This window comes from Pongo pygmaeus, chromosome 3, assembly GCF_028885625.2.
Source record: "Pongo pygmaeus isolate AG05252 chromosome 3, NHGRI_mPonPyg2-v2.0_pri, whole genome shotgun sequence".
NCBI classification, from domain to species: domain Eukaryota; kingdom Metazoa; phylum Chordata; class Mammalia; order Primates; family Hominidae; genus Pongo; species Pongo pygmaeus.
The window spans coordinates 49,556,262-49,844,619 of NC_072376.2; the positions used below are offsets into that span (position 1 = coordinate 49,556,262).

General features: G+C 38.0%; 2 protein-coding genes, 1 long non-coding RNA gene and 1 other non-coding gene across 6 annotated transcripts; 3 read left to right on the plus strand and 1 right to left on the minus strand.

Annotated features, from left to right (window-relative positions):
- Window positions 1-5,167: 5,167 nt before the first annotated feature.
- Window positions 5,168-53,207, minus strand: STAP1 (signal transducing adaptor family member 1). Its single transcript, XM_054486164.2, has 9 exons — window positions 53,005-53,207; window positions 40,782-40,853; window positions 36,430-36,543; window positions 34,671-34,727; window positions 30,492-30,658; window positions 28,251-28,379; window positions 21,057-21,126; window positions 18,669-18,765; window positions 5,168-5,755 (listed from the first exon to the last, which is right to left on the minus strand). The coding sequence occupies exons 1-9, from the start codon at window positions 53,122-53,124 to the stop codon at window positions 5,694-5,696; spliced, it is 888 nt and encodes a 295-aa protein (XP_054342139.1). The 5' UTR covers window positions 53,125-53,207; the 3' UTR covers window positions 5,168-5,693.
- A 13,076-nt stretch (window positions 53,208-66,283) lies between these two features.
- On the plus strand, window positions 66,284-203,679 carry CENPC (centromere protein C). Of its 3 annotated transcripts, XM_054484490.2 has the most exons (20): window positions 66,284-66,552; window positions 67,667-67,713; window positions 70,812-70,882; window positions 71,928-72,022; window positions 80,979-81,072; window positions 98,413-98,698; window positions 99,550-99,762; window positions 103,205-103,818; window positions 105,323-105,490; window positions 108,753-109,044; window positions 110,903-111,049; window positions 112,552-112,631; window positions 122,660-122,713; window positions 123,906-124,010; window positions 131,069-131,197; window positions 131,791-131,886; window positions 133,991-134,145; window positions 149,158-149,248; window positions 151,297-151,391; window positions 200,193-203,679. In XM_054484490.2, the coding sequence occupies exons 1-19, from the start codon at window positions 66,535-66,537 to the stop codon at window positions 151,365-151,367; spliced, it is 2,826 nt and encodes a 941-aa protein (XP_054340465.1). In that variant the 5' UTR covers window positions 66,284-66,534; the 3' UTR covers window positions 151,368-151,391; window positions 200,193-203,679. The 3 variants fall into 3 exon arrangements, 2 of the variants coding, with proteins under 2 accessions (XP_054340465.1, XP_063519711.1); XR_008502020.1 differs by lacking the exons at window positions 151,297-151,391; window positions 200,193-203,679 and adding an exon at window positions 136,645-136,900; XM_063663641.1 differs by lacking the exons at window positions 66,284-66,552; window positions 67,667-67,713; window positions 70,812-70,882; ... (1 more) ...; window positions 80,979-81,072; window positions 200,193-203,679 and adding an exon at window positions 95,636-95,711 and having other exon boundaries at window positions 151,297-151,501.
- A 1,577-nt stretch (window positions 203,680-205,256) lies between these two features.
- On the plus strand, window positions 205,257-205,420 carry LOC129036004 (U1 spliceosomal RNA). The gene has a single exon (XR_008502473.1). It is a non-coding gene; the product is annotated as a U1 spliceosomal RNA (small nuclear RNA).
- A 13,403-nt stretch (window positions 205,421-218,823) lies between these two features.
- On the plus strand, window positions 218,824-223,458 carry LOC129035808 (uncharacterized). Its single transcript, XR_008502340.1, has 3 exons — window positions 218,824-218,932; window positions 219,740-219,903; window positions 221,781-223,458. It is a non-coding gene; the product is annotated as an uncharacterized LOC129035808 (long non-coding RNA).
- Window positions 223,459-288,358: the final 64,900 nt, after the last annotated feature.

A 288,358-nucleotide genomic window follows, 5' to 3' on the forward strand; every position in this document is an offset into this window, starting at 1 on the left:
ATTTAAAAGTTATCTCTATACTATTGTAATATAGTTACATTTACTCCACTATTATATTCCACAGATTTTGATATATAATGGTCATATTTAGTTAAAATATTTTCCTAATTTTCATTAGAATTTTCTCTTTAACACTTTTTTAGGAGAGTGTTTCTTTTTTTCCAAACATGAGCTTTTCTAATTATGTTTTTTGATTTGCAGTTTAATTGAATTTTTGTCATGAAAAAAATAATCTTTCTGATTTTAATTATTTGAAATTACTTGAGACTTGCTCTATGGCCAAGAATATGATAAATTTTTAAACAATTTTTATGCATTTGAAAACAGTATATTCTGTAGTAATTAGGGAGAGTGGGAAGGGGAAAAGTCTCTTCTCCATATCTTCAGCATTCTAGTCTCTTAGTACTCGTTATTTGTGGGATCTAAAAACAAGCCATCTAATGTGTCTTTTAGGGTTGTTAATTGTGTTATTTAAATCTCCTATATCCTTACTGATTTTTAATATACCTATTATGTCAATTACTGAAAGAAGTATGTTAAAAAATCACCCACTATGATCTTGAGTTGCCTCTTTCTCGTTGTATATGTTTCGGTTTATATATTTTAAGGATAATTATTAACTGCATGTAGTTTAACATGTTACATTTTTCTGATGAATTATATCTTATGCAGTGTATCTGTAATATGTTTTGCCTTAAAGTCTGTTTTCTCTGTAGCTATACTAGCCTTCCTTTAGTCAGTATTTTCACAGAGTAACTTCTTTCATCTATTTAATGTTAATATTTCTGTATCTTTATGTTTTAAATGTGTATCTAGTAAACAAAATAGATTTAGGATTTTAGTGGAGTTTTTTTGTTTCGTTTATTTTTAGATCCAGAGTCCCTCTTATGTTGCCCAGGTCAAAGTGCAGTGGCTCAAGTGGTCCTCCTTCCTCAGCTCCCTAAGTAGCTGGGACTACAGACGTCTACCACCGCACCTGGCCTTTATTATTATTACTTTTAATCTAATAGAATAATCTTTGCCTTAAACTGGAACACTTATCCCATTTACATTTAATATACTTACCAGTATATTTAGATTTGTTTCTGCCATTTTAGTTTGTTCTGGGAGAGTTGAGGGTTTTTGTTTTTGGGTTTTTTTGGTCTAACCTATTTTGTGATTCTTTTTCTGTTTTCTTGCCTTTTAAAATTAGTATTGACTTATTATATTATTCTGTTTTTGCCAGTTATTAATTGATTGTCTCTCAACTCCAGACTCACTTATCTGTATTCTGGGACTTTGTGCCTAGAACTTTTTGCAAACTATGCTTCTCCTTTGCCATCTGGCTTGTTTTTAGGTCCCACAAAGACCTAAGAGACTAGAATGCTGAAATATGAAGAAGAGACTTTTCCCCTTCCCATTAGCCTCCCAATATTGTCAGCATCACCTCAGCAGTGGCTCTTGTTTTAGCAGCTGTGGTTTGTTTCCAGACTCCAACTTTTCTCTGGCATTCTGGAGGGTATCTCTTAAAGGCTTCTAGGTTCTATTAATCCCATCTTTTTGCCTTTATTTATGTCCCTAGTGGACCTGTTTACTAATTCCTTGTTAAATTCTTTCTTAAAATAAATGATGATGTTTATTTTCCTTGAGCAATACACATTTTTTTCTTTTTACTAGTTTGTCTTTTAATAATTACTCTATATTCCAATACATATTCAGATTAAATAAGACTAAAGTTAATCATTACCTTTACCTTTTGCAGATTATATTTTTCAAAAATGGCTACAGCAATATTTTCAATCCCACATACTCTTCTAGAAACTTATTACACTCTAGTCCCCATTAAGACTTCTGAGGTCAGGTCATAAAAGGACATATAGCTGGCTTCCTCTTGGCTCTCTCTCACTCTTTTACTTGCTCTCTCTTGGAAAGCTCACCTTTGGAACCTAGACACCATGTTGTGAGGAAGCTCAAACTAGCACACATGGAGAAAATCTCATGCTACCAGCCTACAGGCAGCATCAGGTGGTCAGACATGCGAGTAGGCAGACTTTCAAATGATTCCAGGCCCTAGAATTCACAGAGCAGAAACAAGCCATTGTTACTGTTCTGTGCTGTGCCTTGCCAAACCCCTAACCCACCGAATCCATGCACATGGATTGTTTATGCAACTAAGTTTTAGAGTCATTTACTGTGCAGATACAATAACTAGAACAACTCTTTAATTTCCAAGTTACGTACTATCATCATATATTTCATCTGTATTGTGTGTTTTAATTCTGTTGTCATGTACTTTAATGTTCTTTAATTCTAAGACTTTATATAGTCAGTGTTTGTGTTTATACATACACATATATATATAACTTTCTTTGCTTTTCATTATTTTTTGTATCTAAGGCTTACTGCTGTGGGCTGAACGTTTATGTCTTCCCAAAATTTATATGTTGAAATTCTAATCTTCAAGGTGATGTAATTTGGAGATGGGGCCTTTGAGGGGTGATTAGGTCATGGGGGCAGAGCCCTTATAAAAGAGGCCTGAGATCTCTCACCCCTACCATATTAGGACACAGCAAGATGGTGCCATCCTTGAGCCAGCGTGTGGACCCTCATGAGACACTGCATGTACCAGTGCCTTGATCTTGGACTTCCCAACCCTTAAAAATAAATTTTTGCCACCTATAAGCCAGTTTATCATGTTTTGTTACTGTGGCCTGAATGGACTAAAACACCATCTGGGATAAATTTTTATCTGAAATACTTGCTTTAGAATTTCATTTTGTGAGAGTCTGCTGGTGGCATACTTGCTCATGATTTGTTTTCTGAACATATCTGTATTTTTTCCTCATTCTGCAAAGATATTTTTGCTGAATATAGATGCCTAATTTGGCCTTTATTATCTTTCAGCACATTGGCATTGGAGATATTTTTTCATTTTCTCATGACTTCCTTGTTGCTCTTGAGTCAGCTGTCAGGCTAACACTTACACCTTTAAAGAAATTTATTTTTTGGCCAGGAGCAGTGGCTCACGCCTGTAATCCCAACACTTTGGGAGGCCAATGTGGGTGGATCACTTGAGGTCGGGAGTTTGTGGCCAGCCTGACCAACTTGGAGAAACCCCATCTCTACTAAAAATACAAAATTAGCCGGGCATTTTGGCAGGCACCTGTAATCCCAGCTACTCAGAAGGCTGAGGCAGGAGAATCTCTTGAACCCAGGGGGCAGAGGTTGCAGTGAGCTGAGATCGCACCATTGCACTCCAGCCTGGGCAACAAGAGCGAAACTCCGTCTCAAAAAAAAAATCTCTTTTTTTATCTGCTTTAGTTTTATGCAATTAATATGTTTCTGAGTATGGATTTATTTTTACTAATTCTGCTTAAGATTTGTTGAGATCTTTAAATCTGGATTTGTGTCTTTGATTACTAGTTCTGGAGAAGTTCTCAAATACTGCTCCTTCACATATAACCTCTTCCTCATTCTCTTTTCTTCTATGGAGATTCTCATTAAACGTGATAGACCTCAGTGTTCTGTCTTCACTTTTTAACACCCTCTTTTCTATATTTTCCAGTTGTTCTTTCTTGTCATGCTTTATTCTGTATAATTTCTTTTAACCCACATTCCAGTTTACTTACCTCTTCATGTGTTTCTTGTCTACTTACAGCCATCTGTTTTGTTGTGATGGTGGTGGTAGTTTTATTTTTCAGTCCTAAGAGTTGTTTGGTTCTCTTTCCTCAACCTGCTAGATCACTTTTATAGTTTTTTATTCCCTACAGATATTTTCTAATATGTCTGTTCTTGAAACTATGAGGGCTGTTTTACGGTCTTTGTCTGCTGCTTTCAGTTTCTGAAATGTCTGTGGCCCTGTTTCTGTTGTTTCTTCCAGCTAAATGTATTGTTGGTCTCTTGTGAGACTCTCCACATTGGTCAGGCCCTGGGCTTTGATTTCTGTTTCCCTTGTCGGTTACTTTTCCATTTATTGCATTCAACTACAATGTGTCACCAACTTTAGGAATCTACTTTTTCAAAGTTTTTATATTAAACACCCTAATTTCTTATAGAATGCAAGAATTCAGTCAACGCTTTGAAATGATACGAAATTAGAGCTCTTTAGTCTCATCTACCTATATTTTGACCAACTCAATTGTAAAACCCTTGAGAATAATACATATGTGCTGCTTTTATAATTTTATGTTAACAGTGATTTATATAAATACTCAATACATTTCAATGAATACATTAATGCTCAGGCTTTATGTCCCAATTTTTTTTTTTTAGACAGTAAACATTGGGTCATATTTATTATACACTTTTTTGTCAGGTTTAAACTAAAATACAATCTCATTTGAAATTTAATAAAGTATTATTACACTCCAGAAATTAAAAGATCAAAATGACATAAAGAAAAGCATTTCTCAATGTTTTCATTTGTCATATTTATGATTCCTTATTAATTGTCACTGCCTCTCCATTTAAAAGAAAGCCTGACTTGATTTTGCGTATATTGCTACACGGATTATTTATCTTCATATTATAGTAGATCTTAAAGAACCGGTTCTCAAATTTGTTATGTACAGCAATTACCTGTGGTGTATGCTTAAAAGGCAGATTTCTGGACCAGCCTCAGCGCCGCCCCCCCACCCCCGAAATTATAATTCAGTAAGTCTGAGAGAACTCTGCATATTTTCAGGCATTCCAGGGTGCTCACTGAATTAGTTTGCTAGGATTGTCATTACAAATACCGCAGACCATGTGGATTAAAGAACACAAATTTATTTTCTCACAAGTCAAGAAGCCAGATGTTCAAGGTTTTGGCCAGGTTGATCTTTTTTTCCCCCCGAGGCCTCCTTGAGTTGTCAATGGCTGTTTTCTCCCTCTGTCTCACATAGTCTTTCCTCTGTAGAATATAGACCGTATCTTTTCATTCTTAGTTGATGGTGTGATTCCCAAATTGATAACCATCAAAATCAATTTAGAAGTTTGCTTTTGAAGAAAAAAATTATGAAAAAGTATCCCTGTTATTTTGATTCAGTAGATGTAGTCTGGGGCTTATGGTTCCATATTTTTAAGAACTCTGGGTACTTACAATCAGGCTCATCATACTTACGACACAAGATGATGATACAGCTTTTCACCATCTTTGCAAGGAAATAATGGGCTGATTTTGAGTGGCAAAAAGATGACACCAGGGAAAAACATGGGAATGGAGACATTTATTTCCATTATATAATATTTCCATTGGAAAAGGGCTCCTCTAGTACATTTCATGTCTCTAACTTCCAGCTAGGTAATTAAAATGACATATTTGATAAATTGGTCAAGTCAGATTTCAGCAAAACTTAGGTTTTCTGGAAATTGGTAGGATTTAGAACTAGAGAAACTGCTGTTGGAATTATATAGGGGAAATGTATTTCATTGAGGCCTAAAGAAAAAAATTCCACCTAGAAAATACTATGTGTTTTCAACTTATGTCAGTGCACGGGAATGTGTATATCTGCAGGTTGCCACCACAGCCATAGCCTCTAGTCTCCCTGTGAATTGGTTTCATTCTGATAAGATAATGAAATTGTATGGTACAATGTTTAATTCTAATTCTGGTGTTCAGGTGAATGACTTGGTAATCAGGATCAGGAGAATATAGGTAATTCTCTTTAAAAGTAAGAACTTCGTTTTGAAAATATAAATTACCAAGATACACAAAGGAGCTTTCACATTGTATTTCATGCAATGTGTGGATTTTTCTTCAACTTTTCACTTCTCCCTTCCGTACGGGGTTCTTGACCTAGAAATTGTGGGCAGAAAAACTTAATTAGCGAACCAATATTGTAGAAAACGGTGGTTCTTTATTTTCAGTGAGTTGATTTTCTTGTTCGTGTGTGGAACATTGCTGGTCTGTCTAGTAAATGTTAGGAAAATAAATACTGAATATTCAGATGCTTTTTTAAATTTTATTTTATCCTGGACCTGTAACTTCGTACCTAATAATTTTTTTCTTCCTCTTTAGCTTAATATGCCTTATATGTTGAAGTGGCTTTTAGTTTAAACCGCTGATTTCTGGAATTGGGAAATATCTTTGACCATTCTTGTTCCATTATTGCTCTTGCCTTCTGGTGTAAGAGAGAGCCAAATGCTGACATGGGTTAACAGGGATCAAAGAAAATCTTATTTTCTTTTAGATAATATTTTATTACATATTAACTTTTTCCAAATCTCCAGATTGGAACCCTTACCTGCTCTACAACTCCCATTTCCCAAATTTGATGTACTAGCAGTCTCACTGTGCCACAGCCAGCTATGAGTCCAAATTCCTGAAGCAATGTTAGGGTTCCACAAAGTTTTCTTAAAATATCAGCATTATTTGTCAAGATAAGTTTTTATTTTTGTGTAGCTTTTCTTAGAAAGTCCTATTTTCATTGTCATGTACTTTTCCATCATTTTTCTGCTTTTGAAAGAAAATACGTTACACTACAGATAATATTCTAATTATTTAAAGTCTTTCTTCACAGACCCCTCTAATTCCATCTGTTCTTATGTCATTCCCCAGTCCCTATAACAAAGGAATCTGAAATGCAGGGGGAGGCTGAGCAGTTTGTTCCTGACCACAAAGCAAACTGAACACGTTCAGTCATATACCAATAGCAATCTGGTTGTCTGTTTCTAAAATCATTAAGGTGCATTTTTTTTTTGTATTGTCTATTTTTTCTTCCCTGGCCCTGCCCTGAGGGTGGGGCCCCTAGTCAAGGTGCAGTACTTTGGCAGTGACAGCATGGGCACCTAAAACCCCAAGAGAAAATTTAGCCTTCCAGCCAGAGAAATCAGGAAAAGTGGGCAGAGGGGAGAATTGGAATTACATTTTTCTCTTTCTTATCTCTAACTTTCTTGGAGAGATTGGGCAACTGCAGTCTCACAGAACTGCAATTACAGCACAGGTGTCATTAATAAGCTCCATCATTCTAGCTAGAACACCAAGAAAAAGGACGCTTGGCGGCTCAAGAGTGTGGAGAAATCCCAGAGAGGTGACAGCTGGAAAAGAGTGATCTCCTAGTTCTGTGTATGAAGTGACACAAATTTCAGGCTCACCTCTGAATTGTGCATGCACAGAACCAGATACAAAACAGATGGCAAAGGCGTTGACAGCTAAACTAAGGCATAAACCACAACCAAGTCCCAGGCTGATGATTCCTGAGACATACAGACCCAAAACAGCACAACAGAAGCTTTGAAAACTGAACCAATATTGGAATGGCTTCCCACAGAAAGTAAGAGAGAACTGGTTCAATCTAATCAAGATGGTTGCCTGCTTTTAAAAAATGCACCAGAGAATTTTAACAGGACCCAGAGGCTCACAACATGACATTCAAAATGTCCAAGACACAATTCAGAATTACTTGATATATGAAAAACCAGGAATTACTTGATAAACAAAAGAAGGAATTTGACCAATTCCCCAGTTTTCAAGGGAAAAGACAATGGATGCCAACACTAAGATAACCAGGATGTTGAAATTATCAGATGAAGACTTTAAAGCAGCTATGCTTCATGAGGTGGTCATAAACACTCTTGAATATAAAGATAGATGTTCTCAACAAAGAAAAGCTATAAAAACCCAATGGAGAGAGGAGGTGGAGCAAGAAGGCCAAATAGAACCCTCTAGCTATCAGCCCCCACCACCACAGGAACACCAAATTAAACAACTGTCTACACTAGAAAGCACCTTAATAAGAACCAAAAATCAGGTGAGCAATTACAGTACTTGGTTTTAACATCATAGCAAGGAAAGAGACACTGAAGAAGGTAGGAAAAATAGTCTTGAATTGCCAACCTGGTCTCTTCCGCCATCTCCCGGCAGTGGCTGCTGGTGCAGAGAGAGAATCTGCGTGCTTAGGAAAAGAAGTAGACAGTGACTGTGGCACTTCGCATTGGAACTCAGTGCTACTTGTCACAGTAGAAAGCAACACAGAGCAGAATTCAGCCAGAACCACAGAGCAGAGCATTTAGACCAGCTCTTGCCAGAGAGGAATCATCCATCCCAGTGGTCAGAATCTGAGTTCTGACTAGTCTCAACACCACAGGCTAAAGTGATCTAGGGTTCTAAATAAATTTGAAAGGCAGTTTAGGCCACAAAAACTGAGGGTCCTGGGCAAGTCCTGTGCTGTGCTGGGCTTGGAGCCAGTGGACATGTAGTGCACATGACCTAGTGAGACACCAGCTGGGGTGACCAGGGGAGTGCTTCTGTTACCCCTCCCCCAATCTCAGGCAGCACAACTCCAGGAAAGACTCCTCCTTTCTGCTTGAGTAGAGAAGAGGGGAGCGTAAACTTGCAAAGCAACTCAATTGGAAAGCAGCTCACCCACAGTAGAACAGGGCATCAGGCAGAGTCGTGAGGCCTCCATTTCAGGCCCTAGCTTCTGGGCATTTCTAGACACGCCCTGGGCCAGAAGGGAATCTACTGCTTTGAAGGGAAGGACTCGGTCCTGGCAGTATTCATCACCTACTGACTAAAGCACCCTTGAGCCTTGAATAAACAATAACAGTAGCCAAGCAGTACTTGCTGTGGGCCTTGGGTTGAGACCTAGAGCTGTGCTGGCTTCAGGTATGACCCAGCACATTCCTAGTTGTGGCCATAGGGAGAGACTTTTGCTTAAGGAAAGGAAACAGAAGAGTAAAGGAGACTTTGTCTTGCAGCTTGGGAACCAGTTTGGCCACAGTGGGGTAGAACACCAAGCAGGGCCTTGTGGTTCCCAAGTCTAGACCTTGGTTCCTGGATGGCATTTCTGGACCCACCTTGGGTCAGAGGGGAGCCCCTTACCCTAAATGGAGAGACCCAGGCCTGGCAGTATTCACCACAAACTGATTGAAGAGCCCTTGGGCCTTGAGTGAACATCAGTGGTAGCCGGGCAGTACTCGCCACAGGCCTAGGGTGGTGGTAGTCATGGGGAGAGACTCCTTCTGCCTGAGAAATGAATGAGAAGGACTTTGTCTTACACCTTGGGTGCCGGCTCAGCTGCAGTAGAATAGAGCACCAAATACATTGCTAAGGTTCCTAACTCCAGGTCCTGGCTCCTGGATGGCATTTCTTGATTCACTCTGGTCTGGTGTGGAGGAGCTCACCAATCTGAAGGGAAGGACACAAGCTTGGCTGGATTAGCCATTTGCCGAATCATGAGCCCTTGAGCCTTGACTGAACATCAGCAGTACCCAGCCAATGGTCACCATGGGCATTGGCCAAGACTCAGTGCTGTACTGGCTCCAGGTATGACCCAGCACAGTCTTAGTGGTGGTGGCACAGGAGTGCTTATGTCCACCCCTCCCCCAGCTCCAGGCAGCTCAGCACAGACAGAGAGAGAGAGACTCCATTTGTTGGTGGGAAAGTAAGGGAAGAGAACAAGAGTCTCTGCCTGGTAATCCAAGACATTCTTTTAGATCTTACCCAAGACCATCAAGGCAGTACTCTACAAGTCTGCAAGAGTCACAGTGTTCCTGGGCCCACATGCCCCCTAATGTACATGTGACTGCTGTGACCAAAGACTTAGATCAGAATACTCAATTCTTTTGGAAGACTGGGAAAACCTTTCCAAGAAGGATGGGTACAAACAAGCACACACTGTGAAGACTAGATTAAGTACCTAACTCTTTAATGCCCAGACATCAACAAACACAAGCATCAGGACCATACAGGTAAATATGACCTTACAAAATGAACTAAGTAAAGCACCAGTGACTAATTCTGGAGTGACAAAGATATGTAAACTTTCCGACGGTAAATTCAAAATAGCCATTTCTAGGAAGCTCAACGAAAATCAAGAAAACACAGAGAAGGAATTCAAAATCCTATTACACAGTTTAATGAAGAGATTGAAATAATTTTTTAAAGTCAAGCAGAAATTCTGGACCTGAAAAATTGACATTCTGAAGGATATATCAGAATCTCTCAATAGCAGAATTGATCAAGCAGAAGAAAGGATTAGTGAGCTTGAAGACAGGCTATTTGAAGAAACACAGAGGAGACAAAAGAAGAAAGAATAAAAAGGAATGAAGCACACCTACAATATCTCGAAAAAAAGCCTCAAAAGAGCAAATCTAACAGTTACTGGTCTTAAAGAGAAGGTAGACAGAGATATCAAGGTAGAAAGTTTATTCAATGGAATAACAGAGAACTTTCCAAATCTAGAGAAAGATATAAATATTCAAGTACAAAAGGTTATAGAACACCAAGCAGATTTAACTCCAAGAAGACTACTTCAAGGCACTTAATATTCTAACTCCCAAGGATAGGATAAAGAAATTATCCTAAAAGCAGCAAGAGAAAAGCAACAAACAAAATACAAAGGAGCTCCAATACATTTGCCAGCAGACTTCTCAGTGGAAACCTTACAGGCCAGGAGAGCATGATATATTTAATGTGCAGAAGGCAAAAAACTTTCCTCCTAGAATAGTATATCCAGTGAAAATATCCTTCAAACATGGAGGAGACATACTTTCCTAGACAAACAAAAGCTGGGGGATTTCATCAATACCAGACCTGTCCTACAAGAAATGCTGAAGAGAGTTCTTCAATCTGATAGAAAAGGACATTAATGAGCTATAAGAAGTCATCTTATTTCTTTGGGACAAAACTGACTGGTAATAATACACAGACAAAACAGAATATTATAACACCGTAATTGTGGTGAGTAAACTACTTATATCTTAAATAGACTAAAAGATGAACCAATCAAAAATAACTACAACTTTTCAAGACATAGACAGTATAAGAAGATAGAAATAACAAATTTAAAAGTGTGGGTACATAGTCAAAGTATAGAGCTATTATTAGTTTCTGTTTGCTTGTTTTTGCAGTCAATGTTAAGTTGTCATCAGTTTAAGATAATGGGTTATAAGATGTTATTTGAAAACTTCATGGTATTTCAAATTTAAAAAACCTACAACATACACAAAAAATAAAAAGCAAGAAATTAAAGATACCACCAGAGAAAATCACCTTCACAAAAAAGACAAGAAAGACGGTAGGAAGGAAGAGAAGACCACAAAACAATGAGAAAACAAGTAACAAAATGGCAGTAGTAAGTCCTTATCAATAATACATTGAATATAAATGGACTAAACTCATCAATCAAAAGATATAGAGTGGCTGAAAGGATAAAAAACAAGACTCACCGATCTGTTGCCTACCAGAAACATACTTCACGTATAAAGACACACATAGACTAAAACTAAAGAGATGGAAACAGATATTCCACAAATAGAAATCTAAAATCAGGAGTAGTTATATCAGACAAAATAGATTTCAAGTCAAAAATTATAAAAAGAAAGGTCATTATATAATGATGAAAGGGTCAATTCAGCAAGAAGTACAATTGTAAATACATATAATATATATGCACCCAATGCTGGGTGCATTTATATATGTAAAGCAAATATATTATAGCTAAAGAGAGAGATAGACCCCAGTACAATAATAGCTAGAAACATCAACACCCCATTTTCAGCCAGACAGAAGATCAACAAACATTGGACATAATCTGCACTATAGACCAAATGAACCTAATAGAAATTTACAGAACATTTCATTCAGCATCTACAGAATACACATTTTTTTCTTCAGAACATGAATTATTTTCAAGGATAGACCATATGTAAGGCCACAAAACAACTCTTTAAAACATTCAAAAAAAATTGAAGTAATATCAAGCATCATCTCTAACCACAATGGAATAAAACTAGAAAGCAGTAACAAGAGGAACTTTGGAAACTATACAAACACATGAAAATTGAACAAAATGCTTCTGAATGACCAGTGGGTCAATGAATAAATTAAAAAGGAAATTTAAAGATTTCTTGAAACAAATCAAAATGGCAATTCAACAGACCAAAATCTATGAGATAGAGCAAAAGCAGTACTAACAGCAAAGTTTATACCAATAAGCATCTACATCAGAAAAGTAGAAAAGTTTCAAATAAACAACATAATGATGCATCATAAAGAACTACAAAAGCAGGAACAAACCAAACCCAAAATTAGTAGAAGAAAGAAACAATAAAGATCACAGCAGAAATAAATGAAAGTTAAATTTAAAAAAATACAAAAGATTATTGAAACAAAAAGTTTTTTGAAAAAATAAGCTGGGCATGGTGGCTCACACCTGTAATCCCAATACTTTGGGAGGCCGAGGCAGGTGGATCACTTGAGGTCAGGAGTTCGAGACCAGCCTGGCCAACGTGGTGAAACCCCATCTCTACTAAAAATACAAAAATGAGCCAGCCGTGGTGGCACACACTTGTAATCCCAGGTACTTGGGAGGCTGAGGCAGGAGAATCGCTTGAACCCGGGAGGTGGAGGTTGCAGTGAGCCGAGATTGCGCCACTGCACTCCAGTCTGGGTGACAGACTGAGACTCCATCTCAAAAATTAAAAAAAATAAAAATAAAAAAGAAAATCAACAAACCTTTACTCAAAGAAAAAAAGAAGACTCAAATATATACTATCAGAGATGAAAAAGGAGACATTACAACTGATACCACAGAAATTAAAAGGATAATTAGAGACTACTATGAGCAACTATATGCCAATAAATTGGAAAATTGAGAAGAAATAGATAAATTTCTAGACACATACAACCTACCAAGATGAAACCATGAAAAATCCAAAACATGAATAGGCCAATAATAAATAATGAGTTCAAAGCCATAATAAAAAGTCTCCCAGCAAAGAAGAGCCTGGGACCCAATGGCTTCACTGCTGAATTCTATCAAATGTTTAAAGAAGGACTAATACCAATCCTACTAAGATGATTCAAAAAAATAGAGGAGGAGTAAATACTTCCAAAGTCATTCTGCAGTGCTAGTATTACCTTAATAACAAAACTAGACAAAGACACATTATAAAAAACTACAGGCCAATATCTCTGATGAACATTGATGTAAAACTCCTCAACAAAATACTAGCAAACAAAATTCAACAACATATTAGATTATCTAACATGATCAAGTGGGATTTATCATCCCTGGGATACAAGGATGACTCAACATATGTAAATCAATCAATGTAATACATTGTATCAACAGAATGAAGAACAACAGTTATATGATCATTTCAATTGATGCTGAAAAAGCATTTGATAAAATTCAGCAACCCTTCATTACCTGAAACTATGAAACTGTGGAACTACTCCAAGAAAACATTGGGAAAACTCTCCAGGAACTTGGTCTAGACAAAAATGTTTTGAGTAAAACACAAGCACAGGCAACCAAAGCAAAAATAAACAAATGGGATCACATTAAGTTAAAAAGCTTCTGCACAACAAAGGAAACAATCATTAAAGTGAAGAGACAACCCACAGAATGGGAGAAAATATTTGCAAACTACACATCTGACAAGGAATTAATAACCAGAATATATAAGGAGTTCAATAACTCCACAGGAAATAAATCTAATAAAACAACTACAAATGGGCAAAATATCTGAATAGACATTTCTCAAAAGAAGACATACAAATGGCAAACAGGCATATGAAAAGGTGCTCAACATCACTGATCATCAGAGAAATGCAGATTTAACTACAATGTGATATCATCTCACCCCATTTAAAATGGCTTATATTCAAAAGACAGGCAATAACCAAGCTGGCAAGGATGTAGAGAAAAGGGAACCTTCATACACTGTTAGTGGGAATGTAAATTAGTAGAGCAACTTTAGAAAACAGTATGAAGGCTCCTCAAAAAAAGAAAAATAGAACTACCATATGACCCAGCAATCCCACTGCTAGGTATATACCCCAAAGAAAGGAAATCAGTGTACTAAAGAGATATTTGCACTTCTGTGTTTGTAACAACACTATTCACAATAGCCAAGAGAAAAAGAGAATGCAAGGGAAACTGCCACTTTTAAACCATCAGATCTTGTGAGAACTCATTATCATAAGAACAGCATGGGAGAAACTGCCCCCATGACCCAATCACCTCCCATCAGATCCCTCCCTCAACACCTGGGAATTACAATTTGAGATGAGATTTGGGTGGGGACACAGAGCCAAACCATATCATTCCACTCCTGGCCCCTCCCAAATCTCATATCCATTTCACATTTCAAAACCTATTATGCCTTCCCAACAGTCCCTCAAAGTCTTAACTCATTTCAGCATTAACCCAAAACTCCAAGTGCAAAGTCTCATATGAGACAAGGCAAGTCCCTTCTGCCTGAGAGCCTGTAAAATCAAAGATTAGTTACTTCCAAGATACAATGGGGGTACAGGCATTGGGTAAATACAGCCATTCAAAATGGGAGAAATTGGCCAAAACAAAGGGGCTACAGGATCCATGCAAGTTTGAAAGCCAACAAGGCAATTATTAAATCTTAAAGCTCCAAAATAATCTTCTTTGACTCCATGTCTCACATCCAGGGCACGCTGATTCAAGGGGTGGGCTCCCAGGGCCATGGACAGCTCCACCCCTATGGCTCTGCAGGGTAAATCCCCTGCGGTTGCTTTCATGGGCTGGCATTAAGTGCCTGTGGCATTTCCAGACACATGGTGCAAGCTGTGGGTGGATCTACCATTCTGGGTTCTGGAGGATGGTGGTTCTCTTCTCATAGCTCCACTAGGCAGTGCCAGTGGGAACTCTGTGTGGGGGCTCTAACCCTACATTTCCCCTCTGCACTGCCCTAGTCGAGGTTCTCCATTAGGGCTCTACCCCTAGAGCAGACTTCTGGCTGGACATCCAGGCATTTTCATACATTCTCTAAAATCTAGGCAGAGGTTCCCAAACCTCAATTCTTGTCTTCTGCGCACCTGCAGGCTCAACACCTCATGGAAGCCACCAAGGCTTGGGGCTTCTACCTTCTGAAGCACCAACCTGAGCTGTACCTCAACCCCTTTTAGCCACGGCTGGAGCTGGCACAGCTGGGACAGAGGGTGCCATGTCTTGAGGCTGCACAGAGCAGTGGGGCCCTGTGTCCAGCCCACAAAACTATTTTTCCCTCCTAGGCCTCCAGGCCTGTGATAAAAGGGGCTGCCTTGAAAATTTCTGACATGCCGTGGAGACATTTTCCCCATTGTCTTGGTGATTAACATTTGGCTTCTTGTTTCTTATGCAAATTTTTGCAGCCAGCTTGAATTTGTCCCCAGAAAATGAGTTTTCTTTTCTACCACATGATCAGGCTGCAAATTTTCCAAACCTCTATGCTCTGCTTCCTTTTTACACATAAGTTCCAATTGCAAACCATCTCTTTGTGAATGCATGTGACTGTATACTTTTAGAAAAAGCCAGGTCACATCTTGAACACTTTGCTGCTTAGAAATTTCTTCTGCCAGATACCCTAAATTATCTTTCTCAAGTTCAAAGTTCCACAGATCTCTAGGGTAGGGGCAAAATGCCACAAGTCTCTTTGCTAAAGCATAGCATGAATGACTCTTACTCCAGTTCCCAACAAGTTCCTCATCTCTATCTGAGACCACCTCAACCTGGACTTCATTGTCCATATCTCTATCAGCATTTTGGTCAAAACTATTCAATAAGTCTCTAGAAAGTTCCAAACTTTCCCACATCTTTTTGTCTTCTTCTGAGCCCTCCAACCTGTTCCACCCTCTGCCTGTTGCCCAGTTCCAAAATCACTTTATAGCAGGACCCGACTCTGCCAATACCAATTCTTGTATTAGTCCATTTTCACACTGCTATAAAGATACTACCTGAGACTAGGTAATTTATCAAAGAAAGAGGTTTAACTGACTCACAGTTGTGCCTGGCTACAGAAGCCTCAGGAAACTTACAATCATGACAGAAGGCGAAGAGGAAGCAAGACATGTCTTCACAAGGTGGCAGGAAAGAGACAGCACAGGGAAAATGGCCACTTTAAAACCATCAGATCTCATGAGAACTCCCTCAGTATCAGGAGAACAGCATGGGGCAAACCAGCCCCATGATCCAATTACCTCCTACCAGGTCCCTACCTCAACATTTGGGGATTACAATTCGAGATGAGATTTGGGTGGGAAAACACAGCCAAACCATATCACTACCAATGAACAATGGAATTCAAATTTTACAGAATATCATTTACCAGCAACAAAAATTTAAATACCTATAAATCAAACAAAATGTGTGCCGATGTTCTATGCTGAAACAAAGCACTATGAAAGAAATCAAGGACAGCCCAAATGTACCAATATATTGCATTCCTCAACTGGAAGACTCAATATTATGATGTCAGTTCTTCCTGAACTGATCAACAGATTCGACATAATCCAGTCAAAGTCTCAGGAGGATTGTTCTCTGGATAGCAACAGGCTGATTCAAAATTTAGAATGAAAGGCAAAGAAACTAGACTAGTCCAAACAATTTTGAAAAAGAAAAGAGCAAAGAACAAACTAATCCTCCTAATTTCAAGAATTACTATGAAGTTATAGTAATAGTAAGTGTGGCAAAAGGGTGGGAGCATATATCATTGGAAATTAATCCATACAAAAATGGTCTATAGATTTTTACAAATGTTGCAAAGACAATTCAATGGAGAAGCATTTATTTTTATTTTTACTTTTTAGAGAAAGGGTCTCACTCTTGCCCTTTCACATTGTGCATTGACACAGTCATAGTGCACTGCAACCTTGAACTTCTGGCTGCCTCACCTTCCCAAGTAGCTAGGACTACAGGCATGTGCTACCAGACCCAGCATTTTTTTTTTTTTTTTTTTTTTTTGGAGAAATGAAGTCTTCCTATGTTGCCCAGGATGCTCTCAAAGTGATCCTCCTGCCTTGTCCTCCCAAAGTGCTGGGATTATAGGTGTGGGCTGCCATGTTCAGCGGGATAATCTTTTTAAACAAATGGGGCTGGAACAATTACCCATCTAAATGCAACTAAATGAATCTTGACCCATCCCTCCCAGTTTAAAAAAAATTCAAAATGTATCATAGATCTAAATGTGAAACATGAAATTACAACACTTCTAAAAGAAAACAGGAAAATAGTCTTTGTGATTTTAGGTTAGGCAGAGTTCTCAGGTATAACACCAAAGTACAATCTACAGAAGCAAAATTTAAAACTTCTGCTCTCCCAAAGACACTGTTAAAAGAATGAAAAGACAAATCACAGACTAAGAAAATACTTCCCAATCACACACACACACACACACACAAAAGCTTGTATCGGTTCAGAGCTCTCAAAACAAGTATGAAAGAAAAAACAACCCAATAAAAATACGGGCAAAAGATTTAAATAGATACTTTCCCAAATAAAATATATACTGGCAAATAACATATAAAAAGATGCTTATTATTATTCAGTAGGGTTATATTTTAAGTGACAAGTTTAAAAATTAGACAATGTAAAAAGAACATCAAAGATGAGAGTAAGAGAAATTCAGGAACCAATAATTTAGATGACAGAGAGTAAAAAACTGAGGGAAGACATTGTAGACATTTGTAAATATTTGATGGGCTTTTAAGTCATATTGTTTCAAAGCCAGAAATTGGATTAATATGTAGAAGTTGAAGGAATGCTTCAGACTCAATATCAAGGAAGAATTCTCTAATATGAGAACTGTCCAGAAGTGAACTGTGCTGCTTCAAAAATCAAATTTAAGCCCTCTTACATTCACAATTTACAAACAAGCCGAAGGGGTCATATCCTAGAGATGTTTCCTGTACTGAATGTGCAGGTGAGTTCTAAACAGATAAGATACTGTAATTTTCTAAAGTTCCTTCAGATCCTGAGATTCTGTGGTTTTGGTTACTGTTATTATTTGGCATCACAAGATTCATAATCATGTTTTAAGAACTTGGACTTTTAAACTTGCTATCCTTTTAATTAATAAGACTATCCAGATATGCCCCAATGCAGGTAGCCAAATAAGGTTGCTTTCCCCCATAATCTGTAGAAAAAGAGACTTGTTTTGATAACTGAAATCCAAACAAGCTGGAGATATTTTCTCTCTCCTGCTTACAGTTTGCCAGTGACCATGTGTACCAGGAACTGTTGCATAAGATAGAGAGAGACTATTACATTCAGCCTGGCTTGCTCTGCCAGAAATTGGACTGCAAAGAGAGCCAGTTTCAGGGGTGTGTAAACTGTGCAGTTGCATAGGGTCTCATGCTTGGTTTGATGGTTTGCTATAACTGTTTTTGAAATTCTTAATTTATGAACAAGGGGCTGGCAAATTCTGTAGCTGGTCCTAGCTACAATCTTTATCTGTAATTCCTCACCACCCACTCATTCCTTGTTATTTTGCAATCTGACTTCTGCCTTCATAGTGGAATACAACTTCTCTCTCAAGTCATCTATTGGCTAATCACCAGTTCCCATCGTCTCTTCTTAATCTTCATTCATTTTATCCTGTATTATGCATCTAACGTTGTTGACAGACTATCCCTTTAAATTCCATTTGGTTTCCATTAACTTGTATGATTATGGTTTTCTCTTACCTCTGAATTTGTTAGATAAAGCTGAGTAGAATGACAGAATGAAGTTAATAGTAATAATGCATACCTCAGGGTTTTCCATTCCCTAGAATGCACCCATACTCTGTTCATAATACATATTGGTACTTTCCTATTTTCACAGACTGAGTGACAAAATGATTTCCAAATGGATAAATTTAAAGACTGAACTACAGTTCCTGCCTGGCTGGTATTATAAATCATATGCAGAGTTTGGGGAATTTTGTTTTGTTTTGTTTCCCTTAACATAGCAATGAAGTGAAAAACATACCAGTGTTTTCATCAGTTGAACATATAAATGGTCTTAAATTTCCTCGAGTCTCCTTCACAAAATAATCAATGACACTGAAAAGGTTTGGGAGTGTTACCTGTATTAATAGAGAGTGAGAGAAAACTCAGCAATTGGAATCTAATGGAGATTACTGTCATTACTTCACTTCAATGGCTTACTGTATGACCATAGTTTTACCTATCTGTGTGTCTTATTTATCCTTTTTAATTGACCATGTGTCCATTCTCTGTTGAGGAATTACCACCTTTCCCATTGAATACAATCTGGTAGACAATAGTTAGGTACCTTGCTCTCCCTCAATTAAAGCATAAGAATGTAAGCCAAGTGTGGTGGCTCACACCTGTGATCCCAGCACTTTGGGAAGTCCAGGTGGGAAGATCACTTGAGACCAGGAGTTTCAGACCAGCCTGAGCAACATAGCGAGATCCTGTCTCTACAAAAATTGAAAAAATTAGCTAGGTGTGGTAACTCACACCTGTAGTGCCAGCTGCTCAGGAGGCTAAGGCAGGAGGATTCCTTGAGTCCGGGAGTTCGAGGCTGCATGAGTTATGATAGAGCCACTGCACCCCAGCCTGGGTGACAGGGTAAGACCCTGTCCCTTAAAAAATGGGGGGAGCAAAAAATGTGACTCAAGTTAGGCCAGAAAATGCTTGCTTTCTGAAATTGGAACTTGAGCAGAAGAACAAAGAAGGATCCAGTTTCCTAATCAGATGGTTCTTAGCACAAGTAACTGCTTCCTAGTCCCTGAAGGTTTGCTACTCTTCCAGTCATTCTATGTTCTTATAATAAATTTATTTTTTCTTAAGTTAGCTATAGTTGGTTTCTTCTGCTTTAAAGCAAATAACCTTTAAAACCAGAGAATTTAAGCATTTTAGTATTGTATTGTAACAGGATAATTTGCTGGTCTAGGAGTAGATAAAATTTGTCTCTACCCCTAAACTAATATTTTTATACAAATGAAATCAGAATAAATATACCAGAATATACCAGATAACCTTGAAGAGGAAAAAGAATTCCTGCGCCAGGTGCAGTGGCACACATCTGTAGTTCCCGCTACTCGGGAGGCTGAAGTAGGAGGATTGCTTGAGCCCAGGAGTTTCAGGCTGGCACTATGATTGCGCCTGTGAACAGCCACTGTGCTCAAGCCTGGGCAACATAGCAAGACCCCTGTCTCTAAAAAAAAAAAAAAAAACCACAAAAATACAACCTTATTGAGGGGTTGAGGGGTATGGTTGGGGAGGGTGAAAAATGAAAGAATAATCCAGGCTTTTAGTTTTTCTTACACTGTAGACTGTATGATCTAATGACAGAAATGAGCCCCAGTTTACCCAGCTACAAAGATGACACATTATCCTTCCTTGTCCATTGCTTGTAGTCACTTAGTTATTTGGATTATCCTTTAGCAATCTAGTTCTCTGCCTTCTTTATTGAATTTTATTTTAAAAGTCTAGTCAGGAATGGATCTGATAACTGAGAAGCTTTGGGAGGCACTTATGGCAAAGATGTAAGTGTGCTCTATGAATCAGCAGCTACCTTGCTCTCTAAGAATTATGACCAAAATATAAGAAATTCAACCACACTGTTCCTTTTTCTATTTGATCAACACAATGGGCCTGGAGAAGCAGAGGAACCAGGTAAATATAAATATCTTCAAGACCCACCAGTTCTATTTAAGTGATATCCAGAGACAACTTTCCTGACTCAATCTTCCCACTACTGCAGCCTAAAATCACAGAGCTATATTCTCTTTTTCAGCATCCTGGAATGTAGGCCACATCACCACATTCTCATTGGTTCAGAACAGTGTAAATACCAATTATCTCACCTGTATAAAAGGCATAACAATATCTACCTCAGGGTAATGATAACAATTACATTGGATGATATATGTCAAGTGCTTAGCTATATCATTAGCCCCATGGTAAGTCAGCTAGGGTGAGAGAAGAGTTCAAGACGAATAAGAAATGCTTTCTTCACTACTATGTTGCTATTAAGAGAGGATTTCTGAACTTCAGCAAGACAGGTGTTAGAGGATTAGGCATTTACAGATTTCTTCCCATTAGAAATAAACATATTTGAAGATTTATAATTGGAGAATGTTTAACAAAAATATCTTTCTTTCTCTGAATTTTTTCCACTTTTCTTTCTCTGCAAACCTTGAGAGATTTGCAGAGAAAGAAAAGTGGAAAGAAGTTTTAGAAGCAAATTATCTTTTACTCTGCCTCACCACCTGTTCCTGAATCTCACTTTTCACCTTGTATATCTACCACATTCAGGGCTCCTTAACTTGGCTGCTTTTTGCCAGCACTAGGAGGCTATAAGGAATCGGGAGGAAGTTCATCAACAACAACAAAAATAGCTACTTACAGGTTTTTCCAGTTCAATAGTGTAGTTTTGTCCTACGCTCATCACTTTGTAGTGCTTGATTCTTGGAATGCTGCAATGAAACAAATGGTTAGTCTCCATTTTATTATACAATTGGGTAAATGCAAACTCAAGTAAATATAAAATATTACCTGTGTAATCAACCTATGTTGTCATGACTATAGTTTGGCAAAAAAAAAAAAAAAAAAAAAATCTTTTGTGGTTTTTTATTTTAATTTTCTGTTTACCTGGTTTGCAGAGTGTCTTTTTGTGGGGGCTACTCACTAGGGATATAGATAATCTGGGTCATTGAGTGGGTGAATTAGAAAGAATAAACGGGGAAAAAAGGAATCAAGAATTAAAAATCTTTCAGGCAGAAATAATTTTTTTAATGTCAGTAACCTAGAAAGTAAACAACATAATAAAATTCTATGTATATAAAATCAAATATATATTCTCCATATTGAGAGAAGTAGAAATAATTATTAAAAGTACATTGCTTTCTACTCTACGTTATCACCAATCCAACCAGAAACCCCTCAATAGCTGTTATTCATGTTAGCTCATATACCACCCTGGATATCCACTAGCTTTGGGGCTGACTTAGAGATATGGAAAATACTGGGTCTTAGGCACTATATGAACATATAGATGATAACATAAGTACATTACATGAATCGTATTGTCTTCCTCTTCTATAGTCACATAGCACTCAAAATTATTACCACTCAAATACAGGGTATTTTACTGATTATGAAATGCTTATGAACAAGAGGCATATCTTATTCATCACTGTATTCTAGCATTAGGCACAGAATAAATATTTATAAAGTTGAGTTTTTAAAATGTTAGGAGCTGGATTAGTGGGATGGCTCATGCCTGTAATCCCAGAACTTTTGAGAGGCCAAGGCGGGAGGATCACTTGAGCCCAGGAGTTAGAGACCAGACTGGGCAACATAGTGAGACCCCATCTCTACAAAAAAAATCAAAAAATTAGCCAGCCATGCCTATGTGGTCCCAGCTACTCAGGTGTTAGGTGGGCGAATCACTTGCATCCAGGAGGTTGAGGCTGCAGTGAGCTATGATTGTGCCACTGCATTCTAGCCTGGGCAACAGAATGAGACCCCATCTCAAAAAAAAAAAAAGTAGGGTCCCCCATCTCATAATGTTATCTGCTAGAACTAAGCAAATTTATACTGAGATCAGAAGTCACCATCCTTGTCAGTTAGTTTTGAACCAGAGTATGTTTGTCTTGAATTCCCTTGATCTGTACGGCAAGCATGTTAGGACGAAAACTTTTTCTAGTGTTGACAAGTTAACAGCATTTATTACGTTGTCATTTGCTTGAATGACACACTAATTAAGCATTTGTCCTATGTACAGAAGCTGTCTAAAACAAAAGTGTTCAGCAGGTTAAGCTAGGCACAGGGTCTCTCTACCTTCTTTTTTTAAATCGCTTCTCCTTCAGTTTTCAGTTAGGACTGAAACTGAAGTCTTCTATTCAGGGGACTCTTCTCATCCACCAGTATATCCAAATCACCTCTCAATTGGATATCACAATGGAAACAGCTCATAAATTCCAATAACCTACTTTCAAAACATGGGATAAAACCCAACCAACTCTTTCCTTTCCTAAAAGAAAACATTCCTTAATGCTGAAACTTCAGGAATCAGTTACAAGTTGGTGAAGGAAGCATTTTTGGACATAGAAGGTCATAGAGTACCCTTTCAGGGTGGTTATATCTGGCTTTATCTTTATCACATCATAATAAAATCTTCATAATCAGACAGTTACTTTTGAAAACTCTACAATTTCAATTAGAATTCCTGTATTTCTATTAAATAAGGGATTGCTGTTCGTTGAAAGACTGATAGAAAACTTGGTTCAAATTCTGATTGTCATGTGGGTTCTCTGAACCTCCATTTTCTTCATCTATAAAATGGAGATGGTGCCGTGCCTCACGGGGTGCTGTGAGTTAATGTTTGCAAAGCCCTTAGTACAGTGTCTGGCACATTTAAGCACTCAGTAAATTATAACCATTTTTACTACTTCTTAAATGTATTGTTTTAATGTAGTAGTTTCTGTGAGTCTCATCCTCTTCATTTGTAAAACATGGAAAATACTGTCTGTCTCAAAGTTTTTATTGTGCCTGAAGGAAATGTTTGCCAGTACTCAACATAGCACCCACAAATGGTAACCTATAAGGAGAATAACGATTGTTGTTGTTATGAAAAACCATCATATTGGCTGGGCGTGGTGGCTCACGCCTGTAATCCCAGCACTTTGGGAGGCTGAGGTGGGAAGATCACAAGGTCAGGAGATTGAGACCATCCTGGCTAACTCGGTGAAACTCTGTCTCTACTAAAAATACAAAAAATTAGCTGGGCGTGGTGGCGGGCGCCTGTAGTCCCAGCTACTCAGGAGGCTGAGGCAGGAGAATGGTGTGAATCCGGGAGGCGGAGTTGGCAGTGAGCTGAGATTGTGCCACTGCACTCCAGCCTGTGAGACAGAGCGAGGCCACGTCTCAAAACAACAACAACAACAACAAAAGCCATCATATCATCATCATCATCATCATCATCATCATCATCTATGGCAAAGCTGTGGGAGGAAAAGTGGCAAAGGTCAACAAGGTATCTTGGAACTTTTGACTAATAGAATGAAACTCTGGAACAGAAAGAGGTGGGAAAAAAACTCCATTGAAGTTGCTTAGGTTTTGACTCTCTTTTTAGACATTTTGCTTTCCTTTCATATTCTGTTTTGTTCTGCTTTTCCAAAGAAATAAAAAGAGAGGAAAAAAACGAGATTGATAGAATTTGCTATATTAAGATTTCCTGATGCTGACCTCAAAACAGAAATAGCAAGTCTTTTTTTTTTTTTTTAAGAAAAGATGTCCCCAGCTGGGTGCGGTGGCTCACGCCTGTAATCCCAGCACTTTGGGAGGCCGAGGTGGGCGGATCATCTGAGGTCAGGAGTTCGAGACCAGCCTGACCAACATGGAGAAACCCCGTCTCTACTAAAACTACAGAAAAAAATTGCCAGGCATGGTGGTGCATGCCTGTAATCCCAGCTACCTGGGAGGCTAAGGCAGGGGAATTGCTTGAACCTGGGAGGTGAAGGTTGCGGTGAGCTGAGATCGCGCCATTGAACTCCAGCCTGGGCAACAAGAGCAAAACTCCGTCTCAAAAAAAAAAAAAAAAGAAAAGGTGTCCCCTTAAATGTGGTTATAAATACTTGTTCTTAGCTTCTGACCTCCATTTTTGCAAAGAAATAAATTTTGGGTAAATATTTCCTACTGTTTCCTTAGCTAACGGCTTTCCAAAGTTTCCATACTGCTAGCTTGGTACCTAGTCATAACATTTTCAAGAAAACCAAACCAAGCCATGAAGTTCTGTTGTAAGAACGGCCTTATGTCTTATGAATTCACACACCACTGGGCTGGGTAAAGGTGGATGATAGTTTACAATGAGACAAGAGTCATCTGGTAATTTGGCATTGAATGGCTTTTGTTTATTCCTGAGAACAAGTCTTCCCTCCCACAGCTGCTCTGTGAACAGATGGAGATAATTTTATTTTCATATACTGCTTTGTAAACCAACTTGTACTTTTCAGCTAATGTTTTACCAGACACACTCATCTAACTTGCATGACTGAACATTTCTCCCATAACCTATAAGAGAATGAATTGGTTTTGTAGGTAACACAACTGCTTCCCAATAGCTTACCAAATTCTTTACATTAAGTTGTACAGTATAACAAGCTAAAATTCTAATATTCTGTACAACTGTTATCCTTTAAGTGGCCTGTTATATAGAAGATATTAAATTCAGGTACTCTGAAACACCTGTTTTGAGGCATTAGAGAATACATTTAACAAACTTTGACATCATAGATGGATTTGGCATGTAAGGAAAATTTGTGCAATACAGTTGAATTTTTCTTATCCACTTCCAGGTATAAACTATTTCTCAAAGCCTAAATAAGTGCATACTGACTCTAGTGTTAGAATGCTTTAGTTTAACCAATATACTTCTTGCTTTCCAAATATGAACTTTTGTAGGGGGAGAATGATTAGTTTTATAAAATGTTGTAAGTTTTGATGACCATCAGCTAACAAAGCATGAATTTCTGTATGAATTCAAACTGAAAGTGAACTTATTAAATTTAGAATTATGCAACTTTGATATGAACTCCTTTTCCATACGCTTATGAGCTTAATATATAACTTAAATACAATACAATTGTGAGTAAAAACTGTGACACTAAGTACAGAAATTCATTGTGTTTAGTCACACACCACGTCTACAGCAGAAAACAGTTATTTCTCAAAGTTAATTGTATAGAAAATGTAATGAAAGAGTTGGACTAATCTAGACCACCTTAAAAGGGATCAGGCTGCTATCGTGCAAGAAATATGCAGTTTTTTTGTCTGTTTGTTTTGTTTTTGAGACAGAGTCTTGCTTTCTTGCCCATGCTGGAGTGCAGTGGTGCAATATCAGCTCACTGCAACCTCCGCCTCCCAGGTTCAAGCGATTCTCCTGCCTCAGCCTCCTGAGTAGCTGGGATTACAGGCGCGTGCCACCACACCCAGCTAATTTCTGTATTTTTAGTAGAGATGGGGTTTCACCATGTTGGTCAGGCTGGTCTCAAACTCCCGACCTCATGATCCACCTGCCTCGGCCTCCCAAAGTGCTGGGATTACAGGCGTGAGCCACAGTGCCTGGCCGAAATATGCAGTCTTTACAGAGCTATCAGGTCTTGAGATTTTGTTCATTTCATGCAGAATAGTAAGACAAGGGTCACGTGTAAATGAATCAACCACTCAATCTGACCAAGAAAGGAATGACATTAAGGAAAAAAAAAAAATCACTCTCTTTGGTGATCTAATTTTACTTTTAAGCAGTTAGATTATGTTTCTATTAAAAATCTGCTCTCTCTTAATTTTTAATTCAGTGTTACATCCTCTCATTTTTAAAAGTGGAAGTAAACGGTTAAGGATATGCTGTAGTTTATGTCATACACAATTTCCTAAATCCTGAAAAAGGACAAACTTCCTGACCAGGATATAGTAAAGAGAAAAATCCGCTTTTCTCCTACAAATTATTCTAAGTTCACTGATGTTTAATGGCAGTCATAACAATAAGAAAAATGATTTCTTTGGGATTTGTATCAAGATAGTCAATTAAATTATACATCAAATTACGTTGTAACTGAAAAATCTATTATTTTCTACTGTATTTCAATAGACTTGAAAATCCATTAACTTCAATTGTTAGTTTATAATAAACAAAAAATAATGAAACCACAAGTTTAAGTTGACAGACATTCATTGTAGAAATATACACACAGAGATATATACACACACACATTTCCTTACACAAAGAACAATGACCTGATTTACCATCTAACATTCTTGCCATCTGTTCAGTGCCCATGACTAGTGTATAAGACAAGGATCTGTTTACTGGCAAGTGAATAAAGCTTATTGAGCTGTGGCACACACTAGCAATGTAGCCATAATGCCACGTTTTAAATTTGCCTCTGGAAGTTGTTTCTTTTTAACTGTCTTTATTCACCATACATATCTTCATATTTAGAATTATAGATATTTATGGGGTGGATTAGTAGATAGATTCATTCATAGATATGTTATAGTATAAAATTTAATAAAATAATATTATCCCCATAAGGAATAGCAAATTCAAACGTCAAAGTTCTGTTTATGCATATATATTAAAGAAAGTCATTTACTGAAATATTTTTATCGATATTTAAATTATTTTATCAGTTGTGGAAGTATTAACTAAGCCAAAGTCTCCAAAAAGTGCAAGTTCTCATAGACTTTGAGAGCTGGAGTCTATTAAAAGATCTAACTACCCTAACTACACAGAAAAATAACATTTGCATTTAAGTGTTACTGACTTTATCAAAGTTAGACCATTTTACGAGAAAGAAATTAGTAACCTTGACAAAGAGGGTCCTAAGTGGCCCTTTTTTATAAATAAGTCAGATTATGACAACAGTTCAGTGGCCTCTCATGTCATTCAAAGTAAAACCCTTGTCCCTACAATGATCTGTAGGGCTCTGAGTGATGTGTCCCTACCCCGACTCTGGAATCTCCTCTCCTACCACTTTTCTCTTTGCTCTTTTCATTGCAGTCACAGCAGCCTTTTTCTTTTCTTGAACAAGTCAAGCATTCTTCTATCTCAAAGCACACGCATTTGCTGCCTGGAGCACTTTTGCCCCAGATATTGGTAGGGTTTATTTTCTCACTTCCTTCAGCTCTCTGCTTAAATCAGTTAATAAAGTAGGTCTTCCTTGACCACTCTATATTAAAACAATAGCAACCATAAAAATGTGCTCCCTTTATCAGCTCTGAGGGTTCCCATCTCTCTCTTCCTGCTTTATTTTACTCTATAGACCTTATTGCCACATATATTTTTAGTTATGTGTTTAAGTCCATGTCTCCCTACAAGAATGTAAACTCATTGAAGATTGAAGCCAGGGATGTTTTTCTTTTTATATTTTTATTGCTAGGCAACTCAAACCAAAACAGAGATGTTTGTTTTTTTCAGTGCGTATTCTCAGTGCCTAGAGTATTGCTTGGCATATAGCAGCTGCTCAATAAATATTTGTTGAATTGAATGAATGAACGATGCAACTATATCCAGGACCAAAATAATGTGTTATTCTTTCTTCTTCCCTGCTGCAAATGTTAGCATTGGCTCAGTCTTTAGCATTGCTTTTAAGACATTCCCTCCCTATTCTTGTGTTCTTTTTTTTTTTTTTTTTTTTTTGAGACCGAGTCTCACTCTGTCACCCAGGCTGGAGTGCAGTGGCATGATCTCAGCTCACTGCAACCTCCGCCTCCTGGGTTCAAGCAATTCTCCTGCCTCAGCCTCCCGAGTAGCTGGGACTACAGGCACGTGCCACCACGCCCGGCTAATTTTTTGTATTTTTAGTAAAGACAGGGTTTCACCATGTTAGCCAGGATAGTCTCGATATCCTGACCTTGTGATCTGTCTGCCTCAGCCTCCCAAAGTGCTGAGATTACAGCTGTGAGCCACCACGCTCGGCCACTTGTGTTCATATTTTCAGCCGCAACAAAACACATAGCAGGTGCTGATCTGGACTTGTATTAAGTGATACCACGCTTTTAAAAATTCCATACATTTAAAAAAAAAAATTAAACATACTCTGTCTCCTGCCGGATAGTGATGGAGTAGTTTCTACTGTCACTACCAGGCCTCAGGATCATATTTCCCAAAGAAGGGTTCTTCTGGAGCATCTCAGTTGCCTCTTTCCGGGACACTGTATAAAAACATCTACAGAGGTGAGATAAAAAAAAAACAGAATTGTTTTTTTAACTGATGAAGATCATTACTTGAAAAAAAATACTACCAAAATAACTTTGAGAGCTGCAGTTGCTAACTTTTCTTAAAACTTCCGCTTTGATTATTCCAATTATGTAATTATAATGATCTATTATTACAAGCCTGTGCCACTCTGCATATGTTAACGTTAAGGTCTTCCTTCCTTAATTCTTCCAAAGCCTTTTTATACAAAGAGAACCTGAAAAGTTATCTACTGATCAGTATATAATCATCATTACCAACAAGAATTAACAATGTATCCCCAGTCTCATTTGATAAGTAGGTTCTTGGATAAATATTTATTGGGGGTCTCCTTTCAGGGATACAAAACATCTGTAAATGTTTCTCTTGTATGGTCTATGTTTTAAACAACTGATATTTAAATATGTCTGCATTCATTTCTTTTGGTATAATATGTCTTTCTATGACATTGTTGTTATTTTTATGGGCAAAATAAAAAATAAAGCACTTCTCATTTTTATAATATACAGATGCTCCTTGAATTATGATGGGATTATATCCTGATAAACCCACTGTAAGTTGAAAATATCATAAGCTGAAAATGCATTTAATACGCATAACCTGCTGAACATCATAGCTTAGCGTAGCCTACCTTAAAAATGCTTAGAACACTTACATTAGCCTATTGATGAGCAAAATCATCTAACACGAAGCTTATTTATAATAAAATGTTGAATGCCTCATGCAATTTATTGAATACTGTACTGAAAGTGAAAAATAGAATGGTTGTATGGGTACTCGAAAAGCAGAGTTTATACTGAATGCATATTGCATTTGCATCGTCTTAAAGTCAAAAAGTCATTTAACCGCTGTTCAACTTATACAGACCACCTGTACATCGTAGTCAAGAAAATATATCGTCATATTCATAGAAAAAAAACTCATAGAAAAAATCTGGTAGAAGCCTGGGCATGGTGGCTCACACCTGTAATGCCAGGACTTTGGTAGGCCAAGGTGGGTGGATCACTTGAGCTCAAGAGTTCAAGACCAGCCTGGGCAACATGGCAAAACCCTGTCTCTACAAAAAATACAAAAATTAGCTGGGTGCAGTGGCAGGCACCTGTGGTCCCAGTTACTCGGCAGGTCAATGCATGGGAATCGTTTGAGACTCAGAGGTGGAGATTGCAGTGAGCTGAGATCGTGCTGCTGCACTCCAGCCTGGCTAACAGAGTGAGACACTGTCTCAAAAAAAAAAAAAAAAAAAAAAAAACTAAAATGTTAATAGCAAATATCTCTGAGTGGTGGAACAAGGAATGATTTTAATCTTTTATATATAATAAACATATATTACTTGTTTTATTGAGAAAAAAGAAAAATTAGCACTCTGTGTGACTTTTAACTTATCAGTCCATCAGTTGCTGGTGGTTTCAGGTAAAAATGATGGTTGGCAGGTTTCAGTGATTGTAGTGCAAATAGAGTATGCAACAGAACCTGATGTCAAACAGGGTACCAGGACAAGTTTTATTGACAACACCACCAAGATTCCAGGAGGAAAGAGCTCAGAATCTTTTCAATAATATAAAAAATAAATGTAGGATGTTGGTGAATTTAGCATTTTCTGCACTTCTTTATTTTTTTCCAACACCTTAAACATTTTACACAAGGCCTTTGTCAAAGTACAAGCTTGATGACTACTCACTAATTGGTCAGTTGAATAGAACATTCTAGGTATTGAAAATTTATTGGTATAATTTTCTGATAGAAAAATCAGTCAATCATAGAGTTTGCATAGTGAAAAAATATCTTTTCCTGCCTTCTTCATGGGAGTTTTTATTTAGGTGTGAGCTCTGGAAAGAGTATCTATTTGTTCTAAAGACGTGGGTGGAAGGGGATTTCCTGTGTGGTAAGATGGTTGGTTCAAATCTGCATTTTGTTAATCATGACATAGAAGAGGAAATATGGCATGTACGCAGAGATATACAGTTTATCCCCAAGACTGCTTATTGTCCCTGGCTTAACAAGAGCAAGTGGCTAACTCTCCTTTATAATTAGAAATTAGTTTTAACAATTGAATGAATAAACTGCAGTTCATTGTGCACTTACGCTGGCATAGGGTTCAGTACATCCACATAATCTTCCATTGATTCCTTCTCTTTTTCCACAGACGTACTCTGTTCTGTCTCAATCCTCCTTTTCTTTTCTCTCTCTAGGACTTCATGCAGTTTAATTACTTGCCCAGGTAGGAGTGACACATTTTGGGGAACTGACAGCTGAAACCAATTAAAAGAGTAGGCAGGCAAGAAAACAGCTTAATAACTTATAACTTTAGTAAAGATGAGCCTGTTCTGGTCCTACAGGGCTACAGTTACCTGACAGAGGTGAATAAGTAGGGAATAAGGGAATAAGAAACAGAAGATTTTAGTCTAGGGTGGGTGTCTCAGAACTGCCTCTGTGCCAACTACAACCTGTACAGAGTGCCTACCCTTCTTCCAAGGAATCATCCTTTTGGTTTGGCCCCAAAGCAAAGAACACCCCGCCTTGCACTAAAAGCTAATTCAAGTAACAACAAACCTCATATTTTTCATTCTAAGCTCACTAGTTCATCAATGCCAGGGAAGTTCCAGAACACCTTCAATGTACCTCACTCTCTCATAAGTTATCTGAAATGATTTCCCCCAGCCACATGGCAACATGGGATTCAGATGGAACTGTTCATTAGGTGACTGAAGACCAGCAGTCAGAGGTCGCAATTTTGTGTCTGTCATGTGTTTCAAACACTCATTCACATGTTACAATTATGATACTTTGCTACTTATTAGTTGGTTTTGTGGTGGTTGTTACCTTTCCTAGAGATGTATTTCGGACTGACTCACCTATGTATGTCCTTCTGATTTATATTCATACCTGCAATTTTGACCTCACTATGACCAGCTCTGTGCTCTTAGAAGGTATAGTTTGAATGGTAGGATATTTTTTGTACATGACACTAGCAAGTCTGTATTTGGAGGCAGCCTTGTGTGATTATCACCTTTATCTTCAGAGAAGGGTGCATGCTTTCCAGGAGGTATACAAGAAAGTCCATTAGAGTATGGGAAGAAAACATTATAACTTCACTTTCTATTAAGTTACTATTTCACTAATTTCTATTATTATATATGTTTTAATATGTGTACAAGTACATATAAAATTTACATAAACATTTACTAATACAGATACACAATAAAAAAGGCTTAGAGACATTTTAGATAACTAAGATAATAACCAGTAAAACAATTTCCATATATACCAGAAAAAAATAAAATAATGGGGGAAAATACCTAATGAAACACATATCTGTATTAATTGAATATTATAGCTCAAGCATTGTACATGTTTTATTGCAACTCCTCACAGAAATGCTAGAAAGTATTGTTATACGGGAGGGCGCAGTGGCTCACGCCTGTAATCCCAGCACTTTGGGAGGCCAAGGTGGGTGGATCACTTGAGGTCAAGAGTTCAAGATCAGCCTGGCTAACATTATGAAACCCATTTCTACTAAAAATACAAAAATTTTGGGTGGCGTGTGCCTGTAATCCCAGGTACCTGGGAGGCTGAGGCAGGACGATTGCTTGAACCTGGGAGGCGGAGTTTGCAGTGAGCCGGGATCAAGCCACTGCACTCCAACCTGGGTGACAGAGCAAGACTCCATCTCAAAAAAAAAATGGTATTGTTATCCCCAATTTACAAATGGTGATATAGTTTGGATATGTGTTCCCACAAAAGCTCATGTGAAATTAGCCCCAGTGTTGGAGGTGGGGCCTGGTGGGAAGTGTTTGGGTCATGGGGACAAATCTCTCATGGCTTGGTGCTTTTCTCATGTTAGTGAGTGAATTCTTGTGAGATCTAGTCATTTAAAAGTGTGTGGTACCTCTTCTCCACTCTTTCTCTTTCCTACTCTCACCATGTGACATGTCTGTTCCCCCTTCACCTTCTGCCATTAGTAAAAGCTCCTTGAGGCCCTTCCCAGAAGCTGAGCAGATGCTGGCACCACGCTTCCTGTACAGCCTGCAGAACCAGGAGCCAATTAAACCTCTTTTCTTTACAAATTACCCAGTCTTAGGTATTTCTTTATAGCAATGCAAGAATGGCCTAATACAAATAGAAAAAAAAAATCAAGCTCAGAAAGATTAAATAACTAGTCCAGAGTCACATAGCTAGTAAGTTATGGAACCAGGACCCAAACTGGGGTTTATTTGATTCAAAAGCAATGTCTCAGCTCTTTCAACTACATACAGTCTGAGCTTCTCTCACTTCTCTACTAAAGTTATCCTAATAACAACATACTGTAAATGTTCATATACCATGATCTGGAATCATAACACAAAACAACATTTACAGAGTACAAAATTTGAGGCAACTTGTCTTCTCTTAAAAATTCACATAGGCTGGGCGTGGTGGCTCACACCTGCAATCCCAGCACTTTGGGAGGCTGAGGTGGGAGGATCACTTGAGGTCAGGAGTTTGAGACCAGCATGGTGAAATCCCATCTCTACTAAAAATATTTTTTTAAAAACTTAGCCAGGCATGATGGTAGGTGCCTTTAATCCCAGCTACTCAGGAGGCTAAGGCAGGAGAATTGCTTGAACTCAGGAAGTGGAGGTTGCAGTGAGCCAAGATTGCACCACTGCACTCCAGCCTGGGTGATAGAGTGAGACTCCGTCTCAAAAAAAAAAAAAAAAAAAAATCACATAAATTTTATTTTATATTCTGTTACTTATTTATGTGTGTGTTTTAATATAAAAATAATGCTTTTTATTTTTACTCCAGAAAACAAACTAAAAACAAAATGTTTGGCCAAAACTTTATACATACTTAGTGTACCGGGAAGATGCAACAAGTTTTTGCCAGTGTTTTCAGTGTACTCCTTGACACTTAGTCACATACCCTTGGGATAGTTATACCCGGTATTGGAAGCACCATACCACTCAGTGATATTTTCCACAACAGAGGGAAAGAGTGCAATTCCCCAGGATTTCTTCCTCTCCCTCTCAGAAGTCAACATGTTCTTCACATCTTTAACTGGTCCACTTTTCTAGCCTCATATAACTTCCCTACACAATAGTTGAACCTCTAACTTTTACCTGTTACTGGCTGAAATAAAGAACCTGCATCCATCAACTTGGTAAAGTGCAGTGCTTATTTCAGATGACTGCAATGGCTACTTAGAAACTAGCTTTGGATAGAATCTGTGTTTAACTGACTCTAATAAACACAGTTTTTATATCCTTTTAAATTACTAGAGAACATGGTGCTCCTTGGGAGGCTGGTTATCAAAGAACCTCATGTTTCCAAGGCAATTGCTACAGTGGCTTTATTTAAAATAATGGGCATCATCTTACTGCAAGAGTTAACTCTAAGCAGTAGATCTTACTATCTGCCTCTGATAAAACACCACAGAGTTGAACAGGTAAGCATCCTGTTGTTTTAAGACTCACTAAAGAAATGTTTAAAGGTGAGTTTTCATTTTTATGGTCTCTCCCTGTTACATTGTCTATGTTATTTATAAAATTCATCTTGGCTAGTATTCTATAAATATGTATTAAATAAATAAAAAAGAAATCAGAGGCTGGGCACAGTGGCTCACACCTGTAATCCCAGCACTTTGGGAGGCCGAGGCGGGCAGATCACTTGAGGCCAGGAGTTCCAAACCAGCCTGGCCAACATGATGAAACCTCGTCTCCACTGAAAATACAGAAATTAGCTGGGCATGATGGTGCATGCCTGTAATCCCAGCTACTTGAGTGGCTGAAGCAGGAGAATCACTTGAACTCTGGAGGTGAAGGTTGCAGTGAGCCAAATTACACCACTGCACTCCAGCCTGGGTGACATAGTGAGACCTCATCTCAAACAAAAAAAAAGAAAAGAAAAGAAAAGAAATTGGAATGTATTTTCAAACATGCTGTATTAGCTACAAATATCAGAATATACAAAGGACCACTGAGTCAAACGGATAAGACCAAAAAGTAGATCTCCTTTACCACCTGTTACTCCCTAGCGAATTGCCTTGTTTATTTTCTTCATAACAATTGTCACAATGTGAAATGATCATCTGTTTACTTGTTTACTTTCTCCCTCTCCACCACCTGATGAAAATATAACATTCATAAGTAAGTGCAAGAGTTTAGGTCTTTTTCAGTTTCTATATCTTCAGCCACTTTCACTCTGCATGGATCATAGGGTATTCAGCAGATATTTGTTGAAAAAAAAAAAAAAAGAATCAATCAAAAGCAGTGAGCTTCCTACCTCTGTTACTGTAAGAATGAAGCCTCTCCATTCTTCCCCACTTTCTGTGTTCTCTGTCTAAAATTGAAGACAAAAACAGATAAAGCCAAAGAAGGAAATACATGAGTGATTGAGCATAAAATAAATAATTATGACTGAGCCTAAAATAAATAATTCATTCTCTTTTTTGGCTTAGAACTACTAATGTGTATTTTTTATGAAATATTTCAATACTCTTTTCTTTTGTCAGAAGACATACAGCTGTAATCTGTTTGCTTACTTAAAACAAATGAACATGTATGAATTTACTAAAAAAAATTAAATGTTAGAAAACTTACTTTTGCAGTATGCCAATTCACAGTTACTCTCTCCATTAGCAGTTAAAATGGACTGGCTTTAAATTCAGGACAACCAAATTTGATAGTAGAAACTTCCAATTCTTAGCTGTAAATACTATTACTATGTTATTACTAATAATAATAATACCAGGTCAGGGGTGGTAGCTCATGCGTGTAGTCTCAGCACTTTGGGAGGCCGAGGTGGGAGGATCACTTGAGCTCAGGGGTTTGAGACAGCCTGGGCAACATGGTGAAATCCTGTCTCTACAAAAAATACAAAAAATTAGGCTGGTGTGGTGGTGTCAGCTACTTGAGAGGCTAAGGTGAGAAAGTTGCTTGAGCCTGTGAGGTCAAGACTGCAGCCAACATATTTTGAGCACTTTTAGTGGTAGCTACTATTCTAAGCACTTCACAGGTATTACTTGATTTAACCTTCAAGGCAACTTGGTAAAAGGTCTTATTATTTTTGCTTGTTTGATTGTTTTACAGATTTGTTCATTTAACAGATATTTACTAAGTACCTTTAAGTGCTAAGCACTATTCTACACACTGGTTTATATCAGGGAACGAAACAAAAATCTTTGTTCTCATGGAGTTTAGAGTCTAGCAAGGAATGATAAGTAATAAACATAATAGTAAATTTTATAGTGTCAAAAAGAAAGAAATGAGAAAAATTAAAGGTACAGCAGGGTAAGAGAGATTAGGAGTGCAACTAGGGCATAGGAGAGGAGAAAAAGGTTGCCACTGTAATAAAGTGGTCCAGGTAGGCCTTGGTGAGGGGGTTTCATCTGAGCAATGACTTACTTCCGGGTGAAGAAACAAAGACACAAAAAGGGTAAGTAACTTGCCTATAATCACAACGAATGAATAACTAATAAAACAGCCCAAATTCAGACCCAAGTATCTGACACCAATCCTGTGCTCTTCACCATCATATCTGAAATCATCCGGGGAGCTTGCTTAAAATATAGGTTTGAGTTGGGGGATGGGGGTCCGATTTCCTTAGTACAGGCGATTCCTATTACACAAAAGTTCAGACCTGTGCTTTTCAAGGTCGATCAGTAATCTCCCAGGAAAAGTCTCCGAGTATATCTTATTTAATACAAGTTGTTATCTTTATGTTATTACTGTATTTACTGGGTGACTTTTATTGGCTCATTTTGAGTGCTGATTCAAGAACAACCTTAACAAAACCAGGTGTGATCCCTGACTTTGTTAGAGGGCAGCAGTATCTGGTTTCATGGCGCTTGTATGCTAAACAAGTGAACACGTCTTTTTAAACTCCAATTCAGAAAACTAGGTCTTGGCCGGATGCAAGCAAAAATATTAACAAAGTGTAAGACTTAGCCTGTCTTACAATTTCTCTTTACTTCAGCCACTGGATGTGAAGAATGTTATTTATAACCACAACCCTTTACAGACTACTGTTTCTCCTCGCTCACCTTCAGTTGTACTTCCTCTTTCGGCAAAACAAGGGTGAATTTCGCACAATTCTTTTCAGTTGAATTCTGCTCAGTAAGGCATGTGAGATCTACTATGTCTAATTTGTCAACATACTGCAAAGATAAAGGAAAATCACATTACATTATTGCATGGGTAATACACATTAGTTCTAGCAGGAAGCAAAATAAGTAATATCTTCCTTTCAACTGATTATTACTTTGTATGATATCTTGGTTTTCCAAATCCCAGAGGACATGTGGAAATGTATTATGTGGTGGTGTGCTGAAGCTGGCTCACATAGGTTTGCAAAAGCCAATTGTTAAATTTGCAGGAATTTTGCAAGCAAGTTGTTAAACACAGCCATTATTTTACAAATCGAATTATATAAACATACCAGTAAATAAATTATATTCAAAGCAAAAGTAATTTAAACAAAATTTGTTACATTCTAATTATATTTCTATATTTTACTGTTCTCTATGTTCTTAAGGTTATTTACATCTTCATTTCTGTATGGTGAAAACAGCATATACTACTGTGCTACTGTGCTTTTCTTCCCAACTACATGTTCAGTGAGGTCATACTGTTAGGTTGAAATCAGTCATAGTGGGAGTATTTTACACCATGCAAACTGGTAAACCTTATAAATCAAGCTTGATTTATTATTTTGTTGATGTCCAGGGGCAGCACGTTTTTTCTGCAAAAGGCCAAACAGTACCATACTTCAGGCACACATACAGCCTGTTGTACATTCTTCATTTTTGTTTTTTTCTTTAGAAACACTTTGAACATATAAAGACATTCTTAGCTCAAAGACTGAACAAAATCAGGCCATAGGCCAGATTTGGCCCATCATCCAGATTATTGGCCCCTGGTGTAGGCTTTAAAAAGTAAAGGAAAAAATGGTAATGTGCAGATGAGATAGGTTTGTTGTGTCTGAATCTGTTTCACTGTAAATAGAACAAAAATTGACAAAATATTCTTCCAGAATTCAAAAACTATTATCTAATTCAGCAAAGAAATTGCTCACATTTATTGATTTTAATAAATACATGATGTTTTGACATCATCATTTTACTTTCTTTTTACTCATTAATGTAAATGAAAATATTAGACAATATTCATGTCAAATATCATATTTAATGATAATAAATTTATTATGGAAAGAACAGATTAAATACCATTTAAATCTCCATTTGTCAAATTATGATCAAATTACATTGACAGTTGGTTACCAATGCAAGAGTTAGGCAAAAATCAAGGAAAGCATTCTGTGAGAATCAATTGTCTGTATGGACATTGTGATAAAGACTATTGTGTATTTTTCTAATTGTGTACTATACATTGTTCATATCAGTAATATTTATAACAAGTTTATGTACATATGTGTTCATACCTTTTTCCAGAAAGCTATTCAGCATTTACTACACACCACTGATTATGGCAATCCTATTAAGAAATTCCTATCCTATCCAAGTATAATAAAAATATTTCTTCTGAGAAATTGGTCAATTTCCACTCTCTATATGCAACGGGCTTGCCTTCTAGTAGTAGAAAGAAATACCTGTAGTAAGTATAGTAGGGTTTTTATGATATATATATTTTTACTAAATTAGCCTCATTCTTGAGTTCTTTTTATCTCCTTTTATGTTTCTTTCAATTGTACCCAATATGACTTATTTTACTGTATATTTATGTCTTATTTTTCTGAGTAAAGTAGGACATAAAAATAGATATGTAATTTTTTTCTAAAGCTATTTCTATATTGATGAGGTTGAGAGTAAGTTTGAGTCGGCCTAGTTATTTTCAATTTAACCATTCCACAATGTATATATACTTTAAAACATCATGTTGTACATGATAAACAATTTCATATGTCAATTTTAAAAATAAATACATTCAAAAAATATGGAAGGAGAGGTTCAAGGGAAGAAAGAATCTAAAATTAAACGAAATCTTTTTTCTGAGGGATTGTCTAGATCAAGCTCAGTGAGTTTTGCTGCAACAAAGGAGGAAGCACCAGAGGAAGAAGTGGCAGTTAGTTAGGGTGCAGTAGCCTGATCATTGATTAGAGGAAAGGAAGTCATATCTTTTTGTTTTTATTTGTATCTTGTGAGAGGCTTAAAGGTCATCTGTCTAACCTCACTGACATCTGATGGCATGTCTGCCAGGGTATCCTTTCATTAGTCATCCAGTCTGTGTTCAAACATCTCTAACATGGAACTCATGCCTCCTGAGCAACTCTGCCTACTAGCAAGTTTTTTCTTGTATTAAGCCACAACCTTCCTCCAACTTTCATCCATTGCTCCTAATCTCTTCTTTCTGGAATAACATGAAACAAATTCAGTGACCCTTTCACATGACTTCCTGACAGCCTTTCAAATATTTAAAGGTAGCTTTAAATTCTTCCCTTTTGTAAGACAAAAATCTACACTTCTCACCTTGTCTATCCCAGTGCTTTCTTCTGAGACTATCACTTTAAAAAGTTCCCAAAAGGTCTGTATACTCTTAACAAAAATTGGTAGATGGGCAATTCTGAGACATTTCATTATAACAATCTCCTCATGGCATGGTGATGAAGAAGGCTGGCTTAGGAGCAAGACCTGGATTGTACCTTTCGTATTACCTATCTGACCTTGTACAATTCTTAATCTTTAAACTTCACTAATCTCATCTATAAAGCCGGAATTAAAATAGCACCCATTCTGCAGAGTTGTGAGAATTAAATTAGGCAATGCATGTAAAATGCCTGAATGCTTACTATGTGCCAGCTACTCTCTTAAGTCCTTACATGTACTATCTCATTTAGTTATTTTGAGAACCTTATAAAATGGACTACTATTTTTATTCTAATTTTAGAGATTTGAAGACTGTGTTGGAGATCTTTTGTTTGCTCTTTTAGATTCACTTTTATTCCTTCACCACCCAACACTGCAGCAGGAGAGAGACCTGTATGGACAACATCAAGGGGCTCTGTACCCTTTGAGTTCCTATTGGGTTGGACCACTGGAGACAGTGGCAGGAGATCAGAAGAGTGAGGGTGGGTATTTATTACCCTATGCAGTTGCTCCCTCAGTCAAAGATCATACTCTCCTCAAGGCAGTCATCTCCATACAATTCTCACTACTTTCCCACTCTTTCCTCTCAGTCCTAGGCGTGGTAATGAACACTGTTGTTAGCCTCAGGATTCTGTACTATCTTTGTAATTTTCCTACACCCTGTTCACTGCTTTGCATATTTATTAAAACTTTATTAAATTCTCTTCAAATTGCCCAATTTGAGATGTCTTCTGTTTCCTACCAGTTTCCTGTCTGATAACATTGAGACACAGAGAGGTCGGGTAACTGGCCCAAGATTCTGCAGTTAACAGTGGCAGGGCTAGGACAAACACCCAGGCAGGCTGTCTGAAGAGACCAGGCTCTCGATTATTAAGCTTTACTGCCTCTTGCCATGTAGTAAATGAGCAACAATTATTAGCTCTCTCACTTACTGTGCTTTAGAAAAGGTTAGAATAAAAGCTCTTTTATCTTTACTGACATCAGTGAGAAATTGGTATGCACAAAAGAGAAATCAATTTTGTAAAATTTATTATGGCATTTGAAAACATTCTACATTACACAGGTTATTTTTCTGTCTCTTTCATTAGATGTTGGCTTCTAATAATGATGTTCTAATTATTAGATGGGCTACTATATCCAGATCCAGAATGTTTATATTTAATCAAGTTACTGGCTCATAAAGTCTCTTATAGTGTTCCAAGGTAGGTAAACATTTGCCACTAAAATACTATATCTTATTCCTGGAAGAACTGAAACATACAATCAAAATTTGAAATTAATATGAATAAATAAACCTCAGAATCCCTTTATTGTTATTCTCATGTTTAAGCCTTTAGAAGTCCTGCTTTGTGAAATATGTTTTTGTCTTTTCAGAAAAATTAAATAATGGCTTTGCATGCTCTGGAGATCGTTTTTTTCCTTTCCAATTATAACTGCATGCTACAGCAAGATAAAAAGTGGGAGAAATTGAAGCTATCACTTGGTATTAAGCAATATATGTGCAGATGTCTTGTCAAAAATTTTCACTTTTTAACTAAGTTTGGTTATCAGAATCAGAAAGAAAAGAATGAAAAGTAAAAAACATGAGTCAATATCTTCTTCGGAATTACCCAGGAAAATTTACCATCGTTCCTGTCATCATTGGCGGCCCCCACAGATTTAAACTTTATTTTTTGAATTAATTTTACCAGAGCATCTTTATTCTTGGATGGCAGAAAATCCAAAATGAATAATATTCTATGTGACAAGGGTATATTGGGAAACAATGGAATCAGCTGAACATGTTCACTTACTATTGTACTCTTTTTGTCAGTATAAAAGAAAAGAGTAGTTCCTCTCAACTCTGTCCAGTAATACTCATACTCCTGTGGGAAAGAAATCATAAGCATTATTTCATTAGTGTATATTCAACTATTTTTCTAATGATATTATCCTTTGTAACTTTCTTAATTGCTTGTGTGATATAAGAAGTCTTCTTTATCCTGGAGAATTCTAATTTTTATAGCTTAATTTTACATTTAATTCTTTTCATCTTCTGAGATAGGTTCTGTGGTCTCAATATATCCCCCGGGCTGGACTCTCCAACTCGTGGGCTCAAGCAATTCTTCTGCCTCAGCTTCCCCTCCAAGTAGCTGGGACTACAGCCATATGCCACCATGCCTGGCTTAACATTTTATTTCCTTCCTCCCTCCCTCCTTTCTTCCTCCCTCCTTTCTCCCTTCCTTCCTTCCTTTCTCTTTCTTTCGTTTCTTCTCTCTTTTTCTTTTCTTTTCTTTCTTTTTTCAGAGTCTTGCTCTGTTACCCAGGCTGGAGTGTAGTGGTACAATCATGGCTCACTGCAGCCTTGAACTCCTGGGCTCAAGCAATCCTCCCACTCCAGCCTCCAGAGTAGCTAGGACTACAGGCCCATGCCACCACTTGATTAAATCATTCTCAAATTTATTTTAGTATAACATTTCAGATAAGGATATACAATCATGTGCCACAAAAAGATCTTTTGGTCAATGACAAACCGCCTATATGATAGTGGTCCCATAAGATACAATGGCCCTGAAAAATTCCTATCAACTGTCATAATGTTGTAGCACAATGCATGACTCAGGTGTTTATGGTGATGCTGGCAAACAAACCTACTGCATTTCCAGTCAAACAAAAATATAGGACATATAATTATGTACAGTAAATAATACTTGTTAATGATTAATAAATGACTATGTTACTGGTTTATGTACTTACTATACTATACTTTTTAATCATTGTTTTAGAGTGTACTACTTCTACTTTGAAAAAACATAACTAACTGTGAAGCAGCCTCAAGCACGTTCTTCAGGAGGTATTCCTAAAGAGGGCATTGCTATCAGAGAGATGACAGCTCCATGTATGTTATTACCCCTAAAGGCCATCCACTGGGGCTGGGCATGGTGGCTCACACTGTAATTCCAACACTTTGGGAGGCTGAGGTGGGCAACTCCCTTGAGGCCAGGAGTTCCAGACCAACCTGAACAACATGGCAAAACCCCGTCTCTACCTAAAAATACAAAAATTAGCCAGGCATTGTGATGTGCACCTGTAATCCCAACTACTCAGGAGGCTGTAGCTGAAGAATCACTTGAACCCAGGAGGCAGAGGTTGCAATGAGCCGAGATCACGCAACTGCACTCCAGCCTGGGCAACAGAGAGAGATTCCATCTCACACACACACACACACACAAAATGGAATAAGATATGAAGGTGGGAGATAATGATATTGATAATCTTGACCCTGTGTAGGCCTAGGCTAATGTATGTGTTTGTGTCTTAGTTTTAAACAAAAAGCTTAAAAAGTAAAAAAAAAAATAAAGAAAGAATTTTAAAAATAGAAAAAGCTTATAGAATAAGGATATAAAGAAAGAAAATATTTTTGCAGAGCAGTACAATGTGTTTTTGTTTTAAGGTAATGTTATTACGAAAGAGTCAAAAAGTTAAAAAAGTTTATAAAGTAAAATAGTTACAGTAAGCTAAGATGAATTTGTTAATGAAAAAGAAAAACATTTTTTATAAACTTAGTGTAGCCTGAGTGTACAGTGTTCATAAAGTCTACAGCAGTATCTGATGATATTCTAGGCCTTCAGATTTACTTACCACTCACTGACTTACCCAGAGAAACTACCAGTCCTGCAAGCTCCATTTGTGGTAAGTGCCCTATACAAGTATACCATTTTTTCTTTTATACCATATTTCTACTCTGCTTTTGCTATGTTTAGATATGTTTAGATAAACAAATACTTATCATTGTGTTACAACTGCCTACAGTATTTAATACAATAACATACTATACAGGTTTGTAGCCAAGAAGCAATAGGCTATATCATATAGCCTAGGTGTGTAATAGGCTATACCATCTATGGTTGCATAAGTATATTCTGTGATGTTCACACAATGATGAAATCACCTAACAACGCATTCTGAGAATATATCCCCAATGAGTGACTCATCACTGTCATTTGATTTGTGTTTAAGTAGGTCATTTTCTAAAACTTCCCTCATTGATTTAAGACTTTTTATGCAATTTCAGTGGAAGCTTACACATGTCAGTTGGACCAGTGAAGAGCCCAGCATAGGAAAAGCATATAATATCTACCTTCTAGGACAGATGAAAGAATTTAATGAATTAATACATGTAAAGCACTTAGCAGAATACATGGCTCATAGTTGGGGTTCAATAAATAGTATACATTATTGACAGATCAAGAAAATGTGAGAAATTGATAATTTAGCACCATCAAAGCTGAACTTTAAAATCCAAATCTTATTCATGTGGTGAATATTTAATTATTAATACCTTCAGATTACTCTGGATTCTACAGAAATACGACTTTTGAAGTTCAAAATATTTAAATAACCTAGTCAAACTCCCATTTCATTCAAGTGAGTTTGTTTAAATAAATACGAAGAGTGACTATATTACAAAAGAATGGCAAGTAAGTTTTAAAAATAAAATCCTTTCACATCTAAAGATTTACTTTCATATTCAGCTTTTTCCAAAGGTGTGTTTTTAAAAATTCCAGTTATTTTAATAAACATGTTAATCATTCCTTCCTTTATGATTTGATAAGCTGATGTTTTACAATTTATTGAACCATCATGATACTGGCAATTAATATAAGAAAGTTATATAAAGGGTTTTCTCTTTTATTGTGCATGTGAAGATACTTTGTCTTATGGTATTTTGTGTCTCTTCAATATTAACATATCCTTTATGTTTTTTAACCAGTAAAATGTTTGTCGACTCTTCAGAATTTACATGCTTATTTTCTCAAATAATGACAACTCTATAACCCAATTTTGCTTTTAATTCCCTGGCAACCAGGAAGCTCAAGATTAAATTCATTTTGAACTACGATCACCATTTTTTTCTTATGCTCTTGGTAGAACTCTTTTCTTTCTTTGTCTTCATGCCTAATAAGATAATATATGAGTTAGCTTCTCCCATGTAACAAGTCACCCTATAACTTAGTGGACTAAAATAAGCAAATGACTTCTATTTCTCACCATTCTATGGTTGGTTGATGGCCTTTCTGATCTGGGCTTGCTTGGCTATGGCTGAATGGTCTAAGGTGGCCTCACTTACTTGTCTAGGGTCTTAGCTGGGAAGGCGGGAATGACTGGGAAGGGAGGGACAACTGGAGTCTCACTCTATCCATTCTTTTATCCAGTCAGCTAGCCTAGACTTGACGCATGCTGGCAGAAGGATTACCAGGAACAAGAGAGAGCAAAACCCAATGGGCAAGCTTATTCTAAGCCTCTGCTTGTGTCACATTTACCAACACATGTCACATAACCCAATCCAGATTCAAAGGCTAGAAAATTTTTGTTTGCTGTAAGTTCAATTTTGAAAAATAAAATAAAGTTTAGAGAAATAGATTCAGCCTCTTTATAGGATGAGCAGAAAAGTCATATTTCAAAGAGAGGTACATACAGTAAGACTTGAACAAATTGGTAGTGTGACTGCAGCAATCAACCTCAGGGGCACATTGGAATTTGGGACAAGGTATCATTGTTCAAGCCCTGCTGTGTTTTCACTCTATCCTCCCCGCAGTCGAGAACTGGTTATAACATGTAATGAACCTGCTGATGCCTCTTGAACCAAGAACAAATTACCATAGAAAAGAACAATTCAAAAGGGCATATTATTGAAGGATCAGCCAATAAATTGTCCTCAAAGAAGTAGTTATAAAACTAGGCAAAGAGATTCTCTCTCTTGTCTGAAATCCAGGTGCCCAATATATACCTGATACGTCTCAGAGTCCAGCAGTTTAATAAGACAAGAAAACACATCTTAATTTCAACCCCATCCAAAGTCTTTTCTTTCCTTCTTTTAATATAGGATGTAAAGTGTTATTGCTATAACAGTATCCCTTTACCTGTCTTTCTACCGCTTTCTTATACTTTCTAATCTATTAATCTACTCTATTTGTATTTTGTTTTATTTTAGTTTTTGATGGAAGTCTCACTCACTCTGTGGCCCAGGCTACAGTGCAGTGACGTGATCTTGGCTCACTGCAACCTGCTCCCCTCTGGGTTCAAGCGATTCTCCTGCCTCAGCCTCCCCAGTAGCTAGGACTACAGGCATGTGCCATCGTGCCCAGCTAATTTTTATATTTTTAGTAGAGACGGAGTTTCACCATGTTGGGCAGGCTGGCCTCTAACACCTGACATCAAGTGATCTGCCCATTTCAACCTCCCAAAGTGCTGGGATTACAGGCGTGAGCTACCGTGTCCAGCCTACTTTCAAATCTATTCTGCTCAGTACTGCCAGGGTGAATTATTTCCTTTGCAGAGAGTAGGACTGAGTATCTAATAGGTGTGTTTGGGAGGCAGCAAGCTCAGCTCAGCCCCTTCCTGTCCTCTCTCAGCTCAGTCTACCAGGAGAGAGTGAGTGTACTGCTCTGTTCCCTGCCATATGGCAAAGGGCCTCCAACAGGTTCAGGCTTGTGGCTCTTAATCTGAGTCAGTGACTTGATGTAGCTCAAGGCTACCCAAATCTGGAGTAAAATATTAGCACAGTTTTGGCCTTAAATCTAAACTGCACATTGATAATTTGTCAATAATAAAAGTAACTAACTGATCTTCATTTGTGTGATTTCTGTGTCTGGCTGGTTTCAAACTTGGGAGAAGAAAAATTCTAATAAAAGAGTATATACAAAATGTAAAGAAGAGGGAAGAGGGCCAGGCGAGGTTGTTCATGCCTGTCGTCGCAGCACTTTGGGAGGCCAAGGCGGGCAGATCACCTGAGGTCAGGAGTTCGAGGCCAGCCTGGCCAACGTGGTGAAACCCTGTATCTACTAAAAATATGAAAATTAGCCGGAGTAGTGGCGGGTGCCTGTAATCCCAGCTACTTGGGAGGCTGAGACAGGAGAATCTCTTGAACCCAGGAAGCGGAGGTTGCAGTGAGCAGAGATCGCACCGCTGCACTCTAGCCTGGGCGACAGAGCAAGACTCTGTCCCCCCCCCCCAAAAAAAAAGCAGTTGGGTTGAGGGGGGAAGAGAAGTGGGTATGACTGCCCATGGAGCTTCTTTTTGAAATTATGAAAATGTTGTGGAATTAGATACTGGTGATGGTTGTATAAGTTTGTGAATATATCAAAAGACACTGAATAATAATTATTATTATTGTGTCTCCTATATGAGAGTTTACTTTAAGGGACCAAAAATATGAGTACCCCATAAACACAACACCACCTCCTGCTATTGCTCCATAGAGTTGTTGAATAATTGAATGGACTAATAATGTATGTGTGTAAACCACCTAAGACCAGGGACATAGCAAGTATTTAATAAATGTTAGGCACTTTAAAAAAAGAAAAGAAAAGAAAAAGAAGAGCATTGCCTCAACACTCACATTATTGGCAAAAACTTTGCATTTTTTATTAGCCACATAATACTTCTTCCATGTGGTGATTTGTATGTGTGGGTGTGATAGCAGTATCTAAAAATTTCTAAAATAGATCTCCTTCAATGGTAATATGTATGAGAAGGAGGAAATATTTTCTAAACCAGAATAATGAAACCCATTGTCATTCCTATGTAAAATCACCCTTTCATGTTTTCTTAAATAAAGAGGTTTAAAAATCCATTGAGATCTGGCTTGAGAAGTTGCTAATATATACTAGCACTGCGATCAGGTAGCTGTTCTGTAAAAAACCATATGGGAATGACTAGTTTTTTTCACTCTCTTAAAAAATACTTGTACTTTCTCAATCTGACCTATAATTACACAACAAAATAATTAAAATTTATCTTGCAAGTTGTTTTGTTTCTTTGCTTATCCGACCAACTCTTTTTAAGGCTTCCCCACCCTGCATTAATGGTAAGCCTCTGCAATGAAAGGAGTAAATCAAGGCTCTCCTGTTTTTTGGAGCTGGGAAGCAGGTGAGGAAGAATGCAGGAGGAGATGGGAATGTAGAGAAATGCATATTGTTCCAAGAACTTTATCATCTGTGTAGTTTGTTTGTTTGTTTTGAGATGGGGTCTCCTGTCACCCAGGGTGGAATGCAGTGGTGTGATTTTGATCTCTGCTCACTGAAACCTCTGCCTCCCAGGTTGAAGCCATTCTTCCACCTCAGCCTCCCAAGTAGCTGGGATTACAGGCACATGCCACCATGCCTGGCTAATTTTTGTATTTTTAGTAGAGACAGGGTTTCACCACGTTGGCCAGGCTGGTCTCAAACTCCTGACCTCAAGTGATCCACCTGCCTCAGACTCCCAAAGTGTAATTTGTGTAATTTTACTAAAGTATGGCTTCTAAGATCTAGTCCAACTCCAGGATTGTATGATTCCTGGAGGAAAAAAATACAAGAGAAAACCCTGAAGTCAAAGCCTACCACTCTGTTCATCTTCCTAATCAGCCTCATAAGTACAGTATTACCCTGCCATAAGGTATAAAAACTAGTATTACTGATAGCCAGTAAAGGTTTATTGAATTCCCTCTGTATGTACATGCAGACCTCCATTGTACTATCGAGAAAAATTATAGAGGTGTTCAGTCTCAAAAGAATGATATGAATTGGGTAAAGTTAAATAGGGAAAAATGGGAGTTTTACAGGTAAGCAAACGTATATACTTGTGGAAAGGATTAAGGATTTATTAAATGGGGGGAAAAGCAAGTATAAAGGCACTGAGTTGAAAGCAAAGGCAGCCCTGGAGGAAAAGTAAGGTTACAAATAGCATTAGACCCTGTGAACTGCAACCACAGCTGCAAACCTAAGGACAGACCAAACTTGTATTCAGTATGCAAAGACTTACAGGTCACAGTCTTGATTTCATTTTGATAAGATGTAATAAATACACATATAATCTGAGTCATTTATAAATATCAATCTCAATAAACAACATCTAGGTACCTATTCATATCTAGAGAAATACTTAAAAATTAAAAAAATTAATTTGGAAGGACATATCTTTGGAATGAAGCACAAATTTTTTTTTTTTTTAACAATAGTTTGTGTGAAATCACTGATGTAAGAAAAGAGGCTGAAATAAGACTTCTGAATTTATCACTAGCTTAACTAGGAAACCTACAATCAAATGGAATTAGAATTTGAGTTTGAGAAGCAGCATAGTCAAGTGCATCACAATCAAATCCAAGCTAGCCTCCTTAATGGAAGAGGAACCTTGAATAACCACTGTGGCCAGAACGCACTCATTTGTTTATTTGGAGTTGTTGTTTTAGAGAGACAGGGTCTCACTCTGTTGCTCAGGCTGGGGTGCAGTGATGCAATCACAGCTCACTGCAGCCTCGAACTCCTGGGTTCAAGTGATCCTCCCTCTTCAGCCTCCCGAGTAGCTGGGAATACAGGGTGTGCCACCACGCCTGGCTAATTTTTTGATTTTGTAGAAATGGGGTTTCGCTATGTTGCCTAGGCTGATCTCCAACTCCTGGCCTCAAGCAATCCTCCTGCCTTGGCCTCCAGAAGTGCTGGGATTACAGGCATGAGCCAGCATGCCCCACCTACTCACTCATTTGTGAAGTGAATAAAATAATTTCTACCCAGAAGATTACTGTAAGGATCAGAGTGACAGAACACTAACAGCCTAGAATGGTATCCATTATAAGTTACACCTCAAAAGGTTGTATTCATTATTATATAGTCCACTTAGTCATTGGAGCAACCTATTCAGCTACGCAAGAGAGTAATTATTCTTTTTAGAAAGGAGAGAACAGATTTAAAAATGTGAAGGAATCGCCCATATTCTAGAATTGGACTGATACTTTTATCTCTTGACTCCCCAGTGCTCTTTTCTCATTAATATAACTAGCAAAAATGAATTACAATGCAAGCTCCAGTTAAGTTTCTCTTCCCCTGTCCCCAATAAAAAGCTCTCATTCTTTCTTTTTTTGTGAGCAAGTAAAGTACATTTACCTAAGGAAGAATGTTGTATAGTGGTCTCCAAAATGGGATGCATAAATTCCAAAGGTGTGCAAGGTGATCCATTGTTAGAGAAAATTTTAGAATATTTAATTATATTTTATTTCATATTTCTTAATTCATTTTTTATATATCGAATAATTTACATGGATTAATAGTACGGGAATATATATATTTATAATTTCCAAATGAATTAATGTTCTTTTTTTGTTGTTGTTTTTGAGATGGAGTCTCGCTCTGTTGCCCAGGTTGGAGTGCAATGGCGCAATCTCGGCTTCCTGCAAGCTCCACCTCCTGGGTTCACGCCATTCTCCTGCTTCAACCTCCTGAGTAGCTGGGACTACAGGTGCCCACCACCACGCCTGGCTAATTTTTGTATATATATATATTTTTTTAGTAGAGACAGGGTTTCACCTTGTTAGCCAGGATGGTCTCAATCTCCTGACCTCTTGATCCGCCTGCCTCGGCCTCCCAAAGTGCTGGGATTACAGGCGTGAGCCACCACGCCCGGCTGAATCAATATTCTTATATTAGGGATCTGTGCTCGAATGTTTTCCTGAAAGGAGTGTGTTATTTTAAAATTTGGAGATTACTGCCATAGAGAACTGTGTGTGAGCACAACTTAGCCCTAAAAAATTTCCTTTTTTTTTTGAGACGGAGTTTCGCTCTGTCACCCAGGCTGGAGTGCAGTGGCGCGATCTTGGCTCACTGCAACCTCCGCCTCCCGGGTTCAAGCGATTCTCCTGCCTCAGCCTTCTGAATAGCTGGGACCGGGCCCGGCCAACACACACTGTTTTTTTAACTTTAGCACATCACAGATTGAAGAAATTATGAGACATTGCCCCAACTCTCTCTTATTTTCTCTCTCTCTCTCTCTCCCTCTCTCTCTCTCTCCCTCTCTCTCTCTCTCTCCCTCTCTCTCTCCCTCTCTCTCTCCCTCTCTCTCTCTCCCTCTCTCTCTCTCTCTCTCTCTCTCGACAGAGTCTCGCTCTGTTGCCAGGCTAGAGTGCAGTGGTGCGATCTCGGCTCACTGCAACCTCTGACTCCCGGGTTCAAGTGATTCTCCTGCCTCAGCCTCCCGAGTAGCTGGGACCACAGGTGCGTGCCACCATGCCCAGCTAATTTTTGTATTTTTAGTAGAGACGGGGTTTCACCATGTTAACCAGGTTGGTCTCCATTTCCTGACCTCGTGATCCGCCCACCTGGGCCTCCCAGAGTGCTGGGATTACAGGCATGAGCCACCGCTCCCGGCCCACCCAAACTCTCTCTTATTTTCAAACGGTCCCAGAAAAAATGATAAATTTTCCCGTTTATAAGAACTGCGAAGCCAATGGTATTCCACTGTGGCATTTAATAGCTTTGATAATAAATACATCTTCCTGGTTAATCTAGAATCCTAGTGCTATGGCTTAAATAAATCTTCCCACATTATCTTTTCCATAAAGATTATGTGTTTTTCATGGGTTCTTGACCTCAGATTTAGAAACCTTCTAGAATTACACGCAAAATGGTATACGTTGTTACATTTTCCTGGGGAAAAGCTCTTTAAATACTTAAAAGTGCCCCACAAAAAATGGCTAGGAAGCACCTCTCAGCATTTGATGCCTTTATAGACCAGGTTACTCTTCAGTTATATTTTTTCTAGTTTAAATGTTCTGAATGACTTTGGCAGAGACCCAACTTTACATTCTGCAGAACCTCTCAACTTCCTCCAGCCAATCAGCTCCAAAGATTACTTGGCTATATACCTTTGGCTCACCTTCTGTTCAAAGATTCCCTGGCACTTTGCTGCCAATTGCTTGGAAATTCCACTTGTTTTCCTTAGATTTTTCTCACAGCTTCTATTTTCAAGTACTCTAATTATCACCATGCTCACTCTCCTTGGAGTCATATTACTTGCAGACCTCAAACTAATTTTAGTACCTGAATAAGAGTATGATAAGTGATGAAAGGGTAAGAGAATGAATGAATCTAACCGTTAGTGTGAGCCAGGTGTTTTACATATGCTATCCCTTTAATCCCTGAAACCACCACATAAGTAGGTATTATTGTCATCCTCTTGCTCTCTTCTCCCTGACATACAAGTAAAAGGCACTTTGTGGTCTCAGTGGCCCATGCCTGTAATTCTAGCATATTGGGAGGCCAAGGTGGGCAGGTTGCTTGAGCCCAGGAGTTTGAGACCAACCTGAACAACGTGATGAAACCCTGTCTCTATAAACAATACAAACATTAGCTGGGTGTGGTATGCGCTTGTAGTCCCAGCTACTCAGGAGGCTGAGGCAGGAGAATCACCGGAGCCGGGGATGTCAAGGCTGCATGACTAGTGATTGCACCATTGCACTCCAGCTTGGGCAACAGAGGAGACACTGTCACACGCACACACACACACACACACACACAAAGATACTTTACTATAAATTCAAATAGAATCACAAGTTAATTTCATTGGAAATATTTATGCCTATAGGTATTCATTCTGCTTCAAAGAATGCTTTCTAAGAGAAGGTAAAGAGTAGAAATTCAGTAAGGAAGACATCATTCCTACTATATTAAGCCTCTTGAAAATAAAATCTTTGTGTTTTTTTTTCATATTCTCCAGAAATAAGAGTGATGCTTGGTGCATAGGAGGCACACAATAAATGTTGAGTGAATAAATTGATTGAATACCTACTGAATCCCAGAATGTACCTTAGGAGGCAAGTAGCAAGTAGTATACTCTTTATCTTATAGTTGAAGAAACAGTCTCAAGGAGATTGAGTAACTTGCACAAGATCACAAGCTGTAAGTGGCAAAACCATCAGATAAAGACACTCTAAAATTCTTATTCTTTCTGCTAACCATACCAATGACATGTCTTCTTTAAGCATTTAAAAAAAACTGCTATCATAAACAGTTATTACAAATACCTTGGAAAACATTCAATGAACAACCCGATTTAAATTACTAATTAGAAATTTTTTTTCTCACCTTCCCTTTCCTGGCAAGGTGTGACTATGTGGCTTACCTGTGGTGACAAGATTGAATTTACATTAAAAGCATATAGGATCAATCTAAAAAATTCTAATATAACTGAAAGGTAATCATTTATGCATGTTTAACATCCAAAACAGAATACAAATTACCATGTCTTTACTCTCAAATAGTAAACGATCTGATTATATACGTAAGAAATGTGAATATGCTATTATAGATTTTTCATATATATAATTTTTCCACAGGTATTCATAAATCCTCAGAAAAAGTATTTTAGCATCATTAAACATTTCTGATGGAATTTCTGGAAACCTTAAAATTTTTCTAGTTTTAGTCAGTATACAATTTCATAAAATTTGACCTAAGTTAATGATTTTTTTCTTTAATAACAGGCAATTTTGGGCTTATTTCTCTAATTAATTTCAAGTCATTCATAATTACTATTTTAAAAGTAATGATTTTAACTAACTATAAGTTTTAATTATTACATTTAAAAATACAGAATGCATCATGGATTTTCTTAGAGCAAAGGTATTTACGTAGCTTAGTGTACTTAATACCCACAGTAGTACCCCAAAAATTAAAAGTCACTATCTTGAATAGTATTTTAGAACACATAACTATATATAATGTTAAACAGTATGAACTTTGTCATTTTAACAATTTTTACAAAAGCCATTTTTAATAATTTGATCATTATAAACTTCAAATGACTCAGAACAGGAGCAGGTTTAATTTTAATCATGAAATCATTTTATCTTAATGGTACATGTCATCATTGAAGCAGAGCAATAAATTGTGGAGAAAATACAAGAAACATTTTATCTCCCAAGCCAAAATCTTTTGTGATATTTAAATGAATTCTTTGGAAATTTAGCTTATTGAATTTTTTATATTAGTGCCTTAATATTACAATGTCTGTTATTATACATATTATATATGTGTATACATGCAGGTTTAAGCCAGACATTGTATTTAAATTATGAAAAATTGGAATCATTTTTCTGAGCTCAAAGAAGAGAAGATGATTTAATTTCAACAGAAACAAGGAGGTCTTAACACATCACATCACCATGAAATAAATATTAAATTAAAACAGAAGTCTTAGGCTTAACATTGTCATCTATAGACTTACCCGGTATCCTGACCGCTTGACTAATAAAAAACCTTCAAAGTACAAAGGTAGAGCGGTAATCTTTAACCTTTCCTGGAAGATCCTGCGAGGGGCTGGTTTTGGGGGCTTCTTAGCCATCATACCCCTCTCTTTGGTGTGTGGTTTGGTTTCTCGTCTCAAACAAAATGAAATCTTCGTTGTGTGAAAGGAAAAGGCAACTGTTCAAAGAGGAAGTCCCAAATTGCTTTTTAACCACCAACAGTACCACCAACAGGACACACACACACACACACACACTTTTTTTTCCATTACTTTTTGTGAGGTAAGAAAGAACAGGTGTAGACTGACTTTCAGAGGGCAATCTCTGGGTAATCCACATGTGCTTAGATTTAAAGTGCAAAATAAACAGAAGATTAACATCACCAGAAGATGAAAGAAACAGGTGTAGAGATTGTGAACTTTAGGGGAGATATCAAGAACACAGTTATTCTTTCTATCTTTGTTTTTGTTTATTGCTGTCCATTTTTATTTGCAGAAGACGTGACTTGAATAAACTCTGCTTCATTAAAAATTACTTCATAGAATAATTTTATTAGTACTACTTCTGTTGGTTAAATATTTTAGGGCCAAGTTTTGTGTAAATAAAAAAAATAGTTCTATCTCATGCCCATTTGATGCTTCACTAAATATAAACCACAATTATGGGAACACGGAATATGGAATTTTTTTCTTTTTTCTTTCTTTTTTTCTTTTTTTTTTGCCAGTAGATATTCCAAGTACATGAGTTCCCAATGAATATTTAGTGCTATGTTTTGAATGTGTCCTCCAAAATGTATGTGTTAGAAACTTAATTCCCAATGCAACAGTGCTTAGAAATGGTACTTTTAGAAGGTGATTAAGTCATGAGGCATCTGCCCTCATGAATGAATGAATTGATTAATGCTGTGGGAGTGGATTTCTTTCTCTTTTTTCAGAGGCAGGGTCTTGCTCTGTTGCCCAGACTGGAATACACTGGTGCAATCACAGCTCACTGCAGCCTTGACCTCTCAGGCTCAAACAATCCTCACACATCAGCCTCCCAAGTAGCTGGGACTACAAGGCACGTGCCACCACTCCTAGCTAACTTTTTCATTCTTTGTATAGACAGTATCTCCCTATGTTGCCCAGGTTGGTCTCAAACTCTTGGGCTCAAGCGATTCTCCTGCTGTGGCCTCCCAAAGTGCTGGGATTACAGGTGTGAGCCATTGCACCTGGCCTGGAAGTGGGTTTTTTATAAAATCAAGTTTGGCACTTTCTCGCATGCTATCACCCTCTCTTGCTCTTCTATCTTCTGCCATGGAATGATGCCGCATGAAGGTCCTCATCAGATGCTGGCCGTGTTCTTTGACTTCCAGACTCCAGAACCATGAGCCAAATTCATTTCTGTTCATTATAAATTACCAGTCTGTGGCATTCTGTTACAGCAACACAAAGGAGTCTAAGATACTTGGCAAAAAAATATCTGGCAGAGAAAGCTGTAAGTTTTCAAACTTTTATTTTGTTCTTTTGTGCTTTCTGAGCTGCAAACCATTGATACTATGATTCATGGATGGAGTTCCCACAGTTATCTAGTGAGATTTATAAAGCTATACTGGGGCCAAAGTGCATTCAATGGTTGCATGTAGGAAATGGTCCTTAAGAGATTGGATTTGGTCTAGCACAGTGCAGGAAATGATGGGAGAAAAGAATATTTATTTGAAGGAATTTTGATTTGTCTTACAGGGGTCCTAAGAATTTCTACCATTGCCTATTTCACACTCAGTATTTCAGAACTACTCTAGATTTAGAACAGCCTGGGCCCAGTGAGACCTGCCTATTATTAGAAATCAAAGCAAGCCAGGAGTCTTCAGTCTGATTCTCCTTTCCTAATGGAGAGACTGCATGGTTTTCTCCACCAGTATGGGTCCCACTGATCCTGCAGCTGTAGATATGGGATGCCAAATTGTCTACAAAGTGAGGTAGAACAATACAGACTGATTATCGGTAAGTTAAAGAAGAGTGTTCAGATGTATTATCAAAATGAAAACAGCTCGAGACAGAAATAGGGAGTTGAAGATCCAAAATTACTGCTTTGCTTTTGTAAGTTTAGACCTGCTTCTTGATACCCAGCCTTCAAATAATAAAATATAAGTCCAGCTGAATTTTTTGAGGCAAAAACCATAACTATTTTTTAGTTTCAGTATACTAAGAAAGTGACTTGAATAACAGGAAAACCTCCTGATTGAATATATGACCTAATCCACTTTCTTGGCAGCTGTTAGTTGTTGTAATACAGGGGGAAGTGAAAGGAGGGATTAAGAATTGAAAAATGAAAAGAAGAAGCAAGGATAAAGAAAGAATGCTGGGAATCATCAGTGATTAGGCACTGACTTTATGGTCAGAAAGTTTCATAGGTGAGAGAAAATAATACCTCTAAAAAAATGTAAAGGGGATTTTTTGTTGTTGTTAAATAAGCACTTAGTTATTTTTTTTTTTTGCCTTTTAAAAAAATAAGCAACAATTTAAAAACAGCTAATCAGACACGGTAAGTTACTTTGGTCTGCTGATTTGTATGTCAAATTCATTTTTAATATACCAAGAATCAAATTATGTCTCCCTAAAAAAGACTACAAAATGCAAAAATCTTGCTTAAGCAATATTAACAAGTTAGTCCTGTCTGCAATTACTAGTGTCATTGCACCACTGCACCATTACAATGGAAATCCTCTTACAGATATCTCAAGTCTTAGGCAGTGAAGAATAAATTTGTAGGTAAGGAAATATAGTAGAAAATATGTTTGGATATAGGGCATAAACTAATTTTGCTACTAACCAGCTCTTGAGACCTTGAACAAACCACTTGACTTCTCTGGTATCATAGCTTCCTCACCCATACAAGGAGGTGATGGACTACATGACTTATTGTCTGAAGAGTTGCAAAAGGCTTTTAAGTAGTCTCCTAGTTTCCACTCTTTTTCTTCTCTGATTCATTTAAAATTCAACCTAATCAAGATATTCCCTTACTGAAAAGACTTTAAGGGATTCTCATTGTTTTTGAGATTCCTTTTTAAAATTTTTTTATTGAACCTAAATACTTATTGAATACCAACAATGGGCTCAAGCATGGCACATTGGTCCTTCATAGCAGGGCCCTTTTAAATAATAACTCCTCAAAATACCCTTTGCTCTGGTAATTTCATTTAGTCTCAGTTGCCTGAATACCCTATGATCTTCCCTGTCTCCTCATACCTTTTCAGTCACTGTACTCTGCTTAGATGCCCCTCTTTCCCTTTGTTTATATGGTAATGTCCTACTCATCCTTCAAGACCCAGGCTGAATCTATCCTTAATTCTGAAGATTTCCTAATTTCCTGAAGCTTTCTTCACCCCCACAAAAAAAAAATTATTACTCTCATTTCTGCTTTCCCAAAGCACTTTGCACGATTTCTTTCTTATAGTATTTGTCCTGTTGTAGTTATTTGTGTACATTCAGTAACAACAAGAAATAGTTTTTCCAAAGGAAAGATTGTGTTGAAGTAGGGGTTGGTTATAAGTAGATTGCAGTATCATTTATTTACTGAATAGCTTCCAGCTAAAAAATATGACTCTAGTTTGGAGAATTATTAGCTTCCATTGTAACAGGGGTTTCCTTTTTTCTGATATATGTGACCATTGGTTGACATATGATTCTTGTGTTGCCTTGTAGAACAATCATGTTACTATTAAACTATTGGAGCCCAACATTACAGCCATCAGTAGCATCTGTGTCACAAGATTGTTACAAATCAGGTTTTATGGCAAATATAACTTAACAACTTTGGATGAAGTATAAGATTTAACTCATATAAACCAAAATCTCAGTGCTGTATTGACTCCTCTATGTTATAAGGTCATCTGAGTAAAAATCCACATTTTTTACAATAATTGAGGATCTCTAAAATACTTTTCTATCCATTTATTAGTACTGAATCAATCAAATCAACCAACCCTGCTCCAGTACTTCCATATTTCTGACCTTTGTTTTGCTTAATACTTATCGATGAGTTATTGCCATATGCATTATAATTTGCAGTAGTATATTTTGAAGATATTTTAATTGAATACATTTATTTTTACAACTCATACCTGAAGAATACAGCTTTAATTTTAACCACTGTGTGAAATACTTATAGCTTATCAACGGCTGGTATGAATCCAATACAATCTTTATTATGAGTAAATTTTTTATTACTATTGATAGAGTTAAGCCACATTTTCTTTTTCTTTTCTTTTCTTTTTTTGAGACTGAGTCTTGCTATGTTGCCCAGACTGGAGTGCAGTGGCATGATCTCAGCTCATTGCCATCTCTGCCTCCCCGGTTCATACCATTCTCCTGCCTCAGCCTCCTGAGTAGCTGGGACTACAGGTGCTCACCACCACATCTGGCTAATTTTTTGTGTTTTTAGTAGACACAAAGTTTCACCATGTTGGTCAGGCTGGTCTTGAACTCCTGACCTTAAATGATCCATCCACCTTGGCCTCCCAAAGCACTGGGATTTACAGACATTAGCCACCACACCCGGAAAAGCAGCATTTTCAGTGGAGAAAATGCACATTGTAATACCACAACTCCAGAGATTATCAGACATACAATATGGAGGGAGTTTCCTACTCCTTTGCCTGAGAATTACTGATATAGTGAGCCATTTTTACTCAGAAAATATTTCCCTGAAGTCTTCTGAAACAGAAAAAAAAGGTGGGCAATCATTGTTATAGAAGTGATATTAGTAACTCTGTCAGAACAGTTTAATTTGCTGACCCTTATAATTTTCAGTACAAAGAGTTGCATCTGGGATGATAAAAGCTTTTCCTAGTTATGTATTTTCAAACTATTTTTGTAGTGGAAAATATCACTTTTGTTACTGAGAAGTAGCTTTTGGATGCCAGGTAGATACAGGACACTGGTTTTCATACTAGGTAACTCACAGAATAATGGTAGCTTTAATAGAAACTAGAAATTCAGAGTGGGGAGATAGTTTGGGTGGTAGAGGGATAATGAATTCAGTTTTAACCATTTCAAACTCAATGTATACAAAGGTTAAGTCTATGTTTTCTCTTTTATTTCTCATCCTTCATGCCTTTCTTAGGGAATAAGGTGGATTGGTGCTAACCATCATTCCAAACCCTTCTAGTGTGCTTTTCTTTATTGCAGAGACTAAAAAGATAAAATCTACACTTCTCAGACTTCTTTGCAGCTAAGATTGAAAAGCATTCAACATGATTGGCAAGGCAGAAGGGAGGCGGGGTTCATTCTTATGCTGCCTTTGTTTTTGTTTGTTTGTTTGTTTTTTAAACTTCATTTAGAGGGGGTCTGGCTATGTTGCCCAGGCTGGTCTCAAACTCCTGGGCTTAAGCGATCATCCTGCCTCAGCCTTCTGAGTAGCTGGAATTAACAGATATGAGCCACTGCACCAGGCAACCTTTGGCTTTTCTAACCAATAAAAAGGCATGTATGGCCTGTAGGCATCTAATTTTTCTGTGGCAATGTTATCAGAAGTCCCAATGTCTGATCACTAGCTTCATGGGTGTTGATAGTCAAGTCACAGACATCAGTTTGCTTGTGCATATCATCATATCATTTTAGGTAAGGTGTGGCTCTGGAGCCAGAAGCAGTAAGGAGGCTTTCTGCTCATGAGAGGATTTTTTTTTTTTTTTTTTTTTTTTGAGACAGAGTCTAGCTGTGTCCTCCAGGCTGGAGTGCAGTGGCACCATCTTGGCTCACTGTAACCTCCGCCTCCCGAGTTCAAGTGAGTCTCATGCCTCAGCCACCTGAGTAGCTGGGATTACAGTAGCGTGCCACCACTACTGTATAAGTATAGAATAAGCTACCATTATTCTGTGAGTTACCTAGTATGAAAACCAGTTTCCTGTATTTACCTGGCATCCAAAAACTACTCCTCAGTAACAAAAGTGACATTTTCCACTACAAAAATAGTTTGAAAATATGTAATAGGAAAAGCTCTTATCATCCCAGATGCAACTCTTTGTACTGAAAATTATAAGGGTTAGCAAATTAAACTGTTCTGACAGAGCTACTAATATCACTTCTGTAACAATGATGGCCTTGCTAATTTTTGTATTTTTAGTAGAGATGGGGTTTCACCATATTGGCCAGGCTGGTCTCCAACTCCTGGCCTCAAGAAATTTGCCTATCTCAGCCTCCCAAAGTGCTGGAATTAAACATGAGCTGCCATACCCCCACTCATTGGAGAATTCTTATTGGTGGTGACTGACAGAGCAGGAGTACCATCATCTCAAACACTGCCACTTTAAGTTCCAGCTCCCTTTTTAGCCTCATGCATTTCAAGGAAATCACTTCTCTTCTGACTATAAGCAGCCAGAAAGAGCAGAGAGTAAAACAGATAAGACAGCTTGGGCACAGAGGGAGGTGCGGGGAAAGTCTCTTGGGTAACTGCCAAACTTCACCCTCATACAATGGGCCCCAGTAAAACAGTGGGCCTTAATAAGCACATTCCTTTCCCTTCAGGTGCGCTAAGATGGGGAAGCTAAAAGCAGACTCGGGGGAGTATGCCTGCAGCGCAGAAAGATGTATGGGAACAGACACACAAGTCTTCCTCCCAGATAAGCACAGCAAAGAAACACAGAAGCAGTACAAGCCTCTGATAAACTCTCCCACCCTGAATCCTTAAAAACTCTTAGTCTGTAAGAGAATGTGCCTCTGACCTAACTTGGCCAGAAGCCCCCTTGGGTTTTTTCTAAAATAAACCTGTCTTTGACTGTCAAGCCACTTTTTGTGTTTCTTTCCTCTTTCTTTAATTCTTATAGTGATTTCCATAACGTGGCAGCTTTGTAATTGTGGTGGTTTCCTGATTGCATGACGTCAGTATGATCTTGGAGACATAAGCATTAATGTCAGCTTCCCAATTTTTCTATTTGTTTTATAACTGTAGAAACATCAGCTGCCTCTTAATGGCTTAGTTCTTCAATGTGCATTTGGGAATTATTCCTGAAAGTCCAAAATACACTGTTTCTTCATCCTCTCAAAAATTTTATGAGCTGTTCAATGCAGGTAGCAGATCCCTTTTTGCCAAAACTACCCATCACAAATTGTTCTTTTTTTTTTTTTTTGAGATGGAATCTCGCTCTGTCACCTCGTCTGGAGTGCAGTGGTGTGATATCGGCCCACTGCAGCCCCCGTCTCCTGAGTTAAAGCAATTCTTCTGCCTCAGCCTCCCAAGTAGCTGGGATTACAGGCATGTGCCACCACACCCGGCTAATTGTTTTTGTATTTTTAGTAGAGATGGCATTTCTCCACGTTGGTCAGGCTGGTCTCAAACTGCGGACCTCAGGTGATCCGCCTGCCTCAGCCTCCCAAAGTGCTGGGATTACAGGCGTGAGCCACCGCGCCTGGCTACAAATTTTCTTTTATGTAATTGAACCCTGATTATACCACAGTTCCCCATTGTCTATAGGATAAGTGAAAAGTTATCCTGACATTGAAGTTGCCCCATAATCTAGTTCCATTCTGTCAACATGAACACTTTTAAAATTTTTATTTTTAGTTTAAGAGAAGGAGTCTTGCTCTATTGCCTAGGCAGAGTGCCATAGGGCAAGCAATCCTCCAACCTCAGCCTCCTGAGAAGCTGAAACTAGTCACATGCAATCACACCTGGCTAAATTTTTGATTTTTTGTTGAGACTGGGTCTCACTATGTTGCCCAGGCTGGTTGTGAACTCCTGGCCTCAAGTGATCCTGCTACTTTGGCCTCCCAAAATGCTGGGATTATAGACATGAGCCACCGTGCCTGGCCGCACTTTTCAATATTAGTCAGATTTTCTCTAGGTCAACAGCACATCAGTTCTTCCCTGTGTCTTTGCTTCTAGTTTATCTTCCTGTTGTCTCTTACTTTTAGGTGAATGATGGAGCCTCTGGAAAAAACAAAACAAAACAAAACAAAACAAAACAACTCTTACTTTTAGGTACTGTCTGCAAGCTACCATTTTGATATTTTATCGTTTATGAGTTTCTATAGACACTTGAATTCACAAATATGTTATATATCCTATGCCACATATACTTAATTTAAAATGACCCAAGCTTAGCAAGTAGTATAACAATTCACCAAAAGATGCTCACTCTGTATCATAAGTTACAGCTGAGAAGAAGGCAGGCACTGTTCAAACTATTCTTGATAGCTTTCTTTTTTTTTTTTTTTTTTTTACAAAGAACTAAAGCATGTTTCCTGTCAGGAGCCAAAAATAAAAAAAGAGAAAACAAAACTGAGAACTAAAGCACTTTAATGCTCAATGTTTCTAATGCTTTGAGTTACAATGTGCTAAATAAGTATTAGTTTTACTATTTTTTCATTTCCCCATAAATTTATAACTGACAGCAAGAGACATGTTAATATTTTGATAATTTTTTTTTTTTTTTGAGGCTGAGTCTCGCTTTGTCGCCCAGGCTGGAGTACAGTGGCGTGATCTCGGCTCACTGCAGCCACTCTCCCAGGTTCAAGCAATTCTCTTGCCTCAGCCTCCCGAGTAGCTGGGATTACAGGCGTACACCACCACTCCTGGCTAATTTTTGTATCTTTATTTTTATTGTTTTTGAGACGGAGTCTCCCTCTGTTGCCCAGGCTGGAGTGCAGTGGCACGATCTCGGCTCACTGCAAGCTCCGCCTCTCGGGTTCATGCCATTCTTCTGCCTCAGCCCCCACGAGTAGCTGGGACTACAGGCACCCGCCACCATGCCTGGCTAATTTTTTTGTATTTTTTAGTAGAGACAGGGTTTCACCATGTTAGCCAGGACGGTCTCGATCTCCTGACCTCGTGATCCGCCTGCCTGGGCCTCCCAAAGTGCTGGGATTACAGGCGTGAGCCACTGCGCCCAGCTAATTTTTGTATTTTTAGTAGAGATGGGGTTTCACCACGTTGGCCAGGCTGATCTTGAACTCCTGACCTCAGGTGATCCGCCAGCCTCAGTCTCCCAAAGTGCTGGGATTACAGGCATTAGCCACCGCCTCCAGCTGATAATTTTTTTTAAAGGTCATGAAACAATCAGAATTTTTCCCAAGCAAAGATCGGTTTGCATGGTTTCAGCTTACATGGTCTTTTTAAGGGTCCTGTACTACTTTGCAAAGCAATGACTGCCTGAAATTTAAAAACTGTATCCTACATTACTTGCCAATTTTCACTCAGGGTAATTTAAGTCCTCTCAAGAGTAAAATTATAATGCAGAACCATTTTATTAAGCTTTTGAAAATCTTAATGTGTTTTCAATGACAAAATTTCCTTTGTGTGAACAGAAAATAAGTTGACTAGAAGTAAACTATCCTATCTTATAGGATGCAGAACGGAGATCTACAGAATAGTGTTATTTGTTGTGATCTTGAGTTAAGAGAAACAATGTGTACATAATAGAATATAACTATAATTAATAAGCAATGGTTGACACAAAGGTAATTTAGGAAATGTAAAGATCAGTTAATTTATATAGCACTTCACAATTAATGACTCATTGCAGACCTTAACAACTCATAGCATGGTAAAACTATTTTGTAAACATTGCTGCCACCTACCTGTACATTGCAAGCACATTTTATTAACTTTTCCATTATGGTCTACATAGCATAGATAGCATTTCTATTGGAGGATAATTTTTTATCAGAAAAGGATACTTAAATGAATCTCCTTAACAGAGGGACCAACATTTGGCAGTAAGGAGTAAAAGAAAAAAAATTACATTATTAAAATACCCAAATCATAAAACTAAGTCTATTTTATCTTAGCAAATATTGTTATAATTGCGACTATGCTATACTTTTTAGAAGAAATTCATTTTTCACGTGTATTTTTTCTGACAAAATTATATGATAGTCATTTTGCTAATATTTTCACTTTTGACTTTTGCAGAATAAATGTTTTTGCAAAAGTTTTTAGAACTTAAGCAATTTTATTAAGGTCAAGTTTCCCCATCATTTTTCTATGAAATATTTCAAACATACAGAGAAACTGAAATAGTGTTAATAAACACACCAATGAACTAGGTTCAATAATTGTTAATATTTTGCCATATGTATTTAACTATCTCAGTCTCTTTATGATTAACAATTTCAAAGTACTTACAAATATCACAAGACATTTTACCCCTAAATACTTTGATATGCATATCCTAAGAGTAAGGACAAATTACATAAACATAATCACATTATAATACCTAAGAAAACTTTACAATTCTCTAATATCATCTGAAAATTAATTTTTTCATTTTCACTTATTGCTTAATGCTCTTTACAGTTACTTTGTTTTGAACTAGACTCTAATCAAAGTTTACACATTGCATTTGGTTTCCATACAGTGCCTTTGAGTCTCTCTCATTTTCTCTTTCTCTCTTTTATTATCTCTCTCACAGATTTACTGAGGTATAATTTACTGCAAAAGTCACTATTTTGGCCAGGTGTGGTGGCTCATGCCTGTAACCCAGCAATTTGGGAGGCAGAAGCCAGAGGATCACTTGAGCCCAAGAGTTCAAGACCAGCTTGGGCAACATAGGGAAGATCCCGTCTCTACAAAAAATTAAAAAAAAAAAAAATTAGCAGGGTGTGGTGGTGCATGCCTGTGGTCCCAGGTATTCAGGAGGCTGAGGCAGGAGAATCGTTTTAGCCCAGGAGGTAGAGGCTGTAGTGGGCCTTGATTGTGCCACTGCACTCCAGCCTGGGCAACCAAGCAAGACCTTTCTCAAAAAAAAAAAAAAAAAAAAAAAAAAAAAGGTCAACTTTTTCAGGGGCACAGTTCTAACTAGGAATTTTGACAAATAGATATAGCCATGTAACTACCATCATAATCAAGACATAGAATATTTTCAGCACTGCAAAAAGTTCCCTCATATTCCTTTATAGTCTTTTTTCCCCCACCCTCCTCAACCCCTGGTAACCATCGATTTGATTTCTTTTCATACAGTCATTGATGTCCAGCTTCTTTCACTTAGTACAGTGCTTTCAAGATTCATCCATATTGTATGTCAGTAGTTTGCTTTTATTGCTGAAGAGTATTGCACTGCATTGAGGTACATTTGTTTATCCATTCACCAGGACAGATGCGCATGTTAAGCTGTGGGGTGGGAATGAACACAGACTAATTTTTAAGTGTTAGTTCAGTTATGAATATTTTTGTGCTAACACTTAATGGAAGACACTTTGGTAGTAAATACCCATACCATAATTATATGATGGAAATCAAAGATCTAAAACATATTCTTTGAAACAGTTTTAAGATTTACAAATTTTAAATTATCTACCTAAAACCATAAGTAACGAAACGTTTTTTTACTTCTCTTTCAAGCCAAATTTCTGGATACTTTATGTTCCCATATACACATCTAATTATGTATATGTTAATACTTCCATATACTGATATGTAAATACACACAGTCACACACACCCCTTAACTAGGTAAGTAGTTGTGAAAGAAAACTTCAAGATTGTCATAGCAGTTCATAAGAAGTAATCTTTGATGTATTTTGGGGGGAGATTTATAATGACAAACTTGGGTTTTTAAATAAATATTACTCCCCCCATTAATTAGCAATCCTATTTTAGTATACTAAAACCATGGTGGGCTATTAAGTACTACAACAAGTACATATGGAAGCAAAACGTTTGTCTGGAAACTGTGGAGTCTCCACAACTGTTTTTGTAAGAGTACTGCTCCATTTTCTTTAGAACAGTTAATTCTCAACGCCCTCTGTGGCCTGCATTCTAAAGCAGCACAAGCCATTGCATTTCAAATTTCTCAAAATAACTGTGGGACTTAGTTTCCAGTGGAAGCAGGAGGATATAATTTTACATGTGGGACTTTACATCTATAACCGTGCTTGCTAAAATTTCTTACCCAGAGGCAAAGAGTGTAGTGATTAAGAGCTCAGTTGTGGAGTGAGAATTCTTGGGATAATATCCCATCTTACCATTTAGTGGTGATGTGATCTTGGGCAAGACACTTATCTCTCTGTGTTTCAGTGCCCTGGTTTATAAAACAGGAATATTAATTGTTCTCTTCAATGCATGCGAAGCATTTACAGAACTGGGCATAGAGTATGCAGTCAATAAATGTTAGTGTTTATTATCTATTCCAAATGTGACAGCACCAAATTATAATGTGGACTGATTGGCAAAACTGCCAAACATAGTAAAAAAGGTCTCCATAATGATTCCAATAGCTTTATTATTGAATTCTTACTATGTTCCAAACATTGTGCTTAGATCTTAACAGGAATTATTCAATTACAACATCTCAACCACTTTAATATTATTCTCATTTTGCAGACAAGAGAATTAAGGAACAGATAACTTAGTTGCCCATAATGGCAGAATTAATGGAATGGAGTGCAATCCAGGCCTAATTTCAGTCATAGTTCCTCTTTTTTTCCTATCAAAAAAATACATAAAATAAAAAATTGGCCTTCATAGGTGACAGCATTTGTTAAAGCACTACATGTTTTAAAAATCTATTAGCTCAACTCCTGATTAATGTATTTATTCAATTAGTAAACTATTTTCTGATTAGAATTTTCTTGTAATTTTAAATAAAATAATAAAATAAGACACAGCTTCCTAGAATCATACACTGGTCAGGTGAGAAGTCTTCAGAGCGTCTAATTTACACTTCCATTCTATCACCATGGAAACACCCAGAATGGTGCCGCAATTTTGCCCTCCATAACATAGCTAGTCAATGGCTGGCAGGTTTCAGGACTCTGTATAGAATTCTTTTCAGTGCATCATACTTAAATGATAGATATTTACGTGGGTCATTTGTTGGCAATGCATCATAAAAATATCACCCACATACTTGAAAAAGAATACAAGCCATCATCACCATTATTATACATAATTATTCAATTATTTTCAGAGATGATGGTTAGATGGGCTGGGCGTGGCTGACGAATCTGCATTAGAAAAATCTGTTCAAAAAAAGATTCTATTAAAAAAAAAAGTCGTCTGCAACTTCTACCTCTCATTCTTCCAAGTATTACTTATTATTCCTTAATAGAACTGTTGAGAAGTTTTACATTGGGCACAACGAGCGGTTCTCAGGACCGTGCCTTCCAAATAAAAGCCCAGTCTCGCGCCTGTCCCGGGCGCGGCGCTGAGGAAGAGAGGTGGGAAGAGCAGAGAGGATAGAGGTAGGTCAGGCGGGGCTGCGGGCGGGAGGGCCGTTGGCCTGGAGCGTGAAGGGGCGAGCCCACTAACGGCTTGCTCCTATTGGACGGCGCGGCCCGTTTTGCGCATGTGCCGCCGGGTTCAAACCCGGGCACAGGCCGAACGTTCTTGTCTGTTGAGGGCGGAGCTAATGGCGGGGAGGTGTTGTTAGCGCGCGCCTTCCGGATCGCAGCTCTCGCGGCAGTCGCCTTAGACTAAAGGGTGTTGCTTGGCCGCCGCCTGGTAGTCCGGCGATTAGTTTCTTGCTCGGCCTCCTGGAGCTGTGGTCCGTGTGGGCTTCCACCTCAGACACTTGCGCTGGCTCAGCGGGGCCGGAACATGGCTGCGTCGGGTCTGGTAAGTGCAGGCCCCCAGCTCCAGGCGAGTGGTTGAGCGGCTGGCTGGGGCACGGGCGCCCGAGGCGGGGGAGAAGGAAATGCTAGGCTGGGGCTGTGGTCTCCGAGGGATTTCAGTGGGAAAGCCACAGGAATTTTTGAAATCAAGTGTGATCGTGTGTCGATAACCAGAGTTAATTTACTGTACTTTTATTATTTCTTAAGTTTTCATGTCGTCATTTCGTCTGTGCCTACGTCTTACTCTTGAGAGGTGCTTGTGATTTCTGCTGGTTTTTTTTTGTTTTTGTTTTTGTTTTTGAGACGGAGTCTTGCTCTGTCCCCCAGGCTGGAGTGCAGTGGCGCGATCTTGGCTTCTGCTTTTTAGTCTAGCTCCAGTTCCTAGGCCTCCAAATAGTTTTCTCCCCATGGTAGAAGTATTGAAACGCCTTAAAAGTGTGCCTTTGCGTCACACTTGGTAGTTGGGAGAAACAGATTATGTAACAAGTATGTCTCGAAATAATTTGACGTTTTCAGTTCTTCTGTCAAAATGGTGGCCTTTTATGCAGTTCTTGAGGCTGATTTATGGAGCATCAGTTATTGACAAACTCTTCTGAAAGACAGCTATCAGTTAAAAGGTACAAGCTGTGAATGACTAATGGGAGCGACAACTCATTTTGTTTACATATTTCTGGACTTCTTTGGTGTTCACTATTCTATATTTCATACTTTGGTTAGGGTTACTATATAAAAACCCGTATCATTTATTTTCTAATTTATCTCCCCTTCTAAGAAAATCTTAAGCTTCGATGATCTCCCATTATGTGACGTTATACATATAAACATAAAGAGTTTATGAAAGAATAATATATACTTTTTACTATGAGCGCATATATTGTTTACATTATATATAATCAGAAAAAAGCAATAAAGCCATTCTCACTGTGGGGAGAGAAGCGGAATAAAGCTTACCAGATGCCTGCAGTTCAGTTTTTAAATGCCTGTCATAACCTTAGAATTGTTTTGAGCCCTTAGGAGATGTTTGGTGTATAGCATGCCCATACTGGATGAAGTTACTTTGAAAATAAATTTTATTCGACTGTATCTTAAACCAAATTGGTGATTTACTTTTCTTTCAGGATCATCTCAAAAATGGCTACAGAAGAAGATTTTGTAGACCTTCCAGGTGATTTATATACTTAAGCTTTTAAGATTATTTTTATTCTCATTGTTAATAGATTTTTAAATGAAGAAAGGAAAAGCTATCACCTCTGACTAATATAATGATTTCTATGCCCACTGATTAAGGGTAGTCATACTAACAGAGGAATGTTAATGCAAGCAGTGCAATGACTTTGTGGCTGTGAAAAAAGAAATTCACCTGATAAAATAGTGGAACCAGGAAGAGGGAGTCTCAGTTCTGACTAAGTGACTGCCATGGGAAAAGCATTTTGTAGAATGAATCAAATGGTAAAATTAGAAAGATGTAGCTTATTCAGTGGGGCAAAAAGAAAAAATAGTACATGCTGTCATGCAGTTATTTGTTGAGTGCTTATTTGAGTTGTTTTGGTTCTTCTTTTAGTTGTAAAACCTGTAAAAAGTAAATTTTCTAGTTAAATATTTACAGTAATAGGATGAAAAGCATATTTTTAAAAGTGAAGATGTTATTATGAATAACATCTTGTTTATTGAACTGTGATTTTAGTAGGTCCAATGGGGCACAGAAGTATGTTCTTTTGTTTACAAGAAGCTTTGATTTCTGTTGGGAAAATGTATATGTATATTTGTGAAATAATTTAATGAACAAAAATTATTACTTGCAATACTGAAGTAATGACTTGTGTATCATAGAGAGTAGGCCTATATATAATTAGGCATTAACTTGCAGTATAGACAGCCATGTGAGAAATTAGGGATTTGTGTGTTGTTGATATTAAGAAAAGCTTTAAAGTTGTAGTGTAACTTTGATGGACCTTGAATAGGTATTTAAAGACTAAGATAAAGTACATTCCAGACATAGGAAGTAACTTAACGAAGGAACCAAAGTAAGAATACATATATTTGTCAGTAGCAGAGAGACCTGATTTATGAAGGTTGAATATGTTGGGTAGAAGTGGAAAACAAGACCATATGAGTTGGATTGAGCCATAAAATGGATATGTTAGGCTTTAGGCATCTATTATAGGCTTGAATAAGCTATCCTAAACCTTCTGTGGAATAAGGGCTATCTGATGTAAACACACATACACATTTAAAAAAGCAAAGATGTTTGATGTTTAGCTTAAGGAAGGGGCTGTAGTAATCTAGACATGGTAGAGATGCTTTTATGCTAGGGTAATAATGACAAGGGGGAAGAAAAGACGAATTTGATAAATTTTGAAAAAACTGTTGCCTAATGTGACCTGCATTCTAATGGTGACTCTGCATTATCACCTTGGCAAATCTGATCTTTTTGGATCTCATCCTTGAAATAGGTAATAGCAGGAGTGTATTTATAGCTGTGTAATATATGCACCTGTAGGTGGTATTTTGGGGTGGTGTCAAGGCCAGAATTTGTAATAGTCACCTATATATATTCTGGTAGAAAACTGGCCACTAATACTAATTAGATTTACAAACTGCGGTAGGCCATTTGACCATTTTGGGTTTCAGTTTGCCTATCTGCAAAATGAGGGCATAGGATTCAGCTGGGGGTTTTTAACCAGATTTGCACATCAGAATTATCTCCATCACCCTAGGAAATCTAATTAAATTGGTTTGTGGGAAGTGACCAATTATGTGTATTTCTGCAAAGCTCCAAAAGTAACTTTACGCATCTATTTGGATGATAATTATTGGACTGGATGATTTCTGAGATCTTTCAGTTATAAAACTTTACGATGGATGACCTGATAATGCACTGTGGCTCACAATTTTTAATTACTGCATATATAGTACTTTTCCAGCTCTCAAGAATAATAGGAATGTTGTAGATCAGGGATCAGTAAACTCTGGCTGATAGGCCAGCCAAATGTTTTGTCATAGGTTTTGTTTCAATTTTATTGGAACACAGCCATGCCTCTTTGTTTACATACTGTCTGTGGTTGCTTTTGGGCTAGAATGGGAGAGTTGACTGGTTGTGACAGAGACTATGGTTTACAAGCCTAAAATATTTACCATCTGGCCCTTTAAGCAAAAGTTTGTCCACCCTGTTAGAGATGCATGTCAATTTTATACTGATTGAAATCCAGATGTTCTTCATCAGGTAAATGGTTAAACACTGTGGTACACACATAGCATGGAACACCACTTGACTCTAAAAAGCAATGAAATATTGATACATTCAATTTGGATTGATTTCCATAGAATTGTGTTGAGTGAAAAAATCCAAGGCAAGAGGATACATGTTGTATGATTCTATTTACATATAATCGTTTCCAATGACAGAATTTTAGAAATGGAGGACAGATTAGTTGTTGCCAGAGGTTAGAAATGAGAGGAGGCAGGAAGGAGATGAGAGAAAGGTGGTTATGATTACAAAAGGACAATAGAGGATCTTTGTGATGATGGAACTATTCAGTATCTTGACTCTGGTTGTTTTATCTGCACCTACAGATGTGATACATTTTGTATATATACACACAAACATGAGTATATTCAGAAATGAGTACATGTAGAAGTGGAGAAATCAGAATAGCATTGGTAGAGTGTATCAATATCAGTATCCTGATTGTGATAATATGCTATAGTTTTGCAAAATATTAGCACTGTGGAGAACTAGGTAAAGTGAACAAGGGGGCTGTATTATGTTGTATAGCTGGGTGTGAATCTACAAGCTCAATATAATTTTTAATTAAAATTTATACTGATTCATAAACTGTTAAGATTAATCAATGATACTGAATCAGAAATGCATTTGAGAATTTATAGGGAGGAATATGTTACTTGGAGATGTAACTGTAAAGTCTGTTAAAGAAGCATTTCAGGACTGATTGGATTCATTCAAAAAAATTTGTGTTTCTGAGATACAGCAGTAATCTAAAACAGCTTTAGACATGGCTGTTCAACTAAGAAATATTAATTGTTAATGTAGATTATGATATACTAATTCTTATTAGGAAGGAAAGAGTTTACTTGAGGGAACGTATAGACCCTCAAGTACTTGTTTTGTCTTCAAATAGTGAAGATATTTTACATATTAAGTAAATTTACATTTTATAATGAGATGTGGAATTTTCAAATAGATGGTAATATAAAGAAATATCTTCTGAAAATGATAGGTTGTATTTTTCTTTTCTTTATTAGGGCACGTGACCTTAACACAGAGCAAGGCCAGAATGTTCTGGAAATCTTACAAGACTGTTTTGAAGAAAAAAGTAAGGCTTCATTTCAAGATGGAATTTAAGGGTTAGATGGATGAAAATATGAATTTGTCATGGTAATTAATATCAAATGCAGCAAATATGTTCTAGGGTTTAAATATATGGAAAATATTTTCCCTGGTATTTTGAGTTCATGTGCAATCCTTTGTGTACCTTCTGGTATACTTAGGATAATACTGACAAAAAATAATAATTTGACAATAATTTGTCATCCCCTTTAGTTCACATTAGATTACCGTAATCTGGAAGTCCATACATAATTATCATACACAAGAAAAAGTATTTTATTATTTATTTATTTATTGAGACGTAGTCCTGCTGTGTCACCCAAGCTGTAGTACAGTGGCGCTATCTCAACTCACTGCAACCTTTGCCTCCCAGGTTCAAGTGATTCTTGTGCCTCAGCCTTCCAAGTAGCTGGGATTACAGGTGTGTGCCACCACGCCTGGCTAATTTTTGTATTTTTTAGTAGAGACCAGGTTTCACCATGTTGGCCAGTCTGGTCTCGAACTCCTGCCCTCCAGTGACCTGCCCTCTTCAGCCTCCCAAAGTGTTGGGATTACAGGCATAAGCCACTGCATCCAGCCAGAAAAAATATATAACGAAAATAGATGTGTAGAATTCTTGGAATTGCTGGAGAATTTGAGATAATCTTTGATGATTTACATATCTGTTTAAGGAAGTCATAAATTACAGCAAAAACTTTTCCAAGTGCTGATTAGCATCAGCAGGTATTGGAATAAGAGAATAAGCCACCCAAAGAAATAGGGGCAGATGATAGAAAAGAATGTTTTCTATACAAGCTCTGAAAGAAGAGCTGGCATATATTGATACTTCAGGTGTTTTGTTTGCTTTTCTCATTTCCTGATGCTTCTCAGGAACATTTGAATATTGAATTGAGGTCTCTACTTGATTTAAGCTAATTGTGCTCAGTGAGTCAACAGATGGTTCTTCACATGTCATATACAGCTACTTTTAATTGTAACTAATAGATATTACACTATATCTTGTTTTTGAAAATTTCATACTTTTGTTTTAGGTCTTGCCAATGATTTTAGTACAAATTCTACAAAATCAGTGCCTAATTCAACACGCAAAATAAAAGACACTCGTATTCAGTCACCAAGCAAAGAGGTAAGTGATAAAGAAGAGCTGGTATAGGTTTAATATTTTAATGAATGAAGGTATACACAATGTACTCATGTATATTTTAGTTGTTTGTAAGTCTTATTCTTGAAAGGGAATTCTATATTCCCATTGGCTTTCTATAAAATTTGGAGGTATTTTGTGAAAAGTTTTATTTGATATTTTCTGTTGGAATTGGGATTATGGGAATTAGAATTATCAAATTATAATAAACATTTTTCACTTCTCCTAAAATAATACTCAAATTAGATTTTTAGGAAAAAGGGCAGCGATCAAAGTTGCTAATCAGGTTGACAGGGTTGGTTATATTCTAATAAATGAAGGCACTTCATTATACGGGGAAATCAATCTTCTGTTGATTATTTTAATTGTTTGCTGTTAGTTTGATCAGAAATAAAGTATTGGTTGACTTAACTATACTAAATGGCAGACTTTCAAATAAAGTATTTGAAGCTAATCTAAGGCAAATTATTCAAAAGCACAATACTAATTAGAAAAATCATATAGTGCTAGAAATAACACTTACTAGAAAACTGTAAAAGGCAATCAACATATTAAACATATGTAGCCTTTTGGTTCCAAGCAATGCAGACAAAACCATTTCTTTCAGAATTGAGAGGCCTTCTGAAACATGATAAATTACAATGGTTTTTGATAGTTAAAGCAACTTTAGGTTTTCTGGGATAAACTTGACTTGGTCGTAAAGTATTAACTTTTTTTGATTAGGTTTGCCTAATTTTGAAGATGTTTGCATCTATGTTTATGGATAATATTGTCTTTTTTTTTTAAATGTTCTTACAGGGCTTTGGTATCAAGGTTATGCTAGAGGTTCCTCTTCTAGGTAGAATGCAGTAAGTCACAGAAGGCTAACAATCATGCTAAAGCAGCTCTCTAAAAAAAAATGGGAACAAATTTTAGAGATACGAGAAGCTGTGGAAACAATAAAGAGTAGCAAAATATAGTCTGTAGCTAATTTTCTTCCCTTCTGAGGCAAAATTCTTCTCTACTGTGTCCCGTTACTTATGGAGGTTTTCCACTCTGGCTGGTAAATTATTCTAGGTCCTTTGTAACTGGGAGGATATTCCCCCTCAAGGCTTCGGGTGGTTCTTTCTCTGGTTTTCTTACAACACATTGATCAACATTTGATTGAATGCTTGAGAGAGATCTGCACATTCTGCAGTTTTCTCTATGTAACCGTCTCCTGTCCAGTACTTTACCCTGCAAATTCTAACCACTTTGGTCTTCCTGAATCCTCAGCTTTGGCTCCTCAACTGAGGATTTCCCCTGTGTGTCACATCCTGGAAATGGGTGATCAGAGGGTTCACCTCATTTGTTTCCCATCTCAAGAATCATTCTCTTTGGTTTTTCAATGTCGTATTTCTTGAGAATCTTGTATGTTTTTTCTTTTTTTAAAATTGATTCAGGAAGGAGGGTAAATCTGGTCCCTTTTAAGACATTGTGCTCTAAAGCCAAGGTCCACTGCAATGACTTCTAAATGACTTTAGGCCAAAGAGGAAAGCATGTTGGGATTATAAAATACTCTGAATGAAGATAATAATATGACTTATCAGAACTTGTGAGATTTAGCTAAAATAGTGTTAGAGGGAATTCATAATTTTAAATGTATAAGAAATAACTTATATAACTTTAAATGTATAAGAAATAAGAAATGTTCAAAATAAAGGTTCTACTCTGTGTTTGTACTGGTCTTGTAAAATGAGTTGTTCAGTATTTTCTCTTTCTCTTTTCTCCTGAAGTGTTTTTATGAACCAGTGTTGTTTCTTTTTCAAATATTTGATGGAATTCATAGGAGTTTTCTCTTTGTGAGAATTTTAAAGTATGAATTTATTTATTTATTTATTTATTTTCTGAGACAGGTTTTCACTCTTTAGCCCAGGATGGAGTGCCATGACATGATCACAGCTCTCTGAAGCCTTGAACTTTTCCTGGGCTCAAACCCTTCCGTCTCAGCCTACTGAATACCTAGGACTATAGGTGCATGTCACCATGCTGGCCTGCTTATTTATTTATTTATTATTTCTCTGTCTATCTATCTGTCTTGAGACAAAGTCTTGCTCTGTCACCCATGCTGGAGTGTAGTGGTGCTATCTTGGCTCACTGCAACCTCTGCCTCCCGGGTACAAATGATTCTCCTGCCTCAGTCCCCCAAGTAGCTGGGGTTACAGGTGCCCACCTCCACACCTGGCTAATATTTTGTATTTTTAGTAGAGATGGGGTTTAACCATGTTGGCCAGGCTGGTCTCAAGCTCCTGACCTCAAGTGATCCTCCTGCATTGGCCCCCCACAGTGCTGGGATTACAGGTGTGAGCCACCGCACCCGGCCATTTTAAAATTTTTCTTTACAGAGGCAGGGTCTCACTGTGTTGCCTAGGCTTGTCTCAAACTTCTGGGCTCAAGCAGTCCTCCTGCCTCAGCTTCCCAAAGCATTGGGAGTACAGGCCTGAGCACTGTGCCTGGCCTCACTTTTGTTTTCTTATGAAACATAATACATTAAAATACACAAATTGTGTGTATATTTCATTGAATTTTTACAACTACTACCTAGATGACGATATAGAACATTAAAGATTTAGATTTTACTTAATAGTTTCAGTAGACAATTTAGATTTTCTATTTTTTTAAATGTTCTACTCAATTTTCTTTTTTTAGGGATTTGTTTATTTTATTTAAATTTTCCAGTTTATTTGGATAATGTTGTTTTGTCATGTCTTTTTACAGTCTTGTTAATGTCTGTAGGATCTACAGTTATATCCTCTTTTTTATTCCTGACATTGGTTATTTATACCTTATCTTTTTTTTTTTTTTTTTTTTTTTAATTAGAGGTAGGGATCTTGGTATGTTGCCCAAGCTGGATTAGAACTCCTGGGCTTAAGTGATCCTCCCTAAGCTAAGGAATAGCTGGGACTACTGCTCATGAGGCACATGCCACTGTGCCTGCTGTGCCTTGTCTTTTTCATTGGTTAGTTTTGTCAGGGTTTATCAATTTTGGTCTTTCAGAAAACCAAGTTTGGCTTTGTCGGTCCTCTCATTTGCTTGTTTTTACTTTCATTATTTTTTTCTTAATTTTATTTTTCATATAGTCTTTATTTTTATATTATTAATTTTTTCTAATCCTTGAGATGGACGCTTCCAAACAACAGAGACCTTGTAGGTGTTAGGGTTTTTTTTCAGGTAGGGCCTTTCCGTGCAGCAAGCTTGGCCTAGGCCTTCCACATAAGAAATGGAATTTGTTTACTTGATTTGAAAATAAAATCAGACTTAAGACTTATCTATCTTATAGGCTTTTATGTTTGCAAACTTGAGATTCCTAGGTCTAGTTATTACTTCATATTTGTTTGTCTTTAAGTAAAATAAGATATGACTCCATAGGTTTTAACTGAAACACAACCGAGCTTCATAAAATAAATTAGTTTTTCTCTTCTGTTTTCCGGGATAACTTGATTAAGCAAAAATGATCTGTTTCTTCACGTTTAGATCATTCGTAAAACATATGGTTGGGGCTGTTTTGGTGGGGATGTTTGTGATTACCACTTTATTCAATGATCTATTACATTTTTTATATTTCTTTTGCCAGTTTTGACATTTTATAATTTTCTTGAAACATTTCCTCTGTTCTCAATTTGTGTGTAGTCAACTTCATGATCTTTCTCATAGTTATTACTCTCTTTTTATTGCTGATTTTCACCTTTTTAAATTATCTGTGTGGTTACAGGTATTTTTCTGTCATTAACATTTTCAAAGAATCAGCAGTCTATTCTAGTTCACTATTTTATTCTCTTCCCTATCTTTTTACATACTTTTGTTCTTAATTTGTTGGAAGAATGATTTTTAAAGCTCAAAGGCATTATGTACATGGAACTTAAAATAGTTCCATAAATTCCACAAAAAAACAGTAGACCCCACTTTTCCTCCTCCAAGTCCAACTTTTTAGTCTTAGCTATTTCTCTAGGTTTGACTCCGTATTTCTAAATAATGTTTATATTGCTGTTTCTTGATTTTTTTTTTCCAGTCTTTGCTATTATTTATTGGCTTTCTACTATGGAAGTTTAGACTTTATTTGTCATGTAGTTTCTACTTCCGACCACAACACATAAACTTCCATTCTTTAGTACGTCATAATTTTTAGTAGGATTAGTATTTAGTGTTTATGGTATTATTACGACTGTTTCAGTAGTCACAGCTATGTAGAGTACTAATGGTTAACTTTTCTTTATGTACAGCTCTTAATTTTCTCTTGATTTAATTTTGGTTTTTCCATTTTTGACTTTCTGTGTACCTATGACTAATTCATCACCAGTTTTCTATGACAAACGTCTAAGTATAAATGTCTTAGTATGCGTAGACACATTAATTTATCATTTTCAGCTTTGCTGTCTCTGTTCTTTTTTTTTTTTCTTCAATCTACCCTTAGACCTATCACATAGGTTTTGTCATGTACTCTCTCTGTATCACAGAGAGTCCCTTTGCTTTTCTCCTGAATTGCAACTCTTATTTCTTGGATCTTAAATCTTCCTTTTTTCTTGGCCTCTCCTTTTTTGGTGGGACTCATCCTTTAGTAGCTTTCTGAGAATTTAAGACCTTAATTGTTTAAAAATACCATGGTTTTACCTTCATGATGGGTAATTTGGGTGAGTACAGAATTCTAGATTAGAAATTATTTTCCTTTAATTAAAAAATAGTATATATTTTTTCATATCAAGCCTCCCTTTTAGTCAGGTGTATTTTCCCTTAGACTTAAAAATGTTGGTTTCTTTTATTTTAGCTTCTCCTGTTGAGAATACTGTTTTGATTCCATGATCCTTTGTGACTATTTTTTTCCTCTTTGCAGGCTTTTAGGATCGTGTCATCTGTCTTTAGTGATCTAAATTTTTATTATATTCCTTGACATTAGGTTCATCTAACCCTTTTCATAAATATTTCTTCAGTTTCTGTTTTCTGCAAGTAGCTTTTTTACTTACTTTGCTCATTACCTCGCCTTTTTCATATGTCCAGTGATCCTTAGCTGTCTCCTCTTGTTTGAAAGTGGGAAACTAAAACACATTGGAAGCTCTATATGCCTAGTAAAATCTGTAGACTGGTGGATGTCACTGTGGTGTAGTTTGGTCCATTTCATTGTTGGTGTCCTGGTGTTAATATCTGTAGATTTCTTTTTTCTTGGCCTGGTAAGTATTTCTGACAAATTTTTCCCGCTTGGCGGTTCGAGTCTAACTGCGATTGTTTTCAATTTCAGTCAGATGTGGCAAAGGGGAAAGTGCAGTTTAAGTGCTCCTACTTAATATATCTGGTTTTCATGTATTGCCCTTAACTTCACCTGTGTCTTATGCCACTCATGTCACAGTCTCTCTGATTTAGAAACTCAAGAGAGTAAATAATCTTCTGATAGGTTTGGGAGGGGCTCTTCGGTTTTACTACCTTCTTTTTTTGAGACAGAGTCCCGCTCTGTCACCTGGGCTGCAGTGCAGTGGCATGATTTTGGCTCACTGCAACCTCCGCCTCCCGGGTTCAAGCAATCTCCTGTCTCAGCCTCTCAAGTAGCTGGGATTACAGACGCCTGCCACCATGCCTGGTTAATTTTTGTATTTTTAGTAGAGACAAGGTTTCACCATATTGGTCAGGCTGGTCTTGAACTCCTGACCTCAGGTGATCCACCCGCCTCAGCCTCCCAAAGTATGGGGATTACAGGTGTGAGCCACTGCGCCCAGCCAGTTTAACTACTTTCTATACACACTTTTTTTTTCTGTGACAAAAGACACATTGAATTATACATGCTTTTAACACCCTCTGTTTGCATGCCTCTTCTTTTTTTTGAGACAGAGTCTTGCTCTGTTGCTGGAGTGCAGTGGCGTGCTCATAGCCCACTGCAACCTCAAGCCTCTGGGCTCAAGTGATCCTCCTGCCTCAGCCTCCTGAGTAGGTAGGACCACAAGCATGCATCACCACTCTTGGCTAATTTTTTATTTTTACACAGAGATGTGGTCTTGCTAAGTTTCCCAGGCTGATCTTGAATTCTTGACCTCAAGTGATCCTCCTGCCTTGGCCTCCCAAAGTGCTGGGATTACAGGTGTGAGCCACTGCATCTGGCCTGCCCCTTTTTTTTAGTGGTGTCTTGCAATTCTACTAATCTTTATAGGTTTCTCCATAAACAGTAATCTGTCTGCTTCTGGGTTTTCTCCATTGCTAGCATGTTTCCATTCTCTCTGGGTTGCTGAATTACCAGTAATTTGCTTTTCAACCTAAAAATGTTTGCTGACATGTCTCATCTACTCCTTTGTCTTTCTCTTCATCCTTCTGAGTTTGTTTTTAAAAATCTTTAATGAGATATTAAGAGAGAGCAGAGATTAAATGAAAGCCTACCTCTGTCTTTTTGTGGAATTGAATTCCATACTGTGGTCACTCAACAGCAGTGTAGTGTATTAGTCCATTTTCACACGGCTGATAAAGACATTCCTAAGACTGGGAAGAAAAGGCGGTTTAATTTGACTTACAGTTCCACATGGCTTGGAGGCCTCATAATCATGGCGTAGGGCGAAAGGCACTTCTTCCATGGTGGTGGCAAGAGAAAAATGAGGAAGAAACAAAAGTGGTAACCCCTGATAAACCCATGAGATCTTGTGAGACTTACTCACTATCACGAGAATAGCACACCCTGATGATTCAATTGTCTCCCCCTGGGCCCCTTCCACAACACAGGGAAATTCTGGGAGATACAATTCAAATTGAGATTTGGTTGGGGACATAGCGAAACCGTATCAGTCTGTCATTTATTTATTTCTCTGCTGTGCTGATACTGTGTCCACACTTCTGCTACCACTTGTGACAGAGGTCCCACTACCATCCACATTTGGTGCTTCACTAAAAGGACTCGGGAGACTTGACATATAGTTGAACTCATGACTGATACTTATTTTTATGTATTTGCTTTTTTAAAAATTATTATTTTACTTTAAATTCTAGGGTACATGTGCACAACGTGCAGGTTTGTTACGTATGTATACATGTGCCATGTTGGTGTGCTGCACCCGTTAACTCGTCATTTACATTAGGTGTATCTCCTAATGCTATCCTTCCCCCCTCCCCCTACCCCCCAGCAGGCCCCAGTGTGTGATGTTCCCCACCCTGTGACCATGTGTTCTCATTGTTCAGTTCCCACCTATGAGTGAGAACATGCGATGTTTGGTTTTCTGTCCTTGCGATAGTTTGCTCAGAATGATGGTTTCCAGCTTCATCCATGTCCCTGTAAAGGACATGAACTCATCCTTTTCTATGGCTGCATAGTATTCCATGGTGTATATGTGCCACATTTTCTTAATCCAGTCTATCATTGATGGACATTTGTGTTGGTTCCAAGTCTTTGCTATTGTGAATAGTGCTGCAATAAACATATGTGTGCATGTGTCTTTATAGCAGCATGATTTATAATCCTTTGCATGTATGCCCAGTAATGGGATGGCTGGGTCAAATGGTATTTCTAGTTCTAGATCCTTGAGGAATCGCCACACTGTCTTCCACAATGGTTGAACTAGTTTACATTCCCACCAACAGTGTAAAAGTATGCCTATTTCTCCACATCCTCTCCAGCACCTGTTGTTTCCTGACTTTTTAATGATCGCCATTCTAACTAGTGTGAAATGGTATCTCATTGTGGTTTTGATTTGCATTTCTCTGATGGCCAGTGATGGTGAGCATTTTTTCATGTGTCTGTTGGCTGCATAGATGTCTTCTTTTGAGAAGTGTCTGTTCATATCCTTCGCCCACTTTTTGATGGGGTTGTTTGATTTTTTCTTGTAAATTTATTTAAGTTCTTTGTAGATTCTGGATATTAGCCCTTTGTCAGATGGGTAGATTGTAAAAATTTTCTTCCATTCTGTAGGTTGCCTATTCACTCTGATGGTAGTTTCTTTTGCTGTGCAGAAGCTCTTTAGTTGAATTAGATCCCATTTGTCAATTTTGGCTTTTGTTGCCATTGCTTTTGGTGTTTTTCATGACTGATACTTATTATAGTCATTCAGCCAGGATACACAGCTGGGTCAGTAAGGGAAAAATGCGCATTAGCAGAGTCTGGAGGAATCCATATATAGGCTTCCTGTGTTCCCCAAGGGGCCATATAGAATGTACTCATTCCCTTCAGCAGTGAAATGCAGTAACGTGTATACATTTTTTCTCCTCAGAGAAGCCTTTTGAAACTCAGCCTGTTTTCAGTGGGGGTTGGTCCCATAGGCATCCCCTGCCTACCAAAATTTTACGCACTCCCAGAAGGAAAGAAAGCAGATGTTCACCACAGAGCACAGTGGTTATTTATACAAACAGTCTAGGCAGGCTGGCACAGCAGGTGCAACCTTGTCTGTTGGTAATGGAGGGAACATTCTAAAAGTTAAGTCTCTAGATGGCAACCAAGGGGTAGCTCTGTTAGCTGGCCCTTTAAATATATCAGGCCTCCTATGTTAACTCTTTCCTGCAGAGTGAATCTCAATACTACAGTGTTTTATGTGTCTATTTTGAACTTTACATAGATAGGATTGTTATGTACTTCTGCAGGTTGCTTTTTTTTCTGGTTAAAATAATAATTTATATTATTGTAGTTTATTTGTTCCATTGTTACATATGTAATATGGTATATCTATACTATAATTTATTTATTCAGTAAGTTTATTCAGTCTTCTGTCCACATAGTTGCTGTTTAGAGCAATATTGTTTCTGTGATAGGTTGTATGAAATTTCAGCTTTACTGAATAATGCCAGATTGTTTTCCAAAGTAGCTGTTACTTTAGAAATAAAATAAAAAGTAGCATAAAACTCTTAACAGCTGGTTTGTTGTTTTAGAATACTTGTTTTTCCCCCCATTTAAAAAACAAATATATTTCATCAGAATTGGTAAGTTAATAAAATAGTTCTAATGTTGTATTTCTTCTGTGCTCACTGCCAGAAATCACATTCAAAGTCAGTTCCAGTTTCTTCAAGGAATAAAGAAGCCTCTCTGCAGTCTGTTGTAGAATCAAGTGAAGCCACAAACAGATCAGGTTGGTGGCATCTCCATGGGCATTATTTGCTTGGATATATTTAAAAAATGAGAAATGCTAATGGTGCATGTGTTGCTTTGAGTATGAAGGTCAGGGTCAGCCTGGACAGAATTGTGAATTGTGAAATGGATGAATTTGCTTTTGATTTCCTTACAACTCCATGGTCAGTGCTCTTTTTCTCTCTTCTTCTCCATTTCCTTTAGTCAGTGATACATGCTACTACTTTTTAAAGTTTTCTTTCTTTTTATTTTTCAGATTAAAAGAGTGTTACTCCATTGAGTTAATAAAGGTTTAAAATAAGAATTTAGTTATTACTCCTATCATTCTGCTGAGGTAGCCTTTGAATAGTTCTATACCTTAATTGGTGCCCATAAATGAAAAAAAAAAAGCGTATGTGTTTGTATGTGTCTGTGCCTGTACCTGCTTTCAGAAAAGGCTATTAAAATTTCCTTTTACACCAATAGTGTAAGAGTACCTTTTACCTGATAGTCTATTTACTATTCTACGTTCTTGCCCATTCATTGATATTAAGCAATCTCATTTTTACTTTAGTGTCTATTTCCATGATTGCCAGAATTTGAGCACCTTATGTTTATTGGCTGTTGGATTTTAATTGTTAAATGTGTGACTTTTATAGCTTTAAGTTTGTTTTAGTTAAAAGTTCTGTCTTATCTCAACTTAGATTTTTCGTCTGAAAACCTTTTTTTAAAAAAATAAAATTAAGTCTTTAACCATCTGGAATGTGTTTCGGTATGTAACATCACATAATCTGAGATTGTTTTCTTCGAGGTGGTCGGTTGTGTCAGATCTGTTTATTAAATTTTAAAAAAATCTGTTCTCTTCTGAATGTACTTTTATTATATATTAAATCTCACATAACATTCAACATACTTTTGAATTTTGTTATATTTGTTTTTTCCTCTGTCAACACAATACTCTTGTTACTAATAATAGCTTCATAGTGTGTCCTGATATAAATACATTCACTATTCCACTGCCATTCTGCAGCCTTTTTTCTTTCTATGAGCTTATAGTTTTATCCAATTCCAAATAAAATTTTGGAATTCTAACTAGAATTGCATTTAATTTATGTAGTAATTTTGTGAGAATTCACATTTTTTATGTTTTTTACAAAATAAGTTATGTTTCTTTCTTATAAAAATGTTAATCTGGAGCCAGGAGTGGTTGCTCATGCCTGTAATCCCAGCACTTTGGGAGCCTGAGGCGGGTGGATCGGTTGAGGTCAGGAGTTTGAAACCAGCATGGCCAACATGGTAAAACTCCATCTCTACTAAAAATACCAAAATTTGCCAGGCGTGGTGGCAAGTGCCTGTTATCCCAGGTACTCGGGAGGCTGAGTCAGGAGAATCGCTTGAGCCTAGGATCTGGAGGTTGCAGTGAGCCAAAGATTGCGCCACTGCATTCCAGCCTGGGCGACAGAGTGAGACCCCGTCTCCAAAAAAAAAAAAAAAAAAAAAAAGAATTAATCTGAAGGACACTGTCAAGAGTGTGAAAGGGCAACCAGACTAGGCAAAAAATATTTGCAAATAATTTACCTGAAAAGGATGATAGAGATTTATAATCAGAATATATAAAGAACTTCTACAGCTCAACAACAGAAAAACCAAACAACCCAAATAAAAGATGAGCAAAGGACTTGAATAGACCTTTCTCCAAAGAAGGTATGCAATTGGCCAATAAATATATGAAAGGATGCTTGAAATCTTCAGTCATTAGAGAATGCAAATCAAGACCCTAGGGAGATATCACTTTACACTCACTAGCTTAGCTATTATTTAAAACAAAAAAAGGAAAATAAGTGTTGAAGATATGGATAAATTAAAACCCTCATGCATCACTTGTGGGAATGTAAAATGGTGCAGCCACCGTGGAAAACAATTTGATAGTTTCTCAAAAAGTTAAACATAGAACTACCATATGACCCAATACTTCCCTCCTAGGTATATACCCAAAAGAATTGAAAGCAGGGATGGAAGCAGACATTTGTATACTAATATTCGTAGCAGTATTATTCACAATACTCAAAAGGTATAAACAAGCCAAGTGTCCATCAACAGATGAATGGATAAACAGCATGTGATTTATACACAGAATATAGTATTAGTCATTAAAAACAAAGTTCTGCTGTATAACATAGCATAGAAGAATCTTGAACACATTAAAACATGCAAACTGAAATAAACCAGACAAAAAAGGACAAAAAATTTTGTAGTTCCACTTACATGAGGTATTTATAATAGGTAAATTTAGAGATAGGAAGTAGAATGGAGGTTGCAGGGGATTGGGGTAGGGGGTAGTGGTGATTTAATGTTTGATGTGTACAGAATTTGTTTGAGATGATGAAAAAGTTCTAGAAATGATAATGGTTGCACAGTGTTATGAATGTACTTAATGCCATTAAATTGTACACTCATAAATGGTTAATATGGTAAATTTCGTGTTTTATCATAAAAAATATTTTAATAAAGCCTGTCTCCTGGCTCCCCATTCTCCCCTCCCTCATAGTATTGGGTCTTTGACTTCCTTGTTAAGGTTAATCCTAACTGTACTGTAATTTTTGTACTATTCTGAACATTTTTTTAAATTATGAGGCTAATTTTTATATCAAAATTTTAATTCAGCACTTACCAAGGTTTTTAAAAAAATTAATTCTAGACCTTTAAAAATTTGAATCTTTTAGTTTTCTTTAAGCTATATAACCATGTCATCAGCTAAAGAGAGGTTTTATTTGTTATGTTTAATCTGATTATTTCAGTCTTCTTGCCTTTGCTGGAATCTCTGAGTCAATGTTGTTTAATGATGATGATATTAGGTATCCATGTCTGTTCTATGATTTTAACTGAAATTAGTTCTGTGCCACTTAAAATAATAATTGTGGGTAGTTTGGGGTAAATTTAGTTTATGTCTTTAATTTCTTTTTCTTACTATTATTAGCTAGTACTTCAGTACTGTGTTAAATAACAGTGATGGGTCCAAGCACTGTGGTGTAGGCCTGTATTTCCAGCACTTTGAGGTGGGAGAATCTCTTGAGGCCAGATGTTTGAGACCAGCCTAGGCAACATAGTGAGAACTTGTCTCTACAAAAAACACAAAAATTCAGCCTGTGCAGTGGCATGTGCCTATAGCCCTGCCTATTTGGGAGACTGAGGTGGGAGAGTCACTTGAGCCCAAAAGGTTGAGGCTGCAGTGAGCTGTGCTAGTGCCACCCCACTCCAGCCTGGGTACAGAGTCAGACCCTGTCTCAAAAAAAAAAAAAAAAAAAAAAAGATGGGGTGAAAATTCTAGCCTTGTTCCTGCTCTTAGAAAGCATTTGATCTTTCACATTAAGGTGTTAGCTGTCAGTTTTTAATAGATGTTTTTTATAGGGTTGGGAAATTTTCTCCTGCCAGTATGCTGAGAATTTTTAATCATAGGTAATGTGGATTTTGTCAATTGCATTTTTTGCATAAATCCATATGATCGTAAGATTTTTCTTCTTTGATCTGTTGATATGGTGGCTTATACATAATGATTTTTGAATGTTTAACCAGCCTTGCATAAAATTTCCGTGTGGTCATGGTGTATTATTGATTTGAGCTTTTTCCCTTTTCAAATGTATTCATTTGGCTTAAATTTCCCCCTCAGCACTGTTGTAGCTGCATTCCACAGGTTTTGTATCTTATATTTTCTGTTCATTTCACTTATTTCGATGTATTTTTAAATATCTTTTCAGAGTTTAGCCTATTGGTTATTTAGAAGTGTGTTAATTTTCCAGTGTTTGGTAATTTCATGTTATCTTTTCCTTATTTCTGATCTTGATTCCTTTATGACATAGTATGCACTGTGCAATTTCAGTTCTTCTACACTTATGAAGATTTGTTTTATGACCCAAGATATTGCATGTCTTTATGAATGAGCATTTAAAAAAACTGTTTTCTGTTGTTGGGTGTAGTTTTCTATAAATGTCAATTATTGTGCATTATTACTATTTTTTATACATTGTTGGATGTGACTTGGTAAAATTTCGAGGATTTTTGTATTTAAGTAAGGAGAGATTGGTTTATAGTTTTTTTAATGCTGTGTTTGTATGGTTTTGTTATCAAGGTAATATTTGCCTTATTAAATGAGTTGGGAATTATTCCCTTTTCTAATTTCTGGAAGGAACTGTGTAAAATTGGTGTTAATCCTTTAACTATTTGGTGTAACAGTCTCCGGTGAAATCATCTGGTCCTGGAGATTTTTTTTTTCAAGAACTTTTAAATAGCAATATTAATTCTTTAATAGTTATAGGACTATTTTGATTATCAATTTCATTGTGACCGAATTTTGGTAGTTTGTGTTTTCTGAGGTATCAGTCCATTTTTTCTAATCATCTGTCAAGTTTGTAAGCATAAAATTGTTCATAGCATTACCCTATTTTTTTCTTTTTCATATTTTTTTTACTTTAAGTTCTGGATACATGTGCTGAACATGCAGGTTTGTTACATAGGTATACATGTGCCATGGTGGTTTGCTGCACCTATCAACCTGTCATCTAGGTTTTAAGCCCCACATGCGTTAGGTATTTGTCCTAATGCTCTCCCTTCCCTTTCGCCCCTCCCCCCACAGGCCCCGGTGTGTGACGTTTCCCTCCCTGTGTCCATATGTTCTCATTGTTCTACTCCCAGTTATGAGTGAGAACATGCAGTGTTTGGTTTTCTGTTTCTGTGTTAGTTTGTTGAGGATGATGTTTTCCAGCTTCATCCATGTCCCTGCAAAGGACATGAACTCATTCTTTTTTATGGCTGCTTAGTATTCCATGGTGTGTATGTGCCACATTTTCTTTATCCAGTTTATCATTGATGGGCATCTGGATTGGTTGCAAGTCTTTGCTATTGTAAATAGTGCTGCAGTAAACATAGATGTGCATGTGTCTTTATAGTAGAATGATTTATAATCCTTTGGGTACATACCCAGTGATGGGATTGCTGGGTCGAATGGTATTTCTGATTCTAGATCCTTGAGGCATCGCCACACTGTCTTCCACAATGGTTGAACTAATTTACACTCCCACCAACGTGTAAAAGTCTTCCTATTTCTCCACATCCTTGCCAGCATCTGTTGTTTCTTGTCTTTTTAATGATCACTATTCTAACTGGTGTGAGATGGTATCTCATTGTGGTTTTGATTTGCATTCCTCTAATGACCAGTGATGATGAGCTTGTTTTTAATTATGTTTGTTGGCTGTGTAAATGTCTTCTTCTGAGAAGTGTCTGTTCATATCGTTTGCCCACTTTTTGATGGGATTGTTTGTTTTTGTTTTTCTTGTAAATCTGTGTAAGTTTCTTGTAGATTCTGGATATTAGACCTTTGTTAGATGGAGAGGTTGTAAAAATATTCTCCCATTCTGTAGGTTGCCTGTTCACTCTTTTGCTGAGCAGAAGCTCTTTCATTTAATTAGATCCCATTTGTCAATTTTGGCCTTTGTTGCAGTTGCTTTTGGTGTTTTAGTCATGAAGTCTTTGCCCATGCTTGTGTCCTGAATGGTATTGCCTAGGTTTCTTCGAGGGTTTTTATGATGTTAGGTCTTAAATTTAAGTCTTTAATCCATCTTGAGTTAATTTTTTTTTTTTTCTTTTATTGTAATTATTATTATTATTATTATTATTATACTTTAGGTTTTATGGTACATGTGCCCAATGTGCAGTAAGTTACATATGTATACATGTGCCATGCTGGTGCACTGCACCCACCAACTCGTCATCTAGCACTAGGTATATCTCCCAATGTTATCCCTCCCCCCTCCCCCCAACCCACAACAGTCCCTGAAGTGTGATGTTCCCCTTCCTGTGTCCATGTGTTCTCATTGTTCAATTCCCACCTATGAGTGAGAATATGCGGTGTTTGGTTTTTTGTTCTTGCGATAGTTTACTGAGAATGATGATTTCCAATTTCATCCATGTCCCTACAAAGGACATGAACTCATCATTTCTTATGGCTGCATAGTATTCCATGGTGTAGATGTGCCACATTTTCTTAATCCAGTCTATCATTGTTGGACATTTGGGTTGGTTCCAAGTCTTTGCTATTGTGAATAATGCGGCAATAAACATACGTGTGCATGTGTCTTTATAGCAGCATGATTTATAGTCCTTTGGGTATATACCCAGTAATGGGATGGCTGGGTCAAATGGAATTTCTAGTTCTAGATCCCTGAGGAATCGCCACACTGACTTCCACAAGGGTTGAACTAGTTTACAGTCCCACCAACAGTGTAAAAGTGTTCCTATTTCTCCACATCCTCTCCAGCACCTGTTGTTTCCTGACTTTTTAATGATCGCCATTCTAACTGGTGTGAGATGGTATCTCATTGTGGTTTTGATTTGCATTTCTCTGATGGCCAGTGATGGTGAGCATTTTTTCATGTGTCTTTTGGCTGCATAAATGTCTTCTTTTGAGAAGTGTCTGTTCATGTCCTTCGCCCACTTTTTGATGGGGTTGTTTGTTTTTTTCTTGTAAATTTGTTGGAGTTCATTGTAGATTCTGGATATTAGCCCTTTGTCAGATGAGTAGGTTGCGAAAATTTTCTCCCATTTTGTAGGTTGCCTGTTCACTCTGATGGTAGTTTCCTTTGCTGTGCAGAAGCTCTTTAGTTTAATTAGATCCCATTTGTCAATTTTGGCTTTTGTTGCCATTGCTTTTGGTGTTTTAGACATGAAGTCCTTGCCCATGCCTATGTCCTGAATGGTATTGCCTAGGTTTTCTTCTAGGGTTTTTATGGTTTTAGGTCTAACATTTAAGTCTTTAATCCATCTTGAATTGATTTTTGTATAAGGTGTAAGGAAGGGATCCAGTTTCAGCTTTCTACATATGGCTAGCCAGTTTTCCCAGCACCATTTATTAAATAGGGAATCCTTTCCCCATTTCTTGTTTTTCTCAGGTTTGTCAAAGATCAGATGGTTGTAGATATGTGGCATTATTTCTGACGGCTCTGTTCTGTTCCATTGATCTATATCTCTGTTTTGGTACCAGTACCATGCTGTTTTGGTTACTGTAGCCTTGTAGTATAGTTTGAAGTCAGGTAGCGTGATGCCTCCAGCTTTGTTCTTTTGGCTTAGGATTGACTTGGCGATGCGGGCTCTTTTTTGGTTCCATATGAACTTTAAAGTAGTTTTTTCCAATTCTGTGAAGAAAGTCATTGGTAGCTTGATGGGGATGGCATTGAATCTGTAAATTACCTTGGGAAGGATGGCCATTTTCATGATATTGATTCTTCCTACCCATGAGCATGGAATGTTCTTCCATTTGTTTGTATCCTCTTTTATTTCCTTGAGCAGTGGTTTGTAGTTCTCCTTGAAGAGGTCTTTCACATCCCTTGTAAGTTGGATTCCTAGGTATTTTATTCTCTTTGAAGCAATTGTGAATGGGAGTTCACTCATGATTTGGCTCTCTGTTTGTCTGTTATTGATGTATAAGAATGCTTGTGATTTTTGCACATTGATTTTGTATCCTGAGACTTTGCTGAAGTTGCTTATCAGCTTAAGGAGATTTTGGGCTGAGACAATGGGGTTTTCTAGATATACTATCATGTCATCTGCAAACAGGGACAATTTGACTTCCTCTTTTCCTAATTGAATACCCTTGATTTCCTTCTCCTGCCTAATTGCCCTGGCCAGAACTTCCAACACTATGTTGAATAGAAGTGGCGAGAGAGGGCATCCCTGTCTTGTGCCAGTTTTCAAAGGGAATGCTTTCAGTTTTTGCCCATTCAGTATGATATTGGCTGTGGGTTTGTCATAAATAGCTCTTATTATTTTGAGATACGTCCCATCAATTCCTAATTTATTGAGAGTTTTTAGCATGAAGGGTTGTTGAATTTTGTCAAAGGCCTTTTCTGCATCTATTGAGATAATCATGTGGTTTTTGTCTTTGGTTCTGTTTATATGCTGGATTACATTTATTGATTTGCGTATATTGAACCAGCCTTGCATCCCAGGGATGAAGCCCACTTGATCATGGTGGATAAGCTTTTTGATGTGCTGCTGGATTCTGTTTGCCAGTATTTTATTGAGGATTTTTGCATCAATGTTCATCAAGGATATTGGTCTAAAATTCTCTTTTTTTGTTGTGTCTCTGCCAGGCTTTGGTATCAGGATGATGCTGGCCTCATAAAATGAGTTAGGGAGGATTCCCTCTTTTTCTATTGATTGGAATAGTTTCAGAAGGAATGGTACCAGCTCCTCCTTGTACCTCTGGTAGAATTCGGCTGTGAACCCATCTGGTCCTGGACTTTTTTTGGTTGGTAAGCTATTGATTATTGCCATAATTTCAGCTCCTGTTATTGGTCTATTCAGAGATTGAACTTCTTCTTGGTTTAGTCTTGGGAGGGTGTATGTGTTGAGGAATTTATCCATTTCTTCTAGATTTTCTAGTTTATTTGCATAGAGGTGTTTGTAATATTCTCTGATGGTAGTTTGTATTTCTGTGGGATCGGTGGTGATATCCCCTTTATCATTTTTTATTGCATCTATTTGATTCTTCTCTCTTTTTTTCTTTATTAATCTTGCTAGCGGTCTATCAATTTTGTTGATCCTTTCAAAAAACCAGCTCCTGGATTCATTTATTTTTTGAAGGGTTTTTTGTGTCTCTATTTCCTTCAGTTCTGCTCTGATTTTAGTTATTTCTTGCCTTCTGCTAGCTTTTGAATGTGTTTGCTCTTGCTTTTCTAGTTCTTTTAATTGTGATGTTAGGGTGTCAATTTTGGATCTTTCCTGCTTTCTCTTGTGGGCATTTAGTGCTATAAATTTCCCTCTACACACTGCTTTGAATGCATCCCAGAGATTCTGGTATGTTGTGTCTTGGTTCTCGTTGGTTTCAAAGAACATCTTTATTTCTGCCTTCATTTCGTTATGTACCCAGTAGTCATTCAGGAGCAGGTTGTTCAGTTTCCACGTAGTTGAGCGGTTTTGAGTGAGATTCTTAATCCTGAGTTCTAGCTTGATTGCACTGTGATCTGAGAGACAGTTTGTTACAATTTCTGTTCTTTTACATTTATTGAGGAGAGCTTTACTTCCAAGGATATGGTCAATTTTGGAATAGGTGTGGTGTGGTGCTGAAAAAAATGTATATTCTGTTGATTTGGGGTGGAGAGTTCTGTAGATGTCTATTAGGTCTGCTTGGTGCAGAGCTGAGTTCAATTCCTGGGTATCCTTGTTGACTTTCTGTCTCGTTGATCTGTCTAATGTTGACAGTGGGGTGTTAAAGTCTCCCATTATTAATGTGTGGGAGTCTAAGTCTCTTTGTAGGTCACTCAGGACTTGCTTTATGAATCTGGGTGCTCCTGTATTGGGTGCATATATATTTAGGATAGTTAGCTCTTCTTGTTGAATTAATCCCTTTACCATTATGTAATGGCCTTCTTTGTCTCTTTTGATCTTTGTTGGTTTAAAGTCTGTTTTATCAGAGACTAGGATTGCAACCCCTGCCTTTTTTTGTTTTCCATTTGCTTGGTAGATCTTCCTCCATCCTTTTATTTTGAGCCTATGTGTGTCTCTGCACGTGAGATGGGTTTCCTGAATACAGCACACTGATGGGTCTTGAGTCTTTATCCAATTTGCCAGTCTGTGTCTTTTAATTGGACCATTTAGTCCATTTACATTTAAAGTTAATATTGTTATGTGTGAATTTGATCCTGTCATTATGATGTTAGCTCGATGTTTTGCTCGTTAGTTGATGCAGTCTCTTCCTAGTCTCAATGGTCTTTACATTTCGGTATGATTTTGCAGTGGCTGGTACCGGTTGTGCCTTTCCATGTTTAGCGCTTCCTTCAAGAGCTCTTTTAGGGCAGGCCTGGTGGTGACAAAATCTCTCAGCATTTGCTTGTCTGTAAAGTATTTTATTTCTCCTTCACTTATGAAGCTTAGTTTGGCAGGATATGAAATTCTGGGTTGAAAATTCTTTTCTTTAAGAATGTTGAATATTGGCCCCCACTCTCTTCTGGCTTGTAGGGTTTCTGCCGAGAGATCCGCTGTTAGTCTGATGGGCTTCCCTTTGATGGTAACCCGTCCTTTCTCTCTGGCTGCCCTTAACATTTTTTCCTTCATTTCAACTTTGGTGAATCTGACAATTATGTGTCTTGGAGTTGCTCTTCTCGAAGAGTATCTTTGTGGCGTTCTCTGTATTTCCTGAATCTGAATGTTGGCCTGCCTTGCTAGATTGGGGAAGTTCTCCTGGATAATATCCTGCAGAGTGTTTTCCAACTTGTTTCCATTCTCCCCATCACTTTCAGGTACACCAATCAGACGTAGATTTGGTCTTTTCACATAGTCCCACATTTCTTGGAGGCTTTGCTCGTTTCTTTTTATTCTTTTTTCTCTAAACTTCCCCTCTCGCTTCATTTCATTCATTTCATCTTCCAGGGCTGATACCCTTTCTTCCATTTGATCGCATCGGCTCCTGAGGCTTCTGCATTCTTCATGTAGTTCTCGAGCCTTGGTTTTCAGCTCCATCAGCTCCTTTAAGCACTTCTCTGTATTGGTTATTCTAGTTATACATTCTTCTAAATTTTTTTCAAAGTTTTCAACTTCTTTGCCTTTGGATTGAATATCCTCCCGTAGCTCGGAGTAATTTGATCGTCTGAAGCCTTCTTCTCTCAGCTCGTCAAAGTCATTCTCCGTCCAGCTTTGTTCTGTTGCTGGTGAGGAACTGCGTTCCTTTGGAGGAGGAGAGGTACTCTGGTTTTTAGAGTTTCCAGTTTTTCTGCTCTGTTTTTTCCCCATCTTTGTGGTTTTATCTACTTTTGGTCTTTGATGATGGTGATGTACAGATGGGTTTTTGGTGTGGATGTCCTTTCTGTTAGTTTTCCTTCTAACAGACAGAACCCTCAGCTGCAGGTCTGTTGGAGTACCTGGCCGGCCGTGTGAGGTGTCAGTCTGCCCCTGCTGGGGGGTGCCTCCCAGTTAGGCTGCTCGGGGGTCAGGGGTCAGGGACCCACTTGAGGAGGCAGTCAGCCCGTTCTCAGATCTCCAGCTGCGTGCTGGGAGAACCACTGCTCTCCTCACAGCTGTCAGACAGGGACATTTAAGTCTGCAGAGGTTACTGCTGTCTTTTTGTTTGTCTGTGCCCTGCCCCCAGAGGTGGAGCCTACAGAGGCAGGCAGGCCTCCTTGAGCTGTGGTGGGCTCCACCCAGTTCAAGCTTCCAGGTTGCTTTGTTTACCTAAGCGAGCCTGGGCAATGGCGGGCGCCCCTCCCCCAGCCTCGCTGCCGACTTGCTGCTTGATCTCAGACTGCTGTGCTAGCAATCAGCGAGACTCCGTGGGCGTAGGACCCTCTGAGCCAGGTGCGGGCTATACTCTCCTGGGGCACCGTTTCCTAAGCCCGTCGGAAAAGCACAGTATTCGGGTGGGAGTGGCCTGATTTTCCAGGTGCCGTCTGTCACCTCTGGAAGGGGAACTCCCTGACCCCTTGCGCTTCCTGAGTGAGGCAATGCCTCGCCCCTGCTTCGGCTGGCGCACGGTGCGCTCACCCACTGACCTGCGCCCACTGTCTGGCACTCCCTAGTGAGATGAACACGGTACCTCAGATGGAAATGCAGAAATCACCCGTCTTCTGCGTCGCTCGCGCTGGGAGCTGTAGACCGGAGCTGTTCCTATTCGGCCATCTTGGCTCCAATCGAGTTAATTTTTGTATAAGGTGGAAGGAAGGGGTCCAGTTTCAGTTTTCTGCATACGGCTAGCCAGTTTTCCCAGCGCCATTTGTTAAATAGGGAATCCTTTCCTCATTGCTTGTTTTTGTCAGGTTTGTCGAAGATCAAATGGTTATAGATGTGTGGTGTTATTTCTGAGGCCTCTGTTCTGTTCCATTGGTCTATATATCTGTTTTGGTACCAGTACCAAGCTGTTTTGGTTACTGTAGCCTTATAGTATAGTTTGAAGCCAGGTAGTGTGATGCCTTCCACTTTGTTCTTTTTGCTTAGGATTGTCTTGGCTATATGGGCTCTTTGGTTCTATATGAAATTTAAAGTAGTTTTTTCTAGTTCTGTGAAGAAAGTCAATAGTAGCATGATGGAAGTAGCATTGAATTTATAAATTACTTTGCGCAGTATGGCCGTTTTCACTATATTGATTCTTCATGTCCACGAGCATGGAATTTTTTTCTCTTTGTTTGTGTCCTCTCTTATTTCCTTGAGCAGTGGTTAGTAGTTCTCCTTGAAGAGGTCCCTCACATCCCTTGTAAGTTGTATTCCTAGGTATTTTATTTTCTCTGTAGCAGTTGTGAATGGGAGTTCATTCATGTTTTGGCTCTCTGCTTGTCTGTTATTGGTGTATAGGAATGCTTGTGATTTTTGCCATTGATTTTGTATCCTGAGACTTTGCTGGAGTTACTTATCAGCTTAAGGAGTTTTGGGGCTGAAACGATGGGGTTTTCTAAGTATACAATCACGTCATCTGCAAACAGAGACAGTTTGACTTCCTCTCTTCCTGTTTGAATACACTTTATTTCTTTCTCTTGCCTGATTGCCATGGCCAGAACTTCCAATACTGTGTTGAATAGGAGTGGTGAGAGAGGGCATCCTTGTCTCGTGCCAGTTTTCAAACAGAAGCATTACCCTATTTTTGATGGCTGCAAAATCTATTGTGATATCGTCCCCTATTTTATTCCACATATTGGTGGTTGGTGTCTTCTTACAGTTGTCAATTTTGTTAGATAGAGGTTTATCATTTTGTAGTTTTTTTTCCTTGCAATAATTTTCTGTATTTTTCTATTTTCAGTTTTATTGATTTCTGCTCTTTATTTTTTCCCATCCTTCTGCTTGATTGGGTTTATTTTGTTCTTTTCTTGATGGAGAAATTTTATTTTCTACTTTATAATTCATTACTGTTTATTTTGTTATTCAAATTGTTCCAGATTTGGCTAATAGATGCTCTTACTTTGGTTCCAGTGTCCCTTTGACATAGCCCGCTTTTGTTGTTGTTTCTGAGCACTTTCATACCTTTTGGAGCCACAAGATGCTCTCCTGCCCCATCCCAGAATCAACCATTTCTTCACGGAATCATGATTTCTTTTACTGGGTAATGGTATTAGAAACCAAGATCTGAGTGCTAGGTGTGCTGTCACTCCTGTAGAGTTGTTGCTGCTAGACCCTTTCAACTGATAGAGCTGGGTAAATGTATGTGTGTGTACAATAACTTGTGTATCAACACATATCTATAAATATCTTTAAATGTAACTATCTGTATCTATGTTGAAGTAATCATAAGTTCATATTGATGTCTCTGACTCTAATCCATTACCACGTGGATTATTCTAGCCTCCTCCTCTTGGTTATCTGTAAACTCCCTTTACATGAATGAGAAACTGGGCGTTCACCATTCAACATCCATTTACTTATCTTTTACATTTCTGTATACATGTAAAAGAGTGTCAGAATTGTTGACTCATATCCCGTGGAAAACAGTTTTATCAACTAGAGAATAGTGCTTATGTATAGTTTCTTTTGCCTTCAGTCTTACAGACGCCATTCATTTTTTGTTTTGTTTTTTTTTTTGAGAGAGAGTCTCCCTCTGTCTCCCTGGCTGAAATGCAGTGGCGTGATCTTGGCTCACTGCAACTTCTGACTCCAGGGTTCAAGCAATTCTCCTGCCTCAGCCTTCTGGGTAGCTGGGATTACAGGCAGCAGCCACCACGCTCATCTAATTTTTTGTATTTTTAGTAGAGATGGGGCTTCATCATGTTAGCCATGCTAGTCTTAACGTCCTGACCTCAAGTTATCCGCCTGCCTCAGCATTCCAAAGGGCTGGGATTATAAGTGTGAGCCACCATGCCCAGCTGATTCATTCCTTTTTTTTTTTTTTTTTTTGAGATGGAATTTTGCCCTTATCACCCAGGCTGGAGTGCAATGGCAAAATCTTGGTGCACTGCAAACTCTGCCTCCTGAGTTCAAGTGATTCTCTTGTCTCAGCCTGCCAAGTAGCTGGGATTATAGGCACACACCACTGCGCCCAGATAATTTTTGTATTTTTAGTAGAGACAGGGTTTCACCATGTTGGCCAGGCTCATCTCGAACCCCTGACCTCAGGTGATCCACCCACCTCGGCCTCCCAAAGTGCTGGGATTACAGGCATGAGCCACCACACCTGGCCTTTGATTCATTTCTGATCTTTCTTAGGTCATCAACTTTCCCCCCATCCACTTCAGTGAGGTTGTTTCTACATATACATCGAATGTGGCATATGTAATACATGTGATTTCCATGATTAGGTCATAAAAGGCTATATGGCTCTGCTTGGCATGCTGGATCTCTCTCTCCTTCTCTCTCTCTCTCTTCCTGTCTTTCTTATTCTCTCCAGTTGCCCTTGGAACCCAGACAATATGCTGTGAAGAAGCCCAAAGTAGCCATTATGGAAAGAAAGACTCCCATCCTGCAGTCAAGACCAGGTGTCAAATATGTGTAAACAAGCTGTCAGATGATTCCAGGGCTCAGACTTCGTGGAAGAATCCGTCCCTTCTGTGCTCTGCTGAATTCCTGACTTACTGAATCCATGAACATAACAAATGGTTGTTTTATGCAACCAAGTTAAGAAGTTATATTATGCAGACATGGTAACTGAAACAACGAATTCCCAACTTAAATACTACTGTTACTTATTTCTGTTGTCAGGTATTTTAATATTTTTTAACTTTACAAGACTTTTTGTTTTAGTTTGTTTATATACACACGTCACTTCCTTTGCTCTTTTTTAAAGAAGTGTATTTTAAAATATTGTATAATATAAACATAAAATTGTCCACTTTATTTCTGAGTATACAGTTCAGTAGCATTAAGTACATTCACATTGTTGTGAGGCTGTCACCACCATGAATCCATAGAACTTCTTTCATTTTTCAAAACTGGAACACTGTACCCATTAAACAGTATCTCTTTTTCCATCAGCCCTGGCAACCACCATTCTACTTTTTTCTGTCTATGAATTTCAGACAGAAAATTTGTCTGTGACTGGCTGATTTCACTAAGCATAATGTCTTCAAGGTTCATCCATGTTGTAGTACGTGTCAGAATTTCATTCTAAGACTGGGTAATATTTCATTGTATGTGTATACCACTTTTTATCTATTAATCTGGTGATGGGCACTTGGGTTGTTTTCACTTTTTGGCTATTGTGAGTAATGCTGCTATGAATATTAGTGTGAAAGTATCTGTTTGAGTTCCTGCTTTCAATTTTAAGTTTTTAAGGATCCACTGTACACTTTTCATGGTGACTGTCATTCTACATTCACACCAGCAGTGCATGCACAAAGGTTCCATTTTTTTCTACATCAACAGTTGTTATCTTTTGTTTTTATAAATAATAGTCATCCTAATGGGTGTGATATAGTATCTCATTGTAGTTTTGATTTGTTTTACATCACTGTTATTAGGAAAATTTAAAATAATATTTAAAAATCACTACTTAGTGATAATGGCTAATATCCAAAAAACTTTTTTTTTAAAAATGCTACTTTGAGAGTTTCTTTTTCATTTGTTACAAGAGGATTTGTAATTGATTATTAAAGCATTTTATGATGTTTGCTTTAAACTTTCTTGTTAAATAATTTTAAAATCTGATTCATCTCGTTTATGTCTATTGATCATTATTTCTTACCTTTTTTTTTTTTTTTTTTGGTTTGTTTTGGTTTTGGTATGACGAGTTGTTTTGATTGTATTCCTGAGATTTGGTTACTTATATTACGGGATTCTTAGACTACTTAAATCTTTTGTTACAGCACATAGTTGCCCTATTTTGGTTTGATGTGTAGGTTCTTTCCTGCTTTATTTATTTATTTATTTGTTTGTTTGTTTATTTTTTGAGACAGAGTCTTGCTCTGTCGCTCAGGCTGGAGGGCAGTGGTGTGATCTTAGCTCACTGCAACTGCTGCCTCCTGGGTTCAAGTGATTCTCATGCTTCAGCCTCCCGAGTAGCTGGGATTACAGGCCTGTGCCATTACGCCTGGCTAATTTTTGTATTTTTAGTAGAGATGGGGTTTCGCCATGTTGGCCAGGCTGGTCTTGAACTCCTGGCCTCAAGTGATCCACCCGCTTTGGCCTCCCAAAGTGCTGGGATTACAGGCATGAATCACTGCGCCTAGCCCGTCTTTCCTAATTTTATGAGTTTTATTTTCAATGATAGTTAAGTGTTCAGAGTAATAGCAGTGGTATTTTGTTCTACTTCATTTTCTGATGCTGTTAGGGTTCTAGCTCAGTTCCTGTTGGTGCTGTCTGGGGTGGGTAGAAGATGCCTTTTGATGTCCATGTTCACCTGTGTGGGGTTCTGGTTAGAAGCTCTTGGTCCTGGGTTTCCTTATATCATTGGGTGGAGGACAGGGGGTTGCTGGCCTCTCTTACGCTCTTCTTGCCTCAGATTAGACTGTCTGCTGGTGCCCTGGTTGTAAAGTAGGGACTGGGATGGCCTAGGGTGTCAATACTATCAGTGGATCAAAATGTTGCCTTGGGCTGTGAAGGTCAGGGGTTTCACTACTCTACAGCTTCATGTGGGTCATACCGCCTGCCATCTATGATTGTAGAAGCGGGACTGGCTTGGTATGAGCTCCTTTACTGCTACAGTCCCGTAGCACAGCCCAGGGCTTTGTTGCTTTGCCAATGCAGGTAGTAAGGAGTGCTCCATGGCCAAGAGTGCTGAATGGGGCTTGAGTTTCCTCATTAGGTCTTTGTTGGGTTTACCTTGTTCAGAGAATGCATTTCCACCCAGTGTCCACCCTGTCTTTCACTTATTGGTGGTTCCAGGTTATACTAGTAACCAGTCCAGGGTTATATGGGAGATAGACAGAAAACCTAAGGCTTGTCTGTTCCTGGTCTTGAGCTTCCTAGCTAGTCTACCTTTTTTTCTTCCAGCTTTCAGAGTCCTGTTGTTGATGGATGGATAATTTCCAGGGAAGTTAGTTGTATTTAGAGGGAGAAGCAGGGAAATACCATCTCGTTCTGAAGGGTGAGGGTTAAGAGAATATGGATATATTCTTTTAAATTTTCTCATTATAGATAAATGTTCATATACATATATACTGTGTATGTATATATACACACATGCTTATGTTGTATCTCTGTATATCTGTTATATCTATATTCCATGTGTGTATGTGTAAATATGTGATCATCTAGCTGCCCTAGGTCACCAATTTTTAGCCCAAAGATAGACGAATCTTAAGTACTTACTTATTTTAATCATAGATCTTTGATTCTAATCTTAATGACTTTGAGTTTTCTGAAAACTCTTTCTGATTAAATTATTGCAGAATTTTTAAAAAGCCTGCTTGATTCTCTTATTATTCTTTTAATTGACAAATATCTTTATATAATTTTCTTCTAGTGCAGGCCCATGAAGTTCGTCAGAAAATTCTGGCAACTGGTGTTAGTTCCAAAAATACACCTGACTCAAAAAAAAAGTCAAGTAGAAACATAAATGATCATCACAGTGAAGCTGATGAAGAATTTTACTTATCTGTTGGCTCACCTTCTGTTCTTTTGGATGCAAAAACATCTGTATCGCAAAATGTTATTCCATCTAGTGCCCAAAAGAGAGAGACTTACACTTTTGAAAATTCAGTAAATGTGCTGCCTTCAAGTACAGAGGTTTCAGTTAAAACCAAAAAAAGGTAACATTTTATTTAAATAATGTTAACGCACTTTAAAAATTTTACTTTTTGTATTAAAAAATGGTAATTCAATCTTGTTATATTATTTTACAGTAAGGAAGGAGGAATATTAACATGTTATGAGAAAGTATACATTTAGCATATATTCAGTTTATAATAATTAAGGAAGGCCTTAAAGTGTACTTCAGAGACGTTTAGAGGTTAACTTTTCTATAGTCTGAAAAAATGTGTTTTCTCTCTGATAATATTTGATCGCTTCCTAAGAGAAACAATTTGTATTTTCTCAATATTTTTTGTAATTGCAAGTGTAGATATGTATCAGGTCACTTCTAGGGTAGCAGAGCATAAGTATTATTGAGGATGCTATGCTTTGTGGACAGCTGGTTTCTCTTTCTTGACCTTACCTTTGGCCTTTAGGAAACAAAGTGGATTATTCAAGGTGTTTTGCATTTGGAGATCTCTGTAATGAGTGTAATTTCTATCTGGAGTATTGTATGATTACTGGAGCCAAGGAGTTAAGTATATTCTAAGACTTTGATAGTCAAAGTTTGGTCTGTCACAGTGTTCTAAGATTGCCCTGAGGACCATTGCCTAGCTATACATTTCATTGATGTATACTTTAACCATTATTTTCTCTTTCATGTTTTTCTATTGATAAATACAAAAGTTAATTTTCCTGAGCAGTTTATCTTATGTATTTGGAATGCACAAATCAGCATTTATGTCTTAAATAAATGCCTAGTACAGAATTTTAAATTGGTCTGTATTGTCTCTGTAAAGGAGTTCAGGAAGACTCATAACTCAAGAAACGTTATGGGAGCATTCAGCTTACCCTCCTTTTAACCTTTTAGGTTAAACTTTGATGATAAAGTTATGTTAAAGAAAATAGAAATAGATAATAAAGTATCAGATGAAGAGGATAAAACATCAGAAGGACAAGAAAGAAAACCATCAGGATCATCTCAGAATAGAATACGAGATTCAGAATATGAAATTCAACGACAAGCTAAAAAAAGTTTTTCAACATTGTTTTTAGAAACAGTAAAACGAAAAAGTGAATCCAGGTGAGTTATTAAGAAACTGCCCTTTGAGACATTTTTCTTTTATATTCTATGAACCATATATAAGGATTCCTAATGCTATTTAACTTAGAAATAAGTAATTTAATTAACAAAAATTTTAATTGAAATTTTTTCTGACCTGTAAGGAGAGATGGTTTTTTACCAGTCAATGAGTCAACTACCAAAGCCATTTTTTAATAGATACTAAATTAGACTTGAAAGAAAACAAGTTTATTCAGTTTTCATTGCCTTCTAGTTTGTCTGTGTGATATCAAAGACTGAAGTCAATGCAGTATTTATGTATGTATGTATGTATTTATTTTGAGACAGGGTCTCGCTCTGTCCTCCAGGCTGGAGTGCAGTGACGCAATCTCGGCTCATTGCAACCTCTCCCTCCTGGGTTCAAGAGATTCTCCTGCTCAGCCTCCTGAGTAGCTGGGATCACAGGCACCTGCCACCATGCGTGTCTAATATTTGTATTTTTAGTAGAGATGGGATATCCCCATGTTGGTCAGGCTGGTCTCGAACTCCTGACCTCAAGTGATCCATCTGCCTCGGCCTCCCAAAGTGCTGGGATTACAGGCATGAGCCACCGAACCTGGCCGACAATGCAGTATTTAGAAATCGTTATGTTAGGCTGCCCTTATGTCACTATCATAGGTATCAGAGTGCTAGTGAACATACTAGGAAGTTTTTATTGCTGGGCGCGGTGGCTTACGTCTGTAATCCTAGCACTTTGATAGGCCGAGGCGGGCGGATCACTTGAGATCAGAGGTTCAAGACGAGCCTGACCAACATGATGAAACCCCATCTCTATTAAAAATACAAAAATTAGTCAGGCTTGGTGGCACATTCCTGTAATCCCAGCTATTCGGGAGGCTGAGGTAAGAGAAACACTTGAACCTGGGAGATGGAGGTTGCAGTGAGTCGAGACTGTGCCACTGCACTCTAGCCTGGGTGACAGAGTGAGACTCTGTCTCAAAAATAAAAAGGAAGTTTTTATAAAAACATGTTAAATGAATGAGTGTAATTCCCCTTTTGTTCAGTCTCTGCTTCCTGTAGTTGATTAATTATTTTTATGTATATATTTTAAACCTCATATGGATATTGTCACCACCATCTGAAACAAATGCGTTATACTTGTGGGCTAATTATATCATGTCTGAGAAATTATTTTTTAATGTTCTTTTTGATATTCTAGTGAGTAAAGTTAATTTTATGTTTAATTGTTGTAGTCAAATATAACTATTCATTATTCCCAGTGCTTTTTAGCATCACTGCTTCCACTTACGCTCTTCCTTTTGATTGTCTTTCTTGCATTTCCTTGTGACCTAATCTTACAAATCCTCCAAGATCCAGCCTAAATGCTACAAAGCGTTTCATGGTTTTTCTAGCTAATTAGAAGCCATCTTTCCCTATTCTAAACTTTCATAGTGTCAAGATTGTTTCCTGAGGATATCATTTCTGTTTAACATCCATTCATTGTAGTATTTGTATTGACTTTGTTCTTTATTAGTTTTTATAGCGTTTTCTAATTATATAACTTTGTGAAACTCTACCATTAGAGAGTATATTTTTTAGAGTATTTGCTATTTTACATTATAAGATTTGTCAGGAGTTTGCGATTAGAGGAATAGAGAAGGCATTTTCATTTCTGATTCCTTGTGTGTGTTCTAATTAAAAGAGAAAAACATAATCTAATTTTTGCATTCTGTCTTTGTTTCTGTTATGGCTAAACATAGCTAACTAAGCCTTCTTATCCAAGTGAAAAAGCGGAAACGAATGTGTATGCCAGCTTTGGAGTTTGGATGTTTACCTTGTTTTTTATTTAGCGTATCTCACTGCAATATGTGGTGTGCTCAAAGCTATTAATCAGGGAAATGTAAAATTAGTCAGTCTATCAGATTACTGTCCTTGGAATAATTCCTTCCTTCTCTAGGAAACTTTCCTGACTAATTGGAGGAGGTACTGTGTAATCTTAATGCACTAGTCTTAATTTATTCAACACCTCATTAAATGCATGAATCTCTTTGTATGTACTTAACATGTACATGCTTTTATGAAAATTTAAGAATGACGTTAGATTATAAGCCATAAGATTGTAGTTGAAATTGTCTGTCTTACTCTTTAACCTTTTACAACACTGGGCATGGGAAATAACAATAATATTCATGATATAGGCTTTCTGCCTTTTAGTAAAATACATAAAGTTTGGGCTAGGACTATGGAGAAAGGTCTAGAGTTGGGAAACATTGTTTGACTTCATTATTGATAGCATTCTATAGCATTGTATGCTTTGTGATAAGACTTGCCTTTTATTTTTCCTGTTTCTGTGGCACTAGATTTCTTTTGTGCTTATGCTGCCTTTCTAGATACACTCCATTTATTTATATACCATGATTATAATATGAAAATATATATGAAATACCCAAACTTGGAATGCATTTTTACACATATACTGTCATAAGTTGCTACACACTTAGCAGCTTAAAACAACATTTATTATTTTATAGTTCTGTAGGTCTACAATTTATAGTCCTATAGTAATAGTAGTAATTTTTACATTCATTCAACCGTCTGTGTATTTGGTGTTGCTATGTATGAAGAACTGTGGGATGTAAAAAAAGATAGGAAGAAATTGTCCCCAGTCTCTTTTTTTTTTTTTCTGTCTGAGATGGAGTTTTGCTCAGTCATCCAGGCTGGAGTACAGTGATGCAATCTCGGCTCATTGCAACCCCTGCCTCCTGGGTTCAAGCGATTCTTCCACCTCAGCCTCCCAAGTAGCTGGGAATACAGGCACCCGCCATCATGCCTGGCTAATTTCTGTATTTTTAGTAGAGACGGGGTTTCACCATGTTGGCCAGGCTGGTCTTGAACTCCCGACCTCAGGTGATCCACCCGCCTCAGCCTCCCAAAGTGCTGGGATTACAGGCGTTAGCCACCACATCTGGCCTCCTCAACTTCTTTTAATTTAGTAGTAGTCCATTCAAATATTAGACTTGGAGTGTTCTCAGAAATAATCTTGTTGACTTATTTTGAATGTGAAGAAATTCAGACCCCAAAAGTTATATATACAAATATATAATTTAATATAAGATTATATATAATAGTGGCATTCATTTTGGACTGTGAGTCAATGTATCTGGGTTATAATTATATCTCTCTGGGCTTCAGTTTTAGTATATATAATGGGTAGGTGGGTGGGATCAAATTAGTTGATGTCTAGATTTCTAGCTCTAAATTTTTGTGATGTCATTACTATTATAAATGAGGGTGAACAGACATAGAAATGTAAAAGGAGGGAAAGATTTGTAAGATTAAGGGAAAATTGAGGAGATATATAAACAGTTAAAAAGATATTTAGATTTTATTTCCCAGATTATTTTCTTTACTAAACAAATACAAAAGCTTTTTTTGAACTGTTAAAAGTATCACCCTGTTTCAGTCCCATTGTTAGGCATGTGGCAACTGCTCCACCTCATTCGTGTCCTCCCGATGATACGAAGTTGATAGAGGATGAATTTATAATTGATGAGTCAGATCAAAGTTTTGCCAGTAGATCTTGGATTACAATACCAAGAAAGGCAGGGCCTCTGAAACAACGCACAGTATCCCCGGCTGAGAGCACTGCACTCCTTCAAGGTAGAAAGTCAAGAGAAAAGCATCATAATATATTACCTAAGACTCTGGCAAATGACAAACATTCCCATAAACCTCACCCAGTAGAGACATCTCAGCCCTCTGATAAAACAGTACTGGATACAAGTCATGCTTTGATAGGTGAAACAGAAAATAATTATAGATCTACAAAATATGAAATGTATTCCAAGAATGCAGAAAAACCATCTAGAAGCAAAAGGACTATAAAACAAAAACAGAGAAGAAAATTTATGGCTAAACCAGCTGAAGAACAGCTTGATGTGGAGCAGTCTAAAGATGAAAACATACATACATCACATATTACCCAAGACGAATTTCAAAGAAATTCAGACAGAAATATGGAAGAGCGTGAAGAGATGGGAAATGATTGTGTTTCCAAAAAACAGATGCCACCTGTGGGTAAGTGTTTATATTAAATATAACTGTGATCATTATTCTACCCATTTTATGTTTTTTAATATCCTAACTTAGCTTTGGCAAGTAGGCAAAGTAAACCTAAATCAACAAAGAGCCTGAAAAGCCTATAGATTCTTTTCTAGAATCTTTATTTTATATATAGTTTAATTCTAACTCATGTAGTTTTTGTTTATCTTGTGAGATGGCAGCATATATAGAGGGCAAAGTGAAAAGAAAAGGCTAGTAAACAAGTTAGTATCAGAACATGAATAAGACAGTATGATAAATTATTTAGAAAATAAAAATGTTAAAAAAAATCCTAGGGTACCGTGGGACTATTTTTTATAGAGATAAAAATCCATTCTCTTCCATCATTCACTCATTTGTCTAACAGTTGTTGAATGCCATACACTGCATTAGGCACTGTAATCACAAAAATTACTAACCCATTATTTCTACTGTTAACAAGATCATTCTGGTGGGTTCTGTAGAACAATAATAATATACATACATGCATAGGATTGAAAGGAAGGGTACAAAATTTTGATTTATCCATAATTTCTTAGGAAAAGACATATGAAGGAAGTATACTTGAAAGATGCTGTCTATAATTGTAAATATTAAACATTTTCTGAGTACCTGCTATATTCTACACACTAATTTTTACATGTATTTTGTATCTAGATTGGTTAGTGAATATAATGCTCTCGTTAATTACCATACCAGTTGTATTAATTTTCTCTTGCTGTCATATGACAAGTTACTACACACTTACTGGATTAAAACAACAAACATTGATTATCTTACAGTTCTGTGGGTCAGATGTCTCACTGGGATAAAATCAAGGTATTGATGGGGTTTTCTTTCTTTCTAGTGGCTTTGGGAGAAAGTCTGTTTCTTTGCCTTTTCCAGCTCCTTGAAACTACCTATATTCCTTGACTCATGGTCCTCCTCCACCATCTGCAAAACTAGCAATACCAGCCTTCTCATGTGTTGAATTTATCTTGCCTCTTCTTCCATCATCTCATCTCTCTGACCACAGCTTTTAAAGGAAACATAATTAGATTGGGTCAACCTGGATGATCCAAGATAATGCCTCTATTTCAGAGTTTATAATTTAATCACACTTTAAATCTCCTCTTCTTAGGTTGAAAAAAATCATTGTTTCAAAACAGGAAAGCAGTAATTGCCTACTTTTACTTAGGACGTTGTAGGAAGGAACTGTATTTTTTTTTTCAGTTTCAGAAGATACTTATTTTTTTGGCTGAGGAGTATATAAGAGTTATCAAGCCGTGTGAAAATTTGCATTTAATAGGAAGTTAGTGCTTACTTCAGCAGCACATATAATTGACAGAAAGATAACATGTGACTTTTAAAAATGGAGATGAAAAGGCCACAGGATAAATTTAAGAAGTTCCTATAATTGATGGTTTTTTAATAATCTTGTGGTTTTCTGAAAACTCTTTTAGTAGATTGTGAATTGGTTTTATGGTTTTCTTTATTTTAGGAAGCAAGAAAAGTAGCACTAGAAAAGATAAGGAAGAATCTAAAAAGAAGCGCTTTTCCAGTGAGTCCAAGAACAAACTTGTACCTGAAGAAGTGACTTCAACTGTCACTAGAAGTCGAAGAATTTCCAGGCGTCCATCTGATTGGTGGGTGGTAAAATCAGAGGAGAGTAAGTATTTTTATTTAAATTGTGTTCGTTCATAGATAAAATCATTCTGTAAGGGGCATTATGTTTGATTTTATATTTCTATATAGAGAATATCGTGAGGACCAAGTTAAATTGGGTCATCAAAAGGAATATTAAATCAATTGTAAAGATATTCCTTGAAGCGTTAATATATACAGTATTTTAGGTATAGGGATAATAGCTGTGGGAAAACAAAACCCCAAACCAGAAATCCCTGCTCTCATGGAGCTTGCATTCTAGTTGGGAAAGGCAATATAAATAATCCATCTATTTTAATGTCTTGGCTGTGAGGGATACAAAGATTGATAATATGAGGTTTTGCCACCAAGGAGTTTATAATCTAAAAGATTATAGTTTATTACACATAAAAAAGTAAATTACTTGTGTTGGTGGTTCCCAAGACTACCCTCAGATTTGGTAATTTGCTAGGAGGACTGGGCATATAGTTGTACTTATGGCTGTGATTCATTACAGTGAAAGGATGCAGTGCAAATTCAGTAGAAAAAAAGTGCATGGGTTAAGTCTGGAGGAAATCAGCAGAAGCTTAAAGAGTCCTTTCCCAGTGGATTCCCACAGAAGCTGCTTAATTCCTCTAGCAATGAGTTGTGACAAATAGGCAAAATGTCTATCAGGGAAGCTCACTAGAGACTTAGTGCCCAAGATCTTTACTGGGGATGGTCACATAGGTACTCTCTGTCTAGTAAGTACTACAATTCCAGACTCCCTGAAGGAAGGCAATATTTGCCTAAACCATATTTTTTGTATAAGCAGTTTAGGCCCACAACACCACGTTTGCCAATTAGGAAATGACGGGAACACTCCTGAAATTTAAGTTTACAGGGCTAACTTTGAAAGCAGGCCCTTTTAAGGGTAGTATACTCAGACCTGCTTTGCTAACTTTTTTCTGCACAATATGAAACATTTATTGTTTTGGGAGAATTGTCCCTTTTTTAAAGAAATTGATCCTGAAAAGACTGGTGGATCATAAGGTAGCATTCACATACACAAATACTATTGACTTTGGGGCATTTAGATTAATAAGTGAGAGATTAGTACAACTATGGCATTGTATATGTGAGGCCTTATTGCTGTCAAGTATTAAATCATTGAGATTCTTGATGGATAGCAGCAAGTGTTTATTTTGTTGCAGCCTTTGGATTTTGGAGTGAGATCTGAGTTCAAAGTATCACTCTTCCACTTTGAGTAGATTACTTTGTTTAGTTTCTCATTCTGTAACATGATTACCTCATTGAGTTTTTATAAGGTTTAAATGCAATTAGCATAGTAGGTGGCATATGTTAGTGTTGAAGTGTTATGTAATACTGTTACTGCTTTGGGGAACTCACTTTTCTGCCCCAGGTTGCCTGAAATGCTAAGTACTATGTGGCAGATGAGCACATAAACAGATGGGTAAATAAGTTCTTACAGAACTTGGATAAACATGCTAGATCCCTGAAACTATCAAAAAACACTTATTTAAGAGTCCTGAAATAGATGTTGGGTTTTTGATCAAGCTGGGAGTCGAAAAAGTGGAGGAATCCTTATATATCATATAGTCTAAACTCTCATCTGATGGAAGAAGAAACTGAAGTCTGAAGTTAAGAAGAACAACTTGACCTGCCCCCAGCCTGCCTGTCGTACATGTGACACTGTTGCCCTTCCATATATATGAAGAAATGTATATGGAGTACTTGCCATGAGGCAGGAATGAGGTAAAGTAGGACCAGGACTAGGGTAAGACAATGAGACACTAGGGTGAAAAATTTAAGGCACTCAGTCACAGGATTGTATCAGTTCAGGCTCTGTACTTGCACAGACCTGAAAATGCGTACCTTCTTGAATTTTCTAGCTGAGACTACTCTTGCTTCACCATAGTCCTGCCCCTGTCGTTAGGCATTGGGAATATACATAGATAAAATACCAATCAATTACTTGAGGTCAAGGAGTTGTCAGTCTGCTGGAGGAGAGAGGTAGAGATAAGTAAATAGTCGTATGTGTGATAGCAAGCTACCTAAGACTTGGAAATTAGGGAAAGCTTTCTGAAGGATGAACTAGGAGTTAGCTAAGTGATTGAGTGGAGTAAGGAGGAAGTTATGGAATGTTTTAAGTAGAAGTAGCTTGTGCAGAGATCTGGAGCAGAGAGCTTGATCTTTTCTTTCTTTAATTTAGTGTGCTTTAGAATTGTCTGGTTCTGGTTAAATTGCACAGGTTACTGGGCCCTGCTCTGCAAATCTTTGATTCACTGGGGTCTGAGGTGAGGCATGATAATTTACATTTCAAATTCCCAGATAATGCTGATCTTGCTGGTCTAGAGACTGCCTTTGGACAACCAGTGCTTTAGAGAAACTGTAGATAGTTCAGTACTGATGGCTTTTTTTGGTTCGTTTGTTTGGAGGGGGGTTTTGGGAATTGTGGTTTATGAAATAAGCAAATCTAGATGTAGATATGAATTGATGTTGAAGGTATTTGGACTTCATCCTGAAGCTATAGATAATAACTAAAATACTTTAATTAAGCAGGGCTGTAATGATCCAGTTTTTGTTTTCCAAAGGTGATTCTTGCAGTAGTGTAAGGAATGGATTGAAGAAAAACAAGGCTAGGGAAGGGGGAGATTAGTAAACAGACTATTTTAATAATTCAGATATGAAATGATGAGGGCTTCTACTAACGACAGGAGGGAGAGCTTGAAAAATTTGAAAGGCATTAATAAAGTAGAAGTGATGGGATTTAGCGCGTGATTGTGGATAGGAGTAGTAGTCTTGCATGACTCAAATTTCTAATTTAGATATCTGGATAGAATAGGTAGTTGTATTTTTCATTAAGATAGGAAATAAAGCAAGAGAGGCAGACTTAGGGGAGAGCAGTAGATGGGTATTATAGGTGTCAGCATATAGATAGTAATTAAAGCTCTGGGTAGATAAGTCCCTCAAAGAAAGTATATGGAGTGAAAAGCTGAAGCTGTCACCTTGGGGAATATCAGACATTAAGGATGGCCAGAAGGGCAGTGGGCAGAGCCAGAGAGTGTTTCTTGAAGCCTGTGACAGATTTGAAGGGCCTGTTTCATGTATCTATAAACTGAAGAGCTACATTGTTTAAAGAATTTAATTTGGAAATAAATTTAGCCTGAGGTGTGTGTGTGTGTATGTGTATATGTTTATAGGCAAATATAAATGCTGTTGGTATTTCAGTGAGCCAAATCATCTGGACAAACATACTAACTTTAGGTTATCATTGAATCCTTCAGGTCCTGTTTATAGCAATTCTTCAATAAGAAATGAATTACCAGTGCCTCACAACAGTAGGCAGAAATCGGCTAAGAAAACAAATGAGTCATCTAAGAATATTAGGAAAAAAACTATTCCACTTAAAAGGCAGAAGACAGCAACTAAAGGCAACCAAAGAATACAGAAGTTGTTAAATGCTGAAGGTTCTGGAGTTATCGTTGGTCATGATGAAATTTCCAGATGTTCGCTGAGTGAGCCATTGGAAAGTGATGAGGCAGACTTGGCTAAGAAGAAAAATCTTGATTGTTCTAGGTAATGTCTGTTATGTGTACAATATAGTTACTTTTGTTGTTCAGCATTTAATAATTTGTGCCATTTAGTCATTTATAGACAGGCAGTAATTAGCATGAAGAGCTCTGCACTCTGACATACCCGGTATTAAATCCAGTCTCTACCATTAGCTGGGTGACACAGGCAAAGTAGTACTCTGCACTTATTTCCTCATATTAAAATAGGGAATAGTACATAGCACCTGGAATTATGACTGTTAAATTTAATAAGATATTATTGTCATCCAAGAGTTTTTTTTTTTTTTTTTTTTTAAGAGACAGAGTCTTCCTCTGTTGCCCAGGCTGGAGTGCAGTGGCATGATCATAGCCCACTGTAACCTCAAACTCCTGGGTCAGATAATCCTCCTGCCTTAGCTTCCTGAGTAGCTAATACTACAGGTGTGGACCACCACACCTGGCTAATTTTTTAATTTGTTGTAGAAATGAGGTCTTGCTTTGTTGCCTAGGCTTGTCTTGAACTCCTGGTGTGAAGTGATTCTCCTGCCTTGGGCTCCCAAAGTAGAGATTCAAAAAACAAACAGACAAAAAACACATAGCATAAAATTTACTATCTTAATCTTTTTTAAGTGTATAGTTCAAATTGTTTCCTTTTAAGTGAGATTAATGTGATTTCAATAGTTAGGAATATAGCTTAATACTTTTCTTCTTAGGATGATAATAGTTAACATTTTTTTAGTTTATACTATGTGCCAAATATTTGCTAGATGCTTTTAATGAATTCTTATTAGTTCCAACAACCTATTGAGGTAATACATACTTTGTGTTAGAAGCAGTAAGGTGCTGAGGATATACTGAAATATATGACAGTGTGTCCTAAAATATATTAGCGTATATCGTTATAGTGCATAAAGAAATCCCATACACATTCTGTTTCACTTTTTCAGGCCATTCTCTGCTTTTCTCTCTTTTTTTATTTTGTTGCTGGAATTTGCTAGTATTTTGTTGAGGGGTTCTGATCTGTAGCTTGCTTTGCTTCTGTTGTCTTTGTTTAGTTTTGGTATTAGGGTAATACTGGCTTTATGCAATGAGTTGGGAAGTATTATCTCTCTGTTTTTTGAAACGGTTTGTGAATAATTTGTCTTAATTCTTCTTTGGATGTTTGGTAAAAGCAGTGAAGCCACCTGTGCCTGAGCTTTTCTATATGGGTAGTTTGTTTTGATATGGTATTTTGAGACTGTTTCCTCTTGAATCAATTTTGATAATTTGTGTCTTTCTAGGAGTTTGTCCATTTCATCTAGGTTATTTAATTTGTTGGCATACAGTTGTTCCTAGTATTCTCTTGTAATCACTTTTATTTCTTTTGACTCTAATGGTAGGACCCAGGAGGATACTAGAACCTGAAGAATTATACAGTCACTAGGAGGAGTGTATCTTGTTTGCATATATTTGGAGTAAACTAACTACTAAAGAGATGAGCTCAGTCCCTCTGAGGACCCTATTGCCCCTCAGTAGGCTGACTAGGGATATCAAAGAAGCCAATTTTAGTTGTTTATGGATTCTCCAGTAAACCATGATAGATTAACTGTAATATATATCATAAGCTGCTCATAGATAAGGTCTCCTTATGTCCCTTTCACCACGTTCCTTGGCAGTGTCTTCTCCATTTCTCTCATCAGAATTTTTCAAATTGGGACTCTTGGTAGGTCCTAGAAACCAGTTTCCTTCCTTAGCTAGTTGCAAGTCGCAGAACCTGAACAGGGTGATCTGATATTCATTATAGCCAATATTATATTGTCTTTGTACCCACCCTGTGTATCGTTTCTGGAAGAAAATTTTATTTTGAAGACGTATAAACACTCATACGTTTATCATTTTTATAGATCTACAAGAAGCTCAAAGAATGAAGATGATATTATGACTGCACAGAATGTTCCCCTAAAGCCTCAGACCAGTGGATATACATGTAATATACCAACAGAGTCAAACTTGGATCCTGGAGAGCATAAGACTTCAGTTTTAGAGGAAAGGTATGCGTGTATTGTAAGGATAATAGTTACATATATTAGTTACCCATTGCTGTATAACAGATTACTCAAGAACTTTATTTTAATTTTGTTAACAGCTTAAAAACACTTATTGTTTCATAGTTTCTATGGGTCAGCAATCTGGGAGGCTTAGCTAGCTAGTTTTGGCTCGGATATTCTCAGGAGGTAGCAGTCAAGATATCTTTCTGGTTTTAGCCCTTCAAAGTCTTGTCTGGAACTGGAGAATCCACCTATAAAATGTCTCACATCGCTGTTGGCTGGAGACCCCGTTCCGTTCTGGCTGTTTCCAGTAGACCTTAGTTTCTTAACCGTGTGGCGCTCTCAGCTGCTGAATATGGCAACTGGCTTCCCACAAAGCAAATGCTCCAAGAGAAGGTGTGACTATGATGGATATCACAGTGTCTTTTAATGACTTAGTCTTTGACATTGTACACCGTCATTTCTACTTCATTCTGTTCATTAGAAACAACTTATTGAGTCCACACTACATTCAGGGAGAGGTGGAATTAGGCTCCACCTATTGAAAGGTGGTGTATTAAAGAATTTGGACATATAATGTTAAAATGACCACATTTAGTGATCAAATTGAATTACCTACTCTTAATTATATCTGATGTCATATAACCTTTTAAAAAATGAATAAAGAGTAAATTTTAGCAAATTTTCAGACTTTTAAGGGATGGCTAAGATTTCTTTACTATTTGTGAGGTTATGACTAGGCTTATCCTGGGTTCATAATAGGTAGAAAGAGATCTAGGACTAGGAGAGGCTGAATTATCTCTGACAATTTCTGGACCACATTTTAAATTCCATTGGTTTTTGGCTATTTTTTTTTAAAATTAAAATATGATTTTCTTTTTTTTATAATTTGATTTTCACTGCAGGATGTTATCATTTGAATTTACTAAGGCTATTACTCTGATCTATAAGTCATAAATTCAGTACTTATGATGCTCAGCCGTCTGTTATGGGATGAAATTGTAGTCTTTGTTTAATGCAGCAAGTATAGTCAGCCCTCCATATCTGTGGGTTCTGCATCCACTGATTCAACCCCCATGGATTGAAAATATTCAGAAAATAAAATATAAAACAATAAAAAGTAAAAATATGACATTAAAAATAATACAGATGAAAATACAATATAACAACTATTTACATAGCATTTACGTTGTATTAGGTATTATAAGTAACCTAGATTTGATTTAAAGTATACAGGAGGATATGTGAAAGTCACATGCAAATACTGCACCATTGTATATAAGGGACTTGAGCATCCTTGGATTTTGGTATCCACAGTGGATCCTGGAAACAATCCCCCACAAATACTGAGGGACGACTATATATTTTTGATGACTTGTAACATCACTATTGGTTTTATAAGAAAGACTTATGGCAGTTTTAGGAGAAAAATGATCATTAAGGCAAATACATTGGATATATGTATTATAAAAGCATTAATTTTGTGGTTTCCTTTTTTTCTTAAGTGGACCTTCCAGGCTCAATAATAATTATTTAATGTCTGGAGAGAATGATGTGGATGATGAGGAAGTTCATGGAAGTTCAGGTAAACTATTGTTTTTTTTTCTGTCTTGATTTTTATGGCATTATGAATATGGAGTCAGGAGTGCTATGTTTTGTTTACATTGTCACTGATGGCGAATGTATATTGAGTACCTACCTCTTAAGACCCTTAGTTAGAGATTAAGAAGACCCTGTAACTAAGTGAGACAGAAAGAAAATGAGTGACAGTTTTTTAAGTAGAACATAATGAAATATTGGCACTTAAGGTGTCTACTCCAGTATTTAAAATTGTTAAGCTAATAAGGGTATACATGAAGCAGATTAGTGATCTGTTGATGATTACTGAAGCTGGGTAATGGGTGTATTGGGTTCATTATACTATTTTCTCTATTTTCAATCCTTGAAAATTTTCTTTTTTTTTTTTTGTTTGAGACGGAGTCTCGCTCTGTCTCCCAGGCTGGAGTGCAGTGGCGCAATCTCAGCTCACTGCATCCTCCACCTCCTGGGTTCAAGCAATTCTCCTGCCTCAGACTCCTAAGTAGCTGGGATTACAGGCACCTGCCACCACACCCGGCTAATTTTTTTGTATTTTTAGTAGAGATGGGGTTTCACCATCTTGGCGAGGCTGGTCTTGAACTCCTGACCTTGTGATCCACCTGCCTCAGCCTCACAAAGTGCTGGGATTACAGGCGTGAGCCACCACTCCCGGCCTTCAGTACTTGAAAATTTTCATACTGAAGTTTAAAAATGCCTCTTAATAGAGAATTTTATAATTTTTTTTCATGCTCCTAAAAATGCATGCTTGATTGTTATACTTTTTTTTTCTAATAATCACTATTCTTTTAACTTTTTAATTTTTCCCCTGTCATTAGATTTATTGTATTTTCTCTTTTAACTTGAATGCTTTCTGTGTTTTTCTGCTTTTTCTTTGGTAAAGAAGCAGCATTCAATTTCCCTCAGTATAGTTTTGGCTTAATTTTATAGATTTTGCTATGTAGTGTTATTGTAGTGTACTCTAAATTGTAGTGATTTTTCTTTGACCCAGCAGTTATTTAAGAATACATTAGTTAAGAGCTTGGTCTCCAGGGTCATGGACCTGGGATTGGTTCTAGCTCTACTACTTACTAGCTACGTTATCTTTTTTTTTTGCCCCATTCACCACTGATCGGGAAGCATCACTATATTATCTTGAGTAAGAAATTTCTGTGTTCTTAAACTTCGGTTTCCTTATCTGTAAAATGATATCAGCTCCAATCCCATAAGCTGATATAAAGATGAATACATGTTCTTTGCTTAGTTTAATATCAGGTGTATGTTAAATAGCCAATTTTTGCTGTTATTCTAAGAAGTTGTGTTTTATTTTGTTCTTTTATTATTTTCTGGTTTCATTTTATTGTTCTAGAAAACTTGGTCTATTTTATTTATTGTTTGAATTCAGTAAGTTTTTTTTGTGTTCTAGTGTATGCTTAGTTTTTATAATTTTTCCACTGGTGCTTGAAAAAGGGAATAATTTGTATACAGATGTGGATTTAAAGATATATATCCAGTTATTTTTTTGATAACATAAGTGGATATATTTTTTTGAATATACTTTTAATGTTTATGGAATTCTTAAACATGAAAAATTATGGAATGTTTACTTATATTATTTTAAGGGTGGGGTGTGTCAGTGAACAAAACTGACAAAAATTTCTGCCCTCCTGCAGCTTAATTTCTGGAAGGGGCAGGATGGCAGACAGTATAAAAAGATAACAAAATTTATGATTTGTTGGGTGTTGAGAGTAGTGAAATAAAGCAGGGCTTTTAGGGTGGGAAATGAAGTTTACATTTTTAGGTAGGTGGGCAGAGAAGTTCTCACTAAGGAAGTGATCATTTGAGCAAAGATTTGAAGAGATGAGACAGCAAATCATGCAGCTGTCTGGGTAAATAGTGTACCAGGTAGAGGGAAGATGAAGGGCAAAGGTTCTTATGTGGTCAAGAGTCCGTCTTGATCGAGGAACACCAAGAAGGCCAGAGGGTTAGAGCAGAGGAAGAGAGCGAACGAGTAGTAGGAAAAATGATGTCATAGAGGCAACAGAATGAAAGATCACATAGGATGTTGAAGGCAAAATTTTACTAAGAGAGATGGGAAGCCATTAGAGGGTTTTGAGCAGAAGAGAGACATGACTTGACCTGTATTAACAGAATCACTGCAGCCGCTGTGTTAGGAGTTGACTGATGGGGTTGAAGGGACAGAGGAAGGTTGGAAGCAAGGAGACTAGCTGGAGAGATGTTGAAATAATCCTAGTGAGAGGTGTTGGCTTAGACCAGTGTGGTAGCAGTAGAAGGTGGAAAGCAGGAGGAGGATTTTTAGGTATTTTTGAGGGTAAAGTCAACAGGATTTTCTGATGGACGAGACGTGGTGTATAAGAAAAAGAGAGGTGTAGAACTTGAAGGTTTTTGGCCTGAGCACCTGGAAGAATGGCAATATTACTACCTGATTTGGGGACTATTGGGGAAGAATAAGATTTTGGGGAAAAGAACAGGATGTTAGATTTGGACATACAAAGCTTGATGTTCTCAACCTTTGTATTCTTTTTATTTGAGATCTATTAAGGACTGCTAGAGTTGAAGTAAAGTGTTCCCACTGCAACTGTCTTTCCCCTTGTATTTTCTGTAGTCTTTGTTATGTACATTTCAGTGCTGTTACTGATCACATAAGCCTTCATATGGAGTGTACCTGCTTTGGTCAAATTTATCTGCTTCGTTGTGTTAAAAGCTTTTTACTTTGTAGTTTGTTTTGTCTAATATTAGTATTGTGACTTCTGCTTTCTTTTGGTTGGTCGTTGTTTCTTTATTTCTTATCTTTTTATTTAACTTTTATTAGAGAATTAAAAGTGGCTAAGAAACAGCATATGATTGAATTGTTTTTGACTCGCTGTGTCAGTACTTTTTCCTTTAATAAATTGTTTAATATATATACACTTATTGTCAACAGATATATACTTGTTACTTCTTTGTAAAGTTGGTAGACATTCTCACATATTCTAGCAGGGACTCAGGATTTTTTTTCTTTTTAAACACGATGAACCACCAGCTAAATAGAGAACATAATCTTGGGTCATGATCTTTTTTTCTTTAAACTATCACTGTATTGCTATTTTGCTTGAGGAGAGTTAATGCTTATGAACAGAAATTTCAAGACAGCCTTATTTCTTCTTTCCTTTGTAGACAACCTGTTTTCTTCCATCTCCATACTTACTAGGATCCTTTAATCTTTGAAATTTAGGAGTTGTCCCTTGTGTTAGTCACTTAAAAAATAATTTAGTTAGAAATAATTTCAGTCTTATACAGAGATCCCATATCCCCTTCATCGAGACTTCACAATTGTCCACATTTTACAACATTTTTCCATCTCCCTCCCTGCCTCCTCTAATAAATACACGTTTATTATCATTCATCTTTTTTCTGAACTATTTGAGAGGGAATTGTAGACATGATATATTATTTCCCTTAAATACCCCATAATGTATTTCAGCAAGACAAGGCTATAACTACCCTCGAACCATACAAATAAGGAAATCAGCATTAATACAACACAGATTCATTCACAGACTCCATTCAGATTTCACTAGCAGTTCCTTTTCCCTTCTAGCTCAGGATCCAATCCTGGATCTCAGTGTTTCTTCTTCCTCCTGGTTCAAGATCCAGTCCTGGATCGTCGACTGCATTTAGCTGCCATGTCCCTTAGTTTCGTTCAACATGGAACAGTTTCTTAGTTTTTTTCCTAACTTAACTCATGATCAAATGTGTGCCATTCATATTGACAGGAATACTACAGAAATGATGCTATAGGGTTAGGAGTTAGGGGATGTAATTTGTGCATCACACAGGAGGCACACAACGTCCACCCATCTACATGATGCTTTTGTTTTTTGTTTGTTTGAGATGGAGTCTTGCTCTGTCACCCAGGCTGGAGTGCAGTTGTGTGATCTCAGCTCATTGTAACCTCCACCTCCCAGGTTCAAGCAATTCTCATGCCTCAGCCTCCTGAGTAGCTGTGATTACAGGCACATGCTACCATGCCGGGCTAATTTTTGTATTTTTAGTAGAGACAGGCTTTCACCTTGTTGGCCAGGCTAGTCTTGAACTCCGGACCTCAAGTGATCTGCCCACCTCAGTCTCCCAAAGTGCTGGGATTACAGGTGTGAGCCACCGTGCCCTGCTGACATGATATCAGTCCTGATCACCTGTTCATGTTATTGTCTGCCAGGTTTCTCTACTGTAAAGACACTGCTTTTCTCTTATAATTGATAAATACTATTGTGGAGTGATATTCTGATACTCTTTTAATAGCCTGTTTCTTGTCAAACCTCCATTCACCAACGTTAACATACATTCAAGACTCCCACTTGAATTATCAGCCACTAATGATGGTACCACATTATTTTCTATTTTCTGTTTCTTTAATTCCTTCCGCATTAATTAGTTGCCAGTTTTTCTCCCCCATGCCAATTATTTTATTCATGATTCTTTTTATTTATATCAGTATCGACTACTACTATTTTATGCCATGGGGTTGTAAAATCTTGACCATTTATTATGATACTCGAATTGTGATAGATTTGGTCACTGGATTTTCTTTCAGCTGGTCTCTGTGTGCGTTTGTCATGATTCTATGAATACTGTCTTTGTTTTTTGGCATAAGATGTTCCAGTCTTTTTCCTGCCCCAGCTCTGGGATCAATTACTGCTCCAGGAAACCTGGTTCTTTTTAGTGGAAGATGGCATTTAGAAACCAAGATTTGGGCACTTGATGTGATCCTTGTTTGGGATACCATTGCTTCTAGTCTTTCTCAGTGTACAGAGATAGGAAATAGATATATATACATACACACATACACATATGTACACACCATATACAATACAGGCATCTATATCTATTTCTATATTTATATTTATACAGGCATACCTTGTTTTATTGTGCTTTGTGTCACTGCATTTTGGAGATACTGCATTTTTCACAAATTGAAGGTTTGTGGCAACCCTTTGTTGAGTAAGCCTTATTGGCACCATTTTTTTTTTCAATAGCATGTGCTCACCTTGTGTCTCTGTCACATTTTGGTAATTTTCACAGTATATCAAACGTTTTCATTACTATGTCTTTTATGGTGATTTGTGATCAGGTGGTCTTCGACATTACTATTGTAATTGTTTTGGGCCACCGCAAACCACCCCTACATAAGAAAGTGAAAATTCATGTGCTCTGACTGCTCTGCCGACTGGCCAGTTCCCCATCTTTCTCCCTGTTTTCAGGCTTCCCTATATCCTGAGACACAATATTGAAATTAGGCCAATAATAACCCTACGATGGCTTCTAAGTGTTCAAGTAAAAGAAAGAGTCACACATTTTTCCCTTTAAATCAAAAGCTAGAAATGATTAAATCAGCTTAGTGAGGAAGGCATATGAGAAACCGAGATAGTCCAGAAGCTAGGCCTCAGGCACCAAACAGCCAATTTGTGAATGCAAAGGAAAAGTTCTTGAAGGAAAAGATAAGTGCTACTACAGTGAACACATGAATGATAAGAAAGGGAAACTGCCTTACTGCTGATATAGAGAAGGTTTCAGTGGTCTGGACAGAGGATTAAACAAGCCACAGCATTCCTTTAAGCCAAAGCCTAATCCAGAGGAAGGCCCTAACTCTCTTTAATTCTGTGGAGGCTGAGAGAGGTGAGGAAGCAGCAGAAGAAAAGTTTGAAGCTAGCAGAGGCTGGTTCATGAGGTTTAAGGAAAGAAGCTGTTTCCATAACATAAAAGAGCAAGGTGAAGCAGCAGGGTCTGATGTAGAAGTTGCAGCAAGTTATCCAGAAAATCTAGCTGAGATAATTGAAGGTGTCTTTACTAAAAACAGATTTTCCCTGTAGACAAAATAGACTTCTGTTGAAAGAAGATGTCATCTAGGACGTTCATAGCTAACGAGAAGTCAATGCATGACTTCAAAGCTTTGAAGGTCAGGCTGTGACTCTCTTGTTAAGGGCTAATACAGCTGGTGACTTTAAGTTGAAGCTAGTGCTCACTTACCATTCTAGAAATCCTAGAGTCCTTAAGAATTATGCTAAATCTAGCAACAAAGCCTGGGGGACAGCACATCCATGGCAATGCACCAGGCCACCCAGCAGCTCTAATGGACAAAGATGAGGAGATTAATGTTGCTTTCATGCCTACTAAGAGAGCATTCATTCTGCAGCCCATGCATGGATCAAGGAATAATTTGGACTTTTAAGTCTTATTATTTAAGAAATAAACTTTGTAAGGCAGTAGCTGCCACGAGTAGTGATTCCTCTGATGGGTCTAGACAAAGTAAATAAACCTTCTGGAAAGGATTCACCATTCTAGATGCCATTAAAACTATTTGTGTTTCATGGGAGGAGGTCAAAATATCAATATTAACAGGAGCTTGGAAGAAGTTGATTCCAACCCTTATGGGTGATTTTGAAGGGTTCAAGACTTCAATGGAGGAAGTAACTAGATGTGGTGGAAATAGCAAGGAAACTAGAATTAGAAGTGGAGTCTGGAGATGAAACTGAATTGCTGCAATTTCATGACAAAATTTGAACAGATGAGGAGTTGCTTCTTATGGAAGAACAAAGGAACTGATTTCTTGAGTTGGAATCTACTCCTGGTGAATATGCTGTGAACCCTTGAAATGACAAAAAAGGATTTAGGATATTCCATGAACTTAGTTGATAAAGCAGCGGCAGAGTTTGAGAGGATTGATTGCAGTTTTGAAAAAAGTTCTGCTGTGAGTAAAATGCTATACAACAGCATTTTATATTCTCCAGAGAAACTTCATTGTCGACTTATTTTAAGAAACTGCCACAGACACCCCAGCTTGATCAGTCAGCAGTCATCAACAATAAGGCAAAATACCCTACCAGCAAAAAGATTAAAACTCACTGAAAGCTCAGATGATAAGCATTTTTATATTTTATTATTTTTATTTTTTGAGAATGAGACAGAGGCTTGCTCTAATACCCAGGCTGGAGTGCAGTGGTGCGATCTTGGCTCACTGAAACCTTTTGCCTCCTGGGTTCAAGGGATTCTCGTGCTGCAGCCACCAAGAGTAGCTGGGATTACAAGGTGTACGCCACCACACCCAGCTAATTTTTTAATTTTTAGTAGAGATGGGGCTTTGCCATGTTGGCCAGGCTTGTCTCAAACTCCTGGCCTCAAGTGATCCACCCTCCTGGGCCTACCAAAGTCTTGGGATTACAGGCATGAGCCACTATGCCTGGCTGATCTTTAGCATTTTTAGCAATAAAATATTTTTAAATTAAGGTGTATGTACACTGATTTTTTTAGACATAATGCTCTTGCACATTTAATAGACTATAGTATAGTATAGACATAACTTTTGGCTGGGCATGGTGGCTCACGCCTGTAATCCCAACACTTTGGGAGGCGAGGCAGGTCACTTGAGCCCAGGAGTTTGTGACCAGCCTGGCCAACATGCCAGAAACCTGTTTCTACAAAAAATAAAAAATTAGCTGAGCGTGGTGGTGTGCATCTCTGGTTCCGGCTACTCGGCAGGCTGAGGCGGGAGGATCATTTGCTGCCAGGAGGTTGAGGCCACAGTGAGTCTTGATCCCACCACTGCACTGCAGCCTGGGTGACAGAGTGAGACTTTGTCCCAAAAAACCAAAACAAAACAGAAAAGGAATAACTTTTATATTCACCAGAAAACCAAAAAACTGTTGGACGTCTTTATTGCAGTATCTGTTTTATTGCAGTAGTCTGGAACTAAACTGGCAATATCTCTGAGGTATGCCTGTATTTTTATTTATTTATTTATTTTTAAATTTTTTTTTAAGACGGAGTCTCCCTCTGTCACCCATACTGGAGTGCAATGGTGTGATCTCGGCTCACTGCAACCTCTGCCTCCTGGGTTCAAGCGATTCTCCTGCCTCAGCCTCCTGAGTAGCTGAGATTACAGGCGTGTGCCACCATGCCTGGCTGATTTTTGTATTTTTAGTAGAGATGGGGTTTCACCATGTTGGTAAGGCTGGTCTTGAACTCGTGACCTCCTGATCTACCCGCCTCGGCCTCCCAAAGTGCTGGGATTACAGGCGTGAGCCACTGCGCCTGGCCGCCCGTATTTATTATAAGTTCACATTACTACCCCCATTTCCAGTCCAACATAGACTTCCCCTTTTCCATTTTTATCAACCTCTTCTCAAATAGTGAGAAACCTGACTCCCATTATCCTCAGCATATTTACTTGTATCTTTGGTTCCTTATATGACTCTGATGCTGCCTCCGAGGCCCAGTGTCACAGGAGAATTTCCAACAGAGATGAGACCTCTACTTGTTCTAGGAGAGACTGCGTAGGAAATTGGATTTTTGGGGGTGGGGATGGGGTGGGGGGTACACAGATTTATTGAGCTAGACTTCACATACCATATAATTAATCCACTTATAGTGTACAAATCAATGATGTGTAGTCATTGACACAATCGTTGTTAGAACCTTTTCATAACCCCCAAAAAGAAACCCCTTTACCCTTTAGTAGCCGACTTTCATTTCCTTTCCCTGGGCCTACCCAATTACTAATCTACTTCTGATGTCTAGGGATTTGCCTGTTTCTGACAGGGAAATTAGATGTTATGATCACTGAAGTTTCTTCCAAACCAGCAATTTTATAAAATATCTAATTCAATCATTCTTAATAATTTTTGTTTGTTTGTTTGTTTTCATGGACTCATTTGAGAATATGATAAAAGCTCAGACCCACTTTTTAGGGGAAAAAAGGTATATATTTCATACAAAATTGTATTTGCAGTTTTAGGTGGCTCATGGACATTGTGTCCCAGTTGTATATTGCTGCATAACTAACCACCCCAAAACTTAAAGGCTTAATACAATGATTGATTTATCTTTCATGGTTCTATGAATTGACTTGGCTTAGTTGGGTAATTGCCACTTGAGGACACTCATGAATTTATAGTTAAATGCAAGCTGCTGGGGCTGGAGTCATCTGAAAGTTCAAATGGGTTGGACATTCGAGGTAACTTCCTCACTTATATATTTGGACCCAGCTAGAAGAGCTGGGACATTGAGGTTGGCCAAGCCTCTCTTTTCCTCCATGTGGCTTTTCCATGTGGCCACATTAGGTTTCCTCACACCATGGCAGTCTTGTGTTAATCTTCATATTGTTGCCGTCTTCCCCTAGAGTGAGATCCCAAGACTTCTAGATGGAACCTGTAGATTGTATTAGGACTTAGTCTTTTAAGCCCCAGAACATCATTTCTGTTGCATACTATTAGTTAAGCAAGTCACTAACTCCAGCAGAGATTGGGGGAGAAGGGAACGAGACTCTGCTTCTTGATACAGAACATGTGTGCATAGAAAGGGAAGGAAGGGATGACAGCCATGTTTAGGTGCTAGTTACCAAAGTTGAGAACCCCTGAGCTTATTGGCACACTGCTAAATTCAGTACACTTACACTATTTTAGAACTTTAAAGAGAAAGTAACAGATAGTTCATAAATAACATATTAATTATCCATTATCAGGCCCTACATTTTTATCCACAAGTGCCTTATTTCATCTTTCCATGAGCAATAGAAAATTTGTTGGTTTTTTTGTTTGTTTGTTTGTTTTTAACTGTTACACTCTTTAGAATAAAAACCAGGGGTGTCCAAGGGAGCGAATACAGTCATGAGTTCTTAGTTTCTGTTTCTGGTTGGTCCAATAAAACCCCTTCCTCGTGCCTCTTTTCCACTTGTCGCCAGAGGCAGAAACTAAAAAGCATGGTTTCAGGCTGCTAAAGGCCTAAAACAAAACAAAACAGAACAACCACAAAATAAGGTGGATTGGACAAACTTGCAATGTATTCATTGTAGCAAAGTCTAGAGAAATAGTTCTTTTCCTTAGTTTTTATAGTTGAGCAATGAAAAGCAAAAGGAGTAATAAAATATATTATCAGGTCAAACTTTATTTAAAATACTCATACTGAAATTGACCAGGAAACACATTTTAATTTAACATGGAATTAGCAGTCGTTTCTTACGATATTATCTTTTGCATTTTGTAGATGACTCAAAACAATCTAAAGTGATACCAAAGAACAGAATCCATCACAAACTAGGTAAGACTATTTTTCTTTTTTAATATTTTCATTGAGAAAAATACCTTTATTAAGTTTCTGTTTCTAAATATAACTTATTTTTTCTTAAGCAGGAGAAATACGATTATGTGGATTAATTGGCAGATAAATTAAAATTATGCACTTAGTTTTTATGAATTTCATAGTAAGTCACCACAAGCCACTGAGTTAGTCTATTGTCCATTTATAAATCTTATTGCCCATTTATAAATCCTATTGCCCTCTCACTTTTTGCCCCATAGTAGGGGGCATGATCTTCCCTTAGCTATGAAGCTAGGGTGGAGAATTTTATCAAAGAAACTGTAACTACCAGGTAGATGGCTTCCTTGACAGCATCTCCTTCCACTTTAATCCAGTTGCCTCCTAAACAAAAGCAGTAGCTAGGGTAGTAAGTAGACAAAGCTGAGAACTGTGGAACCCATGGAGAGACCCATGTAAAGATTAACAATCCACCGTTCCCAAAGAGATATTTGCCAGTCAAGATACATGATAGTTCCCACCTTTCTGTGATGTTGGGTGGCTTTCCATGTTTCTCCCTTTATTTGAGGCTGTGAATGCTCTTTCACTCATACTCAGAGATTACCAATAGGAGTGAAGCTTTCTCTCATTGCCTTACTCAAGAACTTAGATCTTGTTAGTATTTTGTGGGCCTATGTGATGAGAGACTGCTATACCTCTCAATACTTAATGCTTGTCTTGGGGTGAAATGATGAATCAGGAGTAGGGAAAGGGAAATAAAAATGTTCCTGAGCAGGGCTTCAGTATTTACAGAGGGGAACATTGAGCATTATGCCTAAGAGCAGTAGGCAACTTCTCGTTAGCTTCAGCATAGCTTTAGCAAACAAAAAATAGGTAAGAACATGGGAATTTGAAGATAAGCCAACAAACTCAATTTAGTATATAGAACTTTGCATTGTTCAGATAAGATGAGTGGACATTTAACATTGTCAACACTGAGTATTATTAAATTTTTAAGTATTTACCAATTTGGTAGCCTGTTTTTCCATTGGCATTTCTTTGTTAGCATAAATATATGTTTTTTCTAGTCTTTTGTCTAGAAAAATATTCATGTTCTAAAAAATAAAGCATTCGTGTTCTAAAAGACAGTCTTTCCACTGCTAAGTACCATCAACTAAAAACCATGTATACACTTTTGTCTGACATCTTTTTATAGTATTGCCCTCCAACACACCAAATGTTCGCAGGACCAAGAGAACACGTTTGAAACCTTTGGAGTACTGGCGAGGAGAGCGAATAGATTATCAAGGAAGGCCATCAGGTAAAACTTATTTATGTTTTTTTTTTTTTTTTTTTTTTTTTTTTTAACTAATAAACATGACAATTTGATTTATTGATGTTCCTCCCCTATATCCTGTTGACAGATTTTTCTTTTTTTTTTATTATTATTATTATTATTATTATTATTATTATTATTATTATACTTTAGGCTCTATGGTACATGTGCACAACGTGCAGGTAAGTTACATATGTATACATGTGCCATGCTGGTGCGCTGCACCCACCAACTCGTCATCTAGCATTAGGTATATCTCCCAATGCTATCCCTCCCCCCTCCCCCCACCCCACAACAGTCCCCGAAGTGTGATGTTCCCCTTCCTGTGTCCATGTGTTCTCATTGTTCAATTCCCACCTATGAGTGAGAATATGCGGTGTTTGGTTTTTTGTTCTTGCGATAGTTTACTGAGAATGATGATTTCCAATTTCATCCATGTCCCTACAAAGGACGTGAACTCATCATTTTTTATGGCTGCATAGTATTCCATGGTGTATATGTGCCACATTTTCTTAATCCAGTCTATCATTGTTGGACATTTGGGTTGCTTCCAAGTCTTTGCTATTGTGAATAATGCCGCAATAAACATACGTGTGCATGTGTCTTTATAGCAGCATGATTTATAGTCCTTTGGGTATATACCCAGTAATGGGATGGCTGGGTCAAATGGAATTTCTAGTTCTAGATCCCTGAGGAATCACCACACTGACTTCCACAAGGGTTGAACTAGTTTACAGTCCCACCAACAGTGTAAAAGTGTTCCTATTTCTCCACATCCTCTGCAGCACCTGTTGTTTCCTGACTTTTGAATGATTGCCATTCTAACTGGTGTGAGATGGTATCTCATTGTGGTTTTGATTTGCATTTCTCTGATGGCCAGTGATGGTGAGCATTTTTTCATGTGTTTTTTGGCTGCATAAATGTCTTCTTTTGAGAAGTGTCTGTTCATGTCCTTTGCCCACTTTTTGATGGGGTTGTTTGTTTTTTTCTTGTAAATTTGTTGGAGTTCATTGTAGATTCTGGATACTAGCCCTTTGTCAGATGAGTAGGTTGCGAAAATTTTCTCCCATTTTGTAGGTTGCCTGTTCACTCTGATGGTAGTTTCCTTTGCTGTGCAGAAGCTCTTTAGTTTAATTAGATCCCATTTGTCAATTTTGGCTTTTGTTGCCATTGCTTTTGGAGTTTTAGACATGAAGTCCTTGCCCATGCCTATGTCCTGAATGGTATTGCCTAGGTTTTCTTCTAGGGTTTTTATGGTTTTAGGTCTAACATTTAAGTCTTTAATCCATCTTGAATTAATTTTTGTATAAGGTGTAAGGAAGGGATCCAGTTTCAGCTTTCTACATATTGCTAGCCAGTTTTCCCAGCACCATTTATTAAATAGGGAATCCTTTCCCCATTGCTTGTTTTTCTCAGGTTTGTCAAAGATCAGATAGTTGTAGATATGTGGCGTTATTTCTGAGGGCTCTGTTCTGTTCCATTGATCTATATCTCTGTTTTGGTACCAGTACCATGCTGTTTTGGTTACTGTAGCCTTGTAGTATAGTTTGAAGTCAGGTAGCGTGATGCCTCCAGCTTTGTTCTTTTGGCTTAGGATTGACTTGGCGATGCGGGCTCTTTTTTGGTTCCATATGAACTTTAAAGTAGTTTTTTCCAATTCTGTGAAGAAAGTCATTGGTAACTTGATGGGGATGGCATTGAATCTGTAAATTACCTTGGGAAGGATGGCCATTTTCATGATATTGATTCTTCCTACCCATGAGCATGGAATGTTCTTCCATTTGTTTGTATCCTCTTTTATTTCCTTGAGCAGTGGTTTGTAGTTCTCCTTGAAGAGGTCCTTCACATCCCTTGTAAGTTGGATTCCTAGGTATTTTATTCTCTTTGAAGCAATTGTGAATGGGAGTTCACTCATGATTTGGCTCTCTGTTTGTCTGTTATTGATGTATAAGAATGCTTGTGATTTTTGTACATTGATTTTGTATCCTGAGACTTTGCTGAAGTTGCTTATCAGCTTAAGGAGATTTTGGGCTGAGACAATGGGGTTTTCTAGATATACTATCATGTCATCTGCAAACAGGGACAATTTGACTTCCTCTTTTCCTAATTGAATACCCTTGATTTCCTTCTCTTGCCTAATTGCCCTGGCCAGAACTTCCAACACTATGTTGAATAGAAGTGGTGAGAGAGGGCATCCCTGTCTTGTGCCAGTTTTCAAAGGGAATGCTTCCAGTTTTTGCCCATTCAGTATGATATTGGCTGTGGGTTTGTCATAAATAGCTCTTATGATTTTGAGATACGTCCCATCAATACCTAATTTATTGAGAGTTTTTAGCATGAAGGGTTGTTGAATTTTGTCAAAGGCCTTTTCTGCATCTATTGAGATAATCATGTGGTTTTTGACTTTGGTTCTGTTTATATGCTGGATTACATTTATTGATTTGCGTATATTGAACCAGCCTTGCATCCCAGGGATGAAGCCCACTTGATCATGGTGGATAAGCTTTTTGATGTGCTGCTGGATTCTGTTTGCCAGTATTTTATTGAGGATTTTTGCATCAATGTTCATCAAGGATATTGGTCTAAAATTCTCTTTTTTTGTTGTGTCTCTGCCAGGCTTTGGTATCAGGATGATGCTGGCCTCATAAAATGAGTTAGGGAGGATTCCCTCTTTTTCTATTGATTGGAATAGTTTCAGAAGGAATGGTACCAGCTCCTCCTTGTACCTCTGGTAGAATTCGGCTGTGAACCCATCTGGTCCTGGACTTTTTTTGGTTGGTAAGCTATTGATTATTGCCACAATTTCAGATCCTGTTATTGGTCTATTCAGAGATTCAACTTCTTCCTGGTTTAGTCTTGGGAGGGTGTATGTGTTGAGGAATTTATCCATTTCTTCTAGATTTTCTAGTTTATTTGCGTAGAGGTGTTTGTAATATTCTCTGATGGTAGTTTGTATTTCTGTGGGATCAGTGGTGATATCCCCTTTATCATTTTTTATTGCATCTATTTGATTCTTCTCTCTTTTTTTCTTTATTAATCTTGCTAGTGGTCTATCAATTTTGTTGATCCTCTCAAAAAACCAGCTCCTGGATTCATTTATTTTTTGAAGGGTTTTTTGTGTCTCTATTTCCTTCAGTTCTGCTCTGATTTTAGTTATTTCTTGCCTTCTGCTAGCTTTTGAATGTGTTTGCTCTTGCTTTTCTAGTTCTTTTAATTGTGATGTTAGGGTGTCAATTTTGGATCTTTCCTGCTTTCTCTTGTGGGCATTTAGTGCTATAAATTTCCCTCTACACACTGCTTTGAATGCATCCCAGAGATTCTGGTATGTTGTGTCTTGGTTCTCGTTGGTTTCAAAGAACATCTTTATTTCTGCCTTCATTTCATTATGTACCCAGTAGTCATTCAGGAGCAGGTTGTTCAGTTTCCATGTAGTTGAGCGGTTTTGAGTGAGATTCTTAATCCTGAGTTCTAGCTTGATTGCACTGTGATCTGAGAGATAGTTTGTTATAATTTCTGTTCTTTTACATTTATTGAGGAGAGCTTTACTTCCAAGTATATGGTCAATTTTGGAATAGGTGTGGTGTGGTGCTGAAAAAAATGTATATTCTGTTGATTTGGGGTGGAGAGTTCTGTAGATGTCTATTAGGTCCATTTGGTGCAGAGCTGAGTTCAATTCCTGGGTATCCTTGTTGATTTTCTGTCTCGTTGATCTGTCTAATGTTGACAGTGGGGTGTTAAAGTCTCCCATTATTAATGTTTGGGAGTCTAAGTCTCTTTGTAGGTCACTCAGGACTTGCTTTATGAATCTGGGTGCTCCTGTATTGGGTGCATATATATTTAGGATAGTTAGCTCTTCTTGTTGAATTAATCCCTTTACCATTATGTAATGGCCTTCTTTGTCTCTTTTGATCTTTGTTGGTTTAAAGTCTGTTTTATCAGAGACTAGGATTGCAACCCCTGCCTTTTTTTGTTTTCCATTTGCTTGGTAGATCTTCCTCCATCCTTTTATTTTGAGCCTATGTGTGTCTCTGCACGTGAGATGGGTTTCCTGAATACAGCACACTGATGGGTCTTGAGTCTTTATCCAATTTGCCAGTCTGTGTCTTTTAATTGGAGCATTTAGACCATTTACATTTAAAGTTAATATTGTTATGTGTGAATCTGATCCTGTCATTATGACGTTAGCTGGTTATTTTGCTCGTTAGTTGATGCAGTCCCTTCCTAGTCTCGATGGTCTTTACAATTCGGTATGATTTTGCAGTGGCTGGTACCGGTTGTGCCTTTCCATGTTTAGCGCTTCCTTCAGGAGCTCTTTTAGGGCAGGCCTGGTGGTGACAAAATCTCTTAGCATTTGCTTGTCTGTAAAGTATTTTATTTCTCCTTCACTTATGAAGCTTAGTTTGGCAGGATATGAAATTCTGGGTTGAAAATTCTTTTCTTTAAGAATGTTGAATATTGGCCCCCACTCTCTTCTGGCTTGTAGGGTTTCTGCCGAGAGATCCGCTGTTAGTCTGATGGGCTTCCCTTTGATGGTAACCCGACCTTTCTCTCTGGCTGCCCTTAACATTTTTTCCTTCATTTCAACTTTGGTGAATCTGACAATTATGTGTCTTGGAGTTGCTCTTCTCGAGGAGTATCTCTGTGGCGTTCTCTGTATTTCCTGAATCTGAATGTTGGCCTGCCTTGCTAGATTGGGGAAGTTCTCCTGGATAATATCCTGCAGAATGTTTTCCAACTTGTTTCCATTCTCCCCGTCACTTTCAGGTACACCAATCAGACGTAGATTTGGTCTTTTCACATAGTCCCACATTTCTTGGAGGCTTTGCTCATTTCTTTTTATTCTTTTTTCTTTAAACTTCCCTTCCCGCTTCATTTCATTCATTTCATCTTCCAGGGCTGATACCCTTTCTTCCATTTGATCGCATCGGCTCCTGAGGCTTCTGCATTCTTCACGTAGTTCTCGAGCCTTGGTTTTCAGCTCCATCAGCTCCTTTAAGCACTTCTCTGTATTGGTTATTCTAGTTATACATTCTTCTAAATTTTTTTCAAAGTTTTCAACTTCTTTGCCTTTGGTTTGAATATCCTCCCGTAGCTCGGAGTAATTTGATCGTCTGAAGCCTTCTTCTCTCAGCTCGTCAAAGTCATTCTCCGTCCAGCTTTGTTCCGTTGCTGGTGAGGAACTGCGTTCCTTTGGAGGAGGAGAGGTGCTCTGCATTTTAGAGTTTCCAGTTTTTCTGCTCTGTTTTTTCCCCATCTTTGTGGTTTTATCTACTTTTGGTCTTTGATGATGGTGATGTACAGATGGGTTTTTGGTGTGGATGTCCTTTCTGCTAGTTTTCCTTCTAACAGACAGGACCCTCAGCTGCAGGTCTGTTGGAGTACCTGGCCGGCCGTGTGAGGTGTCAGTCTGCCCCTGCTGGGGGGTGCCTCCCAGTTAGGCTGCTCGGGGGTCAGGGGTCAGGGACCCACTTGAGGAGGCAGTCAGCCCGTTCTCAGATCTCCAGCTGCGTGCTGGGAGAACCACTGCTCTCCTCAAAGCTGTCAGACAGGGACATTTAAGTCTGCAGAGGTTACTGCTGTCTTTTTGTTTGTCTGTGCCCTGCCCCCAGAGGTGGAGCCTACAGAGGCAGGCAGGCCTCCTTGAGCTGTGGTGGGCTCCACCCAGTTCAAGCTTCCAGGCTGCTTTGTTTACCTAAGCGAGCCTGGGCAATGGCGGGCGCCCCTCCCCCAGCCTTGCTGCCGACTTGCTGTTTGGTCTCTGACTGCTGTGCTAGCAATCAGCGAGACTCCGTGGGCGTAGGACCCTCTGAGCCAGGTGCGGGCTATACTCTCCTGGTGCACCTTTTCCTAAGCCCGTCGGAAAAGCACAGTATTCGGGTGGGAGTGGCCCGATTTTCCAGGTGCCGTTTGTCACCCCTGGAAAGGGAACTCCCTGACCCCTTGTGCTTCCCGAGTGAGGCAATGCCTCGCCCCTGCTTCGGCTGGCGCACGGTGCGCTCACCCACTGACCTGCGCCCACTGTCTGGCACTCCCTAGTGAGATGAACACGGTACCTCAGATGGAAATGCAGAAATCACCCGTCTTCTGCGTCGCTCGCGCTGGGAGCTGTAGACCGGAGCTGTTCCTATTCGGCCATCTTGGCTCCTCCCTCCAACTTATTTATGTTTTAATGTCTGTCAATAAAAAATTTGTTTACTACGTGCCAGACACTGCACTACATGTTTATATACATTACCTTACTTAATCATCACCCCCCCAAATTTTGATAATAGGATTTAAATTCATTTTTGTCTGATTAATGTAGAGATGCTGATATTTTCTCTTTGGTAGCTGAATGTTGTTATTCCTGTATCATCTGACAAGATTTCCAATTGCATAAAATAAAGCATTAGATTAGAACGTGAGAAAATTGTAACTGGTAAAGGTAAAGTAGTTTTCATTATTTTTCCTATTAACCATTTTCCATTTTCTCATAGTTTTCTACAAAGTAGTGTAGGGTGGGCAAGAAAGTATAGTGTTAATCTTAGAGTTATTTTCTTTCTTATTTTTGTAGAGATGAGGCCTTGCTATGTTGTCCAGGCTGGTCTCGATCTTATGGGCTCAAGCAGTCCTCCTGCTTTGGCATCTCAAAAGTGCTGAGATTACAGGTGTGAGCCATTGTGCCTGGCCATATTTCTTTCTTTGATGGATATGTCTAAGTCAAAGGACTAAACTCGTGGATTTCTATAAATAGTTCATTGCTAGCCCCCCTCCTTTTTTTTTTTTTTTTTTTTTTTAAAGCCTCTGCTGATGACTGTTGATTTCAGGGGAGCAATAGGACCATCTAATCATGTTTCATCATCTAATCCTGTTTTATCAGCCTCTGATTTAGGGTGGTAGAGACATAATGAAATTGGTTGCTATTTGTGTTATTTTAACTATTAGCTGCAGACATATATATTCTTTGGTACTTTGAAAGGACATGTGCCGTATTAAATTTAAGGAGTTTTGTTTCAAGATTTTCTCTTTCCCATGTATATTTTACTTTTTTTGTTAAATTTCAGGAGGATTTGTGATTAGTGGAATACTATCTCCAGACACAATATCGTCTAAAAGGAAGGCAAAAGAAAATATTGGAAAAGTCGACAAAAAATCTAATAAGAAAAGGATCTGTCTTGATAACGATGAAAGAAGTATGAACTTATTTCTGAAAGTAACTTTTAGATTTTATTTTAAATAGGAGTACTTTGAGAAGAAGCTCTTTGCAAAATATGAAATTTACTTCCAAAAACTTCAGAAATAATACCATAGGTAAAATTCATTTTTTAATGTCTACTTTCTTCCAAATGGAAAGTAAGCTAATTTTATTCTTAAAAAATTATTAATAGCATATTATAAATTTCTTCATGAGTAAATTTCCCAGTCAGATGAAACCCACCATTCCTATGCCCAAACTATGGTTAACATAGACATTTCTAAAGTGTTTTATATACCTCTATCTCACTTAGAGATTATGCAAAACATCACTTAATACCTTGATGATGCAAGAGTTTACATGTTAAGGCTTACAGAAAATAGGAAGTTTAGGGTGTTTGCTTTTATATTAAATCACTATGGGTTTTTAAGTTTGAATTTTTGTTTATCAGAGTGATTTATAAATAGGAAGAGACTTTTATGCGTTTGACAGTTTTATAACTTCTCTATAGCTGTATTTTGTACTGAACTTTTTGGGATTGAGAATAATTTTAAGTAAGTAGTTTGTATTTCAATGGTATTTCTTTTGCAGAGACTAACTTGATGGTAAATCTAGGTATACCTCTTGGAGATCCTTTGCAGCCAACGAGGGTAAAGGACCCAGAAACAAGAGAGATTATTCTCATGGGTAAGATCAGGGATGATACTGAAAATACTTAATTAAACAACTTGTAAGAAAATATTGCTTGCTTGATGATTGGCCTGTCTACTTTCCCTTTCTCTCCCCAATTCTATCAGTGCTAAAGTCCAGAAGAGAGTCTAATTCCAATGAGCAGCCTATGTGAAGAGGGGGAATATTGATGTCAGACAGCTCCAGGGGACACTTAACACCCTGGACTTGTCCTCTTTGGCACAAGTGCTACAATCAGGAATGTCTTCTCCCCCAACAGAGTCTAGGCCTTCTTTGACCAGGAGGACACATGGGAACAGAGGCTGTTTATGGGGAACTGTAGACAGATAGTTGGCAGACTCAAGGATACTTTTATCATGAAGCCAGGCAGGGATTGTGGGTAGGGCACAGACAAACTTCTGGGCCTACAGATGGCAGTAATGTTACCTGGGATATGAATCCTTTGTGAGGATGACTAGCAAGGGCATCAATCAGTTGTACAAATGCCAGGTTTAACCTTAAAGCTGGTGCTGCAAAGTCCTGGAAGCCTCCTGCTGTATTGGATTAAATATTTAGTCTCTAGTAGGTCATGTAAGATCCCCAAGGGATGGGCTATAGTGGGATAGGAGTTTATGGATTACGCAACTGTTTAACAACCAGGCTCGCTCTGTCTCTCTCTCTCTCTGTCTCTCTCTGTCTCTCTCTCTCTCTCTCTCTCTCTATATATATATATATATATATACAAGAAATATTTAAATATTTTAACAACTGTTAAGACTGTACCGTGGAGTACTAAGGGCTATTTGTCCTATATCAGAGGAGAAGTACGTCAAATCAGAAACGCGGTAATGGTAGCTGGGCATGGTGGTGGGTGCTTGTGGTTCCAGCTGCTTGGGAGGCTTAGACAGGAGAATTGCTTGAGTCTTCGGAGGTGGAGATTGCAGTGAGCTGAGATCATGCCACTGCACTTCAGCCTGGGCGTGCAGAGCCAGACCCTGTCTCAAAAAAAAATAATAATAATAAAACTAATTAGTTAATTTCTAAAAAAAGAAAGGTGGTAATAATGGTACTCCTACTTAAAATTTTGACCATGAAAATAGATTTCATTTAATATCTTAACACCTTAGCAAAGGTATCTCTATATGCAGATTATTTATTTGGTAACAGAGCTTAGTAGTATGGAGTTTTGTTTAGTGTCTTACTCTACCAGGTTATTGTGAGTGTTGTCAAAAGTTCATTTCTTATTTGTTTCTTGAATCTACTATATATATATATTTCTATATATATTTCTATATATATATTTCTATATTTATTTCTATATATATATCTATATATATTTCTATATATTTATATACATATATATTTATATATATTTATATACATATATTTCTATATATATATATATATCTATATTATGTAGTCTGTAGGATCACTAACATTCCCAAATATCCTGGGAAACAGAATCAGACATTGAAGACAGAATAATTTATTAATTATAGATCTGGAAAGGTTTGTTAAGTAATGGAAATTTTTGTAAGTGAGGTAGTAATTTATGAGCAACCATTAGAACTCTGCTGTCTCACAAACTTTACCTAATAAAAATTGTTAGTCAAGCAGGAAAAAAATCTATTGGCATGGTGATGATACATTTGTGGTTTATGTTATACTTTAAAAACAGAGAATTCTTTTTTGTATCTCAGCTAATTTTATTTTCTGTCTCAGTTCCTATAATACTGCCATTCTTATTATTCAGCTGGTACTAACAGTGCTTACTTTTTGCCAGACAATATTTTAAATAGTTTACACATATTAACTCGTTGATATTCATAGCAGCTCATTAACATCGAATAGATGAAATTATTATTATTTCATTTTACTGAAAAGGAAATTGAGGCACAGTGAGAGAGAGCTTAAGTAACTTGCCTAAGGTCTGCAGCTTTTAAGACAGAGACAGGATTTGACCTCTGGAATTCTAGCTCCAGACTTAATGATCTGAAACAACTCTATCTCTCTAAGGCAGATTTATATCCAGAAATAACTCTTTATTATATATATGTGTGTATGTTATATCATTAACCAATATTGCTGTTGTTTTATATTTGTATTACTGTTTTACTCCTAGATCTTGTAAGGCCACAAGATACATATCAATTTTTTGTTAAGCATGGTGAGTTGAAGGTATATAAGACATTGGATACACCCTTTTTTTCTACTGGGAAATTGATATTAGGACCACAAGAAGAAAAGGGAAAGCAGCATGTTGGCCAGGATATATTGGTGAGTACTTTTTTTAATATATTTATGTTTCGCTCTTGGTAGAACTCTGATTTATTGGATTTGATGAGACATTAAAATGCTGTTTTCTCAGAAATGAAATTCTATTACTACACCACACAGAGAAAGGTTTTTATTTGTTAAATCTGTTTAGAGTCAACCAGCCAACAGTTATTTGACAGTATCTGTTCTCTGCATAGCACTGTATTTTGAGATTCAGAAATTTAAGGAATGTTCTTTACTTAAAAACATCTTAAATATAGGTTTGCAAACAAATCTTTAGAATTTTAGTGCTGGGGGGGATTATAGAGATTAAATCTAATTCCACATTTCTATGATAATGCATTAGAGAAATAGGTTAAAAGACTTCTTCAAAAATCACTTACATCCCAGTTATACTGATTTGATCATTATGCATTGCATACAGGTGTTAAGATGTGACATGAACCATGTAAAATTATTGTATATCAATAAAACGGTAACCTGAGAAAAAAGTAAATAAAAATGAGTGAGATTATTAAAAAACTACTTAACTATTTAGCAGTAGACTCAGGACTAAAAGCTAGTTGCTTCAATAAGTACTAAATAATATACTATTATATGTAACAATATTACTGGCTGAAGTTGTAATGAGATTCAAGGTGAGTCAGTTTCTATCTTCTCCTTCTTTCTCTTTATCTCCTTTCTTCCACCCTCACCCCCATTTAGAGACATACACCTCTGCAACATTGGTCTGTTTTATATGTGAGTATGTGTGTGTGTGTGTGTGTGTGTATGTATAACAGGAATATTTTATATATATATAAAATATTTGTAGTCTGAGTTTGAAAATTGTAGAATACAGAATTTGAAAAGCACAAAATTTTAAGAATATTTAACATTATACCAGCAGTTTAAAAATATAACTAAGGAACATTTTTCAGTATCTGACATGTCAGGAGTCTGAAATTGTGCTACTAAAGTATCACATTCAGAATGATTCTCTTTACTGACAAACTTAAATTCAAAAAGGAGGGAAAAAATGTGAAGACTCTTGAGTTTATATTAACAAAGAAGGGCAAATTTAGGCAAGGCAAGGAAAAGATACATATGAAAGTCAAAGATTATTACTACATCAGTATAGTTAGAATCATGATTTAAAATAATTTAACAATATTCATTAATTCAAACTGAAAATGTTATAGGCCTCCAGTTATTATTATGAGTGAAAATAACACATTTTAAAAGCATAGATGGTCCCTGTATAATAATAAAATAACTAATAATGAGGATAAACGTGAATTATCATCACTGAACTAATAGCAGTTACCTATTAAACTGTAATGCTTTTATTATACAAAAGGAAATTTGAGTAATAGATGTTTAAAAGTGTGTAATCTGGCTAATATTCAAAGGAATACACATTTAAATCCAAATGACACTTTATAGTTACTGAGTTAATGGAAATTATTAGAAAAGTATTCATACCCTGTGACCTGTGAATATCATTTCTAGAAATTTTTCCCAGGGAAGTAATTTGAAAGTTCAGAGTGAGGGGTGCTGAACATATGTAGTTATTTATTGAATCATTGATGGTAATTGCAGAATTAGAAACCACTACAATGTGCTACAGGAAGCAAATGGTTATATTTTAATTTTGACTTAGTAATGGGATAAACCACTCTATGATATAATTAACAGTTATACAGAACTTATGTGTTCCAGGCACTGCACTAAGCACATTAAAATTAGTTTGAGCATTTTATTTTGAAGAGCAGCCATATATGAAGACCCTTGGGATAAACGCTTAAGCAAATATGCAAGATAAAAGTTCTTTGTATATAGTGTCTATTTTTCTAACTAGAATTTAAAAATGTAAATAAAATCTTGAAGAGAATACATATTTTACTCTGTGATTATGTAGTTATTTTAGTTGATTTTATTTCTATATATTACCTTTAACTTTTTATAATGAAAATTAAAGCTGAAGTTTTTTTTAATAAGACTAGTATTTTTACATTTTAAAACATGAAGCACACTTAAAAATATATGCTTTTGAAAAAAATAATAAAGAGGACAAGATGGAGAACCAGCATAGGCCATTAACTCTCTTTCAAACACTACTAGAGAATATTTAAAAGAGAAGAGTAGTAGGTTTATTAAAATCAAACTACAGAAGAATTTACATATTAATTATGAGAGCTGGTTGTAGAACTTCCCAGGAGACAAGAAGGAAATTATAAAGTAGAAAATATTAAAGTTAAATAATGTAGAGAAGAGAGAAAAACATGCCTAAATTCAAATAATAAGAATTTCAGGAGAGAGAAAAAACCCAATGAAAAATGGTTGAGAATATTTTTAAAATTAGACAAATGTTCCAGAGCTAAAAAAACAAAAAGGTGACAGCAACCTACTTAAAAGAACCAGTTCCTTGGAGGAATGCCTGATTCTAGGCCTGAAACTGAGCTTGGAATCAATAGCAAACTACTAATCAGAAACCATTAAGATTGGGTCATGTTTCAGGTTCCAACTTGAAGATGCTACCACTGGCTGGCTAAGGATATGAAACTTGAGTATTAACAAGAATAACTTCAGTAGATTGATATGTATCAATTATATCTAAATCCATGAATTTGTAAGACGACGACGACGACGACGACGACGACGACGACGACGACTACTACCACTACAACCAAAATTTGTTACTGTTGGAGGATTCTAGGAAGCCAACTCACTTTAACAACTGATTCTGCCTTTTCTATATAAACTGTGCTATTAGGTAATCAAATAATAGATGAGTTTGTTCTTATTAGAATAATATTCCAGCTAATGAGTGAAGAAGGAATGTTGGAGTTAAAATACTACCATTTGCAATCCCTGATAAGCTATTGGGATCTAGGCATCAAGGCTCAGTGGCTGACAGATAACTAAAAAGAATACAACCAGGCATTATGTGCCTCCTGATAGAAAAATACAACACTATCCAAGAAGTAGTCTTGCCAACCCCATGCCTTAAAAAAGAAAAAAAAAACAAAAAAAACCCAAAAGCAAATACAAAACCTGAATCTGATCAAGTCTCTAGATTTAACTACCAGTTTACAAGAAATAAAGTGTGGTGAAACCTTTCAAATGATACCTGGGGATATAGTCAGCAAAATCCACCTGCATGAAGATTTTTATGACAAACTGCTTAATGTTTTCAGTAAATTAAATGTAAGAAATAAAAAGAACCAGGTGGAACCTGGGGAATCAGAGTTTCTCAACCATGGCACTAGTAACATTTTTTATTAGATACTTCTTTGTTGTAGTGGGGGCCATCCTGTAGGTAAGGCCCTGTAAGTAGAAGCTTACCTGGCCTCTACTCATTAGATTCCAGTAGCATTGCTGTAGTTGTGACAAAATCAAATATGTCTTCAGAAATTGTCCGTTGTCCCTGAGAGGCAAAATCACCTTGGTTGAGAACCACTAATATTGATTGAGAAATTTAAGAAACAGATCAACCAATCACTGTATGTGGTGCTAACCTGGATCCTGATTCAAAGAAATCCTTGAAGATATGTTTAACTGATCATTGGAAATTTGACTATTAACTAGATATTTGGTATTAAATATTTATTTTTTAGGTGTGATAACAGTATTGTGGTTATGTTTTTTAGAAGCACTTGATCTTTCAGTACATACTGAAATATTTGCAGATGAATTATGATACTGGGCATTTATTTCAAAATAAGATGGAGTGAGGATAGTAGACTCTGGCTTGGGCAGGTAGTTAGCATTAAGTATTCATGAGAGTTCATTCTATTTTTGTATGTTTCGAAAGCTTTCTTAATGTTTACAGAAATGAGAGGTGTGCTTAGAGAACCAAATTGAATAGATGAGAAAAAAACACTAGAAATATATACTTTTTAGTATTACTTTTTTGTCTTTGTTTAAGGCAAATTATTTTTGGATGTAATAATGTAACGTTTTTTTGTCTTATTAAGTTATAAAAATACCTTTGAAACATTTCAGGGGGCTTTTTTCCGCATTTAGGGAGGCAGTATATCACAGTGATTAGGGAATGAATTCTGTAATCTAAATGCCTGAGTTCAAACTCCCCCCCTTTGCCATTTACATTGTGACCTTGGAAAATTACTTAACCTCTCTGTGCCTCGGTTTCTTCATCCATGAAAAGCTACTAAAGTAGTAACTGTCTCATAGTGGGCATATACATTAAGTGAATAAGAATAAAGTGCTCATAATACTGCTTGGTATAGAGTACGTGCTATATAAGTGCTAGCTGTTATTGTTATTCTGGTATATTATTATCATTATACAAAGTAGTAATAAAAAATAAGGAGGAGAAATAATTATCTGAGACAAAACATTCTTGATGGATGTCTTAGTCAGATTGGGCTGCTATAATAAGAATACCATAGACTTTGATCTGTGTCTCTTATAAGGGCAAGTCCCATTCCTGAAGGCTCTGCGCTCAGGACCTAATTACATCCCAAATTCCCCACCTCCTGATCCCATCACATTGGGGGTTAAGATTCCAGAGTGTGAATTTTCAGGGGACACACTAATTTCTAACAATGGCTGAATCTCAAAGTTTGAAGGCCTTATACTGTTTATTTTAGTTGCTCAAAAAGCCAGGTCACTGCCAGTGTGTGCTACCTATGTATAAAGTGTGAAATTTGGCATGTTTGAATATGGAAGCCAGCATGATTGAGAGATTTATCCTCTTTTACTTTCTTAGTCTTGATGCTTGTTTAACATATGATTTTGAGGAGAATAGGGATTTAGCTTTTTGCTTTCTTTGATTCTTCAATCAGATTGAGTAGTTTGTTGTCCTAAGCATGTGACCTTTAAAGAGGCATACATAAAGCCTAGGTATGTTTTTAGTGTAGGTGATAATCTTTTTGAGATGGAGTCTCGCTCTGTCACCCAGGCTGGAGTGCAGTGGTGTGATCTCGGCTCACTGCAAGCTCCACCTCCCAGGTTCACGCCATTCTCCTGCCTCAGCCTCCCGAGTAGCTGGGACTACAGGCGCCTGCCACCACGTCCGGCTAATTTTTTGTATTTTTCGTAGAGATGGGGTTTCACTGTGTTAGCCAGGGTGGTCTCGATCTCCTGACCTCGTGATCCGCCCACTTAGGCCTCCCAAAGTGCTGGGATTACAGGCATGAGCCACCGTGCCCAGCGCAGTGATAATCTTTACAGTGTAGGTGATAATTTTTACAGTGGCTCTAGAATTTTCATTAGCCAGTAAACAATAAGGAAAAACAAAATAAGGAAAAACAAAAGAAATCTCTTCCTGTATTACAATAGTCCCCAACCTTTTTGGCACCAAGGACTGGTTCGTGAAAGACAATTTTTCTTCCACAAAAATTGGTGGTGGCAGTGGGAGTTGGCATTAGATTTTCATAAGGAGCACACAACCTAGATTTCTCACATGCACGTTTCACAATAGGGTTCATGTGCCTGAGAGAATCTAATGCTGCTGCTGATCTAACAGGAGGCAGAGCTCAGGCAGTAACACTCACCGGTGTGCTGCTTACCTCCTGCTGTGTGAGCCCATTCCTAACAGGCCACTGCCAGTAGCGGTCCCTGTCCCGGGGTTTGGGGACATCTGCTGTATTAGTTTTCAGTTGCTGCTCTAACAAATTACATCTATGAGTCACTGAGAAATGGGTCATTAAGCTATTTTGTCTTATGAACATCATAAGATGATATAGCCTACTACGAACCTAGGCTATATAGGATACCCTGTTGCTTCTGTACTTCAAACCTGTACAGCGTGTTTCTGTGCTGAGTACTGTAGACAGTTGTATTTGTGTATCTAAATGTAGAAAAAGTACAATAAAAATATGGCATAAAAGATAAATGTTACCCTTATAGGGCACTTACCATGAATGGAGCTTGCAGGACTGGAAGTGGCCCTGGATGCGTCAGTGAGTGAGTGCTGAGTAAATGTGAAGACCTAGGACATTACTGTACACTCTCGTAGACTTTATAAATGCTGTAGACTTAGGCCACACTAAATTCATAAACAGAATTTTTCTTTCTTCAGTAATAAACCTCATCTAACTCTAGCATTTTCACTTTATATCATTTTTTTGTTGTTGTTGTTGTTAACTTTTGGACTCCTTTGTAATACTTAAAATTCAACCATACAGTTCGGCTGTACAAAAATATTTTATTTCCTTATTCTATAAGTTATTTCTATTTTTTTTTTAACTTTTAAAACTTTTTTGTTAAAAAGTAAGACACAAACAGCACATCACCCTAGGATCATTATCACTGTCTTGCACTACCACATCTTGTCCCACTGTAAGGTCTTTGGGAACAATAACACACATGGAGCTGTCATCTCCTATAATAACATTGCTTTCTTCTGAAATACTTCCTGAGGGACCTGCCTGAGACTGTTTCACAGTTAACTTTTTTTTTTTTTTTTTTTTTTGTATAAGTGGTAAGAGTACACTCTAAGGTAATGGATAAAAGTATAGTAAATACATAAGCCAGTGGCATAGTTGTTTATCATCATTACCAAGTGTTTTGTACTACACAAAATTGTGTTATACTTTATTTTTTATTTCAGTAGGTTTTGGAGAACAAGTAATGTTTGGTTACATAGATAATTTCTTTTTTTTTTTTCTTTCATTGAGATAGAGTCTCCCACTGTCCCCAGGCTGAAGTGGCATGATATCAGCCCACTGCAGCCTCTGCCTCCCGGCTTCAAGCAATTCTCGTGCCTCAGCCTCTCAAGTAGCTGGGATTACAGGATGTATTAGTCCTTTCTCATACTCCTATAAAGAACTGCCCAAGACTGGGTAATTTTTAAAGGAAAGAGGTTTAATTGACTCACAGTTCTGTGGAGCTGGGGGTGCCTCAGGAAACTTACAATTATGGCAGAAGGGGAAGCAAACGTCTTTTTTCACGTGGTGGCAGCAAGGAGAATTGCCAAGCGAGGGGTAAAAGCCCCTTATAAAACCATCAGATCTTGTGAGAATTCACTCTCATGAGAACAGCATGAGGGTAACTGCCCCCATGATTCAACTACCTCCCACTGGGTCCCTCCCATGACATGTGGGGATTATGGCAACTACAATTCAATGTGACATTTGGGTGGGGAGACAAAGCCAAACCATATTACAAGAGATTATTTATTTAGTGGTGATTTCTGAGATTTTGGTGCACCTATCACCTGAACAGTGTACACTGTACCCACCGTGTAGTCTTTTATCCCTCTCCTCCTCCCACCCTTCCCCCTGAGTCCTCAAAGTCCATTGTATCATTCTTATGCCTTTGCATCCTCATAGCTTAGCTCCTAGCTCCCACTTACAAGTGAGAATATATGTTTGGTTTTCCATTCCTGGGTTACTTTGTTAGAATGATGGTCTCCAACTCCATGCAGGTTGCTGCAAATGCCATCCATTATTTCATTCCTTTTTATGGTTGAGTACTATTCCATGGTACCATGTATACCACATTATATGTTTGTTGATTAATAGGCGTTTGGGTTGGTTCCATATTTTTGCAGTTGCACATTATGCTGCTATAAATGTACGTGTGCAAGTGTCTTTTTCATACAATGACTCACTTTTCTTCTGAGTAGGTACCCAGTAGTGGGATTGCTGGATCAAATGGTAGATCTACTTTTAGCTCTACTAAGGTTTTCCATAGTGGTTGTACTAGTTTACATTCCCACCAGTAGTGTAAAATTGTTCCCTTTTCACTGCATCCGGGCCAACATCTACTATTTTTTTATTATGGCCATTCTTGCAGGAATGAGGTGGTATCTCATTGTGGTTTTGATTTGCATTTTCCTGATCACTAGTTATTGTTGAGCATTTTTTTGTATGCTTCTTGGCCATTTGTATATCTTCTTTTGAGAATTGTCTATTCATGTCCTTAGCCCACTTTTTGATGAGATTGTTTGGTTTTATCTTGCTGATTTGTTTGAGTTCCATGTAGTTTCTGGATATTATTCCATTGTTGGACGGACAGTTTGTGAATATTTTCTTTCACTCTGTGGGTTGTCTGTTTACTCTGCCGTTGCCTGTTTACTCTGCCAATTATTTTTTTGGCTGTGCAGAAGCTTTTTAGTTTAATTAGGTCCCATCTATTTTGTTTTTGTTGTGTTTGCTTTTGGATTCTTGGTCATGAAGTCTTTGCCTAAGCCAATGTCTGGAAGGGTTTTTCTGATGTTATCTTCTAGAATTTTCATGGCTTCAGGTCTTAGTTTCAAGTCTTTGATCCATCTTGAGTTGATTTTGGTGTAAGGTGGCAGATGAGGATCCAATTTTATTTTTCTACTTGTGCCTTACTGATTATCCCAGCACCATTTGTTGAATAGGGTGTCCCTTCCCTACTTAGTGTTTTTGTTTGCTTTGTTGAAGATCAGTTGGCTGTAAATATTTGGCTTTACTTCTGGGCTCTCTATTCAGTTCCATGGTCTATGTGCCTATTTTCATTTCAGTACTGTGCTGTCTTGGTAACTATATCTTTATAGTATAGTTTGAAGTCAGGTAATGTGATGCCTCCAGATTTGTTCTTTTTGCTGAGTCTTCCCTTTGGCTATGCAGGCTCTTTTTTGGTTCCATAATGAATTTTAGGATTGCTTTTTCTAGTTCTGTGAAGAATGATAATGGTATTTTGATGGGAATTGCATTGAATTTGTAGATTGCTTTTGGCAGTATGTCATTTTCACAATACTGGTTCTACCCATCCATGAGCATGGGATGTGTTTTCATTTGTTTATGTCGTCTATGATTTCTCACTTCTTTGGTTAGGTATATTCCAAATTATTATTATTATTTGCAGCTATTGTAAAAGGAGTTGAGTTCTTGATTTGTTTCTCAGCTTGGTCGCTGCTGGTGTATAGCAGAGCTATGGATTTGTGTACGTTGATTTTGTATCCTGAAAGTTTACTGAATTCACTTATCAGATCTAGGAACTTTTTGGATGAGTCTAGGGTTTTCTAGGTATATGATCATATCATTGGCAAACAGCAACAGTTTGACTTCCTCTTTTCTCGTTTGGATACCCTTTATTTCTTTCTTTTGTCCAATTGCTCTGGCCAGGACTTCCAGTACTATGTTGAATAGAAGTGGTGGAAGTGGGCATCCTTGTCCTGTTTCAGTTCTCAGGAGAAACTTTTCAACTTTTCCCTGTTCAGTATGATGCTGGCTGTAGGTTTGTCATAAATGGCTTTTATTACCTTGAGTTATGCTCCTTCTATGCCGATTTTGCTGAGGGTTTTAATCATAAAGCAGTTCCGGATTTTGGCAAATGCTTTTTCTGCATCTGTTGAGCTGATCATGTGATTTTTGGTTTTAATTCTGTTTATGTGGTATATCACATTTATTGACTTGCGTATTGACTTCTCTCTGTCTTTTGGAATCATTTCAGTTGGATTGGTACCAATTCTTCTTTGAATGTCTGATAGAATTCAGCTGTGAATCCATCCATCTGGTCCTGGACTTTTTTGTTGTTGTTGACAATTGTTTTATTACCCTTTCAATCTTGCTGCTTATTATTGGTCTATTTAGAGTTTCTATTTCTTCTTGGTTTAATCTAAGAAGGTTGTGTATTTCCAGGAATTTATCTCTCTCTTCTGATAGATGAATTGAATGTCTGATAGAATTCAGCTGTGAATCCATGTGGTCCTGGAATTTTTTTTTTTCTTTTTCTTTTCTTTCTTTTTGAGACGGGGTTTTGCTCTGTTGCCCAGGCTAGAGTGCAGTGGCACGATTTCCGCTACTGTAACCTCCACCTCCCAGCTTCAAGTGATTCTCCTGCTTCAGCCTCCCAAGTAGCTGAGATTACAGGCATGCGCCACCAAGCCTGGCTAATTTTGTATTTTTAGTAGAGACGGGGTTTTGCCATGTTGGCCAGGCTGGTTTTGAACCCCTGACCTCAGGCAATCCACCTGCCTCAGCCTCCCGAAGTGTTGGGATTACAGGTGTCAGCCACTATACCCGGCCTGGACTTTTTGTTGTTGTTGACAATTCTTTTATTACCATTTCAATCTCATTGCTTGTTATTGGTCTTTTCAGAGTTTCTATTTCTTCCTGGTTTAATCTAGGGAGTTGTATATTTCCAGGAATTTATCTGTCTCATCTGGGTCTGGTTTGTATACATAAAGGTGTTCATACGAGCCTTGAATGATCTTTTGTCTTTCTGTGGTATCAGTTGTAATATCTCCCATTTTGTTTCTAATTGAGTTTATTTGGATCTTCTGTCTTCTTTGTTAACCTCACTAATGGTCTATCAATTTTGATTATATTTTCATTTAGTTCTACCAGATGGCCTGATCTTCATCTGCTGGGTTTAGGTTTTGTTTGTTTTTATTTCTCTAGCTCCTTGAGGTGTGACCTTAGATTGTGTATTTGTGTTCTTTCAGACTTTTTGATGGAGGCATTTAATGCTATTAACTTTCCTGTTAGCACTGCTTTTGCTGTATCTTAGAGGTTTTGATAGGTTGTGTCACTATTATTGTTCAGTCCAAAGAATTTTTCAATTTTCATCTTTATTTCATTGTTGACCCAACAATCATTCAGGAGCAGATTATTTAATTTCCATCTATTTGCTTGGTTTTGAGGGTTCATTTTGGAGTTGACTTCCAATTTTATTCGACTGTGGTCTGAGAGAGTACTTGATATAATTTTGGTTTTCTTAAATTTATTGAGACTTAATTTGTGGCCTGTCATACAGTCTGTCTTGGAGAGTGTTCCATGAGCTGATGAATAGAATGTATATTCTGCAGTTTTTGGGTAGAATGTTCTGTAAATATCTATTAAGTCCATTTGTTCCAGTGTATAGTTTAAATCCATTGTTTCTTTGTTGACTTTCTGTCTTGATGACCTGTTTACTGCTGTCAGTGGGGTATTAAAGACCCTCACTAAGTGTGTTGCCATCTATCTAATTTCTTAGGCCTAGTAGTAATTGTCTTATAAATTTGGGAGCTCAGGTGTTAGGTGCATATATATTTAGGATTGTGATATTTTCCTGTTGGACTAGTCCATTTCTTATTATATAATGGCCTTCTTTGTCTTTTTAACTGTTGTTGCTTTAAAGTCTGTTTTGTCTGATATAAGAATAGCTATTCCTGCTCTCTTTTGGTATCCATTTGCATGGAATATCTTTTACCACTACTTTACCTTAAGCTTATGTGAATCCTTATGTATTAAGTGAGTCTTTTGAGGACAGCAGGTACTTTGTTGGTGAATGCTTATGCATTCTGCCATTCTGTATCTTTTAAGTGGAGCATTGAAGTCATTTATATTCAATGTTAGTATTGAGATGTGAGGTACTGTTCTGTTCATTGTGCTAGTTGTCACCTGAATACTTTGGGTGTGTGTGTGTTTGTGTGCGTGTATGTGTGTGTGTGTGTTTGTTTTATGGACCCTGGGAGATTTATCCTTTAAGGAGGTTCTATTTTAGTATATTTTGAGTTTTTGTTTCAAGATTTAGAACTCCTTTCAGCAGTTGTTGTAGTGCTGGCTTGTTAGTGGGGATTTTTCTCGCTATTTGTTTGTCTGAAAAAGACTGTATCTTTCTTTCATTTATGAAGCTTGGTTTTGCTGGATACTAAAATTCTTGGCTGATAATTGTTTTATTTAAGGAGGATAAAGATAGGACCTCAGTCCCATCTAGCTTGTAGGGTTTCTGCTGAGAAATCTGCTGTTAATCTGATAGGTTTTTTTTTAAATAGGTTGCCTGAGGCTTTTGCCTAAGAGCTCTTAAGATTCTTTGCTTTGTCTTGACTTTAGATAACCTAATGACTGTGTGGCTAGGTGATGATCTTTTTGTGATGAATTTTTCCAGGTGCTCTTTGAACTTCTTGTATTTGGATGTCTAGATTGCTAGCAAGGCCGGGGAAGTTATCCTTGATTATTTCCTCAAATTTTTCCAAACTTTTAGATTTCTCTTCTTCCTCAGGAACACCAATTATTCTTATGTTTTGTCGTTTAACATAATCCCAAACTTCTTCAAGGCTTTGTTCATTTTTTAAAAAAATTTATTTTCTCTTTGTCTTTGGGTTAATTCGAAAGCCTTGTTTTTGAGCTCTGAGGTTCTTCTACTTGTTCAATTCTGTTGTTAAAACTTTCTAATGTATTTTGCATTTCTCTAAGTGTGCCTTTCATTTCCAGAAGTTGTGATGGTTTTTTATTTCTGCTATCTATTTCTCTCAAGATTTTTTCATCCAAATCCTGTATTTAAAAAAAAAATTGTTTAAGTTGGTTTTCACCTTTCTCTGGTGCCTCCTTGGGTAATGTAATAATCAACCTGAATTATTTTTCTGGCAATTCAGAGATTTATTTGTTTGGATCTGTTGCTGGGGAGCTAGTATGATCTTTTGGGGGTGTTAAAGAACCTTGCTTTGTCACATTACCAGAATTGTTTTTCTGGTTTCTTCTCATTTGGGTAGACTGTGTCTGAGGAGACATCTGGAGGTCAAGCACTGCAGTTGAGATTCATTTGTTCCATGGAGTGATCCCTTGATGTGGTGCTCTCCTCCTTCCCCTAGGGATTATGCTTCCTGAGAGGCAGTCTGCAGTGATTGCTATTGCTCTTCTGTGTCTAGCTACCAAGCAGAGCTATGGGGCTCCAGGCTGGTACTGGGAAGTGCCTGCAAAGAGTCTTGTGATATGATCTGTCTTCAGGTCTCTCAACCATGGATCTCAGCACCTGCTCCAGTGGAGGTAGCAGGGGAGTGAAGCAGACTCTGTGATGGTCTTTGGTTGTAGTTTTGTTTAGTGTGCTGGTTTTCTTTAATATTGGTTGTGCTAGCAGGTGGCTGGCCACCAGCCAGGAGATGGTACTTTCAAGAGAGCATCTGCTGATACAAGGTTGCCACAGGTTGCCTGGATAAGTATTCAGGTTTTTCAGGTGATGGGTGGGGCCTTATAGCTCCTGTCTTAGGCTACAGGGCAGTTAGAGAAAGACCATCAGGTGGAGGTAGGATTGATTAGGTATGTCTGAGCTCAGACTCCTCTTGGGCTGAGCTTCTTGTGACCACTGTAGGGGATGAAAGTATGGTTCCCAGGCCACTGGAGTTATGTTCCCAAGGGGATTATGGCTGTCTCCACTGCATCAGACTGGTCACCAAGGAAGTGGGGGAAGCTGGCAGACTGGCCTCACCCAGCTCCCATGCAGCCAGGCTAGGCCAGTCTCACTCCTACTGTGCCCCACCAAACCAAGTTTGTATCCAGACAGCCAGTGAGCAGGACTGACATTTTGCGCCAGGCTACAAGCCTCCCTGCTGAGAAAGCAAGCTGAGATTTCAGGCCCTGCCCCTTGCTGCCTACCCTGGCTTGTATCTGAGCTTCCTATTCGCCCTTCCCCCAATTCAGCCCAGGAAAATTCACGCTTGGTCAAAATTATTTAAAGTTCAGCTGGAAGTTTCCTTCTTTCTGTGGTCCTTCCCCAGTTCCACTGGCAGCCATCCCCAAGGAACCCTATGAGATAAAGTCAGAAATGGCTTCCTTGGAAACCAGGAGTACTTACAGGGCTCTTCCCGCCTCTGCTTCTACTATTATATTTCCCTTGGCTCTCTCAATTCGTTTCAGCTCTAGGTAAGGTTAAATCCTTCTCTCATGACCTGGATTTTCAGGTTCCCCAGTAAGGATGTGTTTGGAGACAGACTTTCCCCACTTTCACACTTTGGGCACTCACAGTTGTTCAGCTGTCTCATGGAGTTTGCAGCAGCAAGCCATTTCTTTCAAAGAGTCTGTGAATTCTTTCAGTTTTCTTGGTATGTTCCTGCAGTAGTTCTTGTGGCAAAAAAGTTCATGATGTGAGTTTCCACATGCTGTTCTGTCCATCTGAGTGGGAGCTGCAAGTCAGTCCTACTTTCTATCCTCCACTTTTTCCTGTATGTGCTATACTTTTATGTGACTGGCAGTTCAATAGGTTTATTTACATCAGCATCACCACAAACATGTGAGTAATGCTTTTCACTGGGACATCATGATGGCTGTGAGGTCACTAGGCAATACGATTTTTTTAGTGCCATTGTAACCTTATAGGACCACTATTATGTAGGCAGTTCGCTGTTGACTGAAACATCGTTAGGCAGTGCATGACTGTATCACAGATTTAATGGCTTAAAACAATACTCTTGGGCTGGGCGTGGTGGCTCACACCTGTAATCCCAGCACTTTGGGAGGCCGAGGCGGGCGGATCACGAGGTCAGGAGATCGAGACCATGGTGAAACCCCATCTCTACTAAAAATACAAAAAAAATTAGCCAGGCGCGGTGGCGGGCGCCTGTAGTCCCAGCTACTCAGGAGGCTGAGGCTGGAGAATGGCATGAACCCTGGAGGCGGAGCTTGCAGTGAGCCGAGATCGCCTCACTGTACTCCAGCCTGGATGACAGAGCGAGACTCCGTCTCAAAAAAAAAAAAAAAAAAAAAAAGAAACAATACTCTTTTATTATCTATCTCACAGTTATGTAGAGAGAACCATGAGCTCGACCAGGTATTCTGTTCAGAGTATTACAAGACTGGAATCAAGATGTTGACAGGTTTGTATTTCTTTCTGGAGACTGTAAGGACGAATCTGCTTCCAGTCTGCTTCCAGTCTTACTCAGATTGTTGGCAGAATTCAGTTTCAAGTGGTTGTGGGACTGACGTTCCCATTTCCTCACTGGCTGTTGGCCATGGTGTCATTCTTAGTTTCTAGAAATAACTCATGTTTCTTGGCATATGGACCCACATCTTTAGTGCCAGTAACAGTGCGAGTCCTTTTCATGCTTTGAATTTCTGTGACTGTTCCTTCTGCTTCATTTCTCGTCCGCTTCCAGCAGGAGAAAGTACTCTATTTTTAAGGGCTTAATATGATTAGATTGGGCCTACCTACATTATCAAAGATAATCTCCCCATCTCAAAGTCCCTTTTGCCATGAAATTTAATGTATTTACAAGTTCTGGAGATTAAAGCCAGCACATTTGTGGGGAGTTGTTATTCTTGCCACTACATTTTAAGATTCCTTTGGAGTATTATCATGGTTCAATTTTGAATGAGATTTTTATTTTTATTTTTGCAGGTTTTTTATGTTAACTTTGGTGACCTTTTGTGTACTTTACATGAAACACCTTATATAATAAGTACTGGGGATTCGTTCTATGTTCCTTCAGGTAAGACAATTTATTTCACTTAGACGACATGTATATAGTTGTTTTTGGGCACTGTGGAAATGGAAGCCACAGTGGTCAAAATGAAGTGTGATATGACTGATGGATGTCAGAACAGTTTGGTACATATTTTCCTTTCATTTGATCATTAGGTAAGTATATTAGCATTTTGTGGTGGTTTTTTTGTTTTTGAGACAGAGTCTTGCTCTGTCACCCAGGCTGGAGTGCAGTGGCACGATCTCAGCTCACTGTAGCCTCCACCTCCCCGGTTCAAGCGATTCTTGTGCCTCAGACTCTCGAGTAGCTGGAACTACAGGCACGAACCACCACATCCGGCTACTTTTTGTATTTTTAGTAGAGACGGGATTTTGCTGTGTTGGCCAGGCTGGTCTTGAACTCCTGACCTCAAGTGATCTGCCCACCTCAGCCTCCAAAGTGCTACGATTACAGGTGTGAGCCACCGTGCCCAACCAATTAGTGTTTTGATACATGAGAACAAGAGTTGTTTACTACTGAATATGAAAATATTGGCTGGGCATGGTGGCTCATGCCTGTAATACCAGCACTTTAGGAGGCCGAAGTGGGCAAATCACAAGGACAGGAGATCGAGACCATCCTGGCTAACACGGTGAAACCCCGTCTCTACTAAAAATACAAAAAAATTAGCTGGGCGTGGTGGCAGGCACCTGTGGTCCCAGCTACTCTGGAGGCTGAGGCAGGAGAATGGCATGAACCTGGGAGGTGGAGCTTGCAGTGAGCAGAGGCTACACCACTGCACTCCAGCCTGGGAGACAGAGCGAGACTCGGTCTCAAAAAAATATATATTTTTATATATATATATATATTTAGTCAGCAGATATGTTGTATTACAGAGTAGAACAAAAATTATTTACCCCATGTTATCTCTAAGAAATTATGCTTTTAGAACATTATTTTAAACTGTTTCAAGAATTGTATGCTTCATCAGCTATTGAACAGCAGAAGTTATTGTAAATAGGCATTTTAATCCACTTGTCATTCATTCACTCATTCAGCAAGTATGATTAAGAGACTAATATGGGCCAGGTGCAGTGGCTCACACCTGTAATCGCAACATTTTGAGAGGCTGAGGAGAGCTTGAGGTGAGGAGTTCGGGACCAGCCTGGGCAACCTAGGGAGACCCTGTGTCTACAAAAAATGCAAAAGTTAACCAGGCATGGTGATGCACACCTATAGTCCTAGCTCTTGGGAGGCTGGGACAGGAGGATTGCATGAGCCCAGGAGTTCAAAGTTGCAGTGAGCTATGATTGTACTACTGCACTCCAGCCTGGGTGACAGAGCAAGACTCTGTCTCAAAAACAAAAACAAAACAAAGTGTCTGCTGTGTCCATGTATTACTGCAAGATTTGGGATATATAAATGAACAAAACAGGCAAAAATCCCTGCTCTTATAGAGCTTACATTCTGTTGGAAGGAGACAATAATAATAGCCATACTTGCATAGTCCTTAGTATGTCAGCACTGTTGTGAATACTTTCTCAATTTCTAATATATAGAAAGTCACAGTGATAGTACTCAATTCTAATAAGCCTGTCACATGTGATACTTGTGGTCCATCTGTATTTCACTTTTGCTGTTATTTACCTCATTTATTTAAGAGTAGCATTTGCCTTTTTAAAATTTTGAGATTTTATTCTACTTAACATTGTACCTTTTATACTCATCTATATATGAGTATGTCTGGTTAGAGAAATCCACAGCAGTTCTGTAGACCTAATAAAGATTGGTTTCAGAAAGAGATTTTCTTTTCTTACACTCTCGACTGATTCATCTCCGTATTTATTTTCATAACAATGTGAAATTTATATTTGTATTCTCTCAAGCCTCATCTGGATCACGTGTCATGGTTAGCTCTTGATGTAGTTCATGGAATTAAATAAGTTACTTTAGGTTGGGTGAATTGTTTTTATCTTGTGTCCTATACTACAACTGTCAGGTGATGACTACATACTTAGTCAAAAGGAATGATTCCTATGGAAATAATTTTTATTTTCTTACCACTTTACTTTTAGGTAACTATTATAACATCAAAAATCTCCGGAATGAGGAAAGTGTTCTTCTTTTTACTCAGATAAAAAGATGAAAGATCAACCAACCTTAAATATATGTATGTATATATGTATATGTGAAAAACAGTTTGTATAGTTGGGATATTTGTCTTTGTAATTACTTGTGATGTTTTAAAATAAAAATTTTATTCATTTTTGTGTAGACTTATATTTGATAAACATTTCTAACTTCCACGTTTTTTCTGATTTTTCAGTGACTGTACATAATAGCTTGTAGCGATGCCCATATTTATGATATTATTTTTATAATTTGACAAGAATATGAAAATGAAATATGGAACATTTCTGTGTCAAGAGACCTGATTAATATGTCTATTCATTAAAAAACATCTTTTCCAAATACTAATTTTAAATCATTTATTATTAAATAATCCAATGGGAGAGAACTGTAGTGAAAGGCATATTTGTATTTCCTAGAACTGCTGTAACAAAATACCACAAAATGAGTGACTTAAAGCAACAGAAATTTATTATCTCAGTTCTAGAGGCTAGAAGTCTGAAATCAAGGTGTTGTCAGGGCCGTGATGTCTTTGAAAACCTGTAGGGGAGAGAATCCTTCCTTATTCCTAACTTCTGGTGGTTTACTGGCAATTTCTGGCATTCCTTGGCTTGCACTGGTAGCATTTCAATCTGCTTGCATTATCACATGGTATTCTCACCTTGTGTGTCTCTGTTCGCATGACATCTATTTAGTATATTACATGTAAATGTTTTTCTGTCATGCTTTTTGGTTCATATTTTCTGTTGGAGGCAGTGTCCTTCGCCATTGCTTTCTGTATGTGGCCTCAACTTTACCTTTTTAATATCAATCAGTAAATCTAAGCTAAAAATTCTAATCAAGGTTTTTGGTATGGTTAGCATGTAATTCTCATTAACTGAAGAAATTGATGTTTCATGGTAAATTATTTTTAGGCCAACTCCCTTTTCAGGTCTTATTTAACTGTTAAATACACACATTCAAAGCAACTCTGGTGTAGGACTTAGGAAGAATGAAGTGTGATGGCTCTTTTTTTATGCTTTATAATTTTCTATTGTGATTTCTCTTTTATTGACTCATTTTTAATTTTTTTTAACCTTTATTTCTTTGAATATATTTGTTATGAAGTCTTATTGAAGGCTTGACTAATCAAGTATCTGGGCCCATACAGATTTAGTTTTCACTGAATGCTTTTTTTCCTTTAGTATATTTCACTTTCCTATGTTTTTACATGTCTAATAATTTTTGGTTGACAGCTGGACATTTTAGGTAGCATATTGTAGCAACTCAATCTTGTTTTATATCTAAGGGATTTGTATTGTTTTAAATTTAGCATTTTGACTGGACTCAAACTGTGGAATCTATCTTATATATGATGTGAAGTAATTGCTGTCTGTGCTCAGTTTTTAAGTTCTTTATTTCAATATTTATTCTTGCTTGCTAGGGGTAGTTCCTGTGTCTGCATAGCTTAGCAGTCAGCCAATCATTTGGACAAAGGTGAAGATCAAACACTTGAGTCTATAAGCCTTCCACCCACTGTTGGTTGTTCTGTGTGGGATGGGGGATGCATTCAGTGTAGGAGGCAGTTCCCAAATTCCCCTTGGTTTTTACATTTGCCATGCTCTCTTGAGTCTCCCCTGTGCATGCATCATTTCAGTTTGCCAAAGATGTTTGGAGAGCTCGTGTTACCCTTCTCTGCCCTTCTGTTTCCAGGACCTTGTTAAATTTCTGGCCGCTCTGTTGCTCTTCAAGAACTAGGACTGTAACCTTTGGTTAGCAACTATAGATACTCCTTGTCCATTCCTAAGTGATTTTTTTACTTTTGACTTACAAAGTTGTAGGTTTATACCTCTGCTGTAAATCAAGACTCCTTTTACAGCAAAGTTGCTAGTTTTTCAGTTAGCTACAGCCAGACAAAACTGTAGTTTTTAGCCAATCAACCTAGGGGTGGGTGAGACCTCACTCAAGAAGGCCACAGATTCCAACAGTTCTTTTCCAAAGCTTTAGCAATATTTTTTCTTTGTTTTCTTTTCTTTTTTCTTTTTTTTTTTTTTTTTTTTTTTTTGGAGGCAGAGTTTCACTCTTGTTGCCTGGGCTGGAGTGTGATGGTGTCATCTTGGCTCACTGCAACCTCCACCTTCCGGGTTCAAGCAATTCTCCTGCATCAGCCTGCTGAGTAGCTGGGATTACAGGTGCTCGCCACCATGCCTGGCTAATTTTTGTATTTTTAGTAGAGACGGATTTTCACCATGTTGGCCAGGCCTGTCTCAAATTCCTGACCTCAGGGTGATCCACCCACCTCAGCCTCCCAAAGTGTTGGGATTACAGGTGTGAGCCACTGTGCCCAGCTTAAGTGTAGCCTTTCTGTATCTAAACTGAAAGCCCATGTGGTTCAGTAAAGGCTCTCCATTCTGCTTGGTCAGAGCCACGTCTGATTTTTGCCACCTCTGTACTCTGTTCGGCTCATAGGCTTCTGTCATGTCTCAGAATTTTGCTCTGCACATTTGCAGCCTACTGTTCAGCCAACTTCTAGGGCTATAATGGCTAATACAGTAGTCACAAGTTGTAGCTATTTAAAATTAATTTAAAATATTGTTTCTTACTTGCATTTGCCACATTTCAAGTGCTCAGTAGCACATGGTACTGGTAGCTACCACATTAGATGTCACAGATACAAGTTGCAGAAAGTTCTGTTCTTGGGCACCTCATGCAGATTTCTGGAGCTCTTTTTCAGTGGAGTTTCCACTTCTGTACCCTGCATCGCAATTCAGTCTTCTCAACAGTCCTAAATTGTGATCTTTCTCTGCCCATTAAGACCACTGTTCTTTTTGAGCTTAACTCTCTGTGTCCAGTTTTGGAGAGTGCCCCCAGGCATAAAATTGGGTGACTATGGAGTTAATCTCATGTCTTTAATGAATCACAGTCCTGCCTACTTCGTCAGGCAGCCCTCATGCTTATGAAGGGTCTTAAAGAAAGAGACTTCTACCCGCGTGCAGTGGCTCACGCCTGTAATCCCAACACTTTGGGAGGCTAAGTCGGGTGGATCATGAGGTCAGGAGTTCGAGACCAGCCCAGCTAACATGGTGAAACCCCGTCTCTACTAAAATACAAAAGTTAGCTGGGCATGATGGCAGGTGTCTATAATCCCAGCTACTCAGAGGCTGAGGCAGGATAATTGCTTGAACCTGGGAGATGATGGTTGCAGTGAGCCAAGATCACGGAACTGCACTCCAGGCTGGGCAGCTGAGCAAGACTCTGACTCAAAAAAAGAAAACAAAAGAATCACCGTCTTTCACTTTTGTCCAATGTCTGCATAGAGTTACCTTTTATCTTTTACTATTTTAAAGTTTGTTGGAGGAGGACAAATGTGATACCCATTAATCCGTCGTGGGCATCACCCATGAGAGTTTTTTTAACGATTTTTCTAATTTTCATTGTTGGATAGGATTCCACAGTTTGTTGTCCATTTACTTACCCATGGATGCATGTGTCTTTAATTTCTTGCAGTGGTTACTTAAATCTATGTAACTACAATGCAGAAAACAGGAATTTGGCAAGGATACAATGCATGTATATAGTTCTATTTCGTTATGTGTATGAATTTGTGTAACTACTGCAATCAACATAGAACTGTTTCATCATCACTAATTTGTTCTTCATCTCTGTAATACTGTCATTTATATATTATTGTAGCAATGGAATAATATAGTATATGACCTTTGGTTTTTCTCACTCGGCATAAAGCCCTTAAGATCATCCAAGCAGTTGTACCTATCAATAGCTCATTTCTTTTTTATTGCTAAGTGGTATTCTCTAGTATGGTTGACTGTACCACAAATAAAGATGAAGTGAACACTTCCTACAGGTTTTTGTGTAAATGTAAGTTTTTGTTTCTCCAGAGTAATGCCCATATGGGAAGCATACATTTAATTTTTAGGAAACTGCTTAACTGTTTTCCAGATTGACTGTACCATTTTACATTCCCACAATCAATTTATGAGACACAGTGGTCTCATAAACCCCTTATCTGTGGTTTCACTTTCCTTGAATGCAGTTAACCCACAGTTAACAGTGATCCAAAAATGTTAACTGGAAAGTTCCAGAAATAATCCATAAGTTTCAAATTGTGCGCTGTTCCAAATAGCATAATGAAATCCCATGCCCTCCCACCTGGGATGTGAATCCTCCTTTTGTCCAACATATTTATACTATAGACTACCTGCCTGTTAGTCATTAATATTTTCTGCTCTTGACTTTCAACCATTGATACCACCATGGTTCTATGATCCAAGATCACCTGAAGCAATTGATCCTCCTGACAATAGTAGCCTAACGCTACGTCACAATGCCTGTGTCATTCACCTCACTTCATCCCATCAGCATAGGCCTTTTATCACGTCATCACAAAAAGAGGGGTAAGTGCAGTACAAGAAAGTATTTTGAGAGAGAGACCATATTCACAAAACTTTTATTACAGCACATTATAATTTTTCTGTTTCATTGTTAACTCATACTTTGTCTAATTTATAAATTAAACCATTATATGTATGCATACAAAAAAATCTAAAGATTGTCTATATCTATAGATATATATATAGGGTTCAGTACTGGCTGTGGTTTCAGGCATCCACTGGGGGTCTTGGGAACCTAACCCCCAAGGCAGACTGCTGTATCTAGTTTCTTTGCCCCCTCACCAAACATTTGGTATTGTTACTTTTTTAGCTGTCCTAATAAGTGAGTAAGGATATTGTCTCTTGAACTTAATTTGCATTTCTCTAATGACTAGTGATGTTAAGCATCTTTTCATACATTTATTTGCTATCCATATATCCTCTTCAGTGAAATGCCTTTTCATGTCTTTTGATCATTTTTTATTTGGATTTTTTAATGTTGAATTTTGGAAGTTTTAAAAATATATTTTTGATATGAGTCATTTGTTGGACATATGGTTTGCAAATATTTTCTCCTGGTCTGTGGCTTGTCTTCGTCATTAAAACAAGGCCTTTTGAAGAGCAAAGCTTTTAATTTTGATGAAGTCTAACTTATTGATTTTTATTCTTTTATAGATCATACTGTGTCTTGCAAACTCTTCAATCTCTAGATCCAAAATTTTTTTTTCTGTTTCCTTCTATAAGTTTATAGCTTTGCATTTTACATTTCAGTTTTGTAATCCATTTTGAATTAAATGTTTTTTCATAAGGTGAGAAGGTTAGGTCAAAATTCGTTTTTTGGCTATGGATGTCTGATTGTATCTGCAGCAATTGTTGAAAGGGCTATCTTTCTTCCATTGAATTGCTTTTGCACCTTTGTCAAAAATCAGTTGAGCATATTTGTGTGGATCTATTCTGAGTTCTGTATCTATTTTTTTTTAATATGATAGAAGTTTATTTCTCTATTGAAACAGTTCAGAGGTGTATAGTCAAAGGCCAAAATAGGGTGGCTCTGCTATCCTTGGTATGTGGCTTAAACATTTTTTTTAATTTTATTTCAGTGGCTTTTGGGGTACAAATGGTTTTTGGTTACATGGATGAATTACATAGCGATGAAGTCTGAGATTTTAGTGTACCTGTCACTTAAGTTGTGTACATTGTACCCAATATGTAGTATTTTATCCCTCACTCCCTTTTCATCCTGCCCCTTCTGAGTCTCCAAAGTCCATTATACCACTCTGTATGCCTTTGCATATTCATAGCTTAGCTCCCTCTCACTTAGCTCATGACTGAGAACATAGGGTATTTGGTTTTCCATTCCTGAGTTACCTCACTTGGAATAATGGTCTCCAGCTGTATTCACGTTGCTGCAAAATAACATTTTTTAAAAAATTCAATTTTATTTTAGATCCAGGGGGTACATGTACAGGTTTGTTACTTGAGTATATTGCATCTAGGTAGGGAGCACAGTTAGGTAGTGAGCACCTCCAGGTAGTGAGCCCAGGTAGTGAACACCCAATAGTCAGTTTTTCAACCCTTGCCCGTATCTATCCCAAGGAAAAGAAGTAGATAGATACTCTGCCCTCTGACTTTTCCTCAGTTCCACTGCCAGGCCATCAGGAATGCGATCCACCTCCTAGTCACACTCCTGACCCAGTGTTCTGGCTATTCAGATCAGACAGGTACCTCTTCATCTGCAGGAACATTGGTGTTCCAAGTAGAGAGGGAGTGTGACTCTACCCCACATACAAGCCTGAACCTGGAGGGCACTCTTCCTGTGGGGATGTAGTCACCCTGACGTGTTCCAGAAAGGCTGTCTAAAGGTGCACCAATGTGAAGCTCCCATGGGAGAAGCCCCAGCTCTGTCTGCAGTGGTAGATTAAGGGGGAAAAGAAGTCTCTTTCTTTTTTTTTTTTTCGAGATGGAGTCTTGCTCTGTTGCCCAGGCTAGAGTGTAGTGGCGTGATCTTGGCTCACTGCATCCTCTGCCTTCTGGGTTCAAGCAATTCTCCTGCCTCAGCCTCCCGAATAGCTGAGATTACAGGTGCCCGCTACCATGCCCAGCTAATTTTTATATTTTTAGTAGAGACGGGGTTTCATCGTATTAGCCAGGCTGGTCTCGAATTCCTGACCTCATGATCTGCCCGACTCAGCCTCCCAAAGTGCTGGGATTACAGGTGTGAGCACCACGCCCGGCTAGAAGTCTCTTTCTTTAAGAGCCTTCATGAGCATGAGGGCTGCCTGACAAAGTAGAGCTACAGACTTTCCATGCTAAGCCCAGCACTGCACCTGTGCCTCTGCTGAAAGAAACTTCCCACAAACGAAGGTTCTGGAACTTAAGGCCTGCCATCTGGATTCTTTTGTCATACGGGATGCTCTCTTGATATGGTATACTCCCCCTTCCTTCAGTAGTGGGAGTTCCTGAGAGCCAGACTACTGTGAATGCTCTGCTGGGGCTAGCCACTCAGTGGGGCTGCCACACTCCAGGCTGGTGCAGGGGACTGTCTGCAAGGAATCCAGTGATGTGAGCTGTCCTCAAATTTTCCAGCAGTGGCTACCAGGGCCAGCTCTGGTGGAGGTGGCAGGGGAGTGACATAGACTCTGAGACTCCTTGGTTATAAATAGCCTTAGTGTGTTTGCTTTCTCAGATGCCAGTTGCAGTAGTTACGAACTGGTCACATGGACAGACTCAGGACCTCCTACGTAGCCAGGGTGGTACAGGCAATGGTGATAGCTGAAGTCACACACAGGTTTTTCCCTTCCTTGGCACTGTGTTATTCTACCTAGACATGTTGTAATGGACTATGTTGGTTGGCCTCCAGCTAGGAGGTGGTTCTTGCCAAAGAGTGACAGCTGCAGTGGTACTGGTGAGATTTGTGCTTGCTTTATGTTACCCAGGGAAGGTACTCTGGTGTCTCAGGCAATGGGCAGTGCCATAGTGCTCCCAAAAGTTTCTGTTGTTTGTGTTAAGCTACCAGGACAGGTAGAGGGGCAAAGCCAAGTGTGGGTCAGGTAAGTGTGCACTCTGACTTTCTGTGTGTAGGGCAAGCAGTGGTCCCAGTAGTGGTCAGCGGGCACTTTTCTGGCCGCCGGGGTAATGTTACAGGTAGGAGTACAACTGCCTCTGTTGCACAGAAGAGTTCACATAGGGAATGGGGAGTAGCAGGTGGTAGTAAACCCACCCAGCTCCCATGCACTTGGCAAGGTGGGTATCATACCCGCAGTGTTTCATTAGCAGCAGCTAGCTAGATTCCAAGCAGTCTGTGCTCAGATTCTCTGTTGATCTATGTGTCTACGTCTCTGCCAATACAACAGTCTTGATTATGTATGACTTGAAATTGGGTATAGTGGTCCACCCATTTTGTTTTTTCTGAGAATTGTTTTAGGTATTCTGATTCCTTTGCCTTTTCATGTAAATTTGGATAATTTTGTCATTATGTACAAAGAATCCTTCTGTGATTTTGATGAGTTATGTTAAACTTGTATATCATTTTGGGGAAAAATTGACATTTTTGCTATCTTGAAGTCTTCTAATCCATGAACTTGATATGATGGTATGTTTCTCCATCTATTTAGATCTTTGATTTCTTTCATTAGTATTGTGTATTTTCAGTATAAAAGTCATGTACATGTATTGTTAGATTTAGATATAAATATTTTTTGAGGAATTGTAAATGGTAATTTTTCTATAGTATGTGTTCTGTGATTTATTTCTTCAGCATTTTGCCTTTCCTAGTCTTTTAAGATTTTACATTAAAAAGTATCTTATCTCTCTGATATCGGAATATATTCTATTGATTTTTACATGTAACTTTCATGAAATGCACTAGATTAAATTAAAATAGCTTCAGGAAGTTCTGAGATTGTAAATTGAAGCTTCAGAGAAGAAATAAAAGTAGTCGTCTGGAAACAGCTTTATTAAAGGAAATCAGAAACTTTGTAACAAGGTCAGGGTAGGCAACATTTTCCTGTAAAGGGCTAGAAGGTAAATAAATATCTTCGGTTTTGTGGAACACACAGAGTGTCTTGCATATTTTAAAAACAGGCTTTATTTGTTAGAGCAGGTTTATGTTCACAGCAAAATGGAGCAGAGAGTACTGAGAACTCCTGCACACTGCTTGCCCCTGCACATGCACCTCTCCTGCTATCAACACCATGAACCACAGTGGCACATCTGTTACAGTTGATGAACCTACATTGACACATCACTATTACCCACAGTTTATAGTTTACATGAGGGTTTTCAGTTGGTGTTGGGTATTCTGTGGGTTTTTATAAATGTATAATGACATGTATCCATTATTATAGTATTGTAAAGTTTCACTGCCTTAAAATTCTCTGTGCTCCTCTTATTTATACCTCCCATCTCCCTCACCTCTGATCTTTTTAGTCTCCAAGGTTGTGCCTTTTTTAGAATGTCATAGCATTGGATTATACCGCCTCTTTTGTCTGACTTCTTTGATATTGTATTTTTAATACAATTTTTAGCTTACACAGGTTAATTGCTAGAGCATATAAATACAATTTTTTTGAGATGGGGTCTTGCTATATTGCCCGGGCTAGAGTGCAGTGGCTATTCACAGGTGTGACTGTAGTGCACAATAGCCTTGAACTTCTGGTATCCTGTGTCCTGAGTAGCTAGAGCTACATATGTATGCCACCTCACCAGGCTCTCCGTTGAGTTTTGTATGTCAGTTTTTGCATCCTGAAAACTTGCTAGAGTCACTACAAGTTCTAGGAAGTTTTTTGTTTTTCAAAGATTTGTTTTTAAAGATTTTCTACTTAGATCACCATGTCATCTGCAAATAGAACCAATTTTCTTTCTGTCCTATCCGAATGCTTTTCACTATTAGAACTTCCAGTTTTATGTTGAATAACAGTGGTGAAAATAGACGTCCTTACCTTTTTCCCTAATTATAGGGGGAAAACATCTAGTCTTCACCTGATGTTAGCCATAGGTTTTTTTTTTAGATGTTCTTTGTCAAGTTGAGGTCTAATTTTTTAAATAACAAGTGAGTGTTGAATCTTGTTGAATGCTTTTTTTGCATCTGTGGATATGATCATTGGTTTTTCTTATGGGTATAAATATGTTTGTAATATTTTCTTGTTTTTTGTTTTGTTTTCTGCAGAGTCTGTAGTGATATTCTCTGTTTTGTTCTTGGTGTTGGTAATTGGTGCCTTCTCTCATCTTTGCCAGTTTTGCTAGAGGTTTGTCGATATTACTGATCTTTTTAAAGACCCAGCTTATTATTGTTCAGTGATTTTCTCCTGTCTTTTGTTTTCAGTTTCATTGATTTCTGCTCGTTTCTTCCATTTTCTACTATTTTTGAGTTTATTTTGGTCCTCTTTTTCTAAGTTATTGAGGTAGCAGCTTAGACTATTGACTTGAGACTCTTTTTTAATGTATGCATTTAGTAGTATAAATTTCCCTCTCAGCACTGCTTTATATGTGTCTCAAATTTTTATGTTGTATTTTCATTTTCATTCAGCTCAACGTATATATCTTTTACTTCCCTTGAGATTTCTTCAATCAAGGATTCTATAGTAGTGCATTGTTTAGTTTCCAAGATTTAAAAAAAAAATGTTTTTCTGTTATGTTTTATTACTGTTTTCTAGTTTGATCCTACTGTATTCAGAGAATACAGTGTATGATAGTAATTATTTTAAATGTGCTGAGGTTTGTTTTATAAACCAAGATATTGCCTATTTTTGTATATGTTTGTGGGTACTTGAAGAAAATGTGTATTCTGCTTTCATTGTGTGGAATTTGCTAAAAATGTCAAGTAAATCCTGTTTGTTAATGGTGTTGTTGAGTTCATGTATATACTTGCTGATTTTTTTCCTAGTTGTTCTATCAGTTATTGAGATTGAGGAGTGTGAAGTCTCCAACAATTGTGGATTTGTCTATTTCTCCTTTCAGTTCTATCATTGCTTGCTTCACGTATTTTACAGTTCATTTGTTTGGTACATACATGCTTGGGATTGCCCTGTCTTCTTGGCTCCTTTTTTGTTATGTTCTTTGTCAAGGTGAGGAAGTTTCCCACTATTACTAGTGTATCAAGAGTTTCTTGCAGAAGGAGCAGGATTTAGATAAATTTTTTTAAGTTTCTATCATATAATGTTTACATTATATGATGTCCCTCTTTGTTGCTGGTAATTTTCTTTGAAGTCTGCTTTATCTCATACTAATATAGCCACCCTTTCTTTGTTTTAATTAATGTATGAATGATCTTTTCCCATTCTTTGTCTTTCAATTTACCCACATTGGTATATTTGAAGGTAATTTCTTATAGACAGTATATTGTTGGATCTGGGTGGTTTTTTAAAATAAATTGCTTTTATTTAATAGAGATAGGGTCTTGCTTTGTTACCCAGACTTGTTTTGAACTCCTGGCCTCAAGTGATCTGCTTACCTCAGCCTTTCAAAGTCCGGGAATTATAAGCGTAAGACACTGTGCCCAGTTGGTTGTTTTTGTTTTGTTTTAATACACCTCACCAAATCTTTGTCATTTAATTGGGAAATTTAGACTGCTGACTTCTAATGCATTTATTCATATGGAAGGGCTATTGTCTGCTATTTTAATTTTTCAGTTTGTTCCCTGTTTTTTGTTTCGTCTTTTTTCACCCTTCTAGTGGCTTGCTTAACATTTTGTAGAATTAATTTATCTGTAGCATTTTTAGTGTATCTGCTTATATAGTATTTTAATACCTAGAATAAAGTATTTATTATACATACGTACACGAGTTACCACTTCACATATTTGCGTATAGAAATCTTAGCATCATCTACATCCCTTTGCCTGCCTTTATATATAATATAACTGATTTTTAAATATTTCTTCTATATAAATTGAGAACCATACCAGTATTAGAATTTTTGCTCTAAATCATAGTTTATAAAAGGCAAGTGGAAAAAGAAAATCTGTTGTATTTACCCATATACTTACTGACTTTGTAGTTCCTTGTTCTTGATGTTTCAAGAGTTTTTTTTTATTTCAAGAATTTTATTAGCCATTCTTTTATTGATAGGTCTGCTGGTGACAAATTTTTTTTTTCATCTGAGAATGTCTTTATTTCCCTTCATTTTTGAAAGATATTGCACTAGATATAGAATTCTAAGTTAACAGTTCTTTTCTTTCAGTTACTTAAAAACGCTGGGACACTTCATTCTGGCCTCCATCATTCCCGATGAGAAATGCACTGCCATTTGAATATTTCCCCTGGACTTGAGACATTTCTCTCTTGTGCCTCTCTAGATTTTTAATTTATCTTTGGTTTTCAGAAGTTTTTTTATAATTGTCTTGATGTGAACTTTTTGGGTTTATCCTGTTTGGTGTTTGTTCAGCTTCTTGAGTTTGTAGGTTTATGTATCTTGCTAAGTTTGGGAATATTTTAGCCATTATTTCATCAAATACTTTTCAAGCCCACTCTCTTTCTTTTCTCCCTCTAGGATCTGATGACACAAATGTTAGATTTTTTTGTTAAATTCCCACAGATTACTGAGATGCTGTATTTATTTTCAGTCTATTTTCCGTCTGTTGTTCATATTGAGTAGTTTCTTTTTTTTTTTTTTTTTTTTTTTGAGATGGAGTCTTGCTCTGTTGCCAGGCTGGAGCACAGTGGCAGGATCTTGGCTCACTTCAACCTCCGCCTTGGCCAGGTCTCGGCTCACTTCAACCTCTGCCTCCCAGGTTCAGGTGATTCTCTGCCTCAGCCTCCCAAGTAGCTGGGAGTAGGTGGGACTACAGGCACGTGCCACCATGCCCAGCTAATTTTTGTATTTTTAATAGAGACAGGGTTTCACCATGTTGGCAGGATGGTCTCAATCTCTTGACCTTGTGATCCACCTGCCTCGGCCTCCCAAAGTGCTAGGATTACAGGCATGAGCCACCGTGCCCGGCATATTGAGTAATTTCTATTGTTCTATATTCAGGTTCACTATTTTCTTCCTCTGTTCCTTCCATTCTACTGTTAAGCCCATTAATTGATTGGGACATTGTATTTTTCAGTTGCTGAAACTTTCTAATTTTTGTTTCAGCTCACTTTGTGATTGTTCCTCATAACATTTTTATGATGGTTACTTTAAAATATTTGTTAGATTCTATAATCTATATCATCCTGACATTGGCGTCTGTTGGTTGGGACATTGCATTTTTCACTTGCTGAAACTTTCTATTTTTTGTTTCAATTCAATTTGTAATTGTTACTTGGAACGTTTTTATGATGATTACTTTAAAATATTTGTTAGATTCTATAATCTGTATCTTCCTGACATTGGTGTCTGTTGATTATCTTTTCTCATTCAATTTTAGACTTTTCTGTTTCTTGGTATGAGGAGTGATTTTCATTTGAATCCTAAACATTTTGGATATTTTGTCATTACATTTGGATTTTATTTCAATCTGTTTAGCAGTACTCTGACACCTCTTCTTACATACCTGACATTGTGCAGTCAGGGAAAGGGGTTGCTTCCTCTGTGCTACAAGATGGGAGTGGATACCCAGGCTCTCTACTCAGCCTCCATTTACCCTTTAGGTGTAAGAGGGCTGCCTTATTATTGCTAGATGGGTTTCAGAATTCAGGCTCCCAATTAGGCCTCCACTACTAACTACCCAGAGGCACAGGGGTGCCTTGTTAGTATTCTCCATGTGGCTTGTAGGGTGATAAAAGTCCTTTCTGTCCACTTAGCCTTCACTAAAGTCACCACAGCATAAAGGGGGAGAGGTGTCTCACTACTTCCTGGTTATGAGTAGAAGTTAGGTTTCTCCTCCTGATCTCCCCCCTCGCCTCTCCCACCCCCGACAATGAAGGAAAAGGAGGGCACTCTTTCTGCTGGGCTTAAAATCATGAATCATGAATCCCAGTTCAACTTTCCCCAACATCACCATGGAGGGTAAGAGGAGTGTCTTGTTACAGCTGGCTAAGGTGGAAGTCTAGACTCAACATTATGTGATGGGAATGGGGATAGAGCTGTGTTTTTTCTCTATGCTGTTTGACTCGAGCAGTTCTGCCACTTTCCTGATCCTATGGCTAGAAAGAGCAGGCTGTTTTGGAACTTTTTAAAAAATGTGGGGCTGTTGCTGTGTCTAGTACCTGGAAATTTGAAACCTGCTTCTGTAGTGCCAAGTTTAGGATAAATGAGGCAAAACAGAAAATCTGTGAAACTCACTGTCATATCATTCCTCAGATCTCAAGGTTCCTGGTTATTCTGTCTTTCCACTTTTCAGAGTCTTTTCATGTTTTATATATACGGTGCAGAATTCTTAGCTGTACTTAGTGGAGGGAATAGGGAAAAGTATGTCTGCTTCATTTTTTCTGGAAGCCATAGAACGGCCTTTTTTTAAAAAATAGATTTTATAACAGTTTTAGATTTCCATAAAAATTGAGCAGATAGCACAGAAAGTTCTCATATATCTCTCCTCCCACCCCACATACAGTTTCCTTTATTTTAACATCTTACATTAGTGTGGTATATTTGATAATGAACCATTACTGATATATTAACTAAAGTCTGCAGTTTATATTAAGGTCGAACTGAATCTATAGATGAATTTGAGAAGAATGTACATCTTAACTATCTTAAATCTTCTAATCCATCAACATGGAATAGCTCTCCACTTATTTATATCTCCTTTAATTTCTTAAATTAGAGTTTTGTTGTTTTCTGCATAGATACTATCTAATTTTTGTTAAATTCATACCTAAGTTTTTTTTTTGGTGTGAATGTAAATAGTATTGTGTTTTTAGTTTCAAATTTCAGTTATTCATGCTGTTATTGGTAAAGGAAATCAGTTGACTTTTGCATATTAAGCTTGTATCTTGCAACCTTTCTATGTTAGGGCCCTCCAGAGAAGTAGGACCAACAAGGGGTGTGTGTGTGTTTGTCTGTGTGTGTGTGTGTATATATATGTGTATATATATATATAGAGAGAGAGAGAGAGAGAGAGAGATTTATTATAAGGGATTGATTCATGCGATTGTGAAGTCTGGCAAGTCCCATTATCTACAGAGTGAACTGGCAAACTAGAGATCTAGGAGATGGTGGTGTTCCAGTCCAAAGGGTGGCAGGGGTGAGTCCCAGGAAGAGCCAATGGTTTAGTTTGAGTCTGAAGGCAAGAAAAAAGCTGATGTTCCAGTTCGGAGGCCATCAGGGTGAAAGAATTCTCTTACTTGGAGGTTAGTCATTTTGTTTTATTCAAATCTTCAACTGATTGAATGAGGCCCTCCCACACTGGGGAGGGGAATCTGCTTTACTCAGTTTACTGATTTAAATGTTAATCTCATCCAAAAACAGCCTCACAGAAACACTCAGAATAATTTTTGGCCAAATGTCTTGGCACTCTGTGGCCCAGTCAAGTTGACACATAAAATTAAGCTCCCACTTACTATAATTGTTTCTTAGTTCCAGAAGTTTTTTATTTTGGGGGACTTTTCATAGCAAAGTCATGTCATCTATGAACAAAGATAGTTTTGTTTCTTTCTTTCCAATTTGTATAACTCTTATTTCCTTTTCTTGCTGTATTGCATTAGCTAGAACTTCCAGTAGGATGTTGAATTGGAGTGGTGAAAGGGAACATCATTGCCTTCTTCATCTTAGGGGGACATGTCTTTTTAAAAACAATTTTTATTTACTACGTTTTTTGTGAACACCAGTGGAAGTGTCTTTTTAAAAGTATGATGTTATTTTAGTTTTTTTTTTGTAGTTCAAATTAAAGTTTCTAGGAAATCTAAATAGAGTTTATGTCTTGTAGCTCTAAATTGTAACCCCCTGTTATTATAATGAAGCACTATTTTGATGGTGGTAATGTGTGGAAAAGGAAAACATAATCTTATGATTAACTCTAGTTTAATAGTGGGCCTTAGTTGCTGGGATGAGATCTTTTTGTTTTGTTTTGTTTGTTTGTTTGTTCATTTGTTTAGACATGGGATTTTGCTCTGTCACCCAGGCTGGAGTGCAATGGTACTGTTACTGGAAAGGGGTCCCAATCCAGACCCCAAGAGCAGGTTCTTAGACCTCACCACAAGAAGGAATTTAGGGTGGGTCCATAGAGTAAAGCAAAAGCAAGTTTATTAGGAAAGTAAAGGAATAAAGAATGGTTACTCCATAGACAGAGTAGTAGCATGGGCCACTCAACTGAGTACACGTATAGTTATTTCTTAATTATATGCTAAACAGGGGGTGGATTATTCATGAGTTTTCTGGGAAGGGGGTGGGCAATTCCTGGAACTGAGGATTCCTTTCCCTTTTAGACTATATAAGGTAACTTCCTCATGTTGCCATGGCATTTGTAAACTGTCGTGGTGCTGGTGGGAGCATCTCTTAACATGCTAATACATTATAACAATTAGCATATAATGAGCAGTGAGGACAACCAGAGGTCACTTTAGTTGCTATCTTGGATTTGGTGGTTTTTTGGCCAGCTTCTTTACAGCATCCTGTTTTATCAGCAAGGCCTTTATGATCTATAAAGAGGTCTTTTGCCAACCTCGTATCTCATCTTGGGAATGCAGCCCAGTAGGTCTCAGCCTTATTTTACCCAGCCCGTATTCATGGCGGAGTTATTCTAGTTCCAGTGCCTCTCACAGTGCCACCATAGTTCACTGTGTAACCTCTAACTCGGGCTCAAGTGATCCTTCTACCTCAGCCTACTGAATAGCTAGGATTACAGTTGCGTGCCACTATGCCTGGCTAATTTCCTTTTCCATTTTTTTTTTTTTTTTTTTTGAGACAGGGTCTCACTATGTTGTCCAGGCTGGTCTTGAATTCCTGGCCTCAAGAGATCCTCCTGCCTCAGCCTCTCAGAGTGTTAGGATTACAGATGTGAGCTATCGTGTCCGGCCCGTCCACGTACAGCTCCCAGTCTACTGATGTTTAAGGATGGTCTCGGAGGTTGGGCCCACTAGAATAAACTGAGTCCAATACCTCTACACAGTTACGTTCAACTGGGCTCTCTGATACCAGGAGCAAGGTGGTGGGGTTTAGGGTGTTGCAAACTTCAATGGTTATGCAGGGATTTTCACAGAGCAAGCTTTGGTATCTAGTTAGTCTAGCATTTGTTAGCTCATGATGTCCTTTGGTATTTATTAAAGTCACCACAGCATGGGGGACTTTATGTTTAGGTTTTGCCCAAGAGTTAGCTTATCTGCTTCTTGTGCTAACAGGGCCATTGCTGCCAGGGCCCTTAGACATGGGGGCCAGCCTTTGGAAACCCCATCTAGTTGTTTTGAGAGATAGGCCACTGGCCTTGGCCAGGGCCCCACAGTCTGGGTTAAAACTCCAACTGCCATCTTTTCTCTTTCTGACATATAGAGTGTAAAAGGTTTTGTCAGGTCAGGTAGCCCCAGGGCTGGGGCTGACATGAGTTTTTCTTTTAACTCATGAAAAGCTCATTGCTGTTGGTTGTAATAGATGTAGTTTATCCAATCTACATTTTTATTAACTGTCACTCACCAAAATATTGACTTAAATCCTGTAGCTATTTGATTTTGGGCTTTAAATTGATCTGGTTTTCCTTGCGGGGCTCCAATTGCATCTAAATAGATGTGAGAGTCGAAAGACCCATAAGGGGTTTCTCTCACTTTACGATGTCTTATTTTTTCTCCCTCTGGTTGATGAAATGCCAGGGTGAAAGGGATAGCCAAATGGACTAAAGCACAAGTGCCACTCTAGTTATTTGGCAGAGTGCCCAGTAAAGGTCCACCATAATACCACCACACATCCGCTCAGGGATGAACAAGGGCCGATTGATAAGCTCTTGAAAATTCTTAAGCTCATCACATCCCTTCAGGTCTCCAAGGAATGCTAAGTTTCCTCCCTGTCGTGAGAGACACGAAGTGAACTTAGTGTTGGGAGACGGAAGCTGGATGGCCCTTGGGGGCTGACCTGCAGGGGGCCAGGCTTCGAGATATAGCAGAGAGAGCTTAGCATGACTTATTACTGCAGGCTGTAGAATCCTAGAAAAAAGCTACCATGCAGCCTACGCCTGGTCAACTGGAGGACCACCTTAGTGGAAAGGGGACAGTCTGGGCCTCTGGCCTGCCATGTGCACAAGCATAACAATTGCTTTTGTTTAACGTGCAGATGGAATATTTGATCCATTTTAACCAGGCATTTGCATCTTGGTATCCTGTCTTAATTGCTAAAGTTTGTTTTAAGTCTTTAACTTCTATGATCCTCTAGTAAAATGAATGTATGGTTTTAGGAAATTACAAAAACTGGTTGGGGCAATCCATCTTTGCTCTTTAGTGGTCCACAGAACGTTGGACCAACTATGGCATGAAAGCTCTACATCGGAGGGCAAGACTCCTGGTTGGCACCAGTTCCCCAAGACCAGTCCTATCAAGCAATTCAAACCAAGTCAAAACCAAAACCAAAACCAAAGTTCCGATAAAGGCACGCCATGGGTGATCAGGCCACGCTTCCACTCAAATGGAGTGGGCAAGTTCCCAAGACCGGTCCTGTCAAGCAATTCAAACAAAGTCAAAACCAAAAAAGTGCCGATAAAGGCACACCATGGGTGATGAGGCCATGCTTCCACTCAAACGGAGTGGGCAAGTTCCAAAGATCAGTCTTACCAAGTTTTAGATGTCCGGACTCCAAGTGCCAGTTCCTTCCCAGTGTTCAGCCACTGCATTGATCCTCCATGGGGGCCTGCCACACACTGCTCTGGTGAGGCATCCCACCGGGGAAAATGCCTACCCAGGAGCACTCTCAGGATCCGCGTCGCTTGGGCTGATCAGAGTCCCCTGCAGGGATGTTCCACGGGGCAGGCTAAAGTCGCTAAGGAGCTACCTCAACCGTCTGCCAATCAACTTGCTTCCCAGTCAGGGAACCAAGAAATGTAGCAGGAAGAGCCGCAGACAAAACCCCTCAGACACCCAGTTAAAGAAGGAAGGGGTTTATTTGGCCAGGAGCCTCGGCAAGACTCCTGTCTGAAGAGCCAAGCTCCCGAAGTGCACAATTCCTGTCCCTTTTAAGGGTTGACAACTCTTAAGGGGGTCGATCTTCAGTTACCAGGCCTGGAATGCAGTGCCAGGCTGTCTGGAATCTATTAACATAACTGGTTAGGTTAGATCTTCAGCTACTGGGCTTGGAATGCAGCGCCAGTCTTGGAATGCAGCGCTGGGCTGTCTGACTGATTTTATTTCTTGTCTTTTCTTTAACTCCTACTTTTTCTTTGAGGCAGAAATTGGGCATAGGGCAATATGGGGGGTGGTCTCCTTCCTTAAACATAGTGAGATCTTTAAAAAAATAAAATAAATTTTGAAAACCAGCAGCCAGTTTTATTATATTAACAGTCTCTGTGAGTCCGTGATCATTGAGGCCTCAGCTGTGAAGATTCAAATGCTGGAAACAGTTATCATCTGAAGCTTTATTCACTAATGTGTCTGGTGGTTGGTCATGACTCTCTTCTGGGATCTCAGCTGAACTGACGTCTAGAACAACTGATCATGGACTTTCCATGTAGCCTGGCCTTCCTTGCACCATGGAAGCCTTTTTGTACTCAGGCTGCTGAAATGGTGGACCAGGGTAGTAAAAGTGAGTTAGGGAGATAACCAGATGGAAGCTATCTCACTTTTTATAACATAATAAAGTCATATAGAATCATTTTTGCTATTACAACAATTTTGCCTAAATTCAAGGGAAGAGAACGTGACCACCTGAGGGGTTCTTCCTGCCTGCTGCACAAAGAAAGACCATGGCATGCAGTAAAGAAAGAATTTAGTAGACCAAGGCAGGCCACTCCACGTGGGAAATGGAGTTAGTACCCAAATCATTTTCATCCAAAGCTCATAGGTAAGGGATTTTTCAAAGGCCATTTGGGGGAAAGGCTGGGGGTGGGTAGGATTGCTGCTGATTGGTTAGGGTGGAGATAAAATTGTAAGGAGTCAAAGGTGCCCTCAAATTTAATTGCTTCTGGGTGGGGCCACAGGAGTGGGATTGGTGGGTCCAGGTGGAGCTATGGGTGTTAGACATGCAAAAAATTCTGAAAAGATACTTCAAAAGGCCAATCTATAGTACTGATGTTATTTGCAGGAACAGCTGGCAGTCATTTGTGTCTATACCTTAGCAGAATTCGGATTCCTCTCCTTTCCCAGCCTGATGGTCTTTCATTAGCTTTAGAAAGGCTGTTGAGTTTTGAGGAAGGACTCTCATTATTTAAGCTATCTTATAAAGTTAGCTTGGCATAAGCCCAGGAATAATTAAGGCAGCTTGAAAGCTAAAGGCAAGAAGAGGGTGGGCTAGATCAGATCTCTTTCACTGTCATAATTTTCTCACTAACAATTTTGCAAAGGTGGTTTCAAGAGCAGACACCCCTACCCTCAATTGGAGGTATGTCAAAGACATTGTAAGAAAAATTGATAGGGTAGGTTTTTAACCATCTTTGGAAGATAGAGTCTGCCCCACTTACTTTTTCTTTTCTTTATTTTTAGAGACAGGATCTCACTCTGTCACCCAGGATGGAGTGCAGTGGCTCAATCTCGGCTCACTGCAACCTCCATCTCCCGGGTTCAAGTGATTTTCCCTTCAGCCTCCCAAGTAGCTGGGACAACAGGTGCGTGCCACCACAACTGGCTAATTTTTGTATTTTTTCGTAGATGTGGGGTTTCACCATGTTTGCCAGGCTCCTCTCAAACTCCTGACCCCAAGTGATCTGCCCACCTTGGTCTCTCAAAGTGCTGGGATTACAGGTGTGAGCCACTGTACCTAGCCATGTCCCATTTACTTTTAATGAACATCTACTGTGTGCCAGTGTTATGAGTTGGCTTTGTGTCCCCATCCAAATCTCATCTTGAATTGTAATTGAGATTATTGAAATTCTATTATAATGGGAGTCCCTCCCATCATAGGCCTGGGTGCCCAGGTATTGAGGAATGGACCTGGTGGGAGGTGGTTGGATCATGGGGGCAGTTTCCCTCATGCTGTTTTCATGATAATGAGTGAGTTCTCACAAGATCTGATGGTTTTATAAGGGGCTCTTCTCCCTTCACTCTGTCTTTCTTGCCACCTTGTGAAGGTACTTCTCCTTTGCCTTCCACCATGATTTTGTTTCCTGAGGCTGCCCCAGCCATGGATAACTGTGAGTCAATTAAACCTCTTTCCTTTATGAGTTACCCAGAACTGAGTTAATTAAACCTCTTTCCTTTATGAGTTACCCAGTCTTGGATATTCTTTATACAGTGTGAAAACAAACTAATACAGGAAATTGGTACCAAAGAGAGTGGGGCACTGCTATAATAATAACCTAAAAATGTGAAAGTGACTTTGGAACTGGGTAACATGCAGAGGTTGGAATAGTTTGGAGGGCTCTGAAGAAGACAAGAAGATGTGGGAAAATTTGGAACTTCCTAGAGACTTGCTGAATGGTTCTGACCCAAATACTGATAGTGATATGGACAATGAAGTCCAGGCTAAGATGGTCTCAGATGGAGATGAGGAATTTATTGGGAACTGAAATAAGGTTACTCATGCTATGCTTTAACAAAGAGACTGGAAGCATTTTACCCCTGCCCTAGAGATCTGTGGAACTTAGAACTTGAGAGAGATAATTTAGGGTATCTGGCAGAATAAATTTCCAAGCAGCAAAGTGTTTAAGAGGTGATAGTGTAAAAGTTTGGAAAATTTGCAGCCTGATCATGAGGTGGAAAAGACAAACCCATTTTTGGGGGAAAAATTCAAGCTGGCTCCAGAAATTTGGATATGTGAAGAGGAGCTGAATGTTAGTCACCAAGACAATGGGGCAGATTTATCTGGGGCATGTCAGAGATCTTCATGGCAGCCCCTCCTATGGCAGGCCCAGAGGCCTGAGAGGTAAAAATGGTTTCCTGAGCAGGACCCAAGGCCCTGCTACTTTGTGCAGCCTCAGCACTTGATGCCCTGCATCCAGCTGCTCCAGCTCTAGCTGGGGCTAAACAGGGCCAAGATGCAGTTCAGGCCATTGCTTCAGAGGGTGCAAGCCTCAAGCCTTGACAGCTTCCACAGGGTGTTGGGCCTCCAGGTGTACAGAATTCAAGAATTATGGTTTGGGAACCTCTACCTGGATTTCAGAGGATGTATGGAAATACCTGGATGTCCAGACAGAAGTCTGCTGCAGGAGTGGAACCCTCATGGAGAACCTCTGCTAGTGCAGTGTGGAAGGGAAATGTGGGGTTGGAGCCCCCACAAAGAGTCCCTACTGGGACACTGCCCTGTGCAGCTCTGAGAAGAGGGCCACTGTCCTCTAGACCCCAGAATGGTAGATCCACCCACAGCTTGCACTGTGTTCCTGGAAAAGCCGCAGACACTCAACACCAGCCCATGAAGAAGCTGCCCAAGGCCATGGGAGTCTACCCTTTGCATTAGCATGCCCTGGATATAAGACATGGAGTGAAAGGAGATTATTTTGGAACTTTAAGATTTAATGACTGCTCTGCTGGATTTAGGACTTGCATGGGGGCTGTAGCCCCTTTGTTTTGGCCAATTTCTCTTATTTGGAATGGGAACATTTACCCAATGCCTGTACTCTATTGTTTCTTGGAAGTAACTAACTTGCATTTGATTTTACAGGCTCATAGATGGAAGGGACTTGCCTGTCTCATATGAGACTTTGGATTTGGACTTTTGGGTTAGTGCTGGAATGAGTTAAGACTTTGGGGGACTGTTGGGATGGCATGATTGGTTTTGAAATGTGAAAGGGACATGAGATTTAGGAGGGGCCAGGAGTGGAATGATATGGTTTGGTTCTGTGTTCCTACCCAAATCTCATCTTGAATTATAATCCCCAGGTATTGAGGGAGGGACATGGTAGAAGGTAATTGGATCATGGGGGCAGTTTTCCCCATGCTGTTCTCATGATAGTGAGTGAGTTCTCATGAGATCTGATGGTTTAATAAGGGGCTCTTCTCCCTTCACTCTGTCTGTCTCTCCTGCTGCCTTGTGAAGAAGCTACTTACTTCTCCTTCACCTTCCCCCATGATTGTAAGTTTCTTGAGGCCTCCTCAGCCATGCATAACTGTGAGTCAATTAAACTTCTTTCCTTTATAAATTACCCAGTCTCGGGTTTTTCTTTATAGCAGTATGAAAATGGACTAATACAGCCAGGAATCCTAAGTATGTTATAAGACTTTACTCATTTAATTGTACCTTTACTCTGTTAGATGGCTTTTGTTCCTCTTCAGCACTTTAGGAAAAAGAAAGATAAAGCAACATGTCAAGAATTCACAACTATGAAATGATAGAAGTAAAATTTTAAACAGACACCACTCTCAACCACCACTGCCTGTCATTGCTTCACTGAAATCAAACACTTGCTGCAAGTGCTGTGTGGATTTCAATTTATGTAGCTGAGCACTGCAATCTGCACTACACTTTGTGTATTACTTAAGGAATTTTTAGGGTAATTAGACTACATAATTTTTGTCTTATGCGTGGGTTTTTGTACCTAACCCCACAGAAAGATGCAATGCCACGCAATTCTTTTTTCTTTTTCTTTTCTTTTTTTTTTGAGACAGAGTCTCGCTCTAATGCCCAGGCTGGAGTGCAGTGGTTCAATCTCAGCTCACTGCAACCTCTGCTCCCAGGCTCAAACAATTCTCTTGCCTCAGCCTCTCAAGTAGCTGGGATTACAGGAGTGCACTACCACACCCAGATCATTTTTGTATTTTTTAGTAGAAATGGGGTTTCACCATGTTGGCCAGGCTGCTCTCAAACTCCTGACCTCAAGCCTCGGCCTCCCAAATTGCTGGGATTACAGGTGTGAGCCACCGTGCCCAGCCGCCACTTGATTCTTTCACTTCATTTTCACTTTCGGTTTTTTTCTTTTTTCTATTTTAATTGAATCAGTCTGTGAAAGGCAGTACTGCTGGGGCCATGCTTAACTTGAGAAAATTTGATACTGGTTTTATGTATAATAGATTGTAAACAATTTCTTGTGTTAATAGGTATCATGGGTGTGTGTGAATGAACCATCTCTAATGTGAATATTCAACTTTGTTGAACCTTGATCAATTTATATCCTACTATAGATAATACAATTAGAAGTGGAACCTCATGAGTAAGTGTTATAAAATATGCTCTGTAAACACATAAATTTATCAAGTATTGCTTAGAAAGCATCTATTGTTCATTCATTCTATCACTATAAAAGAAGAGTAGCTTGCCTATGACTGGAGGGATCATTAATTTTCCTGAGAAATAATTTGTCAAGCAGACAGGTTATGTCAACTGAGATTATTTAGTCTCTTTTTCCCCTTTAATTCAGAAAGGAAACAAGATAAAGGTGTTATAATGTAAACTAGAAAGAATATTTAGAGGAAACTCGCATACTCAGGAGTACACAGAGTTGTCAACTTATATCTCTGCAAATGCGTTTCTGGTCAGGATGGGGTGTAGAACACTGGCACACAGTTCAGGCAGACAAGTGAGATGTTCGGATAAAGGAAAAAAGGAGATTTGCTATGTAACAAGTACATATCTTTAGGGTTTTTAAAACGTGCAAAGTAACCACATGTGAAAAGTATCTTTCCTTGATATTTGCTGTGTATGTCAGGCATTATTTTTCCATATATGTATACACCATATATGTATATATGATACATATTTATATTTTTATGATAACAGAGTAAATAGAGTTGTTGGGTTTCTTTGCTGTTGTTAAATTCTCATAAAGCAGAAGTGGAATTGATTAGAAGGTTAGTGGATAGATAATAGTATTTGGATAGAGTTGGTGAACTAAGCTCAATAAAGGATAATGCCTGTCTATACATGGAGCTAAAGAGTAAAATCTCTGCCACTACTGATGCTTCTACTGCCCCCTCCCACCCCCGCCACTGCCTCTATTGTCATTGTTGCTGTTTCATTGATCTTACCTTCAGGTACCTCACATCTTTTTATCTAATTCCCAAAACTGAAGACCACACCCAGTGGCAGAGGGACTACAGTCATTTGGGCTTTTGGGAATCATGGGAATAGTCAGGCTGCTAAAGCTCAAATATATGTGTACTACAATCATGCTTTTGGCTACCAAATAGCCATGTACGTCTATCTTCCCAAATGTAAACTCCAAAAATTATTCCAGTGTAAATATTCATAATAATATAAACACACCCTTCCTGTCTAAAAGAGGGCAATCTAATTAGGTGATCTCAGTTCTTCTTTCAGTGCTATTACAACCATATGTCAGTATTCTGCAATGCAAGGATTAAGTGGTAATGTTCATTACCAACAGGGCACCAAATTTATTAGTTGTGCTGCAAAAGAGTGCAAAGAGAGAGGATGTAGTTAAGATAAAATTAGTGTATGATATATCAATGAAGACATTTTACTATACTTGCTTCTGCAACTGGAGGTAAGGATATAACTTCGGATTTGACTTTCTTCTTCGCTAGCCATTCCATGTTCCTTTGTCTTCAAGCAGTCTCTCAGAAGGTCAGAGTTCTTTGTTTAGTGTAAGGAGTCAAACTTTCATGTAAGAAGGATGTAAACCCTTTGTGTTACAGCCTCATAGAAATTCAGATAGTTTTTCATTAACTTTTTAATATTAAAGTTGTATATATTTAAGATGTTCAACATGATGTTTTGAAGTACATATATAGTAGTCCCCCCTTATCCTCGGTTTCACTTTACACAGTTTCAGTTACCCACAGTCTAAAAACATCAAGCAGAAAATTCCAGAAATAATACTTAAGTTTTAAATTGCATTCTGTTTTGGTAGCATAAAATTTTGTGCTGTCCTTCTCTGTCTTGCCCCGGAACTGAATTGTCCCTTTGTCCAGCACATCTTTGTTGTAAATGCTATCCACCTGTGTGGCATTTAATAACTGTCTTGATTATCAGATTGAAAAGACATGTTATATATAGTGCTTGGCACTATCTAATGTACCAGGCTCCCACTGGGGATCTTGGAACATATCCCTCAAGGATAAGGGGGTGCCATTGTACATCGTTAAAAGATTACTACAGTCAAGCCGATTAACATATCCGTCATCATATATAGTTACTTTTTTTGTGTGCATGGTAAAAGTACCTAGAATCTACCTTCTTAGCAGATGTCCAGTTATACAACATAATTTTATTAACTTTTTTGAAATATATTTTTATTTTAGAGCAGTATTAGATTTACAGAAATTTTGTGAAGATGGTACAGAGGTTTCCATATACCTCACACTGAATTTTCCTTATAATGTTGGTATATGTTTTAATTTATAAGCTAGTATTGATGCACTATTATTAATGCACATTCAAACTTTACTCAGATTTCCTTAGTTTTTATTTAATGTCTTTTTTGTTCTGAGATCTAGCCAAGATACCACGTTATAATCTACTTCCTTAGGTTCCCCATGGCAGTAATATTTTCTCATATATATATGTGTGTATATATATATATATATATATATATATATATATATAGTTTTTGATGTACTTGAGAATTTGAGGAGTACTGGTGAGGACTTTTGTAGAATGATTTTTCATTGGAATTTGCTAATATTTTTCTCATTATTATCCTGGGGTTATGAGATTTTTAGGAAGAAGATCACAGAAAGTGCCATTTTCATCACATCATTTTAAGAGCACAAATTATCAACATGATTTGTGATTACTGATGTTGACCTTGATCACCTGACTGAGGTAGTGTTTGCCATGTTTCTCTAAGGTAAAGTTAACCTTTTCCCTCCTCCTTTCTATACTGTAGTCTTTGAAAGGAAGTCACTGTGCAGCCCATATGTAATGAGGCGGGAGTTATGCTTTACCTCCTTGAGAGTGGAACATTTATTTATTTTATTTTATTTTACTTTAAGTCCTGGGATACATGTGCAGAACATGCAGGTTTGTTACATAGGTATACCTGTGCCGTGGTGGTTTGCCACACCTATCAACCCATCATCTAGGTTTTAAGCCCCGAATGCATTAGTTATTTGTCCTAATGCTCTCCCTCCCCTTGCCCCCGACCCCCCAACAGGCCGCAGTGTGTGATGTGAGAGTGGGACATTTATATAAATTATTTGGAATTCTTCTGTAAGGGAGATTTGTCCTTCCTCCCATGTGTGCTTACTTATTCAATTATTTATTTATTCAGTATGAACTCTTGGATATTTGTTTTATACTTTGAGTTATAACCCAGTAGTACTTTATTTTCTTGCTCAAATTGTTCTAGCTTTGGCTATTGGGAGCTCCTCAGGTGGTTCCTGTGTTCCTTTGACATATTCCTATTATTGTGACATGTTTACCTGCTTGCTTGTTTTTTAGCACTTCCTTACTTTCTGGCACTTCAAGATGCCCTAGGCTCATCATCTATATTTTTTTATCCCAGTCCTAGAATTAGCCATTTCTCCAAGAAGCTCTGGTTCCTCTTGTTAGAGAATGGTATTGGAAGACAAAATTTGTGTGCTAGATATACTCTGGGCATTTTGCTTCTAGGCTCTCTCAGCTTATAAAACAAAGTAATATATCTGGGTATACTAATCTGAATACATACACAGATTATAACATTTCTATATGTAATCAACTCTACACTGAGCTAAAACATGAATTACTACTAATGTCTCTAATCCATTCTCATATGGACCATTCTAGCCTCCTCACCTTGCTTACCTGTAAATTCCCACTCCAACTGTGAGAAACCTGGCTCCCACTATCCATCATTGATTTATTTATTTGTTCTACTCCAGTATGCTTGTGCAGTCATGTGCTGCATTTTGGTCAATGATGGACCACATATGCAACAGGGGTCCTGTAAGTTTATGATGGAGCTGAAAAATTCCTACTGCCTACTGATGTTGTAGCCATTATAATGTAGCTTGATGCATTACTCGTGTTTGTGATGATGCTGGTGTAAACAAACCTACTGCTCTGCCAGTTGTATAATATTATAGCACATACAATTATGCACAGTACATACTTGAAAGGTGACTATGTTATTAGTTTGTGTATTTATTATACTGTACTATTTATCACTGTATGACAGCATACACCTTCTACTTATTAAAAGAAAAAAGTTAATTGTAAAACAGCCTAAGGCAGAGCCTTCAGGAATTATTCGAGATAAAGGCATTTGTATTAGTCTGTTCTTGCACTGCAATAAAAAAATGCCCAAGGCTGGGTAATTTATAAAGAAAAGGGGTTTAATTTCACAGTTCCACAGGCTGTACAGGAAGCATGATGGCTTCTTGGGAGGCTTCAGGAAACTTTCAATCATGGCAGAAGGTGAAGGGGAAGCAGGCATGTCTTACGTGGCCAGAGCAGGAAGAAGAGAAGGGAGTGAAAGGTGCTACATACTTTTAAACAACCAGATCTTGTGGGAACTCACTATTGCAACTTCATCTCCAAGGGGGATGGTGTTAAACCATGAGAAACAACCTCTATGATCCAATCACTTCCCATCAGGCCCCACCTCCAACATTGGGGATTACAATTCGACATGAGATTTGGGCAGGAACACAGACCCAAATCATGCCATGTGTCCTTGCCCAAATCTCATGTAGAATTGTAATCCTCAGTGTTTGAGGTGGGGCCTGGTGGGAGCTAATTGGATCATGGGGGCAGATTTTGCGCTTACTGTTCTTGTGATAATGTGTGAGTTCTCACGACATGTGGTTGTTTAAAAGCCTCCCCCCTCCACCTTCTTTCCTCCTGCTCTAGCCATGTAAGACATGTCTGCTTCCTCTTCACCTCTGCCATGATTGGGAGTTTCCTGAGGCTTCCCCAGAAGCCAGCGGGCTTCCTGTCCAGCCTGCAGAACTGTGAGCCAGTAAAAACGCTTTTCTTTATAAATTACCAAGTCTTGGGTATTACTTTATAGCAGTGCAAGAACAAACTAATGTAGAAAATTGCATAAATGTCTTCTTTTGAGAAGTGTCTGTTCATGTCCTTTGACCACTTTTTGATGGGGTTGTTTGTTTTTTTCTTGTAAATTTGTTGGAGTTCATTGTAGATTCTGGATATTAGCCCTTTGCCAGATGAGTCGGTTGCGAAAATTTTCTCCCATTTTGTAGGTTGCCTGTTCACTCTGATGGTAGTTTCTTTTGCTGTGCAGAAGCTCTTTAGTTTAATTAGATCCCATTTGTCAATTTTGGCTTTTGTTGCCATTGCTTTTGGTGTTTTAGACATGAAGTCCTTGCCCATGCCTATGTCCTGAATGGTAATGCCTAGGTTTTCTTGTAGGGTTTTTATGGTTTTAGGTCTAACATTTAAGTCTTTAATCCATCTTGAATTGATTTTTGTATAAGGTGTAAGGAAGGGATCCAGTTTCAGCTTTCTCCATATTGCTAGCCAGTTTTCCCAGCACCATTTATTAAATAGGGAATCCTTTCCCCATTGCTTGTTTTTGTCAGGTTTGTCAAAGATCAGATAGTTGTAGATATGCGGCGTTATTTCTGAGGGCTCTGTTCTGTTCCATTGATCTATATCTCTGTTTTGGTACCAGTACCATGCTGTTTTGGTTACTGTAGCCTTGTAGTATAGTTTGAAGTCAGGTAGCGTGATGCCTCCAGGTTTGTTCTTTTGGCTTAGGATTGACTTGGTGATGCGGGCTCTTTTTTGGTTCCATATGAACTTTAAAGTAGTTTTTTCCAATTCTGTGAAGAAAGTCATTGGTAGCTTGATGGGGATGGTATTGAATCTATAAATTACCTTGGGCAGTATGGCCATTTTCACGATATTTATTCTTCCTACCCATGAGCATGGAATGTTCTTCCATTTGTTTGTATCCTCTTTTATTTCATTGAGCAGTGGTTTGTAGTTCTCCTTGAAGAGGTCCTTCACATCCCTTGTAAGTTGGATTCCTAGGTATTTTATTCTCTTTGAAGCAATTGTGAATGGGAGTTCACTCATGATTTGGCTCTCTGTTTGTCTGTTATTGGTGTATAAGAATGCTTGTGATTTTTGCACATTGATTTTGTATCCTGAGACTTTGCTGAAGTTGCTTATCAGCTTAAGGAGATTTTGGGCTGAGACAATGGGGTTTTCTAGATATACAATCATGTCTGCAAACAGGGACAATTTGACTTCCTCTTTTCCTAATTGAATACCCTTTATTTCCTTCTCCTGCCTAATTGCCCTGGCCAGAGCTTCCAACACTATGTTGAATAGGATTGGTGAGAGAGGGCATCCCTGTCTTGTGCCAGTTTACAAAGGGAATGCTTCCAGTTTTTGTCCATTCAGTATGATATTGGCTGTGGGTTTGTCATAGATAGTTCTTATTATTTTGAGATACGTCCCATCAATACCTAAAAAACATATGAAAAAATGCTCACCATCACTGGCCATCAGAGAAATGCAAATCAAAACCACAATGAGATACCATCTCACACCAGTTAGAATGGCAATCATTCAAAAGTCAGGAAACAACAGGTGCTGCAGAGGATGTGGAGAAATAGGAACACTTTTACACTGTTGGTGGGACTGTAAACTAGTTCAACCCTTGTGGAAGTCAGTGTGGCGATTCCTCAGGGATCTAGAACTAGAAATACCGTTTGACCCAGCCATCCCATTACTGGGTATATACCCAAAGGACTATAAATCATGCTGCTATAAAGACACATGCACACGTATGTTTATTGCGGCATTATTCACAATAGCAAAGACTTGGAACCAACCCAAATGTCCATTAATGATAGACTGGATTAAGAAAATGAGGCACATATACACCATGGAATACTATGCAGCCATAAAAAATGATGAGTTCCTGTCCTTTGTAGGGACATGGATGAAATTGGAAATCATCATTCTCAGTAAACTATTGCAAGAATAAGAAACCAAACACCGCATATTCTCACTCATAGGTGGGAATTGAACAATGAGAACACATGGACACAGGAAGGGGAACATCACACTCTGGGGACTGTTGTGGGGTGGGGGGAGGGATAGCATTGGGAGATATACCTAATGCTAGATGATGAGTTAGTGGGTGCAGTGCACCAGCATGGCACATGTATACATATGTAACTAACCTGCACATTGCGCACATGTACCCTAAAACCTAAAGTATAATAATAAAAAAAAATTAATTAATTAATTAATAAAAAAAAAAAAGAAAATTGCTACCTAGTTGTGGGTCATTACTATAAAGATACCTGAAAACTTGGAAGAACTTTGGAAGTGGGTAACGGGCAGCAGTTGGAAGAGTGTGTAAAGCTCAAAAGAAGACAGGAAGATGAGGGAAAGTTTGGAACTTCCTAGAGACTTGTTAAATTGTTGTGACCAAAATGCTGATAGTGATATAGACAATAAAGTTCAGGCTGAGGAGTCTCAGATAGAGATGAAAAACTTATTGGGAACTGGAGCAAACGTCACTTTAGTTATGCATTAGCAAAGAGGTTAGAGGCATTGTGCCCCTGTTCTAGTAATCTGTGAAACTTTGAACTTGAGAGCAATGATTTAGGGTATTTGGTGGAAGAAATTTCTAAGCAGCAAAGCATTCAAGATGTAGCCTGGCTGCTTCTAACACCCTATGCAAAACTGGAACTTATATTTAGAAGGGAAGCAAAGTGCAAAAGTTTGGAAAATTTGCAGCCTGGCCATGTGGTAGAAAAGAAAAATGCATTTTCTGGGGAGAAATTCAAGCCAGCTGCCAAAATTTGTATAATTAAAAGGAAGGCAAGTAATAATAGCCAAGACGATAAGAAAAAGGCCCTGAAGGCATTTCAGAGAACTTCCTGGCAGCCGCTGTGTATCAGTTCATTCTCACACTGCTATAAAGAACTACTTGAGACTGGATAATTTATGAAGAAAAGAGGTTTATATTGACTCACAGTTCTACAGGCTGAAAAAGAACCATGGCTGGCAGGCCTCAGGAAATGTACAATCATGGCAGAAGGGCAAAGGGAAAGCAAGCATGTCTTCACTTGGTGGCAGGAGAAAGAGAAAGTGAAGGGGGAAGTGCCACCCACTTTTAAACCATCAGTTCTTGTGAGAACTTACTATCATTAGAACAGCAAGCAGGGAATCTGCCCCATGATTCAACCACCTCCCACGAGGTCCGTTCCCTGACATTGGGAATTACAGCATTGCCAAGGTTTGGCCAGGCCCAGTGGCTCATGCCTGTTATCTCTGCAATGTGGGAGGCTGAAGTGGGAGGATCACTTGAAGCCAGGAGTTTGAGACTGGCCTGAGCAACATAGCAAGGCCCCATCTCTATTAAAAGGAAAAAAAGAAGAAGGCATTTTTATTATAGGAGATGACAGCTTCATGAGTGTTATAGCCCTTGAGACCTTTCAGTGGGACAAAATATGGAGGTGGAAAACAGTGATATTGATGATGCTGACCCTGTGTAGGCCTAGACTAATGTGTGTGTTTGTGTCTTCATTTTTAATAAAAAGGTTTAAAAGGTAAAAAAAAAATTAATAGATAAAAGCTTATAGAATCAGGATATAATTAAAGAAATTTTTTATAGTGTTACTATGTATTTGTGTTTTCAGTGTTACACAAAAGTGTCAAAATTTTTCTAAAATTAAAAAGTATATAAAGTAAAAATGTTGCAATAAGCTAAGGTTAATTTTATTATTGAAGAAAGAAAAAATGTTTTTATAAATTTTGTGTAACCTAAATGTATAGTGTTTATAAACTATACAGTAGCGTACACAAATATTCTAGGCCTTTACATTTACTCACTGCCCACTCACTGACTCATGTAGAGCAACTTCCAGTCTTGTGAGCTCCATTCATATTAAGTGTTCTATACAGGTATACCACTTTTGATTTTTTTTTTTCAGAGTCTCACTCTTGTCGCCCAGGCTGGAATGCAATGGTGCGATCTTGGCTCACTGCAACCTCTTCCTCCCGGGTTCAAGCGATTCTCCTGCCTTGGCCTCCTAAGTAGCTGGGATTACAGGTGCCTGCCACGACACCTGGCTAATTTTTTATATTTTTAGTGGAGATGGGATTTCACCATGTTGGCCAGGCTGGTCTCAAACTCCTGACCTCAGGTGATCCAACCGCCTCGGCCTCCCAAAGTGCTGGGATTACAGGCTTGAGCCACCGCACCCGGCCCATTTTTAATCTTTCATGCTGTATTTGTACTGTGCCTTTTCTGTTTGGATATGTTTAGATGCAAAAATACTTACCATTGTATTACAGTTGCCTACAGTATTCAGTACAATATCATGCTGTACAGTTTTGTAGCCTAGGAGCAATAGGCTATATATACCACATAGCCTTGGTGTGTAGGAAGCTGTACATCATAGGTTTGTGTAAGTATGCACTATGATGTTCACATAATGATGAAATCATCTAATGAAGCATTTCTCAGAATATATTCCCTTTGTTAAGTGATGCATGGCTCTACAGCTGTTTCAGAGTTGTTAACCTGTACCTCAGTGGGAAACAACTTTATCAGTTTATGTTCAGTTTGTTTTGTCTTTGGAACTGCAGACTCCACTCATTTCTAGAGTTACTTAGGTCAGCACCCTTCTTCTCTTCCCCATTCAGTGAGGTTGTTTTATACTTTTGTAATACAGTTAGATTGTTTTATCATATTCTGCATTCCATACTGGGATATCCTGACTTCCTAAATAACTTCATGAAAATTTGTATACATTAGCCTTCACTGTTTGTTTATACTGTAAATTGCTATGGATTTTTATAAATAGTGTCATGTACCAATCATTACAGTGTCATATGGAATAGTTTCAGTACTTCAAAAATCTGTGTTTTTCCTATTTAACTACCTTCTCCTCTGCCTGAACCCCTGGCAAAGATTGACCTTTTCTTGATCTGTGTTTTACAGAATTTTTTTTATTTGTGCTTTACAGAATGTCATATAATAGGAATCATACAATATATAACCTGTTCAGACTGGCTTATTTCACTTAGAAAAAATGCAATTAAGTTTCCTTCATTGCCTTTTTGTGGCTTCACAGATCATTTCTTATTTGTTTCAAAGACTTTATTTTTTAGAGCAATTTTGATTCACAGCGGAATTAAGAGGAAGGTACAGAGATTTCCCATATACTTCTTGCCTCTACTCTCTTGTTATTAATATCCCCCAAGAGAGTGGTACATTTGTTACAATTGATGAACCTAGATTGACACATCATTGTCACCCAGACTTCATAGTTTACATCAGAGTTCACTCTTGATATTGTACATTCTCTGTGTTTGAACAAACGTATAATGACATGTATTCACCATCACAGTATTATACAGAGTAGTTTTACTACACTAAAAATCCTCTATGCTCCACGTATTCATCCCACCTTCCTTCCTAATCCTGGGCAATCCTGATCTTTCTACTGTCTCCATAGTTTTGCTTTCTCTGGAATGTCATATAGTTTGAATCGTCCAGTATATGACCTTTTCAGATTGATTTCTGTCACTTGGTAATATGGATTCATGTTTCCTTCATGTTTTCAAAGCTTGATTGCTATCTTTTTATTGTTGAATAATATTCCATTGTCTAGAAGTACCACAGTGTATCCGCTCACCTGCTGAAGGACACCTTGGTTGCTTCCAAGTTTTGGCAATTATGAATAAGGCTGACATAAACATCCATATGAAGGATTTTCTATAGAACATAAGTTTTCAATTCCTTTGATAAATACAAAGGAGTATGATTGCTGCACGGTATGATGAGAGGATATGTAGCTATGTAAGAAACTGCCAAACTCTCAGAGTAGTTGTACCATTTTGCATCCCCACCAGCAATAAATGAGGTTGTATCTAGGTTCTTGTTTTTTTGTATCTACGTGGCAAATTGTTCAAGCACCATTTGTTGAAAGACTTCACCAATACTACATTACATTGAATACTGTAGCTTTACAATAAGTCTTGAAGTCAGCTTGTGGTAGTCCTCCAACTTTGTTCTTCTCCAATATTGTATCAGCAATTCTGAGTCTTTTGCCTCTGCAAATAAACTCTAAAATTTGTTTGTTGGTATCCACAAAATGATTTGCTGAGATTTTGACTGGGATTGCCTTGAATCTGTAGATTAAGTTGGGAAGAACTGACATCTTGACAATGTTAAGTCTTTCCATTCATGAACATGAAATTTTCTTCATTTATTTAATTCTGTTTTGATTTCTTTAATCAATAGTTTTGTAGTTTTCCTCATATAGATCCTGTACATATTTTGTGAGATTTGTACCTAAGAAATTCATTTCTTGGATGCTAATGTAAGTGGTATTCTCTTTTAAACTTCAAATTCCACTTCTTTATTACTGGTATATAGAAAAGGGTTTGACTTTCGTGTATTAACCTTGTATTCCACACCCCTGCTGTAATTGCTTATTAGTTCCAGGAGTGTTTTTGTTGATTCTTTCAGATTTTCTACATAGATGATCATTCATCTAAGAACAAAGGGTTTTATTTATTCTTCCCAATCTGTATACCTTTTATGTCTTTTTATTGTTTTATTGCATTAGCTAGGACCTCCAGTAGGATGTTGAATAGGAATAGTGGGAGGGGACAACATGGCCTTCTTCAAAATTGTAGTGGGAAGTGTCCAGTTTCCATTAAGTATGAAGTTAGCTTTCTGTTTTGTTTTTGTTTTTGTAGATCAAATTGAGGAAATTCCTATAAGAACTGTATCTAAGTAGAGTTTGTGTCTTGCAGCTCTCTAAGTTGTACCCTCTTGTTATGACACCGAAGTCCTTTTGCGCTGTTGAAAAGTACCCTCTTGTTATGATACTGGAGCCTGTTTGTGCTGTTGAAAAGGAAAATATTTTATAATTTTATGATTGTCTCCATTTATTAGTGGGCATTTTATTTGCTTTTTTCTGGGTCATATTGCATTTCCTAGGACTTCCAGTGTGACGTTGAAAAGTGATAGTGAGGGGATATTCTTACCTTTTTCCTATTAGCCGGAAAACTTCAAATATCTAATTATTAAGTATGATGTTAGCTGTAGGTTTCTTGTATATATATCATTTTAAAAAATCATTTCAACTTTAATTTAGATGTAGAGGGGTACATTTGCAGGTTTGTTACATGGTTATATTATTGCCCAGGTACTGAACATAGTAGCCAATAGTTATTTTTTCTATCTTTGTCCCCATCCCTCTCTCTCTCCCCAGCGGTTCCCAGTGTCTATTGTTGCAATCATTATGTCCATGAGTACCCACAGTTTAGCTCCCACTTATAAGTGAGAACATGTGGTATTTGATTTTCTGTTCTTGAGTTAATTTGCTAAGGATAATGGCCTTCAGCTGCATTCATATTGCTGCAAAGGTCATAATTTTGTTCCTTTTTTATGGCTGTGTAGTATTCCATGGTGTATATGTATCACAGTTTCTTTATCCAATCCACTGTTGATGAGCACCTAGGTTGATTCCATGTCTTTGCTATTGTGAATAGTGCTGTGATAAACATATGAGTGCATGTGTCTTTTTGCTAGAACAATTTATTTATTTTTTTGATATATACCCAGTAATAGGATTCCTGAGTCAAATTTTAAGTTCTTTGAGAAATCTTCAAAATGCTTTCTGCAGTGGCTGAACTAATTTACATTCCCACCAATAGTGTATAAGCTTTCTCTTTTCTTCACAGCCTCACCAGCATCTGTTGCTTTTTGACCTTTTAATAGTAGCCATCCTGACTGGTATGAGATGGTATCTCATTATGGTTTTGATTTGCATTTCTCTGATGATTAATGGTGCGGAGCATTTTTTCATATGTCTGTTGGCCACTTTTATGTCTCTTTTTGAGAAGTATCTGTTCATGTATTTCACCCATTTTTAACTGGGATTGTTTTTTCCTTGTTCAATTATTTAAGTTCCTTATAGAGTCTGAATATTAGACCTTTATCTGACACATAGTCTGTGAGTATTTCCTCCCATTCTGTAGGTTATCCATTTACTCTTGTGATAGTTTCTTTGGCTGTGCAGAAGCTCTTTAGTTTAATTGCATTCCACTTGTCAACTTTTGTTGTTGTTGCAATTGTTTTCGAGGACTTAGTCACAAGTTTTTTCCCTAGGCTAATGTCCAATATGGTGTTTCCCAGGTTTTCTCCTAGGATTCTTTTGTTTTTTTAATTAGAATGTATTAAATATTTTATTTACCCAACTTACAGTTTGCAAATAATCTGCCCTTCTCCAAAAACACTCTAAAACTTCCCTTAGCTATCAAGACTACTTCTACTAATAATATAGAAATACTATAACTAAGGAAACTGGGTGGAGACCCAGCGCTTGAGTTAGAATGCAGATTCTGACATATGATAAACACCCGGTTAAAGGATACTACTACTTCTCCTATACGTAAATTAAGAGAGCTTTTGTGGGCTGAAGTGGCAACATAATGATTATATAATACTGACTTGAAAGGAAAACGTACCCAAGGTTCCAGAAAACATCTTACTGCATTTGACATGTAATCTACTCATAAACTGGAATATGGCTGCAATAAAAATCTTTACAATAAGGATAAATATTATAAAAGGCTATATTTCAAATTGCACACAAAATTTTTGAAAGTAAAACTAATGTGGTAAGATTATTTTTTCTATCAGAAGAACTTTCAATACCCAAAGTTTTCCAAATACAAAAAAAGTTGCAGTCATATTTTAAATATAACATCTTTAACATCAAAGTATTTTTTTTTGGTCCCATAGTAAAAAAGAAAACCATGCTTTTGAAATGTTACGTTTTATATATTTCCAGGATAACTACGCCAAATTCACTTAGCATGTCACTATACTTGAGGAAAATCAATTCCTAAGATTAAAGAAAAAAAAAAAGTCTGGGTTATACAGTTATTTCCCACTTACGTCAAATTAAATTTAAAATTAAACTGCCAAGTTGAAGTTCCTGGAGGGTATTCTCCTTGCTCATTCATAAATGTCAGTCCTAGCTGAATTATCTTTAACAAGTCTACATTACACCGCAATAGTTGGTATTGATAATTAGCATTGCTCCTGAATTCTCCAATGGGTTTTGCAACCACACTTGGAAACTCGGTGTCCATAGCAACGTAATTATATTTTCGGATAACTTGACGAATTTTCTTCATCTCTTCATCCAAGTTGCAAGCCCAAACTTCACAAATTCTTTGGCTATGATCTACAGTTGCCGCTGGCATAGTGAGGGCACAAGGGAGTCTAGATGCCAAGCATCAAAATGTTATACTTGACTGAAGATTTGTTTCATAAAGTATTTTATCCTTTATACCTTTGTACTTGTGTCGCTGAGCTCGCGCTCCTCCTCCTCGCCATAGAGACAGCACCCGGCGGCAGTGGCGGTGGCGGTGGCGGTGGCGGTAGCGGCGGCGGCAGCGGATGACCCATAGACACCTTTCGCCCAGCCAGGGGAAAGGCAAGCAGGAGCTGCGCCGCACCGTGCTGCGCCGTCGCTTTTCGCCTCTTCTAGGATTCTTATAGTTTGAGGTTTTACATTTAAATCTTTCATCCATCTTGAATTAATTTTTGTATATGATAAAAGGTAGGGGGTCTAGTTTCATTCTTCTGCATGTGGTTAGCCAGCTATCCTGCACCTTTACTGAATAGAGAGTCCCTTTCCCATTGCTTATTTTTGTCACCTTTGTTAAATATCAGATGACTGTAGGTGTACAGCTTTATTTCTGAGCTCTCTATTCTGTTCCATTGGTCTATGTGTCTGTTCTTCTATAGTACCATACTATTTTGGTTACTGTAGCCTTATAGTATAATTTGAAGTTGGGTAATGTGATGCTACAGGCTTTGTGCTTTTTGCTTAGAGTTGCTTTGGCTAATTTTTTCTAGTTCTGTGAAAAATGATGGTGATAGTTTGATAGAAATAACATTGAATCTGTAGATTGCTTTGGGCAGTATAGCTATTTTAATGATATTGATTCTTCCAAACCATGAGCATGGAAAGCTTTTCCATATGTTTCTGTCATCTGTGAATTCTTTCAGCAGTGTCTTGTAGTTCTCCTTGTAGAGATCTTTCACCTCTTTGGTTACATGTATTCCTAGGTATTTTATTTTACTTTATTTTATTTTGCAGCTGTTGTGAATGGGATTGTGTTCTTGATTTGGCTCTCAGCTTGAACATTATTGGTTTATAGAAATGCTACTGATTTTTGTAAAATGATTGGATATCCTGAAAATTTCTTAACATTGTTTATTAGTTTCAGGATCCTTTTGGAAGAGTCTTTAAGAATCATATTGTAAGCAAGAGAGAGAGTTTGAATTTCTCTTTTCCTATTTGGATGCCTTTTATTTTCTCTTGAATGCTCAGCTAGGACTTCCAGTTTTTCGTAGATATCCTTGATCAATTTGAGGAAATTCCCCTCTATTCCCAGTTTATTGAGGATTTTTTAAAAAATCATTAATGGGTGTTGAATTTTGTCAAATGCTTTTTCTGAATCTATTGATATAATCATGTGACTTTTTTTTTTTTAGCTTGTTGATGTGATGGGTCACATTAGTTGATTTTCCAGTGTTGAATCAGCCTTGCATACCTGGAATAAATCTCACTTGGTCATGATGTATAATTTTTTAAACACATTATTAGATCAGATTTGCTGATATTTTGTTGAGGATTTTTGAATCTATTTTCTCTTCAGATTCTGTGAATTTTGGCAGATAGTGTCTTTCAAATAAATGGTTCATTTTATATAGGTTATCAAATTTTGGGGAGTAGAGTTTTTTATTGTATTCTTTATTATGCTTTTAATGTCCATGGACTGTTTAATGATGTGCCATCTTTCATTTCTGATATTAATAATTTGTATCTTCTCATGTTTTTCTTAGCCTGGCTAGAAGTTTATCAATTTTATTCATCTTTTCAAAGAACTATTATAGCTCTTGGTTTTATTAATTTTCTCTATTGATTTTCTGTTTTCAACTTCATTGATCTCTGTTCTATTTTTTATTACTCTTTTCTGGTTACTTTGAATTTAATTTGCCCTTCTTTTTCTAGTTTTCTAAGGTGGATGTTTAGGTAATTAATTTTTTATTTTTAGTTTTTTTAATTTATGCATTCAGTGCTTTAAATTTATCTTAAGCACTGCTTTCACTGCATCTTGCAAAATTTTGATGTTAAGTTTTCATTTTCATTTAGTTCAAAGTATTTTTAAGTTTCTCTCAAGATTTCTTCATTGATCTGTGTATTGTTTAGAAGCGTGTTGTTTAATCTCCAAGTATTTTGGGATTTTTCCAGCTCTTTTTCTGTTATTGGTTTCCACTTTAATTGTGCTTGGAAAACAGACAATGCATAATTTCTATTCCTTTAAATTTGTTAAGGTGTATTTTATCACCCAGAATATGATTTATCTTTGTGAATGTTCCATGTGATCTTGAGAAGAATGTGTATTAGGCTGCTGTTGGATGAAGTAGGCTATACATGTCTGATATATCCAGCTGTTTGATGGAGTTGTTGAGTAAAACTGTATTCTTACTGATTTCTGCTTGCTGGATCTGTACATTTCTTATAGAGGGATGTTGAAGTCTCTCACTATTAGTGGGTTTATCTTTTTTTCACTAAAGTTCTATCAGATTTTGGCTCATGTATACTCCGTTGTTAGGCACATACACATTAAGGATTGTTATATCTTCTTGGAGAATTGATGCCTTTATCATTATATAATGATTATCTTTATCCCTGATAAATTTCCTTGATCTAAAGTCTATCCTGTCTGAAATCAGTATACTTTAAATCTGTATGTGTTTTTATATTTCAAGTGAGTTTCTAATAGACAACACATGGTTGGTTCTTGTTTCTTGATTCACTCTGACAATCTCTGACTTTTAATTTTTTTTTTTTTTTGAGACAGAGTCTCACTCTGTTGCCTAGGCTGGAATGCAGTGGTGCGATCTTGGCTCACTGCAACCTCTACCTCCCGTGTTCAAGCAATTTGCCTGCCTCAGCCTCCTGAGTAGCTGGGATTACAGGCACATGCCACCATGCCCGGCTAATTTTAGTAGAGACGGGGTTTCACCATGTTGGTCAGGCTGAGTGAGGCTGATCTCAAACTCCTGACCTCATGTTTCACCCGCCTCGGCCTCGCAAAGTGCTGGGATTACAGGCAATCTCTGACTTTTAATTGGTGCATTTAGACCACTGGCATTCAAAGTGATTATTGATATAGTTGGACTAGTATCTACATATTTGTTACTGTTTTTTTACTTGTTGTCCCTTTTCTTTGTTTCTATTTGTTTTTCAGTTTTCAATTTTTATTTTTATTATAATTTTTGACTTTCAAAGTTGTCTTTATTATTTTTAGTTGTACACATTTATGTTGTTATGTGAAATTCTGTTATGTGTTTATAACGTGTAGTGATCAAATCAGGGTTTTAAGGTGTTCAGCACCTGAGTACAATACATTTTTGTGTAACTATAGTCACTCTACTCTGTTATCAAACATTGAATTTATTTATTCTAACAGTATGTTTTTAACCTTTAACTCACTTCTCTTTGTCCTCCCCCACTTATCTATCTTTCCACTTTCTACCTTTATGTGATCAAATTTTTTAGCTCCCACATATTAGTGAGAACATGCAATATTTTGTCTTTTTGTGCCTGGCTTATTTCACTTAAGAGAATGACCTCCATTTCCAACCATGTTGCTGCAAATGACATGAGTTCACTATTTTTATGGTTGAATAGTATTTTGTTGTGTATGTGTGTATACATACACACATATATACACATATATATGTGTATGTATATATACATGTACATCTGTTGATATATGTATATCTGTACCACTTTCCTTGATGCATTCATTAGTTGATAGACACATAGGTTGATATCTTTGCTATTAGGAATAGTGCTGCAATAAATGTGTAAGTACAGGTAACCCTTTGATATATTGATTTCTTTTCCTTTGAGGAGATACCCAATAGTGGGATTGCTGGACCAAATGGACTCTATTTTAGTTTTTTGTGAAATCTCCATAGTATTTTCCATAGTGGATGTACTAGTTTACATTCCCACCAACAATGTATAAGAGTTCTCTTTTCTCTGCATCCTTAAATGATCAATTTTTGTCTTATTTCTCCTTTATTTTTGAAGGATAATTTCACAGGGTACGGAATTCTAGGTTAGTAGTTTTTTTTTTTTTTTTTTTTTTGTTAAACACTTTAAATATTTCACCCTACTGTCTTCCGGCTTGCATAATTTCTGAAAAGGCAGATGTAATTCTTATCTTTTCTTCTCTATAAGTAAGGTGGTCTTTGTGGGTTTTTTAAATTTACTCCTCTATTTGCTTTCGGGATGTTGTTGTTTTGTTGTTGTTGTTGCCTACAACACTTGGTATTTCCTAATGGTCTCCCATTCAAGTACTAGCCAAACCCAATCTTGCTTAGCTTTTTTTTTTTTTTTAATGTAAGTTCTAGGGTACAAGTGCACAACAGGCAGGTTTGATACATGTGCCATGTTGGTTTGCTGCAACCATCAACTCGTCATTTACATTAGGTATTTCTCCTAATGCTATCCCTCCCCCTGCCCCCCACCCCCCAACAGGCCCTGATGTGTGATGTTCACCCTCTGTCCAAGTGTTCTCATTGTTCATTTCCCACCTATGAGTGAGAACATGCAGTGTTTGTTTTCTGTCCTTTTGATAGTTTGCTGAGAATGATGGTTTCCAGCTTCATCCATGTCCCTGCAAAGGACATGAACTCATCCTTTTTTATGGCTGCATAGTATCCCATGCTGTATATGTGCCACATTTTCTTAATCCAGTCTATCATTGATGGACATTTGGGTTGGTTCCAAGTCTTTGCTATTGTGAATAGTGCCACAGTAAACATATGTGTGCATGTGTCTTTATAGTAGCATGATTTATAATCCTTTGGGTATATACCCAGTAATGGGATTGCTGGGTCAATCCCATTACTAGTTCTAGTTATTTCTAGTTCTAGATCCCTGAGGAATCGCCACACTGTCTTCCACAATGGTTGAACTAATTTACACTCCCACCAACAGTGTAACAGCGTTCCTATTTCTGCACATCCTCTCCAGCATCTGTTGTTTCTGACTTTTTAATGATCGCCATTCTAACTGGCGTGAGATGGTATCTCATTGTGGTTTTGATTTGCATTTCTCTGATGATCAGTGATGATGAGCATTTATTCATGTGTCTGATGGCTGCATAAATGTCTTCTTTTGAGAAGTGTCTGTTCATATCCTTTGCCCACTTTTTGATGGGGTTGTTTTTTTCTTGTAAATTTGTTTGAGTTCTTTGTAGATTCTGGATATTAGCCCTTTGTCAGTTGGGTAGATTGCAAAATTTTTCTTCCACTCTGTAGGTTGCCTATTCACTCTGATGGTAGTTTCTTTTGCCGTGCAGAAACTCTTTAGTTCAATTAGATCCCATTTGTCTGTTTTGGCTTTTGTTGCCATTGCTTTTGGTGTTCTAGTTATGAAGTCCTTGCCTATGCCTATGTCCTGAATGGTTTTCTTCTAGGGTATTTATGGTTTTAGGTCTAACATTTAAGTCTTTAATCCATCTTGAATTAATTTTTGTATAAGGTGTAAGGAAGGGATCCAGTTTCAGCTTTCTACATATGGCTAGCCAGTTTCCCCAGCACCATTTATTAAATGGGGAATCCTTTCCCCATTCTTGTTTTTGTCAGGTTTGTCAAAGATCAGATGGTTGTAAATGTGTGGTGTTATTTCTGAGGCCTGTGTTCTGTTCCATTGGTCTATATCTCTATTTTGGTTACTGTAGCCTTGTAGTATAGTTTGAAGTCACGTAGCATGATGCCTCCAGCTTTAATCTTTTTGCTTAGAATTGTCTTGGCAATGCAGGCTCTTTTTTGGTTCCATATGAACTTTAAAGTAATTTTTTCCAATTCTGTGAAGAAAGTCATTGGTAGCTTGATGGGGATGGCATTGAATCTATAAATTACCTTGGGCAGTATGGCCATGTTCACAATATTGGTTCTTTCTATCCATGAGCATGGAATGTTCTTCCATTTGTTTGTGTCCTCTTTTATTTCGTTGAGCAGTGGTTTGTAGTTCTCCTTGAAGAGGTCCTTCACATCCCTTGTAAGTTGGATTCCTAGGTATTTTATTCTCTTTGAAGCAATTATGAATGGGAGTTTACTCATGATTTGCTGTTTGTTGGTTTTTGGTGCATAAGAATGCTTGTGATTTTTCCACATTGATTTTGTGTCCTGAGACTTTGCTGAAGTTGCTTATCAGCTTGAGATTTTGGGCTGAGATGATGGGGTTTTCTAAATATACAATCGTGTCACCTGCAAACAAGGACAATTTGACTTCCTCTTTTCCTAATTGAATATGCTTTATTTCTTTCTCTTGCCTGATTAGCTTTCAAGATCAGATAAGATCAAGCACATTAAGGGTGGTATGGCCATAGAACAGGATTTTTTCTCTTTATCTTCCATCTTGTGTAGTTTGAAAATGATGTGCCTAGGTGTAGGGTTTTTTCCTATTGTTTTTTTTTTCTCATTTATCCTGCTTGGATTTTTTTCTGAGTTTCGAGGATCTGTGGATGGTGTCTGATACTAATTTGAAGAAATTCTTGGTCGTTGTTTTAGATATTTCTTTTGTTCCTTTCTTTCTTCTTTTTCTAGAAATCCCATTACACGTAGTTATACATTTTGTAGTTGTCCTACACTTCTTGGATATTGTATATATATATTTTCAGTCTCTGTTCTCTTTGCTTTTCAATTCTGGCAGTTTCTATTAAGATATATTTCAGGTCAGCGACTCTTTCTTCAGCATATGCAGTCTGCCAATAAGCCCATCCAAGGCATTCTTTATTTCTTTTACAGTAATTTTTTTTATCTCTAGCATTGATTTTTGGTTATTTCTTAGAATTTCTCTCTCTCTGCTTATATTGCTCATCTGTTCTTTCATGCTGCTCACTGTATTCATTAGAGCCCTTAGCAACCTAATCATAGTTGTTTTAAATTCCTAGTCTAATAATTTCAACATCTCTGCTATATCTGAGCCTGGCTCTGATGCTTTCTCTTTTTAAAAACTGTGGTTTTTGCCTTTTAATATGTCTCATAACGTTTTCTTGGTAGCTGGACATAATGTATAGAATAAAAGGAACTGCAGTAAATAGGCTTTTGGTAACATGTGGTTAAGTGTGGGGAGGAGGAGGAATCATTCTGTAGTCATTTGAATAGGTCTCATTCTTCTAGTGAGCCTTTGCCTCTGAACTTTGAACTTCACACGTATTTCTCAGTTTCCACCTCCTTCCCCTTAGGTGGGAAAGGATGGCTAACATGGGCTGGCACTGGGTATTTCTCTTCTTTCAAATGAAACACTAGAGCTAGCTGGAGTTGAGTATTTCCCATCCCCCATTAGTTAGACTTTGGTAAAGCCTCAGCATGTTAGGGTTTGGTTAACTAGTTTTTCCTGTGGGAAAACCTTGTTAAGAAGAACAGAATGCTCTGGCATATTTCAAAATGGTTTATTTTTCCCTCCCTCTACAAGAAGCACAGGCTAAGTTTTTTATTCTCTGATATTCACTGTGAGAACCTGGTTGAGTTCCTGGAGGTAAAACTCAAAAAAGTGTGGGGCCGTCAATGATTGGCTAACTGGCCCCCCACTGGAGTTTTTATCTCTCAGACTTTTCCATGCTGAGATTTCAGCAATTCATCAGTTATAGTTAAGGTTTCCCTACTTCACCACTGGTTCCCCTGGTGAGTTTGTATTTGTGAGTTTCTGCTACAGCAAGCTATGGCAGTTGGTCTCTCCAACTTGAGGTGCGGTGGTTTGCCCTGTGACCCCAACTCTCTGTTATATCTCAAAGGAGTCATTGATTTCTGTTTGTTCAGTTTTTTACTTCTTAGGATGAAATGGTGACTTCCAGCTCCTTATGTGCTGGACTGGAAACTGGAGGTTAATCGTTCCTTTGTTACTGATAAATAAAATTCCATTGTATGAATACATCTTTATTTTCTTATCTGTTCACCCATTGAAGGACATTTGCTTGCTTCTAGATTTTGGCAATTATGAATAAAACCATTATAAACATTTGTGTGCTGGTTTTTGTGTGACTATATGTTTTCAACTCAATTGGGCAAAAATTAGGAGCACAATTCCTGGATTGTATGCAGGACTATGCTTACTTTTAAAGAAACTGCTAAACACTGTTTTGTAAAATCACACCCTAGGCAAATTTGCAATGAAAAAACAACTTGCCTCTATTTTTCCCCTTTATGTTCTCAAACCATTGTTTTATTGTTGCTTTCACTATTGGCATCCCTCTTTCACTTATAAAAACCCTTGTGATTACATTAGACCCAGTTGAGTAATACAGGATAATCTCTTCATGTCAACATCACTGCCTTAATCGTATCTGTAGAGTTCCTTTTGCTGGGTTCTGGGATTAGTATGTGGACATCTTTCGGGGGAATGTTATTCTATCTACCACAGAAAACTACTCAAACTATTTTAGGAAGAAAGGAAGAACTTAATAAGAGAATATATGGGTTTCTTATAGGAATCAAGGCCAGGATTGTTATTGAATCTCATGAGGCACTGAAACCCATGTCTGAAAAGCTATCAGGAACTAAGACAACACCTCTCTTTAGGAGGCATCATGGTCTTTGATTTCCAGTTCTATTTAAAAATTTGCTTCACCATCTTTTTCTTTGTAAACTGATATTTTTGGCTTCTTCATATGCTTCAGAGGTGACCCTGTAGAGTTCCAGTTCAAAGTTTGACAGATTGTTTCTTTGTTCCAATTTTATACTTTCTGATGAAAAAATCTGTCTGGCTTGGTTTGGATTAGTTTCTACTCTCAACACAGCTGAAGATGTGTGTATGGGTAGGCTGGAATGTAGGTTGTACCAAGCTAGCATAATACCAAAATAGTTTTATTTTACTAAAATTATATTCTCTCTCTCTCTATATATATAGTATATTTATAATACATGAATATATATATTTAATTTTGTAAGCAAAATTTCCAAAATGTATTATAGTGCAATAGTTAAGACCATGGATTCTGAAGCCATATTATTAAAGTTCTATTCCTAGTTCCGCCACTGAGCTGTGAGATCTGGGGAAACTAAAATTTTTGTGCCTTAGTTACATCATTTATTAAATGACAATGATAATAGTGCCTTCTTAGAGAATTATTATGGGGCCTAAATAAGAGCAGTGCCTGGCATATAGTAAAGGCTATATGAGTATTAACTCTTTTAGGGCCATTTAGAAAATCTAGAAAATACAAGAATATACATATTTCCATGTTAGTAATGTCTTTAAATAGTGTGTATCAATTATCTATTGCCACAATAATGCTGTGTAATAACTGCTAAACTTCAGTGGCATTTAATGTTAAACATTTACTTAGCTTGTAAGTCTCTTGGGCTTGGTTAATTTGTACTTGGCTTGAATGATCTTGGCTGGGTTTGCTTATTTGACTGTGGTCAGCTGCTGGTTGGTGAGGTAACTCTGCCAATCTTGGTTGCAGTCACTCACATCTAGAGATCACCTGGTATTACCTCATCTAAGATAGCTTTTGCTGGATGACTAAGACAACTTAGCTGTTCTGTATATCTTTCCTTTTCTAGCAGGCTAGTGAGCTAGACAAGGCTTGTTTGTTTGGCAATGGCAGAAACAAAAAAGCAACAAGCAAAAATATTAAAGGTCTCTAGAACCTTAGACTTACTCTATTGGCCAAAACAAATCACCACCTTCCTACCCCAAATTTTAGCAGGGGTGAGAAGGTGGGATAGACTTCACCTCTTTGGAAAGAGGAACTGCAAAGTCAAATAGCAAAGGGCGTGGGTACTACGTGGTCTAAATAATTGGACTCTTGTAAGCAATTTATTACATGGCATTTAATTTTCTTGTTGTAGATATTCAGATTTTTTTTCATAAAATATTTTATGGATAATGGTGGGATATTAGAAAATAACTGATTTTCCATGTTTATCTAATGTATAGTCACTTTATTGAACTTGTTAATTTGATAAACTTTCAGCTTTTAAAGATTTATATAGTAAATATAAATTCAGAGTATAAATTATTTGCAAAATGTGTGTATGTGTGTACATGACTGAAATGTGTATTTTTTCTTTTATGAGTTACACCTTTGTGTAACTTATAATTTGTATTTTATATTTTAATTCTGTGGCCAGAATTTTAAGAACAAGGTTTTATCACTGATTTTTAAAGTAATACATCTAATTTTACTTTTTTAAGTAAGATACTGTTTAAGATAAATATTCTTAAATATTCCTTGCAGTGTTAAGTAAATATTCTTTTGTGTGTGTGTGTGTTTTTAAAGATTTATAGTTAACCCTTCAATAATGCAGGAGTAAAGAGCACTGATCAACCAAACAGTTAAAAATTTCCATATGATATGGTTTGGCTTTGTGTTCCCACCCAAATCTCATGTTAAATTGTCATTCCCAATGTTGGGGAGGGAATTGGTGTGAGGTGATTGGATCATTATGGTGGATTTCCCCCTTGCTGTTCTTGTGATAGTGAGTGAGTTCTCATGAGATCTGATGGTTTAAAAGTGTGCGGCACTTCCTCCTTCTCTCCCTCTCTTCTGCCACCATGTGAAGATGTGCTTCCTTCCACTTCACCTTCTGCCATGATTGTAAGTTTCCTGAGGCCTTTCAGCCATGCTTCCTGTAGAGATTGTGGAACTGTGAGTCAATTAAACCTCTTTTCCTCATAAATTACCCAGTCTCAGGTAGTTCTTTATAGCAGTGTGAGAACGGACTGATATAGCATAAAACTTTTGACTCCTCCAAAGCTTAACTACTAGTAGCCTATTGTTGACTAGAAGCCTCACTAATAATATAAACAGTAAAGTAACACATATTTTATAAATTATATGTGTTATATACTACATTTTTACAGTAAAGTAAGCTAGAGAATATAAATGTTACTTAGAAAATCAAAATGAAGAGAAAATGTGCTTACTGTTTATTAAGTGGGAGTGGATTATTATAAAAGTCTTCATCCTTGTCATCTTCATGGTGAGTAAAGTGAAGGAAGAGGAGAAGAGGAGGGGTTGGTCTTGCCATCTCAGGAGTGGCAGGTGGAGGAAAATCCATGTGTAAGTGGACCCATGCAGTTTAAACCTGTATTGTTCAAGGGTCAACTCTATTAGGAAAGTAGGTCTAAACATTATGTTATGTCAGAGTTCTTGGTTTATATTAAGAAGTTTAATAAGTAAAAGGATCACAAGACAGTAATTAGGATATGAAGTTGACATACTCCTTTCAACCAAATTTTTTTAAGTTTCTTTGCCAAGTATAAGATAAATGAAGATAAGAACAATCTCTAAGACTTCTTCAGTGGGCTTCTACGTGTACACTGTTACAATTCAACTCTCCCAGGCCTCATCTTATTCTTAAATGCCTACCTGTTCTAAAACTCATAGGCAGTTATTTTTGGGGATTCCTGATTACTCTGTAATAGGGCCAAAACATATAGAACATATGCAAAAAGAAAATAATGGTGGTTTCCTTATTTGACTATTGCTCTTTTTCCTCCAATGGCCTCTTGTTGTTAACAGTATGCAACCAAACAAAAGGTTTTTCCTCTCAGCAATCAATCTTCTTAACATGCTGATTTCTTTTTTTCTTTTTTTTTTTTTAGCGGCAGCAAGATTTATTGTGAAGAGTGAAAGAACAAAGCTTCTGCAGCATGGAAGGGGACCTGAGTGGGTTGCCCTTTTTTTTTTTTTTTTTTTTGAGTAGCAGCAAGATTTATTGTGAAGAGTGAAAGAACAAAGCTTCCACAGTGTGGAAGGGGACCCGAGTGGGTTGCCCCTCAACATGCTGATTTCTAAAGTCCATCAAAGTTAAGGATTCAAGAAAATAACAGTTATGACAGGAATATGCTATGAAACTCTGAGCTATCATTGGAGGTAGATTTCTACCCAATGACGGATTAAGTTTTAGATCTGACCCCTATGAACAGACACTTTTTTTTTTTTTTTTTTTTTGCCTAAGAGAATCCTGCTTATGAAAGCAGAAAACACAGGTTACAAATTACTGAGGCTATTTTTTTTTTTTTCGGATTTATGTAGTATAAGATATCTATCTTTCAGCATTTGAGCATTTTCTTCCTCTGGCAACTTCCTAATCTTACTAGGAAGATTATTAGTATTAGTCTGTATTCACGCTGCTAATAAAGACATAATGGAGACTGGGTAATTTATAAAGAAAAGGACATTTAATGGATTCCCAGTTCCACGTGGCTGGGGAGGCCTCACAATCATGGCAGAAGGCAAAAGGCCCATTTCACATGGTAGCAGAAAAGAGAAAAATGAGGTTGGGTGTGCGGTGGTTCACGCCTGTAATTCCAGCACTTTGGGAAGCCAAGGCAGGTGGATCACTTGAGGTCAGTAGTTCAAGACCAACCTGGCTAACATGGTGAAACCCCATCTCTACTAAGAAAAATACAAAAATTAGCCAGGTACGGTGGCAGGTGCCTGTAATCCAAGCTACTTGGGAGGCTGATTCAGGAGAATTGCTTGAACCCAGGAGGTGGAGGTTGCAGTAAGCCAAGATCATGCCACTGCACTCCAGCCTGGGAGACAGAGCAAGACTCCATCTCAAAAAAAAAAAAAAAAAAAAAAAAAGAAAAAGGAAAAAAACAAAAAGAAAAAAGAGAAAAATGAGAGCCAGGTGAAAGGGAGAAACTCCTTATAAAACAATCAGATCTTGTGGGACTTATTCACTACCACAAGAACAGTATGGGAGAAACTGCCCCCATGATTCAATTATCTCCCAGTGGGCCCCTCCCACAACACTTGGGAATTATGGAAGCTACAATTCAAGATGAGATTTGGGTGGGGACACAGCCAAACCATATCACTTACATTAATATTTGATGGTTAGGATAAATTTTCTTCCCAGCACAGGGTGGGCGTTCAAAAGCAATGTTTCAGATGATTCAAATGTTGGTAAGAGGAAGAGCATGTTTTTTGTAAATTCAGTTTTAATAAGTTGTACCAGAAGATTGCTAGAATTAAAGGGGTTGTAAAAACAATAGTTTGATAAAGGATAATTTCAAGTGTTTGCTTTATTGTGTTTATTTGCATAGTTTAGATAGTCATGTTGCCTGATGAGCCAGGTGAAGGGAAAATTTTAGATATCAAATGCTCACTCCAAGGAATTGTTAGTAGTCTGGAAGACATAATTTAGCAAATGATAGATGCTGAAACTAAAAGTATAGTTATTTTAATATTTTTCTTCTGCCATATGATTTAATTGCAACCAATTGTAGCTCATGTGCAGATGCTTAATTTCATTCAATGATTCAAAAATATTTATTGGACACCTACTATCTGATGATTGAATGAGATAACTAAATGTTTTTATAAAAAATAAAGTGCTATAACAATGCAAGGTGACGGTCATCAATTGTAACAAATGTACCACATTAATGCAAGATGCTAATAGTGGGAACTGTGTGTATATCAGAGAAAGAGGTTGCATACTAGAACTCTGTACTTTCCTCTCAATTTTTTTTGCTTATCTGAAACTACTCTAAAAAAGTCTGTTAAAAGAAAGCAAGGTAATTTTGTTGTTGATACTGAATGTAAGGTACAGTATCACAATATTATTTAACTTTAATAATTATGACTGCTAGCTAAAAGAAGATGGAAAATGTTTAAAACACTAACCCAGAGGTTTCTGGTTCAGGTAATAGATTAAGTACCATAATTTGAAAGAAATTGACTGGGTCCTGAGGCACGTTTCTGGTTTAGGTGGATCCTGAGAAAGAAGTAGAATAGATCTTGGGGTCCTTCAAAATAATACAGAGGAAAATTAAAAGGATAGGGTGTTGCACTCATGGGCACAAAAGGCTAAAGCACTTTGACTTCAGAGTAAACCCCTCTTTATTTTATCAAATGGTAGCCTTGTCTGCCTGTTGGTCTGTTCCCAGGCCACCTATCTTACAGGGAAGTCTGCCTGTTGACAAGTGTCATGCCTTTCTGTGAAGCCTACTCTCCTCTTCAAAAGGATTATTAGGGAAACAGGACAACCAAACTGCAGATGCAACTCACACAGGAGGAAAAAGAATAGAATGGAAGAGATAGATCAAGATGAACAGACAGAACAACCAACACCTGGATGAAAAAGAAACAATTTAGGTAAGAGAAGAGAATTTTAAAAAAATTAAAATCCTACTTAGTGTCTTCAGGAGTATTAAAGAAGTTGGATCCATAAAACAAAGATGACTACTATAAAAAAAGAAGCAATTAGAAGATACAAAAGAGTTCTTGGAAATTTAAATATTCAGTATACATGCTAAATATTAGAAAGAACACAGTTGAAAAAAAGATTGGCAATCTGAAAGATAAAGTCACAGAGAGATAAATAATAAAATAAATAGATGAGAAATGTGATGGAAAAGTTAAGGGACATGGTAGAATTAGTAGGTACAGCATTCATAGAAATCACATAAGGACACACTTGCGGGAGTGGAAGGGAGAAAATGATGGAAGACAATTTTTTTTTGAACTGAAGATAGAAAGATTTCTTTAGATTGAAAGGGTCTCCTAAGAGCCAAGAAGAAAAATAAAATCTAGCATCATTTTGATAACAATTTAAACTCTAATGATAAAAAGGAAATCCTAGAAGCTTTCAGAGACAGACAAAACAAGCTCATTACAAAGGAATAAGCATCAGCATTGGGAGCACATCAGCAATACTGGTAGTATAACAGTTCTTTCCAAGCTTGAGATAAAAATGATTTCAAATCTTGAATCTGTAACCAAACAATCAAGTCATGGTAGGATAGGTTGTCAAAATGAAAAGATTCAGAAAGTTTACAACCAGTGGGCACCACATGAAGAAAACTGAGAATTTGCAAGGTAAATACAGAAGATACTGGAAACAGTAAGGACCAGGATGACCCAGGTGACACAATTCTTTAGCTGTTACTGTACTTGATTTTATAAGAAAAATACTTATGTGTTCATTACAATTAAATTGTAAGGGCTGTTTGTTTTTAGTTTTGAAAATGAACCTAAGGCCTAGAGAATGTAATTTTAGGTACTGATCATAATGTAAACTATTATAAACTTAACAAGGTAAGAAATCATAACAATAAAATTTCAATTTAAAATTCTTGTAGTTTGTCATTAAATTCACTGGTTCTGTGTGACTTTCTCCTATGGCCTATGTTGGATAGATAAGAGCCAAGTGTTCCATTCAGATTGCTTCAATCATCATCTCTTCCAGATAAATGTTGAATCAGTATTTTCAGCTCAGACATCGCTCTTAGACTCCAGCTTATATTTTAGACAGCCAGCTGAATGAATGTCTTGCTCTGAGTGTCCTACCAGAATAGCAAAATTCAACATGTCTCAGTCTGAATACATCATGTACTTCCACTTAAATGCTCAACAGCCTTTTCCTTATGATGCCCCTATCTCTAATTAACCCTTCCACAACTTAATATTTAGTCTTTGTATTAGTCAGAGTTCTCTAGAGGGACAGAACTAATAGGATAGATGTATATATGAAGGGGAATTTATTAAGGAGTATTGACTCACATGTTCACAAGGTAAAGTCCCACAATAGGCTGTCTGCAAACTGAGGAGCAAGCAAACCAGTCCAAGTCTCAAAACCTCAAAAGTAGGGAAGCCAACAGTGCAGCCTTCAGTCAGTGGCCAAAGGCCAGAGAGCCCCTGGCAAATCACTGGTGTAAGTCCAGTGGTCCAAAAGCTGAAGAACTTGGAGTCCGATATTCGAAGGTAGGAAGCATCCATCACAGGAGAAAGGTGAAGGCCAGAAGACTCAGCTAGTCGGCTCCTTCCACGTTCTTCTGCCTGCTTTATTCTAGCTGTGCTGGCTGCTGATTAGATGGTGCTCACTCAGATTGAGGGTGGGTCTGCCTCTGCAAGTCCACTTACTCAAATGTTAATCTTCTTTGGCAACACCCTCACAGACACACCCAGGAACAATACTTTGCATCCTTCAATCCAATCAAGTTGACACTCAATATTAACACTCACAGTCTTCCTCGATACTTCTTTATCTCATCCTCTTATATGTGAGCTATAAAATCTACATTCCTATCTTTGTCACATTTTTTACACAGTAAGACAAAAAGCCCTTTATATCCACTTTTATCTCAACTTTCATTGTCTCTTGCCTTGTCTGGTGCGTCAACTTCCTAAACCCATATCTACCTTGTCTTGAATACCTATCATTATTAGATTAATCATCCTAAAGTGTAGATATAATTTGGTTACTCTTTGCTCAAAAATTTGCAGGGCCATTTAATAGTTTCCTAATATCTATTGCAGTAGTTCTCAAATTTTAGTGTGATAATAAGCAGCATCTGGGAAGCTAGCTATAATGCACATAATGGAGGCCTGCTGGCAGAGATTCCTGTTTATTTATTCGTGAATGGGGCTCAGGAAACTATTTTTAACAGATATCCCATGTAAGTTGAAATACACTTGTCCTTTGGGCTAATATCCAAATTTTTTAACCTTACAATAATCATTAATAACTTGTTTTTAGAATACGTTTTAAAGTCTTTATGCACCACCCCCTAAACATATACATGCTTTAATGATATGAAACCATTCTCTCTAAATACCAAATTTTCCAGACTTCACTGATTTTCTTAATCTTTTATTTCCAATTAAAGTATACTGCCTGTTAATTGCTGCCTATCCCACTCATGCATGGTTTGATACTTAGCTGGCAGAGGAGATACCATGATCACGAAGGCGGTTTTCCCAGGGCGAGGCTTATCCATTGCACTCAGGATGTGCTGACCCCTGCGATTTCCCCAAATATGGGAAACTCAGTTGCATAATTGGTGATAGTGAGAGACTGCGTTCTCACTTTCCCCTAAGGAAAAAAAGAAAAAGAAGTATGGTTTGAATGCCACCCCCTAATGAAGCATTTCCCATCCCCTGACCCAATGTGAGCTCTCCTTTCTCTGAAACCCCATAGTATTGTAATAGGGTGACCCTGCATGATATTAGACCTAGGAATTTTTCTGAATTTTAGTGAAAAAGACAGAAAAAAACAATTAAAGCAGAGGCCAGTGTTCTAGATCCTAATAGGCAGAGTCCTAGATTTATCTGTAAGGCCAACTTCCCTTTGTTCTGGGAAGCAAGTTGGACTTGGTGAAGCACCAGCTATCTGTGCAGTTTGTGCTTACGTGCCAATCTAGACAGTGTATTCCCATAGAGAAGTTAGCGGACAATGATGTGCTGCTTCTTGATTTTAAAAAAAGAAATCTAAATATGATTAGATTCAGTGTGGTGTACAAAAATGAATGGTGACTGTATGAATTTGCTAAGGTTGCCAATAAAAAAAGCATCACAGACCAGGTGGCTTAACCAACAGAAATTTATGTTCTCATAGTTCTGAAGGCTAAAAGTCTGAGATGAAAGTGTTGGAAGGGTTGGTTTCTTTTCAACTTGCTAAGTAGATGGCTGTCTTTTTCCTGTGTATTTGCATGGTCTTTCCTCTGTATGTATCTGTGTCCAAATTTGATCTTCTTGTAAGCACACCAGTCATAATGGATTAGCACCCATCCTAACATATTCATCTGAACTTAAGTACTTTCTTTATTTTAAATTTTATTTTATGTTTTTGAGATGGAGTTTCGCTCATCACCCAGACTGGAGTGCAATGGCGCGGTGTTGGCTCACTGCAACCTCTGCCTTTGGGTTTAAGTGATTCTCCTGCCTCAGCCTCCCAAGTAGCAGCGATTACAGGTGCCTGCCACCATGCCCGGCTAATTTTTGTATTTTTAGTACAGACAGGGTTTCACCATGTTGGCCAGGCCGGTCTCCAACTCCTGACCTCAGGTGATCCACCTGCCTCAGCCTCCCAAAGTGCTGGGATTACAGGCATGAGCCACTGTGCCCAGCCAAAATTAAGTACTTTCTAAAAGGCTCTATTCCCAAATACTCTCATATTCTGAGGTATCAGGGGTTAGGACTTCAACATATAAATTTTTCAGGGGCAAAATTCAGCTTCTAACAGTGAGTATAAGCTACTACCATTTTACACTGGTTATTATTGAGAGGAGATGTATTCACAACAGGATTTGAAATGAGTTTGAAAACAGTTTTTAGGGGGGGGGAGGAGCCAAGATGGCCTAATAGGAAGAGCTCCGGTCTACAGCTCCCAGCGTGAGCAACGCAGAAGACGGGTGATTTCTGCATTTCCATCTGAGGTACCGTGTTCATCTCACTAGGGAGTGCCAGACAGTGGGCGCAGGTCAGTGGGTGAGTGCACCGTGTGCCAGCCAAAGCAGGGGCGAGGCATTGCCTCACTCGGGAAGCGCAAGGGGTCAGGGAGTTCCCTTTCCAGGAGTGACAGACGGCACCTGGAAAATCGGGCCACTCCCACCCGAATACTGTGCTTTTCCGATGGGCTTAGGAAACGGTGCACCAGGAGATTGTAGCCCGAACGTGGCTCAGAGGGTCCTACACCCACGGAGTCTCGCTGATTGCTAGCACAGCAGTCTGAGATCAAACAGCAAGGTGGCAGCAAGGCTGGGGGAGGGGCGGCCACCACTGCCCAGGCTCGCTTAGGTAAACAAAGCAGCCTGGAAGCTTGAACTGGGTGGAGCCCACCACAGCTCAAGGAGGCCTGCCTGCCTCTGTAGGCTCCACCTCTGGGGGCAGGGCACAGAAAAAACAAAAAGACAGCAGTAACCTCTGCAGACTTAAATGTCCCTTTCCGACAGCTTTGAGGAGAGCAGTGGTTCTCCCAACACGCAGCTGGAGATCTGAGAACGGGCAGACTGCCTCCTCAAGTGGGTCCCTGACCCCTGACCCCCGATCAGCCTAACTGGGAGGCACCCCCCAGCAGGGGCAGACTGACACCTCACACGGCCGGCCGGGTACTCCAACAGACCTGCAGCTGAGGGTCCTGTCTGTTAGAAGGAAAACTAACAAACAGAAAGGACATCCACACCAAAAACCCATCTGTTCATCACCACCATCAAAGACCAAAAGTAGATAAAACCACAAAGATGGGGAAAAAACAGAGCAGAAAAACTGGAAACTCTAAAAAGCAGAGTGCCTCTCCTCCTCCAAAGGAATGCAGTTCCTCACCAGCAACGGAACAAAGCTGGATGGAGAATGACTTTGACGAGCTGAGAGAAGAAGGCTTCAGACGATCAAATTACTCCGAGCTATGGGAGGATATTCAAACCAAAGGCAAAGAAGTTGAAAACTTTGAAAAAAATTTAGAAGAATGTATAACTAGAATAACCAATACAGAGAAGTGCTTAACAGAGCTGATGGAGCTGAAAACCAAGGCTCGAGAACTACGTGAAGAATGCAGAAGCCTCAGGAGCCGATGCGATCAAATGGAAGAAAGGGTATCAGCCATGGAAGATGAAATGAATGAAATGAAGCGAGAAGGGAAGTTTAGAGAAAAAAGAATAAAAAGAAACGAGCAAAGCCTCCAAGAAATGTGGGACTATGTGAAAAGACCAAATCTACGTCTGATTGGTGTACCTGAAAGTGATGGGGAGAATGGAAACAAGTTGGAAAACACTCTGCAGGATATTATCCAGGAGAACTTCCCCAATCTAGCAAGGCAGGCCAACATTCAGATTCAGGAAATACAGAGAACGCCACAAAGATACTCCTCGAGAAGAGCAACTCCAAGACACATAATTGTCAGATTCACCAAAGTTGAAATGAAGGAAAAAATGTTAAGGGCAGCCAGAGAGAAAGGTCGGGTTACCCTCAAATGGAAGCCCATCAGACTAACAGTGGATCTCTCAGCAGAAACCCTACAAGCCAGAAGAGAGTGGGGGCCAATATTCAACATTCTTAAAGAAAAGAATTTTCAACCCAGAATTTCATATCCAGCCAAACTAAGCTTCATAAGTGAAGGAGAAATAAAATACTTTACAGACAAGCAAATGCTGAGAGATTTTGTCACCAAAAGGCCTGCCCTAAAAGAGCTCCTGAAGGAAGCACTAAACATGGAAAGGCACAACTGGTACCAGCCACTGCAAAATCATGCCAAAATGTAAAGACCATCGAGACTAGGAAGAGACTGCATCAACTAACGAGCAAAATAACCAGCTAACATCATAATGGCAGGATCAAATTCACACATAACAATATTAATTTTAAATGTAAATGGACTAAATGCTCCAATTAAAAGACACAGACTGGCAAATTGGATAAAGATTCAAGACCCATAAGTGTGCTGTATTCAGGAAACCCATCTCACGTGCAGAGACACACATAGGCTCAAAATAAAAGGATGGAGGAAGATCTACCAAGCAAATGGAAAACAAAAAAAGGCAGGGGTTGCAATCCTAGTCTCTGATAAAACAGACTTTAAACCAACAAAGATCAAAAGAGACAAAGAAGGCCATTACATAATGGTAAAGGGATTAATTCAACAAGAAGAGCTAACTATCCTAAATATATATGCACCCAATACAGGAGCACCCAGATTCATAAAGCAAGTCCTGAGTGACCTACAAAGAGACTTAGACTCCCACACATTAATAATGGGAGACTTTAACACCCCACTGTCAACATTAGACAGATCAACGAGACAGAAAGTCAACAAGGATACCCAGGAATTGAACTCAGCTCTGCACCAAGTGGACCTAATAGACATCTACAGAACTCTCCACCCCAAATCAACAGAATATACATTTTTTTCAGCACCACACCACACCTATTCCAAAATTGACCACATACTTGGAAGTAAAGCTCTCCTCAGTAAATGTAAAAGAACAGAAATTATAACAAACTATCTCTCAGATCACAGTGCAATCAAGCTAGAACTCAGGATTAAGAATCTCACTCAAAACCGCTCAACTACGTGGAAACTGAACAACCTGCTCCTGAATGACTACTGGGTACATAACCAAATGAAGGCAGAAATAAAAATGTTCTTTGAAACCAACGAGAACCAAGACACAACATACCAGAATCTCTGGGATGCATTCAAAGCAGTGTGTAGAGGGAAATTTATAGCACTAAATGCCCACAAGAGAAAGCAGGAAAGATCCAAAATTGACACCCTAACATCACAATTAAAAGAACTAGAAAAGCAAGAGCAAACACATTCAAAAGCTAGCAGAAGGCAAGAAATAACTAAAATCAGAGCAGAACTGAAGGAAATAGAGACACAAAAAACCCTTCAAAAAATTAATGAATCCAGGAGCTGGTTTTTTGAAAGGATCAACAAAATTGATAGACCGCTAGCAAGATTAATAAAGAAAAAAAGAGAGAAGAATCAAATAGATGCAATAAAAAATGATAAAGGGGATATCACCACCGATCCCACAGAAATACAAACTACCATCAGAGAATACTACAAACACCTCTACACAAATAAACTGGAAAATCTAGAAGAAATGGATAAATTCCTTGACACATACAGCCTCCCAAGAATAAAAAGAAGAAGTTGAATCTCTGAATAGACCAATAACAGGAGCTGAAATTGTGGCAATAATCAATAGCTTACCAACCAAAAAAAGTCCAGGACCAGATGGATTCACAGCTGAATTCTACCAGAGGTACAAGGAGGAACTGGTACCATTCCTTCTGAAACTATTCCAATCAATAGAAAAAGAGGGAATCCTCCCTAACTCATTTTATGAGTCCAGCATCATCCTGATACCAAAGCCGGGCAGAGACACAACGAAAAAAGAGAATTTTAGACCAATATCCTTGATGAACATTGATGCAAAAATCCTCAATAAAATACTGTCAAACAGAATCCAGCAGCACATCAAAAAGCTTATCCACCATGATCAAGTGGGCTTCATCCCTGGGATGCAAGGCTGGTTCAATATATGCAAATCAATAAATGTAATCCAGCATATAAACAGAACCAAAGACAAAAACCACATGATTATCTCAATAGATGCAGAAAAGGCCTTTGACAAAATTCAACAATGCTTCATGCTAAAAACTCTCAAGAAATTCGGTATTGATGGGACGTATCTCAAAATAATAAGAGGTATCTATGACAAACCCACAGCCAATATCATACTGAATGGGCAAAAACTGGAAGCATTCCCTTTGAAAACTGGCACAAGACAGGGATGCCCTCTCTCACCACTTCTATTCAACATAGTGTTGGAAGTTCTGGCCAGGGCAATAAGGCAGGAGAAGGAAATAAAGGGTATTCAATTAGGAAAAGAGGAAGTCAAATTGTCCCTGTTTGCAGATGACATGATTGTATATCTAGAAAACCCCATTGTCTCAGCCCAAAATCTCCTTAAGCTGATAAGCAACTTCAGCAAAGTCTCAAGATACAAAATCAATGTACAACAATCACAAGCATTCTTATACACCAATAACAGACAAACAGAGAGCCAAATCATGAGTGAACTCCCATTCACAATTGCTTCAAAGAGAATAAAATACCTAGGAATCCAACTTACAAGGGATGTGAAGGACCTCTTCAAGGAGAACTACAAATCACTGCTCAAGGAAATAAAAGAGGATACAAACAAATGGAAGAACATTCCATGCTCATGGGTAGGAAGAATAAATATTGTGAAAATGGCCATACTGCCCAAGGTAATTTATAGATTCAATGCCATCCCCATCAAGCTACCAATGACTTTCTTCACAGAATTGGAAAAAAACTAATTTAAAGTTCATATGGAACCAAAAAAGAGCCCACATCGCCAAGTCAATCCTAAGCCAAAAGAACAAACCTGGAGGCATCACGCTACCTGACTTCAAACTATACTACAAGGCTACAGTAACCAAAACAGCATGGTACTGGTACCAAAACAGAGATATAGATCAACGGAACAGAACAGAGCCGTCAGAAATAATGCCACATATCTACAACTATCTGATCTTTGACAAACCTGAGAAAAACAAGCAATGGGGAAAGGATTCTCTATTTAATAAATGGTACTGGGAAAACTGGCTAGCCATATGGAGAAAGCTGAAACTGGATCCCTTCCTTACACCTTATACAAAAATCAATTCAAGATGGATTAAAGACTTAAATGTTAGACCTAAAACCATAAAAACCCTAGAAGAAAACTGAGGCATTACCATTCAGGGCAGAGGCATGGGCAAGGACTTCATGTCTAAAACACCAAAAGCAATGGCATCAAAAGCCAAAATAGACAAATGGGATCTAATTAAACTAAAGAGCTTCTGCACAGCAAAAGAAACTACCATCAGAGTGAACAGGCAACCTACAAAATGGGAGAAAATTTTCACAACCTACTCATCTGACAAAGGGCTAATATCCAGAATCTACAATGAACTCCAACAAATTTACAAGAAAAAAAAACAAACAACCCCATCAAAAAGTGGGCAAAGGACATGAACAGACACTTCTCAAAAGAAGACATTTATGCAGCCAAAAAACACATGAAAAAATGCTCACCATCACTGGCCATCAGAGAAATGCAAATCAAAACCACAATGAGATACCATCTCACACCAGTTAGAATGGCAATCATTAAAAAGTCAGGAAACAACAGGTGCTGGAGAGGATGTGGAGAAATAGGAACACTTTTACACTGTTGGTGGGACTGTAAACTAGTTCAACCATTGTGGACGTCAGTGTGGCGATTCCCCAGGGATCTAGAACTAGAAATACCATTTGACCCAGCCATCCCATTACTGGGTATATACCCAAAGGACTATAAATCATGCTGCTATAAAGACACATGCACATGTATGTTTATTGCGGCATTATTCACAATAGCAAAGACTTGGAACCAACCCAAATGTCCATCAATGATAGACTGGATTAAGAAAATGAGGCACATATACACTATGGAATACTATGCAGCCATAAAAAATGATGAGTTCATGTCCTTTGTAGGGACATGGATGAAATTGGAAATCATCATTCTCAGTAAACTATCGCAAGAGCAAAAAACCAAACACCGCATATTCTCACTCATAGGTGGGAATTGAACAATGAGAACACATGGACACAGGAAGGGGAACATCACACTTTGGGGACTGTTGTGGGGTGGGGGAAGGGCGGAGGGATAGCATTGGGAGATATACCTAATGCTAGATGACGAGTTAGTGGGTGCAGCGCACCAGCATGGCACATGTGTACATATGTAACTAACCTGCACATTGAGCACATGTGCCATAAAACCTAAAGTATAATAATAGTTAAAAATAAATAAAATTAAATTAAAAAAAAAAACAAAAACAACTTGGATGAATTTCCAGGAAATTATGCTGAATAAAAAAAGCCAACTTGAAAAAGTTAAAAAAAAAAAAAACAGTTTTTAATCACCTGGATTATGCCACTAATTATTATATATTTTTTTTTCGGTTGGCTCCTTCAAGTGATGTATTTCAGCAATATATTCACTATCCTTTTTAGCCTATCTATATTATCTCAGAATAAAAATGTCACAATTTTAAACATTAAACTGCTCAGAATATCTCATAAAGAATCAACTATAAAGAGTCATTCCTTTCCCACTACTTGATTTACTCCCACTCTTTAGGTATGTTATTAGACATTTTTAAAACCACGTCCAAATACTTGAGCACAAAATAGTTAATATTTCCAGTGTTGAATACAACCTCATTGTATTTTATCTATGAGGACAAACTTTGAAGTCCAGGGATGTATGATTTGCTAAGGCCACAGAATTAGAAAGGGAAAGACTTGGGTTTTTTAACTCAAATTTGTTGAAGCCAAGTCCCATTCCCCTCATTAGTTTACTAGGTTGCATAGTGACTCCCAAAATTTACATCCACTTGGAATGTCAGAATGTGACTTCATTTGGAAATAGGGACTTTGTAGATGTAAAGTAAGCATCAAGATGAGTTTATGCTGTGCTAGGGTCAGCCCTAAATTCACTTCTAAGAGACAGAAGGACACCCAGGGATACATGGAAGGCCATGTGAAGATAGAAGCAGAGCTTGGAGTGATGCTGCCACAAGTCAAGGGATGCTGGGAGCCACCAAAACCTGGAAGAGGCAAGGAAAAGTTCTCCCCTAGAGCCGTTAGTGTGAGTGTGGCTCTGCTGGCAACTTGATTTCAGACTTCTAGCCTCCAGAACTCTGAGGTAATAAGTTTCTCTTGTTTTAAGACCCCAGGTTTGAAGTAATTTGTTACAGCAGCCCTAGAAACAATTAATATGTCTGAAAGTGCTACCAGATGATTTGCATGTCTCTTTAGAGTGATTACCCTGACAACATAAAATACTTTTGCCACATTGAGATCCCCTTAAAAAAAAAAAACAAACCCAGCAACTATTGTGAAACCAAGATAGAGAAGAGATACTACCTGAGTGTGCAGTGTCTGCTTTCTTTATTTTATATCAATTTTTCAGAATCAGTAAGAAAATGGAAGACCATCTTGCTCTAACCAATGTGATAAGAGTTTTTCCTTGTTAATAATTTAGAACATTATTTAAAGATTAACACAGAGACATAATAATGTGGAAGGAAAATCCAAATAAATTGTTGAGCAAAATTTAAATCTTCAAAGAAATTTTGACCTAATGATGGGCGAGATTGAGCTGTCCCTCTCCAACTTTTTTTTTTTTTTTTTTGATGGAATCTCACTGTGTTTCCCAGGCTGGAGCGCAGTGGCACGATCTCGGCTCACTGCAACCTCCACCTCCTGGGTTCAAGCGATTCTCCCTGGCTCAGCCTCCCGAGTAGCTGGGATTACAGGGGCCCACCACCCTATATACCTAATTTTTGTATTTTTAGTAGAGATGGGGTTTCACCATGTTGGCCAGGCTGGCCTCAAACTCCTGACTTCAGGTGATCCATCTGTCTCGGCCTCCCAAAGTGCTGGGATTACAGGTGTGAGCCACCATGCCTGGCCCCCTCTCCAACTTTCTAAAGGATAAAGTTTATTTACTTTTTGCTTTTACAAATATGGTTTGCTACAATAAACTAAGAAACAATAAGAACATGAACAATAGTGGCATGAAATAGTTCAGTTGTTTATATAAGGAACTGGCATGAACTACCCCCATCATCTTGCATATTGTTTAGCCATTTGCATAGATAAGTAAGTCATTTTCTGATCTAAAATAGCTGGATTTTTCTAAACCTACTACTTCCATTATTTTCACTTTACTTTACAATTGAAGTGAGTTTCAAACTATTTTTTATTTGTTTGCTTAATTGTACTTTTAACTAAATTGTTCTGCCAAGAGTTGAGTGCTCTTAGACAACGGAATATTCCAATAATTTACCTCTGAAGTTTAAATGATAATTTTATGCAATCATCTCTCAGGATTTTCTGCATAACATACATGAATATATAGGTGATTGTGGCTAATTGTTACCTGCACAATAATGGCATGTCCTAACTTTTAAAAGAGTACCTGAGTACATACTGGGATTTTAAGATAACTGCTGCTACTGTAACTTTCTATGCAATCATTGGTTGTGGATGGGCAGGATTCATTTTTGCACTGTCATGGCTTGGCATCCCAGAGGCAACACAATGTCACATAGAATTCTCAAGATTTTCATATTATTCTTAATTTCCCTTATCTTATTTTCTAAGGTTTTTAGCCTATGCTTTGAAATTCAAGTTTTTAACCACATATAGAGGCTCCAGATTGAAAATATAATTTTAAAATAATTATTTCATACAAATTAAATAAATAATGATATAAAAATTATGAGTAGAATTTTCAGTACTGTGGGGTAATGCGGAGATTACTGAAGTAGAGAGTGAACTCAATAATAATGGTAACAACAGCTAATATTTAATAGTTATCCACCATGTTTACTATGCAAAATTAATATTTTATATAAATGTTATCTTTCCTCCAACCCATGTGATACCGTTTGGATTTGTGCCCCCACCCAAATCTCTTGTCAAATTGTAATCCCCAATTTTTGAGGAGGAGCCTGGTGGGAGGTTATTGGATCATGGGGGCAGACATCCCCCTTGCTGTTCTCATGATAGTGAATGAGTTCTCACGAGATCTGCTTGTTTAAAAGTGTGTATCACCTCCCACTTCTTGCTCTTCCTCCTACTCCAGCTGTGTAGGATGTGCCTGCTTCCCCTTCTCTTTCTGCCATGATTGTAAGTTTCCTGAGGCCTCCCCAGTGATGCTTCTTGCACAGCCTGTGGAACTGAGTCAATTAAATTTCTTTTCTTTATAAATTACCCAGTCTCAGGTTTTTCTTTATAGGAATGTGAAAATGAACTAATACACCATGAACTAGCTATTGTACTTCCTATCCTAGTTTTGCAGATAAAGAAATGGAGATACAAACTAATCAAGAACATTCCCAAAGATTCCTACTTGAACCTCAAATTGTTTGACCCGCAGCCATTGTTTTTTGTTCTTAGTCGCCGCACAAATAGTACTGTCTCTCTAGTTGTGTGTGTATGTGTGTGTGCTTTATCATTTGTTTTATTGTGGTAAAAGATAATTATTTGAGATATATATATATATCATAAAATTACCATGTTTACCACTTTAAAGCATATAAGTCAGTGGCATTGATTATATTCACAATGTTATGCCACCATCACCATTATCTATTTTCAAAATTTTTCATCACCCCCAACAGAAATTTTATACCTATTAAGCAATAACTCTCCATTCCCACTTCCTCCAGCCCCTGGTAACCTCTAATCTACCTTATGAATTTGTCTATTTTGGATATTTCATGTAAGTGGAATCTTATAATATTTGCCTTTCTGTATCTAGCTTATTTCACTTAGCATATTTTCAGGGTTTATTCATGTGTGACATGTATCAAAACTTAATTTCTTTTCATAGATGAATAACATTCCACGGTATGTATAGACCACATTTTGTTTGTCCCTTCCTCTATTGATGGGTGCTCAGGTTGTTTGTAACTTTTGGCTATTATTAATAATGCTGTTGTGAACATTAATGAACAAGTATCTGTTTATAAGTCTCTGCTTTCATTTATTTGTGGTATGTATGGAAGAGTGGAATTGCTGGGTCATATGGTAAGTTTATGTTTAACATTTTGAGGAACCACCGAACTGTTTTCCACAGTGAATGCACCATTTTACATTCCTACCAGTAAAGCATAAGGTTTTCAATTTTTCCATATTATCAGTAATACTTATTTTTTTTTTAATTATAGCCATCCTAGTAGTATACAGTGGTATCTCATTGTTGTTTTTCTATCTGTGTTTTTGCATTAAAACAATTAATTAAGACATTTTTGGTAACCAACGGATTTTTTATGATCAATAGTGAGATAGTTTGTAAGATAACTTTGTTCATCAAAATATTAGCTTCTGGATCTCCACTGACTCACAGAGAAAATATAATTTTGAATCACACATTAAATCTCTCCACCGTGTTAGAACATGTGTTCTCCCTGCAGTGGTACAGTCCAATCACTGTGATGCTGCTACACCTCTAATTCTTGTTATGGGAATCTCCAATAACAAGAAGGTGCAAACATGTCCAATCACTATTAGTTCCAGGCACCCCCAACCCAATTCTAACAAAGTAGGCAAAAATGAATTTATTGGCTCCCATTATTGTGAAGGATATTGCAGCAGTTCACAAGAAAGAAAATCTAAAGAAAGCAAAGACTTGAGGCTAGAAATTGAGATTCTTCCCTGGCAGAGAATATCTGGCTCTTTCTTTCACTCTTCTGTGTAGCTTTCATTCTCTCCTGCTGCAAGTGAGGAAGATGGCCACAAGTAGTCCTAGTTACACATTCTTCTAGCCATGCTGCAAAGCAAAAGATGGTTTTCCTTAGTATCTCTATCAGAAAAGTCCTGGGGATTATTCTGATTCACCACAATCCCTGTGGCTGTTAATACTGTGAGGGATGAGTTTGGGTAATAGTGTGCGAGATATGGTACACGGGGAGAGAATGACACTAGGATTAAGGTAATAGACATTTCAGATATGGAACATACCAAAGACAATAGAATCAACCTTAAAATTCTTATTCTGGGCCTTGTGTGTCGGCAATAGCCAGCAGAGGAGCAAACTTTTGATTTCCTTAAGTTTTGACCAATTCAATATATTCTGTCATTAGTAGACTATTTCCAGAGACAAACTGGATTATACATGTCTTGGTATTCTAAATAAAGAAGTGCCGCAAAGAACTCAAGATAGCATGGTTTTGAATTATTTAAGAGCTATTCCAGTTCCCTTGGGTTTGCTGTAAAAAAGACAGACATAATATCCAACTATGTTAGTCAGGATTCTTCAGAAAAACAGAACCAATTGAAGATTATATATATAATCTAATATCTTGAAAGAGTTTAACAAATTGACACACAAGATTGTTGGAGCTGCTAAGTCTGCAATCTGCAGGGCAAGCCAGCAGGCTGGTGACCCAGGGAAGAGTTGATATTGATCTTGAGGCTGAATACAGTCTGGAAGCAGAATTTTTTCCTTTTTAGGGAACTTTAGTCTTTTTGCTTAAGGCCTTCAACTGATGGGATAAGCCCATTCATATTATGGAAGATAATCTACTGGTTTGCATATTAATCACATCTAAAAACACCTTCGCAGCAATGTCTAGATTGATGTTTGACCAAACAACTGGGTACCACAGCCTAGTCATGTTGATACGTAAAATTAACCATCACACCATCCCTCATAAAATTTATAGTCATCAACATTTAAGTATCAGTGTGGCTCTCTAGTGATGGAGTCAGAGTTTAATATTCATGTATCTTGTCCTACCATTTCATAAAATTAGTAAACATACCAACTGGGACATATAGGGGCTGTCATCGGAACATTTGCTTTCAGCCACAATGGAGTAAAAGGGACTAGATTTACCCTCCTCCCTAAAACAACCCCCAAAGCAGAGAAAATACATGAAATAGTGCATTAGAAAACAATGGACATCATGAAATACAACACAGTTACCCTGTAAATGTGAGACAAAAGGAAGGAGGAACTCAAGGAGAGCTAGTAGACTTCCCAAGTTGAGAGTCAAGGGAGACCAAGGCGCTGGAGAGTTTCCCAAAGCGTTCAGCAGAGTACATTTGGCTCATGCTTGCGAGGAGACCACCCAAGGCTGGGGAAATAATTGAGAGGACCTGGAGAAACAATGCATAGTGTGGGCTCTCACCAGCCGGACTGGAAAACCTCATGAGACATGGGGCATTAATAAAATTACTCAGAAGGATCTTGCCTCAGTAGTGGGGGACAAATAGCCTTGGACTAAATACAGCTCTGGCCACCTCTTAAAATAGCTTGTAGTTTATTTAATCATTTTATTAGTTGTTTATCATTCGTATTATAATATAATGTTCCTAAAGACCAGGCTTTTCAATTCCTTTCTTCATTTTTGTGTGTTTAGTGCCTTGAACAGTACTTGCCACTCAATAGTATGTCTGATTTGAAAGTGACCTTGGCCTGGGAAAAGTCCATCAGGTGTGACACAAGGCTCAAGGAAAGTATGAGAAAAGGTGAAACCTCAAATAAAAATTTAAGTAAGAGAAACTAAAGGCTTAATAACTCCTCATCTGTGGGCCAGAAATGTAACTTACTAATCATTTCTTGGCATAGATCCACTGAACAGGGCGAGGAGGAGGGTACACATTTCTGAAAAAATAAAAAAAAAAAAAACACATTTCGTTCTTTGTTGGCATCCCCAGGTTGTGGGTTCTCTGAATTGACTCACCTAAACTCCACTCTGCCCTCCTCTCCGTTGAGTGATTGATTGAAAAGGCAAAAATTACATTTCCAAGACCCCCTTTCATCTAGGTTTTAAATGCACTTCTCACCTAAATATCCCTATCCCCCTCGTGTGTATCTTTTTTTTTTTTTTTTGAGATTGAGTCTCGCTCTGTAGCTCAGGCTGGAGAGCCGTGGCGTCATCTCGGCTCACCGCAAGCTCCGCCTCCTGCGTTCACGCCATTCTCCTGCCTCAGCCTCCCGAGTAGCTGGGACTCCAGGTGCCTGCCACCACGCCTGGCTAATTTTTTTTTTTTGTATTTTTAGTAGAGACGGGTTTTCACCGTGTTAGCCATTAAAGGCATATTAGGTTCTGCCAAATAAATGCACTTACATGAGATTTGGAAAGTAGATGCAAAGAGGGGGCCATTCTCCAGTGGTTCTTGGCTCATGATTTTGGCAAGCAATGTTATGGAAACACTAGATTTCCCCACAATGTTGTTCTAGTATTCCTTCTCTAGCTTCCTGGGTGTTGAAATGCAATGCTGGCAATTGTCATTTCTTGATATGACATTCTAGTCCTTGTATTGAATCTTCAGGTGACTATTCTCCATCTTCTTGGGTGTCCAGGGACAGTTGTAGGAGTGGCTCCAGCATAGCTACAAGGGCAGGCTCTGAGGTGGTATCTGCCCCCAAAGATCATTTCTGTGTTGCATGAGCATCATTTGAAAAGACCTGCCGCATCATCCCTACCAATAGGGCTGTAAGCACCTGATTTCCTGTATCATGTCTTCTCTAGCTTAAAATATAGTGCTTTTTCCTTCTCAGAATCCTGACTAAAAAAAAGAAAGGAAAGGTGAGAAAAAGAAAAAAAATGGAATAAAGATGTCTATGCCACAACAGGAATTTTGCCTTGAGAAAAAGCCCTGGTGAGAGCAATACAACTCTGCTGATCTGTCTCTTTCCTTCCATGGGCTTTCCTCTTCTGGGTCCTGTTTATCGGCCACCCTCAATTTTAATTGCACAGTTGAAGGATGCTTCTGGAGACTGTTATTCTTGGGACCACAGTTGCTGACTTCTATGGCACAAGCTCTTCTTCCCCACTTGAAAATTAGAATTGCTGGAACCAGTGTCATTATCCCAGCATGCTCCATCATCACCAAGTCATCAGCCATACCAGCTGTTACACCCAAGCTACTGAGCACTGTTGAAGAAACTCACACAAGCTTGCAAATTGGTTTGAATAAAAATGAACAGAAACTAACTTGGCTATTCTCAGCAATGTACAGAAAACTTCTGTTAAATAATTCACCATATATCTTGACTCACATATCTCATAAACATCCAAAACTGCCTGTGCCAAACTCAGCTAATTAACTTCTCACCTAAATATCCCCAATCCCTTCCCGTGTATCTTTTTTTTTTTTTTTTTTTTTTTTGCTGAGTCTCGCTCTGTCACCCAGGCTGGAGTGCAGTGGCGCGATCTCGGCTCACTGTGAGCTCTGCTTCCTGGGTTCATGCCATTCACCTGCCTCAGCCTCCCGAGTAGCTGGGACTACAAGCACCCGCCACCACGCCTGGCTAATGTTTTTTTTGTATTTTTAGTAGAGACAGGTTTTCACCGTGTTAGCCAGGATGGTCTCGATCTCCTGACCTTGTGATCTGCCCGGTTGGCCTCCCAAAGTGCTGGGATTACAGGCATGAGACACCGCGCCTGGCCACTCTTGTGTATCTTAACATGACACACCATCCGTCAGAAACGTAGGCATTATTCTTGATTTTCTTCTGTCTCACTCTCTGCGTTTAAAAATTTACCAGTTTTGATGTTTTTATGTTTCTGTTTTAAAAATCTACCTACTCCTTTTCACCCTTTGCCACTGTGTTTTCAGGCCCCCATTTTCTCTAATTTGGATTATTTCAACAATCTTCTAACTGCTCTTCTGACCTCCTATCTTGCTCTTCTAATCTATTTTGCACACTATAGCCAAAGTGATTTTTCATGTCTCTCCTATTGCTCTCAAGAGTATGTCACATGTCCTTAATGTAACAATGAACAGCACCCATTCTTTGTGCTTTCATAGACACTAGTGCTTTTCTTCATCAGAGCACCCACAGAACGATAATATGATTGCCCATGAGAGGAAATAAAATTTGAGGATTTTAAACAATATTTTTACCAAATAGCTAGTGAAACATTTCTGAGAGTGTGAGCATGTCTCCAGAAGAGATTAGCATTTGAATCAGTGGACTAAGTAAAGAAGACCTGCCCTCGTCAATGTGAGTGTATATCATACCATTCCTATTTACCTTGACAGTTTTATTTCTAGATCTGTATCCTTTCAGTTTGCCTTGCAGCCAAAAAAAAAAGACTTCCAGTTAACTACTGGGTCAAATGCTGTCTGATCTTTGGATCTTTTTCGTGTGCCCTTTCTCTATGGCAGGCTCTTCTTTACCCTCCATGCCTTGCCTGTGCTCAGAAGTGATTTTTGGCACCTATTCTTTGCGCTTTCATAGACAGCAGTGCTTTTCTTCATCCAAGCACCCACAGAACTATAATATGACTGCCTGTGAAAGGAAGTAAAATTTGAAAATTTGAAACATATTTTTTCTTCCTTGAAATTGTTATTTTTTGCCCTGCAGGTCTCCATTTATCGAAGCTCAGATACCATTGCTTCAAGGTGAGAGCTGGTATAACTGAAAGCAAAGAAGACGTTGCTAAGTTGAACATTTTAACTAGTTTTAAAAAAATTGTTAAAACAGCATTGCAGAAACAATAATCTGGTAAGCAAGGCTTTCATTTGCAAGAATTTTACAAGAGAAAAAGGATATGCATGACTTTAATAGCCCAAACTTGAAGTACAGAGTCTTTACTATAAGCCAGTACTTCTCAAAGTGTACTCTGTGGACCTCTGGGTACTGGCATCAAATGCCCTCGTAGTCATTGTATTCTTCATCACCAAGGAGTTACAGTTTTTTTTTAAATAGCTTAAGAATGTCCTTGCTGAAGCAGTAAAAAATTAATTTTATTAAATTTTGATCCTTGAGTGCACATATTTTTCAATATTTTGCGTGGTGAAATGGGAAATATATAGAGAGCACTTCTGCTATGTACAGAAGTTCCATAGTTGAACAACTGTATGGCAATAAATTAGATAACTTAGATAAAATGAAAAATTTCTAGAAAGACCCAAACTACCTGAACTGATTCAAGAAAGACCAAAAAATCTGAATAGACTTATAACATGTAAAGCGATTAAATTTGTAATACCAACATTCCCATGAAGAAAAGCCCGGGACCAGCTGACTTCACTGGTAAATGCTATCAAATATTTACATAATTAATACCAATTGTTCACAAACTCCTCCAATAAATAAAAGATGAGAGAACACTTCCCAATGCATTCTATGAGGCTAATTTTATCTTGATACCAAATCTAGGCAAAGACATTACAAGAAAAGAAAACTACGGATCAGTGTCTTTTATGAATATAGACACAGAATTCCTCAACAAAACAGTAGCAAATCAAATTCAGCAGTATATTAAAAGGATTACACTCCATAACCAAGTATGATTTATTCCAAGAATACAAACTGTTTTGACATCTGAAAATCAATTAATGTAACACGCCTCATCAATAGAATAAAGAACAAAAACCATATGATCACCCCAATATAAGCAGAAAAAGCATTTGACAACATTCTATGCTTCTTCACAGTATAAACACAGTTAATAAACAAGAAATAGAAATAAATTTATGCAACCTACTAAAGGGCATCTATAAAACACTCACAACTAACATTATATTAATGGTGTAAGACTGAATGCTTTCCCTCTAATATGTGAAACAAGAGAAAGCTGTTCTGGCCACTTCTACTCAACATTATACTGTTAGCTTTAGTAAGGGCAATTAGAGAAGTAAACAAAATAAAAGGTATCCATATTGGAAAGGAAGAAGTACAACTATCTTTATTTGCAGATGATGTGATTTTATATATAGAAATTCCTAAGGAATCCACTAAAAAACTATTAGAACTAGTAAATGAGTCTAGCCCATTGCTGGACACATGAGCAATATACAAACATAATTATATTTCTATGCACTTGCAATAAATGATCTGAAAATTAAATTAGGAGAGCAATCACATTAACAATGGCATCAAAAAGAATGCAATGCTGAGGAATAAATTTGGCGAAAGAAGTGCAAGAGTTGTACACTGAACACTAAAAAACATTTTGCTTTAATTAAAAAAGGCCTGGATAAATAAAAAGATATCTGATACTTGTGGGTTGAAAGACTTAAATAAAAAGATATGTCATACTTGTGGATTGAAAGACTTAATATTGTTAAGGTAGTTATATTAGCTAGAGTTCTCCAGGGAGACAGAACCAATTGGAACAGTAGATGGACTGATAGAAGATAGATAGATAGATAGATAGATAGATAGATAGATGAAAGGGGATTTATTAGAATTGGCCCAAGCAATTATGGAGGCTGAGAAGTTCCACAACAGGTGTATTAGTCCATTCTTCATACTGTTATAAAGAACTGCCCAAGACTGGGTAATTTATAAAGGAAAGAGGTTTAATTGATTCACAGTTCCACATGGCTGGGAAGGCCTTAGGAAACTTATAATCATGGTGGAAGGCAAAGGGAAAGCAAGGCACCTTATTCACAAGGCAGCAGGAAGGAGAATGAACACAGGAGGAACTACCAAAAACTTATTTATATATATTTTTTATTATACTTTAAGTTTTAGGGTACATGTGCACAACATGCAGGTTTGCACACGTATGTTTATTGTGGCACTATTCACAATAACAAAGACTTGGAACCAACCCAAATGTCCAACAATGATAGACTGAATTAAGAAAATGTGGCACATATACACCATGGAATACTATGCAGCCAAAAACTTATAAAACCATCAGATCTCATGTGAACTCACTCACTATCATGAAAACAGCATGGGGAAAACTGCCCCATGATCCAATTACCACCACCTGGTCTCTCCCTTGACACATGGGGATTATGGGGATTATAATTCAAGATGAGATTTGGGTGGGGACACAAAGCCTAATCATATCAACAGGCCATCTGCAAGCCCAAAACCCTGGGATGCCTGTAACATGGCTCAGTCCAAGTCTAAAATGATCAAAATCAGAAGGCCAATGGTGTAATTCTCAGTCTGAAACCAAAGGCCCGAAAACTTGGAAAGTTGCTGGTGTTAACTCCTGGAGTCCCAGTGTTGCAGAGTCTGGAATTCTGCTTTCTAAGGGCAGAGGAGGAGAGTGTAGCCTAGGTCCTGGAGGATGAGAGAAGAAATCCTTTCCCCTCTTTTTTTGTTGTTCTAGTTGGGCCCCAAGGTATTGGATGGCACCCACCCACATTGAGGGCAGATCTTCCCCACTCAGGCCGCTGACTCACACGTCAACCTCCCCTAGAAACAACCTTATAGACACATCAAGAAGTAATGCTTTACTAATTATCTAGGTATTTTTTAATTCAGTCAAGTTGACACCTAAAATTAACCATCACAGTAGCAGTACTACCAAAATTAATCTACAGATTCAAGACAATTCTTATTAGAATAACATCTCTTTTTTTGGTTTGTTTTTTTTTTCAGAAACTGACAAATTAAAATTCACAGTCAGGTACAGTGGCTCACGTCTGTAATCCCAGCACTTTAGGAGGCTGAGATGGGGGAATTTCTTGAGGCCAGGAGTCCAAGACTAGCCTAGCCAACATGGCAAAACCTTGAGTCTACTAAGAATACAAAAATTAGCCAGGCATGGTGGCACATGCCTGTATTCCCAGTTTCTTGGGAGGCTGAGGCATGAGAGTTGCTTGAACCCGAGAGGTGGAGGTTGCAGGGAGCCGAGATTGCACCATTGTACTTGAAACTGGGTGACAGAGAAAGACTCTATCTCAAAAATAAAATAAAATAAAATTCACATGGAAATTCAAGGGACCTGTTATAGAATAGCCAGAACAATTGTGCAAAAAGAACAAAGTGAGACTCTCATTTTCCTCTTATTTCAAAACTTACCACAAAGCTACAGTAATCAAAACTGTATGGCACTGGCATAAAGAGACATATAGGCCAATGGAACAGAATTGAGAATCCAGAAATAAATCTATACATCTGTTGTCAACTGGTTTTTAAAAAGAGTACCAAGACAACTCAATGGAGAAAGAATAGGCTCCTCAGCAACCAGTGCTAGGACAACTGGATATCCACATGCAAAAGAATGAATTTGGACACCTACCTCACCATGTATATAACAATTAATACAAAATGAATTGAAGACATAAATTAAGAGCTAAAACTATAAAACTTATAGAAGGAAACATATATGTAACTCTTGTGGACCTTGCCTTAGGCAATGGTTTTTTAGATATGACACCAATACCACAAGGGATGAAAGTAAAAATGAAGAAGAAATCATCAAATTTAAAAAATGTTATGCTTCAAAGAATGACATCAATAAAAAGACAACCCACAGAATGGGAGGAAACATCTGAAAATTTTAAATCTGATGAGAGTTGTATCTAGAACATATAAAGAACTCCTACAATCGAATAACACAGAGATAAATTGAGTTCATAACTCAATTGCCATTTACAAATGGGCAAATAATTAGAAAATAAATTTCTCCACTGATGATATACAAATGGCTAATAATCACATGAAAAGATACTCAACATTATTAGCCATCAGGGAAATGCAAATAGAACCATTGTGAGGTACCACTTCACACCCACTAGGACGGCTAATAGAAAAAAAGACAGATAAAGACAAGGGTTAGAGAGGATGAAAAGAAATTGGAACTCTTACACACTATTGGTGTGAATGATAAACAGTGCAGCTGCTTGGAAAAGAGTCTGGCAGGTCCTCAAATGATTGAACATGCAGTTATCACATGATTTAGCAATGGCAATCTTAGTTATATACCCATGAAAAATTAAAATATATCTCCATGTGAAAACTTGTACAGTAATGTTCATGGCAGCATTATTTAGCCCAAAATGGAAACAGCATCAGCTGTTTATTTTGAGGCCTTATGGCCAAATAATATTTCATCATATATATAACCTAGATCTTAAGTTGGCCATAAAAATGAATGAAGTACTGTACTGATATATGTTACAACTTAGATGAACCTTAAAAACATTATGGTAAGTCAAAGAAGCCTCTTACAAAAACCAAGTGATTTTATTTATATGATAGTCTAGAATAGATAAATCTATAGAGACAGAAAGTAGATTAGTGGTTGCCTATCACTGGGGAGGATAGAGGAATTGGAAGATGATGGCTGAAGGGTATTTGGTTTCTTTGGCTGGTAATTGAAACATTCTAAAATTGATTGTGGTTATGATGTACAATGTACAACTCTGTGAATATACTAAAAATCATTGAAATGTACAGTTCAAATGGGTGAATTGTGTGAATTTTATCCTGATAAAGCTATTAAAAAATGCCATGACTATCCAAAGTAAAAGCACTTTTTTTTGACTTGTGAGCTGGACCAGACACTATTTTTATGAAACATAATTTTTGAGTGATCAATTGACAAATCAGCAATTGTTATTAAGACTTGGATATTTGGCAAACATCTTTTCTTGGAAATGAATTACATGAGCTTATAACTTCAGGGAAAACAACTGACAGTATTTGTTTCCAATGGTAAATTTGAGTTTTCAAGTGAAAATTAGAATTATCCTTGAAGACCTGTATCTACTACCTTGAACTTCACTGCGTCCCAATACATAAAGACTTTGCTGATGACATATTAACAAATGTGAGTTTTTGATATGGTATAGTGAAATGCATCAGCATTTGAATGATCCACATAACTCAGTGAACCAATATTTTCAAATGAGCCATGAATGATACAAAATCAAGTATGCGTAAAAAGATCTATTTGAGATGTAAGAAAGTCCAACGAATTTTAACCTCATAAAGTTTAAAAAGTTTGTTAATATGGCTGTTCAGATGCCACCTTACAACAAACTTTAAGAAAATACCACTTATCAATGTTAGCTCAATGTAAAAGAAGCATACACCCTAGAATCTAAAAAGGCTATGATAGTATTTCTCCCTTTTCCAGTTACATATCTGTGTGACCAGATTTCTTTCAAACAGCATATCACATTGCATACAGAAGCCAAGATGAGAATACAACTGTCTTCTATTAAGCTAGATATTATAAATTGGCAAAAATGTAAAACCATGCCACTTTTTTAAACTAATTTTTTTGTTTCGAAAAATTGAGTTGGCCAGGCATGGTGGCTCATGCCTGTAATTCTAGCACTTTGGGAGGCTGAGACAGGTGGATTGCTTGAGCCCAGGAGTTCAAAACCAGCCTGGGCAACAATGTGAAACCCTGTCTCTACAAAAAATACAAACATTGATGCCTGGGAAAGATGGCTGAATAGGAATAGCTCTGGTCTGCAGCTCCCAATGAGACCAATGCAGAAGGCTGATGATTTCTGCATTTCCAACTGAGGTACCCAGCTCATCTCACTGGGACTAGTTGGATAGTGGGTGCAACCCACTGAAGGAAAGCAGAAGCAGGGTAGGGGTGTCACCTCACCCAGGAAGTGCAACAGGTTGGGGAACTCCTTCCCCTAGCCAAAGGAAGCCATGAGGGTCTGTGCTGTGAGGGACAGAGCTATCTGTCCCAGATACTATGCTTTTCCCACTGTCTTCACAACTCACAGACTGGGAGATTCCCTCGGGTACCTATACCACCAGGGCCCTAGGTTTCAAGCACAACCTGGGCATCCATTTGGGCAGACACTGAGCTAGCTGCAGGAGTTTTTTTTCATACTCCAGTGGCACCTGGAATGTCAGTGAGACAGAATCATTCACTTCCCTGAAAAGAAGGCTGAAGCCAGGGAGCCGTGTGGTGTTGCTCAGCAGATCTCACCCCCATGGAGCCCAACAAGCTAAGATCCACTGGCTTGAAATTCTCGCTGCCAGCACAGCAGTCTGAAGTCAACCTGGGACACTTGAGCTTGTTGTGGATGTGGGCGGGTGTGTGGGGTGGGGGCATCCACCATTACTGAGGCTTCAGTAGGCAGCTTTCCCCTCACAGTGTAAACAAAGCCACCAGGAAGTTCAAACTAAGCAGAGTCCACCGCAGCTCTGCAAAGCTGCTGTAGCCAAACTGCCTCTCTAGATTCCTCCTCTCTGAGCAGGACACCTCTGAATGGCAGCAGCCCCAGTCAGGGGCTTATAGATAAAACTCCCATCTCCCTGGGACAGAGCACCTGGGGGAAGGGGCAGCTGTGGGCACAGCTTCCGCAGACTTAAACATTCCTGCCTGCAGGCTCTGAAGAGAGCAGCGGATCTCCCAGCACAGCACTCGAGCTCTGCTAAAGGACAGATTGCCTCCTCAAGTGGGTCCCTGACCCCCATGCCTTCTGATGGGGAGACACCTCCCAGCAGGGGTCGACACACACCTCATACAGGAGAGCTCCAGCTAACATCTGGCAGGTACCCCTCTGGGACGAAGATTCCAGAGGAAGCAGCAGGCAGCAATTGTTGCCATTCTGCAGCCCCTGCTGGTGATACCCAGGCAAACAGGGTCTGGAGTGGACCTCCAGCAAACTCCAGCAGAGCTGCAGAAGAGGGGGCTGAGTGTTAGAAGGAAAACTAACAAACAGAAAGGAAGAGCATCAAGATCAACAAAAAGGATGACCACACGACAACCCCATTCGAAGGCCACCAACATCAAAGACCAAAGGCAGACAAATCCATGAAGATGGGGAAAAACCAGTGCAAAAAGGCTGAAAATTCCAAAACTCAGAATGCCTCTTCTCCTCCAAAAGATCACAACTCCTCACCAGCAAGGGAACACAACTGGATGGAGAATGAGTTTGATGAATTGACAGAAGTTGGTATGAGAAGGTGGGTAATAACAAACTCCTCTGAGCTAAAGGAGCATGTTCTAACCCAATGCAAGGAAGCTAAGAACTTTGATAAAAGGTTACAGGAACTGCTAACTAGAATAATCAGTTTAGAGAAAAGCATAAATGACCTGATGGAGCTGAAAAACACAGCACAAGAATTTCGTGAAGCACACACAAGTATCAATAGCTGAATTGATCAAGCAGAAGAAAGAATATCAGAGATTGAAGACCAACTTAATGAAATAAAGTGTGAAGACAAGATTAGAGAAAAAAGAATGAAAAGGAATGAAGAAAGCTTCCAAGAAATATGGGATTATGTGAAGAGACCAAAGCTACGTTTGATTGGTGTACCTGAAAGTGACAGGAAGAATGGAACCAAGTTGGAAAACACACTTCAGGATGTTATCCAGGAGAATTTCCCCAACCTAGCAAGACAGGTCAACATTCAAATTCAGGAAATACAGAGAACACCACAAAGATACTCCTTGAGAAGAGCAACCCCAAGACATATAATTGTCAGATTCACCAAGGTTGAAATGAAGGAAAAAATGTTAAGGGCAGCCAGAGAGAAAGGTGGGGTTACCCACAAAAGGAAGCCCATCAGACTAACAGAGAATCTCTCTACAGAAACCCTACAAACCAGGCCAACATTCAACATTCTTAAAAATAAGAATTTTCAACCCAGAATTTCATATCCAGCCAAACTAAGCTTCATAAGTGAAGGAGAAATAAAATCCTTTACAGACAAGCAAATGCTGAGGGATTTTTGTCACCACCAGGCCTGCCTTACAAGAGCTCCTGAAGGAAGCACTAAATATGGAAAGGAAAAATTGGTACCAGCCACTGCAAAAACATACCAAAATATAAAGACCATTGACACTATGAAGAAACTGCATCAACTAATGGGCAAAATAACCAACTAGCATCATAATGACAGGATCAAATTCACACATAACAATATTAACCTTAAATATAAATGGGCTAAATATAAAAGACACAGACTGGCAAATTGGATAAAGAGTTAAGACCCATCAGTGTGCTGTATTCAGGAGACCCATCTTACATGCAAAGACACACATAGGCTCAAAATAAAGGGATGGAGGAAGATTTACCAAGCAAATGGAAAGAAAAAAAAAAAGAGCAGGGTTTGCAATCCTAGTCTCTGATAAAACAGACTTTAAACCAACAAAGATTAAAAAAGACAATGAAGGGCATTACATAATGGTAAAGGGATCAATGCAACAAGAAGAGCTAACTATCCTAAATATATATGCACCCAATACAGGAGGACCTAGATTCATAGAGCAAGTATTTAGAGACCTATAAAGAGACTTAGACTCCCCCACAATAATAGTGGGAGACTTTAACACCCCACTGTCAACATTAAACAGATCAATGAGACAGAAAATTAACAAGAATGTTCAGGAACTCTGTTCTGAATACCTTGACAATCATCTCTGGACAAAGTGGACCTAATAGACATCTACAGAACTCTCCACCCCAAATCAACAGAATATACATCCTTCTCAGCACCACATAGCACTTATTCTAAAACTGACCACATAATTGGAAGTAAAAAACTCCTCAGCAAATGCAAAAGAATGGAAATCATAACAAACAGTCTTTCAAACCACAGTGCAATCAAATTAGAACTCAGGATTAAGAAACTCACTCAAAACCACACAACTACATGGCAACTGAACAACCTGCTCCTGAATGACTAAATAGTATCCTGAATGGGTAAATATCAACATTAAGGGAGAAATAAATAAGTTCTTGGAAACCAGTGAGATCAAAGACACAATGTACCAGAGTCTCTGGGACACAGCTAAAGCAGTGTTTAGAGCTGTGTTTATAGTACTAAATGCCCACAAGAGAAAGTGGGAAAGATCTAAAATAGATACGCTAACATCACAATTAAAAGAACTAGAGAAGCAAGAACAAACAAATTCAAAACTAGCAGGAGAAAAGAAATAACTAAGATCATAGCAGAAGTGAAGGAGATAGAGACACGAAAAACTCTTCAAAAAATCAATGAATCTAGGAGCTGGTTTTTTGAAAAGACTAACAAAATAGACTGCTAACCAGACTAATAAAGAAGAAAGGAGAGAAGAATCAAAGAGATGCAAAAAAAAATGATAAAGGGAATATCACCACTGATCCCATAGAAATACAAACTACCATCAGAGAATACTATAAACACCTCTACACAAATAAACCAGAAAATCTAGAAGAAATAGATAAATTCCTGGACACATACACCCTCCCAAGACCAAACAAGGAAGAAGTCGAGTCCTTGAATAGACCAATAACAGGTTCTGAAATTGAGGAGTAATTAATAGCCTACCAACCAAAAAAAGCCCAGGGCCAGATGGATTCACGGCTGAATTCTACCAGAGGTACAAAGAGGAACTGGTACAATTCCTTCTAAAACTATTCCAAACAATAGAAAAAGAGGGACTCCTGACCAGGTGCGGTGGCTCACGCCTGTAATCCCAGCACTTTGGAAGGCTGAGGTGGGTGAATTATGAGGTCAGGATATTGAGACCATCCTAGCTAACACATGAAACCCCATCTCCACTAAAAAAAATTAGCTGGGCGTGCTGGCAGGTGCCTGTAGTCCCAGCTACTCAGGAGGCTGAGGCAGGAGAATGGCTTGAACCCAGGAGACGGAGCTGCAGTGAGCCTAGATTGTGCCACTGCGCTCCAGCCTGGGTGACAGAGTGAGACTCCGTCTCAAAAAAAAAAAAAAGAAAAAGAAAAAGAGAGACTCCTCCCTAACTCATTTTATGAGGCCAGCATCACCCTGATACCAAAACCTGACAGACAACAAAAAAAGAGAATTTCAGGTTCCTGATGAACATCAATGCAAAAATCCTCAATAAAATACTGGCAACCCAAATCCAGCAGCACATCAAAATACTTATCCACATGATCAAGTCAGCTTAATCCCTGTGATGCAAGGCCGGTTCAACATATGCAAATCAATAAACGTAATCCATCACATAAAAAGAACCAATGACAAAAACCACATGATTATCTCAATAGATGTAGAAAAGGTCTTTGATAAAATTCAACACACCTTTATGCTAAATACACTCAATAAACTAGGCATTGATGGAATGAATCTCAAAATAGTAAGAGCTGTTTATGACAAACCCACAGCCAATATAATACCGAATGGGCAAAAGCTGGATGCATTCCCTTTAAAAACTGACACAAGACAAGGATGCCCTCTCTCACCACTCCTATTCAACATAGTATTGGAAGTTCTGGCCATGGCAATCAGGCAAGAGAAAGAAATAAAGGGTATTTAAATAGGAAGACAGGAAGTAAAATTATCTCTGTTTGCAGATGACATGGTTGTATATTTAGAAAACCCCATCGTCTTAGCCAAAAAACTCCCTGCTGATAAGCAACTTAGGCAAAGTCTCAGGAAACAAATCAATGTGCAAAAATCACAAGCATTCCTATATGCCATTAATAGAAAAACAAAGAGCCAAACCATGAGTGAACTCCCACTCACAATTGCTACAAAGAGAATAAAATACCTAGGAATACAACTTACAAGGGAGGTGAAGGACCTCTTCAAGGTGAACCTCAAACCACTGCTCAAGAAAATAAAGAGAGGACGCAAACAAATGGAAAAACATTCCATGCTCATGGATAGGAAGAATCAATATCGTGAAAATGGCCATAATGTCTAAAGTAATTTATAGATTCAATGCTATTCCCATCAAGCTACCATTGACTTTCTTCACAGATTTAGAAAAAACTTCTTTAAATTTCATATGGAACCAAAAAAGAGCTATATAGCCAAGACAATCCTAAGCAAAAAGAACAAAGCTGGAGGCATCATGCTCCCTGACTTCAAACTATGCTACAAGGCTACAGTAACCAAAACAGCTTGGTACTGGTACCAAAACAGATATATAGGCCAATGGAACAGAACAGAGGCCTCAGAAATAACACCAAACATCTACAACCATCTGATCTTTGACAAACCTAACAGAAACAAGCAATGGGAAAAGGATATCCCATTTAATAAACGGTGCTGGGAAAACTGGCTAGCCATATGCAGAAAACTGAAACTGGACCCCTTCCTTACACCTTATACAAAAATTAACTCAAATGGATTAAGGATTTAAACATAAGACCTAAAACCATAAAAACCCTAGAGAAAACCTAGGCAATACCATTCAGGACATAGGCATGGGCAAAGACTTTATGACTAAAACACCAAAAGCAATTGCAACAAAAGCCAAACTAGACAAATGGGATCTAATTAAACTAAAGAACTTTGGCACAGCAAAAGAAACTATTATCAGAGTGAACAGGCAACCTACAGAATGGGAGAAAATTTTTGCAATCTATCCATCTGACAAAAGGCTAATATCCAGAATCTACAAGGAACTTAAATTTACAAGAGAAAAACAACCCCATCAAAAAGTGGATGAAGGATATGAACAGACACTTTTCAAAAGAAGATATTTATGTGGCCTACAACCACATGAAAAAAAGCTCATCATCACTGGTCATTAGAGAAATGCAAATCAAAACCACAATGAGATACCATCTTATGCCAGTTAGAATGGTGATCATTAAAAAGTCAGGAAACAACAGATGCTGGCAAGGATGTGGAGAAATAGGAACGCTTTTACACTGTTTTTGGGGGTGTAAATTAGTTCACCCATTGTGGAAGACAGTGTGGTTATTCTTCAAGGATCTAGAATCAGAAATACCATTTGACCCAGCAATCCCATTATTGGGCATATACCCAAATGATTATAAATCATTCTACTATAAAGACACATGCACACGCATGTTTACTGCAGCACTGTTCACAATAGCAAAGACTTGGAAACAACCCAAATGCCCATCAATGATAGACTGGAGTAAGAAAATGTGGCACATATACACCATGGAATACTATGCAGCCATAAAAAAAGGATGAGTTCATGTCCTTTGCAGGGACATGGATGAAGCTGGACACCATAATTCTCAGCAAACTAACACAGGAACAGAAAATGAAACACCACATGTTCTCACTTATAAGTGGGAGTTGACCAATGAGAACATATGGGCACAGGGAGGGAGAACATCACACACCCGGGCCTGTCAGGGGGTGGCGGGCAAGGGGAGGGATAGCATTAGGAGAAACACCTAATGTAGATAACAGGTTGATGGGTGCAGCAAACAACCATGGCACATGTATACCTATGTAACAAACCTGCACATTCTGCACAGGTATCCCAGAACTTAAAGTATAATAAAAAAAAAAATAAAATAAATAAAATACAAAAATACAAAAATTAGCTGGGCGTCTTGGTGCATGCCCGTGGTCCCAGCTACTGGGGAGGCTGAGGTGGAATGATCACTTGAGTCTGGGAGGTGGAGGTTCCAGTGAGCCAAGATTGTGCCACTGCACTCCAGCCTGGGTAACAGAGGGAGATCCTGTCTCCAAAAAGAAAAGAAAAAAGAAAGAAAAAAATAAAAGAAAAAAAAGTTGAGTTATTTTTCCTAAAATGTTATACGAGTTAACTTGTAATAAATTTATTATCTTTAAATTAATTTGTAAATAAATATTTTAAAATTATCTCAGTTTTGATTTCTAATACATCAAATATTAATATATGTATACCATCTCACACCAGTTAGAATGGTGATCATTAAAAAGTCAGGAAACAACAGGTGCTGGAGAGGATGTGGAGAAATAGGAACACTTTTACACTGTTGGTGGGACTGTAAACTAATTCAATCCTTGTGGAAGTCAGTGTGGCCATTCCTCAGGGATCTAGAACTAGAAATACCATTTGACTCAGCAATCCCATTACTGGGTATATACCCAAAGGATTATAAATCATGCTGCTATAAAGGCACATGCACACGTATGTTTATTGCAGCACTATTCACAATAGCAAAGACTTGGAACCAACCCAAATGTCCATCAATGATAGACTGGATTAAGAAAATGAGGCACATATACACCATGGAATACTATGCAGCCATAAGAAATGATGAGTTCATGTCCTTTGTAGGGACATGGATGAAGCTGGAAACCATAATTATCAGCAAACTATCACAAGGACAAAATACCAAACACTGCATGTTCTCACTCATAGGTGGGAATTGAACAATGGGAACACTTAGACATAGGAAGGGGAACATCACACACTGGGGCCTGTAGTGGGGTGGGGGGAGGGGGGAGGGAAAGCATTAGGAGATATACCTAATGTAAATGACGAGTTAATAGGTGCAGTACACCAACATGGCACATGTATACATATGTAACAAACCTGCACGTTGTGAACATGTACCCTAGAACTTAAAGTATAATAAAATAAAACAAATATTAATATATGTAATCTGCACAAAAGCCCTTTGAACTCCCCACATTTTTTATGATTGTAAAGGATCTTCAGACAAAACTGTTGAGTGGATACAGGCTATGTCAAGGCATTTGTCATGCAGAAGGAGGTTGGAAGTCCTTATCAGCTGGGGTAGGAGGAGCTTGGGTTGGGGAGGGAGAGGAGAGTAGCAGAACAGAGTGTAGAGCTTGTTCCATGCCTCCACCTCAGGGTTTGCACCTTTAGTTGGGAAAATAAAGACTAGTCAGAGAGGTTGGAAGACAACAAAAACAAAGTGCGTTTGTGCCTGGCTTTCCATCTGAGAGGCTGTGGAGAGATGCCCTGCAGAGTGCCTCTCTCCAATGGGAAGTGGTTGTAGGAGTTTACCCTCCTTGATTTTCTGAAGCCTGTGATTGGCATGAAGAAGATGCGGATGTGTGTGCCTGGCCCTCTGGCGTGTGTGGAATGTGGCTGATATTCGAGTAGGGCCAACTCGCTTGCAGTGGGTAGCCCAAGGCTGGGGGCCAGTTAGGGGTCTTGGGAAAGATGCAGAAAACCAGCACTTTCCGTGAAGGCCATGCCCAAGCTTATTCCTCAGTGGTGGGGAAGACCTTTGCTCTTGACAGTGCAGGGAGAACAGCTTGCACTCCGACACTCCAGACACTCCAGCTGAAAGAGGCTGAAAGGAGAGATGCTCACAAGCACAGCCAAGTGGATGGGACACATGGGAAGAGTCACTTCTCTCTTGTCACATTCGCTTTCCTGCATACTCTGAGAGGGGAATACCCTAACCTCTGGGAGAACCAGAAACTAAACTAAATTGGAAGAGGGTTTTGTTTTCTTTTAAATGCAAATGTGAATAAGTTACTGTGAATAGGTAACCTATTTTGTTTTCTACTATTGAGTGGAGACCTACAAACAAATTAGGTTTATAAAGAAATAAAGTGGCAGGGCGCGGTGGCTCACGCCTGTAATCGCAGCACTTTGGGAGGCCGAGGCGGGCAGATCACGAGGTCAGGAAATCGAGACCATCCTGGCTAACACGCTGAAACCCCGTCTCTAAAAAAAAAAAAAAAAAAAAAAAAAAAAAAAAAAAAAAAAAAAAAAAAAAAAATTAGCCGGGTGTGGTGGTGGGCGCCTGTAGTCCCAGCTAATCGCGAGGCTGAGGCAGGAGAATGGCGTGAACCCGGGAGGCGGAGCTTGCAGTGAGCAGAGATCGCGCCACTGCACTCCAGCCTGGGCGATAGAGCAAGACTCCATCTCAAAAAAAAAGAAGTAAAGTTACATCTGAGTTGTGACTCTCTTCTTGTTTATCTCTCCTGCTAAATCTTAAGTTCCTATGGCACGTTTGTGTTATATTCGTTGTTGTATCTCTAGAATTTAAGCTTACATTTTGTTCACTTAAATATTTGTTTATTGAATAAAGAATAAACTGGTTTAGAGATCTTGATTCTGTTGTATATTTGCCCTTCTTAACATACAAATAGGTTTATGTAACCAACATGACCAGACTGAGCCCAAAGCCCCATGACTTTCATGATAGGTCAGGTCTCTCTGCTCAAAGCCATCCCATATCTTCCTGTGATCCTCTGAGAAAAAGTTCACAGAGGCCTTCCAACATGCCCACAAACTAGTTCTTCTTTCTGAACTACATCTCTCCCTAACTGCTCACTTCATTTCAGCTTCACTGGCCTCTTTGCAGATCTTAGTATATATGAGGCATGATCTGCTTTGAACATCTGTTCTCAAATGTCAGCCTGTATAACCCCCTCACTGCAGTAGAACATGTCCCTGTTTGGCTTGGACTGACCTGTCTCTCTCAGACTACTAATTGTAATACTTAGAATAGCTGTAGAATGTACCAAGAATGCAATGTCCTGTAAGAAGGAACTCTCTGGAACAGCCCAGGATATATCCTTGTTCCTCCTAGAACAGAATTATCGGGGGACCTGCCCCGATAATCACGTAGGTTCTTTTCTATTTTCCTAAGCGTCGGCTGGCTTGAGAAATAAAGGGACAGAGTACAAAAGAGAGAAATTTTAAAGCTGGGCATCCGGGGGAGACATCACACGTTGGTAGGATCTGTGATGCCCCACAAGCCACAAAAACCAGCAAGTTTTTATTAGGGATTTTCAAAAGGGGAGGGAGTGTGCGAATAGGTGTGGGTGACAGACATCAAGTACTTAACAGGGTAATAGAATATCACAAGGCAAGTGGAGGCAGGGCGAGATCACAGGACCACAGGACCGAGGCGAAATTAAAATTGCTAATGTTGTCATTGATAACATCTTATCAGGAGACAGGGTTTTGAGATCAACCGGTCTGACCAAAATTTATTAGGCGGGAATTTCCTCTTCCTAATAAGCCTGGGAGTGCTGTGGGAGACTGGAGTTTATCTCACCTCTGCAATCTCGACCATAAGAGACAGGTACGCCCCGGGGGGGGGTGGGGGGCGGGCAGTTCAGAGACCTACCCCTAGGTGCGCATTCTCTTTCTCAGGGACGTTCCATGCTGAGAAAAAGAATTCAGCGATATTTCTCCCATTTGCTTTCGAAAGAAGAGAGATATGGCTCTGTTCTGCCTGGCTCACCGGCACTCAGAGTTTAAGGTTATCTCTCTTATTCCCTGAACAATTGCTGTTATCCTGTTCTTTTTTCAGGGTGCCCACATTTCATATTGCTCAAACACACATGCTGTACAATTTGTGTAGTTAACGCAATTATTACAGGGTCCTGAGATGATATACATCCTTCTCGGCTGACAGGATTAAGAGATTAAAGTAAAGACAGGCATAGGAAATCACAAGGGTATTGATTGGGGAAGTGATAAGTGTCCATGAAATCTTTACAATTTATGTTTAAAGATTGCAGTAAAGACAGGCATAAGAAATTACCAAAGTATTAATTTGGGGAACTAATAAATGTCCATAAAATCTTCATAATCCACGTTCTTCTGTCACGGCTTCAGCCGGTCCCTCTGTTTGGGGTCCCTGACTTCCCGCAACACAGAATGTCTTATAATGCTTGAACTCAGTGGTCCAAGTAGCGTCCAGGGTATAAAACCCAGTACGTGGTGCATGCTTTGGGGGTCTCTCAGCTGCTGTTTGACAAAGGGCACATACATGGTGGCACATACAGCCACCATGAGCAGCTTTCCTGAGCCTTGGGAGGTTGGCTTGCCGCGGATCTTAGGTTTTTGTTTGTTCTTGCTGCCTATCTGTGAATAATAAATCTGCTTCACCTGATGTCTTGTGTGTATTCAGAATCATCAAGCTCATACAAGTGGTAGAGAACCTTTGCACTCATCTCCTTCTAGTCTGTACTCAAATACCACTTCTCATGGAAGCCTTCCCTGACTAATCTTTTAAAAATTGCAACCTCCCTGACCCTACCCAGGAACCCATTTCCTGCTTTATTTATCCCATAAAAATTATCTGTTTTCCCTTTCTAAAATGCTCCATGAGGAAAGGATATTTAAAACAATTTCTTATTTATTTAATTTTTTGTTTCCTTAGGTTTTGGGGGAACAGGTGATATCTGGTTACATGAGTAAGTTCTTTAGTGGTGATTTGTGAGATTTTGGTGCACCCATCACCCGAGCAGTATACACTGAACCCAGTTTGTAGTCTTTTATCCCTCACCTCCTTCCTACTCTTTCCCCCTGAGTCCCCAGTGTCTATTGTATTATTCTTACACCTTGGCATTTTCATAGATTAGCTCCCACTTATGAGTGAGAACATATGATGTTTGGTTTTCCATTCCTGAGTTACTTCACTTAGAATAACAGTCTCCAATCCCATCCAGGTTGCTGCAAATGCCATCAATTCATTCCTTTTTATGTCTGAGTAGTATTCCATCATATCTATATACGTACACTACAGTTTCTTTATCTACTCGTTGACTGATGGGCATTTGGGCTGGTTCAACGTTTTTGCAATTGTGAATTGTGCTGCTATAAACTTGCATGTGCAAGTATCTTTTGACTTTGTTGGGTTAAACTGAGTGCTGGTTCTCTTCTAGAGCCCTGTTCCTAGAAATCACTCCAAATTTCCTTTCTTCTGGCACACAACCCTGCTCAGCTCCCCTGAATTCTATTCTCTCTTCCTATTTTGAATTTTGGTTTTAAACCTTTTCTAATTGCCAGTCCCTTGTAGGTGTTCATGCAGCTTATCTAGAAAGTCTTATCTGCCATCCCCGGAACAGCTTCATTTATACTCTGTTGAATCATCCATTTTCTGAAAAAAGCCTTTATTTCTTTCACGTCACTGTCACTTCTCACACCACACCCCCAGTCACACATCGAGTATGCTGTTGGCAGCCTTCTCTTGTCTCGTCTGTCATGTAATCTGATTGTCAAACAAGTTGTCACTCACTACAAATGTTAGCATATTGAATTCTCTTATTTACATTGCAAGTACTCTTAGCCCAACTGGATTAAGGCCATTTGACATACACATTTTTGGATTTTTTTTTTTTCCCAGGATGGATGGAAAGTGGAGTGGGAGGGTGAGTAAGGATGGGAGTTAGGCAAGCATAGTAATTATATACAGTGAACTCAGGAACCACCACAGCTTTTTATTTATTTATTTATTTATTTTTTTTTTTTAAGCATTGGCAGAGATTTAAAAAAAATCACTTAGTCTATTGCCTTAATTTATAGAAATGAGCAAATGCTGGCCTATGGACAGCAATTTCTTTCTCAAAGTCACTGACAAATAAGTTGTAGAGATGGGAGCAGAGACCAGGTCTTCTATTTCTCAAGCCAGCTTTCTGGGTTACCAGGCTTTCTCCCAACAAGGATATTTTAGGAAACTATCCTGAAATATGTCTATATCCAGTGAGACTTGGAAACCTTTTTCCTTCTAAGCACTATCTCTCCTCTCTCCTCTTTATTAGTTCTTTTCATTTTCATTGAGTGGAACTTAAGAAGTCATTTAACTACTTAGTCCTTAGGTTTAATCATGAAGACACTGTCATAGGGTGTCATTGGTAGAACCAAAGTAAAACTGTTTTATTTGATTTGTAGTTCACTGCTTTTTTTTTCACTGGGATACATTGGTTTTCTGTGTGGCATTGAAGTTAATTATCAATTCCCAGCTATAACCTGTGGGGTTAATGTACAACATGGTCATGTTAAAACAGAATTTGTATTATGTGGAAAATGTGTATAAATGATTTGAATAAGTTTCTATGGCAACATTATTAGCTTATTGGTAACATTGGGAGTCTGTTCTATTATAATACTGTTCTAAGTTGAATAGGAACGAATATAAAAGTATTCAAATAAGAGTGATGCAATCACATATGTTGGGTATAAAAATGGAACATTGCAAACAATGGGCCACAATCCTTCACTCTTCCCTGTATATATGCCTTTTGCAATGTGATCCTGCTGCCCTTGGGCCTTACTTTGGCCAGTAGAATGCAGCAGATGTGACAGTGTGCCAAGGCTTCAAGAGTCTTTGAATGTGTCTCAGGCCTCTTCCAAATTTAGGCCTTGATAAGGCATAGAAACCTGCTCAGACATCATGAGAACAAGTCTCAACTAACCTGCTATAGGATGAGAGATCATGTATAGCAGAGGTAAGTCATCCCAGCTGAGACCATGCTAGACCAGCCATCTTCTGGCTAACCTAGCAAATGACCACAGATGCATGCATGAGCCCAGTGAAAATCAGAATGGCCTGGCTGAGACTAGCCCAAATTGTTGACCTGCAGAATTACTGTTTTAAGCTACAAAGTTTTGGTATAGTTTCATATGCAGCTAACTGATAGAAAGCAAATAGCTAGCTATTTGCTACAATAGCTAACTGATAAAGAATAGGAAGTCTTTTCTAGTGAATTCATTTATAATGCTGTATCTGAGACAAAGCAGGGCATTATTTAAGGATGGATCTGTCTGTAGTCCAAATCTCAGTTATAATTTTAGTTGGAAAATTACAGACTTGCTTGTTCTGATTGTTGGTTCCATTTTGGCTTCAAAGGTTAGCTCTAGTAGTCTTTTTTGGAACCATGGAAACATAAGAGAATTTTTGTTTTGTTTGTACTATGTAAATAAGAACATATTTTAAGCCTGTGATGGAAATAAAAGTAGATGAGGAATTAGAAAACTTAAGAGTTTTCTTGATCTTGGCACTGATACCCTGAGGCTGTGTCTACCTCACCAATGCAGATGACTCTGCCCATGAGGGTAGCTTTCAGGCTGTCTCCTTGTCAGTAGTTTGAATGAAGTAAGGGCGGTGTAGAAAATGACCATCCAGACAGATGGATAAAAAGTTTAAAAAAAAAAAAAAGCAAAAACACTTTGTCTTCAAGTTAAGTAGTCAAATTGTATTGATTGAGTCCTTTAAGGGTATCATTATTTGTCTTGATTAAAACTATGAATGATACACTGGCAGAGAATGTAGTGTATAAGCAAGAAACCCACAGAACTGTGCAAGTGTCAGCCTTCCTTTGTAAACTCAGCTGTTCCTCATTGCATCTTTTCTCATTTATTGCCAAATGTATATGAAAACATTCTCCATTTTTAGAGGGATGTCAAGACTGAACATTTGAGTATGTGGCATTTAAGAAAAAAGGACAAAATGCGATCGTCTGGTAGTTTTAAGTGGCAGCTTTAAATGCATGCCAAGATATACTAAAATTAGGTAGATAAACGATGTAGCTATCCAGCTTTTATAGAGATCTATTTAACACATTGCAGTGTGGGAATGAAACCACAAGATGGCGAAAGAATGACTCTAATCTCTAAGGCTTTATTTTTCCAAACTAAAAGCTGTATCCTATTTGAGCTAATTAACCCTGTCATTAATTCAATGGAAGGGTTAATTAAAGCTAGGCATAATAGTTATGGTTTTCAAAAATATTTTAACCTTTTAATAATCTCCATCTCATTTGTGTCCAGGGAACAGCAAGAAATGAGAATTTGGCTTGCTGAGAATAAATCTACATTTCTTTTTGGTTTAAGGACTAGAACCTAACAAAATCGATTACTGTCAGTAGACACAAAGCTCAAATATGCTAAGATCTCCCTGGAATTCAAATGAAGTGAATTGTTTTACATTTTGGTCCCAAATTCTCATATAGGGAGAGGAGATTAGGAAAAAAAAGAAGTACCTTTTTTTCTATAATGAATTTGGAAAAAGTAGATTCAGAAGCAAGTTAGGCTAAACTTCCTACCTCAAATTATTGCGAGGCAGGCCAAGTTAAGAAGAGTGAAGAAGAAAAGGAAGAGGAGAGAAATGGTAGAAAGGGGTTGAGCTAATTTTATAATAAAAGGAAAACTTTCTGATGCATTACTGTGGCTTTCCATGTTATATCTTTAAATCCTTCCCATGATCCTATGAGGTGAGTAGTATTAGTACCATCCCATTGTGTAGTAGAAAAAGTTGAGGCTTAAGATGGTTACCTAACCAAAGATTACCTAGCTATTAAGTTGATGAATCACATTTTCAACTGAGATAGTCTAAGTCTAGAGTCCTCGCTTTAGCTATTATATTCCACCACCCCTGAACACATGCTAAAAATAGGATAGCCTCAATTTTTGTACTTTTATAAAAGTGTGTCATACATAATATGTAATAAACAATATGCTGACATAGTATAATATATAACATATACTACCATATATGTAAGGGAGGAAAAATATTTTTTTCTTCTACCCTTCTAGATTCTCAGCTGATTCTGAATTAATTGAAAATAGATTAATAAGAAACAAAAAACATACAGATTTATTTAATATAATGTGATGTCGGAGTCTTCATCAGAAAATGAAGACCTGAAGAAATGGTTAATCTAGGGTATTTTATACTAGGTTTGATGATGAGTCAAAAGTCATGGAAAAATATGATAGAACAAAAAGGGCAGGAGCTAAAAGCAGTAAACTGGGGAAACTTAGCAAGGCCTGTTGGTTCAGATTCCGTTGCCTGAGCCTCTATCTTCTGAGATAAGGATGCTAGTTTCTGTCAGGTATAGGGAGGGCACCACACAGATGGAGGTCTTCTGACCTGCTTCACGGGAAGGTCAGAGAGTTCTTCCTGTATCTGAGGTCCTCAGATTCCTTTAGCTTATTCAGAATGCCACGGTACTACAGTTTGGTATAGCATGTCCTGAACCCTGTCATAAAAAATCATTGACTGCAGTTTTATTAAAATATGTTTTTAATGCAGTTTACTTCTTTTCATGAGGTGGGTAAGGACAGGCTAAAAGCCAGGGACTCTAAGCTGTTACCTGGGTCATTTAGCAAAAATTTCCCAGGAGCATGACCTTATTTTTTGAAATGGAAATAGTGCTACATCTTAATAGTTGACCAGCTGTTTTGTATACCTCAAGGAATAAACTTGGAAGCTTTCCCAAGTTCAAGATTCTGAATTGGTCTCTGTATGTGCATATGTATGTGTGAACATGTGTGTCTGTTGGTAGCATTTATATTTTTGAAGTTATTAAAGCTTAAAACTACACTAGGAATTTTGGGACACCATGCAGAAGAAAGACAAAGAGGGAAAGACAGAGAGAGAGAGAGACGTGAGAGACAGAGACACAGACACATAACACATCCACACACAGATGGACTGAGAGACTGATTGAATGATTGAAGAAACTGACACCCTCAAGCAAAAATTCCACATGCTTTGGGACTGATGGAATCTGCCCATCCCATCTCCATTCCTTTCTTATTGTCGTCTTCTTAAGTATCGGTCTCTCTCCCATAATTATTAAAGGTTTTGACTCCTGCTGATGGTCTTTTCTCTCTGCTGCCCTTGAGCATTCCATATCCAGACAAATCAGCCAACACCCAGCCTTATGATACCTCTACCCCTGTGACATCCACCTCTATGCACACCTGTGACATCGTCATCATCTGGAAAGCTCTGGAATGAATCTCTGTTACCTCCTGTCCTTCTGGATCTTTTTCTTCCGTATTTATGGCTTATCTGCTCTCTCACCTCATTATGATCTCTAGTCTCTCGCCTTTTCATTTTTTTCTCCCATGTCCCAGGTTTTACTTTTTCTCTTGCCAGGCTGCATTGCTTGTACAATTTTTAAAATTCTCTTATTAGTATCTTATTGTCTCATGTTTCCATCAAATGGCAAAATTCATTCTTCAGAACTGGAATTAATGTAAGTAAATTCCTTGCTCTGCATTTATTTCTTAACCCTTGTGGGGAATAGTATTTCTCTGTCATCGCAAAGAAACAGGGCAAACTGGGTAATTTTCGTGGCTAGGCATGCAGAAGTATGCTGGGAGGACAAAAGTGTATGATCTAATGGGTAATAAACTGGGAGAACTTAGCAGGGCCTGTTTGTTCAGGCTCTTCTCTGTGTCCTTGTATGACATTCCCTTCCTCTGGGCAGGGCATATAAGCTTCTTTTAACCTACTTTAGAAGAAGGTCAGCTAAGTTTTATGGCCTTCCTGTTTCTGCTGTTTTCTCGAATGCCAAGGTGACTTATTTTGGGGTAGCATGTCCTGAATCCCATCACCTTCAGCACTTTTATTATCCTTCTTCAGCATGCTGTGGCATCGCACTTCTTCAAGAAAAATTTTTTTTTCCCCAGATTTTACAGATTAGAAACTCAAGGCACAATGATGTTAAAAATTTACTCATGGTCATATGGCTGGAAGTTAGAAGAGCCAAGCCAAGTTTTCTATAAGATTGGTGCAAAAGCAATTGCTGTTTTTGTCATTAAAAAAAAAAAAAAAAAAAAAAAAAAAAAAAAGGTAAAAACCGCAATAACTTTTGCACCAACCTAATCACACTAAATTCAGTAATTTTAAAGAAGTTTTTGAATGATCTCACAAAAGAGGTACACACACTTGTATGTATGTTAATTACTTCCATCAAAAAATTAAGTTTTTAAAATTTATATTTGGTATAGAATTCTGACTACAACTCCGATCAAGGAAAGTTGCATAAACTTACAAGTTGTACCACTAGGTGGCGCTGTGAACCCTTCAATCTATTTATTAAATGACTGAAAATCAATTTCTTACTAATGTTAACAGTTTAACTTTAGGAAAGAAAAAGACATAACATACCATCTAATTTATAGTACCTCTAGCAATTATAGCTCAGTTTTCACAAGAAGCTCCAGTGAAAGCAGATCAAAATAATTTAAAGATTAGAGCCAAAGCTCTGGAGGGAAGATTTGGGTATTTGGTCTTGTTTTGGCAGTAATCTTGAGTGAATAAGCTCTCCACAAACTGCTAAATCATTTAGTGCAGGAAATTTCTGTTCCTGGATTTATGGCACATCAGGAGGTCTTCAATTATCTCAAAATGTGTGTCACAAAAATCTTATAAAGTTAGTTAATTCTCTTTAACTTAACTACAAATATAGATTTTAATGCTTATAGGAAGGAGAGGAGACAGCAACTTAGGTATGTGATAGACTTAGGAAGAACTAAAAGAATCATTCTCTTTTTTATCTAAAATATATCTCTAATTTTTAATAGTGCTAAAATTTTTTGTTATTTCTTCTTCCTTATGAGTAAAAATTTGAAGCATCCAGTAATCTGCAAATGTGGCATGTGCATGTGCTAAACCATTATATCATGCATACTTATCAATACCATGACAGGAATTAGATTAGCTTTAGTCATCTGATCACCTGGGAGTGATTTGAGTACAAAGGACAAAGGTCAGAAAGTCCGATGTTGGAGAGGATTAGGAAAGAATGGATAGCTTGGAATGAGGATGCCCAGTGCTCTGAAATGGGTGTTTTGGACAATTTTATCCAATTTTATACTTTTTCTTTTCTTTCTTTTTGTGAAGAGCAATTATTGACTCTTCACATTGCTATAACTGATAATCCTCCTTGACAAGTAGATACTTTGGAAAGTAGCTTGGCTTGGGCCATGTTGCTAATACTTTTCCCCCATCTGCCTAAGAGGGTGGGTTTCCTGATGAAGAGACCCCAGGAGCAAGATCCTGAGGGGTAGGCTACCAGAAATAGCAGCTACAGGGATGTTGGAAGGGTTGAACTGGAGCTGATCTCCAATATCAATGAACAACAGTGCAGCTGGGGCCTCTGCAGAAGCTTCTCTGTTCCAAAGATGCACACACACACTCCACAAAAAAGCCAGTATTTGGACCCTTGCCACCCAAAGGGTATCCATATCTTAGAGAGACCCAGCAACATCCACAAATAAAAATATGCCATTTTCCTCTAATCTCCTTTCCTTGTCGAAAGGACCCAGGAATTAGAAAGTGAAGAGTGGGCAGAGGAGTTGAAGAACAGACAAGGAAAAAAACATTTCATGCTTATGACTCATTGAGAACAACAACAAAAAGACAAAACATACAAGTATTTTAGGTCTGTACGACAGCTTCCCCAGAGAAGCTGATTGAAATGTAGCTATGTGCCAACAACTCAGGGATTGTTTTGGGCATGCTTATTTTATCCATTCACTTATTTACTCAACAAGTATTTGCTGAGCTCCTACTAAGTGCCAGCTCCTGGAGATACAATGAAAATTCAAATCGGACTTGATCTTTGTTATCAAAAATTTACTATTTTTTGGAAGCTATGGTTATTAATCAAATAATACCAATGAGTATAAACTGGAAAGCATTCTGAAGGAGAGAAACATAATTTGTCAAGATCATACAAAAAAGGAATTGCATCTGTAATCTCCACTCAGTGTGTTCTGGGAAAAAATCAAAAATCATAAAACTGTTTTATGTATTGAGTTTAAAACCTAAAAATGTAAGGGATGCTGTATTGAGATCAAAGATCATGCACTATCTCAAAGTCCCTCTGTGGCTCCCTTTCTTCTTCCCTCCCTCCCTGCCTCTTTCTCTTGATTGATGCTTTACTCTTACCAGGCATTCCTTCCACGTTTTGACTCGAGTAAAACACCATACCTTAGGAGTGGAAACCAGCTTTCTGAATGAACAGGAGGGGATCATTTACACAATCTAGCTCCCCATGAAGTGAATCTCAACCAAGGCAAAAACAGAACACCAAAAAACAAAAAACGGGAGCCTGGCACATAAGCTCCCCATCCTTTCTCTCTTCCAGGGACTACCTTGAGGAGTAGCTCCTTACAACCTTTCTGGAGAAGTTCCCAGCTAGAATAAACACAACTGCTCCTCAACTTACTGGCTCATCGTGAAGTGAGAGCCCCTATAGTTTTGTGTTAATGTATCGCATCATGTCTTTTCCCTTGCTTTCCTTCCCTTTCTCTGTTATTGCCTGCTGTTACATTTCCACTCCTATCCAGAGTGTTACCATTTTGATACTCGTCAAGGCTTTACTTTCTGGAGGCTAAGATGTGATGCTACTTTTTGGTAATGATGCAACCTATTTTTGGCAATGACGCAAATATTTTCAGAAACCTCTGGGGATTTACAAACCATTGAATGAGAGACTTGGCTTTCCCTCTACCCTCTGAGAGTGTGATAACTGTGTCTATGAAATTAACTGACAGCAGGAAGATTAATAGGAAAAAAGATAGTGTTTATTACATGCATGAGGGCATCATATGAAAGAAAAGTGAATACTCCCCAACCCAGTGAGATATAGAAGCTTATATACCCTCTTCATCTAGGAGAGAAGAGGGGGCATGTAGGCAACTTAATGGAGAGCAAATGATTTAGGGGAGGGATGAATGGGTTTTGTGAAGAATAGATGATAGCTTTTGACAAAATTTGGGTGTGCTGTTGACTTCTAGTCTTCCTCTCCTGTGACAAAATTTAATCTCCTCTGGTTGATGAAATTCCTGGGGAGGGGATTGATGACAATTGAATTCCTTTTGGAGCATTTGTCTTTAGGCGGATGAGGGGAGTTCAGGGAAAGCTCCTCCCTGCATTTACTTTCATCAGGTGCCTTCGGCTTGAAGAAATCAGTACAGATTGATTACTCCAAAATCCGAAACTTTTTGAGCATGGACATTATGCCCAAGGAAATATTCACTGGAGCATTTTGGATTTTAGATTTTCAGATTTTGGATGCTCAAGTGTTAAGTATAATGCAAATAATCCAAAATCTAAAAGAATCATAAATTTGAAACACTTATTGTCCCAAGCATTTTGGATAAGGAATACTCAACCCATAAACCAAGGAAGCATATTTTAGGGGTGGCATTTACTGAAATCTTTCATCATCAAATGGGAAATTCAAACATTTTCCTGGTTAGTTTCTTTCCACCTAGAGGTTGTGTTGTGAACAACCTGAGTACAAGGGTTTGTACTTCTATCTTAAATTTCCAGTCTCCAGCAGAGTGCTGGCCCATAGTAGAAGCTCAACAAATAAAATGTCTGAAAGTCATACATGTGCATTCTGCTTGAAGAAAACCTTATACTTACCCAAAATACAAATTGATCAGTGAAGTTAGTCAGGTGGTTGTAGGTGAGCAAACATATCTTTTCCCTCTACCCATCTTAGGTTCATTCGCTGAGGTTTCATGACAAAAGATTAACAAGATAAAAACATACAATTTATTTAATATACGTTGTACATGATATGGGAGCCTTCATAAGGAAATGAAGACCTGAAGAAGTGGTTAAACCTGAGCATTTGTATACTAGGTTTGATGAAGTGTGGAAATTAGTGGAGAAATATGATAGGAGAAAAGGGTATGAGCTATAAAGGGGAAACTAGGGAAACGTAGCAAGGCCTGTGGGTTCAGATTCCTCTCACCTGACAATCTGTCTTCTGTGATAAGGATGCTCCTTTCCTCCAAGTATAGAGAGGGCACCACTCAGATGTGTGTCTTATGACCTTCTTCAGAGAAAGGTCAGAGAGCCTTTCCTGCACCTGCCATTTCTCAATTCCTTCATCTTCTCCAATACCAGGTTCACTGGCTTTCATGTCCTGCTTTGAAGTTTTAAACCTATGACTTAACCACAATTCAGTCCCCCTCTTTGTAAATTGTGATCATGACACCCACCTGATCTGCTTTGCATTGTTGCATGGTTCACAAGAGATAAAGTATGTGGAAGTGCTTTGCAAATGTAAAGTGCTGGTTAAACGTGGATATTATTATTACTCCAGAAGAACACTTAGCTCATTGCTTCATAATGGTGAGGCAAACAGTGTCACTAAATAAGACAATATAATGGTCGTAAAAGGCTCTAATTCAGTTTCTCCATTTTATTCAAGCACAGAATTGCATTCTAACACTTCACAGACAGCCTGAAATGGGCCCTGTGGAGGCTGATAAGGAAAATTAGAACAAGGAGCTATTTGCGTCCTCATTTTAATAACTGAGTCAAGGAGCAGGCACTTTAATACAGAAAAGAAGGAACACTTTCTCTTACTCAGTCCTCAGCAAGATAATGACTCCATTACAAAGCATGCCTCCCATAATAAAGAATGCAGGCACACTCATCAAGAGTTCTCCCTGCAGTGGAGGAGGGAGGAAGATGTCATCACCATCAAAACAAAGTGCCCTCAATGGGTACAGACTTAGATTTAGCCACCATTTACAGAGGATGGTCATTTTCATAGCATTTTTAAAAAAAAATCATTAGGCATAAATGGATCCTCAGTTACAAAGATACCTATAGGGTATATATGTCTTTCAATTGCCTTTGCATTTATTTGTATAGATATTTATTTGCTTTCACTATAATTCATATATGTATACATACAATTCATATATGTGTGTGTGTGTGTGTGTGTGTATATATATATATATATGTAAAATTGAATGTTGCTAAAGGAGAATAAAAAATCTGTGCCTTTTTTAGGGAACATGAGAAACTTGTGGTCTATGGCCATGCAGGAGTGTGAATGTGCTTGGAGGCAGGTATATTTTTCTTTCTGTTAACTCTGAATTTCAGTGAGTGATGATCTGAGAAGCTTGAAATAAAAAATAAAGTGCTCCTAAGTGAACTGTTGAGACCACCATCAGTGCCTACCACACAGTGCCTGCAATAGAACAGGCATGTGGGAATATTTGTGGAAAAAAGCAACAAATGAATGAACATTTACATTCTATAATGACAAGAAAAAAAAAAAAAGACTACTGTACTGCTTAGTTCCCAGACTTACAGTATACTGTTTTTAGATGTTATGCATAGAAAGGTGTGTGATGTCCTTATGTTTCAATGTTTTTAGTGGTGGTATTTTCTCCTTTCCCATTTAGCTTTAAAACTGTAAGCCAATATCCAATTCTAGTCAGTGGGGTCAGTGCTGTGAAAAGCTTTGGGACAATTATAAAATGTATGCTGAGGATTCTTTCTGCTACTGTCCAAATGTTTATGTCCCCCCAAAATTTGTATGTTGAAACCTAGTTACCAATGTGATGGCATTAGGAGATGGGGGCAGGGAGTCATGAGGGTGCAGCCCTAATAAATGGAATTAGTGCCCTTATAAAAGAGCCTCAGAGAGCTGGTTTGCCCCTCCCATCATTTGAGGGCACAGCAAGATGGCACTGTCTGTGAACCAGAAAGTGAGTCCTCACCACACACCAACTCTACCTGTGTCTTTATCTTGGACTTCTCCCCTTCTGGAACTGTGAGAAATAAATTTCTATTGTTTCCAAGCTATCCAGTCTATGGTATTTTGTTATAGCAGCCCAAATGGACGAAGGCACTTTCCATTTCTGTATTGTATGTGTGTGAATGTGTGCTTCTGTGTTCCTAGAGCTAAGAGCTAGTCTGAGTGCCTGTCTGCATGTCCAGGCTTTGGTTTGAATCTTGGTTTATTCCTTTCCTGGTTGTTTGATTTGGGGCAAGTTATTTAACCTCTGTGGCCCCACTATAAAATTTGGCTAATAGTAATACCTTCTTTATAAGATTGTTGTAAAAATAAAGGGAGTTTATATATATTTATATAAATGTAGGGAGAGTATATTTATATTAATATATATATATTAACCCCCTACATTTATATATATTTACTCCCTACACATTATAATATATAGCACTTCTTTATTTTGGATAATATTATTAATAAGTTCTCAGGGTTACTCAGTTTTTCAAGGTGAGGGTAACATATAGCTGCTTTTGTGCCATTAAGTGACTGTTCTTCTTCTTCTTCTTCTTCTTTTTTTTTTTTTTTGAGACAGTTTAGCTCTTGTTGTCCAGGCTGGAGTGCAATGGCACGATCTTGGCTCATTGCAACCTTCACCTCCCAGGTTCAAGTGATTCTTCTGCCTCAGCCTCCTGAGTAGCTGGGGTTACAGGTATGCACCACCATGCCCGGCTAATTTAGTATTTTTAGTAGAGACGGGATTTCTCCATGCTGGTCAGTCTGGTCTCGAACTCCTGACCTCAGGTGATCCGCCTGCCTCGGCCTCCCAAGGTGCTGGGATTACAGGTGGGAGCCACCATGCCCTGCCTAAGTGACTGTTCTTAAAAGCCTGTCCATTTCCTGCCTACTTATTGAGAGAAAATCTAGCACAGTGTCCTTTGCTGACGAGGATAAACTCATTTTAAAAAGGAAAGCTGGATAACAGCAGGCATTATAACTTTTAAACATCATACTAATAAACAAAAAATTGGACTCTTGTGAATTCTTAGGGCCTTTTAAAGTTAAAATTAATTTCTTGGGACATATTGGAGAATCCGATTTCTATCAATCAACTCTCTAAAAATTTCATGCTGTTCCTTCATTACATATCAAAATATATTTACTTCTTTATTATAAAAGTTTACTCTAGAAAATTCCAGAGGGATAGAAATATGAAAAGGAATAGATAAAAAGACCTGTAATCTCCTAATCCAGAGATATTGAGGTATATTTTTCTATAATTTCTCTTTGTATATTTATACATGTTGACAAAATGTGCTAAAAAGATACACATTATTTTGTGACATCTTCACTGAATATTATCATGAATATATTTCCATCAATACATGTTATGGTGAGTCCTTACCAGTCTATGTCAACAATAATCTTTCATTTTCCCAATATTATTCTAAGAGTTTTATGTGTATTAACTCACATCCTCCTTAGAACAACCCCATTAGGTAGTATGACTAGTATGTCCATTTCACAGATGAGGAATCCAAGGAACAGAGAGGCTACATTGCTTGCCACAGGCCATTTAGCTAGTATGTGGCAGCGCCAAGATTTGAACACAACTGTGTTTCCCTCTATGCAGCCATAAAAAATGATGAGTTCATGTCCTTCGTAGGGACATGGATGAAGCTGGAAACCATCATTCTCAGCAAACTATCGCAAGGACAAAAAAACCAAACACCGCATGTTCTCACTCATAGGTGGGAATTGAACAACTTGGACACAGGAAGGGGAACATCACACACTGGGGGCTGTTGTGGGGTGGGGGGAAGGGGGAGAGGTAGCATTAGGAGATATACCTAATGCCAAATGACGAGTTAATGGGTGCAGCACACCAACATGGCACATGTATACATATGTAACAAACCTGCACGTTGTGCACATGTACCCTAAAAGTATAATAATAAAAATAAATAAATAAATAAATTGTCTTTTCTATTCTCCCTCAACTGATCTCACCCTTTATTCAAACCTCCCACACTGTAAGGATTTCCGCAGTGCTTTCCCACACATTTGCTAACAGGTTCCTCATTTTCCCTGAGGCTTCCTGGGCCCAGCATGCCACTTCAAATCTTGCTCCCAAAGGAAGCCTGTTTTTTACTTTGAGAAATGAAGGGAAGGGCCAGGGAGAGAAAAACAAAAGGAAACGTAGAGGATGGCCCTTAGAGGCCTGAGCTGAGGGAGTAATAATAGCAGAAACTGGCATCAACAACAATTGAAGACAGAGACAGCGGCATGCTGGGCACATGCCCAGCATGTATCAGTGATCTATTCATTAGTGATAAATGAATTCAGTAAAGTCGTGAGAATTTTTTTTTCTCCTTTCCCATTTAGCTTTAAAACTATAAGCCAATATACAATTCTGAAGTCAGTAAAGTCGTGAGACTTTAATAAATTCATTGATCAGGTCTAGGAGCTTTTTGGATGTATCATCCGTGAATAGCAAGTTTGACTTCTTGTTTTCCAATTTTGATGCTTTTCTTTTTTCTTTTCTTCTCTTTTTCCCTTCCCTTCTCTTTTTCTCTTCCCTTCCCTTCCCTTCCCTTCCTTTCCCTTCCCTCCCCTCCCCCTCCCTCCCGCCTCCCCTCCCCCTCCCCTTCCTTTTTCTTTCTTTTTCTTTTCTTTCTCTTGTCTGATTGCTCTGGCTAGGACTTCCAGGACTATGTGGAATAGAAGTGGTGAAAGTGGGCATCCTCCAGGCACGGTGGCTCATGCCTGTAATCCCAGCTCTTAGGGAGGCCGAGGTGGGCGGATCACAAGGTCAGGAGATTGAGACCATCCTGACTAACACGGTGAAACCCCGTCTCCTCTAAAAATACAAAAAATTAGCCGGGCTAGGTGGCGGGCGCCTGTAGTCCCAGCTACTCGGGAAGCTGAGGCAGGAGAACGGCGTGAACCCGGGAGGCGGAGCTTGCAGTGAGCGAAGACCGCAACACTGCACTCCAGCCTGGGAGACAGAGAGAGACTCCGTTTCAAAAAAAAAAAAAAAGTGGGCATCCTTGTCTTGTTTCAGTTCTCAGGGGGAATGCTTTCAACTTCCATCCATTCGGTATGATGGTGGCTTTGGGTTGGTCATAGATGGCTTTTATTACTTTGAGGTATGTACCTTCTGTGACAATTTTGGGGAGGGTTGCTGGATTTTATCAAATGCTTTTTCTGCATCTATTGAGATGATCATGTGATTTTTGTTTTTAATTTTGTTTATGTAGTGAATCACATTTATTGACTTGCGTATGGTAAACCATCCCTGCATCCCTGGTATGAAACCCACTTGATCATGCTGTATTATTGTTTTGATATGCTGTTGGGTTCAGTTAGGTAGTATTTTGTTGAGAATTTTTGCATCTATGTTCATCAGGGATATTGGTCTGTGGCTTTCCTTTTTTGTTAATATCCTTTCCTGGTTTTGGTATTAGGGTGATACTGGCTTCATACAATGATTTAGGGAGGATACTCTCTATATCTTTTGGAGTAGTTTCAGTAGGATTGGTACAAATTCTTCTTTGAATGTCTGACAGAATTCAGCTGTGAATTCATGTGGTCCTGGACTTTTTTTTGTTGTTGGCATTTTTTATTTATTAGTAATTCAATCTCGCTGCTTGTTATTGGTGTCTTCAGAGTTTCCATTTCTTCCTCACTTAATCTAGCTGAGTTGTATATTTTCAGGAATTTATCCCTGTCCTCTAAATTTTCTAGTTTTTGTGCATAAAGGTGTTCATAGTAACCTTGAATGATCTTTTGTATTTCTGTGGTGTTGGTTGTAATATTTCCTGTTTCATTTCTAATTGAGCTTATTTGGATTTTCTCTCTTCTTTTCTTGGTTATTCTCACTAATGGTCAATGAATTTTGTTTACCTTTTCAAAGAACCAGCTTTTTCTTTTATTTATCTTTTGGTTTTTTGTTTGTTTGTTTCAATTTTATTTAGTTCTGCTCTGATCTTTTCTTTTTTTTTTTCTCTCTCTTCTGCTGGGTTTGGGTTTAGTTTTTTCTTGTTTCTCTGTTCCTTCATGTGTTACCTTAGGTTGTCCATGTCTATTTGTGCTCCTTCAGGGTTTTTGACGTAGGCATTTAATGCTATGAACTCTTCTCTTAGCACTGCTTTTGCTGTATTCCAAAGGTTTTGATAAGTTGTGTCACTATTATTATTCATTTCAAAATTTTTTAAAACTTCCATCTTGATTTCATTGTTAACCCAAATATCATTCAAGAGCAGATTATTTAATTTCCATGTATTTGTATAGTTTTGACGGTTCCTTTTGGTGTTGATTTCCAGTTTTATTCCACTGTGATTTGAGAAGATACTTTATATAATTTTGATTTTCTTAAATTTATTGAGCCTTGTTTTGTGGCCTATCATATGGTCTGTGTGGGAGAGTGTTCCATGTGGTGATGAGGAGAATGTATATTCTGCAATTGTTGGGAAGAATGTTCTGTAAATATCTGTTAAGTCCATTTGTTCTGGGGTATAGTTTAAGTCCATTGTTTCTTTGTTAACTTTCTGTCTTGATGATCTATCTAGTGCTGTCTGTAGATTATTGAAGTCCCCGCATTATTATTGTGTTGCTGTCTCATTTCTTAAGTCTAGTAGTAATTGTTTTATAAAATTGGGAACTCCAGTGTTAGGTGCATATATATTTAGGACTATAATGTCTTCCTGTTGGACTAATTCTTTTATCATTATATAATGTCCTTCTTTGTCTTTTTTTACTGTTGTTGCTTTAAAGTTTGTTTTGTCTGATGTAAAACTAGTTACTCCTGCTCACTTATGGTGTCCATTTGAATGGAATATCTTTTTCCACACCTTTACTTTAAGCTTATGTCAATCTTCACCTGTTAGGTGAGTCTTTTGAAGACAGCAGATACTTGGTTGGTGGCTTTTTATCCATTCTTCCATTCTGTGTCTTTTAAGTGGAGTGTTTAGGGAATTTAGATTCAATGTTGGTAGTAATATGTGAGGTATTGTTCTACTCATCATGTTAGTTGTTGCCTAAATACCTTGTTTTTTCATTGTGTTGTAGTTTTGTAGGCCCCATGAGATTTATGCTTTAAGGAGGTTTTATTTTTGTGTATATTGAGTTTTGTTTCAAGATTCAGAGCTCCTTTTAGCATTTCTTGTAGTGCTGGCTTGGTAGTGGCAAACTCTCTCAGCACTTTTTTGTCTGAAAAAGACTATCTTTCCTTCATTTATGAAACTTAATTTTGCTGAATGCAAAATTCTTGGCTGACAATTATTTTGTTTAAGGAGGCTAGAGATAGCACCCCAATCCCTTCTAGCTTGTAGGGTTTCTGCTGAGAAATCTGCTGTTAATCTGATAGGTTTTCCTTTATATGTTACCTGATGATTTTGTCTCACATCTGTTAAGAGTGTTTCTTTCCTCTTGACTTTAGATAACCTAATGACTATGTGCCTTGGTGATGACATTTTTGTGATGAATTTCCCAGGAGTTTTTTGAGATTCTTGTGTTTGGTTGTCTAGATCTCCAGCAAGGCTATGGAAGTTTTTCTTGATTATTTCCTCAAATAAGGTTTTCCAAACTTTTAAATTTCTCTTCTTCCCCAGGAACACCAATGATTCTAAGGTCTGGCTGTTTTACATAATCTCATATTTGGTGGAGACTTTGTTCATTAAAAAAAATCTTTATTCTTTGTCTTTGTCTGATTGGGTTAATTAAAAAGCCTTGTCTTCCTGCTATGAAATTCTTTCTTCTACTTGTTCTAGTCTATTATTGAAACTTTGCCACTGCATTTGATGTTTCCCTAAGTGTGTCTTTCATTTCCCGAAGTTCTTGTTGTTTTTTCCTTATGACATCTATTTATATGGAATTTTTTTCATTGATATCCTGGATTGTATTTTTAATTTCTTTAAGTTGGCTTTCACCTTTCTCTGGTATCTCCTTGAGTAGCTTAATCATCAACTTTCTGAATTCTTTATCTGGCAATTTGAATATTCTTGGTTTGGATCCATTGCTGGGGAGCTAGTATGATATTTTGGCAGTGTTATGCAACCCTGTTTTGTCATGTTATCAGAATTACTTCTCTGGTTCCTTCTCATTTGGGTAGACTATTTCTTCAAATTGTTCTTGAATTTAGTTTTGATTGGAGTGTGGTTTATTTTTCATTTTTCCCTCTTAAGGATTTGACTTTTATGTTTATTTTATCCTAATTTTAATCTTGGTGCTTTTAGGGTTGAAGACTCTGTATGAGTTCCTTAGTTATAGAGAGTCTTTGTGTGCTGTCTCTCCCCAATGCTGGTTGTAGTAGTTATATTCTTAGTGTGTGGGTGGGTTTATTGCCTTCTATGGGGTTGGAATGGCAGGGATCTTTTGAAGCTTATCATGTTCTCTTGTGGAGGACAGTTTATTTAATTTATTTAAAATAATTTTGCCGGAGTATTTTATTTACTGAGTTGAAGATTCAGGCTTCAGGCCAATAGGGAAGGTATCCCTGAGTAGGGCACTGGTTGTAGCTAAGGCAGGTAAGTAGATGTAATATCCACTGGTGGGCCAAGGTTCCAGCCTTGATGAAGGTGACTGGGGGAGCTCTCAGTTAGATGTGCTGAGGTTTTATTATGGTGGAGAGTGGGAGCTATCCACTTAAATAGCCAAATAATAGGTGAATGGATAAATAAATTGTGGAACATAGATACAAAGTAATCCTCTTTAATGCTCAGCAATAAACAGGGATGAACAACTGATATATGCTACAACATAAATAGTTCCCAAAATAATTACACTGAGTGAAAGAAGTGAGATGCAAAATAATATAGTGTATGATTTATTTACATGAAATTACAGAAAATGCAAACTAATCCACAGTGACAGATCAGGTGTTGCCCAAAGAGGGCTGGGAGGGAAGAATCACAAAATGGTCCAAGAAAACTTAGGGGAGGTGATGGATATATTCATTATCTTGGCTGTGATAATGGTTTCATAGGAATGTAGATATGTCAAAACTTATTAAGTGATATACTTTAGATATGCAGTATATATTATATATCAATTATATATATCAAAAAGCTATTAAAAAGAATATCCTCTCTTCAATAGAAGTTAATAAATCCCTTTTTTAAAACTATATTTGGTTTTCTGTTTTCACCACTAAATATTTTAATTTATTTTCCTTTGTTCGCATAGTTTCTGATGAGAAGTTCATTATGATTCTTATTCTTGATCCTCTATAGGTTAAGAATTTTTTTCCCTCTGGCTTCTTTCAAGACTTTGTCTTTTGTTTTCTGTAGTTTGAATTTCCGGAGCGTACTTTTTTTTTGATATTTATCCTGCTTGGTGTTCTCTAAGCTTCCTTGATGTGTGGTTTGGTGTCTGTTATGGTTGGAATATTTGACCCTTTTACAGGCTCACAGCTGTAAGAAACCTGCCTTGAACTCCAATGAGACTTTGGACTTTTGAGTTAATGCTACAAGCAGTTAAGAGTTGGGACTATTGGGAAGAGATTATTATATTTTACAATGTGAGAAGAACATGAGTTTTGAGGGCTGGGGTAGAATGCAGGATATTTGACTGCTCAAAACCTCATGTTAAAATTTGATCCCCAGTGGTGAGGCCTAATAGGAGGTGTTTGGGTCATGGAGTTGGAGCCCTTATGAATAAATTAATGCCTTCCCTGGGCTTGCAGTGGGGCAGTTGAGTGAGTACTCACTCGTGTTCATTTCCATGAGAGTTAGCTGTTTGAAAAAAGACCGGCATCTCCCTTCCCTCTCTCTCTTACTTTCTGTCTCACCATGTGATCTCTGCATATACCTTTGGTATTCCTTTATAGCAAAACAAAGAGACCAAAACAGTGTCTGTCACTAATTTTAGAAAATTCTTAGCCACTATTACTTCAAACCTTTCTTTTCTTTATTTGCTCTATTCTCTTTTTCCTCTCCTAGGATTCCATTTACATGTATTTATATCATTTGAAATTATCTTAGAGTTCTTGGATGTTTTTCCGTTAAAATTTATTTTTTGTCTTTTAATTTCAGTTGGGGAAGTTTTTTATTGACCTACCTTCAAGGTCATTGAATCTTTCTTTGGCTGTGTTCAGTCTGCTGGTGACCTCATCAAACATATTCTTCATTTGTTAATGTTTTTGCTTTTTAGATTTTCTTTTGATATTTTCTTACCGTTTCCATAATCTTTGCTTATAATACCCGGTTGTTTTTGCATATTTTCCACTGTTTTTCATTGGAGTTTTAAATATATCCATTATAGTTATTATAAATTCCCTGTCTGATAATTCAAAAATCTGTGTCATATCTGATTCTGGTTCTAATGCTTGTTTTGTCTTTTCAGATTGTGTTTTTCCTGCAATTTGGCAGCTTGTAACTTTTTTTTTGAAAGTCAAACATGTATTGAGTAATAGGGACTGTGATAAATATGCCTTTAGGGTGAATATTCATATTAATCTGAGTAGGAGCTGATCTGTGTTTAATGTTTACTATAGCTGTAGGTGTCATAGGCTTCACGTTCTTTGAACATCCTTGTTTTTCTCTTTCTGTTGTCCTTGATCTCCCTAAATTCTTCCCTGGATAGAGTATGCATTTTGCAGATCTTTCAACTGCAGTCCATTCCTATTACACCACAGCCTTGTTGGTGTGATGGTAAAGGTGTGGGCAGGAGAAGGACTCTATAATCTTATGATTGAATTTCTGTCCTTTAGTAGGCCTGGACTATAATCTTCACAAGTGTTTCTTAGTTTTATTTTTACCGTTTGTGTGAGACTAGAAGGCTAGAAAGAACAGGAATCAGGGAAGTACCCATCTTCATGTGGGATGAGGCTCTGGTAAAGCCTTTTTCTGGAAAGTAGGCTTTATAATGGAAAATGCTCTGGGCATTTCATACTGGTTACTTGTCTCTTGCACCTGTCAGAGCCACAAAATCTTTCTTGGCTTTGGCTTTTCACCATGAGAACCTGGCAGAGTTGCCAGACATAAAGCCCATGAAAGTGTGGGGCCCCTAAGTCTGAGGCTTCTGGGAGTTTCTCATTTTCACACTGGTCCATACACAGCCTCTAGAAATTCATCAAAATTGTCATTTAACTATTCCTATTAATTTATAGCTCCAGAAGCTTCTGCTCCAGGTAAGCAGATCTTAGACATGACTCTCTGGATTCATTTGTTTCCCCACATTTTGGGATGGTTGTTTTCCCCACAACTTCAGTTCTCTGAGGGGTCAAAGGAAAGTCACTGATTTTCACTTTATTCAGCTTTCTTCTTGTTGTTAGCATGAGAATGACAATGTAGTCCGTTTTCACACTGCTGTAAAGATAGTACCCGAGACTGGGTAATTTATAAAGGAAAGAGGTTTAATTGACTCACAGTTTTGCATGGCTGAGGAGGCCTCAGGAAATTTACAGTCATGGTGGTAGGTGAAGGGGAAGCAAGGCATGTCTTACATGGTGGCAGGAGGGAGAGAGAAGAGCAGTGGAGGAACTGCCAAACACTGATAAAACTATCAGATCTCATGAGAAGTCACTCACTATCATGAGAACAGCACTAGGGAAACTGCTCCCATGATGCAATCACCTTTCACCAGGTTCCGATCTCAACACCTGGGGATTGCAATTCAAGATGCGATTTGGGTGAGTACACAAAGCCCAACCATATCAGGCAACTTCTTAGTTTTTTACATGTTGGAGCCGAAGTAGGGAAATCTATTTTTCCAGTTTGGGACAATTTTCCTAAACTCTTAAATGTGTTGAGCTAGATCACAGGAAATTATGAATAATCTTTTCACACCTTTATAAAATAAACAGTTTCCCAGCTTTCTTGGAGCTCAGTCTAATGTACAAGGAGATCATTTAAACACAGGAAGATAGGTGGTTGATGGATAAGTCAGGAGAATATAGAAGTACAGAGGAGGGCTAGGTTCCAGCCTGAGGAGATGGGACAGAATATGGATGGGAAGAGCAGGCAGGCACGGATTCAGGCAAGGGCGGTATCTGAGTTGTGTTTTGGTAGTTAACATGTTGAAGAAGGAGAGATGAGAGAGGAAAAGTGGTCTGGGTTATAAGAAGAGCGAGTATAGCAGCACAAAGATGAAAGAGAGAGTGTCTTAGACATTATTGCTTAGCATCTTACAGTGCTTTGCTGTTTTAGACAATGAATTCCTATTGTTTTTATGCTACTTAATTTAGAATGCTCTCTGCACCACAAAGAGAGTGTTTGTGGAAGGGCTTTACAAATCCAACCTTTTTATAGCTACCCTAACATAGTACAATTAAGGCTTTATTTTTTATTGAGTTATAAGTGAAAATGTGATACATTCATTTCAGTTATAATTTGTTTCTAACATCTTCATTTGTGAGATTATAAAACAAAGGGGAAATCCTTAATTTTCATGTGTTTTGAGAATATGTTTTGTTAGAAATGCTTTAAAATAATTAATGAGAGTAATAACAGATTTCTGCAAGTTGCAAGATGTTCAATTAACCACAGCTGCCCTTTGGGAACATTCCCTGGACTTCAGCGATCCATCGAACGTTTTCAGAATCTAAGGCAAAGCTTCAAGCCTGACACAGGAGAGGATTGTCTAATAATTAGAACAACAGACTGGGAGTTGGTTACCTTGAATTGTATTTTCGCTTTAGCAAGTTTTTCAGACTGACCTTGGGCAAATTGCATAATCTTTTGGGGCTTCTTTATCTTTCAAATGCTGATAGTACTAGCTTGATTTTAGGCCTTTTAAAGGTCCTTGGATGAAAGCTGTTTTATAAGCTTGTAGTATTATCAGGAAATGCCAGATTTAGAAGTTATTATTAACTCTGGTAAGCATGTGAAGGCACACTCACCCCCGTCCCAAGATGGAAAAAGCAAAAAAAAAAAAAACAAAAAACACCAACAAAACACCATCAGAGCTCAACTGCTGGGTTGTCATGGACACTGTTCTTTTCATGATATTTTGCAGAACAGTTCATAGTCAGTAGTTACTTGTGGGTATAAGTTGTGTTTTCACTATTCTTTTCAGGTCAACATTATTTATTGATTGCCTGCATTATATTCCATTGGGTGACTTTACAAATGTCACCATCATGAACATCTGACATTAGTTCTTATTACATAAGGGAAATGACCTGACAAAAATGTGGAATCCCAAAAGGTAAATAAATAAACATGCTCTAAAAAACAACACTAAAATTATACAAGGAAGAAAATAGTCAGTTTACAGTGAATAGCTTATAACAAATATACAGTGTACAGTGCTCTTTTGACCATAGCCAGGCATCCTTTTATCATGACTTCTATAAAATTTAACCAGATTGGTGAGTATTTATGCTAGTGGAAATAATATCCTTTTTATTTCATCTCATTTGCATCCTTTGAAAACATTGTGCTTCTTTTTATGATATTATTTGTTGATGCTTCAAAAAAACAAAGACAAAATTATTATGAGTAGTGCTGCCAAATCCTTTGAGGCAAGTGTTTCCAAAAGATAGCAATCTATTTGTTCCTGATCTTTTGACTCTCCCCTTTTTTATTCTGCTGTTTGTTTACTTATGTGGAGCTAGAAAACATGTTATGTACAGAGCAAGATGACTTGCTAACAAGCAATCCAGAAGCCCTGGCCTGAAGCACATCTCTCAATGGGAATGGCCTGATGTGAAAGATAATGGAGTAATGACTCCTTCACTGATCAGGGACTCAGAGGAAGGCTCACTCTGCCACTAAATTTCCTCAATCATAAAAAAAGTAAATGGCTCTGGAAAAGTTATCTTTTATATGAATTTATTCATTTAAATATTAAATAGTATTAAGTATCTACAATATGTTGGGTACCATGATAGGCACTGAGAAATCAAAGATTAATAAAATATAGCTCATGATCTCCAGAGATTTACAATACAGTGGAAGAAACAGACATCCAAACTATGTAATTTGGAAATGTCTAGATTTTATTAGTTTATGGGTAAAATTGAGTAACTTAAATTCGTCTGGTTCATAGTTGTTCTTGATATCACATATCCTGCCTTCTTTAATAACCCCCTCAGTTACTTATGAGGATTCCTGGAAGTAATTCATGTGTCTTCAAAAACAGTCTTTATGTCTTCCTCTCTAGCCATTCATTTTTTCCCTGATCACTGCTGTTGGAACCCCATAGGAAACATTCTCTCAGGCATCTAAAGACAAGAAATTGTCTAGGATGAACTCCAGATCCATGGTTCTGGAAACTGGGTAACTAGTGATAGCATTAAACAAAAAGAGGTTTTGAAATAAAGTATGGGATTTAAAAAAGGAGAAGGGGAAGTAGGAGAAAGAACAAATTTTGAGTGGAAGTTAAGACGTGACTATTGTGTGTTTTGTACTGAAGGTGTCTGTCAGACACCCAAGTGGAGATGACAAATGAGAAGTTATCATTACCATTCTGTTGCTCAGGAGAGAAATGTGTAAATTTGGGGGGTTATTAGCTTATAGTGGCTGTCAAAGCCATATTTGTTGTTGAGTCTGCCCTGAGATAGTTTTTAGAAAGTGGAGAAAAGAGGAATACATTACAGAGAAAGAGGTCAGGTTTGTGGTTGAAACCATGTTTCAGCAGGTAAGAGACTGGAGAGAATATGAAGATAAAGGTACCTTAAAGGGAATAAGGGAACAAGGGCTCAAACTTAGGAGATTTGTTAGCCAAAAACAGAGTTCAATGACTTCCCAGTTATGCTAATGACTGCTCCTTCTTCATAGAAATTTGAACACTGAAAACAACTGGAATTAGTTTCCTTGATGAGACTGTCTTTTCAATAGCATTCTTTAGATGTCATCTCCATCCTCCTAAAATCGAACCAAACCAAACCAAACACCAGTCTATGATGTTTATACACATTTACTGAAGATGCAGGCTGGAAGCTGGATAGGATGCTACATGCCAATGACAGAGTAAATAAAAATAAACTAAACGTATATTTTTGAGTTTGTGATATTAACAGTTTAAGTTCTTTTTACCAGTTCCAGTTTTATTCTCTTTGCCTTAAGTGTTTCAGTATTTCTAAACTTGCAATTGCTATCACTAGTATTCCTATTGTTATTATTATTAATACATATATCTTTATTTGGACCTCAGTTATATGAAATTGGATTAATCCTAATTTTTGCTATCTGTATGCCTAAATAATATATTTTCCTTTCTTATTATTAAACCTTTGATAAGGGCATCAAACTATATGTAGTCTCCTATGACTGACTTTTTTACTTGACGTTATGTTAAGATTCATATGTAGTGTTGCTTATAGTAATATATTTTAACACTACACAGTATTTCATTGCATAAATACATCATGATTCTTTTTTTATTCATTGTATTCGTCAATGAGCATTTGGGTTGCTTGAGCATTTTTACCATTACTAACAGTGTTACTGTGGTCATCTTGCACACGTGCAGAAGTTCTCTTGAGGATTGTATCAGACATATTAACCATTATGCTGTGATAACAAATTAACTCCTATACATATATGGCTTAACACAATAAAGGCTTATTTCTTGGTGGGGGACTTTCAGGGACGAAGGCTGACAGAGACTGTGCTATCATGTAGCTGTGTCTTCAGGAATGTGAGACCTCCTTTGGCTCCTTGGCAGGGGAAGAGGGATGTGATAGAACTGCACAGGGCCTTTCAGTGCTTCATCTGAGAGTGACAGATGACTTTTGTAATGGTTAGTTTTATGTCTTAACTTGATTGGGTGATGGGATGCCCAGATATCTGACTAAACATTCCTTCTGGGTGTGCCTGTGAAGGTGTTTTCTTCAGAAGAGATTAGCATTTGCATTGGCAGACTGAGTTAAGCAGGTGGCTCTCCTCAGTGTGTGTGGACATCCTCCAATCTGTTGAAGGCTTGAGTAGAACAAAAGGTGGAGGAAGACTGAATTAACTCTGCCTGACTGCTACAGCTGGGACATTGATCTTCTGCTCTCACTGCTCCCAGTTCTCAGGCCTTCAGATCTGGGCTAAAATCTATACCAGTAGCTCTCCTGCTATCTTTGAATTATACTTCTGACTTTCCTGGATCTCCAGCTTGCAGAGGGCAGATTGTACAATGTAGCCCCCATAATCATGTGGGCTAATATAATATCTAGGAAGACACACATACACACATACACACAAACACACACACACACACACATCCTATTGGCTGTTTTTCTGGAAAACACTGACTAATACAACTTCTATCCACATTCCTTTACTTGAAGTAGCCCAGTGGCCAAACCTAACTCAAGTGAAGTAAGAACTGTAGAGGAGCAGATAAAATGTTTGATGATCACCCCTGTCTCAGCCCCTTGGGAAAGAAATTCCCAGGCTTTAGAGTTTATAATATATAGCTTTACAAGACAATGCCAAATTGTTTTCCTAAGTCATCATGCAAATTTATACTTTCAATAGCAATGTACAAGCAATGTAATTTATTTTGTAAAGTATCTAACAAGTTTCTCCCCAAAGGCCATTTTTGGAAGCACTTTTTGTGCTTTATCTTTCTACTTCCATGTAAAGTGAATAGTGATATTCTTACGCTTATTTTTCACATTGAATAAGTGATTGGTTTAAATAATTAAGTAGCAAATTTCTGGTGTTCTTGTTTGTTTATCCTTTCTGTCCTTTGCATCTGGTAATAGCGCCTGATCTTTCATTTTTTGGATGACATTTCCAAAATGTTATGATAAGTCTATCACTGTGCTTTGATCTCTTCTCCTCCTTGTTTCTTACCATAGAAAGGGGTATAAGTTGCAGTCTACATGTCTCACATGATTAACATTACTTTATCCCTTTCCTACAGTGATTGGTTCTGTGTTGGGCCCGTGGTTCAAATGAGGTAATCAGAAACTAATGTAAAATTTTGTTTATGAGTATTCAGAGAGAGAGAGAGAGGTAGTCTCTTTTAATGGGGCAGAGTTGCAAGACCCATGTACTTAGGGCTGCAGTTGGCTGTCTGCCCTAGCTGTCTTGAACAAACTGTCTGAAGAGAAAAGCCAATATAAAAAGTAAAGAAGATCCAAGCACAGGAGGGAGAAACACAGAGCCTTGGCAACATGGTTGGATCTCCTTGATTTAGCTGTGTCTGAAGACCAGTCTCTGGACCTTTTAGTTATAGGAGCTAATACATTCCCTACTTTAAACTTCTTACAGTTGGATGTCTGGGAGTCCTTATCAGCTACTTAGTGACAAGGATACGATCCAAACCCAGATTTTCAATCTCTTGATTGGATTCTCCATAAACCTTACTGTGATGCTTGGCTCTACTTTGCTGGGCTAAACATTACCAGCTTCAGTTTTTGCATTGAATCCTGGAGGTAGAGATTTAAGAAAACTTTCAGGGGCAGAGGGTGGGGGTGGTGGGAAGTTAAGATTTTCAGAAGCCATTTGGAAGGTTACATCATGAGTAATGTGTCACAGCACAAATTAATATATTAGACAATTTTGTCATTGTTTCAGAGTATAGAAATTGATTCTTGACTTTCCTGGTCCATGGTACTATAAAAAGATACACATCCATCACCTTACACAAGATGGTGAGATTTTATCTTTGTACTTATCTCAACATGACAAATAGTTAATTGGACACATAAAACATTTTCTAACACAGACAGTTTTGAACTTGAAGTTTTGCTGCTGATAGAGGAGTCCCAGAGGCTGCAGAGGTATGAACACTAAATAAATCCAGAACCCTCTCCAATGTCTCAGTAACTGCCAAGTCAGCTCTGAGGCTAATTAATCAAAACAAATGTACAATTAAGCCCACAAAGAAGCACTAATTATGATGCCTGGCAGGGGGAAAATGTGCTGAAAAGGGAAACCTACAAGTGAGACGGGAGAATGGTCTTGTCATTGCCCTGTCAAGGGCAGTGCTACAGGGTGATTGGATGGGTAGTGCTGCACCTTGTTCTTGTTCAGGCAAAGGTGCCAGTCGCCAAGGTGAGGGTTGCAGATGCAGGTCCTGCCTCTTATGTATTGCAGGGAACCTTGTGCCTGTCTTCCAGGATGAGGCCTGTTCCTTCCAGGAAAGCATGACCTTTCTATAATCTGCCCCTTGGTCTGAAAGTACACCAGTAGGGAACAAAGAATGCAGAGGCCTAAGGTTATGGAAGAGCCATATTTTTTTCCAATCATGTTCAGTGGGTAACAGCCAAGAGCAGCTTTCATGTAAGCTGTTTTATGGCTTTGGTTGTTTATATTATTGACTGTCTCTGCCTCTGAATTTCTACTTCTGCATACTTAAACACATTCATCTTACACAAAGCCTACCCTGCTTCAGTTTCCAGAATAGTCTGGACTCAAAACAGGCATAACTTGAGCAGCTACTTTTGTTGCTATTGATTTGGTGCAAATATTTGATAATATTGATCTATGATATTGGCCAGTGTCTCTGGAGTTGTAGAACTTTTGCTTTGATTTTCAGTCCTGGTCTCTTAGTTTGTCCTTACCTGTTCCTTCCCTTTATTTTCATGTTTTTCTGACTCCTAGATTCCTGTTCCCTAACCTTGGCTATTATTGTCGGATACAACTGTCTGCCCAATTCCTAATGCTCGTCACTTAGTCACTCAACAGATATGGACTGCCTATTAAGTTAGAGAATCTGGCTAGGGTCCCATCAAACCAATTTCTTCTTCCTTTTGGGTATACAGTTGTATTACATTTTTCAGTTTCCTTTAAAGGTAGGTGGGCACACAGGCCTAAGTTCTGGCCAATGGAATGTGAGGGGGAAGTGATAGATGTCATTTGCAGGCCTGGCTCCTAAAATCTCCCTGTAAGTCCTTCTCATTGGCTTACTCTTCTTCTTCTTTTTTTTTTTTTTTTTTTTTTGAGATAGAGTCTTACTCTGTCACCCAGGCTGGAGGGCAGTGGCGCGATCTTGGCTCACTGCAACCTCCGCCTCCCGGGTTCAAGTGACTCTCCTGCCTCAGCCTCCCAAGTAGCTCGGATTACAGATGCCTGCCACCACGTCTGGCTATTTTTTTTTTGGTATTTTTAGTAGAGACAGGGTTTCACCATGTTGGCCAGGCTGGTCTCTAACTGCTGACCTCAGGTGATCTGCCTGCATCAGACTTTCAAAGTATCAGGATTATAGGTGTGAGCCACTGTGTCTGGCCTTGCTCTTCTTTTAATTGCTGGTTGGATGCAGAAGATTTAGTGGAGGACTTCGAGGCTGTGGAGGGAGTGGAATCTTTAAATGAAAAGATCCCAGTGTCTGAATGATTGTGCAGATTTCAGCCACCTGATGACTCACATTCAACTGTGGCTAAGTAAAAAATAACTGTTCTTTGATTTAAGACATTGAAATACTGAGGTTGTTTGATACAGCAGTTAGCTTGTTTTGATGAATATATCTTACATTCCTCCATTCATGTAACAGATACATACTGATTACTTACAGAGTGCTGGAGTCTATGTTATATGCTGATGTTACAACAGTGAAAAAAATATATAGACCTTGGCTTCCCTGCTCTTATAATCCACTGGTGACTAATAAGGATGGGGATGGAAGGGCTGGTGGAAGGAAATAAAATTCAAAGAAGCATGATTAACATTTTCAAGAAACTGATGTCTATAAAATTGGATAAGAACAATTTCCTGAGGTTATGGACCTTGACTTGTTATTAAAATAGAGTAGCATGTGAGCTAGTAGGTAAAGAGTTGATAGTTTATGTGGAGTAAAGGATTTTTTTTAACATAAAGATTAAATGACCTAGAAAAATGTACCATATTATGGGAAAGAATCAGAAGCTTGCTGAGTCCTTACTAGATAATAGCCAATGTGCACATGCTCCTGCTTAATTCTGAAAACATTATGAAGCAGGTGTTATCTTTGTTTCTTGTTGCAAAGACTGAGGCTCAGGGACATGAAGTTACTTGTCTGAGGTCACACAGCTAATTAGTGGTAGAACTGGCATTCCAGCCAGAGCCTACTGGGTCTTGGCACCATGCTATTTAGTTTTTGTCAGTGGTATTGAGAGCACAGCATACGTGAGAAGAGATCTGATCATTACCTGGCATGTCAGGCTTTAGTCTTGGGAATAAAAGCAAATGCTGCGTTCTTCTCCTCCACTGAGAGATACACACTCCATTAGTTTTTCATTTGCCAGAAGCATCAGTTTTTTAAATATTTTCTCTTTCCTTTTATCTCAGGGGAATATCAATCTGTACAGATTTATTATTAATTCCCTAGTAACATGCTTAGCTGCTCAAAAATTTTTTACTGTTGCTTATAAAAGAAGACCTGCCTGTTCTTGAAATTTCAGGGACTGCGATCACTCTGGATGAAATATTACCTTAAGAGACATTATAAGAGGAAGAGAAAAGTACAGGATAAAGAACTCCTCTACCTCCCACCTGTCTGCCTTTTCTCTGGAACAAGCAATAGCTACTTTAGTGGAGGCTGTTTTTCCAGCAGACTGATCCTTTACTGTTTCTCCACAATCTTCCCTGTCCAAGGAATATCAAGTTTATACTTAAAATAACATTTCCAAAGGAAAGTAATCGTCTCAGCAGAGGCTCTTTCTTTTTTTTCTCCAAATTTCTTTTTGCTCCTCAGATTCTCATTTTTAATTGACTAGTCTGATATTTATATCTTTTATATGTGGATACCACAAAGCACATTTTGACTATTATTCTGAACAACTGAAAATTTTTAAATGAAAAATCAAAAGCATTCGCTTCTGCATATATTCATTTATTTATTCAACAAATATTAATTAGAGGCCCAGTATGTGTCAGAGCTGGGCTGGTGCTGGAGATGTAACCTCTGCCTCCATGGAACTTATGGTCTACTGGAAGACATAAACATTAAGCAAATAAACACACTAAGAATTTTATAAAACTACAGAATTATCACATCAGCTAATTAAGCTGCATGAACATGGTGGGATGCAAGCATGGAATAGTTGTGTTTTTCTCTAGTCCATGCCTTTCTGTATGTTTGGTGATTCCTTCTCACTCCTTAATGACCTTTAGGGGAGCTTCAATAACTTCCCAGTTACCATCTGGCATAAAAAATTCCAATCCAGGTCAATTGAGAAGTTAATTCTCTTGTCTGATCCACATTTTTGCCTGATTTTCGATGAGAAGGGCATGGCACTGGGAAGGGAGGCATGGTCTTTTTTATTCCTTTTATCCTGACTCACTTTGTCACTTTGGGCCTCATCAGTAGAGTGTGGGTTTGGGGGAATGTAAGGAATGAGAATTAGAGAAAAGAGTCAAAAGTTTTTTTAATCAGCTAGTGCTATGATTCGTAGCTCCACTTCAGCTCCTTCTTCTACCTCCTGTGGTATGCCTGTTAATCGCCTGCTGCAAAGCTCCCCTCGCCTCTAAAGCCACTCTCTTTACAGGATTCAGTCAAGTTCCTCGAACCCGGATACCTTTTGCAGTGTCTACTCCACCCATGAGTAACACACATATGTCTTGGCTTTGGGGAAGAGGATACCTCTCTCGAAACTCTCTATAACTTCCAATAACTCCTTTTAGAAATTACTGTCACATGGGCTTGAATCCAGGTGATTACAGTAGGGCTGATTCTGCTACTGGTAAATCTTATGGGCTGTCTCTGAAGAATGTGGGTATACTTGGTGCCTATTGTTTTCAGCACTGGAGCTTTAGTTACAAATACCAGAAATAGGAAAAATCCCCTTTAATAACCTGTTACAACTACAATTGCAATATGTACTATGAAAGAAAGTATCAGATGTCATGAGAGCTTAGGATGTTGTTATAACAAGATGATTTCATCCAGATTGGAGTGTATTGGACGTTGGATTAGGAAGGGTGTTCCTAAGGAATATACGTTCAATCAAATACCTGAAGAATAGGCAGGAGTTCAGGTTGAGAATGGTCAGGCGATGTGGATTTCAGGCAGAGGAAATAACATGGGAGAGGACTCAAGGCAAGAAAAAGCTTGGCTCCGTAAAAGAATAGAGGGACTTCGAAAATGGTGAATAAGGTCCTTGGTAGATGGTTTCCCCATGGAAACAACCATTAGGTGAAAATTATAAAACACTATCATTTAAAGAATCTGGAAATTGTATTATATACATTCATTCAAGAAAATCTACAAATCTCCTTAAGAACACAGTTTGTGGCATCAGAATCATGAACTGCAATCTTTCATCTCTCTGCCCCTCAGCTCCAAGTTCCAGCAGTTTTACCTGGGCACTTAGTTTACCAAGTTCCAGCAGTTTTACTGCAGGCATGTGTGGCTGAAACAATGGGGCTCTTTCTCACCAGCACTTAGTCTGGGGCCACAGTTTCATCCAGGGAGGGGCAGGATGCTGGCATTTCTGCCTTCACCCTCCATTCCCCAAGCCTTGCGTAGCAGAATCTCCCACTTATGGGGCAGAAGCTCTAGTCCAGGCAGCAGGCAGAGCTCATTTGTAGCAAAGGGGCTCCATACTAAGAGGGACCAGCCAAGGAGACCAGAGTTTGTTTGCACCTCTCCATGCCCACTCCTAGTGATGGATTGTGTCACTCTGGGAAAAGCAGTTCTGTCCCAAGCTCTGGGTCAGTGGCACAGGTATTCTTCCCAGGGTAAAGGCAGGCCATAAAGACAAATTACTCCACAGTTCTGCCTAAAGGGACTTTATGTGGAATGGAAAGTGGAGAGCCCATGCCCAACCTTGATGGAAAACACTTAAGAGGAGAGTGGCAGTTCCACGATACAGGCAAAATGGCAGAGTAGATTATTTAAAAAACAAAATAAGGAAAGAAACAGCCAAGAAGAGCCTTTTTAAGATTTCAGTCAACTCGGGATCAGGAAGGCTGTGCGCACAGCTAGGCTGCACCCAGTTGGGAACACTCAGAGCTGAATGTGGGGTAGTCTTAAAAACATTCCCCAAGGAGCACACAGCCATCAACACAAGGTGGAAGCTTCACTGCCATGGGGGTGTTAAATACAATCTTTGACCAAACATTGACTGAATAAGAAGCTACTTTTACTTAGGGTCATCTCCTAGGAAGTCAGGCTTCAAATTATAATCCTGCTCATCCTTGGCAATGTAAAAGTCTATGTGCCATGTCTGTGATGATTAATTTTATGCACCAACTTGGGTAGGCCACAGTCCCCAGATATTTATCAAACACTGATCTAAATGTTGCCTTGAAGGTAGTTTTTAGACGAGATTTACATTTACATCAGTAGACTTCGAGTAAAGCAGATTAATCTGCATGATGTGGGTGAACTTCATTGAATCAGTTGAAGGCCTTAACAGAGAAAAGACTGAAGTTCAACATAGGAAAAGAGAATTCTGCCTCTAAATTGCCTTCAGACTCAAGCAACAATGTCAACTTTTCCCTGGGACGCCAGCCTCCGTTGTAGATTTCAGACTTGCCAGACCCAACCAACATGTAAGCCTATTCCTTAAAATAAATATTTCTATATATACATATATTTTATTAGTTCTGTTTCTCTGCAAAACCCTGATTAATACAATGCCCAAGACTTTACCCTCTCAGGAGTCACTAAACAGGGAGTTTCCCAGCTGTTAGTCCTTGGCTGAATGTGGAGGCCAAAAATATAAACTCCTCGAACTATGATAGAAGCCATTAGGCCACATACACATCAAATGGTAAAGAATAAAAATCTAACCGAGTAGGTAGGCTTAAGCAGAACTTTTGACCAATAAGCGGTTTATGTCAATCGAGAGGTGACCTATAGGTAGTCAGTCAAAAAATAGAAAAACTGACTAGGGACATCAGTGGCTGCACACTGTAGGGGAAATAGACTTCACATAATTAGTTCAATCATCATTTGGTAACTAGAGTTGCTATAATATATTTTCTAAAATTTCCAGTTTTTAACAAAAAAATTATAAGACATGCAAACAGAAACATATGAGCTATACAAAAGAAATAATAAAGCAGGTAATAGGAACTGCCTTTGAAGAGGCACAGATGGTGGATTTAGCAGACAAAGATGTCAAAGCAGCTATTATAAATATGTTCAGAAAACCAAAGAAAAGCATACTTAAAAAATTAAAGAAGGACACAATGACAATGTCTCATCAAATACAGGAGACAAAATAAAGAAATAGAAATTATAAAAAAGTAACAAATGAAAATTCTGGACTTGAAAAGTATAATAATTGAAATAAAAATTCACTAGAGGCATCCAACAGTCAATTTCAACTTGCAGAATAAAGTATCAGCAAACTTGAAAATAGATAGAGATTCTACAATCTGAAAAATAGGAAGAAAAAGAATGGAGAATCAACAAATCCTCAGAGAAATGTGGAGCACCATTAAGTGCACAAAATATGAGCAACAGGAGTACCACAGGTGAAGAGAGAAAAAAAGGGACAAAAGAAATAATAATTTAGGCTGGGCGTGGCGGCTCACGCCTGTAATCCCAGCACTTTGGGAGGCTGAGGCAGGTGGATCATGAGGTCAGGAATTTGAGACCAGCCTGGCCAACATAGTGAAACCCCGTCTCTATTAAAAATTCAAAAACTAGCCGGGCATTGTGGCATACGCCTGTAGTCCCAGCTACTCGGGAGGCTGAGGCAGGAGAATCACTTGAACCCAGGAGGCAGAGGTTGCAGTGAGCTGAGATTGCACCACTGCACGCCAGCCTGGGCAATAGAGCAAGATTTGTCAAAAAAAAAATAAATAAATAAAAGAAGAAATAATAATGTTAGATGTCCCAGTTTTGTGAAAACATTGATCTATAATCCAGAAAGTTCAACAAACTCCAAGAAGAGATATACAAAGTGATCTATACTCAGACATACTATACTCAAAATACTGAAAGCCAAAGATAAAGAGAAAATGTAGGTTATTATGAAAGACACTATAACTGCATATTTCCTTATATTGTTGGGCCTATAAAGTACAAAAATACTATTTTTGACAATACTAGAACAAAGAAAATGGGTGGGGACAAAGCTGTGAATAAGCAAGTGATACCAGATGGTAATTCAAATTCACAGGAAGAGATGTAGAGAACCAAAAAGGGTAAATCAGATTAATACAGCAAATTCTACAAATACATATTTGCTCTCTTTTCTTTTCTCAGCCTCTTTAAAAGATATAAGATTATAAAAAGTAATAATGACAACAAAGTATTGTTTGGTTTGCAACATTTATAGACAAAACATAGGTATCAATAATAGCACAAACAAGGCAGGACAGGGAATGGAACTATGTAGCAGTAATGTTTTTATATTTCCTTGAACTGTGTCAGTTTAAGTCTTAAGTAGATTCTAAAAAGTTAAGATGTATATTGTAAACTCTAAACTAATCACTAAGAAAATAACTAAAAAAAAACAAAAAATCAAAATGATACTAATAGAAGATATTCACTTACTATGAAACAAGTCAATAAAAGAAAAATAGAGGGAAAAGGATATGAAATGTGTAGAAAACAAAAAGCAAAATGGCAGGTGTAAATCCAACTATATCAATAATAACATTATTATTAGTGATAACATGTAACAATGTTATCAATAACAACATTAAATGTAAATGAATTAAACAAATCTTTTTTTTTCTTTTTAAAGTTATTTTCTTTTTTTGTAGAGACGGGGTCTTGCTATATTTCCTAGGCTAGTCTTGAACTCCTGGCCTAAAGTGATCCTCCCGCCTCAGACTCCCAAGGTGCTGGGATTACAGACATGAGCCACTGTGCCTGGCTGAATTAAGCAATCTAATCAAAAGGCAGAAATTGTCTGATTGAACAAAGAACAAGATCCAACTATGTGCTGTTTACAGAAGATTCACTTTTGCTTAAAAAGTACAGATGAAAGAAAAAAATGGAAGAAGATATATGATTCAAACAACACCCATAAAAGAGCAGGACTACATTAATATCAACAAAATAGACTTTAAGACAAATTGAGTTACTAGAGATAAAATAAAGATATTTTCTAATGATAAAAGGGTCAATATAGCAGAAAGATATATTAGTCCAGATGGGTTCACTGGCAAATTCTACTAAAGAAAAATGGATAGCAATTCTTCACAAACTCTTTCAAAAAACAGAAAAAAAATCCCATTTCATTCTAAAACATAGGAAGCCCTTCCCAATTAATTCTACAAGGACACTATTATGTTGATATCCAGACAATGACATCTAAACAAATCTACACACCAACCTCTCCAATGAATGTTAACACAAAATCCACAATAAAATAGTAGCAAACCTAATGCATCGAATATAAAAAGGATTATATACCTGACCAAGTGTGATTTATCTGAGCAATACAAGATTGCTTTAACATTCAAAAATTAATTAATGAAAGTATACCGTGAGTGTACAGTAAGAAAACTATATATACTATTGATATAGTTTTCCTATTAAAACTGTTTATTTTCCTACTATATTATTAATACTTCTGTGACCAGATGTATGTTTTCTTTTTCCCTATACCAAATAATTCTGCAGACACCAGGTAGGTATCCTAAAGTTCATTTAAATTCTGATACTATTTTCCCAGAGATAGCATGAGATCCCATAGGTTGAGAACTCAGTCCCACAAGGCTGCCTCCTCTTCAGACACCAATTGCAAGTCCCAGGTTGTGACCTGTGCTTTTGACCAACCAGCTATATATATAATTGGGGTTACCACAAGCTCCTCCACTCCTCCTCAGGTTTGATAATTTGCTGGGAGGGCTCACAGAACTCAGGGAAACTATGTTTACTAGTAGTTATTCCATTGTAAAGGATATTACAAAGGTTACAGATGAATAGTAAGATAGAAAAGATGCATAGGGCAAGGAATGGGGGAAAGGATGTGGGGCTTCCATGCTTCCTCTGGATGCACCACCCTACTAGTACCTCCACATAGTCAGCAACCTGGAACCTCTCCGAACCCTGTCTTTTTTGTTTTTTATTAAGGCTTCATTATGTAGACATGATTTATTAAAGCATTTGTTATTGGCGATCGACTCAACTTTCAACTCCTCTTCTCTTCCCAGAGGTCAGTGGGTGAGGCTGAAAGTTCTAACACTCTAATAACAAGATTGGTCCCCTCTGGCTTATCCTGAGTCTATCCAGGAGCCCCAATTAGTCATCTCATTAGCATACAAAAAGATACTCGTTACTTTGGAGATTCCAAGGGTTTGGAAGCTGTGTGCAGAGAAACTGGATGAAGACCAAATATATATTTAATTCAATTTATTTATTTTATCAAAAAAAGCTTTTTGGAGGTAGGTTCTCACTATATTTACCAGGCTGGATTAGAACTACTGGGATCAAGGGATCCTCCTACCTCAGCCTTTGAGTGGTTGGAACTACAGACATGCACTACCTTGCCCAGCTCATTTCTTATTAAAAACTCAACAGTATCACAAGTTGAATAAAGGACAAAAACTGTGTGATTATCAGTAGATGAAGGAAAAGCAAATTTTAACATTCTTTCATTATAAAAACACTGAAAAAAGAGAAAAGGGAATTTTCCAAATAGACAAAGGACATTTATGAAAAACTGACAGTTAATATCATACATAATGGTTAAAGATTTAAAGCTTTGCCCCTAAGATCAAGAACAAGACAAGAATGTCTTCCATTGACACTTTCATTCAACCATGTACTGAAGGTTCTAGCCAGGAGAATTAGGCAGAAAAATAAAATTAAAAGCATCTAAATTGGAAATGAAGAAGTAAACCTATCTCTGTTTGCAGATAACATAATCTTGAATAGAGAAAATCCTAAGGTGCTTACTAAAACACTATTAGAATTAATTATCAAGTTTAGAAAGGTTGCAGGATACAAGATCAATATATAAAAATCAATTGTATTTTTATACACTAGCAATGTGCATTCCAAAAATGAAATTAAGAAGACAAGTCCATTTACAATAACAGTTACAAAGAATACAATATTTAGGTATAAATTTAACAAAAGATATACAAGGCTTGTACACAAAAGCTATAAAATATTTTTGAAAGAAATTAACAAAGAGAAATAAATGGAAAGATATTTCATGTTCTTGGACCAGAAGAGTTAAGATTATTAGGATGGCAGTACTGTCAAAATTGAGCTGCAGCTTCAATACAATCTTTATCAAAATGTCAGCTGGCTTTTTGTTGTTGTTGTTGTTGTTGCAGAAATTGACAAGCTGATCCTAAAATTCACTGCAAAGGACCCAGAATATCTAAAACAATCTTTAAAAAGCATGAGGTTGGAGGGTTTATACTTCCCAATTTCAAAAGATTTTACAGAGAAACAGTCATCAAGACAGTGTGTTGCTGTCATAAGATAAACATATGGTTTAATGGAATGGAATCGAGAGTTTAGAAATCAATGAATATATTTATGGTCAGTTGATTTTTTTTTTTTTTTTGAGACGGAGTCTCGCTCAGTCGCCCAGGCTGGAGTGCAGTGGCGTGATCTCGGCTCACTGCAAGCTCCGCCTCTCGGGTTCACGCCATTCTCCTGCCTCAGTCTCCCAAGTAGCTGGGACTACAGGCGTCTGCCACCACGCTGGGCTATTTTTTTTTTTTTTTTTTTTGTATTTTTAGTAAAGACGGGGTTTCACCATGTTAGCCAGGATGGTCTCAATCCCCTGACCTCATGATCCACCCACCTCGGCCTCCCAAGGTGCTGGGATTACAGGCATGAGCCACCACGCCTGGCCGGTCAATTGATTTTTGAAAAGGGTGTCAAGACAATTAAATGGGGGGAAAGAATAGACTCCGAAGCACGGTGCTGGGACAATGAAATACACACATACAAAAGAATTAATTTGGACAGAGACCTCACACCATGCAAAAAATTAACTCAAAATGAATCTTAAACCTAAATATTACAGCCAAAACTATAAAAATCTTATGAGTAAATCTTGATCTTGGGTTAAGCAATCATTATGAGACACACTAAAAGTACAAGTGACAAAAGAAAATAGGTAAGTTGGAACTGCTTCAGAATGAAAAACTTTTGTGCTGCAAATGATACCTTAAAGAAAGTGAAAGTACAACCCATGAATAGGAGAAAATATTTGCAAATTATATGTCTGATAAGGGACTGGTCTCCAGAATATGTAAAATTCTCTTACAACCTAGTAATAAAAAGATGACTGAATTAAAATACGAGCAAAGGATTGATTAGGCATTTCTTCAAAAAAGACATGGAAATGGCCAATAAGTTACTTTTCTTGGGGTGGGAAAAATGTAAAACAACCTTAAGATCTTTGAAGAAGAATAAAAGACTTTTAGGGGTCTCATACATAATTTAGTATAACCTCACTAGTTCTTGAGTAAACAATACCTTCAAGTGTAGAGATTGAGAGTGTGGGTGTTTGAATAAAATGAACTCAGTTTCTAGTCCTGTTCCTGAAACTTGCTGGTTTTGTAAGGTAACCTCAAAAATGTCAACTATTCTAATAATGTAGAGTATCTCCCGAGCACTTATTATCTGCCAAGTATCATTTATAAACTTAAAAAATTATTTCATTTAATTTTATTATTAATGACCACACTGTGAGTCAGTTACAAGAATTATCTCATTCACTAATGAGAAACTTGGAGTACAGAGAGGACAAGTAACTTGCTCAAGCTGACACAATCAGTAAGTGGTGGAGTCCTAATTCAAACTGTCTTAAGGCACTTGAGGGTTATATCACAATACCGCCTCAGTTTTCTTACTATCAAAAATAAAGAAAATAATGATATTTGTTTCTTAGAACTGTGAGAATTAATTGAAAGGGAATACATACAAAATTCATGGCATATAGAAAGCACTAGACAATTTTAACTAAAGTTACTGAAAATTAATTTTCACGTTAGCTACTTTTAAATATGAAGATACTCTTAGCTCATCACTGCAGTTTAATAATTGCTTAGATGCTTTGGTTTCTCCTGCAATGATTTCATCATCATTTAGTGATCTAAGTGCAATTTGCTATTTATAAAAGCATTTATGGCTTCTTATAATTATTGACATACCACCTATGCTAGCTGTAATGTTTTTCCCTTTGAAAGTTGTTTGTTGTAACTTTATATAAATCCAGTATTAACTGTTTGAGAGCCTTATTGCCAAGTGAAACAAAATATTCTTCTAGATGTATATCCAGAATGATTAAAAATTATCAGCCTTCTGTTCTATGTTCATACATGTGGTATATGTCTCATATGTGTGTGTGTATATATATATATATATATATATGCAGACTCTGTGTGTTTGTGTACGTGTTACATCTATATTTGGCAGTATAGGAGGTGGTATAGTGAGTTATCTATTTCTCTTCCTCCTCTGCCGGAGCTTGGAAAATAATATTTTCTATCTTGTATTAAACTATAAAATCAATATATACATTAAAAATCACAGCAGAGACCGGCAAAGTCAACCAAGTCAGAATGACTCTCAGTCCTCCTAGAATTAACTGGAGGATGGAATGAGTAGATATAACTAACAAAAGAATATGTCACTCATAAAGGAAAGTAGGTCAGGCACAGAAGCATAGACAAGAAGGTATCAGCAAGGGCTGGTAATTCCCATCTAAGCACTGATCAGGGGAAAAGGAGATGTGGGTCACATACAATAACGATTAAGTCTTTTGAAAACAAATACAACAGGCAATCCAGTTTTATGCCATGAATCCACTGAATTAGATAATATTTTGCTTAGATTTTGTGCACACTAAATCACATTTAATTATATGTTTTTTCTTCCAGGTAGGTGTTTGTGATGCTTGATTTTATGTGTCAATTTGACTGGCCACAAGATGCCCACATTAAACATTATTTCTGGGTGTGTCTGTGAGGGTGTTTTAGAAGAGATTAGCATTATATCTGTGGACCCAATTAAGTAGATTTTCCTTCCTAATATGAGGCAGAGGAAGGAGGAATGCATCCCTTTTTACTTCCTGCCTATGTTCCTGAGTGGGGCCATCTTATTTTATTTCCTCCGGCCCTCAGACTGAAATTTGCACCATTGGCTTTGCTGGTTCTCAGGCTTTTGACTTGAACCTGAACTGCACCAATGGGTTTGCTCAGTCAACAACTTATAGATGGGAGATCATGGAACTTCTTGGCTTCCATAACTCTGTGAGCCAATTCCATGTGCATACACATGTGTGTCTACACACACACATACACAGACACACACACAATTTATCATGCTGCTTTTCTCTGGAAAACTCTAATAGTCTTCCAATAGAGGCAAAAGGCAACAGTGTTCTGGTGGGAAAAACGGTTTTTTCTAATATAAACTCAAAAATTAGCATTCTGACTTCCTACATCAGTTTCCTGAGTTCTATCCTTGAGAGATGGATTCCTCTACCTTCTTTTAGGACCAATGAAGTCTGAACCTTGCAACCTTCATAAAAGCCCCAGACCTGGCTAAATTCATCAAGGTTTTGCTACTCTGGGAGGCACCTTGTAGACACTGCCTGTAATTTCAAGTATCCCAAACAACTTTTTTGATCAGATTTCTGTTTCAATATGTAATATTGCTTATAACATGTGGTTATGATATTTAATTTTATTCTATGACATATTGTAGCCCTGTCCTCTGAGACGGGGCTATAGTTCTCACCTCTGATATCAAGCAAATTAATTATTACTAGAAGACATTTATTTATTCTTTTATTCATTTACTTAACAAATATTTATCAAACACCTATTTTATGCTACATATTTTAGAAGACGCTGGGTATATAGCTGAAGTCTGCAAAAATTTTTATGCTCAGACAAAGAGCCAATAATTTAGGCTCTGTGGACCATAAGGCCTCTGGTCACAATTGTTAAACTCTGCCATTGTAGTGTGATAGCAGCCATAGATAACATGTAACAAATAACTGTGGCTTATAAAATGTATTTATGAACATTGAAATTTTAATTTTATATAATTTTCAGTTGCCATATAGTATTCTTTTGATTTTTTTCTTGATCATTTAAAAACCTTTCATATCTCATTGGTCACACAAAAACGGGCAGACAGCTGAATTTGGTTTGTGGGTTTTATTTTGCCAACCCTCACATATAGTATTGAATAAGACATCTATGATATTTGCTTTTTGGGGTTTATAGTCTAGTGGATGACTGCTTTGATTAGGGTGCAGAAACCTCATAGTTAACTGGTGGTATGGTTTGAATCCCCCTTTCAAAACTCATGTTGAAGCTTAATAGCCATTGTGATGCTATTAAAAGATAAGACACTTAAAAGGTAATTAGGTCATGAAGGCTCTGCCTGTGTTAATGGTTTGATGCCATTATTGTGGGAATGGGTTAGCTACCATAGGGGTGGGTCCCTGATAAAAGGATGAAGTTCATCTCTATCCTTTCTCTGTCTCATGTGCTCACTTGCCCTTCCACCTTCTGCTATGGGAGGATACAATGAGAAAACCCTTATCAGAGGTGGCCCCTGGATCTTGGAATTCCCAGTCTCCAGAATCATAAGCCAAATAAACTTCTTTTGTTCATAAACTACCCAGTCTGGTATTCTGTTATAGCAGCACAAAATGGACTAAGACAACTGGGAATATGCATGTTACAGTGGCAGGGCCATCTTCTCCCTACTCATAGGACGTGACTAACATTTGTGGAACTCATAGCAAGAATACAAATGGAAGCCCATATATGGTAAGTCTGAATCTTTAAAAGCAGTAAATCAAGGTGATAAACTTGTAAATGAAATATATTCTATCATATTCTTGACAAGCATACCTTCAACATGACTTAGAAGGCCAGAGTCCAACTTAGAACTTTCATACCCTTTATAGTTCTACATCAGAAGATACGCCTAAAGACACAGGACCCAGCCTACATATAGTTTGTCTGTGTCCCCACCCACATCTCATCTTGAATTATAGCTACCATGATTCCCTCATGTTGTGGCAGGGACCAAGTGGGAGATAATTTAGTCAGGAGGGCAGTTTCCCTCATACTGTTCTTGTGGTAGTGAATAAGTCTCATGAGATTTGATTGTTTTATAAGGGAAAACCTCTTTTCCTTGGTTCTCATTCTCTTATCTTGTCTGCCACCATGTGAGATGTGCCATTCACCTTCTGCCATGATTGTGAAGCCTCCCCAGCCACGGGGAACTGTGAGTCCATTAAGCATCTTTTTCTTTTTGTAAATTGCCCGGTCTCTGATATGTCTTTATCAGCAGCATGAAAATAGACTAATACAGTAAATTGGTACCAGTAGAGTGGGGCACTGTTGAAAAGATACCCAAAAATGTGGAAGCAACTTTGGAACTGGGCAACAGGCAGAGGTAGGAACAATTTGGAGGGCTCAGGAGAAGACAGAAAAATGTGGGAAAGTTTGGAACTCCTTAGAGACTTGTTGAATGGCTTTAACCAAAATGCTGATAGTGATATGGACAATGAAATCCAGGTTGAGGTAGCCTCAGATGGAGATGAGGAACTTGTTGGGAACTGGAGCAAAGGTGACTCTTGTTATGTTTTAGCAAAGAGACTGGTGGCATTTTGCCCCTGCCCTAGAGATCTGTGGAACTTTGAACTTGAGAGAGATGATTTAGGGTATCTGGTGGAAGAAATTTCTAAGCAGCAAATAATTCAAGAAGTAACTTGGGTTCTGTTAAAAGCATTCAGTTTTAAAAGGGAAGCAGAACATAAAAGTTCAGAAAATTAACAGCCTGACAATACAATAAAAAAGAAAATTCCATTTTCTAAGGAGAAATTCAAGCTGGCTGCAGAAATTTGCATAAGTAACGGACAGCCAAATGTTAATCACCAAGACAATGGGGAAAATATCTCCAGGGCATGACAGAGAACTTTGTGGAAGCCCTCTCATCACATGCCTGGAGGCCTAGGAGGAAAAAATGGCTTCGTGGGCTGAGCCCAGGGTCCCTCTGCTGTGTGCAGTCTAGGGACTTGGTGCTCTGTATCCCAGCTCCTCCAGCTGTAACTAAAAGGGGCCAACATACAGCTTGGGCTGTGGCTTCAGAGGGTGCAAGCCCCAAGCCTTGGCAGCTTTCACAGGGTGTTGAGCCTGCGAGTGCACAGAAGTCAAGAACTGAGGTTTGAGAACTTCCACCTAGATTTCAGAGGATGTATGAAACACCTGGATGTCCAAGAAGTTTGCTGCAGGGGTGGGGCACTCATGGAAAATCTCTGCTAGGGCAGTGTGGAAGGGAAATGTGGGGTGGGGCACTCCCACACAGTGCCCCCACTGGGGAGCTGCTTAGGGGAGCTGTGAGAAGAGGGCCACCATCCTCCAAACCCCAGAATGGTATATCCACTGACAGCTTGCATCATGCACCTGGAAAAGCCACAAACACTCAACATTAGCCCATGAAAGCAGCTGGGAGGGAGGCTATACGCTGCAAAGCCACAGGGGAGGAGCTGCCCAAGACCATGGGAACCCACCTCTTGCATCAGGGTGACCTGGATGTGAGACATGAAGTTAAAGGAGATCATTTTTAGAGCTTTAAGATTTGACTGCCCTGCTGGATTTTGGACTTGCATTGGTCCTGTAGCCCTTTTTCTTTGGCCAATTTTTCCCATTTAGAACAGCTATATTTACCCAATGCCTGTACCCCCATTTTATCTAGGAAGTAACTAACTTGCTTTGATTTTACAGGCTTATAGGCAGAAGGGACTTGCCTTGTCTCAGATGAGACATTGGACTGTGGACTTTTGGGTTAATGCTGAAATGAGTTAAGAATTTGGGATACTGTTGGGAAGGCATGATTGGTTTTGAAATGTGAGGACATGAGATTTGGGAGGGGCCAGGGACAGAATGATATGGTTTGGCTGTGTCCCCACCCACATCTCATCTTGAATTGTAGCTCTCATGATTCCCTTGTGTTGTGAGAGGGACCCAGTGGGAGGTAACTGAATCATAGGGGCAGTTTCCCCCATACTATTCTCATGGTAGTGAATAAGTCTCATGATATATCATGGTTTTATAAAGGGAAACCCCTTTCATTTGGTTCTCATTCTCTTCTCTTGTCTGCTGCCATGTGAGTCTTGCCTTTCACCTTTAGCCATGATTGTGAGACCTCCCCAACCACGTGGAACTGTGAGTCCATTAAACCTCTTTCTTTTGTAAATTTCCCAGTCTCTAGTATGTCTTTATCAGCAGCATGAAAATGTACTAACACACAGCCCATAGCTGGCTCTGCCTTCTCTTTTTGCTTCCAGCTCAATCCTGCATTATGAGGGTCTTTATGTACATTCCTGAGTACACCTCAGCCACAAGTCCAAATTCTGACCATATCTTTGCATCTTTCTTGTGGCCACATCTTGGGCTTAAGACTGGGCATGTTAGAAGCAGAGCTTGGAGAAGACTGGTATAGGTCCTGAAAGCAGCTTAGAGACAATGGAGATTCCCTAGCATATAGTGTACAAAGGAGAGTGCAGTTTTCACATAGGCATGTTTCCTTTGGTTCACAGACTCCTTACCAGTGACGAGGGACACAGCTGAAGAAGGGCCAGGGAAGGGTCCTCTAAAGTATGGGTTTGAGGACAGGGACCTCATTGGGACAGTGAGAGAATGATCCATGCTAGAGGACAGCCCATCTTCAGCAGAGGCCCTTCTACTTTGCTCTTTGCTCATCTGTCATGGAAAGTTATTGTTCACCTTCCTTTTTTGAATTCTCCTCCTTTTAGATCCTCCTTCATATCTTATCTGAACCATCCTCCTTCTTTCTCTTTTTCCCTCCTACCCAGGCTTATCTAGTCTTTTGGAGGCACTCTGGATGCCATGCAGAATCTTCTTCTTGCACTTGTGCTAAAGGTTTATTTGAATCTCTTTTTCTGTTTCAGTCTGTTTGAGGAGAAAGAGAAGTCAGTCCTTTGGCTGCAGGTAAAAGAAAGAGAGAGAGAAATACACAGAGAAAAATTAGATTAATATTTCAAGACATGACTATGCCATAGGTATTATATCTCTAAAGGATTACATATTCTTTATTTTGCAGGGTAATATGAATCAATGGTTGCTGACTTACAAACACTTATAAGCTATGACAAAAGATGCCAATTGGAGCAAGATATAAAGGAACAAAACATCTACACATTTAACATTAAAAAACACTGCATGCTTTTAATGTGTCAGGCACCAGTGTAAGCACTAATTTATATTGACTTATTCAATTTATTTTGTGAGATAGAAAATATTTGCAGCTTTATAGATGAAGAAACTGAGGCAGAGAGGAGCTGAATATTTTCCTTAAGGTCACACAGCTAGAAAGTGGCATAGCTGGAATTCAAACTAAAGCACTTTGTTTTCAGAGATTGCTGTGATATTAAAATTCTATTATGCTAGTATGCATCTTCTTCTTAATTGTCTTCAGCTCAACTATTTACATACTAGTAAATAGTATGTGTTCTATTAGTATGTATTCTCCATCTTTCAGAAGGAGATAGGTCAATAGCAGTCACATCAGCTTGACTGCTCATCTTTAGAGATCAGCTTTTTTAGCCATATTTGCAGAAGAGAATTCAGTCAATTTTCTTAGTGGTCCTTCTGAAAAGTTTAAAGAAACTATTCTTATAATAAGACAGTGATGTTTCTTTTGTTTTCCTTATGACTAGAGTTTGTTCAGTAGATGCTGACCTTATTCCTAATATTTTCCATTTCCAATTTTGCTTTCCTTTTCCTGGTGGACTTTCCTACTTTCCCTTCCAGTAGTTCTTAGAACTTATACATTGCAAAGATCTTTATCTGGTAAGAGACAAGAATATGCCTTCCCAAAATATGAAGGATTGTTGAGCTGAAGACAGTTAAGAAGAAGAAGATGCAGAAGAGCTCTCTGCCCTCCTTTTATTTGCCTAAAAGTGGAACATAAAATTTGCTGGACACCTATTCCAAAATTGACCACATAGTTGGAAGTAAAGCACTCCTCAGCAAATGTAAAAGAACAGAAATTATAACAAACTGTCTCTCAGACCACAGTGTAATCAAATTAGAACTCAAGAGTAAGAAACTCACTCAAAACTGCATAACTACATGGAAACTGAACAACCTGCTCCTGAATGACTACTGGGTACATAATGAAATAAAGGCAGAAGTAAAGATGTTCTTTGAAACCAACGAGAACAAAGACACAACATACCAGAATCTCTGGGACACATTCAAAGCAGTGTGTAGAGGGAAATTTATAGCACTAAATGCCCACAAGAGAAAGCAGGAAAGATCTAAAATTGACACCCTAACATCACAATTAAAAGAACTAGAGAAGCAAGAGCAAACACATTCAAAAGCTAGCAGAAGGCAAGAAATAACTAAAATCAGAGAAGAACTGAAGGAAATAGAGTCACAAAAAACCCTTCAAAAAATCAATGAATCCAGGAGCTGGTTTTTTTAAAAGATCAACAAAATTGATAGACCACTAGCCAGACTAGTAAAGGAGAAAAGAGAGTAGAATCAAATAGACACAATAAAAAATGACAAAGGGGATATTACCACTGATCCCACAGAAATACAAACTACCATCAGAGAATACTATAAAAACCTCTACACAAATGAACTAGAAAATCTAAAAGAAATGGATAAATTCCTCCACACATACACTCTCCCAAGTCTAAACCAGGAAGAAGTTGGATCTCTGAATAGACCAATAACAGGCTCTGAAATTGAGGCAATAATTAACAGCTTACCAACCAAAAAAAGTCCAGGACCAGATGGATTCACAGCCGAATTCTACCAGAGGTACAAGGAGGAGCTGGTACCGCTCCTTCTGAAACTATTCCAATCAATAGAAAAAGAGGGAATCCTTCCTAACTCATTTTATGAGGCCAGCATCATCCTGATTCCAAAGCCTGGCAGAGACACAACAAAAAAAGAGAATTTTAGACCAATATCCTTGATGAACATTGATGCAAAAATCCTCAATAAAATACTGGCAAACCGAATCCAGCAACACATCAAAAAGCTTATCTACCATGATCAAATGGGCTTCATTCCTGGGATGCAAGGCTGGTTCAACATATGAAAATCAATAAACGTAATCCAGCATGTAAACAGAACCAAAGACAAAAACCACATGATTATCTCAATAGATGCAGGAAAGGCCTTTGACAAAATTCAACAACACTTCATGCTAAAAACTCTCAATAAATTAGGTATTGATGGGACATATCTCAAAATAATAAGAGCTGTCTATGACAAACCCACAGCCAATATCATACTGAATGGACAAAAACTGGAAGCATTCCCTTTGAAAACTGGCACAAGACAGGGATGCCCTCTATCACCACTCCTATTCAACATAGTGTTGGAAGTTCTGGCCAGGACAATTAGGCAGGAGAAGGAAATAAAGGGCATTCAATTAAGAAAAGAGGAAGTCAAATTCTCCCTGTTTGCAGATGACATGATTGTATATCTAGAAAACCCCATCATCTCAGCCCAAAATCTCCTCAAGCTGATAAGCAACTTCAGCAAAGTCTCAGGATACAAAATCAATGTACAAAAATCACAAGCATTCCTATACACCAATAACAGACAAACAGAGAGCCAAATCATGAGTGAACTCCCATTCACAATTGCTTCAAAGAGAATAAAATACCTAGGAATCCAACTTACAAGGGATGTGAAGGACCTCTTCAAGGAGAACTACAAACTACTGCTCAATGAAATAAAAGAGGATACAAACAAATGGAAGAACATTCCATGCTCATGGGTAGGAAGAATCAATATCATGAAAATGGCCATACTGCCCAAGGTAATTTATAGATTCAATGCCATCCCCATCAAGCTTTCAATGACTTTCTTCAAAGAATTGGAAAAAACTACTTTAAAGTTCATATGGAACCAAAAAAGAGACCATGTTGCCAAGTTAATCCTAAGCCAAAAGAACAAACCTGGAGGCATCACACTACCTGACTTCAAACTATACTACAAGGCTACAGTAACCAAAACAGCATGGTACTGGTACCAAAACAGAGATATAGACCAATGGAACAGAACATAGCCCTCAGAAATAATGCCACATATCTACAACTATCTGATCTTTGACAAACCTGACAAAAACAAGCAATGGGGAAAGGATTCCCTATTTAATAAATGGTGCTGGGAAAACTGGCTAGCCATATGGAGAAAGCTGAAACTGGATCCCTTCCTTATACCTTATACAAAAATTAATTCAAGATGGATTAAAGACTTAGATGTTAGACCTAAAACCATAAAAACCCTAGAAGAAAACCTAGGCAATAGCATTCAAGACATAGGCATGGGCAAGGATTTCATGTCTAAAACACCAAAAGCAATGGCAACAAAAGCCAAAATTGACAAATGGGATCTAATTAAACTAAAGAGCTTCTGCACAGCAAAAGAAACTACCATCAGAGTGAACAGGCAGCCTACAGAATGGGAGAAAATTTTTGCAGACTACTAATCTGACAAAGGGCTAATATCCAGAATCTACAATGAACTCCAACAAATTTACAAGAAAAAAACAAACAACCCCATCAAAAAGTGGGTGAAGGACATGAACAGACACTTCTGAAAAGAAGACATTTATGCAGCCAAAAAACACATGAAAAAATGCTCGTCATCACTGGCCACTAGAGAAATGCAATCAAAACCACAATGAGATACCATCTCACACCAGTTAGAATGGCAATCATTAAAAAGTCAGGAAACAACAGGTGCCGGAGAGGTTGTGGAGAAATAGGAACAGTT

Bases quoted from the DNA above. Each gene is read 5' to 3' on its own strand.
- STAP1 (XM_054486164.2), bottom strand. From the start codon at position 53,124: ATGATGGCTAAGAAGCCCCCAAAACCAGCCCCTCGCAGGATCTTCCAG. The intron at 18,766-21,056 runs GTAAGTAGCTAT...CTATTAATACAG, and splicing joins CTATTGAACTGGAAAAACCT to GTAACACTCCCAAACCTTTT. The intron at 5,756-18,668 runs GTATGTTTTTCA...CACAATTTCTAG, and splicing joins TTCAACTGATGAAAACACTG to GTCAAGAACCCCGTACGGAA.
- CENPC (XM_054484490.2), top strand. The intron at 70,883-71,927 runs GTAAGGCTTCAT...CTTTTGTTTTAG, and splicing joins AGACTGTTTTGAAGAAAAAA to GTCTTGCCAATGATTTTAGT. The intron at 112,632-122,659 runs GTAAACTATTGT...TGCATTTTGTAG, and splicing joins GGAAGTTCATGGAAGTTCAG to ATGACTCAAAACAATCTAAA.